Genomic DNA, 288,358 nt, shown 5'->3' with positions numbered 1-288,358 from the left:
ATTTCTTTTTAACACTCTTGTTGGTGAAGATCCGTATTTCAGACTAATGTATTATTTTAGCTTGAAAAATTTTTAAAAATTTTTTGTAGAGTAGGACTGTTGGCTCTGATTTCCATCATTTTTGCTTTTCTGAGAAAGTTGTTGTGTCTCCAGCATTTAAACCTTAAGGAGATATAATTTACACACTGTATAATTCACCCTGTTCATATATACTTCAGTGACATTTAGTGAATTTACAAAGTTGGGTAACTATCACCAAAATCCACTTTTAGGACATTGCTCTCACTCCCAAAGATCCCTCATACCATGTCAATCATCCACCCCCAACCCCAGGCAACCACTAATCTGCTTTCTTCTCCCTTCCAGTTATATTGAGATGAAAATGACATACATCGCTGTATAAGTTTAAGGTATACAGAAATCTGCTTTCTATTCTTATAGATTTGCCTTCTTTGGAATTTTCATATAAATTGAATCATACAGTACTGAGTCTTTTCCATCTGGCTTCTTTCACTTAGCATAATGTTTTTGAGGTTCATCTGTATTGTAGCAGGTGTCAGTGTTTTGTTCCTTTGTATTGCTGAATAGTATTCCCTTGTATAGAAGTAATAGATTTGTTTACTAATTGATGGACATTTGAATTGTTTCCATTTTTTGGTTTTATGAATAATGCTATTATGAACATTTGCTTATAAGTCTTTGTGTGGACATATGTTTTCATTTTACTTCTTACCTAGAGTGTCATTGCTGGTCACATGGTAAATTTATGTCTAATTGAAAAATTTCTTCAAAAGAATATTTTTCAACTTCAGTAAGTTAAACTATTTTTAGAAGAGATTGAATATACTACTTAAGAGATATTTGAATAACACTATTCTATATTTTGTTCAAGGTGATGATGTTTTTAAATGAAACTACTCCTGTATCATTAGATTATTACACCTTTTACATCAGAATTAAAGTACACTATGTTTTACATTTTAAGGAAATAACTGCCAGACTTTTCCAAAGTGACTGAACCAGTTTACATTGGCACCAGTGATGTTGATTTTTAAAGATATTTTTTTCTGGGTATAGAATTCTGACTCGCATGGTTTCTGATAGGAAATCTGGTGATTCTTATCTTTTTAAAAAAAATCCATGTAATGTTTCTTTTTTCTCTGGCTGCTTTCAAGATTTTCTCTTAGTTTGTTTGTTTGTTTGTTTGTTTCTTTCTTTCTTTTTTCCAGCAGTTTGACTATGATATGCCAAGGGGTGGCTCTGAGCTTGTATCTGTGGTTTGGTGTCCTTTAATTTGGGGAAATTCTCACCTATTATGACTTCATAAGAAATTTTTTAAAATAAATAAGTTCCCATTCCCCCTGCCTTCCTTCTGGGATTATAGTTACACTCATATTAGACTGTTTTATATTATCTTGGGTATTCTTTTCTGTTTTTATTTCAATTTTTCTCTGTGTATCTCAATGTGAGTAATTTCTCTTGACTGATCTTCAAGTTCACTCATTCTTTTCTTGGCTGAGTTGACACTGGCAGTGAGCCCACTGAACATATTACTTCTCTTCACTACTATGTTCTTCATTTCTAGCATTCCCATTGTTTTTTTTTTTTTCTTAGACTTCATTTTTCTCTGCTGCAGTTGCCTTCTGTTCATGCATGGTTATCTACCTTTCCCATTAGAGCTTTTAACATGTTAATCATAATTAAAGTTCCTTGTCTGATAGCCTCAGTGTCTATGTCATATCAGATTCTGGTTCTGATGATTGCTTTTTTTCTCAAGAGTATGATTTTTCTTGCCTTTCTGTGTGTCTTAATTTTTTTTTTTGTTTGAAGCCAAACATCTTGTGTAGGACAGTAGAGACTAATAGAGACTGAGGTAAATAGTTCTTATGCCTAGAAATGGAAACACATTTCCTTCTGCTAGATCTTTAGAACAGAGTTTTGAGTCCCGCCCCCCCTTGTTAGGAATTAGATTAGGTTTGAGGTTGTTCTCACTGTGCCTATTCTTGGTGCACCACAGATTTCAAATTCCTGTAGCTATTCCTTCTGCTTGGGGAAGTAAGTGGTGGTTTTCCAGAAGGCTGTTTTGTCAACACTAAATTTTAGGTCTCCCCTTCACACTGCTTGAGATCTCTCAGCATGCTGTTCTTCCTCCTCTGTCCTTTTCCCAGCAGTTTCAGAATTCAGTAAATATCCTGAGGGAAAGCCTAAGAAACTCTTTCAGCGATAGGATACATTTCCCGTTTGCTTGTCTTTCAGCCCATATGCTGAGTCCTGGGATTTCTGGAACTTCTGATCTCCTATGGCTGAGGAGGGAAGGACAGTGAAGACTTCAGAAACTCAGAGCTATGCTGTGTGTTTTGTTTTGCCTAGTTTTGGATTTGCGTAAGTGGTAGCCTCCTGCTGGGATGTCTAGTCAGTTCTGAAGGTGGGTTTGGCTTAATCTAGACCATCTTCTCTAAACACAGGGAAATGCCTTGGGGAGACCAAGTGCTAGTGCATCCCTCAAGGTTTTCTTTGGGTCTTTGAGATGGGTCTTCCTCTGAAAGGTCAAAATCACCTATGATTCTGATGAGGGCTGCAGGCACCCAGTGATCTAAGCTGTTACTCAGCAAGATGGGGAAGAAGAAATACTTCAGAAGCAGGAGGGACTGTTCTGGCACTTTTAGGTTGTCTAAGGGACTAATTTATGCTGACCTTTTTTTCTATGCAAAAAAAGTAGTCATAGAATCTGAAAGGGTGATTTAATCTTATTATTTGAGATCATACACAGGTGTTGTTTGACATTAGTTATTCTCATGTGAGGTTACCAAGTGCTACCTTCTTAGCAGGAGACCTATGTAAAGTTAACATAAACCTTTGTTCTTTGCCAAAAGGCCACAGCAAATGATCTCTGGAGGCCTTTTCTGGCTCTAAGACAGGTCTTCAATTCTTGGATGCCTTCTTGTAATCCTTCTGGAATGACTTGGACTCTTTTCCAGTCTACTTGGGATAGGTTTCTTGTGCAGTCTGGAGAGAGCAGTAAGTAGCCTGCATGGTCTGTCACCCTTCCTTTGGTCTAAGACTCTCTGGTGACTTGTAGGACTCTTATTTATGGTTATAGTTATATTCTAACACTGGAATTCTCCACAGACTGCTGCTCGGAGAAGTTCAATGTCTCTGAGACAGTTTCAGTGAAAGAATTCTATCAAAAAGAATTTGCTGAATTGTGATTGCAAACAAAATATCTTTGTGGGGACAGAATGTACTCCTCACAAGGGAGCCTTATGTTTATTTTCCAGCCTCTCCTCCCAGTGCTTCACTTCAGATCTCTCTGCAGAAAGAAACATTTCAACAGAGAATCCGCCCCCTGCCCCCCCGTGGAGACTGAGACAATTATCTTCCCAAAGCCCTGAACTCCCCTTCCTACTTCCGAAGGAACCCCTCTGTTGACAGCTGCTAAAGCTAGCCCGAAGTCCGGTTCCTTCCCCAGGCAGTTCTTTTTGGATGTTGGATGCACACCTTTCTAAGCATTGTGGTCTCCAAATGTAAGTTTAATAGCATAAATGTCTTTCTGTAGCCTGGAAGAACTTTATACCTTTGTGTTATTGAAGAACTTTATACCTTTGTGCCTCATATTTTGCTGGAGCCATTTAGAGATTTTACTATCCTAAGGGGATTTGGGAATCATAGCTACATCCGTTTTATCTGCGTTGTATTTGGCTCCCTCATTCTGGGGAAACAAAGTTCTTCATATATAACATACATGCGTGGTCTCACGACACCCAGGCTGAGAGACTTGGGAGTAGGAGCTCGTTCTCATTCTGTAGGTAGTAATGGTAAAACATGGAGAGGCAAACATATTTGCCAAGATGCTGATTCTGAGCTCCATTTTTGGGACATTCCAGGGTGTTTCACAGGACCTCAAAACGCCTCACAAAATCACTTTAAAATTCTCAAAGCCAAATTCATCTTAATTGACTTCAGTTTTTTTGAAATTACAGCATTTTGGGGTTGGGGTAGTTATGTTAAAAAAAAAAAACACAAGTCAAATCAACGAAATGCCAAAACTCAAGAAACATTTGGGAAGCAGTGGACTAGTCCATAAATACCAGAATAGGCATAAAATAACCCAGGTCAAGTACTAAGAGGTATAAATTCTTGACTCATCTTCCATGAATCTGTATTTAAATACATATCTTGTGTGATGGTATTTCTGAAGATACTTCTCTTCTGGGCATGCTTTCTGCAGTACTTGGGGATGATCCCAATGACCTTTTGGGGTGATCTGATTTTTTTTTCACTGCTAGAAGGGTGAAAAATATATATTGGTACACTTGAACAATGAGCAATTTAGTTTGGCTGGAGCACAGGCTTATGTTGGGAGAATTACAGAAACATGTTTGGAAAGGTAGGTTGGGGCCACATTTTTGAGGGCCTTGGATACTAACCGAGGTGTTTCAACTCTCTTTGATAGTCAGTTTGCAGGCATTGAAGGTTTTTGAACAAGGGTTGTTGGAGAAATATGGAATGGCTAGAGTTAGACTCTAAGGATATTAATAAGGCTGAAATGTGTAGGTTTGGCCCACATTGAGATAAGTGCAGACAGATCAATAAGAAACTTACAACAGTCTTGGTATGAAGGTATTAATTATTAAATTAATTGTATTTATTATTTTTTATTTTAAAATTATTAAATTAAATTATTTTATTTATTAAATTATTAAATTAGTAATTATTAAAGGTGTTAAGGAAGTTGTCCAACTTGATTGTGAGCTCTTATTGCACTGGTGTTTAAAAACACGTGAAGTGTTACCTCTTGAATTCTGCAGACTTTCTAGTCTAAGATTTCTTCTGGTTCAGCTGCCAAAAAAAGAGGATCCTTTGCCTTGCCTTTCAAAGGCACCTGTTCCAAATGGGGTTCTCAAGCTGTGTATAGTACTCTTGGCATCATGAAGTCTGTGTGGTTCCATGAAGCTCCAAGTCCACACTGACCATCTTTGGTTTATTAGTTGAAGGAGGGGACATCACATAGACAAGTCTGAGGTGCTTAACCCGTGCTTTCAACTTGTCACCTGTGAGCTTGAGCAATGGGGCCTCATTTCATTCTGATGTTAGAGGACATGGAGGAATTTCCCTGCACTCAGTGTGACAGCCGCTATTTGGCTTGTATTTGAAGGGACAAATACAAGGGTAGTGCAATTTTGACCTGGGTTTTTCTAGTCATTGGTTTGGGATGCCCAGCAAATATATAATGGAAAATTTGCTTTAATGAAAAAAGGTTATTTTTCCGTACCTTTCATTGTATGAACTTTTAGCAAACGAGACTTGTCTCTTTACATAGTTTGATGATCAACAAATTCTGTCATCTTCCCACTAAGTAAGAGAAATAGTACAGAAAACAATGGTAGAATAATTTTATAGTTATGGGAGTACCATAGCATCCACAGGAACCTTGGCACTTAGAGTCTGACGTAAGCCGTTGGTGATGAGATGGGATCTGTCCCGTCAACTCTGAAGCAAAGAAAACCTCTTACATCACAGTTAAGTTGGTATATTGATGCAACATTGATTTTGCTGCTGCCGTGTCATTACACAGACTGTTCATCTGGTCCGCACTCTTCCACTTATTGTGACGATCTGTATATTTTTATTTCAAAGATCTGAATCATTTGATTTCGGTGTTGACCTGCTTTCATCACTGCCCATGCCTATCCTGTTCCACTAGGTGGCACTCTTACCCATGAGACTACTGCAGCCCGGCCTGCTACCTGAAGCCGCCTGGCCCGTGGGCTGGGCTGTGCATTCCTGTGCGGATGAAATGCTTGTGGGTTGCCTTGTTCCTCTACTCCCATCAGCACCAAGATGCTACTCCATACCTGCCTGCCTCTCCAAGTCTTAGAAATGTTAACTGAGTACCTACTCTGTGCTAGGTGCTATGGTAGGCACAGAGACAAGATTTGAGCTACACCATCGCCTGGGCCCTCCAGGAGCTCAGAGCCTGGGGACAGGGTGCGGGGTGGGGGGTGCATAAGAGCTAGAGTAGAGGGCCATGGTAGGGGAGAGAATGCTTCTCACTGGAGGCTCTGTGTGACCAGAGGCTAGTGGTCTTTGGCCCTGATTTGTGGGACTTGTTGGCATAGGTTGAGGGGCTCCGTGGCGTGCACTGGAAGGGAGAGACCAGCACTGTTGCATTATTTCACTGGCAGAGCCCCTGTTCAACCCCAGAGGCCAAGGGAGGAAAGAAGAGGCCGCGAATGCTCCCTCCCAACACCCAGGAACAGACTGAGCTCTCCCACGGTCTCCGAGACACGTGATCAAACATGATCCCACTGTCTATGGCGTTCTCATTTGGTTTCATTTGGTAGGTAAGTTTTTTATTTTTGGAAAGTTAAATGAAAAATCACATCCACAACAGTAGCCACTGCTCATGTTCCTACCGATAAGAATTCATCGTTCTTAACATCTTGATATATTGATTTCCAACGTTTTCCTGTGTTTATACTTTTTAAAAATTATGTAGACAACATATTAATTCTCATTTGTTTTAATCTATGTTCTTCCCATTCATGCAGGACCAGTTTTGGGGTACCAGTGTGCCCTGACATCAGTGCCTCTCAGCATGATGCCAGCAAAGAGAATTGTTCTACCTTTTCTTTCTCCTTGCACCTCAAATGCAAACTTAATTTTTTTTTCTGGAGTTTAAAATCTCAATGTAGAAAGTGTGTCAAATGCACAACGACGAAAATAAACCATCTGTGGTTCTACCTCTTGGAGAGAGTCATAGCTGAAGTTCATGTTGGTACACTTCCTTCTAGCCTTTTTTCTACATAGTTCTTTACAACATTAGCTGTGTGTTGTATTTAATATTTTTTAAAGATGTTATTTATTTTTCAGGGAGAGAGGGAGGAGCACACAAACAGAGAGAGCAGCAGGCAGGGCAAGGAGCCTGTTGTGGGACTTGATCCCAGGACCCTGGGATCATGACTTGAACTGAAGGCAGATGCTTAAGCAACTGAGCCATCGAGGCATCCCGGTATTTAGTGTGTTAAAATGTGCCTTTTCACTGAATTGCTTATGTGTTTAAATATTCTTCTACCTCATGACTTTCAGTAGCTGCTCATTATTCCGTCCTATAGGGATATCATATTTGATAAGTACTATTGCTAGACATTTAGTTGGTCTCCTCTTTTTTGCAATGATAATACTGTATGGTCTTGTACATAAAGCTTTACATGGATGTGTGATCATCAGGATAAATTTTTAGAAGTGGAACTTCTGAGTTGAGTATGAACATTAGAAGGCACTCTTTCATTGTATTTTTCTATAGCAAATTGATATGTTTATCATAGACGATGTAGAAAGCAGAGATCTACAAAATGGAGAATGTAAAGTCACCCGTATTCTTATCACTCAGAGGTAATCACTATTAACCTTTTGTCACAGCTGTTCAGTCTTCTTTTCCCTGTATTCTACATACTCTTCTATAAGTTGTTTTTTTTTAACTTAATATATTCTGAACATTCTTTTAGGTTCATTATTCTTCTACATTTTCAGTGGTTATATAGCATTTTGTTGTGCGGAAATACCCGTTTATTTGACCAACTGGCTACTGTTGGGCATTTAGGAAGAGAAATGTTTTCCCCTCCTGTAAAGAAAAGGCAAGATGAGTATTCTGTGGCCAAGTCTGTGCAGAAATCTTTGATTGCTTCCTCTGAATAAACTCCTAGATATGCAGTTGTTCCTTCCTACATGTATGCACATTTGCAAGCTTTTGATGGATACTGTCATCTTACAGGCACATTATGGGGATGCCCCTTTGTCCCTTCTGTCTGAAATCTTGATTATCGCTGATGGGGTTTTTGCCAATCTGATTGCAAAGAATTAGTGCCTTATTTTAAGATCTGTATTGGCTTGATTGCTAGTGAAGCTGAACTTTTTTTCTTTTCTCTACCCTTTTGCCCATCTTGCTGTTCTGGTATAGATATTTTTCTTATTTACTGAAGAGATTTAAAAAATAAATTTAAAATATTCTTAGTCATTCATGCAGGTTTTCTCTTCTGGCTAGCTGTTGTGATGAACTATATGTCTAGAGTTTTTGATACTAAACTGCAATTCTGGAATAATCCCCTTTTGCTTGTGGTGGTGTATTCTTGTCCTGCTGGGTTTGGTTTGCTGGTATTTTATTTAGGATTTTTGCGTCTCTGTAACTGGTGTTAGTCTTCAGTTTTCTTCCTCTGCGGGTTTGTGTGTGTGTTCTCCCAAGTTTTGTGGTTAGGCTAACTTTAGTTTTATAAAATGAATGGGACTTATTTCCTTCTTTTTCTCTATACCAGGAGCTACTTTCAGAGCATGGAAATTATTGGTTCCTCGTCAGACAGAAAGAACTTGCTTGTGAAACTCTCTAGGCGTTGTAATAACCATCGGAGGAAATGGCTTTGAACAGCATTAGTTTGCCCCATGTTTTCTATTTCTTTGTGAGTCTGATTTGCTGTTTCCTAGGAGATCATCCATTTTGAGATTTTGAAATTTATTAGCATTTTTCAAGCTTTCTTGACCTATAATCCCCATGCCATACAATTCACCCATTTAAGCCATTTCTAGTATATTCAGAGTTTACAACCATCTCTACAATCGCCACAATAAATTTTAGAACATTAAAAAAAAGAAAAAACAAAGAAACCCCGTAGCCATGAGCAGTCATTCTCCATTTACCCTTCCTCCCCCTCCAGGCTTAGACAATCACTAACCTGTTCTCTGTCTCTGCAGAAGTGCATGCTCCGGACCTTTCATATAAACAGAATAAACCAATAATTTGTGGTCTTTTGTGACTGGCTTCTCTCATTTAGCATCATGTTTCCAAGGTTCATCCCATTGTAACATGTGCTAGTACTTCATTCTCTCTTTGTGTTCTGTTTTTAAATTAATAGACCTTTATTTTTTAGAACAGTTTTAGGTTTATAGAAGATTGAGCAGACAGTGTAGAGTTCCCATAAACTTCCCTGACCATAGTTTTCCCCACTAACATCTTGGACCGGTGTGATAGTGTTTGTTATAACTAATGAGCCAGTATTGATTTAATATTGTTAACTCATAATGTATCAGTGATATATTAATATATAGTAAGTTCAGAGCTGGCATTAAGGTTCACTGTGTTGTACAATTCTGTGGGTTTTGACAAAAGCATAATGCATGTCTACCATTGTAGTGTCCTAAAGAGTAGTTCCACAGATAGTTGGAGCACGGGGAACTTTTAGTGTTGTCCTTCCCTCCTCTGCCAGAACTTCTAGCGACCACTCACCTTTTCACAGTCTCCAAGGTTTTGCCTTTTCCAGAATGTCATGTAGTTGGAATCATACAGTAGGGAGTCTTTCCAGATTGGTTTCTTTCACTTGGTAGTACGTGTTTAAGGTTCCTCCATGGCTTTTCATGGCTTGATGGCTCGTTCCTTTTTAGGGCTGAATAATATTCCATTGTCTGGGTGTACCCTAGTTAATTTTATCGATTCCTGTACTGAAGGACATCATGCTTGCTTCCAGGCTTTGGCTACTATGAATAAAGCTGCTCTCATTATCTGTGTGCAGGTTTTTGTGTAGACCTAAGTTTTCAACACTTAAAGATAAAAAGCAAGGAGCATAATTGTTAGGTCATATGGCAAGTGTATGCCTTCTTTTGTAGGAAACTGCTGAACTGTCTTCCACAGTGAATGCACCACTTTTCATTCCCTCTAAGTAATGAGTGAGAATTCCTGTTGCTCAACATCCTTGCTAGCATTTGATGTCATCAGTTATTTGGATTTTAACCATCCCATTAGGTACATAGTAGTATCTCGTCATTGTTTTAATTTGCAATTCACTAATGATGTATAACATGAAGCATCTTGCCATCTGTGTCTTCTTTGTGAGGTTTTTGTTCAGATCCTTTGCCTATTTTTAAATTGGATTTTTCTTTATTGTTAAGTTTTAAGGATTCTTTGTATATTTTAGATATAAGTCCTTTATCAGATAGTTACTTTGCAAATATTTCTCCCAGCCTGTAGCTTCTTTTTTCATTCTCTTACCAATGCCTTTCACAAAACACAATTAAAAACAAACTTTTTAAAAGGTTTTATTTTTTAAATTTTTTTCTTGATTTTTTTTTAAATTTTTTATTTCTTTTCACCGTAACAGTATTCATTGTTTTTGCACCACACCCAGTGCTCCATGCAATCCATGCCCTAATACCCACCACCTGGTTTTATTTTTAAGCAATTCTATGCACACCATGGGGCTTGAACTTAACCCCGAGATCAAGAGTTGCATGCTCCACTGACTGAGTCAGCCAGGTGCCCCACAATTAAGAAAATTGTTTTTAATAAAGTCCAATTCCCTTTTATGGCTAAATAATATTCCATTGTAAGGATATACTATATTTTGTTTATCTGTTTATCAGTTGATGGACACTTGGGTTGTTTCCTTTTGGTCATTATGAATAATGCTGCTATGAACATTTGTGTACAAGTTTTTGTTTGGACATATGCTTTCATTTCTCTTGGGTGGATACCTAGGAGTGGAATTGCTGGGTCATACAACTATTCTATGTTTAACTTTTTGTGAAACTGCTAAACTGTTTTCCCTGGAAACTGCCTTTTTCGAAGCAGCTGCACCATTTTCCATTCCCACTGGCAAGGTAGGAGGGTTCCATTTTCTCCATATCCTCAGCAACACCGGTTATTGTCAGTCTTTTTGATTACAGCCATTGTAGTAGGTGTAGATGGGTGTCTCGCTGTGTTTAGTTTGCATTCCCCTAATGACTCAATGTTGAACATATTTTCATATGCTTATTGGCCATTCACATATCTTCTTTTCCTCTTCACCTTTGATATTCTCTTCCATGGGAATTTCATGGATTCCACTAATATCTTCAGACAGATGATTTCCAAATACTTACTTCCAACTCTGACCTTTCTCCTGAGATTGTCTCAGATTCCCTTCTCCTTACTAGACACTAAGGTCCTGATTGCATCTCTAAATTAGTATATCCCAACTGAAACTCATCAGCTTTCTTCCCAAGCTTGGGAATCCGATTCTTCCTGTGTGCTTGATTCTGTTAATTATACCATTATTCCTCTAATGACCCAAACTTGAAACTTGGCATCATATCTGCATATAAGAGAAATTGGATAGGGAAGAGTTGATTCATTGCTAAGTTCTGTGTTGCTTTCCTAAATATTTTTTTTAGAGGCAAGCAGAGAGAGAGAGAGAGAGAGAGAGAAGGAAGCAGAGAGAGAGAGAGAGAGAGAGAGAGAAGGAAGCAGGCTCCCTGCCTAGCAGAGAGCCCGATGTGGGACTTGATCCCAGGACCCTGAGATCATGATCTGAGCCGAAGGCAGAGGCTTAACCCACTGAGCCACCCAGGCAGCCCTTTCCTAAATATTTTGCATCTGTTTTCTCCTTACTTTTGACTTCTTGATCTCTGTTCCTTTTTGACTTTCTCAATCCCTTACTCTCCTCTTCTCTTTCTCTGATCATTTGATCTCAGGTTATTTTTGCCTGCCCCTTGAATGACCCGCCCCTTTCTTGGCAATCCTCATTTGCGATCATGTATACTTTCTGGCTTGGTTATTTTAATGTCATCCAAGATTAAAACTATCATTTACCCACTTGTAACTCCCTAATATATATATTTCTAGTCCTGGAATATCTTGAGAACTTCAGACATATTCATCCACCTATCTGCAGGACGTTGCTACTGCACAGACTTTTCAAACTCTGTTTAAACTGAGCTATTCCCATCTCAACTGCCCCCAGATTTGTTCCACCTCTCATATTTCCAGTTGACTGCAGCACCAGCCATTGAATGTTCTTAGGACAGAATCTGGCCGTCATTCTCCTCTTTCTCTCTCCCCGAAGCCAAACATTCACGAGTCTAATCTGTAGTTTTTATCCCCATGCTACTTCTTTGTTCCAGCTTTTATCATCTCTCATTTAGATTATTTTAGGGATCTTCAGTCTGGTCTTCCTGTGTCTAGTTTCTCACCATGCCCCTGCAGCCCTTTCCACCCTGACCACTGACACAAAGTGATTCTCCAAACTGAAAACTTAGCTATGCCATTGCATTGCAAATAACAAAAACAAAGACAATAGTAAACAATAACAAAATAAAAAGAAGAAAATATATATAGTCTCCTTGGTGGTGCCTCACTTTTCCAAAAGAGTATATATAGCTCAAGCTCCTTAGCCTGGCATATTGTCAGGCTTCCTACCTACTCCTTTAGTTTCATTTTTCCTTACTCTCCTACCCCCATCTTATCTTAGTTTCCAGCAATACTCTGGACATTTAACACATTCCCTCTGCTCAGACTCCTTTGCCTGCCTTGTCTGCCTTTGTTCTTTGTTCTTCAAAGCCCTGTCCGGGCTCTGGAAAGCCTTTTTCCAGCACAATGAACTACACCCAGCTCTGAGATTCTTCTGTACTTCACACAATGTCATACTATAAGTAGCTCTTTTGTTTATGTGTCTTCCCTTCTGGGCTGTGGGCTCTCCAAGGACAGATTGTGGCTATTTTTCCAGCTATATAATAAGTGCTCAGTAAATATTTGTTGAATGAATGATTAAGATGTTCTGTGGGCTGGATTGTGGTCCCTGAAGTCTAACTGTACATGGCATTGAGTGTGAAATAATATGATAACAGAGATTTCAGATCTTTTATTTTCAATCCTAGTTGACAAGCTCAAACCTTGTGCTTTCTTGGAGATAGGCATGATCACCTGGCTGGTATTAGAGGGGACGATTGATAAGAATCTGTTTCACTGAATGGGGACATGATACTTTCTAGGAGCTCTGTACATGAAAGAAGTGCCTCTCTTTGCCTAGCTCTCAGAGTCACTTCTGATAGCTCCCCCAACTCTAAGAGTTACTTCTGGAGCAATGAGAGATCAGATCCCTTAGGGGGATGGGCATTTTAATGCCACATGGTGTCATCTCTAGGTGCCTGTAGGGCTTGTGGTTCTAAGAAGCAATTTATGGACTAGGACCTCCCTCTAGAGGATGAACAACTTGACGGGAGAGAGTAGTAGCTTAGAACATGTCCAAGAACGTCTAGTCCCAGGGCTTTGGGGAGTTTATGGTCCCCTCTGGGCCTGCGGAATACAAGCCCTCAGGGGCAACAGTGCAGTTTGGTAGAGAATAGGCCAGAGCTAATCTGGGCTCAGATTCCTCAGGGTCAGCACATCAGTGTGGTTTCCATGGGCTCTGTGTGGGACTGAACTTTAAGACTGCTACTCCCGGGACTGAGATCCCCAGGAAAATCTCAGGGAACTGATTACTCACCTGAATAGATAGGCTTCAGGAAGACCTGGAAGAGTCAGGTTGTTGAGCCCAGTCTAGCCTGCTGCATTGGGTTTTACACCCTTTACCATGGAAACCTGAGCACAGGAAGACAGAGGTCAATGGTGGGAGGTGGGTGTGGATTGTGGCTCTGCTAGTTTTTCTTTTTTAGTAATGTTCAGTTGTAAAGTCTGTGTCCTTGGGAGATTAGCCCTGCCCCTGCTAAAGTGGGTTCTCACTATGCGGACCTCCTCCGGTGGACCTCCAATCCCAGTTAGGCCAGTGTACTTCCTTCTGGACTAAGTGGCTTTCTTATCTGATACCTTGATGAGCCTAATAGGGATTAATACTTAGTAGACTTTGGTTTTATGGAACGAGATTATTATTTCTGGTTCAGAGAGACTAAGGGAAAACTTAAATTGTAGAAATGTCTTTGCAATACTGTGTAACAGTTTATAGAAACACTTCACATACATTAATTGATTCATTCAGGCATCACACAGTCCTGTACTTGGCTTTTAGTAGACATTCACATGTTTGGCATATGAATGAGCATGGAGATTTATTATCCCATTGTACAGATGTGGGAACTGAGACCCAAGCCTGTGAATTGAGTTTCCTAAAATCCAACTCTAGAGTAAGTCAGCGTAAAGCCTTGAACTTGAAATCAGGTTCATTGCATGTCAACATTTAGTAAGCACCTGTTATGTGATTGCCAGTGATGAATCAGCATGTTCCTTAGTTCCTTAGTTTTGAGGAGCTTATAGGCTTGTCAAGGATCCAGACAAATGGGGAAATAATTTCAGCACTAATGTGCTGAGTGTTATGATAGAGAACTCTGTGTAATGCTGTGGGGTGACAGAGGAGGGGGGCTGCCTAGTCCAGTCTAATGAGGTTATGAGAGGCTTCTTGAAGAAATTACACCTCAGTTAAAATTTGAAAGGCCAATAGAGGTTGGTCAAAGGTAGAGAGAACATTCTAGGCTGAGAGGTCATCATCAGTGCAGGCGCAGAATTGCCATCCAGCATGGTATGTTTTGGGATTGCTGGAGTGTTCCTTCCCAAGGGGGAAGTTGTAGGAATAGTGACTAGACAGGTAGCCAACAATCAGGCCATTGAGGATGTTAACATTGCCTGGTACACCATTAGTTCCCAACCATTGCTGACTCACTCAAATCACCCAGGGCACTTAAAAAATAGAAAGATGTCCCATCCACATGCCCAGTGATTTTCTTGATCAGCTGGGTTTGGCATTCACCTCTGGAGGCAACAGGAAGCCATTGAAAGGTTGGTTGCAGGAGAGGGGCATAGATTGTCATATTGGATCGCTCTGGTGGTGATCTACATGGAGGCAGGTAGATTTGCCCAGTAGCATGTGGAATTTGTCTGAGACTTCATGGTGGATGGAATAAGTCAGTAGCAATGGGGATGGAGAAGAAGAAGCAGATGAAACCAGATTTCAAAGTGGTGGAATCCTTATGATGTTTTGGGGAGAGAGGTGTCCAGGATAATTTTCCAGGTTTCTGGCATGGCTTCCTGGGTAGAGGGTAGTACTTCTGACCAAGATCAGAAATGGTGTGCGGACAGAGAATGGGGGAATAATGGATAAATTCAACATGGTACCTGTTATATCTGAGGTTTTGTGGGACATCCAGATGGGAGGGTGGCTGTTTTGTTCTGGAGCTCAAGGTGAATGCCTGGGCTGGAGATACAGACCTGGACCTCTCCCTATGGGGCGTTTAAAGTCATGGGAGTAGCAGAAATCCCTCAGGGGGAGTGTGTGGAGAGTGCATCTTCAATGATTCTATCCCTTTTTGTCTTCAGGGGTTATTCTCATGGATAAACAGAAGCTTTTTGTGTGTTTGTATTGGATGTTGCAGTCAGGCAAGGTGGGGTAGTGAAAATGGTATCAAAGGTGAAGTTAGGGAACCTGCGTTGAAGCCCCACCTCTGCCACTTTGCCACCTGCAACCCTGAGCGGGAACCAAACCTTGTAACCTCCACGTCTTCATCTGTAAAGCAAGGGTAGTAGGAGTATCTGCCTTGCAGAGTTACTGGGAAGATCCAGTGAGAACATGTTTGTGAAAAATACCATGTACAGAACCATAAAAAACCTCAGTTTCCCTCCCCCAAGAAACTTGGGCCAATATGTGGGAGGTACAGGGCGGCATATTTTGACCTCGCCTAAAGAAAGACTCTAATGCCTCTGAGCTGTTGAATGATGGGAAGAGTTTTGGGAGAGGGGAAGGTCTGAGACTCTTGGGGTCTTTAAGCAGAAGCTAGGTTTCTGGGCTTCTGCTGAGAGTTTTGTTGCCAGGGGTAGAGTCATCCTGGATGACCTCTGAGCTCTCTTTCGTGGCTTACGTAATGTTTGAGTTCTTAGGACACTTCTTATTTTTTTTAAGATTTATTTATTTATTAGAGAGAGAGAGAATGAGCAGGAGGAGCAGAGGGAAAGGGAGAAGAAGAGAGAACCCGAAGCAGGCTCTGTGTGGAGCCCAAAGCAGGGCTCTGTTCAAACCCTGAGCTCACCACCTGAGCAGAAACTAAGAGACACTTAATACACAGTACCACTCAGGCACCCCAGGACACTTCTTTACCCTTTCTCTGAGAATTTTTACACTACTTAGATTTTTTTTTAAATTGTAAAAGCAATATAGGTGCATGGTTATTTCTTTCTCTTTAAAATCTCTTAAAGCCCTAGGCATTTTGGTTCCTAAGTGGTGTCTAGGTTTATGTAACCCTAATAACTAGGCAGTCTGCTTCAGATCTTACTGCATGGGGCATTCATAGATGTTTTTATTCTAAATGCTCTAATGCTCTTTAATGACGATTCAGTGGATGCTAGAAAGTGTCTGTGGGTGCAGTTAAGGTCTCTCTCACACAGATGGGCAGTGGAAGGGGGTAGGGTGGGGGTGGGGAAGGAAAGCTGGGCATTCTGATGTCTGGACAATTCTGAGTTAATGGTTTACTTTAAAATGATTGATTTTTATTATTTGCAAGCAGAAATGATATTATAAACAGCTAACAATATTGTCAAGTAGATGTCTTGCTAGAGTATGCTACAATGAGTAGGTAAAGATCATTTGAAATTAGCACACTAATTATTTCTATGCAAATGAGTGTTGTCAGAGAGCTTGGAAACAGGTTGTTCTCTGAACTGGGTTAAACATCCCCTAAGAGCTCATGTTTATACTCCTAATTTACTCAGAAACCTGTTGCTGGTGTTTCTTAAATAGAGGAAGGGTAAAATATGCCAGCCCATGATTGAATTATCACAAATTTAGCAGTAGTTTGAATTGAATTATATTTTTATGTATTTATTTTATTGCCAATTACTAATGTAACACATTTGCTAAAAGGAGGCCTAATTTGCTTGCTGACTTTCTGTACACAGAGATTGTGTCTCTAAATGGAAGATGTCCACCTATGCTGTTTGATGAGGAATTATCTTTATGATAACTTAGATGACTTCCTGGCTCTTATTTATTTATTTATGTATTTTTAAGTATGGTCTATGCCCAACGTGGGGCTTGAATTCACAGCCCTGAGATTGAGAGTTGCACGTTCTGCTGACGGAGCCGGGCAGGTGCCCCACTTCTTGGCTCTTTTAAAAACATCACCAGAACAGTACCTCACAAATATTCTAGCTGGGAAAAAGTTGCTTTAAACCATATAGAGGTGAACAACTTTGAAAAGCGGAGAATATAAGAATACAGACTCAGCCCTAATTGTGGGAGCAGCTTACTTTAATCTTTTCGTTCAGTAGGCCCTTCACGATCTCAGAAGGCCCCGGGTTAGCTTTTGATTATCCTTTTTCATTGCAGGTAGTGATGCCAAGGGGTGGCCGAGTGAAGCTTCTAGTAGATATCTTGAAAAAGTGAATGCTTAAATACTCCTGCCTTCTGCACCTCACTCCCTGCCCCTGGTCTTCGTCCACAGGAACTGGTAGATCATGAAAGAGGGTCTGTTACAAGTCTAGGTGGGGTCTCAGTAGGGATTCAGGATATAAGGACAGGGAATATGGTTGGGATGGCCATTGGGAAGAAGGGAGAAAGAGAACCTATGAACAAGCCTAAGCAGGAAGCTAAGAATGGTTGTCATGAGCTAGACCACAGGAAGATTTGTCAGAATCGAGGGTAATAGATACATGGAATGATGGGCACATAGTCCAAGTTTAAGCTAGTCAAACCCTGGTTGGGCCATGGTGTTCCTGCAGGATTTAAGCTTTGGTCTGACTGCAGAGGCAAGATGAGCAGCTCCATAATCAGGCCGTTCTGTGGAAGCTTCGGAGTTTATATTCACCTATAACCTCATAGATATCTCTTTGTACCAGTAAATTACTCCCTACAACTCACTGCTTGTACATTTGTTTTCTAGCAGGCTGACTTTAGGAGGTGATGTGTAGTGTGTTCGAAAGAGCCCTGCCAGGAGGGACCAAAACTCTTGGTTTTTAGCCAGTGCTCTTAGACAAGTCATCTAAACTCACAGAGCCTCAGTTTCTCTGCTCATAAAATGAGAATTGAGATGATAAAGATGTTTGGTTCATCTCTCAGTTGTGAGTTCTTTTTTTTTAAAGATTTATTCATTTATTCATTTATTTGACAGACAGAGATCACAAGTAGGCAGAGAGGCAGGCAGAGAGAGAGGAGGAAGCAGGCTCCCCGCCGAGCAGAGAGCCCGATGCGGGGCTCGATCCCAGGACCCTGGGATCATGACCCGAGCCGAAGGCAGAGCCTTCAGCCCACTGAGCCACCCAGGCCCCCCTCAGTTGTGAGTTCTAAAGCACATGGAGCACTGGGTGTGGTGAAAAAACAATGAATACTGTTATGCTGAAAATAAATTAAAAAAAAAAGAAAGAAAAAAAAAAAGAATTCTGTGGCCTTTGGGATTTGACTTGTTTGACTTGAGGGAAAGAAATACAGCCTCAGCACCACATTTGAGCTAAACCTATGAAAAGCCCCAAAGTCAAAATCAAACTACAAATAGATCCTTTGCCTTTCTTTTTTTGCCAGAGCCAGGGGTGTTGACGATAGTCTGTGCTCTGTTGGGCCATTTAAACATTTGTGGAAATGGCACAAGCCAAAGCGATGAGGATTGAACAGTTGTGCTCCTCGGCCTCTGCAGGTGCAATAGACCAGAGGCTGCTGTGTTCCAGGGACTCCGATGGGGCTGCTACCCCCTAGTGATGCACACACCACCAGCAAGCCGGAGAACTTGGGTCACTTGCCAAAATTGCACCTGGCTTATTTGCTGAGGGCCGTAGTAGGATGGGTTGCCCGTCAGTGCTGCCGGGCTGAGACCAGAGACATAGGGGCTGCCAGTGGACTTTAAAATGTTAATTTAAAAATAGTCCTTAATTATAAGAAATAACCTTAATTATAGCTTACCACAGGCAGGCCGTGCAATTCTGAGTAGTTTCACAAACGAGGAAGTAAGCGAATAGTTGGTAAATGCTGGTGAGTTCTTCATTTGCATGCTGTCCCACACCCAAATTGTAATACTGCAACACCACAATTTTCAGACAAATTACCAGTGCAACAAATTAGCACAATTTGTTAATTTCCTCTTTAATTGGACTACAAAGAGTAGTGTTTCTGTCTTTTGCCCTTTTTGACGTAGAGGCTCATCTTAAAAGCAGCAAGACTTTTAATGTAGCTAAATCTCTGTCTATAACAAATAGAGCTTGTTTTCATTTTCCTTACCCAGCCGGCTAAGATTTATACATTAATTATTCAACTGATGCATCTTAAACATCCTAGTTAAAGTACACAGTGCTGGCCAGGAATTGTTCAACCCCCAGCACACTTTTGTTTGCCTTCAAGGAATAAATACTTAGAACTGTAAATGGGTAAACTCAGTCTTTCCATGTGGTGAGGTCAACAGAACTTAGAGTGAATATACAAAGGATAGAGAACTAATTATTACTGAGATTCAGGTAAGTGATTTCTTAGGCATTTTAGCTGTCATGCTGTGGAATAATTGCAAACCCACCAGGAAGGAATTGCAAAACACAACCTACTTATCCTTTCCCCAATGGCTACATAGAATTTTTTTTTCTGTTTTGCAGTTTATGCCAACCCTCTCTTTAATCATTAAAAGCAATGTTATTTTAAGTATTGCTTCCTGAGTAACAGTGTCTGACTGAGATCCTACAGAACGGTGACTTTGCCCAGAGTGTGACTTCAGTGTGCTGGCGAGATTTGAAGCAATCGGAGCTATTAGTAATGGAATGCAGAGCTCTGTGGCAATTTTGCTTAAGTTCTGTTCACGTTAATATTCCATCTGACTCATGTAACCATTACTATCCAGTCCCATCAGTGACAACGAAAAATTGTTAAACACCATTTCATAGGCATCAAGTGTTTTGGCTTTGGTATAATTTTATAATCATGCCTTTATTGCAGCATTTTAATACTACCATTTCAATATCAGTAACAGCAGCAGCAAATATTGTAGGCATACCACAGAACCCCCCGTCAGTAGGTTTCCCAGCTTGGTGACTACATTCCTTCCTGCTTCTGGGTCTTCACATATTCTGTTTTTCGTCCACTTATGCCCTTCAAGTCTTGGTTTAAAGGCCTTTTCAGGAGACCCCCCGCTTCCACCCTCTGGTATTCTTGATCACTGTACCCATTTGCTTCCTTCATAATATTTGTCACAATTTAAAATGATACTTGTATCTTTTTCTTGTTAATTGTCTCCCCTGCTAGTCTATAAGCTATACAAGGACAGAGACCATGTCTGTTTTTATTCATCTGTGTGTTTCCTTGCCTAGCAAAGTAAGTATGGTCTCTAAATATTTTGGTGAATAAATGAGGCAGTGTGGCAGGTATGCAATGAGGCAGGAGCCTTGTGTGCCGAGGACCTCCAAATTAATCTCATGGTTGCATGTGCTCCTGCCTAGGCCTGTGGGACTTGCAACCGGTATGTCCACATGCGGGCTAGACATTTCCACCTGATGGTCCACATGTACTCCCCAGTCAACATTCCAATCTTTAATTCATCAGCCTATCTCTCAAATCTCTTTTTCCTTCTCAGTTATCACTTGAATAACGGCATTGTCACGTGTGTCATCACCCAGATGAGACATTTGGCCTTCATTTTCCCCTTTCTCTTCAACTCCAGCACCCAGTCCTGTCAGTGTGTCTTCCTGAATACTACTCGGATCTGTCCTCTCCTCTCCACCTCCATTGCCATGACTTTGGTTCAGGTCCCCATCATCTCTGATGTAGACTAGTGCCAATGCTTTCTGGTGGTCTCTCTGCTTCCTCGGCCTTATACCCTCAAGAGCACCTCCCTCTCCACCAAAAGTCAAACACTATTCTCTCTCCTTCTATCTAGAAGTCAGAAAGGACTGGCAAGGCACAGAAGTAGCTGGAACCTTACTGAGTAAGAGATATTCAAAGATTGCAGACATATGATTTCTTCAAGATTAATTTCCTTTTTGTTTTTCTGCTACAGATCCAATGGAATAAGCTATTAAAATGCTTTGAGTTTCTGAACGAAAGCACAGAACTGTGCCAGCAGAACAACATAAAGATTTCCTTTCTTTCTTTTCCTCCAGCATCTATCCATGATGGATGACATGACCATGAATCTTTGCTTAAATATGGACTCTTGAAATATCATAAAATCCCAGAGCATCAGAGCTGGACAAGGGCCATCTGGATCTTTTGTCTGAGGCTCAGAGAAGACAAGGACCTTATTTAAGGTCACACAGTGAGTTAGCTGCAGAATTAGGACTCAGATTCTGTTCTGTATTCCTCAGGTAATCATGAGTCTTCACTCAGATGCATTATTTAAACAGTTGGCAGCTCTAAGACCCGCACCTCAGACCGCTGTGGCATGACTGCCTTCCTTCATTGGACTTCTTTTTCTTATTTTGCTTTGCTTGTGCCTGAGTGCTGATCAGTGAGATTAGGAAAAATCTGACCTTTATAAGTGACATGTACTTCATCAGTGATTTCCAAAGGGGATACTTTGGAGTACTAGAGGTTTCTTGGAGCTTCCCTGGGGGCCTCTGTGTATAGCAGTCAATGGGTCCCAAGGAAACTGGTACTGCCTGCCAACCCCCATCTCATACTCCACAGGAAGTTTTGTTTTCATTTGTGTTATATGGGCCCTCACTACCACTGGATTTAAGTGATTCCATGTTGAAAAAGTTTTGAAAACTGTACTTCAGGAATGCACTTGGTAGTTTGCTCCCCTAGTTGAATATTCCAATTAAACAATATTTCTGTGGTTTTGTGTCTATTTTTGTTTTTACCCTTCTCTTTACAATGATAAAAGGCAGGAAAAAACTTCAGGCTTGCTCATGTGGATATGGTAATTTGAATATTGATTGTCCCAAACTAGTTAGTGGACCAGTGACTGAGGCTGGGGCTTCATGACCTCTCAGCTATGAGTTAGACCATACAAGCACATGGGTCAGGCTCGCCTAGTGTCCTGCTTTCCCCTTTAGGCCAGGGAGTGCATGGGATTACTTGGTAGAAGGTATATTGTCATGAAGAATCTTGTATCTCTTCTCCAGCTTTCTTGAATTCTGTGTCTCTGGTCTTTGATACTGACCAGTGCTGAGCAAGATGGAATGTATGATTCTGAGAGCCAGATGTGGTGGCAGGGGGGTAAAACACTGTGTGAATGTCCATGGAAGGAGAAAGTTGATATTGAATATTGATGTGTGTCATTGTGCAGGGTCCCAGAGGGTAGTCTTCCAGTTTTTGTCATGGGAGGTGATGATGGAAGGGATTCGGGGCTTTGAAGGAGGGACAAACAGTATTTACCACTTGACGATTTTCCTTTGGTTTCCAGAAATGGTTGACATACTCTTGATACTTCTAGACATGATGAAAGACAAGGCCACTCCTAACTTTGGTGGGCTTGGGACGGGGTGCAAAATGCAGACTGACAGCCAGCTTCCCCTTCTCTCCAACCTCTTGGCTTGGTCCTTACCTTGAGGGGCCTTCTGCACATGCCTATAGACACAAGCCTTGCTCCACAAAGTCCCAGTCTAGAGCATCAGCATTGCCTCAGAACTTGTTAGAACTACAGACTCTCAGGGCCCACTCTAGGCCTACTTAACCTGGATTACCTGGAATTTTTTTTTTTTTGGGAGAGAGAGAGAGAGGAAGAAAACATGGAGGTGGGGTGGGGGGAGGGGCTGAGGGAGAGGGAGAGAGGGAATCTTAAGCAGGCTTCATGCTCAGCACAGAGCCCAACATGGGGCTTGATCTCACGACCCTGAGATCATGACTGGAGCTGAAATGAAGAGTTGGATGCTTAACTGACTGAGACCCCCAAATGCCCTGTAACCAAGATCTGGATTTTAGTAAGATTCCAGGTGATTCACAGTCACATTCAAGTTTGGGAAGTATCATTATAGCCCACACGTTCAAATTCCAATGTTACTGGGTTGAAGGGCAACAGCTGTCTCATGGCTACCCCTCCAATGTCTTAGGCCTAGAGATGTGCCCATCCTTGGAAAGACAGAGCTAGGGAAGAGGATGGCACGGGCCATGACACAGGCTTGGGGCATATGGCCAGGGAGTTCAAGGTCTTGTATATTCTGAGATTATACTGTAGAAGAGGGAAGCATAGAGTTGGAGTAGGCAAGTCCCTTGGCCCCATGGACTCCTTGCTCTGTGGGGAGTGGTATGGTTAAAGCAGAGCCAGAGGAAGGCCCTTTAAATTGTGATGCCTAGGCCAGGGACCGGCTATCCCAGTCTCAGAGTGATACTGTTGACAGGTGTTCTAAATGTCTATGTGGATGGGGGTTGGGTGGGGGTGGATCATGGTTCTTTGAGGTCCTAGGTGGCTGTCAGTGCTTTGGTGGCTCTTTAGGGTATGGGGAAGTAGTAGCAATGGGGCCATTACTGCCTTAAGAAGGAATCAAAATGAACTATTGCAAGCAAACTCTTTAGTAGCAAGGGAGCCCCATTCATTGACTTGCCTAAGGAAGGCATGCAGCAAAGATGCTTCCTGTAGTGCCCAGTGACAGTTCGACTCGACCCACTAGCAGCCTGCAGCAGGAGGCAGTTGGGTGTGGATGTGAAGGGCTTTGAACAGCTGCCTTCAAACATAAGACAGAGGCCGTTTTCCTCGATGAATTAAGAGCAGCGGCTGGTGTGGTTGAGATGCGGGGGCTGGTGGAGGAGATGAAATGTGTCCACTGCCGCCTGGACAATGCCATGTTTGTGAGACAGAGGCAGGTCTGAAGTGAAGTCACACCTCAGCTTCTTCAGCTGCAAATGGACCAACAGTCCTTGCCCTGCCTACCTTGCTGAGATGTCAGGCAAGTCTGGTCTGAGAATGGATACAGAAGTGCCTTGTAGTTGTCAGGTGGGGTATACATGAAGAAAATGGTGCTCATCCTGCCATTTGCTGTCTTTCCTTTGGGAGAATGCCTTCAGCTGCCCACGAGCTTTGGATTTAGACTGTCCACCCTTTAGCAGTGCACAGGGCTCTGTGCAAAGCCATCTCTGCCCCTCTGCCTGGTGCCTTCCAGCCCCTTTCAAGCAGATACACTACTGTGATTCTCATTTTTTGAGTTCCACAGTGGGGGAGGGGGATTTTATATTGGCAAACATTTCTGAAGAGACAAATAATTGCCTCTGGAAAGAGAATACTTTTCTCTTCCAAAAATTCACATTTGCTGGTTTAAATTGATGTGACTTTATTTTTTGGCGAGCACTCTGCAGTGTTCCACTGAGCGGTAATTATTCCTTTGGTGTTGCAGGAGTTTGCTGAGAGAAGGGAACTAAATCTAAAAGAGTGAATCCATCTGGTGCATATGTCGAAGATTTCTCTGAGACCACTGACACTGAAATGTTAATGCTAGAATTTTTTATCTATTGGTATCATTTAGGTATTGATAAAATGTGATTTAATGCCCTAGGTCATTGACTCAAAGGCTGAATTCCATTCCTTTACATGGCACTGGATGCCCCACACGATGGAGGACCTTCTTGGCAGAGCACAATGGTAAGGTAGACCCTGCATTCCAGTCCTGCTACCTGACTGTCAGATTGTGGTTGCCCCACGCCTGATCTGTGTAGGTACCCAAACATCAGCAGCCTGAAGACTCAGTGACTCCCAGTACTTGTAGCATCAGGAACAATACTGGCAGGATAGAAGGCATGGCACCCCCCAGCCAGTAGGTGATATCTGGATTAGTTTGATACCTCAAGTATTAAGTGCCCCTGGGAAGAGCCCCTGAGTCCCACGGGAGCTCATGAATCTGCAGCCTTCTTGTTGACTTGATAGTGTGGGTGAAACTGGGATGTGCTCCAGGAACCCAACGAAGGCTGTCCTCCTTGGTAGGCTCTGACATCCAGCCTAGGCTTGGCTGGGCCTTTCCCTGGGGTTCTGGGCTCCGTCTGTCTGCCAGCTAGGGTCTAACCCAAATAAAACCGTGTGGAAACCCTGGGGCTCCCACCTGCCTGGTGATTAGTGTTGCCGCTGCTGGAGGGTCTCTCCTAACAAGACTGCGTTCTGAAATGACTAGCTTTAGTTTGTCATTTTTTTTTTTAATCATTGTAACTTGGCCAGTAAGCCCTACTGGGGACAACTCTGTGGTCCTCCACATTCTGAGTCTGTTTAATCTGTGCTCATTCTCCTTCTCCTGCTCTCTTGGCATTGCTCTTTGGAGTCGTCACTACCACTGTGAAAGTTCTGCTATAAAACATGGGAAATGGTCTCCTTTATCCCATAGTCAGGTTACACATCCATGGAAAGCTGTGGGCATCTTGAACCTCACTTGGATTTGAACCCACATGGAGTTCCTGCCTCCTCTCTCGAGGAAGCATCAACTGAAGAAGCCACAGGGGATTTGCCAGCCTCCAATGAAATAAAATGCTATGTGGTAACAAACAGCTAACTGTCAGGATTCATTAGCAAAATCTGGATGTTGTAGCCTTTTGACAATTTTCTCTTTCCTCTGCGGTCCAGTGTGAGATAGACTCTTGCGGGTGAATTGTCACTGGGAGAAATCCAGAGCGCCATGTGTCGCTGGCACATGGCCAAGGAGAAGCCAATGAATGGGTTACCACCATTTCCCCCAAAAGCTGTTAGGGAAGGTTATCGATTATTTTCTAAATACCTTCTAACCTTCAGCACAGGCTACTGTGGTTATTAAAGAGACACCATCATGTGTCTTTTTAAAATAGTTGTCTCCTTTTTGTTTTCCTAATAGTCACTACGCCCAGGTCCCTCTTTGGAACCCAAAGGTGATGTTTCTTTCTTTACCCACAGATTTTATCCTTGCCCTTCTGGCAAATGGACTTGAATTGCTCCTGCTTCTGGCAGCTGGTTTTACTTCAAGGTCCTTGGGAAGGCCAGACAAGTGCCTTGACACAAATCACTGGTGACCACTGTCAGCCCGCTGGCCCTCTCTCCACACTTATCTCTACCCCTGCCTCCCATCCCTTTCCACAGAGGCTTGCAGGTGGCATTTTTCTTCCAGGACAACAGACTTGTGGGTAAAAATTATGTCTAAAGGTACAAATCAGCAAACTCTGGTGACATATAAGTAGGGTAGCGTTTGACTTATGCAATAAATAGCACTCCGTCATTTGTATATTACCCACAGTGTATCTAATTTAAAAGTTCTTAATCACATTTGTGGTGCTTAGAGCCCCAAACCAATTCAGGGGGGTTTGGAGAAGCTGTTGTGGCATTTCTGCCCCATGGATGTAGTAAATGTTACTGTTCAGTCTTTTAGTTTACTCCTAGTCCATCCTTCAGTGTTGCTGTGGACCACCTGGACTCCTGGGCCACCCTTTTGCATTGAGGGGGGAGAGTATACTTTGTTTTTGCTTATTCTGCATCAATTTCAATTCAATGAGCATCACAGATCCACTAATTAAGATCTATGCCTATGTTCTCCTGCCACATTTTTAATTTCTGAATGCCCGGGTGAGAAACAGAATCCTATCCAGAGTTGTCTTTGCTCCACGCTGACAACATATGGAGGATCCAGAAACATACATTATACCTTGTTTTGGGGTTGGAAGACTTCTGTGGGCTCCTCATGCCTTCTGGCCACACTGAAGTAGTATTTTGAGAAGTAAAGTTTTCCCTTGTTTGTCTAGGCTCTAGAGGAGCTTTCATATTGACCTTTTTGAAGCATCCTGTGGACTAGTATGTTTCAGTTGATACATTTGTTACTTTAAGAAATTGGCAAATGGTTTGTGGTACCTGTTAAGATTTTTTTTTAGCACATATTTATTGAGTACCTTTTGTTGCCTAGGAGCTATGCTGAGTGCTGGGAAAGCATAGACGAGGCATACTCTGTCCCTGCTCTTGGGTTGTCTCACAGGCTAGTAAGAGAGGAAGGCACATCAACAAATAACTGTAACACTAAGCACTGGCTAGAAAATTCCAGATCAGGCACTGGCATGAGCAGAGGTTGAAGGCAGGAAAATACACAACTGGCTTGGGGAATCACAAGCAGTGTAGTAGAGTGAAGTGTGGTGTGTGTGTTGGCAGGAAGCTACTGGAGAAAAAGACTGGGAGGGGGATGTGGGTCAGATTTTTAAGAACTGAGATTTTTAGCTCTCTGAAGATGATTTGAGTATCCCTTGAATTCAAGAGGTTGGATCCATGGTAACAATTCTGTCGATATTCCTAGAACTTCTGTTTAGTTTCGCAGAAGGTGGAAGACAAAGCTATTAAAAAAACGAAACTGTGATCCTCAGCCCTAGGGACCTTGTAAATCAGAGGTTTGAGCATCCTGTATGGCTTGGAACTAGAGCTCTCTCTGCACTAATATGAAATGTATGTGATCTATCTTTGGCCTAGGGAAGGGAGATATTTGGTTTGGAGGAAAGGTTGGGAAGGAAGGATGGCAAAGCTGGATAGTTTTGCACCTACTGCCCTGTCAGAAATTTGCAGTTTGATTTCATTACTGTCTTTGAAGTATTGTCGCGTCCCAGAACATACAGAGGTCCGTATTTAAAACTAAGTGTGAATACTTCACACCCAATTCAGATATAAAGGAGCAAGCAGTTTCACTCATGTAGGTGGTTCTACTTCACAAGTAGCCACGATCAAATGAGCAGCCAAAGATCAAGTCATTTAAGAATGCGTTGCACATGAGAGTCTGCGGCTGCTGTTCACAGTACACCCTGACTCAGGCATAGGTAGCGTTACCCTCTGGTCCAAAGCCATAAGCACTGTTCTTATTGCTGACACCATCTTCCAAATGGGTGCCACGCTCAAACAGGGAGTATGGTTGGGCTGCTGCGGAGACACACGCTGGGGACACAGCGTTTGCTGGAGGTCCTCTCTCCTGTTTCGGTAGTGCTTTTTGGGTTGATGAAATGCCCATTATATTCCTATTGCTTCATCTTTGTATTAGTTGGCTGTGAACCCTTCCTGGGCTGCTGTCTCTCTTGCTGAAAGAAGCACAGCACAAATTCCTCCAGACATAAACAGAGAAACTCTCAGGAAGAAAAAGCTCTGCAAGGAGATGGCACGGTCTACTTGGACAGGTGTCCTGTGGTCACCGAGCTGCCTCTGAGAAGCCCCTTTCTACTCCGCCCTGGAAGAAATGAATACTTTCTGGAATTTAGCAATGATGGTTTTATAATACCCTGTCCCAGTCCTTCATGCAGAATGATTCTGAGTATTCCTGATCACTCAGTATAAAAATTCTTAAAACAAACATCAAACAAACAAACAAATAAAAAACACCACAAACAAAACCAACTCTTCATTCATCTGTTTTGTTTTTATCATCAGTGCTTTGGGAATTATGATCCTGGAGGTGAAAGTCCTACAAAATGTTTAGAGTTTATCTTTAATCTGAAGGAACCTGTCTGAAGGGTCACATGGTAGTTGAGTTTCTCTGTTAAAAACAGTGTTTTCCTCACTGCGAATCCCGAGCACTGGCAGGGAAATTCATATTACAGCGTTGCTGCTACCTGTATCTTATTCCTTATACTGGATCCCCACTAGAATGCGCATATATATATATATATATATATACACACACACATACATATATATATATATATACACATATGTATATATATGATTATTTTATATATTTTAATATATATTAAATATATGTAAAATTATTTTAAACCATCATATATATATATATATATATATATATATATATATATTTAAATCAGGCTTATAACAACAGCAAGAACAAAACAATCAGGTGAGCACTGCTCCCTCTCAAGTCTGTTCCTCTGGAACAACCACTTTTTAATGGTTTTAGCTATTGCTTTTGGTATTTACCTTTGTATTTTATATAATATGGTCATACTGCTATTACTTGATTCATCATTTTAGGTATTGTTTCTTGACTTCCTCTGATGGTAGATGGGATCTGGCTGTCTTACAGCCTATTATCAATGAGGCTTGGCTAGTTTATGCTGCAGACAGACCACTCCTAATTACCAGTGACCTTACACAACTAATGTTTATTTCTTGCTCATGCTACATGTTCAGCCCATGTGGGTAGGGAGACTCTGGCTCATGTTGGCCCTCCAGGCTGATGGAGGCTCCATCACAACACCTGATTCTGTGATCTCTGCCAAATGGGCAGATGATAGGGGGATTGCATCCTGGCTCTCAAAGCTTCTGCCCAATATGGTACAAATCAGTTTCACTCGTATTTTATTGATCAAAGCGAATCATGTGGCCACACTTAATCTGAAAGGAGGCCAGGGAGTGCAGTCCTACCAGGGGCCTGGTAGGAGATGACTTAAAGTATTTAGGAACACTGCTAATGACTGCCACATAGCCTTGGCCATGTTCCCATGTTCCCTATTGCCCTCATGTAAGTAAATCACATATTTTTTTCAAAATGGAAGTCCAGTGTTTGTATCATTATAGGTTGGTAAATATCATACACTGGCAAGCCAATGTGTTATGTGTACATGTCATTTTAAAAATAATATTTTATTTCCCCAGGGTCAATAATTGCCTGATTTTTTATTTGCCTACTATTCTTTGTATTGATTCCTTATTTTTCTCTACAACATTTGTCAGACTTGTCAAACAGTTCTCTGTGTTGTTTTCTAAATACGAAAAACTATCAGATAACCTATAAATTTGTTTTTTTCCTGCAGTCTTCTCATGTCCTGATCCAGTCTGGGATAGTTGCTCTCCAGGTTTGCTGATTAGATATCATCCTGGGACTTCTGTTGTCAGTTTCCTTATTTAGAGTCCTAGATTTCTGGGGTCCATGTCTCCCTCTTTTCTGGTTTACTCACTTATTTTGTTGGAGCACATGCTCTAGTGGATTCCTAAGTAAAGGTGTATGGGAAGTGTACCAGTCAGCTGTTTTAGTAGGTTGTAAATATTCTAAAACCTCCCTGGCTTATACAGCAAACTTTCTTTCTTGCTCATGTCCTATGTCCTTTAGGCATCAGCTACAGCTCTAGCTAGGTCTTTTTCATTCTGGGGCCCAGGCTGAATAGGAAGACCCCTTTTGGGAAGAACATTTCTCATGGCAGAGGAAAGAAGAATCCCAATGAAACTAGTGATGACTCTTAAAGCTTCTGCTTAGATGTGGCATGCATCACTTTTGTTCCCCTTTCATTGGCCAGAACAAATCTTATGGCTCAGCCTGATACTAAGGAGCAGGAAGTGTAAGGCAAAATTGTACAATTCAGTATAGGAAGTAGATAGTGTGGCCACACATACAACTATACGCCGATCCCCATCCCCACCCCTGGAATTTTGTAGGCTCTGCTCCATCATCTCCTAGTTTTCAGTGTTATTGAATAGTCTGATGCTGATCTGATTCCCATTCATCTGTAGGAGACTTTTCTTCCTTTACTTTGGAAGCTTTTAGGATTTCCCTTTAACCCCCACTATTCAGAATTTTAATGATGATTTCAGCTGGTGTGGATCTTTGTGCATTCATTTTGCTGGTCCTTCCTTGGGTCTTTTCAGTGTGGAAATGTATATCCTTAGTTTCTGGGGAATTTTCTTATTTAATCATTTCCCCTCTGTTTCTTCATTCTGAAGTTCCAGTTACTTGGATGTTAGACCTCCTTGAATGTTCCTCTACTTTTCTTAGCTTTTTTTCTCTTGGTCTTTCTGTTCTACTTTTGTGAAGACAAGTATTTTAATCTTCTTCTTCCCCCTTTTCACATTTTGATGATCGAATTTTCAGTTTTCATTAATTTCCTTGTTTTCTGTCTCTCCCTTTCTCATACTGGCCTGTTCTTGCTTATGGATATATATTTTTTCTCTTATCTCTCTGAAGAATGTGTGTGTGTTTGTGTGTATTACATATTATAAAATATATGTGAGGTTTCCTTCTGTTCTTGCATCATTTGTGTTTTCTCTGGGTTCCTTTTCCCAATTTTTTGAAGCCTTTCTCATGTTAGAGGCTGTCCCCAAATGTCTTGTGACACTTGGCAGTTGATTCATATTTAAGAGTGGAGCCCTCAAAAGCTGATTGGGAGTGTCGGATGGAAAGGCAGAGCTTGTCACCTGGTGGGCTTCACGACGGAGCGATCGGCTGCAGTTGACTTTTTGCTGGAGGACATCCAAATGCCAGTATGTAGAGGAATTTCCTCTAGTGACCGTCACGCATGGAAACCTTTAGTCTACCTGCAGGTATTTTGGGATTGGAAGTAGGCCGGCTAGGTTCCTGACATTGCACATATTCCTGCCATTCACTTGATCCCTCTCTTTTCTTTTAGGTGCTTCCACCCACCCCATACTTTACCTGATATTCCTAGTGCCCTGGTTGAGTCTGATTCATTGTCTTCAAAACTATATCTCTTGTGTCCTGGGGTTGAAAGGAACGGAAGGAGTGGTTACTTGGCTAGCTGCATGGACGAAGGAAATGTGGGAGCCCACTGACCCTAACTCCTGTGGTACCTGGTATTTCTAAGCCCTAAGCTTCTCTAGGATTCTTTGGGGGGCAGTTGGCTCACTTTTTATTGGCATTTCCTTCTGCAGGCGCTTAGATTATAGTTTTGTCTACTGTTCTAAATTGATATACCTTCCCTTAAAAAAATCTGTGGATAGTTCTCATCTACTAAGTCTCCTTTCCTATTCTTCAATCTGGGTGAAACTTTGCCTCTTCCTCTCTTCTCTCATTGTTTTTATTTGTTTCATTTTATTGTTTTATTTGTTTCGTTTTAAGTCCTTTATTGTTGTTTAAATGGGGCTTCCTGAGAGGGAGAAAGAATGAATGAGTATCACTTGTGGTCAACCTGCCATATGTAACCAGAAGTCAAGCTGTGGAAGAATTTTAAAATGTAGTTTTGTTTACCTCCTGCTGAACTAAACATGGCCTTAAAATACACCTTTGATCTCCTAAATGAAAATAGCATTATACTTGGATAGGTGACATGTTTTCACTACCAAACTTTAAAGATGAAATTTAAATATTGATGGAAATTAAAATGTCTCGCACTGAGCATGGTAAGTGAGTAAATGAATGAATCATTGAAGAAAAAGGAAAGATACTGTAATGGCTAGTCTTGGTTTAATACTTCAGATCCCCCTCTTTACCCTTCCCTACCTTGCTCTGGGGCCCTGGAAACTGGCTTCGATGGACCAAGTCACCCAGGCTCCCTCATCCTCCAGTTTCTGATGGGTTTGGCCAATGGGGGAAGGAAGGAAGAGGATCACAAAGTCAGGAAGAAAGGGCTGTCTGGGCATTTATTTCTCTATCTCCCTGTCTTTCAGGTCACAAATGGCAGGGATCGTGTCCCTCTACCTGTGTCATACCTTCTGTTGGGTTGTCCCTTTTGGATAGCCTCAACTTTTACCAGGCCCTACTCTACTTCTCATTTCAGGCCCAAGGATGGTATCAGCTTCTTGCTTTTGGCCCAGGCCTGCTGCACAGTCCCTTGTCGGTCCTCTTCACTCTGCCCAAACCTTTAGTTACATCTTTTTAATGTGCTCTCTGTTGCCTGCCAAGACCCTGGATGACATAAGCCCTCTAGTAGGGCTATCTTGTCATCATTTAGGTACTTTTGGACAAAGTACTCCACTTGATGGGCCACATTTCTTTCTGTCTGAAAAGTGCTGAGGTGGAAAATGGTGGTCTAGTCTCTGGTCTGAGAGCCCCTTCTGGTTCTGACATCCACACTTCTATATGAGGGAGCCCTGATCCATGGTAAGCTCTAGCTCCAGTTCTCTCCTTCTGACTGTGTGGGCAGTGGCCATTCTGAGTGGCAGATGGTCACCAAATAATTGCTTTCTTCTTTTGGGAGGCAGTTTGCTGGAGTGAAAGAATATAGACTTTAGAGTCAGACCAGGGTTCAGAATCAGGCTCTGCCACTTTCTTACTAAGTGACCTTGAGTACATTACTAAACCTGTCTAAGTGTCAGGTTCTTCATCTTAAGATGAGAGGATATGGTAGACACTGTTAGTTACTTATCTAACAGGCATCTCCTTCTTTGTTAAAAAATGCTGATTTCCATCGGGCACATAGCTGAACTTTTAGTTGGATGTTTGATACTTGCAGCTGCTGGTAGATTTCACTAGTGTTTACTAACATCTGCTTCTGTCCTTCTGCAAACATGAAAGACTAACTTCCAAGTCCTCTTATAGTTAGTTGGGACTGTGTGATGAAGTCTGGCTAATGAACTGTGAGGGAAAATGACCCGTGTAGCTTCATGGCTGGAGCTGAGAAGAGCAAGTATGCAGTCTCACATCTCTCCTGTCCCTGCTGGCAGCTAGCAGTAGCCTTCCCAGCAGAGCTTCAATCAGCCAGGGTCGCTCAGTGACTGTGGGGAGCACAGATGCTCCTCATCTTGCAGAGAACAGGTAGCAGAAGTGAGAAGTAAACTGGTGTTTTTGTTAAGCCAGTGGTGTTTTGAGGTGAATTTGTCACTGAATACACAGCTGAAAGCATCCCTGTAGGCAAAAGACATTATCTTCCTTGAAGGGTTGTATGGGTCGGACTTCCTGGATTTGATTCCTAATTCTGTGACATAGAACTAGTATGACCTTGGTCAAGTTACTTAACCTTTGATGAAGTCCCAAAAGTTCATTTTCACTTTTGTTTCCTTTGCCTTTGGAGACATGTCTTGAAGTTGCTGCAACTGATGTCAAAGATGTTACTGTCTATGTTCTCCTCTAGCATTTTGATAGATTCCTGCCTCACATTTTGGTCTTTTATCCAATTTGAGTTTATCTTTGTGTGTGGTGTAAGCGAATGATCAAGTTTCATTCTTCTATACATAGCTATCCAATTTTCCCAGCACCATTTATTGGAGAGACTGTCTTTTTTCCACTGGATATTTTTTCCTGCTTTGTCAAAGATTATTTGACCATAGAGTTGCAGGTCCATATTTGGGCTCTGTACTCTGTTCCACTGGTCTATGTGTCAGACAGTACCATGTTGTCTTGGTGATCACAGCTTTGTAGTAAAGCTTGAAATCAGGCAACGTGATGCCCCCAGCTTTATTTTTATTTTTCAACATTTTGTTAGCAATTCAGGGTCTTTTCTGGTTCCATACAATTTTAGGGTTGTTTGTTCCAGCTCTTTGAAAAATGCTGGTGAAATTTTGATCTGGATGGCATTGAAAGTATAGATTGCTCTGGGCAGTATAGACATTTTAACAATGTTTATTCTTCCAATCCATGAGCATGGAATGCTTTTCCATCTTTTTGTGTCTTCTTCAATTTCTTTCATGAGTGTTCTGTAGTTCCTCAAGTATAGATCCTTTACCTCTTTGGTTAGGTTTATTCCCAGGTATCTTATGGTTCTTGGTGCTATAGTAAATGGAATCGATTCTCTAATTTCCCCTTCTATATTTTCATTGTTAGTGTATAAGAAAGCAACTGATTTCTTTACATTGCTTTTGTATCCTGCCACATTACAGAATTGCTGTATGAGTTCTAGTAGTTTGGGGGTGGAGTCTTTTGGGTTTTCCATATAAAGTGCCATGTCATCTGTGAAGAGAGAGAGGTTGACTTCTTCTTTGCCGATTTGAATACTTTTTACTTCTTTTTGTTGTCTGATTGCTGTTGCTAGGTCTTCTAGTACTATGTTGAACAATAGTGGTGAAAGTGAGCATCATTGTCATGTTCCTGATCTCAAAGGGAAGGCTGTCAGTTTTTCCCCATTGAGAATGATATTCACTGTGGGTTTTTCATAGATAGATTTCATCAAGATAAAAAGCTTCTGTACAGCAAAGGAAACAGTCAACAAAACAAAGAGGTAACCCATGGAATGGGAGAAGATATTCACAAATGACAATACAAAGGGCTATAAAGATCCAAGATCTATAAAGAACTCATCAAACTTAACACCTAAAAAACAGATAATCACATCAAAAAATGGGCAGAATACATGAACAGACACTTCTCTAAAGAAGACAAACAAATGGCTACAGACACATGAAAAAGTGTTCATCATCATCAGACATCAAGGAAATTCAAATCAAAACCACATTGAGATACCACTTTACACCAGCTAGAATGGCCAAACTTAACAAGACAAGAAACAACAAGTGTTGGAGAGGATGTTGAGAAAGGGGAACCCTCTTACACTGTTGGTGGGAATGCAAGTTGGTGCAGCCACTTTGGAAAACAGTGTGGAGAATCACTAAGAAATTAAAAATAGAGCTCCCCTATGACCCTGCAATTGCACTACTGGGTATTTACCCCAAAGATACAGATGTAGTAAAAAGAAGGGCCATCTGTACCCCAATGTTCATAGCAGCAATGACCACAGTCGCCAAATTGTGGAAAGAACCAAGATGCCCTTTAACAGATGAATGGATAGAGAAGATATGGTCCATATATACAATGGAATATTATGCCTCCATCAGAAAGGATGAATACCCCACTTTTGTATCAACATGGATGGCACTGAAAGAGATTATGCTGAGTGAAATAAGTCAAGCAGAGAGAGTCAATTAACATAGGGTTTCACTTACTGTGGAGCATAAGGAATAACATGGAGGACATGGGGAGATGGAGAGGAGAAGGGAGTTGGGGGAAATTGGTGGGGGAGATGAACCATGAGAGACTTCGGATGCTGAGAAGCAAACTGAGGGTTTTGGAAGGTTAGAGGAGTGGAGGGTTAGGTGAGCCTGGTGGTGGGTATTAAGGAGGGCACATATTGCATGGAGCACTGGGTGTGGTGCATAAACAATGAATCTTGGAATACTGAAAAAATGAAATTTAAAATAAGTTATTTAACCTTTGTATGCCTTGGCTGCCTCATCTGTAGCACAAGGTTAATAGTTCCTCTTTCCTCGTGGAATCTGTATTGAAGAAATTATTATGCATGAAACACAATATGGCCTGGCTGACGGAAAGTTCCATGCAGTGCTTGCTGGTGGAGAGCACAGATTTCGGAGTGTTGTGCACTGTGCCTGGCTCTCATCAACAGCTGGCACTGGTACCTCTATTGCTGTTGTAAAGATTAGAATAACCTACATGAAGTCCTGGCACTTTGTGAGCATTTCTTACAAGGTCTCCAATATTTGGTGATTGGGCTTTTGTACTTATGCCCTGGATAGAGGCCCCTAGTCTGTTGCTTCTCTTAGAATGATAGAAGTGTTGTTCTCTAAGACTTCCTTTCCACATAATAGGTAGTTAACTGTGTGGATCTCAAAGGATGTTTCTGAATACAAAGTAAAGAAGACATTGAAGTGGCAGCAATACCTTAATTAAGCAGGAAAGGTACTCATCAGAACGGGTGCTGTTTGTAAGTTTGAAGGCAAAGCAGCCACACTCATGAGAATCTGTGCCTGGATAATGAATATTTGACTGCATGTGTCATTTAGAGTCTTTAAACACTGTATGTCTGTGCTCTTTATTTTGTAGATGATGGAACTGATCCCAGGCAGCGGAAGGGGCTGGTCTGGGATGACACAGTCAGTCAATAGCACGGGCAGGACTAGAGCCCAGGTTTCTGGACTCCCAAGAGCACTGCTAGGTAGAAAAAGTGATGTTTGGTCTTTTAACAGTTGTGCCATTTGGAAACTAACATTGGACTTGATGAGAAAATTAAAGTAAATCTGCTTCCTACTCTGCCCTCTGCCTAGCTCATCATCTGTTTTGTTGGTGTTGGTTAGCTCATGCCTTTGAATACATCAGAAGTGGCTTGAATTTCTCTTTCCTTTGCTGTCTGTTCACTGGCTGCAAGAGTGTCCTGTCCATTCTGGCTTTTGCATGGGCTGCCCAGAAGCACCACGGGCTTTGCTTCTTAGCCAACTAGAGGGAGGCAGAAATGAAAGAGGCTTGCCACTGTGTTTCCTTTGTATGCGTTTCCTTGGACACAAACATAGGAGAGGAGTTTCTACAGAGCAGCTAGTCTCCTACCCATTTTGGATTTTGCTGGGGCAGGAGTCGAACTCTTTAAGGAAGTCTGGATTTTCTCTGTCTCGGGAAATTACTGATACCATCAGAGCCAGAAGGAGGTGAGTAAAATGGAAAAGAAAATTCATAAGAGTCATGCCAAGATTCAGATTTCCAACCCCACCCAATTCTCCCCCAGCTCTCCTTTCAGCTGTGACTTGCTTCCCAGGAAGCAGAAAACAATAGTCTACTGATTGAATTTCAGTCTAAACTCTAGGCAATTAAAGGTGAGGGAAGTAAAACCTAGTTACATTTACAATCAAAGTCCATATATCTCCATTGGGAGGCAGAGTCTTTGCGTATACTTTGCAAGGTGGGTCTGATTCTGAAGCCGAACTTGGAAGTGCATTTGTTTTTGTAACTATTCTTTTGCTTAAAGTTCTAGGCGGTCTTTTTGGAGTTAATCACTTCTAGAAAAGTACAGAGGTCTTACAGTAAAGAAAAGGAAAAGCATATTAACTGTAATTGGACTGGATCCATATCATGAGAGCTGGGAAAATCTGAGATCTTGGGATAAAGGGAAAGCCAGTGGATAGCTGGATTTCATGGTAGGAAACATGGGTTAAAGACTCAGTTGTCCTGTTCTGATCCCTGCTCCCCACCCCACAGGAGAATTTAAATTTTGTCTACCTGCTTAGCTTTCCAGAGTAGACACTGCATTGTTTAGAGAAATAGACTCATTTATCGGAAGTTCTCTCTGTGTGTAACACTGTCACTTGTGAGTCATCTTTATCTTTCTCCGCTGGCCCTTTCTCCTATCCTTCTCTCTCGCATTCATTCCTTTGGTCAGTAAATATGTACTAGAGGTCAAATGTGGGCCAAACATGGCCCAGCCCCATGGGTATAATGGTAACTAAGATAGTTTTCCTCTGTATTGCTGTGCAATAAACCACCCTCAAAATTTAGTGACTTGATGCAACAGCCATCTTTCCATACTTCGTAATTCAGGAATTTGGGTAGGGCACAGCTGGGAGATACTTGTCACTGAGAGAGATCACTCAGCAGTATTCAGCTGGCCTGGTGGGCCCACCACAGCCTCACTCATATGTTTGCTGCCTTGGCAGGAATGGCTGAAGGACTAGGCTCAGCTGGCCCTGTCAACCAGAGCACCTACATGTGGCCTTACCAACAGAATGGTCTCAGGGTGATTGGATTTCTTTGGTGGCACTGCAGGGCTCCAAGAACTAGTATTCTAGTGACCCAGGTGGAAGATGCGTGGCCTTTTATGACCCAGCCTCCGATGTCCCTGAATGTCACTTGCTCTGCATTCTCTTGGTCAAGCAAGACAGCAAAGGTCAACCCAGATTCAAAGTGAGGTGGTTAGGTTCCAGTTCTTAGTGAAAGAAATCGCAACGACTTGGCAGCCATCTTTAACATCATGGACAGAACTGCTCTCCCTGAAGGGATTTATGTATCTTTGGAGCTGGAAGCAGACTTGCCAACAAATAATCCAGAGACCCAGGCCGCCTTGAGAAAATGACTAGAAAGTCTATTGAGTTGTATAGTGAATACCCTTTCGTGAGTAAACAGCAGAGGGTCTGGGGTTGTTCCCTTGTGCTCTCCTGGAGGCTTCCTATGACCACACCAATAATCTCTTGCTCAGCATTCCACATCACACCAGCAAACAACCAAGTCTGTTGGCTAACACATACTCGCAAGGAACAGTGCCCTGCCATGTGTCTGATCACAGCTGCTTCCATCATTCTGATTGGCTAAACCATAAGAGACTCTTAACTCTAGGGAACAAACTGAGGGTTGCTGGAGGGGAGGTGGGCAGGAGGATGGAGTAACTGGGTGATGGGCATCGAGGTGGGAACTTGATGTAATGAGCACTGGGTGTTATATGCAACTGATGAATCACGAAAGTCTACCCCTGAAACTGATAAGACACTGTATGTTAACTAGAATTTAAGTAAAATAAAATTAAAATAAAAAAATCCAATTGTTTGATTGAACAGAGGATTTACTAAGTAATTACTAACTAGGTATGTCCGGTCAGAATATTGGCGTTGTTGTTCCATCTACTGGGACAGTTCCCCCTCTTCTTTATTTTGCTAATTTTTACTTTTTCTTTAGAAATCATTGTGAGGACTCTCTCTTCCAGGAAAACTTTTCCTGACCACCATCATCCCAACTGGACTCAAATGCCTTGCTTCAGACTCCCTTAGCCATCCCTTCCCCTAGCCTATCTCCATCATTACTATACTTACTGTATTTTATTGTAATCCTTGATTATTAACTTTGCTACTGCCCCCCCCCAAACAGAGATGTATTGTTAATGCAGCAGACATGCTTAGAATGGGAATGTCAGCTAAATATCAGGTCTTCTCTGAGGGAGCTACAGATACTGGGGTGATTCAGACTGATATAGTCACCCCCTGCATACACGGGGCTCCCAGATAAAGGCAGATATTGAAAGCATCATCACAAATGCATTGAGTGTTCCCCAAAATGCCCAACTCTGGGTCACACAAGTAATGATAGGGACTGTTCCATTGACCCTGTTGTTGCTATGAGACCTGGCATAGAATAGAAAGTAGTACCTTAGTAAATGTTTATTAAGTGCATGAGTGAGTGTTATTAGTACATTAGTTAAATATGTAGATAAAGTTATATGAGCACAGTGTCATTTTTCTTATTGTTAGAACCCCCCCCCTAAGATTTTCCCAGGCTGGGCCACGATTCCTTTCTTTAAGAAACAGGGGGGACAGAGCCAACGTCTGGGCCTAGTCCACCCCCTTTCCTGCCAGCCAGATTATGCTTGCCTCTGCACATCCCTGGCTCAGTCTGAAGTCTGGGGCTGCAGTGTGGTACTCCTTACACCAAGGTTTGGTTTTATTCCTTGTTAACCTTGTTAACCTTTGACTTCAGCTATCATGACCCTGTTGATGGATGAACCTTAGTTTACTGCTGCCCATGTCTTATCCCTTGGAATAATTTGTGGTAGCCCTTGACAGGGGACCATATGACCTAAACCTGTTCTGAACAGACACACTTGCCCTCTACCACCTTCTGGTGGACTTAGATGAAACTGTGTTGATCTTTTCTGGGAGGCTTTCCTTCCAGAATTGGCTTTCCCTGCTAAGAATATGACATCTAGATCCAGGTTCTTAGAATAAAAAAGGCACAGTTTTTGGAATCAGACATAATCAGCTTTGAAGAGACTCTTCTACTTGCTAGTTATATCCCTCTGAGCCTAATTTTGTCATCTGTAAAAATGGGGTTGTGTTGTTTTAAGTGTAGTCTGCCATGTAATTGCTGAGAAAATGGTAGTTCCCTCCCATGTTCTATCATGGTGTATTGACTTTTGCATTCAAAACAGACATTACTGACGCCTTTCCCTTCAATATGTCTTTTATTTTAGGACATTTCCCTAGATGGTGATGCTGATTTTCTTCTAGGGCCAGTCTTGACCACACCATTACCAGAGTTTCTGGACTCTGGTCACATGGTATACACTGTTATTTGTCACCAAGATGGGATTGAGTCATCATGTAGACATAAGTGGCCATCACCTTAAAGGCCCATTGTTACAATAGATTTTTAGAAAATTTTATCAGATCTTTTGCAAGAACATATGCTTAATGTATACTAAGGAACCCAAATACCAAGTGGTCCATATTAGGGTTTTCCAGAGAAACAGAAGCAATAGGAGAAATTCCACTATCTGCCATCTGCAAGCCAGAGACCTGCTCAAGCCAGTAGTATAGTTTGAAGACCTCTGAACCAGAAAGCCAATGGTATGGATTCCAGTCTGAGTCTAAAGGGGTGAAAACCAGGAGTGTCAAAAGCAGAAGACTGATGTCCTAGCTCCGTTAGTCATACAGAGATCAAATTCAAGGTTCCTCTGCCTTTTTATTGTATTCAGGGCCTCAATGGATTGGATGATGCCCATTCACATTGGGAAAAACCATTTGCTTTACTCAGTCTACCAATTCAAATGCTAATCTCTCCCAGAAACACCCTCATAGACACACCCAGAAATAAGGTTTAATCCGATATCTGGTTATCCTATGGCCCAGTCAGTCTGACACATAAAATTAACCATCACACTGCCAAAAAACCTTGCTTGCTACCTGCCTCACCTTTTGCCCAGCCAGGTATCCCCAGTTACACCTGTAGGCATTCAAATCAAGCTTGCTTAGAATTAATTTTCAGTAACATATGTAGGGGATAAATATAGGTGCCTGCAATTTGGGCAGGATCAGGGTCAAGGTCTTAGGTCAGGACAGCCTTGCTGGTCTTCTGGCCCTTGAGTGTCTTGTGCTATTCCTGCAGCATTTTCACTATTCACAATTGCTGATTTGTCTCCTTTTTATATGTACTTTTTGGGGGGGGGGGTAAAATAAGACACACATAATAAAAATGCAAATAAAATAAGTGTATTCAGTGAAATGCAAGCCGTCCTCTCCTAGATGATCCTGTGTCCCCTGGTTGCCTCCTCCAGATGTAATTCCTACAACCTTGTGGCTCCCTCTAGAGTGTATCTGTATACTCATAAGTATAAATGTAATACTTGTGTGGTCTTAGGGCTTCCCATCTGGCTCTGCCCACCAGTCTGTGTGTCCTTTTGTGTTCTGGTCATTTCTCTGGAACAAGCCTTCTCTGCTTCCCTGTCGTGACTTCATCATTCTCTACTTTTCACCTGCTCTCTACCTGCTGCCCTGACCTGCTAAGACCTTGATCTGGAAGAGGAAGAAGTAGAATATATCATTTAGAAAGACAAAAGCATTTCTAGTTTCTATTTCCATTCTATATTGTCTAACCCTGCAAAATTAAATTACGCCTGTTCATCTGCTACTGACTCGCTGTATTCCATGAGAAAGCCATTTGCATTTTTCTTCACAACAACATCTTTCTCTTCAGGATGCTGTGGCAACTAATGTTTTAAAATTCTCAGAAAAAGTCATAATAATAAAACCTTCCCATCATAAGCATCTAAAAATTGAATTGAGACCAAAGCATAGAGAAGTATTATTAAAGAAGCTAAATAGTTTACAAACTCAGCAATGCCACATTGAAGATTGAATCCAGTAGATTGGGAATTCATTTAGGGCACATTTGCATTCTGTGTTTCCAGACATGGCCACATACACAGTTCACCAAATGCATCTCCCCAAAGTAAGATACAGTGAGGTATTTAGAAAATGGTAGCATCACACAGATAGAGGAACAACTGATTCTGGGGAGGTGATAAAAGCCTACAGAACATTGGGCTAGACTTTGAAGGATGAATGGGAGCTTTTCAGTTGGACAGGAGTGGAGAAGGGCATTCTAAGCGGAGTGAAAAATATGAGAAGAGTGCAGAATCGCAAAAGGTTCCTGGGATAGCCTGACAATGGGGACAGTCCATTTTGACTAAGGCATGGAATGTGTAGCTGGAAAGACAAGCTAAAGACAGGCTTTGGAAGACTTACATTCTATGCTAAGAAATTTTGATATTTTTTTACAAAATAATAGGAGGGCACTGGAAAGTTCAATGAAGAAGTGATGTTACCAAATGTTTATTTTAGGTTATTCTGTCAGCGGTGTGCAAATTGGATGGAGGGAGAGACACTGGAAGCTGGAATACCAGTTAACGGCTGTTTCATTAGTCCCAAATGAGAAAGGATGGGGGCTTGAACTAGGGCAAGAACAATGGGGAGAGGGAGAAAGGATACCATTTAGATGACCTGTCTGACTGATTAGTATTTGGAGTGGGTAGGGAGGGAGAGTGGAGGAAATGAGAGGATGGAGGAGGGGGAGTGAGGGTGGAAATGAGCCATAGAATTTCAGAGTTGAAGGAGCCTCAAATATCAGCTAGCCTAGGCTAAGTACGTTTGAATGCATCCCTACAAGTGGTATTCTAGCCTGTTCTTTGAGTACCTCCAGTGTCAAAGTGCTCATTTTATCTCAAGGCAGCCTACTTCATCTTCAGGTTGCTCTATTAGAAAGATAGGCTTCTTTAGGCTGTACCAAAATCTATCAACTGGTGTCTCCTACTGCTCAGTCCTAGATTAAAGTCCTCAGGGCCACACAGGCCAAGGCGAATCCTTTGTCAATGTGAAAGCTCTTTACATACTTAAAAGCGGATTTCTTATGCTGCTATGTCTTCTCCTGTCTACAGTAAACATTTAATGTTCCTTCAGCTGATCATCAAATTACATTGTTTCCTATCTGCATGTCATCTGTGAGGGCACAAAAGACTTCCTATGGAGTAAAATGTGTCACTTCCTTTTCTTGTGGCTCTTTATTGGTTTAGACAAATTGATGTATATGAAAGGAACCTCAAAATAAAAGCAACCTGCAGGGTGCCTGGGTGGCTCAAATGGTTAAGTGTCCGACTCTTCATTTCAGCTGAGATCATGATCTCAGGGTCTTGAGACTAAGCCCTGGCTCAGACTCCATGCTGGGTGTGGAGTCTGCTTGGAATTCTTTCTCTCCCTTGCCCTCTGCCCTTCCCCCACCCCACAGTGCTTGTATGCATGTGTGTGCATGTGCACATTCATGCTCTCTTTTAAAAAAAAAAAGCAACTTAGAAAGGAATCATGTGGAAGTATTTGAGAATGAGATAGTAAAGACCAGTTTGATAACAGAATTTTAGAAGCTTAAGCCCTGAATCAATGAAGACTGGTAGTGATACCATTAACATGGATGTCAGAGAACTGGAGATGATTTGCAGAATGACAGTGTTAGGAAACCATACATTCTGGGGTAGGAGAAGCTTTTAGAGATCAGCTGGTATAAGTTCATCATTCTACAGATGGGAAGACTGAGGTTCAAAGAAGCAAGGGACATGCCCAATGCCCCACAGCTAATAAGTGGCAGCGCAAAAACTAACCTAGGTCTCCTGATTCCCAGTTCAGTGCTTTTCTCCTACACTAGGTGTTTCCTTAAGTTGGGACACAAGTAAGAGCCATCTTGAAAAGGATACCCTTTGATTACCTTCTCTCTGATCACTATCGGCAAATTCTAATTCACTCTGAAATATATTTCAAATGGTATGGAGTTATATGAGAAAGTATTTAAGACTCTTGAATTGCTCTCCAAAGCACCCCTGCCATATTCACCAAAGACAGCAGTTCATGTTATTTGGCCTTTTGAATGGACATGGATATCAGTGAGGATAAGTCCCCAGTATTGCAAGGAGTCTGTCTACTGAATGTCTAAATGATATGGGAATGTTGATAAGACATTTAGAAATAGAAATGGGAATACTAGCCAATAATGCATATTATTATGTGATGAAACACTGATGCCAGGTAATCATATTATTGCAAAATCAGTATAAATAGAAATTCAGAATGGTAGAATTCCTCCTGACATGTGGGCAGTGTACATGAGTTTTCAAGTGTTGGAAATGGGAGCTATTGCTAAGATTCTGGGGTATTGGAGACATGAAACATGACCTGAAGGCATTCTGGATATTTTCTATTAAAAAAAAAAAAAGAATGCCAGTTTCTGCCGATCTCCAGATTTCATATTTATATAGCCCCCAAAAGGTTACAGTAGCAGACCTCCCTTGAATCTAGATCCATCTCTAGCTGAGGGCTTCCAGGTGGAAACCATAGCAACTGAGATGAGCCACTGGCCTTCTGTGAAGATGATCCAGGCCTGGTGCTGGCTCCAGGAAGGATGTCCAGAGCATTGTGAGGATTTACCAGTGTGGCCAGATAAAAGTCTTCCAGCTTAAAGGCAGAGTCACTTATCATCATTGTCTGCCAGCCCGAAATAAATCAATGTGGCACAGTGTGTGAGCTCTATAGTCATTTTACCAGAAACCAATACATTTTAGTCAGTCAGGGGTGCATCTGCTCCCAAATGTTCAGAGAAAGGAGGGATCATTTTGAGAACATGCTTCTGTCAGGGATATGCTATATATAGTCTGCTATCAGAAATTCTTTACTAGGAAGTATCCATGACCAATTTGCTTAGATATCAATGGAACAATCTCAGTAGGTGTGTATGAATGATTTTTTAGAAAACCCCACTTAAACTCAAATACAGATTGTATTTTCAGAAAATGTGTGCCCATAAAACATATAAAATTTGAAGAGAATATGAACATTTAAAAGGATTATAGGAAACCTGCTAAATGCCCTTAAAAATGGGCCTAGTTGTACATTCCAATCCTATAAGATAGCCTGCCATTAAAAATCTATACCATAATTTATATGATAATGCTTTTATTGTCACAACTTTGGAAATGCTCCATCATGTATATTTATAATGGTCCATAAATGTTCAAGATAACATTTGGAGACCAAGTCACTATTCACAGTAAAGGAAATAGAGGGGTTAGAACCCATTTAATGAGCTCTGTGTCTTGACTTGAGAAACCTGCCTTAGAAACATCTCTTGAAAAGCAAGCAAAAGAAGCCCTCAAATAATAGGAGTTCAAAATGCAACTTCAAAAATGAGAAGGTGTGGAGCCTAAAATGAGCACTCCATTTGAAAGCCTGCATTTTGTCCAAAGAGTCCAAGAACCCGCAAAGGCTGTGTTTGTAGATGGAATTGACACTCAAGCATCCAGCTACAATAGGCATCAAAATTCTGAGTGAGAAAATGATAGTTTTAGCATATGAACATATCCTGATGACATAACTCCCAGTCATAGACCTGGAGCGGCCTGCATCATCAAGTCAGTACCTTGGGACTCATGGCCACAGTTATAGTGGTATTAGTTGGAGAGTCAGTCTATTGTTTAGCCCAGACTAGCTAAGCGGCTTTGCCCTTGGGAGGGGATGGGAGACAAAATGACCGTTTTGCTCCCATTTTCCTTGTCCTATGTTAGAAACAAAGCACAAAGTGGGCTGGGATTAGTGTTAGCTTTGCTCACAGATGCTGAATTCTGATTTAACCAGATGCTATAACTATAGCAACAGGGAAATATTGGAATTTTGAGTTTAACATCCTAGTGAAATTTACTAAATATAGCACACTTTGTGGTGGGGTGCATATTGCAGGTATTTCCTTTATTTTTCAAATAACAAAGACAGTTGGGAAGTTCCAAGAACTTTGGAAGGAAAGTTAATTTATCATTAATGATGGCTGCTGAAGTTTCCCAACCCCATGATCTACATCTATAAATGTGTGTTTTGAAGCCAAATGAGATAAACTACCTTGATTGTCCAAGGCATGGATGGAAATTGGGCTATCATAAAGCTGTTTTCAGATTTGCATAGGTGAATATTCAAGAATATTCATCTTGGGGTTTAGTGAGAGTAAGAACACCTAAGTCCCAGACTTTGTTACCAAATCATTATGTGATCTTGGACAGGTCTCTAAAGGGACATTGGGTCTCAGGTTCTCCACTTTTCAGTGCTTGGGAGCTGAACTCTTCCAGCTCTCCCATTCTAGGATTCTGGAACATTTAGGGTTATGTTTCTCCCTGCTTTGGCTCTGGAGATACTTACTGGTATCTTGTGGAATGAGAAAGAAAGACCCACATCCCAGAAGTGAATCAGAGAGGTGGTGACATGTACAGCTGGTTTCCTTACAGGTTTCCTTCTGGTTAGGAAGGTTCTCTCTAAATAAACTCCACAAGCCCTCTAAGGGGACTGATAATTGGCTTCATGTTTCCTCAGTCCTCCTTTACGCACAGATGGGCCTAGGTGGCCTCCAGATAGGGGTCATCATCGCACTCCACTCCATTTAGCAAGGCTCTGGACCCCATCCTGTCCATAGTCAAGGGATATTTAAAGTGTCCAGGTCACTGAGGCAGGGTGGCTGTGTGTTCTTCTCAGATTCTGTGCCTTGATCCTAATAAATAAATTATTAATACTTTCCTATGACCAACCCCTTGCCTTATTCCATGTCTGTTACCATCTCTCTTTTACCAGAGAGCCTGAGTCCCTCCCTGCCTTAGCTTCATACTTATGTCATCCTTTGAAGACTGGAATTCTTTTGCTTTTTTCAGTCTTCTTCAGCCTGGCCACTGCCAGAACTGTCTGGATTTGCCCATCAGCCTATCTGCAGAGGTCTCTGTCTATGACTTGTACCTGAGAGTCCATGATGCCTTCTAGCCTACTGTCCAGCATAACCCCTTGTTGCTTACTGCTGGCCTTCACTAAAGCTCCTGCTGCCTTGCCTGGACCTATGTCTACTGTTTATTACCAGACCTTCTTAAGATATGTTCTATTTGCTTTGTGGGGACATTGCTGTGGGACTCACTTCTGATGCTCCCTGACACTGATTATTAGCCTCTACTTTTCATATCTCACTGGAGACCCCACCCTCAAAGCCTTCCTGGGCCTGCCTGGTCTCTGGGTTCTGGAGTTCCATTGGGCTGGTCTATCCCAAACCCAGCCAGTTTCCAGTCATTACTTATAAAGTCTATATGTCATTTCTTGGGCCACGTTGTCCTATCTGGGCCCATTCCTCAGTTCACAAAGCCAAGTTCCATTCCTCAGGATGGAAGCTACCATGTCCAGACTCACCCACTCTGTTCCAGTTAACAAACAGCCTCGCAAAACTTTGAGGTCAATGACTTTATAGGCTAAATCCAAGTTAAAAATTCTAAGATGAACAATGAAAAAAATTTCTGTATCTTTGCAGCCTACAGTAGGGAGAGGGGGTACTGTTTGGAATTTTTGAGCCAGCAAGAGGTCATTAGTTAAAAGGTGAAAAATGCCTTTATGATCTTTTTAGAAATAAAGTTGCATGTGAGTCTAAGGTGGCATTGTTATTGTTATAAATAGCCTGGTAGTATTCAGTTCCTTGCAAAGTTGCTTCTAGCCTAATGAAATAACCCAGAGTCCTGGCCCCAATAGCAGGGATATATGTATTGGTTAGCTATGTATCCTTGTGCTGAGGACTTACTCTTTCTGAACCTCAAGTTCATCATCTGCCAAATGAGGCTTTGTGGAAATAGTATATCTGATTATTTATAAGCTCTCAAGGTAGTATCAAGAATAGCAATTAGTGAATAGTGGATGTGAAAGTGTTTTAAGAACTGTGATGCATCATACAGATTATCTGGTCTTTTTTCCCAGATAGGTGGGGGCCACAGACATGGAACCTCTTGTCTAGTATTGGTGGACAGCAAAGATTGGGATCAGTGCCCTGAGGGAATAGCAGATCAGGAATAAGGCATATGGCCTGACATGGAGCCAGATGAAACTAGGGAGACAGTACACAAAGCCAAGTGTTTTGGGGAGCCAGCAGAGCTGATGCATGGGGAGTTTAAAGGAGAGGAATTTCCTGAGTGGAGAGGAATTTCCTGAGCTAGAGTTAAGAGCTACTGACTTCTTTTTGTTTGGTGCCTGCTGTTGCTGATCTAACAGCTGAGATTGAAGCTATTTTGGAAGAAGTTAATAGGGTAGAGGAAGAGCAGACCAAATGTGAGGGACTATTCTTACAAGTACTGGCAGGATTTAGGGGACAGCACAAAGGGTACAAGGCCAGTATCAGCTAGCTCAAGGTAAACCCAGTTTAAAGGAGAATAGTCAGTAGCCTAGGTAAGCAGCCACAGCAAGCCATATTTGGACACTGTAATGATAATTTTATGTGTCAGCCTGGCTAGGCTATGGTGTCCAGTTGTTTGGTCAAACACTGGTCTAGACATTGCTATGAAGGTATTGTTTTAGATGTGATTTACATCAGTTGACTTTGAGGAAAGCAAATTACCTTCCATAATGTGAGTGGGTCTCATCTAATCAGTTGAAAACCTTAAACTCAAAGACCAGGGTTTCCCAAAGAGGAAGGAATTTTGGCCTCAAAACTATCACATGGAAACCCTTCCTGAGTTTCCAACCTGCCGGGCCTGCCCTGAAGATGTTGGATTCAAGACCACAGTATCAGTTCTCACCTGAATTGTAGCCTGTGCTACAAATTTCAGACTTGTCAGCCCCCACAATTACATGAACCAATTCCTTAAAATAAATCTCTCTCCCTTGCCCTCTCTCTCTTTCTCTCATGCCATTATATATATAGTATACATAATGGTATGTGTACATGTATTTCTATATACATGTATATATCTATATATGTATATTCTATATGTATGTGTGTATACACATCAATGTCTGCATCTACATCTATATACATCCTTTTGGTTCTGGTCCTCTGGAGGACCCTGACTGAAACAGATACCATGAAGATGGCAGTATAGCTTAGAGCAGAGACAACTGAAGCATCATGGACGGCCTGGAGTGAGTTGTTGTTATAAGTTCTTTTCCTGAAGTTGTCGGTCAGTTACACAGTATTAACTGAGTCTCTACTGTGTCTACAAAGAGCCTCTTTTGTGCCATAGAGGTTGGCTGGTACAATGCCTATCAACTCAGATCCCTGAAAGGTCAACCCAGAACCTGAGAGAAAGGCCCTCACTTTTTTTGTCAAAGAAGCTTTATTCCTGAGGAGAGCACTGAAGGCTGATCATCCTCCACTGGGGGATCTGACTAGAGAGGGCCTCCAGCTCTGTTACATTGATAATGGGGTTACAAAGGACTTCTATGGGTCCTCTCATTCAGACTTAATAGAGTCAATGCCATATAAAATTAGTGCTTATTTGGTCTAGCTCCTCATTGCACAGATGGAGAGTGTAAGCCTAAGAGGGGAAGAGCCTTTTCCCCAGGCCACACAGCAAGTTGATGGCACAGCCAGGCCTAGCATTTAGATCTCTAGACAATAACTAAGGAAGAAAAGAAAGGAGAAGGAAAGAGAAAGGTTGTTTGATAAAGAGAAGTCTGGATTCCCATTGTGCTTTTTCTGTGGGCCATTTGGTGAGTAATTGTCCAAAATTTAGGCGGCATCCTATTTTTCACAGCTTGATAGAAGGGAAAAAAGAAGAGTCTGAAAAGTAAAGTGAAATAAAATAGAAAACATATTTATAAGGGCCCTCACTGCTAAATCACAAAATTGAAGATGACCGGTATAAATGGGTTTCATTGAAGACCAAATTAGCTTTCCCATGGGCTTCTCTAATGGCAAGAAAGCTACTGTACTCAAGGCAAGTACCTTACTGCACTGGCCCAAAGAATGTTTGCCCTTGTTAAAGGTATATTTTGATTGCTGCTGGATCAGTGCTCCCTATTTCTTCCTACATTTGCTCAGGAATTTGTTTATCTTCCACGAGCATACTAAATTGAATTGATCAATGAAAATGACATATGTATTCATTTGTTCTAACTTGACTCTGATGGCTTCATCCATTCAACTTTCAGTGAAATTATAATTCTTAAGGAGGGCACGTATTGCATGGAGCATTGGGTGTGGTGCATAAACAATGAATTTTGGAACACAGAAAATAAAATAAAATAAAATTTAAATATATATATTATATATATATAAAAATTTAAAAACATGCTGGCAATTCATAATTACTTTGGAATGCATCAAGATGAATCAGTAAAGGTGACTGTCTTTCCTTTGCATTGAGTATCACTGGTTTGTGCCTGTGTTTTCCAGTTAGGATTTATTAGTGTTAATCTTTATACATCATTCAAAGTGTTAGGATTTATATGGCAGAATATAGTCTGCACAAGGCCTTCTAGGAGAGTGGATGACCTAATAGGGTTTTCCATCTTTAATTTCTACTGTTCTTTGTAGAAATACATTTCATAATAAACTTTCATATGTGGGAAAGCAGTGTTCAAATAGCATATATTATTGCCAATATGGGATGTTTTGCTACACTTTCTATGGAGTCCCTCGGCTCTTCACTGAAATGCATCCTCATGGCAAAGCATCTTTTGTGGCCAGGAGGATATTAACCTCTGTTCTGCCCCTTCCCTGTTTGCAGTACAGCACAGCTTTGATCACCTCTTTCAGGAACCTTTTGTTACACCCTCTCCTGGATCTGCAGACAGTATTTGCAAAAAGCACATTGGAATCTTGGCCAACAGGAGCCACTGGGGTGGGGAAGGTATTCATCAGCTCTTTCATTTGGTGGCTTTTCTTCTGTTTTACTCCTTTGAGGTAGTGAAACCTGCTCCAAGTTGCTTCTATGAGCTCTGTATTCGCCCCTTTTCTCTTTATCTCCTTTTCTCCCATCTCACAGATCAACTGATGGGGGCGATTGAGTAACTGATATCAATTCATTCAAACATTTATTAAGTCCTACTATGTGCAAAACAGCATGTAATATTTTGAGTTTTCCAAGGTACTCTTCTCCAATGGTAGTGTTCCTTTTTAAATTATAAAAGCAATACATATTCATAGTAAAAATACAAACACTATAGAAGGGTGTAAAATGAAAAGAAGGGCACCTTCAAGGTCCTAGTTTCATTCCTTTGGCATAATCATCAGCAATAAATTCTTATTTGTCCTTCCAGAACTTTTCTATGGATATAATAGTGTATATTATATATATATATATATATATCCAGATATATAGATATAGATATAGATATATAAGCATTCATGTTTTTTTTTTCAGGAAACACTGATTGGAGCATGTTAGCAACAGTTTTGTAAGTCCACTTCTGTGTACATCTTGGTCTGCTTTCCATGTTAGCACATGCAGTCTTGCTGATTCCCTTTAAGGCTGCATGGTTGAAACATAACTTTAGGCAAGTACTGAGGTTTTGATGAATTTTCTACAGAGTGCACTAAAGTTGGCCAATGTTGAATGTATAAACTCAGTTTTCATTCACTGCCTTCTGGTTTCTTTTACCTTCTCTATACTTGGAGGCATTAGCCATTCTGGATACTGTCACTTGAGGATTCCAGTGGCTTGCAAATGTTTTGAGGAAATCAAAAATAGCTTGATCAGTTTTCCTCCCCACACATCATGCATCTATTCTGGCCTTGGACCACACTCAAGGCAGCTCCCAAACCAGTCTCTAGAGCTTATCCCAATACTTGATGACGGCTTCTTTTCTCCCTTTCATGAGATTTCTCCTTTGGCTGCAGCCTATATTTTCTGATCTGGCCTTACTGGCTACAGACTTCTTGCTTATTTAGCTATGTTCTGTCCTCATGAGTTTTCATGTGCCCATGTGCGATGTGACTCCTCCCTCAAAGACCTGCTAATTCTAGCTCACCCTTATTTGATCCTTTATTGTACATTAGACATGTGTGCCTCACTTCCTTTAATCACCTCAGCAAACCCATGAGGGCTGTGTGGTACAATTATCCCTCAATGGTAGATGAGGCACAGAAAGGCTAAGGACATTGTCCAAGGTCACACAACTAATAGGTGGAAGAGCTAGAATTTGAACCTGGGTTTATCTGATCCTAGAAGCCGTGCTTTTAACCAGCACATGGACTGCCTCCCTTAAGTCAGCAAGTGTTTCCTAGCTAGCCAATCATACAGAGCAGCCTTCGCCTTTCTGTCAGCCTGTGGTTCTCTCAGGGCAAGCCACAACAGCAGCTCCCTAAGTATATGCTGCATCCAGGCTCTGTGCAAGAAGGTGGTGCTGAGCTCTCTCAAGCTGGAAGAGCATTTTCTTACAAACTAAACCATGAGAGAGATCTTGGGTGGGAAGAAGTGCTTCCTGCTTATAATGTATGCTGAAGAGGGATTCCCACATTATGAAGCCTCACAGTTTTTCCTGTGTGATATTGTTATAAGACCTCAGGCTGAATTGGTAGCTGTTGGGCATTTTTGTTTAATGTCTTCTGGCTCCACTTTAGTTACAGGCATAGGCTTGCAACTCCTACTTTGACCCCAAATCCCAATATACAAAGAGGAAGAATCTTTTAGTTTTCAAATCAGTTTCCCTATCAATGCTGCCCACCTTGGGTGTTGCCTCTTTGAGTTCAGATTTGAATTCAGAAGGTACATGGCAACTAGGAGAGGAATTCTGTTCTGGACTCCTTTTGGTGGTCTCCATTCCTGATTCTCTCAAACTTTTGGGAATTTAGAATCTGGGTGTGGTCATGGCCCAGACACTGAACTGAGCATTTCTACATTCCATGAAATCCAAAAGAAAGGTGGTTCTAGATGTCAGGTAAATGCCTTCTATTTCTTCACTATCTGGTAGAAGTTAAATGGCAGGAAGAGTGTTTCCAGGTTTTTAGTTTTATTTTATTCACAGCACTGGAAAATAAACCTTAAAATCTGCAAAGAGAAAAACCAAACCAATAGCAATTGCTCTGGAATTTTGGGATTTTTCAATAATAAATATCTAGATGGTGTGTTTATTTCAGTTCCAATCCAATTCAGTTTAACAAATATTTGTGGAATGCCTGCTGTGAAAAAGATAAAGAATGAATAAGACATGGCTCTCACCCTACAGGAGTTCACAGTCTAACAGGGAATCAACATGTACACTGTTAATTGTTATGCATGGAAGACAATAATAAAGGTACATACAGAAGTTTAAATAAGGTGCTATGGGAGTATTAGAGGAAAGAAAAGTTTAGGTAGGGAATCTGGAAAGATTATGTTTGGAAAAAGAAGCTTTCAAGCTTGGTCTTAAAGGATTGGTGAGACTATTATAGGAAGACATTGAGGTGAAAGATCATTTAGGCCAAGGAACCACATACCTCACAGGTGTGAAAGCCCAGGGAATAGCGATTGGTCTGGTAGGCTGGAGAGAAGTATGAAATAAAACTGGAGAGGTGAGTCTGCCCCAGTTTATGAGAGCCCTGATACTAAGCTAAGCGTTTGGACTTGTTTTGCAGACTAAAAGAGTCTTAGGTTACCACCCCCCCCCTCAATCATAAAGGAATCTTTTCCCTATTATCACAGCCTCTGGGTATCTTTGTTATAATTACAGTCATATGTATTTGATGAAGATTCTCTACATGAGAAATAGTTGACTTTAGAAAACACACCACATGGGATTGATTTAAACAGCTCCAACATATCAATAATGCATTTAATTTATTTTTCTCCCCAGTAGTATATGTAACTACATGTACTTTGATTATATTGACTAAAATTACAATCCATGTTGATATAACCGAAGGATGGTTATCCTTGATCTGGGTGGTGTTGTGTTTGAAATTTATCCTACTCTGTCATTGGTTCCACTCACTGTGCGTATACCAAACCAGTTCTAGCTATTCCATCAGATTTTTCTTTTTACTAGCTCTATTTATTGTCTTTTTCTGGTATTCCTATTAGAATGTCAGATTAAATTATATCAGATGGTTCTCTCTCTAAGATATGTTCACTTTGCTTCATCCTCTTTTACCATTCGCTCTTCATCCTATCACAAACAGGAATTAGCTTCGTTTGGCATGATTTGTGTTTGAAGAATCCATATTGACTACTGTTTATCACTTGGGTTTCCCCTAGGTACTCATAAATGACTGCCTTAATAATTGTCCTCACAGCTTACCAGATATTGAAATTAAATTTATGAGTTTAATTCTCTGAGTTCCCTGGGGATTATTTTTTTAAAGAAAAATGGAACAAGGCAGTTTCATGACTCATAGCAACTCTAACATAATAAACCAGTGTGAGAAAGAAAAACATTTTGCAGGGAAACAAATTTCAATTTTAGCCTTCCAAATGATTATTATAAAAATTAACAAATAATAAGATTTTTCTGAAAGAGTAAAACATCCTGTGTTCTTTAAAACTATTTATTTATTGCACTCACACATATTTTTAAGGACTATAACAGATGCCTAGAAAATGTTAATCCACTAGTTTATAGTCCTCACTTTGTGCTGGCAACTGGAAATTTGGTCTTTTTATATTCAAATTGTTGCACACTTGAAAAATAGCCCAATAATGGCACGTTTTAAAAGGTTATTTTGTAAGTACTGTTGGTCGGACATATGCTAAAGTACTGTTTCAGGTTGCTAAGGCAACCTGCTTGCCACAATTGTGGTTAACTATTTACAATTTAACAATAATGTACTGACCTGAGTCTTACCTTCAATGAATGTAGTGCAGGTGCCCTGTGGGTAGGCTTTAGGTGGACTATAGCTGCCTCTTAATTTTTGCAAATGATTGGCAAGGGATGGAGGCACATTTGGTAGCAAACAGTCAGATGTCTTGAAAAGGATGGATATATAGAACATTGAACAATACCAAGAGATTTGGTGAAGTGTAATAGATTTCTATAGTTGCCCAGCCAAGAATCTGCTTGCAACTGAGCTAGGGATATGTGGAATAACTAGTTTACATCAGTCATGGAAGAGAAGTAATTGATTTTCTTTGATTGAAGCAGTTGGGATGCAGGGAATGAACAACCTGCTGATAGTACAGTCCCTTTTCTTAATGTTCCATTGGAAGGTGGTAAGACATCTTTTCCTTTCTGAGCCAGTACCATCCCCTTTCCAGTGACTTGGTCTAGAGGCAAATGATATTTAAAAGCTCTTTTGTTGTGTAATCTTTTTCATTAGGAATGGTGGATAATCTGAAAGCTGTATCAGCTTTGGGGCCTGCCATCACTATAATGCATAGGTTTTTGACTTATGTGAATGTTTTTATTTCAAAGACTGTCATCCGGGGTCATACAGCAACTGAACAATGAGAAAATACCCCCATTTTATAATCCTGATCTGAGATAATATTTAGGGTGAGAGAACACAGTTATCTACCAACCTGATTGCAAATCTGGCACACCATGGCCTCACTCTTTGCCAGTTTACTTCTGGAAGGGCAAGCCCGTGGTGAGCTCCTTAGAGTTTGTTAGTGGGAGGAAGCCTTTGGTTTCAGAAGAAAGTATTTGGGTGGCATTTTAAGAAGTCTTTTCATTTTCAAGAGAGTAGAAAGGTCTGCCTCTGAGCCTGTGGTACGATCTTTTCTCCGGATGAACACAATGACTGTCTGTCTCACATTTTTTTCTGATATTTGTTCTGCAAATCAGCTGCATGAGCCCCTGCCACTTTCCTGAATAAGCTTCCAGGCATTACCTGCATGCTGTGTTCCTGTGGAGGGATGGCAGTAATCTCTGCTAAGATAAACTGAAGCTTCTGTGGATAAAACGTAAATGCAGTGAAGTGTGTGTGGCTGTAAGATTTAATGCCTCTACAGGTAATTTTTTTGGAGGGGGGATCTGGCATTTAATCAAATCCAGAGTCATTATGTAAATTTAATCACCTTGCAACACACTAGTAATTTTATTATCTCCTTTTCATTTGACAGTGCTTAGATGCAAGTTGAGCTTGGAATTCCAGAGGTAGAACATTGTTGATTGGAGGCATATGAAAGAAAGTGTACTGTGGAAATGAGATAAAAAAAAACCACAAACCTTTATTCTTGCTATTGATTGTCATCTTTGTATGTGTACAGGTGTCCAACAAAGGGTTTCTAGAATAAAGTGCACCTGCTTAAGGTTTTCCACCTTTCTTAAATCCCTAGTGAATTGCAAAGAGCATGTTTTAAATGGACTATGTTAAATCTACTCTTGCCAAATGGAAAACTGACCTTTACACTGGATGAGATATGGTTCAAATTCTCACTAACATAGGGGTCTCCTTTACCTTGCACAGCCCATTTTGGCTTGATCTAAAATGATATCTGATGTTGGATTATTTATGTTATAAGGTCTATTTAAACTTGAAAACAGTATTTCCATTCATCAACACCAAATTTAATAGGTATTTAAAAGTCGCAATGGGAATGATGATCCTGGATATATGAATTATCCATTGCTACATCACTTTTTTTTTTCACATTAATCTTAGCTATTTTCTTCCTGCTTTTTTTAATAATTTTATTTTTTTATAAACATATATATATATATATTTTTTTTTTCCCCCAGGGGTACAGGTCTGTGAATCTCCACGTTTACAAACTTCACAGCACTCACCATAGCACATACCCTACCCAATGTCCATAACCCCCCCCACCCCCCTCTGCCCAGCAACCCTCAGTTTGTTTTGTGAGATTAAGAGTCACTTATGGTTTGTCTCCCTCCCAATCCCAACTTGTTTCATTTACTCTTCTCCTACCACATTAACCCCCCATGTTGCATCTCCTCTCCCTCATATCAGGGAGATCATATGATAGTTGTCTTTCTCCGATTGACTTATTTCGCTAAGCATGATACCCTCTAGTTCCATCCACGTCGTCGCAAATGGCAAGATTTCATTTCTTTTGATGGCTGCATAGTATTCCATTGTATATATATACCACATCTTCTTTATCCATTTGTCTGTTGATGGACATCTAGGTTCTTTCCATAGTTTGGCTATTGTAGACATTGCTGCTATAAACATTCGGGTGCACGTGCCCCTTCGGATCACTACGTTTGTATCTTTAGGGTAAATACCCAGCAGTGCAATTGCTGGGTCATAGGGTAGTTCTATTTTCAACATTTTGAGGAACCTCCATGCTGTTTTCCAGAGTGGTTGCACCAGCTTACATTCCCACCAACAGTGTAGGAGGGTTCCCCTCTCTCCGCATCCTCGCCAGCATCTGTCATTTCCGGACTTGTTAATTTTAGCCATTCTGACTGGTGTGAGGTGGTATCTCATTGTGGTTTTGATTTGTATTTCCCTGATGCCGAGTGATATGGAGCACTTTTTCATGTGTCTGTTGGCCATCTGGATGTCTTCTTTGCAGAAATGTCTGTTCATGTCTTCTGCCCATTTCTTGATGGGATTATTTGTTCTTTGGGTGTTGAGTTTGCTAAGTTCTTTATAGATTCTGGACACTAGCCCTTTATCTGATATGTCGTTTGCAAATATCTTCTCCCATTCTGTCATTTGTCTTTTGGTTTTGTGAACTGTTTCCTTTGCTGTGCAAAAGCTTTTGATCTTGATAAAATCCCAATAGTTCATTTTTTCCCTTGCTTCCCTTGCCTTTGGCGATGTTCCTAGGAAGATGTTGCTGCGGCTGAGGTCGAAGAGGTTGCTGCCTGTGTTCTCCTCAAGGATGTTGATGGATTCCTTTCTCACATTGAGGTCCTTCATCCATTTTGAGTCTATTTTCGTGTGTGGTGTAAGGAAATGATCCAATTTCATTTTTCTGCATGTGGCTGTCCAATTTTCCCAACACCATTTATTGAAGAGGCTGTCTTTTTTCCATTGGACATTCTTTCCTGCTTTGTCGAAGATTAGTTGACCATAGAGTTGAGGGTCTATTTCTGGGCTCTCTATTCTGTTCCATTGATCTATGTGTCTGTTTTTGTGCCAGTACCATGCTGTCTTGATGATGACAGCTTTGTAATAGAGCTTGAAGTCCGGAATTGTGATGCCACCAACTCTGGCTTTCTTTTTCAATATTCCTTTGGCTATTCGCGGTCTTTTCTGGTTCCATATAAATTTTAGGATTATTTGTTCCATTTCTTTGAAAAAAATGGATGGTACTTTGATAGGAATTGCATTAAATGTGTAGATTGCTTTAGGTAGCATAGACATTTTCACAATATTTATTCTTCCAATCCAGGAGCATGGAACATTTTTCCATTTCTTTGTGTCTTCCTCAATTTCTTTCATGAGTACTTTATAGTTTTCTGTGTATAGATTCTTAGTCTCTTTGGTTAGGTTTATTCCTAGGTATCTTATAGTTTTGGGTGCAATTGTAAATGGGATGGACTCCTTAATTTCTCTTTCTTCTGTCTTATTGTTGGTGTAGAGAAATGCGACTGATTTCTGTGCATTGATTTTATATCCTGACACATTACTGAATTCCTGTACAAGTTCTAGCAGTTTTGGAGTGGAGTCTTTTGGGTTTTCCACATGTAGTATCATATCATCTGCGAAGAGTGATAGTTTGACTTCTTCTTTGCCGATTTGGATGCCTTTAATTTCCTTTTGTTGTCTGATTGCTGAGGCTAGGACTTCTAGTACTATGTTGAATAGCAGTGGTGATAACGGACATCCCTGCCGTGTTCCTGACCTTAGCGGAAAAGCTTTCAGTTTTTCTCCATTGAGAATGATATTTGCGATGGGTTTTTCATAGATGGCTTTGATAATATTGAGGTATGTGCCCTCTATCCCTACACTTTGAAGAGTTTTGATCAGGAAGGGATGCTGTACTTTGTCAAATGCTTTTTCAGCATCTATGGAGAGTATCATATGGTTCCTGTTTTTTCTTTTATTAATGTGTTGTATCACATTGATTGATTTGCGGATGTTGAACCAACCTTGCAGCCCTGGAATAAATCCCACTTGGTCGTGGTGAATAATCCTTTTAATGTACTGTTGAATCCTATTGGCTAGTATTTTGGTGAGAATTTTTGCATCTGTGTTCATCAAGGATATTGGTCTGTAGTTCTCTTTTTTGATGGGATCCTTGTCTGGTTTGGGGATCAAGGTGAGGCTGGCCTCATAAAATGAGTTTGGAAGTTTTCCTTCCATTTCTATTTTTTGGAACAGTCTCAGGAGAATAGGAATTAGTTCTTCTTTAAATGTTTGGTAGAATTCCCCCGGGAAGCCGTCTGGCCCTGGGCTTTTGTTTGTTTGGAGATTTTTGATGACTGTTTCAATCTCCTTACTGGTTATGGGTCTGTTCAGGCTTTCTATTTCTTCCAGGTTCAGTTGTGGTAGTTTATATGTCTCTAGGAATGCATCCATTTCTTCCAGATTGTCAAATTTGTTGGCATAGAGTTGCTCATAATATGTTCTTATAATTGTCTGTATTTCTTTGGTGTTAGTTGTGATCTCTCCTCTTTCATTCATGATTTTATTTATTTGGGTCCTTTCTCTTCTCTTTTTGATAAGTCTGGCCAGGGGCTTATCAATCTTATTAATTCTTTCAAAGAACCAGCTCCTAGTTTCGTTGATTTGTTCTATTGTTTTTTTGGTTTCTATTTCATTGATTTCTGCTCTGATCTTTATGATTTCTCTTCTCCTGCTGGGTTTAGGGTTTCTTTCTTGTTCTTTCTCCAGCTCCTTTAGGTGTAGGGTTAGGTTGTACATCACTTTTTATACTATGAGGCTGAGGAAGAAAAAATCTGGTCAACTTGGATGTCCCAAAAGGCACTTGGGCTTTTTGACACTGTGATTCACACTAATGATCATGTCTTACTAAAAGTAATAAAGTTAAGTACTTTACCTGAAATCTAAAACATGAAACTAGAAAGGAGGCAAGGAGGAAGATAATGTGTTAAACTGACCTTCCTAAGGCAGAAGAAATGGCATTTTGGATATCTTTTCCTACTTCCATTTCTCTATTTTACTTTCCCTATTTTCTCTTACCTCCGAGTCTGAAAGAAGTTTGAGAATATCTGTTCTCTTTCAAAGACTCCATGAGCTTCCCCAATCATACATTGGAACATGGAGGCCCCTGGTCAGCCAGGAAGTCTCTTTCCTTTAATCACCTGATGTCTTGCCTGCCATATCTTGCAGGCGTGGAAGCCTCCAACTTAGGCAAATACCCCTAATTTGGTCTCAATTCAGATTACCAGGCTTCCCATACCTAGAGTGCTACTTATTCCAGCAAAAACTTTTTTCTTTATAAAAACCCTTACTAACTTCATGAATCATAACATTGTATCATAATGGGAAATCAAAATGGTATAATCTTGGATTAAGATCGAAGTGCCTTATTATCCAGTTTCCCATCTAACTTAATATTTGTTCTCTGTTTGCTATTGGTGCCTCAGTCTTCTAATCCTAAAATGGGGATAATAATTACTACCTCCCGTTAAGGGTTGGTATAAGGAATCAGTGAGACACTGGATGTGGAAGTAGCTAGAGGCCAAGAGCACATTCTCAGTGAGAGCAAGTTGAACCAGATAATGTTATGGATGGGGTATGAAGGGTTGATTTTAGAAAGTTCTGTATATATTAGATACAGGTCCTTTGTCAGGTACATGGTTTGAACATATTTTCTCACAGTCTGTAGCTTGTCTTTCTATTCTCTGTACAGTTTCTTTCACAGAACAAAACTTAAAGTTTTATGAAGTCCAATTTTATCAACTTTTTTGTATAGGTCATGCTTTTGGTATCATATCTAAGAACTCCACCTAACTCCAGGTCATAAAGATTTTCACCTGTGTTTTTTTTCCTAAAAATTTTATAGTTTTATGTTTACATTTGGATCACTTATCAATCTTGTTAATTTTTGTATGAGTTTTGAAGTTTAGGTCAAGGCTTGCCTATGGGTATAGAATTGTTTCAGCACCATTTATTGAAAATGATACCTTTTCTTCATTGGATTGCTTTTGTACCATTGTCTAAAATCAATTGGCCATATTTATGTGAATCTATTTCTGGACTCTGTTTCACTGATCTGTGGTTTCTTCCCTTTGCTGGTACCATACTGTGTTGATTAGTGCAGATTTATAGTAAGTCTTCTTTTTTGAGTTTTTATTTAAATTCTAATTAGCTAACGTATAGTATAACATTAGTTTCAGGTGTACAATATAGTGATTCGGCACTTCCATTACATCATTCAGTGCTCATCAAAATAAGTATACTCCTTAAACCCCATCATCTAGTTCACCCATCTCCCCCCACCTACCTCTCTGCTGGTAACCATCAGTTTGTTTTCTATAGTTAAGAGTCTGTTCCTTGGCTTGCCTCTCTCTCTCTCTTTTCCTCTTTGCTCATCTGTTTTGTTTCTTAAATTCCACATATAAGTGAAATCATATGGTACTTGTCTTTCTCTGACTGACTTATTTCACTTACCATAATACGCTCTAGCTCCATCCACATCATTGCAAATGTCAAGATTTTATTCTTCTCAATGGCTGAGTAATATTTCATTGTGTAGATATATACTACATGTTCTTTATCCATTCATCAGTCAATGCACATTTAGGCTCTTTCCATTGCTTCGCTATTGTTGATAACTGCTATAAACATTGGGGTGTATGTGCCCCTTTGAATCTGTATTTTTGTATCCTTTGGGTAAATAGCTAATAGTGTAATTGCTGATAATAGGGTAGTTCTATTTTTAACTTTTAAAGGAACCCCGTACTGTTTTCCAGAATGATTGCACCAGCTTGCATTCCTACCAGCAGTGTAGGAGGGTTTCCTTTTTTCCACATTGTCATCAACACCTGTTGTTTCTTCTGTTCTTAATTTTAGCAATTCTGACAGTTGTGAGGTGGTATCTCACTATGGTTTTGATTTGCATTTCCCTGATGATCAGTAATGTTGAGCATCTTTTGGTGTGTCTGATGGCCATCTGTATGTCTTCTTTGGAAAAATGTCAATTCCTGTCTTCTGCCCATTTTTAAATTGGATTATTTGTTTTTTGGCTATTGGGTTTGTTAAGTTCTTATAGACTTTGGATACTAACCCTTTACCAGATATGTCATTTGCAAATATCTTCTACCATTCCTTAGGTTGCCTTTTATATTGTTGATTGTTTCCTTTGCTGAGCAGAAGCGCTTTTTTTGTTTATTTGTTTGTTTTTAAAGCAGGCTCCATGCCCAACATGGGGCTTGAACTCACAACCCTGAAATCAAGACCTGAGATCAAAAGTTGGAAGCTCTACTGACAGATACCTAGGCACCCCTGTGCAGAAGTTTTTACTTTGATGAAGTCCCAATAGTTTATTTTAGATATATAGTAAATCCTAAAATCAGATAGTGTTATTCCTCCAACTGTATCCTTTTTTGAAAAATTGTTTTAGCTCTTTTTGTTCCTTTGCTTTTCAAATAAATTTTACAGTTCATTTACCTGAAAATTTAGGAAAAAGTTCTGTTGGGATATTGATTGGAATTGTATTATATCTATAGATCAGTTTAGGAAGAATTGACATTTATATTATGTTGTTTCTTCCAATCCATGAACACAGTATATATCTGTATATTTAGATCTTTTTATTTTTTTAATTTTAATTTTTAACTTTTTTACTTTTTCAAATTTTTAAAAAAGGTTTTTTTTATTTAGAAACAGAGAGAGAGAAAGAGAGAGAGCATGAGTGGGGGGCAGGGCAGAGGATGGGGGAGAGTGAGCATCCTAAGGAGACTCTGTGCTGAGCATGGAGCTTGATGTGGAACTCAGTGTCATGACTCTGAGACCATGACCTGAGTTGAAATCAAGAGTTGTACACTCAACTGACTGGCCACCCAAATGTACCAAAATTATATATATTTTTTACTTTCTGAGCAAAAACAGTTTATTTTATTTACTTTTTAACTGGGCTCCCTGCCAAGCACAGAACCCAACATGAGTTGAAATCAGGAGTTGGATGCTTAACTGACTAAGCCACCCAGGTGCCCCTTAGATCTTTTTAAATCTTTGTTTTCTTTCATCACTGTTTTAGGGTTTTGAGCATGCAAAATCTGTATATATTTTGTTAAATCTATACCGAAGTATTTCATTTTATTTGAGCTACTATAATGGTGTGTATGCATAGATATATACATAAATATATGTTTATATATTTATATATATAAAATATATAATATATTTTAATATACTAAAATATATAATTAAATTTAATTAATATAATTAATATATTATATATAAAATATATGCATATATTTATATACATAAGTATATGTTTAATATATGTTATATATATTTATATATAAATATATATATTTAGTTTCCCATGGTACATTAGGAGTACAAAGAAATATGACTGATTTTTCCATGTTGAATTTGTATCCTACCACCTTAGTAAACTCATGTATTGTTTGTTGGATTTTTTTTTTTTTTTTGGTAGATTCCTTGGGATTTTCTGTATAGGAAGTTATGGTGCCTGCAATAGAATTTTATTTCTTTCTTTCCAATATTTATGCCTTTTGTTTATTTTTCTTGCCTTATTGCATTGACTAACACTTCCAATATGATGTTGAATTGGTAGTGAGAGAGGAAGTTTTGCATTGGCCACAGTCTTAGGGAGAGAATATTTAGTCTTTTGCTATTAAGTTTGTTGTTATCTGTAGGTTTTTTGGAGACACTCTTTATCAGGTTGAGGAAGTTTCCTTCTAGTCCTACTTGCTGAGAATTTTTATCATTACTTTATGTTGATTTTTATCAAATGCTTTTTCTGCATCAATTTTTATTTTATTATTATTTATTTATTATTTAAAGTTTTTATTCTTTAGGCTGTTAATATTGTAGATTACATTGACTAATTTTTCTATTAATGAACAAACTTTATAATCCATGATAAACCTCACTTGATTGTACCATATTTTTTCTTTATATATTGCTGGATTTTATATGATATTTGTTGAGGATTTCTATGCCCATATTCATGAGGGATATTGGTCTATAGTTTACTTTTTTAGAATTGTTTTGTCTGATTTTGGTATCAGTGTTGGGTTTGCTACTTTCTATAAGTTGGGAAACCTCCTTTTCTATTTTTTGGAAGAGATTTTGTAGAACTGGTATTATTTCTGCTTTAAATTTTATATAAAATTTGCTGGTGATATCATCTGGGCCTGAAGATTTATTTTTCAGGTTTCAACTAAAATTGAATTTATGTAATGATTATAGGACTGTTCAGTGCATCTGTTTCATCTTGGATGAGTTTTGGTAGTTTGCGATATATAAGGACTCATTGCCTTTTTGTTCTTTACAATAATTCTGTGAAGTAGGCAAGACAGGTAGTCTTAACTCACTGCTCAAATCAGTTCATAGTTCATAACAGAAGGTAAGTTAATATTGGTAGGATGAATTGTTAAATGAATTCTACTTTGCAAATGGTGAAACAACTTGCTGAAAATTATTTAGCTCTTAAGAGGCAATGCTTGGGCTAAAACCTAAAAACTAAACTAGCTTTTGAAGAAGAAGGGAATGAGAGAAAGCAGCTAATTTGGTATCTGTTTTATGACAGACACTGCTGGATGCTTTCATATAATTTGTCTCATTTAAATTCTGACAATTGGGGCGCCTGAGTGGCTCAGTGGGTTAAGCCTCTGCCTTTGGCTCGGGTCATGATCTCAGGGTCCTGGGATCAAGCCCCGCATCGGGCTTTCTGCTAGGCAGGGAGCCTGCTTCCGCCTCTCTCTCTCTCTCTCTCTGCCTGCCTCTCTGCCTACTTCTGATCTCCCTCTCTGTCAAATACATAAAAAATAAATCTTAAAATAAATAAATAAATAAATAAATAAATTGTGACAGTTATCTTGTGATATAGACATTCCTATCTCCATTTTAATATTGTAGGGGGGGATAAGGCTCTGTATTAGTCAGGGTCCTAACAGGAAACATATGATGTGCTCAAAGTAGGAAAGTTTAAGGAGGGTTTAGTAAAGGGACAATTTACAAGGTATAGTCATGGTTGTAGGGCAACCACAGGGGCTAATGAAACACTGGAACTAGTACATTGGGTCTGTTACCACCCGCCGCCCACCTAGGCCCAAAAGGATTATGGAAAGGAGTATCTCGAAAGAGAACATATATAAGGAGAGACCTCTAGAGCAGGTAGCACTGAAATGAGCAATGGTCTTCTGTCAAATAGCCAATTCCCCACAGGGAGGAAGCTAGAAGGAAGCTACACTCTTCTCCTAATCTTTGATCACTGTCCAGTGTTCTTTTTGGCCAAGCTGAATCAATCAGAAGCCAGCAGCCAGTGAAGCCTATTGATATAATCCATACCAGACAGTTTCCTGGTGAGAAAAGCAGGATAGTGAATCTAGGGGACAAAGAAGTACAGTAACTTGTGCAAGGTCACATGGCAACCTGGTAAGAGGCAGGTTTAGGATTCAAATTCCAGAGCTCCAGTTCTTCACACTGAACTTGTCCATCTTTCCCCAGGAGACTTACTTTTAGGGCCAAAGTGTCAGAAAGGGCCTGTGATAAATCCCCCAACATGTGTATGTTCTTGTTTTACTTTTTTTTTTGTCCTGCAGTGTAAATGTAATTACTGTGGTATAATAAAGGGACATTAGGATGTTGGAGAAAGGTTAGAAAGAGAACACTAGGAGGTGAAAGGAGTTCGGCCTGAGTAAGAAGCTAAGAAAGGTGATGGAAGTTGTGGGAGAGAATGTAAGAACTGAGCCACAAGGAGGCCTGAGACAAGCAGGCTCCAAATATTGAGTGAGTATTTGCTGTGTGCCAAGTACAGAAGTTGGCAGAGGGTAGAAAGTTCTAAAAGGAACCAAGTTTGAAAAAAATGGAAAGTAGCTCCTTGAGGAGCTTGTGTCATGCTGGGGAGCTAGAAGTGAGCATTTGTGCATTCTGACTCTAGAATTCAGCTGATAAGCACTAGATCCAAGCCCAGATGGCTGTCTGGAGTAGCCTCCATTGTCTTTGCTATGATCCTGGCCAGCTGGTGGGTAAAATCAGTAAAAATAGAAGGAGCTGAGAGGTGGCCTTCATGACTTAACCAGCACCTGCAATTTGCTTAGATCTATATAACTTGTTTATTAAAAGTCTTCACATTGGGCAAGGAAGGCCAACTTGCAACCAGCAGGTACTGAGGTAGGGCTTTGTGCTCTAGCAGAGAGAGGGAAATGAGAGACTCTTCAAAACTGAGGGCTTGAACTCCCTGCTTCCTTATTGTGATTTTTACGATGACAGCCTCAGGCAGTGACGCCCAGTCTGGTCTCCTCCTTTTAGCTTCTGTTGGATTGGTGTCTCCATCCCTGGTTTTCTGTGGGGTCTCTGGTAGTCTGGGACCTGGTTTAAGCAAGACTACCTTGACCATCAGTTCTTGCAATATGTAGCTCAGTTGTTCTCGCTGCCTGAACATTAGGATCACCAGGGGCAAACACAGCTTCATAGGCAGTGACCAATGCAGTATACAGGGTCCTACACTCAGAAGGGGGCTCTATGCTGGGGTTTAATGCTCTTATTGACATTTGAAATTCTTAATAATTTTATCTTTGAATGTTATATATTTTGTATGTGAAGGCCAGTGGGACAACAGAGCATGCACTGGGGTCTTGGAACCTTGATTCACATACAGTTCAACCCCCCACTACCTTCCCATATCTTCAAGATGCATTCTTGATTGCCACTCCTTTGATTCCTGGTACCCTGGGCCCCCTTATCTTTGCCCATCCATGTCCATCCATTCCCAGCAGGAGCCTAGAGGTGGGGAGAGTCAAAGTCAAGTGTGTGTATTCTGCAGTCCTGCAGGGTGGGGCATGACAATAACCATCCTTGCATGTACCAGGTACATTCCGTGGACAACTCGGTGGTGGTGAGCCTCTTACCTGTCTCTGAGTCAGGTACCTAGTGCATCCTTGCAGAGAGGTTGTAATACCCTTAAGAGTTGCCTATATGCTCTTGGCTGGGATAGCAGACTCACAGGAAGGGAGATGCCTGTCAAAATTTCCCTGCCCTTTCATAAAGCACAGCATGTCAATCTAGCAGGTGGTGGAAGGGGGGACCCAACAGTTGTCAAACCCTGCCCCACACATACATGGCACAAGTCATGGGGTAGGTTTCCCAGTTGCCTGTAAGTGTCTATGCTTGCCCCATGAGAATCTGTATGTCTCGGAGAGGCCTATTCCTTTGGGCCTATTCCATATCTGGGTGACCATCCCTTCTTCCTTCCAACTTACCAGATCTGACCTGTGTCTCTTTTCTGGCCAACTCAAGGCACCTTCTAGGGATAATGTATAAAATACAAATTGTGTGATTTTAGTGATCTGTACATGAGTTAAATGGTCTGATATTTTTACTTAAAACTGGCATCGCATAATAAAAAGATGGACAGTAAAATATATGTTAATAATTTAAAATTATACTTTTTCTTGGCTTAGGGTGACATTCAATTACAAATAGAAAATACCATGACAAACCGAATGAGAGACTGCAGAAAAAAATAAAAATCTTTATATTTTAGTACCTTTAATAACACATTTTTCTTGCTTTTTGAACAAGGAGTTCCATATTTTCATTTTGTACTGGGCCCTACAAGTTATGTATCTGGTCTTGCCTGGGTGTATATTTAAAACATGGATGCAGCCAACTTAACTGATATTGGATAGAGCTCTTAAGCATTTGTATTTTTTTTAAGATTTTATTTACTTATTTGACAGACAGAGATCACAAGTAGGCAGAGAGGCAGGCAGAGAGAGAGAGATGGGGAAGCAGACTCCCCGCTAAGCAGAGAGCCCAATGTGGGGCTTGATCCCAGGACCCTGGGATCATGACCTGAGCCTAAGGCAGAAGCTTTAACCTACTGAGCCACCCAGGCGCCCCATAAGCATTTGTATTTTTAAAGACACCTCAAAGAGTCTGCCATAGAAACAAATTTACAAATAAGCAAGGAGGGAAAGCTAGTATAAACCCTGTGATACTAGATTAAAGTCAGAGATAGCCATATAAAAAAATCTTATATAAACATATCTATACATACACATATATAAATATATATACATGTAAAGATAGATACAAAAACAACCATCAATATGTATGCATACATGAATTATTTTACTTGCATATGTTTCCTAGCTCTGTCCACTGACAGGGCCTAGAAGCAGCAACATTCAAGTAGAATTGAGCTCACCTAGGATCACATTTTGTTTTCTAAATGCCATTCCCAGATAAAAAGAACTAAGCCTGATAATAATTTTGGAGGGTGAGATATTAGTATAGTTTCAAAGTATTACCCCCCAAATATTTATTAATTATTATGGTGGTTTTAACATGTGTTAAGAAATTTTTTGATGCTCTTCCCTTCTGGAAGTGGAGATTAATTCCCCTCCATTAAGTGTGGGCTGGCCCTAGTAATTCAGTTCTAACAAAGTATGGAAAGGGAAGTATAATAGTCTTACCATTTACTATTTATATTTTCTAGTTAATATATAAATAAGTTGAAAGTAAAAATAGAAAAAATATGCCATGCAAATATTCAAAAATAAAGTGGGAATGGCTATATTATCAGATAAAGTAGACTTCAGAAAAAAGAAAATGATCCCCCCACTTTTTGTCCTTCCTTCTCTGGTTTTAATTGAGATTTTATGTAATTCCATTTTATCTTCTCTATTAGATTGTCAGTTATACTTTTTAAAAAATTTTTGGTGGTTGCCCTAGAGTTTTCAATATACATTTTTAACTAAGAGTCCATCTTCAAATAACACTATACCACTTTACCTGTAGTGTAGGTGCATTATAACAGAGAGCTATCGAATTTTCTCTCCCATCCCTTGTGACCTTGCTGTAATTTATTTCACTTATCTATATGCTATAGTCAATCAATGTATTGTTATTATTATTACTTAGTTATATTTTAGATCAATTAAGAATTAGAAAAATAAAACGTTTTAATTTACCTTCCTTTATCCCTTCTCTGACACTTTTCCTTTTTTTATATAAGTCTGAGTTTCTGACCTGTATCATTTTCCTTCCCCCTGTTGAACTACTTTTTGCATTTTGTGCAGGGCAAGTCTGTTTTCATTTCCCTCAATTTTTGTTTTTCTGAAAAAGACTTTGTTTCTCTTTCACTTCTGAAGGGTAATTTTGCTGGCTATAGGATCTGGGTTGAGGAGTTTTTCTTTGAACACTTCAAATATTTCACTCCACTCTCTTCTGGTTTTCATGATTTCTGACAAGAAGTCTGATGCACTTCTTAGGCTTGTTCCTTTATAAGGCATTCCTCCCCACTCTGTCTTCTTTAAAGCTGTTTTGTCTTTATCTTTCTGCAGTTGGTTAGAGAAGGCTGGAGCGAGAGCACTGCCCTCCCCCAGATGGAATAAGGTGCTGGCAGTTTATTTCCCTGTAGAGTTATGGAGACACTTTAAACATATAGCACAATGATTCCTCTTCCCCTCCCCCTACCAGATCCACTAGAGGATCTTATCCAGATCTTTACTATGGGAACTTATGGATTTCCTGAAATTTTGGGGTGCTCCTGTGCCTACAATCCTCAAAAGTTTCTCATTCTCATAGTAGTCCACACTCAGCCTCCAGTGATTTTTCAAAACATCATTTTTGGTATTCCTACCAGTTTATAATTCCAAAATCTTCTTTTGTAGGTAAGTAAATTGCAGCTGGATGTTCTTGACTCTCCAGATTTTGGGGTGATGGTTTTCCCTGAAACCTTATTTCTTTGATGGGTCCAAGAAAAGTCACTGAATTTTCAGTTTGTCCAGTACTTCTAGTAAGAATGGAAGTGTTGACTTCCAAGCTCTTATTAGAGATGAAATCAGAAGATTGTTTCAAAATTTATATGAAAATATCCAAGTCCCAGAGTAGCTAAACAGTTTTGAAAAATAAGAATAAAGCAGGAGGAGTAAGTCTAGACTGGTTATTAAAGACTTATTATATGGCTATATTAATCAAGACACTGTGGTTTGACAGAGGGATAGACACATAGATCAACGGAATAGTACAAAGAACCCAGAAGTAGATTCACACTATATGCCCAACTGATTTTTAACAAAGGTGCAAAAGCAATTCAATGAAGGATAGTCTTTTCAAGAAATGATGTGGGAATAATTGAACATGCATAGGCAGAACAAAAAAAAAAAAAACCAAAAAACCAAAAAAAGCCTTGATCTAAACTTCACACCCTATGCTGGCATAATCCCGAAATGGATCATGTAAGTTTGCAAAATGTAAAACTATAAATCATTCAGAAAACAAACATAGGAGAAAATCTTTTGGATCTAAGACTAGGCAAAGATTTATTTAGGCTTTTATATAGTGAAAAAAATAATAAATTAGAATTCATCAAAGTTAAAAACTTTTGCTCTGTAAAAGTCCTTGTAAAAGAGGATGAAAATACAAGTGATAAACTGGGAAAACTACTTGCAAATCACATATCTGACAATAAAGAGCTCTCAAAACTCAGTAGAATAAAAAACAATCCCATTAGAAAATAAGTAAAAAATAGCAACAGACATTTCACTGAAGAGGATATGTAGGGGCGCCTGGGTGGTTCAGTGGGTTAAGCCTCTGCCTTTACTTAAGCCATGGTCTCAGGGTCCTGGGATCAAGTCCCGCATCAGGCTCTCTGCTCAGTGGGGAGCCTGCTTCCCTCTCTCTCTCTGTGCCTGCTTCTCTGCCTACTTGTGATCTCTCCCTGTCAAATAAATGAGTAAAATCTTTTAAAAAAAGATGATATGTAAATGGCAGATATGTACATGAAAAGAATTTCAATATCACTAGCCATTACAGAAATGCAAGTTAGTACCATGATGCGATATCACTATACATCTATTCAAATAGCTAAAATAAAAATAGTGATTAATACCAAATGCTGGCAAGAATGGAGAGAAACTGGATTTCTCATACATTGCTGGTGGAAAAGTGAAATGGCACAGCTACTGTGGAAGATGGTTTAGTGGTTTCTTATAAAACTAAGCATAAACCTACCATACAACTCAGCAATCACACACCTGGGCATGTATTCCAGAGAAATGAAAATTTCTATCCATACAAAAACCTGTACACGGATGTTCATAACAGAGCTAATTGCAATAATCAAAAACTGGAGAGAACCCAAATGTTCTTTTGGTGATAATAGGTGAATGATTAAACAAACTGGTATATCCATACCCTGGAATACTCCTCAGCAATGAAAAGCATGAACTACAGATACACACAACTTTGATGGATATTATTGGCATCATGCTGAGTGAAGAAAGCCAATCTCAAAAGGTCACATACTGATCGATTCTATTTATATAATTTCAAAAATGATGAGGTTAAAAAGCTGGAGAACAGATTAATGATGTCCAGGGGTTAGGGATATTGAGAGATGGGTTATGAGGAAGATCACTATGGTGGTGGAATTGTTCTGTTTCTGGATTGTGATGGTGGTTACAAGAATATACACATGTACCATTGGGGGAAACTGGGTGAGGGATGCACAAGACCTCGCTGTACTACATTTTCACCTTCATATGCATCTGAAATTGTATCAGCAAAATAGTTTTTTTTAAAAATAGTTTTTTAAAAAAATAATAGTTGTTTAAAAAAATAGTGGAAAGACCTAAAAGATTTCTCTTTAAGCAAGTGATCAAGGCTGACATCACCAGGAAGTCATGTTGATATCATGTACCTCCTGATAACATATGATGAGAAAGGCACTATGCTATCCTTCTCCAAAATATATAATCCCAATTTAATCATGAGAAACTATCAGATAAACCCAAATTGGGGGACATTTTGCAAAGTAATCTTTAAAATGATCAAAGTCATGAAAAATAAGGAAACATTGAGAAATTTACATAGATTGAAGGCAACTAGGAAGTTATGATGACTAAGTGCAACATAGTATTCTGGATTCAATCCTGGAACAAACAAAAAGGACATTAGTGGAAAAACTTGTGAAGCACATTATAGAAAATAACTGATCAGTGCTCGTCAATGTGTCAAGGTTGTGAATACATGGAAGGACTGATGAACTGTCCTAGATCGGAGAAGAGACATGATGACTAAATGCAATGTAGTATCCTGAATCAGATTCTGGAACAAAAAATGGACATTAGTGGAAAACTGATGAAATCCACATAAAATCTGCAGCTATATTAATAGTATTGTACCAAGTTTAATTTCTTAGTTTTGGTAACTATTCCATAGTTATATAAGATTTTGACACAGGGAATGCTGGATGTGTGACAGCTGTCTGTTCAGTTTTTACAACTTTTATATAATTTTTAAATTATTTAAAAATAAACTTAAAAAATAACACCTCCCCAGGAGATTCTAATGTGTAGCCAGGGCTGAGTACTGTTGCTAATGCATCCTTTAGGTCCTGCCTCATGAGTTTCCACTGTGTTCTCCTCCTCTCTCCTTCCCTTCCTCCATCAAAATTCCCCTGTTCTGGAGATATTTATTCTCAACTGGCTGCTGGCCTAAATAGGATGAGGCAAGTAAAATGTTACCACTACCCTAGAAGTTCATTCCAAAGTTACTAGCATGGGCACTATCCTATCTGTTGTAGCCTGGTTGCTGTTACATAGTAGGAATTTCCACCTTAGAGGTTCATTCTTTTGCATAAAGTATCATTAGATCATCATTTTTCAAGCAGCACTGTGGATGTTGAAACATGATTCCAATAAGAGTTATGAGTCAAATGAATTGGTGTATGAGAGCTTTTTCTGTAACACCGCAAAACACTGGGCATCCGTGGATGAGAAAGCTAAATTTGTCTAGGGTCCCCCACAATTCATTTTAACTGTGTAAACAGAGAAGGCCAGGCCTTGGTTGGAGGCAGGAGGCTGGCATTGTGGGTGGTTAGAGCCAGGTGCTTCATGACAGTGAAAAGCAAGGACAGCTGCAGAGGGTGATGGTCCAGTCTTAGAGAACTGCCTTAGGTAGAGATAGTCAACATCTTGGATTGCAAACTCCTGTTGCTATGACAGCTTCCAAGAGCACACTCAGTTCATCAGAGCCTGGGGCTTATTCAGTTGGCTCCACCCTCTTCCTGGAGTGCTGTGTTTATTAAGAGGGCCCTGCCCTTTATTTTGCTAGGATTAGTCATTATGGGTTGGTGAACTGCCCTTTTTCCCCCTCCACCCCAGCTTTTCATCTGCACCCTAGAAGGGAGGGCTGTGTCTTTGGGCCTGCTGAGAGTCCTTCAAGAGAGCTGATCTGAGAGAAAATTAAGAACAGCTGGGGGTAGACACAATGACATCATATGCCTCTAGCATAAAAGGCAGCTCAGAAACTCAGATTCAAAAAGGAGAGAAAAATAATGGGAATTGGAGAAAGGGGCTGAGACTTGGGAACTATGCAAAGGCTGATTACTGGGGAAGATAAGAGAAAAGATTAAGCTGGGAGCACAAGAACTAGCTGAGACACTGGAACTTTTAGTAGGGACCTATTAATCTAGATTTAGTGTTTGGAGTCTATAGATTTAACAGCTAAAAGCTAAACAAGGACAGATTGGTAAAAAGCTGTGAAAATGCCCTGAGGCAGCTTATACTTAGGACTAAAGTTAACAAAGGAAATGGTTAGACTGAGCTTTATTACAGAGTAAGTTACAAATTGGACCCTTTGCATAAAGACATCTTTCTCTATTGTTTTGTATGAGATTGCATAGTTTATATGTAAAAGTATACTTATTTACTTTTTTGTTCTAAAGATTCCTGTACATAAAATACTGTGTCGATTTAGAGTGATATATCCTGATGAAAGTAAATGATAAACTTGTACGCTTGAAGGGACATTAGAGATGATGTTTCAAACATGCTTTTATACATGAAGAAAATGAAGCCTAGAGTGTTAGGTCATGTGTCCAAGATCATACAGCTATTGTGTGACAGAATTGTGGTTGGAACTTAGGCCTACCAATTCCCAGGCAAGTGCTGTTTTCACCGCACATTTATTTTTCTTAGTTTAGCCATGCCCAAAGAGAGTCCCAACTTCTGTACTAGTGACTACCAGTGGCTATCACAGGTAAGAAGCAGACCACCTGGGATGAACCAAACTGCCTCTGCAGAATTTTTGCAGAATCCTTAACATATTAAGCATGATGTAAAAAAGTCACAATGAAAAAATACCAAGATAGCAGTTATTTTATTGCATCCTTTTCTCTATGTGCCATCCTTAAACATAATGATGTTGCTCTGTTTAGCAGTTTTTAAAACATTTTATTATCATGTTTAAACAGCAATATCTAGCAATACATAGTTATGTTGTCTGATTAAAGCAACCACACACAGAACTGATACTTATACTTTAAGCTGTACAATCATGGGCAGTCACTACCACTTGGTGATACCTTATTTTAATTGCAAGTATTTTTCTTTGATATGTGAATAAACCTTTGGAAGGGTGACTTCCTTCTATCTTCTACCCTGAATAAGAGTAAAGTTTCTGTTATGAGTCTGAGACAGTTAACCCAGGTAGTCTGCTCAATCAGAAAACTGCTGTTGTAACCTTAAAAATTACTGAGCACTGGTCCTCTTAAATAATATGTCTTATGGAATAGACATAATAGTATGTCTATTCCAAAAGGAAGACAACTTAACAGACCCTACCAGACAGAGCAGAATTAATGAACTGTCAAAATAATAATTGAAATAAAACTAGAATATCATTGAGGAGCCAAGGGAACATATTGATAACATGAAGCAGGAATAAATAGTTACCAAGAAGCATTCAGAAATACAAGCTGTGAAAAATATTATTAGTTGAATTAAAGATCTTGGTTGAGGGGTGAGGTTAATAACAACATGGATGCAGATGAAAAATGAATTAATGAGCTGAATGACCAGACTGAAATATTTCCTAGAAGACATCAGAAAGGGAGAAATAGTTGAAAAATACTTTTTAAAAGTTTTAGACATACAGAGAATGGAAGGAGAAGTGTCAAGTCAGTATAATAAGAGCCCAAGGTGAGAAAAAAAAAACAAGTGGAAGAGAGGTAAGTGAGGAAATAAAGTCTTAATAAAATATGGATGACTGCAGTTTAAAAGGATTCAGATTTTTCCAAACAGGATATATAAGATAAACATTATATCTAAACACATTATATTAAAATTTAAAAACATCAAAGATGAATAGAAGACGTCTCAGAAAGAAAAAGCGGATCATTTACAAAGGCGCAAAATCCTAAAGTACTCAAAATACAGGAAGAAAGTGAAGTGCTAATCTCAAACTATTGAGAGGGAAAAAAACTTGTAACCTAGAATTTTATACCCAGCTAGACATCTTTTAAATATAAGTTTGAAATATTCTCAGGCATTCAAGGCCTCAAAAATTTATCACACAAAGACTTTCTTTAATAAGTCCAGTAAAATAATACATCCAATAAGTATAAATGGATGAGCTTTCTCAGATGCCTTTTACAAATGTTCCTTTAATTTATCAGATGTATCAACACTTGCTTACTTTGGTGGGATATCCAGTATTGAGTTCTTTGAAGGGAACCAGTGTCTGGAGTCTATGCTATTTTGTAGGAACCTTGAGGGGCTTGTTTCTGCTTTTGCTAGTCTTTTCTTTTCTGTTAATCTTACAAAGTACCTAAGGACACAATCTACTCCCAGGAGTACTTATTACAGTGCCCTTTACATGGTAGGTATTCATTAGATGTCTGTGCCAGGGAGGAAGAGAAAAAGAGAGGGAGGGAGGGAGTTCTAAGGCTGGAACATGAAGCTACAATTCCTTCCATTCAAGAAAATAGCTGTTCTCTCCTGTTTTTGTGACCTCTTAATGTGTGTCAGTATTTTGTGCTGCAGTGGAACACATTTATCATGTTAAGTTCAACTTCCAGTGACTCAAAGATAATTGAGCATTATTAATTTCACTACCAAATTATTAAAGGCAACCCGCTTATTTTGAGTCCTTCTATGACCCTCAAAACCCCTTCTGAGTCATTAATGATGGAAAGTGATATGCTTGCATGCCAGTGGACATTCCCAAGTCAGGAATAAGAAGCGAAAGTAATCCACAAGGGTTGTATTTTGTCTGGAATTTGTCAATACATCTCCACAGAGCTGGTGAAAATCTCTCTTCAGTGAAGTGGTTCTTTTTGCTCTTCTGTGACTGTATAGCAAGTACCCACTGAGACAGTATGGGTAATTCACACCTCTTGGCATCCAAACCCTAAAACTTTAGTCTTGAATCAGACACCTTTGCTTCTCAGGGAAGAGTTGGTGTGTGGGTAGTGTTACACACTTCTCTTTCTTTTGAAATTATTTGTTGGTCTTTGGAGGCAGACAGAGTAAGAGGCACCAGGGATGACAGGGGCACCAGAGTTATTCCTTTATACCCTTCTTTCAGGAAGATGTCATCTTTTCCACTCATCTAAAAAGCATTTGTGTATGTTTAAGATACTTGCCTGTGAACAATTTTCAAACTTTTCATAGTAATTATTTTGTTACAAATCCCAAAGAAAAATTGTTGGACAGAACAGGAAAATGACAAGAGCAGACTCTGAAAACACATATATGACCAGGCACATCTTGGAGGCCACATTATCATTGGCAGCAACTGCCAGCAGACTTCCACCCCACTATCCTCTGCTCTTTGCTCTCTCACTCATGATTCAGTTCTTGGTCATGTGTTTTTAAGATTGAGTTGAGGTTGTTAGCAGAAAATCTGGCATCTGAAATTAATTGAGTTGTTGCTCAGGTACTTGGAGTTCTTACTAAAAATTCTATGAAATCATGTAACATTTGGGCACTATGTGGATTTAATTTAGTAAATAGTCACAAAGCACCTTCTCAGTGCAGGCTCAGCTCTAGACAGTGCCCAGATATACTTATCAGTATAAAGGAGGTGCCAGAGGAGGAGTACAAATGAACTAGAGTTTTGAAGCAGGGATAGAATATATCCTGGTGGAACAAAAGGAAAGACTTCTTGAGAAGGTGGCCTTGGGGACTGGCATTAAATGACAGAATTTCTACAGTTGGAGGCATTCCAAGAAACAACAACAGCTTCAGTGAAAGTAACAAGGTGAGAAATCATAGGATCCATTTAGGGCTAGTCATAGTCCCCATGTATTGAGTCATTATTCTGTGCCATGCAAAATGTTAAGTGCTTTGCATGCATTCTCTTGTTTTATTGCCACCCATGGCAATCTCATTAGTTATAGGCAGTATCATCCCTACTATACTAATCAGGAGACTAAGGCTTACAGCAATTAAGTAACTTGGTCACCTGCTTAGAGATGGCAGAACAGTAATTCAAAGCAGCTCTGTTGGGAGTCCAAAGCCTGCCTGCCTTCTTTCCTTGCTTCCTTCCTTCCTTCCTTCCTTCCTCCAGTTTTATTGAGATATATATATTTTATTGAAATATGTGACACTGTATTAGCTTAAGGTGTACAACCTGGTGATTTGATATAAGCATATACTGTAAAATAATTACCACAGTGAGTTGGTTAACCTCCATCAATTTACCATTAAGCTCTATGTATCAGAAATAAACATAACTGGAAAGAAGGATTAGGACCATGCTGTGGAGAATCTTAGACATTAAGTGAAGGATCCTAAAGTTAAGGTGGCAGACTGTAAAGTTAAAAAGAAAGGGATTTTCCTGTAACAAGAAATGAGTGATTAGTAAGGGATCAGCAGATTAGAGACCAATGAACAGTTCCAAAACTTCTTTCGTCATCTGTTCTGTCCCTTCTGGTTGGAGAATGATCCGAGTAGGAAAGAGACCTCTCTGTTCCTTTTAGGCTCTTGTGTAGAATTTCTACTTTTGGGGTGTCCTTTTTATTCCATCCAGTTTTTTGCCACTGCACACGGTCTTACCCTAGGAAGGGAAGGTCAGAATCTAAACTTTGTCTAACTGGAAAATTGGATTGCTTAAATTTCAGTTCCCATTGTGTGATCTTGGATAGCTGAAGCCCCTCTTATCTTTTTGACTAATTCTTTAGGTTAGTTCAGGTCTTTTATTTTTTATGTACTTATTTTTAAAGATTTTATTTATTTATTTGAGAGAGAGCAAGAGAGAGCATGATTGGGCGTGAGTGGCAGAAGGAGAAGCTGACTCCCCGCTTAGAGCCCAATGCGGGGGCCCGATCCCAGGACAGGATCATGACTTGAGCTGAAGGCAGACACCTAACTGACTGAGCCACCCAGGTTCCCCTGTTTGGGTCTTTTATGTAGCTTCTCTTTGGTCATAAAAGAGGATTCAATAATTGCTTATCATTGGCAGGAACTGCCAGCAGACATCTGGCATCTGGAATTAATTGAGTTTTTGTAATTTTCCTTTGAAGTCTCATCCAGAAACTGGAAGGCCGTCTTGCCCTCACTTGGTAGTTAGCTACCTCTTTTACCAACCTTGGTTTGGGATCCAGAAGAAGCAGCACCTTAAGGTCTTTAGAACCTCTAAACTGCAATCCAGTTTTTGACCTTCCACATAAAAAATAACCTAAGGAGCCCTTAATGAATTTGGTGTTAGTTCAGGCAGAAACTTCTAAAAAGATTTTATTTTGAAGCAATTTTAGACTTGCAAAAAAGTTGCAAAAATAGTACATAGAATTCACTTCATGCAGCCTCACCAAATGTTAACACCTTACATAATCATAGTAAAACTTCTAAACAAGGAAATTAACACTGATAAAATTTGATGAATTACCTTACACACGTTATCCAAATTTTGCCAGTTGTCCTAATGTCCTTTTTCTTTTGGGGGATCTAATCTACCATCCCACTCCATCTGGAAAATTTCCTCAGTCTTTCTTTGTCTTTCATGCCCTTGACACTTTTTAAAAGTACTCATCAGCTATTTTGTAGATTGTCCTTCAATTTGTATTTATCTGATATTTTCATATTATTATGTTGAGTTTATGCTTTTCTGACAAGAACACCACAGAAGTATATCTGCTCTTAGTGCATCATACCAGGAGGTTCATTGTATCTATGTGTCTCATTATTGGTAACATTAACATTGATTATTTGGTTAAGCGGGTGTCTGCCAGGTTTTTCCACCTTGAAGTTGCTATTTTCTTCTCTATAATTAATAAGAATCTTGTGGGGGGGGGGGCACCTGTTGGCCTCAATCAGTAGAGCATGCAGTTCTTGATCTCAGAGTTGGGAGTTCAAGCCCCACACTGAGTGTATATAATTTACTTTAAAAAAAGAATCTTTTGGATAGATACTTTGAGACTATGCAAACATTCTATTTATCATAATTTTGCCCACTAATTTTTGCGTCTCTCCATTTGTCTTAAACACTGTGAGTTCATACTGATACCTCAAATTCCAACCTAACAGTAGAGGCCTCACTCTGACCTTTCTCCTTTCCTTATTTTTAACTCCTCTCTCCAACAATGAGAAAGCAGACATTCATTATCTACAATATATTCACATATTTGATCAACCCTAACTATAGTACTCTTGCTTTTCTTTTCACTCTCTTCATGCCCACCCCCATAGGTAAACAAACTCATTCATTTCTGCTTTATCATTTCTGTATTTCTTTTTGCACAAATGAGCAGATGCATGTACATTTTTTATATACCATTATTTTCTACATGAAGGATATAATACTATAGAAACTCTTTTACAGTTTACTTTTTCTCACTTAACAGTATATCCTAGAAATCACTCCATGTCAGTTCACAGAGGTCTTCCTTATTCTTTTATGCCTTAGAACTCCATTATGTAGATATACCATAGCTTATGAAAACATCCTTCTATGTACGGGCATTGAGTTTTTTTCAATATCTTGAAATAACAAACAATGCTGCAATAAAAAAAACCTGGTACATATATATTTTTGTATTGTCAGAGATGTATTTTCATGGTTAATTCTTAGAAGTACAATTCTGGGTCAAAAGGTAAATACATGTTAGTTTTGTTAGCCAATGGCAAATTCATCCATGAGAACTGTACCAATAATGTGCATTCCCACCAGCAGTGTTGGAGAGTGCCTATTTCTCTGCAGTCTCACAAATAAAATGTGTTATCATTCTTTTACAGTATCATCAGTCAGATAAGAAATAGTACCTTGACATTGTTTTCATTTATATTTCTCTAATTTTGAGTGAGGTGGAGCATCTTTTCACATGTTAAGGGAGGGATTTCTAGATAGATAGATAATTTGTGAATTAGGTGGTTTTTGCCTCTACTCCCCTTTTCCAACCAGTTTTTGGTCCTTTGTTCAATGTTCGAGTGTTCTTCATATTTTAGGAAACTAGCATTTTATGATATGTGCTATAAATATTTTCTCCCAGTTTATCAATTGTCCTTTTACTTTTTTTTCATGTTTTTGTTGTGTAGAGATTATTTGCTTTTTTTGAGAGTAGAAAACCAATGGGGAAATGAATCATTCTTTCTTTGTTTTACTTTATTTAATTTTTTGAATTTAAATTCAGTTAATTAATGTGTAGTATATTATTAGTTTGAGAGGTAGAGTTCAGTGATTCATCAGTCCTACATAACACCCAGTGCTCATTACATCCCATGCCCTCCTTAACGTCCATCACCCAGTTACCCCATTCTCCCAACACCCTCCCCTCCAGCAAACCCTTAGTTTGTTTCCTATGATTAAGAGTCTCTTATTATTATGTCCCTCTCTGATTTTGTCTTGTTTTATTTTTCTCTCCCTTCCCCTATGCTCCTCTATTTTGTTTCTTAAGTTCTACATATGAGTGAAATCATATAATTGTCTTTCTCTGATTGACTTACTTCATTTAGCATAATACACCCTAGTTCCAACAACATCATTGCAAATAGCAAGGTTTCATTTTTTGATGGCTGAGTAATATTCCATTGTGTGTGTGTGTGTGTGTGTCTGTGTGTGTGTGTGTGTGTGTGTGACATCTGCTGCTGATGGACATCTGAGCTCTTTCCATAGTTTGGCTATTGTGGACATTGCTGCTATAAACATTCAGGTGCAGGTGGCCCTTTGGATCACTACATTTGTATCTTTAGGGTAAATACCCAGTAGTGCAATTGCTGGGTCATAGGGTAGTTCTATTTTCAACTTTTTGAGGAGCCTCCATGCTGTTTTCCAAAGTGGCTGTACCAGCTTGCATTACCACCAATAGTGGAAGAGAATTGCCCTTTCTCCACATCCTTGCCAACATTTGTCATTTCCTGACTTATTAATTTTAGCCGTTCTGACCAGTGTGAGGTAATATCTCATTGTGGTTTTGTTTGTATTTCCCTGATGTCAAGTGATGTTGAGCATTTTCTCATGTGTCTGTTGGCCATTTGAATGTCTTCTTTGCAGAAATGTCTGTTCATGTCTTCTGCCCATTTTTTGATTGGATTATGTGTCCTGTTTTTTAAAAAAAAGATTTTATTTATTTATTTGACAGACAGAGATCACAAATAGGCAGAGAGAGAGGAAGGGAAGCAGGCTCCCTGCTGAGCAGAGAGCCGGATGTGGGACTCAATCCTAGAACCCTGGGATCATGACCTGAGCCGAAGGCAGAGGCTTTAACCCACTGAGCCACCCAGGCGCCCCTGGATTATGTGTCCTTTAGGTATTGAGTTTGTAAATTCTTTATAGATTTTGGATACTAGCCCTTTTTCTGATAAGACATTTGCAAATATCTTCTCCCATTCTGTCAGTTGTGTTTTTTTTGGCTTTGTCAACTGTTTCCTTTTCTATGCAAAAGCTTTTTATATTGATGAAGTCCCAATAGTTCACTTTTGCTTTTGTTTCCCTTCAGAGATGTGTCTAGCAAGAAGTTACTGTGGCTGAGGTCGAAGAGGTTGCTGCTTGTGTTCTCCTCAAGGATTTTGTCGGATTCCTATCTCACATTTAGGTCTTTCATCTGTTTTGAGTTTATTTTTGTGAATGGTGTAAGGAAATGGTCCAGTTTCATTCTTCTGCATGTGGCTGTCCAATTTTTCCAAACACCATTTGTTGAAGAGACTATCTTTTTTCCATTGGATATTCTTTCCTGCTTTGTCAAAGATTAGTTGACCATAGAGTTGAGGGTCCATTTCTGGGCTCTCTATTCTGTTCCATTGATCTATGTGTTTGTTTTTTTGCCAGTACTATACTGTCTTGATGATGACAGCTTTGTAATAGAGCTTGAAGTCCGGAATTGTGATGCCACCAGATTTGGTTTTCTTTTTCAACATTCCTCTGGCTATTTGAGGTCTTTTCCATACAAATTTTAGGATTATTTGTTCCAGCTCTGTGAAAAAAGTTGATATTTTGATTGCATTGAATGTATAGATTGCTTTAGGTAGCATAGACATTTGAACAATATTTGTTCCTCCAATCCATGAGCATGGAATGTTTATCCATTTCTTTGTGTCTTCCCCAATTTCTTGAGTATTCTATAGTTTTCAAAGTATAGTTCCGTTGCCTCTTTGATTAGGTCTATTCCTAGGTATTTTATGGTTTTGGGTGCAATTGTAAATGGGGTTGACTCCTTAATTTCTCTTTCTTCTTTCTCATTGTTAGTGTATAGAAATACAACTGATTTCTATGCGTTGATTTTATATCCTGTTACTTTGCTGAATTCCTGTATGAGTTCTAGTAGTTTTGGGGTGGAGTCTTCTGCGTTTTCCACATAAAGTACCATGTCATCTGTGAAGAGTGAGAGTTTGACTTCTTTGCTGATTCAGGTGCCTTTCTTTCTGTTGTCTGATTGCTGAGTCTAGGACTTCTAGTACTAGGTTGAACAGTTGTGGTGAGAGTGGACATCCCTGTTGTATTCTTGACCTTAGGGGAAAAGCTCTCAGTTTTTCCCCATTGAGAATGATACTTGCTGTAGGCGTTTCTTGTATGGCTTTTATGATCTTGAGGTATGTTCCCTCTATCCCCACGCTGTAAAGAGTTTTAATCAAGAAAAGATGCTGTACTTTGTCAAATGCTTTTTCTGCATCTATTGAGAGGATCATATGATTCTTTTCCTTTCTTTTATTAATGTAGTATATCACATTGATTGATTTGTGAATGTTGAGCTACACTTGCAGCCCAGGAATAAATCCCACCTGGTCATGGTGAATAGTTCTTTTAATATACTGTTCTACTATTGGCTATAGTATCTTGGTGAGAATTTTTGCATCCATGTCCATCAAGGATATTGGTCTGCAATTCTCCTTTTTTTGGTAGGGTCTTTGTCTGGTTTTCGGATAAAGGTAATGTTGGCCTCATAATGAGGTTTGGAAGTTTTCCTTCCATTTCTGTTTTTTGAAACAGCTTCAGAAGAATAGGTATTAATTCTTTAAATATTTGATAAAAATCCCCTGGGAAGCCACCCAGCCCTGGACTCTTGTTTTTTGGGAAATTTTGGTTACTGCTTCAATTTTCTTGCTGTTTATGGGTCTGTTCAGGTTTTTGCTTCCTTTCTGTCTCAGTTTTTGGTGGTTTATATGTTTCTAGGAATGCATCCATTTCTTGCAGATTGCCTAATTTGTTGGCATATAGTTGCTCATAATATGTTCTCAGTATCATTTAAATAAGATGATGTTTATACCCAGTATCTTTCATTGCCTAGCATTGCATGGCAAGTTCCATACAACTAGGAATTTCCACAAGATGCAGAATGTTCAAGAACTGGAACAGTCAGGAGATGAGGCTATGTATGGTAGGCCAGAAGAAGATGGTACTTTGGAGACTTTTGGGAGATTAAGAAAAGCTCACTTTTGGTATGCTTGACCCTTACATTCCTGTAGTTTGCCCAAGTACTATTGTTTGTTAGCTTTCTTTTCCTTTAAAAGCACTGTTTTTGGGTATATTGGGACCAGGAGATTCTGCAAATGGACTGCCTAGAAAGGAAATAACCCACCATTATGGGAGGAGATTCAGTTTTGTACTTACTACCTTTGGGAAAACTCATGATGCAGTAACTGCAAAGACATACTAATCACTCCAATACCCAAACTTCCACAATGCCATGGGTTTATTGATGTTTTTTGTTTTCTGTATTTATGATGCTTTGATGTTTTGGGCACTTATGGACCCAGTGAGGGACTATCCCTCCCCAAATTAGCTAATTTTAGAGATAAACAACTTGTCAACAAACAACAGCACATTATTGATATGCAGAGAAACTAATTCTGAGTTCATACCCTACCCTTCTCCTTTTATCAGGCTTTTACAGCCCAGGACACTATTCCTCTGCCCTAAATCACCCCAGGGCTAGGTACTAGCTGACTAGGGAACACCCCTGTAGCCCAGAGTCTTTCAACATTATTCCAACTATTCAGTCCTAAACCTATTCCTAAACCCCTTGTGCTGCTTGTTTTCCCTGTTTCCTCTCTCAGAAAACCATAATAAGGGCTTTTGCCCACGCTTTCCTCTCCTTTTGCCTCCTGACTGACTCTTGTGCTTCCCTGTGCAGCCCTGCATGATGTGGTATGTCCCCTTCTTGGAAACTGTGAGTAACAAAATATATTTTCAATGGCAGTTGTGTCCTGATCTCACTATACCTGAATAATAATAAAACGTACATCTTGAAACACCATAAGAATGCAATTGACCAAACCCAGAGTGTAGGAAATTTTATAGGACAAATTGCTTAAAGTTTTACTAATTTAATTGGTTAAAATATAAATTTCATTATTGTTGTGATTTTGTACTCTTTGATTACTGTGAGACTGATTTTTCCATTCTGGTTTAGTAGTTGATTATTTTCCTGTGAAGAAGTAAATTGTGTATTTTTGTCCTTTGACCATTTTATTCAGAATGTGTTATAAAGTGAACTTGATCTTTCATTTCCATTCTGCTATTGAACCTATGCAGTGAAATTTTTAAATTTCATATTATTTTTCAATTCTGAAATTTTTATTTGGTTCTATTTTTTCATGCTTCCTGTTTCTCTGCTGTGATTTTATTATCTTTTCATTCATTATAAGCATATCTTCTTTTATTTTCTTGAACAGAGTTATTAATAATCACTTTAAAATTCTCATCGGCTGCCTTCTTAGCACAGTAGGCAGCGCGTCAGCCTCATAAAATTCTCATCTGCTAATGGTAAAATGTAAGATATAAAACTTTAAAAGGAAAGCATAGGAAAGAAATGTCCAGATCAGGGGCTCAGTGAAAAATTCTTAAACTTGATACCAAAAGCATGATCTACAAAAGAAAACATTTATAAATTATAACTTATCAAACTTAAACTTTTTTAAAAAATTAAAATATAAAACTTCTGCTCTGCAAAAAAAACAATGCTAAGAGAATAACAGTCTACAGACTGGGAGAAAATATTTGCAAACTACATATACAACAAAGGACTAGTATCTGTATAAAGAACCCTCAAAACTCAACAGAAAAAAAAACAAATAACACAACTGGAAAATGGGCAAAATATATGAAGAGACATTTCACTGAAGCAGATCCACAGATGGCAAATAAACACATGAAAATATATTCAACATCATTAGGTATCAGGAAATGCAAATTAAAACCACAATGAGATATCACTACACATCTTTCAGAATGGCTAAGATAAAAAAAAATACTGATAACATCAAATGCTAGTTAGGACATGGAGAAACTAGAACTCCCATACATTGTTCACAAGAATGTAAAATGGTATAGTCACTCTGGAAAGAAGTATGATAATTTCTTATAAAATGAAAATGCAGTTACTATATAACCTAGCTATGGTACTCTTGGGCATTTATCCTAGATAAATGAAAACTGATGTCACATAAAAATGGGCACAAATGTTCATAGTAGCTTTATTCGTAATAACCCCAACTGGAAACAACCCAAGTGTCTTTGAGTGCCTGATAGATAAACAAACTCTGGCACATCCATATCATGGAATACTACTCAATATAAAAAGAATGAATTTCTGATATGCACAAAATCCTGGATGGATATTAAGGACTTGATACTTAGTGGAAAAAAAAAGCCTAGCTCAAAAGGTCAACAATGTATGATTCTAATTACATAGGTTTCCTGAAATGACAAAACATGCAGATGGAAGATAGATTAGTGGTTGCCAGGAGACAGGGGCAGGGGTGACAGGTGGGTGTGACTATAAAGAAGTAGCATCTGGGAGTGCCGTTATAGAGATGCAACAGTCTTTTATCTTCATTATGATTGCATGAGTCTATACACATGATAAAATTGCATAGAATTATACCCCTCTCACACACATGTGAGTACATATAAAATCTGGTCTCAATTGAATAAGCGAGAGTCTAGGTAGCTGTATTTTACTATAATCAGTAAGATGTCACTGTGGGGGGGACAGCTGGGGTAAGCAGTCAGTGGACTTTATGAATTATTTTGCAAACTCCTATAAGTCTATAATTATTTCAAAAGAAAAAAATGTAAAAAGCAATGCTAGAGTTTTAATTGGAATAACACTGAATTACACATTAGTTTGGGGGTCATCGATACCTTTACAGTGTTGTCTTCACATGTTCATGTATTTATTGCCCTTGAAAAATATTTGTCATTTATTGCTTTTCTCAACCAAGATAAGACAATGGACTATAATGTTTGCCTACATCAAGTCTAGGGCAAACAAATTTACTTTTGAGCATTTTACATTGACATGAGTTATTGGCTTCTTAGATGTTCCTCTTTACAGTAGTTTTTAGTATGTGCACTCCAGATTACTACATATATCTTTAATTTTTCACATTCTAAGTAAAGATAATTTTATAACACTTTATATGAAATGTAGAAACCTTGCAAAATTAGAGGCCAGTTTAACCCCTATCTCTCCATTTTTCAGAACTTGTCATATGTATTACATCTACATATAAAGCCTACAAGATGACATCATTTTTGCTTTAAAAAGTACCACATATTTTAAGAAATTAAGAGGAAAAAAACTAGTTTTTTATATTTACCAAGATAGTTATTACTTTTGCTTTTTAAATGTTTTTTCTTTTTTTAAGATTTTATTTTTAAGTAATCTCTATACCTAACATGTGTCTCTAACTTACAACCCTGAGATCAAGAGTCATATGCTCTACTGACTGAGCAAGTCTTAATTTTTTAAATGAGTATCCTACCTCTTCTTTTTTTAAAGTAGGCTTCACACCCATTGTAGAGCCCAACATGGAACTTGAACTCATGACTGTGAGATCAAGACCTGAGTTGAGATCAAGAGTTGGATGCTCAACCAACTAAGCCACCCAGGTGCTCCTCAAGCCTTTATTTTTCAAATGAACATCTCATTTTCATTGGGTTCATTTCCCTTCAGCCTAATGAAGAACTTTCTTTTGTCAAAAGGTCAAGTAGTATCTAGGCAGTAGTGCTATAGCTAATGAAGCCGGCAGGATCACTACTACAACTGCTATGTTGGTTTGTCACACTTAATAGATTCAGATGGTAAGGAGACAATAAGCCCAAATGGATTCAGTTGATTAGACAGCAACAGTTTAAGATCAGCATGGCATTAACAATTCCATATCTCTAGTCCCACAGGATTACACTGAAATAGAGGGTCCAGATGATAGGTGGCACAGTGGGTTGCCCTGCCACTGAGGAGTCAATTCTAAACCACAACAGGCATTTTTATGGCATGCAGCTGTACCCTAAGGAAGGAGGGGCAAGGTGATCAACTGACATTCAGGAGATGGAGAAAACAGTCTTGTGATAGTTCCTTATCAGGCGGCTTATTTCCCTTGCTCCAGGAAGAGTTGGTGTTCTCTGAAGGCACAGGTCAGACTGTGGTCAAGCCCTGATTAAGTGGTCCATGTGTGACAAAAATGTCTTTGGGGCATTATGTGGTGGAGCTAGTATTTCACACCTTTAATGCTTCTTGCAGTTTGGGTCTGCTGGCAAATAATTTTTTTACTCATGTTTCATCTGAACATGTCTTTGTCTTGCCTTCATTCTTGAATATATTTGCTGAGATAGAATTCTGGGTTGGCTTTTTCTTCATCACTTTAAAGATGTTGGTCTTTTCTCTTTGGTTTCCCTTGTTTCTGATGTCAGCCGTATTTGAAACTCTTTTCCCCTTTGTATATAAAGTGTTTTCTCTGGCTGCTTTTTTGATTTTCTAATTATATTTGTTTTTCAGCAGTTTGTGATATTTTCAGAGTTTTGTTTTCTATCCTTTAGGGGTTTGCTCTGCTACTTAAATCTTTAAATTTGTGTCTTTCTCCAAATTTGGGGAAGTTTAAGCCATCACACATTCAGTCTTTTTTCTACCCCATCCTCTGCAACCTCTCTCTCTAGAACTCTAATTTCATGTATGTTAGACCTTTGAATATAGTCCCATCTGTCCCTGAGGCTCTGTTCATGTTTTTGTTTCCTAATATGTTTTTCTCTCTTTTCTTCACATTGGATATTTATATTGTTCTATCTTGAGTTTACTGAAACTTTACCTCTTTCATTTCCATTCTGCTATTGAACCTATGCAGTGAAATTTTTAAATTTCATATTATTTTTCAATTCTGAAATTTTTATTTGGTTCTATTTTTTCATGCTTCCTGTTTCTCTGCTGTGATTTTATTATCTTTTCATTCATTATAAGCATATCTTCTTTTATTTTCTTGAACAGAGTTATTAATAATCACTTTAAAATTCTCATCGGCTGCCTTCTTAGCACAGTAGGCAGCGCGTCAGCCTCATAAAATTCTCATCTGCTAATTCCAGGCTCTGGGTCATCTCAGGTTTGTTCTCTGTTGATTTGCTCTTGTAAATGGGTCAAAATTTCCAGGTTCATCACAAGCTGAATAACTTTGGATTATATCCTGGATATTTTAAATGAAGACTTTGGATTCTGATTTATTCCTCTGAAAGATATTGATTTCATTGTTTTGGTAGATAGTTAATGTGTTTAGATTCAAACTGTGAACTTTGCCTCTAGGTAGTAGTTGAAATCTTAGTTCGGGGCTTTCATTTTCAATTGAAATCTGTCCCTTGTATGTGTGGTTCGGGAGTCAGCTGAGATTGAGATAGAATCTATAGACAGAAATTGGGGCTCCCTGGCTCTAGGTCTCTCCTTTCCAGGATTCCTCCTTAGTTTCCAATGGCCTTGGTTATCCTGAGCTGTGCCTATAGTTCTTCATACCAGATAGATTGTGAGTTTGCTATTGTCTTACTCTTGGTGTCTTAGCTACTCGGCAGCTTTAGTTTGCCCTTACTCTAAAAGCTGTAAAAATGGGTAATCACCTTGTGCCAACTCCCCTTCAAAATATGCCTGCTTCTGTTCACTCTGTAGTCTCTTCATATTGTTGTTTTTAATATTTTCCCCAGAGTTTATAGTTGCTATCCACAAGAGGATCAGGATCAATAGGAGTTTGCTCAGCCATATGAGAAGCAGAAGAAACTGTCCTGCTTAATTTTGATTTTGCTATTGCCAATTTGTCCTTAACATGGGATTCTGTCTCAGAAAGGAGCCTTGGCAGTGAGTGTTGAGAGTTCATAGAGGCTAGATTCCACCAGCACCTTCAGTCCTTCTTGCTACAACCTCCTTCTACTCACTTGCTATTGGAGAGTGTATAGCCCCTCCTAGTTTCAGCTGCTAATTCTCAGTTGTCCTACCATGTTTTCCAGTGCGTATCCATTAAGCTGTTTTTCCTTGTGAGCTCCTATTATGCTAGTGTTATTGGCTACCTTCAGTTGTAATGTTTAACTATGGGGAGAAAATAAACCTTAAGCCTTGGCTGGTGTCCCACAATGAGTTTGATGGGGGGAAAATATACCTCTAGAGAGAAAACCTCTAGCATTACAAGTGGTAACTCAGCCTTGGCATTGCTTTCTTTTAAGAGAAACCACTTCCAATTGTAGTACTCTAGCTTTCAGGGTACTGGTGTGTGGATGCAGGCAGGAAAAAAACTTTTAGGGGCAAGCCAATCTGCAAGTATCTGTTACCTAGCACCCATCATCCCAGGCAGCCCTGAGTTCCACCCTAAAGTTACCCTGTCACCCCTGGTGGGTTACATTCTACCACTTATATGTCTCCCAATGGCAGAACAGAAAGTGGTCATCTCAGGATAATGATAACAAGAGAAAAAGGAGCACATTTGAAAAAAAATTCCCACCTTAATTCCAGTCCATTATTCTTTTCTTTCTTTTTGGGGCTGTCTTTCCCCCAGTCCTGTTGTACTCGGTGTTCTGACCCATCCACCTTTTGTTTTCTTAGAGCTTTCCTCACTATTTTTATGCTATTTTGATAGAACCACCCATCTCTGGATTCTGTGACATGTCCAGGGTTGGGTTCTGGAGAGAGGGCCAGTTTGTAATTTTTTAATTTTAATAAGAACTGAAATAACTATTTCTTTTCATTAAAAAGTAAAAATACCTTAAAAATTTTAAGTATATATTTCAGGACATTGGAACTTTACAAGAGATTCCTTCTGAACCCCAGAAGACCTTTGAGAATTTCAAACAATGAAGAATAACTGATCATCAGCTTTGGGTGCTTCCTCAGTTAATGACATAGATGTGAGATCACCATCTGGGGTATAGATATAAAATGCACCTTTGCCTACATACATCCTAACAGTACAAAAGACAACTTTTATTTTCATGAAATGTCTCATCAATAGGCTAGAAAGTAATGGAGACTTTTTCTGTGGCATTATTGACCACATAGGGCTGTGGTTGCAATATGTTATTTTTTATCTAATAAAACTAACAGTATCTGGTTATTTTTTCCTTTGCTTATGAGGTTTGCATATAGTCTTATGAGGATAAGTTGTAATTTATAGCTTCTAAGGAGATTAGGCTGATAGAAAGTTTGAATGAAAAAAAAGCCATATCAAATTCCTCTAGTTCTTAATTTTGTCTGAGCTATTAAAACCCAATTAGACACAGACCAAATTCTTGTTTATTAGAAGCTTCAGAAGTCTTATAAATGAGTGCTAACATAGTTGTGGGAGTCCATTGCTTACTACATGCAGTCTTTTGCAAAAAAGCATCACATCATTTTAATAACAAGAGTGCGTTCCATGAATATACTCATTCACATTGAGAGAACAGGCCCAACCATTTACAATCTAGTGATTCCAACTGTTTAAGCAAATGAGTGCATAAGCCATTAGCTAGCTTCTTTCCTTCTTACTACTTCTCTCTCATTAGTACTCCATCCCCACCCCCAAGCCTGTTGAAGCACTATTCATGTCCTCTAGGACCAGCTCAAATAGTATTGAGCCCAATACCTCCTCCACAAAACAGAATTGATTGCTTCCTCCTTTATTCTTCTCTCTGTGTCTAACACCAAGCTCCGAACCTAGCCTGTAGTAAATGTTAGGTGAATGCTGTAAGAGTAAAACCAATTGTGAAATGTTACCATTTTTGGATACTGGCCACAAAGATGGTGCTTTCAAAAGGACCTTTTTCCATTACTCCCAAGACCCAAGCAAGCATGCTAACTAAGACCACTTGTCTACGACTTGCTGTGGTTATTTATATTTATACCAAGAAGCATGGCATTTATTAAGGATGCTGGCATTAGCTTGCCTGTGCTTGGGGGAGTAGGGTAAGGTACTCCTGATTTGTGTGCTTGGCCAGGGCACACCATGGGCACAGAGACAGGCCTCTTCCATCAATCACATGCTTCTATAACTGCCACTGCCCAACAGCACAGGGGTGGATAACAAATGTGTTTTGGTGATATTTTCAAGGGGACAAAAAGAGTGCTATTAGAATCCAAGGTGTTGATTTTCTTCTATAGAAAACATCCCCTTCCTGTTTCATCAGAAACCCTTCGAATTTTGAAACCTTTTAAATTAGAAGTATTGGAGATCCCTTTTTACTTACACTGACAAATGAGTTACTCACCTTTATCCCCTCCCCATTATGTTCTTCATTTGAGGTAAACACGATGTTCATTTAACTTTTGCATCCTCAGATTAACTGCAAGTGGAACAATCTAATACATCTCCTCAGTGTTGGAGCTTAAATTCTGAGGACATCATTTTTCATTTTCAAATGAAGCTGACATCAAGAAAGAACAGCAGATCAAGCAGCAATTGCTGTCCTTCTCTGTTTTGCAAAGTATCTCTTACAAGAAAAGAGCTTGTGAAACTTGGTTCCATTTCTCACAGCCGTGGGATAAGGGTCACATGTAAACAATGATATCCTGTGCTACTTGGGCCTCACTTAACTGTCTTTGTTGCTTTAGAAGGAACTGCCAAGTGGGGTGTTTCTCAAAGCTCATGCTTGACATTCCAGAAATACTGTAGAGTCCACTTCAAAGATGGTACTTTGCATATGAAATTTGTGACTATTGATGCATTCTTGATGGTTATGGGGCATCACATTGACACATTCTTTCAAATTACATAGGAAATACACCCTCCACGATGAATGAATCTGGTACTCTGACGGTGGGCCTGTCATTGCAGGAGACCTTTGCACTTACCACTTGGGTATTTTTCTGGAAAGCTATGGTAGTTTGGGGCTTAGGGTGACCATGTTTGCTGAACTAGTGACATTGAGATGATTGCTACAAGATAAGTTTTTGGGTTCTTGATAGAGCACTAACTGGGAGTCAGGAGACCTGGGTTCTACTGCCCAGTGGACTAACTCTTTGGCCTTGTGAAATGTCCTTGGTCTCTCTGGCCTCAGTTTTCAATTTTTGAAATGATGGGATTATACTAGATAATCTTCTAACTCCTTTCTGGCTCTAAATTTGATCATGTGACATAAAACAGTAAAAACTAAACAGGAAGTCAGGAAACAGAAGTTTCCAGTCCAGGCTCTGCTACTTACTGTGACTTGGCACAAGTCACTTAGCCTCCCAGCCTCAGGTCTCCATCTCTGGGGAGACTAGTATCTTCTCTACCTGCCTCACCTGGTGGTTGTACCAATCAGGTAAAGAAACATCTTTTTCACAGAGCATTTACTGAGCAACTACTCTGGGGCACCAGCTTGATAGATGGCAAAGATAGAGAGGTTATTAGATTATCTGTTACTACTACTAATGTTAGCTACAATTTAGTGAGCCCTTCCTATCACCAGGCACTTAGGTACAATATTCCATTTAGCCTACATTTTATGGATGAGGGAACTGAAGTTCAAGGAGGTTGGATCACTTCCTCAAGATCATGTAGCTAGGCAGAGCTGAAACTGAAATTTGTACCAGGGTTCTGTTCTTTATTTTAAAAGTTAAAAACATCTCACCTCCTGCCAAGGAGCTCGTGTTACTATTATTATTTCTTTCCTGGGCCACAGTGCCTGAATCTCATGACCTGGAAGCTGTGCACATGTAGGGGGAGGCATGGGAGGAGACTGGCTTGGCTGGGGCTGAAGGAAATGTTCTCTTTGCAGACACTGCCTAAGGCAGCACAGTCAGTGAAAAGACCTGAGGGGCAGCCCAAGTGCACAAGCCAGAGGAAGTCCAAATGCATTGCCTGGGCTGAGGGACCAAATGCAGCAGGCATTCAGGTGGTAGCTGGGGGTGGGGGGTTTAGTTGTAAAAGGGAGCAGTGAAATGCCTGGGGCCTGGTTGTGGAGACCAGGTATTCTTTGAGGCTAGTTTTGATGTGCTGCTCGTGGCCTGTGATGTGAATAGGCCAATTCCATTGAAAGAGCCAGGCAGAAGACGGAACCAGCCTTCAGTTTGCTTACCTGTAAAAGAAGGACATTGGGCTAAATGAGCTCAATGGGTGCCCTTGTGTCAGACATCCCCTGGGGTCAGCAGTCTGCAGAACCAGCTCCTCCGGGGCTCTGAGCAGTAGACAGTGCTTTTGCTAGAGTGTTGTTCTGTCTTAGAATATACCCCCAAGTCTCTCAGATGCTCGGATTTTGTTTTGATTATATCAGGAGCTGCATTGGTAGAACCCCTGTCCCCCAAGAAGCACACAGCTCAACTGCCTTCCTGCTCTCTTTGCAAAGTCTTCTCAGGGTGGCTTTACCATCATGACCCAACTCTTTGTGCCTCTGATTTACCCCTCCAAGTCTGCTGATTTACTCCTCCAAGTCTGCTGATTCCTTTAACCACACTGGTTCTTTCTCTGAACTCTGCTTACTCTATGGACTGCCCAGCCCAAGAGAGAATAGCCTGATTACGCTAACTTAAGTTGTTAGGCACGAGCACATCTGGAATTATGGGATAAATGACAGAAGCAGGCCAGGTGTGTGTGTTTCATGGGTGGGGGAACTAAGCCCTGGCACTAGATATGGCCATTGACCAGTACTCATGCTTGAGTTAAAGGTCTTGTTACAGGCAGAGACAGGCTAGTGGGTTGGAGGTTGGTGCCACAGTGATATTCAGGGAAATAGCCAATGCTAAGGAGTCCAGGGTAACTAGTTCAATAACAATGGCAAGAGCAGACACTTACATGGACAGTGTGCTAAGCACTTAAAATAGATTTACTCTTTTAATCTTCGCAGCAATCTTGTGAGGTAACATTGCTATTTCCCACTTTATGTATGAGGAAACCGAGAGACTGAGGGGTTAAGCATCCTGCTCAAAATCACATAGCTAAGGTGTGGGTACATAGATATTGCTTAGAGTTAGCGAATTGGCAGTCATCATCTAGAAAACCCGTCCATAGTATCCAAACCCTAGTCACTGGGCCAAGGTACCAGTTCCAGAGAGAAGGGTAGATAAGAACAAGGCAGGGCAGAGGAGCTCATCCACCCAACATTCAGGCACTGAGGACAACCTTCTGTGCCAGGTGTTGGGGGAAGACACAAGTAAGATAGCATCTCCTTCAGGCCAGAGCTCATTCTGAAAGGGAGCTGAGGCTGTAGGCAGGATAACATATAGAACTTACAGGTGAGAATCAAGGCAGGAGTTCTTCTGTTAAGACTGGGCCAGTCTCAGAGGTGGACTTGGGAAGAGTTCTGATCTGGGAGCATCACAACCTCTTAGGAAGCTCTTTTGGGGGTACCACGTCTTGGAGGGCAACGTATTCTTAATCTCACAGCCATGGGACTGAGGCTGAGCATTAACCCTATGCCCATGGATGGGTTGGTCTGGGAACTGCATTGAGCCTGAACCTCTAGGTGAAAGGATCAGTGGTCCAGCTATGGGGATCTGAGTAGGGTAGAGGAATTGAACTGGGGGCTAATAGAACAAAGCCCAGGAATGATACCCCAGCTCCTGTGGAGACTGTTTTCCTTCTACCATTCCTTTGGAAGTATTGGGCCCAGCCGTGGTTGAAAGGGAAATGAATTTGGAGCCAGGGGATCTGGGGTCCATATGTTGGTAGAAGCTATGATGTCTGAACATTCTTGTTGGGATAGCTGAAATTCTTAGTAGAAATTCCAGGAAAACCAGAGGACATCTGGGAAATATATGTGGATTGGAATGGAGAGAAATACTTAGTCTTCTGGGGGAAATCTCCAATATCAAAAACCAGACTTTTAAAACTTGGTTTTCCAAAGTGACATATTAATCAAGTAGTATATAAGAGGCTTTGTAAACTATAGGGCAGGACCCCTGTGCAAGGCCTTGTTAACATGTTCATTGTTACAGATCAGGGGACAAGCAACCTCAGCAGTTCACAGGAGGAGATAGAAATATCGCCCCTCCTCACACCAGCTCTTTCTTTCTACAACCCAAAAGAGTCAATTGGAACAGATTTTCAGTTCTCTGCTGTGTTTACTAGTCTCCTGTACAGCCATCAGCCAAGGCCACTACTACCTGAAGGCAGGGCCCAGATAGGTGTGAGAAGAAGAACGTAGACCCCCTCATCCCTAGCAAGCTCAGTCCATTTCAGTTAAGACCCTGAGACCCAGTGAAGTATATAATGCATTAGAGCCATGCCTGGCGGGTCAGGATGCCTCAATCAAGATCCTGGTTCTGTAATTGCAAATAAGTTACTTAATGTCTCTGGGGAGCATCTACAAAGTGGGGGATTCATATTAGAATTTATATTAGTCTATCTGCCTCATAGGATGGTTGTGAAGATTACCTGACTGCCTGGAATGCACTCAGCCCAGCCCCTGGCCCACAGACAACGTTTGGTGTTAGTTGCTACTATTCTCCTTTTCCCTTCTATCTTCCACCTTCCTCCTTCTCCCCGGTCTGCTTTCTTCTCCTGTTTTTCCTCCACCTTCATCTTTAGAAGGCTTTCCAGAAGAACCTGAAGCTAGTGGCTTGGTTGGCCTAGCTGGCTGTCACTGCTCTGAGCTGACAGAGTTTGAGTAATTAGATCTGAGTCCCTGAAGCCCTGTATTCAGAGCATGAGCCCTCTAGGGTTGGGACTTTGCCTGGTCCTTGCTACTTGGCCTCCCAGCCCCGGTGACTGAGGCCCTGCCACCTTACTTCAGGGTTCCTTCATGCCAATCACTAGCTATCACACCACACTTGTTGGATATGTTTTCTCTTTTGGGTATTAGTGGCCCACACAGCAGTCATCCTTACCTGCTACCTTACACAGTGATTCCACACAGTGACTTCCAATGAGCCTAGTACTTACCTCAGTGAAACTTTCTAAAAGCCCTGTGAAAATTGCATAGCTCCTTATTCATTTGGCAAATGCTCATTGAGCACCTACTCTGTGCTTCTAGGTGTTCAACGAGGGTGGCACAATAGAAAAATAATGGGGAATTGTGGAGGAGGCATTAGATAAAACCTGAACTCTTGAGTCTCACAAATTGGCCCTTAAACTGGCTCTGCCACTCACAGCTGTATGGCCTTGGGCCAGTCAACCCACCTCTCTGTACTCCATTTCCTCGTATGTAAAATGGGCATATGAATAGTCCCCATCTCACAGGGCTTCCTTACTAGCTTCATTTCCTGCTCTGCACTTTCATATAATTTGTACTTTTATTTTTAGTTCATATCTCAATATATTGTGATTCCGTCTGCCTTCCAAGCTATATTCTGAGCTCTGGTGGGCAGGAACCACTTGTTTATGTTTGTAACTCTAGTGCCTCCCATAGTGCCTGGCCCAAAATATATAAGCTGTTGCTGAAATGTTAACACTATGTGATAATTATTTTTCCAGGTCTGTCTTCCTTAGTAAGCTGTGAGTTTCTGGAGGGCAGATATTTTGTCTCAGTATATGCAAAACATAGTGGGTCTGGCAGGATATAGTGGGTGTGGCTTAAAGTAGGGACTCAGGGAATGCTGGTTAAATGAGTGGGGAAGTGAGGGGAGGAATGAAAGGAATAGAGGAAGACTGATGACTAAGACTAAGACGATTTCTTACAGGCCTACTACTATTATTGAGGCCATGCTCAGCTTGGAATTAATTTGGAAATGTAGTAGGAATGTGAGATAAGGGCTAGCTTCATTTTCTGAGGCCTGATTTTCCTCAGTCTTGTTCCAGAATTTAACACTGTTGACCACCTTTTCTTTTTGAAATGCTTTTCTTCTTTAGCCTCTTTAAGAACAAAGTATTTTGGTTTTCATCATGCCTTTCTGACCACCCCCCTTGTTCCTTGTTTTGTTTTGTGGTTGTTGAGCCTTATTCCTTTTGCTTCCTCACCAAAACCTCTTCCACCTCTACCAACACTCGACTGTGATGTAAATGTTCTTTAGGCTTTGGACCCGGCCCTATCCTCTCCTTTCCTAGTAAAATTAATCTAATCCCAAGGTTTTGCTCTTGAAAGTCATCTGTATGAACAATTTCCAAATCTCTCTCCAGCTTTGACATTTCTTTTGAGCTCCAAGTCTGAATCTGCAAGCTCCTGATGCATCTATACCTGGTTCTTTGTCTTCAAACTCCTGATGCATCTATACCTGGTTCTTTGTCTTCAAGCTCCTGATCATCTATGCCTGGTTCTTTGTCTTCCTGAACATTGTGTGTAAAACTTCTTATCCTTTTTCCCCAAAACTGACCTCTCTCCCCACCTTCTCTTTTCTCATTAGCCTGTCAGTATTTTTTGGTGCATAAGGAATAGGTATGAGTATATATTTTTTAACTACTATGCTATTATCACATTTAACAAAATTAACAGTAATTATTATCATTTTATACCCAATCCATATTCAGATTTCCCTTTCTCAAAGATGTCATTTTATAATTAGCTTTTTAAAATTAGAATCCTAATAGGGCCCAAACACTACATTTGGTTCTGTCTCATAAGTCTTTTATTGCTTTTGAGTCATTGTAGAAACCAGGTCATTTGCCCTGAAGAATGTCTCACAATCTCAATTTATTTGTTTTCTCATGTTGTCATTGAACTTGTTTCTCTATCCCCTGTATTTCCTATAAACTGGTAGTTATGTCTAGAGGCTTTGATTAGATTCAGGTTGAAGTTTTTGAGTAAGAATACTTCATAGCGAGTGCTGTGTACTTTCTATTATATCACCTCATGACGCAAATCATATCTGGTTGCCCCACTTTTCGTGTTACTAGATTGATCAGTGGGTTTAAATGGTATCACCTGGAGCCCTCCATTAACAAGGTTTCCATCAACCCTTCACCTAATGGTTTTAACAACTATTGATGATTACTCTTTGGGTCCATTATTTCATTAAGAGTTGCAAAATGGAATTTTTCTAATTCTGTTATGACTTCTGCCATACTTGGGATTTTTGTATAAAGAATTTTATTCTTCAACCATTTAGTTACCTAGAGTTAGTGTATGTAAAATAAAAAAAGGCAGGATAAATATTTGATACCTTCCCTTATAAAAACATCAATTTTCAGAATGAGTTGGTATCCTAGCAACCTTCAATGGAGACCAATCAAGTATTGTTATGAACTCATAGATTTTTATATATTTAGTGTGTTTCAATCTATTGTAGTCATTATTTAATTTGTTGCTAAAATTATTTCATCTTAGGCCAGTGGGGGTCCTTTCAAGTTGGCTTGTTTCCTTTTGTCATGATAGATTTCTTGATTTTTGGTTTGTTTTCAGGTTCATCTTGTACAATTCCAAACCCAGACCTGGAGTCAACCATTTTGCCAAGGGGCTCTTGTTCCTTTTGATGGGAAATGGTATTAAGAGAGCCCAGTGTAAGGGCTGGGTTTCCTCACTGCAGCTAGGTTGTCAAGTCTTTTCTTTTTAGTGAAAGAGCTAGAAAATGCCTATTTCTTTTCAAAAGGAAGCATGATGAATTCCTACTGATATTTCAAAGCCGAATTTAAGAGTATAGGGCTTTTTCTTAACATTTTTGATTTTGTAACTGTATCTAATTTCTCTCACTCTAAAAGTCTTGCTTCCTAATGACATTATGTAATTACTCGCATTACCCTATATTATATCTGTAATGATTTCAAAGGAGCAATTCCAATGTTACTACTAAGATTAGTGAATGCAGTTAAAGATTTCTTTGCTTTTCCTTTTGCCCTTAGAATAAATCCTACTAGGGAGGTAGTCAAAGTATTGTGTTTCAAAGTCACTGGAAAAGTTATTTCTCTGTGTGGTTATGTTACCAACTTGATATACGGTTTGATTCATTTGCTTCATTTTTTTCTCAGTTTTACGGATTGTTTTCTTCCTTTTTTTGAAATTTAATTTTACATTTAACTCATATAAAACGTTTACGGAATTCCAGAGTCAAAACCGTATAACAGGAGATACTCTAAATGTCTTGCTTCCATCCTGCCCCCATTCTTTTTTCTCCCTCCCTCCATAGTAACGATGTTTAATTAGGTGTTGGCTTATCCATCCATCATGTATTTGAATATTAAACAAAAGAGAATAAGTAATTGTATTTCACCCCCATATGTTACACAAATGTAGCAAGTACTATAAAAACTCTTCTGCTCCCTTTCTTTCCTTAACATTCTAGAGAATCATTCTGTGTCAATGTATGGAGATCTTCCTCTTTCTTGTTTTGTGACTGTATAGTATACTATCCTAAAGAGGAACTATACTTTGTTCAGCTGGTCAGTCCCTGTTGACAGATACTTGTATTGATTCTAGTCTTTTTCAGTTGCAAAGAATGTTACCATAAGTAGTGGAAGTATTTGTCTCATGTCTCCTTGCTCCAAGCCTCGGTGGCATTCTTAACTCCCCTTTCTGCCTCCTTTTGTACACCTATTCAGTTCTGAACCCTGGTGATTCTTCCTTTGCCTTCTTCTCTGTTTCTGCCTTTCTATCCCTTATGCTGTCACCTAGTTTTAGACACTAGTTGTCTTTGCCTGGGTCATAGCAATAGCAGTGGAATCCCTACTTATTTTTCTCCTCAGTCCAGTCTGTGCTACACACAATGGCCAGATTTATTTCCTGAAATACTGCTTTCATCATAAGCTCTTCTCACTCTACTCATAAATCTTCAAAAGTAGCATAAAATCCAAATTCTCTAGTTTGGCATTCAAGGGCCTCCATGGACTGAGCCAAATCCCCTTTCCTGATATTCATTCTCTCTGCTTTGGTCTATGGATACATTGCTCTATATATTTGATTTCTCAAATATCACATTGTTTATTATCTTTATACCTTACCTATGCTTCAGAGTTACACTTAAATCCCAGCTCTCTAGAAACCCTACTGGAAACCTCTGCCCAGGCTCACTTGCTCTCTCTCTCTCCCATGAGCTCCTACTCTTTGCGATATCCATTTGAAATTGAGCAGACTTAGTGCCTTGCCAAATGGAAAGATCTGTTAAGTCCATCTGCTTACTACCATAAGATGTAAGAAATTCATTAATATGTTCATCAAGCACTAACTGAACATCAGAAAAGCATCAAAACTTGAGGGACCTTTGGAATAGTTACGGTTCTTTCTGATAGTAACCAAGAAGAGTGTGGGATTCTATCTGTCTGGAGGCACAGCTAAGAATATGTTCCAGGGTGGCAATACATGACTGAGAGATATAATCATAGATTATGGTAGATTGTGTGTCCCTTCCAAAGGCAGATTTAATTCCACTTGAAGGAGAAGAAATCATGCTTGATTCTGGGGGAAAGGACGTGTTTAATAAGTATTGAGTCAAAAGGTCTCAAATTCTAGAAGGGCACTGCTTTTTCCAACTTCCCCCATTAGGATAAAACATGGCATTTTGTTTTTTGAGGACCTAGAGCTCATATAAGCCTGACATTATCTTGGCCACCAGCTATGTGACAGGCTGGTTGGCCAATCTCACATTACAGAATACCGCTTCCATTCTGTACTTTTGTTGTTTGGGTTGCATTAACCTTAATTTCTTAAAGTTCCTTTTAAAACTTCACCATCTGGAGCTAGAACTATTTTTGGTTTATTTATTTACAATTTATCCTCTTTGCTTTCAAAAGGATTTGAAGAAGCTTGCAAGTTTAAACATAATGCAAAGTAAGGCATAGAACAAAATTGTCTATTTTAAGGAGTAGGTATTACCAGATACCTTGGATAAGTGGAATGCTTTGGCTGTTGAGCACTGACTATGACTTTGAATTTTTTGGCAGTCAAGTGTAAGGGTTACATTGGTATATATTTACCTGAGAATTAGAAAGCTGATATATTCTTCTTTAAAGATCAACTTCTCCCTGACATGAAACTCAAGTTGGGATCTGACACAGGAACCTTGTATAAGCACATTAGGTAACACAGTGAATCATGTTTTTAACTTTAATTTTTACAAGTTAAACACAGAATAAAACACAGAAATACCCACCAAATCATCACTGTTTATGTTAATTGAATTAAGGTTTTATGTTTGTTGTTATTTGTTTGAAAAATTAATTCAACTTTCACACACTGCTAGCCGACTCTCACTTGGGGAAGCTATTTGGCAGTATCTACTAAAGCTAAACAAATGGCTACCCAGTGACCCAGCAATTCCACTGCATGTGTTTACTGAAATATATATACAGGAATGTCCATTACAGCATTATTTAGTAGCATCAAATAATGAAAACAACTCAAATATTCATCAGTAGTGAATATATGAATAAATTGTGTTGCATTTGTACAATGGAATACTGTATAGTAGTGAAAATTAACAAATTAGAGCTACATGCAAGAACATGGAAGACACTTTTTAAAATAAGATTTTATTTATTTACTTATTTATTTGAGAGAGAGCAGGAAGAGAGAGAGAGAGCACAAGTGGTGGGGGGAGGGCCAGAGGGAGAGGCAGATTCCCTGCTGAGTAGAAAGCCAGATGTAGGGCTCTATCTCAGGACCCCAGAATCGTGACCTGAGCTGAAGGCAGATGCTTAGCCCACTGAGCCACCCAGGTGCCCCTGGAGGACTCTTATGAACATCACATTTATCAAAATAAATCAGAACCTAAATAATACATGCTATCTGATTTAATTTCTATAAAGTTCAAAACCAGGCAAAACTAAACTGTGATATTAAAAATCAGGATAAAAGTTAACTTTCGTGAGGGAAGAAATGAAAATGATGGGTACATGATGGAGCTTCTAGAGATGGTGATGTTCTATTTTGATTCCTGAGTAGTGCTTACTGAAGTGTACTCATGTTATACTAATTTATTGAGCTGCACAAGTATGAGCTATGCACTTTTCTACATGTGTGTTATACTTCAGCAGAAGTTTAAGTGTGAATACATGTATGTAATAAGATTTCAAACTATATAGAAAAATATATAATGAAAATAAAGTCACTGTTCTATTCCAAATTCCCATTCCCTCTCATCAAAGTCTATAACTATTGCCAGTTTCTTGTAACACCTCATTATTCTTCTAGAAATGTCCTGTAATAAAAACAGTGGTGTGTGTGTATCTATGGGTATATGTCTGTTCCTTTTTGTTATTTACAGAAATGGAAACACACTGTATACATTATTCTGACACGTTTTTTTTTTTTCATGTAACACTGTGTCTTAGACATCTTTTTCTATCAGTGGATAGAAAATATCTACCTTCTTCTTTGTAATGACTTCATAAAGTAGTCCATTATGAGGATACACCATGTTTAACCAATCTTCTATTAGTGGACATTTAAGATTTTCCAGTTTTTTAAATATTACAATGATATATTAAACATCTTTTTACACATGTCCTTGCACATGTGTATGGGGTATAGTGGACTTTTGCATCCTTTTGTTAAATTGTCTAACTGTGGGTGAAAATACCAGAGTCAAAACCATCCTTAAAATTCCCTTAGAAAGGCTGGCATACCATATCTTCATCATTCCTGTTTGCCTGTTTTTCCTGCAGTATTGAAGTAGATCTTTGAGTCTGGTTTAGCACCTAATGAAGAGAAGACCTTGTAGGTATGAGCTATATTGAGTGACATATATGCATCTTTAAACACCAGAATCACAGTGACATGATCACTATCTACAAGTGCCTCTCTGAGAGGCACATGGGGACCAAGATTTACAAGGGAGTAATAGAACCACAGTTTTCGCCTTACAGTCTCTCTAAGGCATAGCAGGGTCTTCGGGCAGAATGGCGGATATAACCTGCTACACCATTTTAATTGTCGTCTTTGTCTCTCTAAACTCTGTCTTCTATCTTTCTCTTTATGTCTTTGTCTCTCTGTCTCTCTTTCTGTCTCCCCTTTCCCCCTCTCCCTCTCTGTATGCTGAATGCCTATGATTGAATTGGTATAACTCATGTGTGTATATGCTGTGCTTCCCCTGTGTATCATAGGATCAATTCCAAGAAGTGGGTTTTGGGCACATATATATGTATGCATGTATTTTCAAATCATATGTGTGTGTTATATAGATACATTTTTTATTATGAAAATTTCAAACATACAAAAGTATGTTTGAATAGAATTCTCTAACAAGGGGCAACTGGGTGGCTACATTTGTTAAATGTCTGACTCTTGATTTCAGCTCAGGTCATGATCTCAGGGTTGTGAGATTGAGCCCCATGTCAGGCTCCCTGCACAGTGGGGAGTCTGCTTGAGACTCTCTTTCCCCCTCTCCATTTGTCCCTCCCCCTACATATTCATGCTCTCTCCCCCACTCTGTCTCTTTCTCTCTCTCTCAAGTAAATAAGTCATCTTTATAAAAAAAAGAATTTTTTTAAAAGATTTTATTTATTTATTTGACAGAGAGAGAGAGATCACAAGTAGGGGGCGGGTAGGGGGGTATGCAGGCTCCCTGCTGAGCAGAGAGCCCAATGTGGGGCTTGATCCCAGGACCCTGAGATCATGACTTGAGCCAAAGGCAGAGGCTTAACCCACTGAGCCACCCAGGCGCCTCTTTAAAAAAAAAAAAAAAAAGAATTCTATAACAAGACTCCTGTACCTATCACCCAGCCTCAAAAATGATCAACCCATGGCCGCTGTCATCTATACCATACACACTTTTCCTCTTTTTGTAATATTTTGAAGCAAGTCACAGATCTAACATTTTATCTGAGTGATTCAGTATGTATTTCTAAAGGATTGGGACTTAAAAAAAATCCACAATGCAATTGTCACACCTCAAAATGAACAAAACTTCATTAAAATCAGCAAATATCCAGTCAGTGTTCTAGTTTCCAATTATCTTGCAGTTGGGGTAAATGGATTCTTATTTGTTTGCCTAAAACTCTAAGTAAGGGCTAGATACTGTAATTGATTGATAATAGTCTTTTAGTCTCTTTCAATCTATAGGTTCCCCTTCAATCTTTTTTCTTTTTGCAATTGATTTTTGGAAGAAAATGGATTTTTTTCCCCTGTAGCATTTCCCATACTCAGGATTTTGCTGATTGCATGCCCATTGTTAAGTTTAATACTTACATAGTCTAAGTATCCTCAGACTTCTGTGTTTTCTCTAAATTAGTAGTTGATTTTAGAGGCTTAATTAGATCCAGGTTTAAGGGTTTTTTTTTTTAGCATCTTGGTTAGTTTTTTTTTTTTCTAAGACTACTTCATACATGATTCTGTGCTCTCCATTAAGTGACACATACTACATGATTTTCTCTACCTTTTTTTTAAAAAATATTTTATTTCTTTACTTATTTAAGAGAGAGATAGAGAGAACATGAGTAGGGAGAGGACCAGAGGGAGTGGGACAAGCAGATTCTGTGCTGAGCACAGAGCCTGACATGGGGCTCAATCCCATGACCCTGAGATCATGACCTGAGTCCAAATCAAGAGTTGGACACTTAACTGACTGAGCCAACCAAGTGCCCTGTTTTTTCTCCTACTTTTATGTTAGCAGTCATTGATGATCAAGTCTAGATTCATTTATTCATTAAGGATTGAAAGATGGTGATGTTTTTCTCTTATTATTCCTTTTTTATTTATTAGCTAAAATATGTCTGTATATCTATTACTTGGTTATCCAGAGTATAGTTTGTATAAGAAGGCAAGATAAATGCCTGATTCAAAATAATCAGCTGATTTGCCAACATCCACTAATAAAGGCAATGAGTGATTATTTTTTAAAGTGTAATCATGAATTAATGGACTTAAACATATTTGATGTGTTCAAATCCATTTTTCTTATTAATATTGAGGTTTGCATTCACCATTGGGAAACTCTAAGTTGGTTCCTTGAGTCTTTTTTTACATGACTCTAGTAGTCTTTGAAAATTTTCTTGCTAGGTATAAGATCATCCAGGATCATCATGTAAATTTCCTGCTCCAGATATGAAGAACCATGTTTATAGATGTCAACATAGTACAGTGAAAAGGGCACACAGAGTGACTGGGGTGGAATCCTGGCCCTACCTCATACTGCCTGTATGGCCATGGACAAGCTACTTAATATTTACCAGCTTAAGTGTTTTCGTGTTTAAAATAAACTAATGGTACCTATCTTTCATGGTATTTAGGAGAGTTAAAATTATACACACATAAACACACACAAACACGTAGTAGGTACTCAGAAATTCATGTTCCTTCTCTACTTCCCATTCTCTTCTTACTCAAGGGACAATATCACATCCTCTAGGATTACTTAAGCTTCTGTGTTTACAGCATGGAGTGTTCTCTTTCACATATAGGAGACACTAAACGCATACTTGCAAATTGACTTTGAGGATAGATGTCATCAAATAATTGTTGCCAACACATGTTAATCTCTGTGAAAGCAGGCATTGCTTCAGTGACATTGTTTTTAAAAAGGGTTTTTCCTTTATTTTTCAGAGTGCTCATTCACAAATATTAATAAATAGATCTCTTCTCACCATCCTGCCCTATTCCCCAAAATTGAGGTGTGATGATGATACCAGCTTTCAGTTGTGTTAAAGAAAGTAGAGAAGCATGGATAATTCAAAAGAATAATCCAAGTTCATGAGTCACTTTGAAGAGACTCATTTCAGTTTGAAAGATATTATCTGATATATAGAACAGATTTCCCTTCTTAAATTAGTTTTACTTACACTACTATTAAAATGGCATTTCATTCCTCAAGGTCACGGCAGCTAGAGAGGGTAATAAGTCCAAAATGTACTGAACAAGCCATAGAAGGCAACTTGGGATGGGGTGTTTATTTGCCCTATTCTGCCCTGATACTCACCTGTTGCTATGGTGCTGTCCTCAACTTAGGATCAAAATTAGGAAATTGTCAGGGTGCCTGGGTGGCTCAGTCAGTTAAGTGGCTGCCTTCAGCTCAGGTCATGATCTCAGGGTACTGGGATCAAGTCCTGCATCGGGCTCCCTGCTCAGCGGGGAGTCTACTTCTCCCTCTGTGCTCTCTCTGCTCTGTCTCTCAGATACATACATACATACATACATACATACAATCTTAAAAAAAAAAAAGAATTAGGAAATTGTCAAGCAGTCTCAATGTTCCAGCCCTGGCAGCCAGGGGAGCAGCAGCAGCTGCAAAGAGCACAACCTTTTGACAATTAACTAAAAGATAGTGAATAAAGGTGGAAAGAGTGGTGAGGAAGAGCCTCCTCAATTAAGTAGTATCCTGTGATGGTCTTCAACTCAGAATCTAGTATAGGTTGATTTGGATTTTGAGAGAGCTTGCTGGAGAATTGTTTTGCCTGGTGGCTGCTTCCCCCAAAGTACCCAGTGACCAAGTCATTACATGGTGCTATTCACTCAGAAGGTATTAGCCTTTGAGTAGGGAAAGCTGTTTGACCACCTACTCATAGGTCCCATTCTCCAAGCTCTTTGTCTCATGGTGGGGCAGAAGCAGCTGGCTGAGGTGGCTGGAAAGCCCACTTGTGTTTCCTAAGAGATAAGCTCTGGGACTATGTCTTGTCTTGGGTTAGCTACCCAGGAACCCTTTTCCCATAAGCCCTAGGGGTGAACGCCTAATAAACACAAAGGCTTTCTTTGTGCCAGTACTTTTAGAGGCTCTTTCCATGCATTCTGACATTGAATCCTCATAACCAGTTATGGCTGTGTGGGTATTAGATACAAATTTGATAGATGAAAAATTGAACATTTAGAGAGATTTGCCTGGCTACTCTTATCCCAGGTTCCACTTCCAGGCTAACACCTTCTTTCATTTCAGGGACTTCTGCCAATCAGCTGTTGGAACGGGAAGTAGGTGGGGGAGAGCAAGGATACCAAATAGGAAAAGGTAACCAAGGTTTTGGAAGCTTCACACAGTTTTTGTCTCATTTAATCCCTGTTCCATCTCTTCTTGTGGATCTGAAGTCACTAACCCTGAAGTTAAAATTCTAAACCCATGATCTGACTACAACAAATGTATTTAGGGCTGGATTAATGATGCCTACTATTGGAAGTGGGTCTGTCCCAGGAAATCTGGTTTTCTTGGTTAACATAGTTTTGAGTACTCACTGACTCTTTTCCTGCCCTCCTGTCATTTACACCAGTGGCCTCCCAAAAACAGTGAGCGACCCCTAGGACTCATGGGTATGGTATGGTTGGGTGGCTAGCTGAACTCTAGACAGACTGAACCTGCATTCTACATTGTTCTAACCAACTGAGCCACAGTACTTCAGTGATTGATGATGGAACAAAAAGGTGTCTCTCCATGTAAGGTGGAGGTAGTCTAATAGAGAAGGAAACAAAATGTGGATATGAAATCTTTAACTTGCGAAGCAACAAACTAATCAGACCCATGGAAGCATTATGTCAATGTCAAGTAATTGTCAGGAGTAGAAATTATTTAAGTACACACTCCATATATTTGGTATTTTTCTCATTTGTTTTACTTTTTGGGTAAGGACTGCAGATAAACAAGGGGAAAAATGAGAAGGAAAGATACCACTGAGGTTTTACCTCATCTCAAAAGATTATTTTCATCACAGGACTTCTGTAAAATAGGCAATAACCATTTTTAAATAGAAAAAAACATTTTTGGGAAAAAAGTCAACTTAGGAAACATTTTCTTTGGAAATAACATTAAACACTGTATTTTAAAAATACTCTTTATCCTATTTTCAGACTGCTCACTCATGCTTGCTTTCTGTCAATACTAAACAGAGTTATAATAAATCTTGTTCTCTTAACAGAATTACTCTTTTTACTGTCATTTTTTTCTAACCACTTTAGATCACAATACTTTGCTTGTGTGTCTGTATGTGTGTGCATATGTGTGTTTCAGCTTAAAGAGGAACTATTTTGAAATTAGATTTAATTCATTATCTTTGAAACCTGAAAGCTCCATAGCTCTGGGTGTTTCTGTAGAAAGTCCCCCACCTTGCCAGAAGGGCATAATGAAATGTCAGAGGGGGTGGCTGTTCATCTTTCTATTTATGGGCTTATTGTCTTTGACATGCTTTATACTACTTGATTATTCTCTGCTTGGGCCAACTAATACAACGGAGAAAGAGACCTTATTGCCATTCTTTCATCATTTTACAAAATCTCACCTTCATGATCTCCTCTTCGATACTGTTGCCCAGCTGGGGACATGTACATAGCTTCCACTCACTGTACTACATGAGATGCATCTTAGTTGCACGTCCCTGAGCTAACAAAGATCTTTCAGGAAAGATCTAGAGCAGGGGTTGGTAAACTATGGCCCGCAGGTTAAATCCAGCCCCCCTCCTGCTTTTGTAAAGTTTTCTTGGCACACAGACACACACATTTGTTTACATATTGCCCATGACTGCTTTAATGATACAACAGCAGAGCTGAGTAGTTGCCAAAGACCATTATCTCCCCCAAACTGAAATATTTACTGTGTGGCCCTTCAGAAAATATTTGCCAACCCCTTTTCTATAGAACAGATGTCCACCATAGCATATACCCAAGACATCTGGTGGTGTGTTTGCAGGCACTTAGAGGTGAAAGCAAAAGAGTATGATGAAAATATACCAAGATCTCTCACCTGGGAACAGCAAAATGGGTTCCAATGTTCCAGTCCCTGTTCTGTCACTGTCTGAATCAGTTTAGGCAGATCCCATTTCTTTCCTGTCCCAACTTTGCCCCAAAGGTAAAATGAAAGAATTGAACTAGGTGATACATAGGGGCCCTCCCAACTATGAGATTCTGTGGTTCCAATGTTTAGTTTAATAAGATCTTTTGTAATACACAGATACATCTATACTTTGAGACTATGGGATGCCCCATTTTTTAAAGCCTTTTTATTTTGAGATCATTTTATTTGATTTTTTAGAAGAGTTTGTTTATCAGAGAGAGAGAGAGAGAGAGAGGAGAGAGCACAAGCAGGGGGAGCAGCAGCTAGAGGGACTTCCTGCTGAGCAAGGAGCCTGATGTTATAAATAACATTAAACATTGAGCTGAAGGCAGATGCTTAACTGACTGAGTCACCCAGACTTCCCTTGAGATATGCAGGTCTCCTTGAGTTATTGACTGAATTCTGACCTGCACATGCATAAGAAAAAAACTATTCTTGGACACCAGAAAGCAGTAGACTGAACAACTAAAGTTCACATGAGGCTAGGAATATTTCATGTTCCCACCAATCAGTGTGAAAAGACCTGTAGTACTTAAGATATCAGGTAGAGTCCTCAAAGAGATGTTGTCTTAATAGTAGGCCTAAATTATCCCTAGACTAAAGGCTGCCATAGACATGGTCTAACAAAGTTTATAAGCAAGGCTTGAAAGAATTGAACTGATTTTAAGTAACTTGAAGTTTTCTTCAAGTTTTGTTGCTTTCCACAATAAAACCCAACAATATTTAAGGGAATATAACAAAATCTGGCACCCAACAGTGTAAACACACAATGTAGCATACAATGTTCAGTATCCAATCAAACAGTTTAAACCATACAAAGAATATATAGTTTAAACCATAGAAACCATACAAAGAAGCAGGAAAATGTGATTCACAGCCAGGATAAATACCAATCTAAAGCTATAGACTCCTAGAAATGACAGAGATAATGGAATTAGCAGACAAAAACATTTAAAAAGCTATTTTAAATATACTTTATATGATTATGGAGGTGCAGGGAACATGGACATGACAAAGAGAAATGGGAGATATAAAAAGGCTCAAATCAAACTGACAGAGATGAAATATATATGAAATAAAAATGTACTGGATGGGATTAATAGAATAGAAACTGCAGTAAATTAGATAACTTGAAGTCATAGCAAAAGAAACTATTCAAAACAAAGTACAGAGAAAAGAGACTTGCAGAGACGGAAGGAATGTTAGTAGCATCAGTGATAACATAACATAACATAAATAACATAAAGTGATCAAACATAATGCATAATTGGAGTGTCAGGAGAGTAGGAGGGCAGAAAATATTTGAAGAAATAAGGCTGGGTAATTGTTTTAAAATATTTTATTTATTTATTTGACAGAGATAGATCACAAGTAGGCAGAGAGGCAGGCAGAGAGAGAGGGGGAAACAGACTCCCCACTGAGCAGAGAGCCTGATGCAGGGCTCAATCCCAAGACCTTGGGATCATGACCTGAGCCAAAGGCAGAGGCTTTAACCCACTGAGCCACCCAGGCACCCTGGGTGCATGTATATTTATAATTGTTATATGCTTTTGATGAATTGACCCCTTAATCATTATGTAATGACCTACTTTGTCTCTTGTGATAGTTTTTGACTTAAAATCTATTTTTTTGGTGGTTGGGTTATGGACATTGGGAAAGGTATGTGCTATGGTGAGTGCTGTGAAGTGTGTAATCCTGGCAATTCACAGACCTGTACCCCTGGAGCTAATAATATATTATATGTTAATAAAAAAATTAAAAAATTAAATAAAAACCTATTTTTTCTGGGATAACTATAGCCACCTCTTGTGTCTTTGGGCTACCATTTGCATGGAATATCTTTTTCCATCTCTTCACTTTCAGCCTGTGTGTCTCTTAAAGGTAAAGTGAGTCTCTGGGAGGCAGCATATAATTGTATCTTGTTTTTTAATCCATTCAGTCATACTAGGTCTTTTGATTAGAGAATTTAATTCATTTACATTTAAAGTAATTATTAGTAAGGACTTACTATTGCCATTTGTTGTTTTCTAATTATTTTGTGGTTCTTTTGTTTCTTCCTCTCTTGTTGTCTTCTTTTGTGATTTTATGATAAGAACTTTTCAGACAAAAGCTGAGAGAAGTGACAGCCAACAGACATGCACCACAAGAGATGTTAAAGGGGGGGCACCTGGGTGGCTCAGTCAGTTAAGTGTCCAACTCTTTCTTTTGGCTCAGGTAATGATCTTAGGGTTGTGGGATCAGACCTCGCATTGGGCTCTGTGCTCTGCAGGGAGTCACCTTCTCTCCCCCTCCTTCTGCCCCTCCCCTGCTCTCTCTCTTTCTCTCTCTCAAATAAATAAATAAATAAATAAATCTTAACAAAAAAGAAATGTTAAAGGAAGTTTTTTTAAAAAAATTAATACCAAATGAAAATTTAGATCAAAGGTATGAAGAACACTAGAATTTGTAAACATGTGAGTATACATGCAAAACACTTTTTAAAAATTATTTTTATATTCTTCCTAAATGAAAATTAACTATTTATGTTAAAACTAATAACAGTGTTTTGTGGTATTTATAATAAGAAACTAAGTATTTGACAACAATAGCACAAAGAACAAGGGGAAAAGGGATGTATATGTGAAGTGGTATAATATTGGTTGAAGGTAGACTGTACTAAGTTAAAGATTTTATTGTAAGTGCTAGAATAATCAAAAAATGAAAAAGAGAGCGCCAATAAAACCCAATACTGGAGATAAAAGGGAATCATAAAAATAAGTAATCAAAAATAAGACAGGAATAAAAGAAAACAAGGAACGAGACCAGATAGGACAAATAAAAATTAGATAGCAAGGTTATAGATTTAAACCCAACAAAATCAATAACTTAATTAAATATGAATGTTCTAAACACTCTAATTAAAATACAGAGATTTTTAGTTTGGGTAAAGAAGTAAGACCTAACTATATACTGTCTATGAGAATCCCACTTTAAATATAAGGACACATATGGCTTAAGAGAAAAATACATAACAAACAAACCCTAATGAAAAGAAAGTTGAAGTAGCTATATTAACATTAGGCAGAATGGATTTTGGTACAAGGAATGTTACCAGGAATAAGGAGGAATAGTTCATAATAATAAAGTTGTCAATGCATCAAGAGGCATAACCATCCAAGATGTGTATGCCTCTAATAGGAGAGCTTCAAATATGTGAAGTAAAAGCTGGAAGAAATGTAAGGAGAAATATTCAAGTCCATAATTATAGTTGGAGATTTCAATATTCCTCTCTCACTGATAGATCAAATAGAAAGAATATTAGTAAGAATACAGAAAACTTGAATTATAGTATCAGCTAAATTGACCTACTTGATTTTTATGTAACATTCTATCCAATGAGAGCAAAATATACATCATTTTCAAGTACACAGAATGTTCACAAAGAAAGACCATATTCTGGGCCATAAAAAAGTCTTCATAAATTTAAGAGAAGATAAATCATGCAAAGGGTGTTCCCTGAGTACTAAGCAATCAAACAAGAAATCATATGGAAAATTTCCAATATATGGGTTTTAATAGCTTTTTAAGGATATAATTCACATAATGTGTAATTAAAAGTACACAATTTTATAGTTGTTAGTATATTCACAGCTATATGGAACCATCACTGCAGTGAATTTTAGAACATTTTCATCACCTCAAGAAGAAACTCTGCTTTAGCTATCAACCCTTCTATCTTCCCACCCCACCTAGACCTAAGTAGCCACTGATCTATTTTCTGTCTCTATAGATTTCACTATTCTGGACTTTAATATGAATGGAATCATAGTATGTAGTCCTTCGTGACTGACTTCTTTCACTTAGAATAATGTTTTCAAAGTTCCTCTGTATTACACCATGTATCAGTACTTTATTCATTTTTATGGCCAAATAATATTCATTATATAGATATGCCACATTTTATTTATCCATTCATCCATTGATAGTTATGTGAATTGTTTCTACCTTTTGACTATAATGAGTAATGCTGCTATAATCATCCATGTACAAGTTTTCCTTAGTATTAACATCTTGTATCGATGTGGTGTATTTGTTACAATTGATGAACCAGTGTTGATACATTATCATTAACTCAAATCCATAGTTTACATTAAGGTTCACCCTTTGTGTCGTACAGTTCTGTGGTTTTTGATAAATGCATAAGGTCATGTATCCACCATCACAGTATCATATAGAATAGTTTCACTGCCCTAAATATTTCCCATGCTGCCCCACCCCTTCATCACTCCCTTTCTTCCCTCAACCATTGACCTTTTTTTTTCATCTCCATAGTTTTTTCTTTTCCAGAATGTCATGTATATTGAACCATACAATATGTAGCCTTTTCAGACTTCTTTTACTTAGCAATACGCATTTAAGGTTTGTCCATGTCTTTTCACAACTTAATAACTCATTTCTTTTTATTGCTGAATAGTATTCCATTGTCTGGGTATACCACTTAGGCCTATTAATCTATTGTTCCTTGATGGACCATTTAACTATGACAGACAATCCCCAGTTCTAAATCACAAAGCTCTCTATGACCAATCGTAGTCAAGGACCTAGTTGAACCAACAGTCCATTTAGACTCATTTTGTGGTTAATGCAAACAACTTGATCATTTGGGTAAGAAAAGAAATTAGCTAAATTAATGGTCAGTGACTTTACCAGATGATTTTATCAAGATAGCCAAACTGGTTGGGTGTTGGGTATATGGGTCTAGCCTGAGAGACAGGCTGTATGGTCCAGTGGAAGGAGCCTGGGCCCAGGAGTCTAGAGCTCTGGGTTGTACCCACAGTTCTACTACCAACCTTGCCTCTGTGGACCTGTCTTTAAAGGCCTTACCTGCTCTGCTGAGCACAAATTCCAGAAGAGCTGTAAGTTTTCGTTCACTGATCAGACCTCTCATCTGTAGCATTAGATGCCATTTATATGCCAGAGCATATATACTATGGCAAAGGACCAAGGACTCATACACACATCCTTTATCTTATGGGGATCTTGCAGGGACTTAATGTCTTTCCAGGGTATGGGGTCCATGATGCATGCCCCTCAGGGCATTGTAGAACTTCCACAGAAAGGAGCTTCTGGGAGATACTCATTCTGGGGGCTTTTTGGAGATAAGTAAAGGGCCTTTTCTGAAGGCAGAATTTTCCTTGACCCTGAGAAGGCCTTTTCTTCCTGTATTATTACGCCAAAATAGATGCCAAGCCATTGTTGATTAATGTTGCTAGATGGAGCTGGTTCACTTTAGATGAACTTTCCTCCCTTTCTGCATGACTATGTAAATCACAATGAGCTATTGCATTTCCTAAGTTTAAACTCCTCCTTGGTATTAGGAACTGACTTCCATGAGTGCTTCTGAGGTTTGGGATTTAAATATTGGCTTCTTTTCACAATGAAGTCTTCCCATTTTTCAACCCCTGTGTCTTTTGTGGGGCAGAGCATTTTTCTGTGGTATTAAAACAGAAGCTGAGCATTTGTTCCTTCTTCTGGATATGAATTTGGTCTACAAACTTTTTTCTGAGAGACTCTTCACTCTCTGCTGGGCCCTTGACCTGAGCTTAGCTGTAGGCCTTTTGGAGAGAATGGAAGTTCCTCTGACATTGGGAAGCACGCAGGCAGGGCTAGACAGTTTTAGGTCTTGGCCAAGAGGCCCACCATGCCTTTAGCTGCCCAGTTAGAAACTCCTCACTCTCCCCCAGCTGCTACTTACCATGTAACTTCTGGGGTTCGGACTACTTATGTCTCACAGGGATGTTGGCAAAAGCCCCCTCATTTGTCTTTATTGCTCCAGACTATCCCCTACAGTGCCTCCAGTGTAAAGGACATCTTCACCATTGCAAATTCATGCCACCCAATCCCAAACCTGAATCTCCACTGGCTTCAGGATGTAGTCTTAGCCAAGAGCCGGTATTCAGGGCCCTCCCTTCTCTGACATTCTACTTCCCACTCAACTCACCAAGATCTTGGCCACCCTCTTTTCATAATCCTCATGCTTCAGCCATTCCAGACTTAGTTCTGTTCCCTGAGCATCCCATATACCTGCGTATTGCTTTATCTTATTTGTGCAGCCCCTATTGTCTGGAATTCTCTTCCTCTTCCCCCCAGTTCTTTCCTATGAGTTTGTCAAGCTGCAGCTCTGACATCACCAACTTTGTGAAGTGTTCTCCAACCCCCAGAGAGTTTGTTTCTTCTCAGGTCAGGAAAGAGTGAGACCAGACTCTGATCCTCAAGGTCTTCACTCCACTCCATGCTGTTTGGTAAGGAGAACTGACACCGAATATTTTCCAGAATGACCTGGGGTCTTCAGGAACGGGGCTACCTAGGCTCTGCTGGCTGTGTATTCAGAAGGGAAATGCTAGCACCCTCTTCCATGAGGAAAGATGCCTTCTTTGCCTGGCAGAAGATCTAGGGAGGGGTCCACAGGCAAGCCCCCCAGACCTATCCTGAGAGGAATAAAGCTGTCAGGCTTCCAGGCCAATGTCCTTTTTGCTCACCCCAGGCAAGGTCACTTTCAGCAACTCTTGACTGACCACTCACTGGGCACCAGGCACTGGACTGTTGTTGGGCTTCTGCCCTCAAAGAGCTCAGAATCAAGCAAGAAAGATAGATCTCTCTAGATGGGTATATTTCTTTGCTAGGGTTGCTGTAATAAAAGACCATAGACTGGGTGGCTTCAAAAATAGAAATGTATTGCCTCCCAGTTCTGAAGGATAGAAGTCCAAAATCAAGGTGTTGGTAAAGTTGGTTCCTTCTGAAGGCTGGGAGGGAAGGATCTGTTCAAGCTCTCTCTGTGGCTCCGCACATTGTCACATGGCCTTTTGTCTGTGCATGTCTATTTCTTAATATTTTCTTCTTAAAAAGACCATGAGTCATTTTGGATTAGAGCCTATCCTGATGACTTCACTTTAACTTAGTTACCTTTTTAGAGATCCTGTCTCCAAATACAGTCACATTCTGAGGCAATGAACTGCAACATTTTTGGGGGTACACAATTCAGCCCATAACAATGGGTAATGGCAGTTTAGTGTAAGGGCCCTAAGGGGATGGAAATTTTACACAGAATACTATTGGAGCACAGAACAAGGGTACCCATTAGGCCCATGCTCTCTTGACCACACTGCACATTGCCAGTCAGAACTACCATGGCCAAAGCCTGCCTTTAATTGAGCAGGCCACTAGTAAGAGGCAGACATAGATTTAAACACACAACCATGTAGTCCCATGTGATTCTTTGTCAGTTCAGCCATGGCATCTTCTACTTGAGAATCCCATACACCTTGTTTCCTCTGATCTGGCCCAGATCCCCTTTGGGAGAGGGAGAGATCCCCATTAACCTTTTCCTGTCTCTCTCCTTCCCTATCCAGTCTGATGAGTCAAAGGAACATAGGCTTAGAGCACAGAGAGACCTGATTTCAAATCCCAGTTGAGCTGCTTACTGGTTTTGTGATTATGGACAGACAAGGCTCACTTCCATGAGCCTCTGTTCCTTATTTCATAATATGGGATGGTAACTCCTGCAGGTGTGATTATGGAGCTAAAATGAAAATATTCAGGGGAAGGGTGTGGAGTCAGCTAAGTCTGGAGTGTGTTGATCTCTGTCTTGAAAGGGCCTGGCATGGGGACTGATCTGGAACTTACTCCCTCAGTTAGGGATTGATACACAAGTGACTGAATCAATGGCAAGGAAAGCAGTGTTCTTCCATGGCAAGTCCTTCTCTCAGCTGTGCCTGTGAGTTCAGACGGAGGGTCTGGGAATTCCTTCCACATCCCAGGCTAAGGGGAAAAGGATTTCCTTCCCTTATGAAAGAGAAAGAAAAGAAAAGCAAAAGGTTGGGTGTGGAAGGTGAGTAGAGGCTCAGGAAACATCATCGACCTGCTTCTCATCAGGGTCCATGTGGAGTGGCCCAAGCAGGGTCAGGCTGTAGAGCTGAGCACAGGGCCAGGGCTGGCAGGTGTGGGAACAGAGGAATGAGTCCAGGAGCCTGAAGGCCAGAGTGCTGTGTGGGGAAAAGGCAAGCAGCAGAGAGGGATATGTAGGGAGAAAGAGACAAGAGCTGTGTCTCCTATCCACATCACCTCACCTTGAGTGAAGTGGCCAGAGTGCTGATGCCAGGAAGCTGAAGGTAATGCTGGCAGTCATGCTTCCCTCCGACTTACCTTCTGAAGGGCAAGAAGGGTCTTTGGGCCTTCTGTTAAGTATATACTGTCATCCTATACTGTTTCATTTAATGGTCACAGACACCATATCAGGTAAGTAAGTATTCTTGGAAGTAGTGGAACTGGGATTTGAATGCAAGTCTCTCTCTCTCTCTCTCTCTCTGATTCTAGACCCAGCCTTCTGTTTTCTACACTATACTGTCTAATGAAAAGAGAATGGGATAAGGGATGCTGAAGACCTTGGTTTGAGTCCTGGCTCTACCACATGCTGCCTGTGTGACCATGGGGAGTTACTTAAACTCTCTGAGCCTTGGTTTCATTATCAGTTAAATGGGGGTAATATGCAGCCCCTACCCCAGCACACATGCACATACACATCCATTCAGCATCACTGGGAAAGTTAAACAAGGGGATATGCCAGGAAGTGCTTTGTCAAGTATACATTCCCTAAGTTAACCCACAGCCCTGGTGTCCTACATGGTACCTGGGCCAACTTTTAGATGTCCCCTAACTTCCTTCATGAGAGTCCCACCCTCATTTTAAGTTATTTCACACTGCAGATCCTTTGAATCCCTGCCTTTCCAGAACTTCCATCAGGTTCTCCCTTCAAAATTTCCTTTGGGTTAGCAGCTGCCTCCACCTCATTCATATTCTACCTCCCTCCTTCTCTGTCTCTGTCTCTGTCTGTCTGTCTGTCTCTCTCTCTTACACACACACACACACACACACACACACACACACACACCAGGAGAGTAGACCCAGTCTGTCAGCTACCTACTCAAAAACCACATTTCAAGGGCCACCTATTCACTCCATCTGCTAGAAGGCTGCTGCCTGGAGTGAAATGTGGACCCATCGGATCCACAGTAAGGACTGGTTGAGCTGGACCCCAGGAGTGAAGTGTAGAGTTGGTGAACTTTGAGCATAGCATATCTGAGAGGGAAGGGCCAGTCCAATGGGAAAGGGTTTCCCCTGAGGTGGTCCTTCTTTTATTTTTGTGGCAAAAGGTCCTAAATCCTCTCCTTGTTCCTCTCTGCTGGGGCCATTATCATCGGTGCCATCAGTTTTTTCTTCCTAAGGTCTGGTAAGGGGTTCCCCTCAGGGCAAGCCACAAGAGATAAGGGAGGTAGCTCATCCACCCCAGGCTCTGTGGCCACATGGTAGGAGGCAGCCTGAGGCAGGGAGAAGCCCTATAGCCCCAGGTCTGACAGCCCAAGCCCTGGCCCCAGCTTTGCCTTCCCTGACTCTTGACTTGACAAAAGTCCTTGTCCATCTCTGGGTCTTGGCTCCTCTAGCTTCAGACTGAAGGAGGTGACCCATCCCATCTCTAAGCTTCCTTTTTGTTCCAACCTCCCTGCATCCAAGCCTATAATTTGAGCTCTGTGACCAGGTAGCTGGAAAGTCTCCTGGTCAGAGTAAAAATTATTCTCCTGTCAGCCCAGCTGAGGGTTTCATGCGGGTTTTGTCCATGCCAGCCTCGTGGCTACTGCCAACCACTGTATGAACCCAGAGCAGACACCGATTCATTGTCCTTAGAGACAAATGCCAGATGGAAAAACTGTCATGCTTTTAGGCAGCCAAGCAGTGGTAAGGCTCAAACCTGTTTCTTCACAAAGAGTTTCTACCTCTTGGCTCATCTACTTCTGAGTAACCTGAGGCACAGCAAAGGTAGTGTATGTCCTGGCCTTGGATTTTGGACTAAGCCTGCCTTAAAAATCTACATCATGCCTAGATTCCTCCCCAGTGATAGGTTGGTCCTGAATGACCCTAACTCCTTCCCACAGATACTTCAACAGTTAATTCCCTCTCTCTGATCCTTCTCTATTCATGCTAAACCCCAGTTTAGGAAGGAAAAGCTATCTATCACATTCTTGCATAGCCATTCTACACCAGATTGAGTGGGTGACAGACAGGAAAACTGGAAAGGAAATGCCTATAATATTTAGTTGATGTGGTCATCATATTTGATTTGGCTGCATTGCCCCAAATGCAAATACAAATGTCCCACTTATTTGCATGTGAGTCTTCTTTCACGGGGGTAGGGAGTGGGAGTGGGGGGGGTGGAAGAGCCAATTCAAGTCCCAGAGTGATCTTGGAGCAGAGTGTTGCATTAGTTGGGACGTAGAGCAGTTGTATGGGGGCCCAGGTACCTGGGGGTGTGATCTCCAGGAAGCTTCTGGGGGGATGAAGTCACATGAAAATACATCATCTCAACTGAGCGCAACTTGGAAAATACTGCAATTCAGAGTTTTGCAGAAAACCATTTCTTTGGTATCTTTAACAGAGAAGGCTGTGGGGAGTAGAAAGAACACTGGGCTTGGAATAGAATTACTCAGTTCAAGTTTGAGTTCTACCACTTGACCTTGGGTGAGTTTCTTAGCTCCTTGGAGCCTCAGTTTTCTCCTTGGCAAAAAAAGGGCTTAAAACTCCCTGCTCTGCTGACCCCGTAGGGATGTTGTGAAAAGTCCAGGGAAACCTGCGTATGTGCGCTGTTGGCAGCTGTTTTTAGGAACATGGTGTATTGCTGTTTCTATTATTGTTGTTGTTATTGTATGAGGACGCTAGAAAATGTCTATACACCAAAACCAGTCACGAGTTCTCTTTTTAGGTGTTTTGAACTAAAAACAAAACAAAACCGAAGAAAGGCACAACAACAACAAAAACTCATCCAAAGGAAGTCATTTAGAACATGTAGAATTGTTCTTAAGAACTTATGAGTCCTAGGCTTTAGGTCAGAGAGCAGCTTCACACACTCTGTGACCCAGGGAGATCCAGCTGCCCTCCCTGGATCCTCTCATTTTCCCTTCTGTACTGAGTGAGGTTGGCTGAGCCCCTGTCTCCAGCACTCTCTCGTCTATGATGCACATTGACCACACTTTCTAGAGATTTCACATTTTACTAGGCCTTTGCAGGCCGGAACTTCTAGGTTTAGATAGGCCAATCTTTTGACCAGAAGGTTTATTTGTAGTTCTGATTATTCAGGCCTGGCATTTGCCACAGAGCAAGCTAAAATTGTGGGCAAATACCATGAGATCAGCCATCCTGACCCCAAGAGGTGCAAACAAGAGGGTATCACATGGGCCCTCTGCCTGGGACAATGCTAGAGGCTATCTCCTTGGCCCAACTCACCCTGAGATAAAATAGACACAAGGCCACAGACTCGGGATAGTTTCCCAAAAAGCTTCCCAATCAGAAGGACCAAGGTGTTTAGCTGAAAATTGACATATTTCTGACAGGCTTGGTTTAAGTACACAGGAAACTTACTGTTGATCATTGGGAATCGTATCTGAAGGGGTTATGTTTTCCTCCATTTGGCAGCTCCTGGACCATGCTAAAAACAGTCTTGCAGAAACATCACCCTGGGACTCCTCTTAGCCTTTCTTTGGGATTTGGCTTTCTAGAAGGCTTCTGCTCCTCACCCCTAGGTCCTGATAGAGACCATTTTGCAGCCATTTTGACAGTGCCTTCCTGCTCTCAGGTTTTGTACCTGTGCCCTCCTGCCTCCCAAGAGCAGAGCCTCCTTCACCAGACATTCAAGGCCTTCCCTACTTCATCCATTCAGTTTAGAATAGTGGGAAAAATGATTGGTTTTAGACCCAAGCAGATCTGAGTTTGGATGCCAACTGTATCTCATATGTGACCTTGGACAATTACTCTACTTTTCTTTCTGAGCCTCTGTTTTTTCATCTGTCAAAGGGAGATAATAATGTCTCATGGAGCTATTGTGAGGATTGAAGAGAAGATAATAAATGCAGAACATCTGGCCCAGTGCTTGACCCATCATGGCTTCTCAGCTGTCAGTGGCTATGAGCACTGCAATTCTATCTGCACAGTCTGGCCCCAACTTCCCTCCAGCTTTTCATCTCCTCCCCTGCACACCCTGTGCTCTAGCCAGAATGAGTCTTCCTATATTACCCTATGACTCTCTGAGCCTTTGCTCATGTTCAGCCCTATCCCTAGAACATCTTTCTTCATTATGTTCACCTGTCTAAAATCAGACCTATACTTCAAGACCAGGCATCTGAAACCCCAGCCTGATGTGATCATTTTTCCTCTGAGTCTCTGTAGCACTTTGGTCCTCCCTTGTGCTCATCACAAATCCTTCCCAAACCACTACTCTGTCTCAAGCCTTGTACTCAGTGCTACAGTGTATCCTGAAGTGAATCAGACCCAGTACGTACCTTCAAGAAATTTAGTCTGTTGAGCCACCAGAAAAATTTGGCATGTGTTTGGATCTTAAGTAGCCACCTCATGCTTGCTTACCCACAGACAGGCCCACAGTTTGCTCTGTTTGGGGGAGCCAGTAGCTATCAGGGGTGCCCTCTCTGCATTATTCCAACATCTTGAATCACCAAGGACTTCATCTTTCTGTGTTGCTTGGAAGCTTCTGATTTAGATAGCTTGAGCTAGCCCAAGGACATGGAGATAATCTGTGTAGCAATGACAGCTAAGACTTTGGGGTCAGAATCTTGATTTTTTTTTCCCCTTCCCCCTTTCTAGCTGGGTGCCCTTGGGGAAGTTACTTCACCCTTCTGTAAAGTGTTTCTGAGGAGTAAACAGGAAGGGCCAGGCACAAGGGGGCACATGGCGGTACTCAACCAAGTGTCATTACTGGGCTAGTGGTTCTTGTCCTACCAACACAGAGGGTGCTCTAGCATACATGGGCTCTTCTCGGGCCCCACTCAAGGGAATTTATATGCTTCACAATGAAGCCTTGCCCATGAAGCTACTCCCAAGACATGGGTCCTGAGAAGAGTAGTTCACAGAGGCCCAGTTGCTGGAAAACAGTAAGCATTACTGAAGATGTGTTGATGTGAGGTCAGTCTGCAGTGATCTCGTTTAGTACTCTGGTGGAAGCTGTCCACTTAGATCTCACTGGTGTATGAGAAAGAGTGTATCTTCCAGAAAGAGCACTTTTTAACCAATGTGATTTGAATGGCAGTGGGAAGCAATGAGAAGGATGTGGTGACAGGTGTCCTATTAAGTCTGACATAGGAATGAACTTGGTGGTGCTTTGTCCTCTGTGGGTTTTGGGCGCCAGTTTCCAGTCCCTTGGCAGGATCCTAGATGGGCTCAGTTGTGGGTTGGGCTGGATCTTTAGCAAGTTGGACTGGTGAAGACAAAGAGGCAGCCAAGACTATAGGGAAAAACTATAGGTAAAAAAAAAAAAAAAAAACTATAGGGAAACTGCTGAGAAGGCCCCAGGAATTGTCAAAAGTGGTAAGGAAATGTGGGTGTGGTTTGTGCAGGTATTAGTATCTGTGGTGGGGCTCATCTTGTGGGTCACCATGGCAATGGGAGCTTAGGGACACTGGAAGTTTGGGGCTTGGCGGTACATTGCCAAATGCTGAATGGTTTGCAGCAAAAGCCTGCCAAGCAGCTACTAGGGAGAGGTGGACTATCTGTCACCTCTGGTGGAGGGACAGGCTAAAGCTGGGAAGGGAGATGGGACCCAATGCAGACACACTGAAGCTTAGGGCAGGGCTTCAGGTCCAGCAAGAAGCTGGAGTATTCAGCAGAGAAACTGAAACAGAGCCCGCCCATGTGGTCTTGGCCAATGTGACTGGGGTGAGGGAAAGGCAGTAACTCTACAGTGTAGGCACAGGGGAAAGGGGTTTCCCCAGCCCCACTGGCTGCCTGCTGTGGGGCAGCAAGATCCAAGCTGCCGAGTGGACCCTGCTGGGGCTACAGTAAGTTCAGGCCTGGGACCTGCGGGTAAGGCCTTGAGCTGGCTGTGAGGGGCAGGTGATGACAGGGCCTGACAGACTGGCTGACCCAATTCTCTCTAAGTTCTTTGTTAATTTTCACTTGCGCCCCATACTAAAGTTTCCTTGGCTACCTCTTTCCTCATTCACTCTACCAGTATTTATTTACTCAGTATCTGCTCTGGTCAGATCCTCTGCTCTATTCTGAGGAGACTAGTGACACTGAGACTGTGACTGTGTCCCCAAAGACCTCCCTCTGTCACCCAGGGTGGGCAAATGAGTGGGCAGGTAGAGCACAGCACAGGAAGGACGATGATGGAGTCTGCACAGGATAACACTGGAGCCTGGCTGAGGGCACCCCACCCAGCAGAAGCAAGTTCCTAGCAGGAGGGGAAGTCCCCTAGGACTTCTGGCCATGATGTGGTAGAGGAGTTGATGCCTACCTCTTCTCTTTACCTCCTTCAATAAGCATAGTCTTCTCTCTCTCTCTCTTTTTATTATTCATTTATTTGCCAGAGAGAGAGCAAGCATTAGAGAGAGCACAAGCTGGGGGAGCAGCAGGCAGAGGGAGAGGGAGAAGCAGACTCCCCACTGAGCTAGGAGCCTGATGCAGGACCCAGTCCCAGGACGCCAGGATCATGACCCCAGCCAAAGGCAGACACTTAACTGACTGAGCCACCCAGGTGTCCCAAGCATAGTCTTTTCACACATAGAACTTTCTTTGCGGAGTGGAGGGCATGTTGAGGCAAAGCATAGGAAATTCTAGGCTCCTCACCAGGACTGGTTGATTTCATTCTCACAGCTGGGACTGAGGACTAAGTCCAAGCATAGGATGGGAAAGAGTCTTGGGACGGGGCGGGGGGCGGTGGGCAGGCAACAGAAATAGACAACTTTACTTGGGGCCCAGAGATTTCTCCCAGTTGGCAACAAAGCCTCCTGGGAAAATGAAACTCTGAAGTTAGGCCTAGACACCTTTTCCCTCTGGGATAAGAGGAAGTTTTCCTACTGAGAAGGATATGTGAAGGCCCTAGGTCCTCCCGGGAGAAAAGATTTCCCTTTAATGATCCAGGAACTAGGATTTTCTTCTGAAATGGAATGGACTGTGGCAAGCATGCTAAGGATTGAGAACTGCAGGCCCCAGGAGATTTAGGAAAGGACAGTAATGCCCTGCTGCTCAGGCCCCAGTGGAGCAATAGCATCCCTAGGGCAGCTCAGCACCTGAGGAAAGGCACTGCCATCTCCTCCCAGAGACGATGGTTACAGCACAGGAAAATTCACCAAAGGCAATAATAGAAGCCACTAGTGGGAATGGTTGTTTTTGCTTTTAAAAATGGTTCGACAAGTATTAGGAGAGAAATTACGCTGTGCCAGAACTCAGGGCTTGGAAAAGAGGAGGCAGCTCTCTGTGGGTTTTCTGGCCTCTTTCCATCCTAAAATGTCCTATTTTTCTGCATAGAATGAGAAAATGCACTTGTGCTTCTCCCCCTTGCTTCCCTCCCTCTCTCACTTTGTTCCAGTTTCATAAAGCATCGTGAGGAGCAGCTTTGGTTCCTCCTTGGGAGTCGCGGGCATGTCTCTGTGGCTGTCTGCTCTCTGGCATCTGCTGCTGGTGCTCCATCCAAGCTGCCAGTACTCTGAGCACCACCTCCTTCCTGGGCCAGTGCAGTTATTGGGTAGGATGGCTCCTGTTAGCCCCACGGGAGAACACTTCCAATTGCTAATCTTTAGAAAGATCAGGATTCACAAAATCCCTCTGAGGCCAACCCACTCCCCTCTGTTATCACTATGCCTGTTTTATAGATGGACAGGGAGAAACCTAGGATCACAAAAACTAGGAAACCTTAAAGGCCAGTGGTGCCAGACTGTGCTGGAATCTCTTAGTATTTGCACACAGGGTTGTTGGTTGCAAAGCAAAGCACCAGGCTCACCCTGGAGGACATAACAAACTGATCCCAATTTTCCCCAAGTTCAGACTGGGAACGAGGACAAAGTAGACAATCAGAAAATGATTTTAAACATGTAAGAGATGCCTCTAAATGAATGGGACTCGATTGTGTTCGTGCTGGGGTCGCAAAAAGAATGATGAATTTGGAGTCAAGAAGTCTGAGTTCAACCCTGCCCTTTGCCATAGACTAGTCATGTGACCTTGGACAAGCTGGTCACGGGGACTGAGGTAAGGGATGTGACAGCGCTGGAAAGTGGCAGCAGGCTCCCTGTCATTGAACCACCTCCCAGTTGGGGTTTTAAGTGGGTGTTCAGTATCTATAGTATTCGTGGGCCTTGCCAGCCATTCCTGGAATGACTCTTTCTCATTTGAGGGTGACTGTCAGTCACCCAAAGGGCATTCCCCGGGAATGTGGAGACGGTGGATGGTTAAACCAGGAAAGGCTGGATCTGGCTATGAAGGCTGGTGTGATTCATAAACTGTCTCTGAGGGCCACCTCCCCAGCCCCCCAGGGTTTGAGCAACAGTGTGCAAAAACATGTAAAGCCTCCCAAGGGGATGACTGAAGGGAGACATCTCCTTGATGGTGTAACTTCTGGTTCCTTGGCCTGAAAGCAGTCTCATTCTCATGACATCTATATCAAAGGCATCCATGCAAATGCCTAATACACCCCAGCAGCCTCCATTTTTCTGTTGACTGAGGCTGCTGGGGAGTCAATAGCTTCTAGGGTTGCTTCCAACTCTGCTGCCTTCCAGTTACAATTCTCTTTCTGGATGATATGAGGTTGCCTCAGTAGCAATCACAGCAGGGCACTGGGAACAATGGGAAACACTTATAGAGCCTTCCTCCTCCTATGAGGTAGGCATTGCTGTCATCCCTATTTTACAGATGAGGAAACTGAGGCTCAGAGATATGAAGCTATTTGCCTAGGATCACATGGCAGCTAGGAAGCAACAAAGCAGGATGCAAACCCAGGGAGCCTGGCTCCAGAGTTCATGGTTTATTGGAAGGGGTCTTGTGAGCTAAGTCTTCCAGAATGCTCATGTCCAACAGAACTGATGAGAGCACTGAGTGCCCAGGCCAGAATCTCTCTTTGCCTGAATGCTGCCAACTGACTAAGAAAAACAGTGCCTCTGAAGGAGGTATAGTGCACTGAATGGTGCCCACCCCCCAAAGATATGTTCACCCAGAACCTATGAATGTGATCTTATTTGGGAAAAGGGTCTTTGCAGATGTAGTCAAGTTAAGGATCTCGAGGTGAGATCATCCTGGATTTAGAATGGGCCCTATATCCAATGACAAGTGTCATGCAAGACAGAAGAGAAGACACACACAGGAGGAGGCCATATGAAAACGGAGGCAAAAATTGGAGCAATGTGCCTACAAGCCGAGGAACACCAAGGATTGTTGACAGTCCCACCAGAAGCTAGGAGGGAGCCATGGCACAGATTCTACCCCAAAGCCTTTAGAAGGAGTGTGGCCCTGCTGACACCTTAATTTTGAACTTTTGGCCTCCACAATGTGAGAGAATACATTTCTGTGGCTGTAAGCCACCAAGTTCATGACAAATTGTCTGGAAGCCCTAGGAAATGAATACAGGGAATTATCCCCCAGGAGTCTTCATGTACCATAGGTCCTCAGAGGCATTTGAGGGTCAAGGTCAGTATGGGGGTGGGTATCAATATCACCAACCCTTTGGAAGTGACCACGAGAGTGGTAGAGGGTAGAATCAGCTTCTTCTGGGTCCACAGCCCTCTCTACTTAGGGAATTCTAGCCCTGTGCTCAGAGGCCATCCTGAGTGGAAGAACTATTGCTCTGCTAAGCTGCTCAAGAAGGGCCTTGGTTCCCAATGGTATCCAGGAAATCCCGAGAGTAGCCAGTTATCATGGCCCTCTAGAGGGCTCCTGCATTCCAGTTAATTTACCTCTCAGTTCACTTGAGCTGGATTTTATCCCTTCCGGTGTACTTTGTTTTATGTCTCCCAGATAAAGGGGATGCGGTGGTAGTGGGAGAGAGGGATATTTGTTGGATGGGCATTCTGACATTATCGGCATTGGTGTTGCATGCATGCACTCTTGCATGGGGACATATTGGGAACAAGGGTCTTTGATTGATGTTCTCAAGACTCAAGGGCAACAGAAAGTAGTTTGGCTACCTACTAAGTTCATCCTTCTTGCCCAGTCTCCATAGTTCACACTCAAAAGTTGAGTTATTGGGGGCTGCTGTGTGGCTGGAAATAAAATGATGGCTGAGAGACTGGGGATTTGAAACGCAGACATTTGGGACTCAACACAGGCTCCTCACCCTGGAAGTGCCTGTCGGGTTTGTGAGGTCCAAAGCTCTTAGCTCACACTTGAGAAAACAGGCCTAGAGGGAAGCAGGGACTTGCCCCAGGCTGCACAGTTTGCTTGCTGCCAGACTGTGTCTGGCAAGCAGGACTCTTTCCGGCCCATGTTGCCAGGCAGGCTTCGATTCTTTTCCTGGTCACTGTGAGAAGCCAGGCCTTGGACAGGCCTCCTAAATTCTTTTTCTAGCTGCAAGTCCTCTGTCCTTCCTTAGAACCTCCAGCCGAGCACCCTGTGGTTCATGGGGCACTGTGACCACATTCCACTTGATTATTTTGGTCCCTGCCTTGTCTCCTCCACTAGACCAAGAGGCTTCAGGTCAGGTCCTAAGCATGATGCAGGTCGGTATTCTCCCTGCTCCTTTCAGGGCCCAGCCAGGGCCTGGTGTGGAATAGGAGCTCAGCACGTTTACTGAATGAATTATGAATAGGTAAATGAATGAAAGAAAGGAAATGCTAATGATAATAGTAAAATGTCTTTTGTATTAAAGCACACACTAAGAGGGGGTTAGAATGATCTCGTTTTTATACTCAATGATGTTAGCATTTCAGGTGTTAGCGGAGAAGAAATTACAAATTCTTGCCTTCTCATTTCTCAGCGATGGCTAACCCCCAAAGATGTAAAGGAGAAACAGTAACCTAGCGTTGTTGTTCTGTTTCACTCTCCTCTTTTGTTGCTGTGATACTGTGCGTGCTTTGAAAGGCATTTTTTGGTCATTTCAGGCCTCTTACATGAATCCATAAAATTAACTCCCAACCTTCTTTTTCTTCCTTGCTCTGGTATTATGTGGTTAACATATCCTTTTACCATACTTAAAAAGCAAAATTTATTAAATGGTACAAGCCCCACATGTGGCTACCTAGCCAGCCTCATGGATGCATGTGCTTGGCCAGCTCTGCCTAGTGCAGGGTGAGCAGGACCTGGAGTGGATCTGGGCTCTGGCGCCTGGCAGCCCTGGGACTCTTACCTGGGCTTCCCACATTACCAAGTCTGGTAAAGCCTTTTCCACAGCCAAGTTAGCTATTCAAGAGGTGGTAGTGAGGAATAGTACAGCAGAAGCAGTTAGGAGGGTGGGCCCTGGACTCCCACATTTCCCAGGCAAGTTATTCAATGTCTCTGAGCCTCAGTTCCCTCTTCTGTGAATTGGACGCAATAGCACCCTGTCATTGGGCATCCTGGGTGACCTCCCAGGGCTGTCTTGAGGGCTCAGCAAAGTAGCAAAGGCCACAAAAAAGCCAGATCTGCAATACTTTCTTACTTGTTCCTGCCTCTTTGGGGCCATTTCGAAGAGCAGCACTGAAGACAGGCCTTGTCTCCAGCCAGCTGTTCAGTTGATCTGGAATCTCACTGGGGCTTGAGGCAAGGTTTTTCCTAAGAAGGGATGCTCCTCAAGCTGTCAATGAACTATGTGCACCGTCAGCCAGCAAGGTGTCATAGCTGGGACTGTAAATTTTGTTTGCTTGAAGAAGGGAAAAATTATACCTAATAGACCTTCAGTGTCAGACTGACTTAAACCCACCAAGCAGCTGGCTTACCACATTCTTCCCCACACTTGCTTTCCTGGGGAATGGAGTTTGGAAGCAATTTCCAGGCCAGAAGAAACCAGGAAGGTTGGGGAGGGGGTCTTAAAAAGGGAGGGGAGGCATGTAGCCCTTGGGTAAGGGGAATCAAGTTCCCATGAGTTCTAAATCTCAGTTAGGTTATGCACGCATCTTTCGGAACTGAGCCAGGGTTTGTCTGGTATTTAAGGTGGGGTTCTTCTGAGGATATAAATCAGGGCAGGCTGAAAGTTGGGGAGGAAGGCCTAGCAGGAGAGATGCCATGCTGTGAGCCCAGTGAAGAACTTAGCCTTCTATGCAAACAGAGGGGAAGGGATGGCTCCTACCAGGCCCCTTTTACTCTCATGTGGCATGATTTTGTGGGCTGTTAGCAAGCTGGAATAAGTCACACTCTGAGCAACCTCATGTCCTCCTGCTGACTCTGGTATGCTCTCTAACCTCCCGGCCTCAGTTTCCCCATCTGCAAAGTAGTCTAAGTCAGGTGTCTGTGGCTTTTATTTAATAGGCTTTGCTGGCAACTCCACAGAAGTAGAGGAACATAGGGACGGTCCCGGCCTCAGGATGACCCCACTAAGCTGTGAAGTTAATTTGTGGGGCAGGAGGTAGCACTGGTAGGTCATCCAAACAGGTTGAAATGAGGGGGAAGCTGGGTCAGGGCAGGTGTCTGACTTGTCCCCCCATAGTGCCAACCTTGAAGTTCCCTTGTCCTGCATCCTAGCCACAGTAGAGCTCCTCTTCTGTTGGCACTTGCCTGTACTCCCAGAATGCAGTGCTGCAGAGACTAACCCAAGCATCATGGTGCCACAGCCCAGCCAGGCAAATCTGTTCACCTTTACTTTTAATTCCCAGGAGTGCTGAGGAGTTGATGGAGGGGTTATATCTATGGACTCACCTCAAGGTTTATGGCTTCTGGGTGTTCTCTGATGGTGCCTGCATCAGGAAGCTGAGAGGAATTGGTTCCCAGACTAGGAATCGGTCCTAGTTTCTTTCTTTATTTCATGTACAGATTGACTCAATTCTCACAAAGCTCAGAAAGTGTGTGATACAACCTAGAATCTGGAAGGGGCCTATCAGTTCCAAATATCTCTGTCAGGTGTAGGAACCCCCTCTCCACAATTGAGTCTCCAAGGGAATACCTCTAAGGACATGCTTCCTCCTGCTTCCTAAGGCAGCCTGTTCCAAGTTCAGACAGAGCCAACTTTTGTCATGTTTTCCTTACTCTAAGCTGGAGTTTATCTCTGTGAAATGTCTGCTCACCAGTCCTGGTCCTGTCTTCCATGCACTCTTCCTATGAGAGCTCTGGATGTAGGAGGAGGCAGCAAACCATGGACCTCCCTACAAACAATCTTCTTTTTTTCAGGTATCGTTCATTCTTTTTCTGTCATGATTTTAAGACTCTTCACCATCCTGTTCTCCCTTCTAGTCTCTCCCCCAAATATATCATTCTGTAACCCATCTGGAATAAATTGGATTATTCAAGGAGAGGCAAAGATGTAGGTGGATTTCCTTTCGTGTTCATATTCAGGTTTCCCCAGAGCACTTCCTAAGTAAGTTTGAATTTCCCCGAGGTTTTCTGTCACCCAGTTTGGTGCTATTTCTAAAATACATTTTTACACATGGCTTTCCTTTTCCTTTTTTTTTTTTTTTTTTTTTTTTTACCTCAGACTCTGTATGAGATTCCTACTGCTGCTGTAACAGAGTACCACAAGCTTAGTGGCTTAAAATAACACCCATGTATTCTCTCACAGTTTCAGAGGCCGGAAGTCCAAAAGGGGTCCCACTAGTTTAAAATTAAGGTGTGGCAAGGCTGCGTTCCTTTGGAAGGCTCTAGGGGAAAGTCTGCTTCCTTGCCTTTTCCAGCTTCTAGAAGCCACCCCCATTCCTTAGCTTATGGCCCCTTCCTCCATCTCCAAGGCCAGTGATGCAGACTATTGAATTTCAACTCCCCTCACCCCTCTCTCTCTGACTTTGCTTCCATTGTGGACTCACCCACTCTTTTGCCTCCCTCTTTCACTCACTAGGACTCTTGTGATTCTATTGAATTCACCCAGAGCATCCAGAATAATCTCCCCATCCCCAAATATTTAATTTAATCACATCTACAAAGTACCTTTTCCCATATAAGGTAACCTAGTCTCAGGCTCTGGGGATTTCAATGTAGACATCTTCGGTGGCTATTATCTGCCTCCCACAGACTCCTTCTGCCTCTAAGACCATGGTGTTAACAGGATGAGCTTTGTTAACCGGGAATATATCCACCCCCTTGTGCCTACTCAGGCCCCAGCCTCCCATTCCAGAGGGGTGCTACATCACTAGTGGAAGGGGTTCAAGTGCAGGCAGCACAGAATCAGCTCCACATGTGTTATTTGATGGATCTGGTTCCCCAAAACTCTTGTTTTGGGTTTATTATAGACCCTAGCACAAGTAAGAATTTAATGAATGGATGACTGGCTCCGTGGTGAGCAGAGCGAAGATTCAAATGTAGGAGCTTCAGAGTCCATAGCTTTAACCATTGTATTAGACCACCTCTTAAAATATCCCATGCTGCTCTGTCCTATGTCCTCTGTGCCTTGCTGCTCTGGCCTTTGGGGAGCCAGTTTCTCTTTCTTGTCTGGTATTTATGGTATAGTCCACTATGCCTTGACTATCTCTTGCCCTTGCCACACCCCTTCCCCCACCCCAACTGTTCTTTCCCCTAGTCTCCACAGTCAGTGCACCTGTGGGTCATTCTGCACTGCAGTGTTGGTTGTTGCCTCATCCGGGTCTCTGAGGCCCAGCCCAGAAACCCCATGAATGGTTGGGTTCTTATGTCTCAGAGCCCCATACCCTGTCGCCCCCATAAAAGGAGTAGCTAATTCTTTACTAGGTTCTACACACTTCGCTATTGGGAGGAAACCCTCTAGATCAGAGATTCTTAACCTTTGGTGGGTGATGGAACCTCTTTGAAAGCCATGGAGCTTCTATCCAGAATGACATTTGTGTGCACACAATGTAGACAATCTAGGGGGCTTCCTGGCACTCTGAAGCCTGCCTGGGAACCCTGGTTAAGAAGCCCTCCCCATGGAAGGAAAATTGGCATTTATAGAGTCCCTCTGGGTACTAGTCATATTGCCAGAGCCTTTTAAGTACATTGTTTCATGTTTCATTGAGTTCTCTCTGCCCATGGGAAGCAGACATTTTGTAGCCTGCCTTAGGTCACACAGTGGGTAAGGAGGTAAGGAGTTGGTAGGCACTGGCATCCTGGCCCTCTAGTCTCCAAAATTCTTGCTTTCCCCAGTGCTCATCTCACAAGCTGAAAAGCTATAGACATAGACCCTACAGAGGAGGAATTGGCTACAATAGGATGGCAGTGACCCCACTATCTCCTCAGAACCCTGAGGAGGAATCTGGGAAGTAACTCTGGTTGCTGGTGAGGGCACTGGGGACCCTGAACCAGCATTGACCCAAGGGTACAGCATCTGGGGGATGGGCTGGTGGAAAGCCTGTCAGAGCAGAGAGGCCCGGATGGTGTGAGGAAGCAGATAGTGGCCAGAATAGGATTTCCTGAGGTGCCTGCAAGGTCGGGGGGGAGGGCATGAAGCCACGGCAGAACCTGAGGCCTCACTGGGAAACAGCTCTGCTTTCTTCCAGCCTCACACCCAGCACACAACTTCCAGGGGAGGATACCAGTGCTGTCTTATTGGACTCTTGTTGGCTCTGCTGTTGCTGGAGTCAGCTTGCCAGATCGAAGGATGTCAGAGAACTGGACAGGGTGCAGTGTCACCCAAGGTCAAGAGGCATGAGATCTGAGTCAGGCTCTGTCCCCAGCTTGTTGGGTGACTTTTGACTATCTCTTTCTATGACTGAGCTTCAAGTTTCTATCTGGTCAAAAACTAGACCATCTCCAAGGGCTTCTCCCTAGCTGTGACATATTTTCTTCTAGGAATCTCTCTCCCTGCCTCAGTCAGGGACCTGGGACAATCCTAACTCTCTTGAGCCACCATGGAAGTTAATTGTCCTGAGGGCAGTTCCCCATGAGAAGCTCATTGCCAGCCTTGCCTCCAAAAACCATTGGCCTATGCCGACCTTGAAGCTGGTGCCAGGGTGGTATGGACTGTCCCTCCATGTGCCAATCCCTAGTCCAGACTGTTGTCTGGTCCCTCAGGAGAAGATTTCACTGGCTGGGAGAGCAACAAGCAGAGGTAGGAATCAGGAAGTCAGAGGAAGAAGGTAAAGGGGTTATAGGGGTTAAATTTTGCCCACCCGGTCTCCTGAGCTGAGAGAGTGATGAAAGTCCATTAGACTTTTCATCTGTGCTATGCATTAGTCATTCTCAAAAGCTCTGATCAGTTTGAGAGTCCTTGTGGCTTCAGCTTGTGTGGAGTGGGAATAGGGTTTGTAACAAAGAAAAGAGTCATCTGATATACTGCTTCACACCCAGCATTCTGGGCACCAGTTCCCAGGCCATTGTCCCAGGTAGGTGGCCTTCTTGGCTTCAGAATAGCTTTCCTTGGACTGGCTGGCTGGCATTAGGCAAACACTCCAGAGTAGAGATCCTATTAATGAATCAATGCTATGTGGGCTTATAACTTACTGTTGTATATAATCAAATAACTAATCAAACTGCTGGATATGTGCATGGTCCCAAGGAAAGCTTCGACAAGCTTCTTTTTCATGCTTCCTGCTGGTGGCCCTGGAAAGGGCAGGAGAACACTGTGTATCTAGTTTACCTAAAGGTGGGTCAATGAGTGAATGGTAGCATTGGGACCCTTTTGGTCACCAGCCGTGAGACCAAGTTCATGCTGTTTGGCCTTCCCTAGGATGTATTCATGTATGCTGTATAGTATAGAAGGAGCACTGGCTCATACTCCCCAGAAAGAAACCACGATAGGCATGCAAATTCAAGTCCTAGCTCCTACACTGGCAGGCTCTGTGACCTTGAGCAACTACCTTCACCTTCCCCAAGCTTTCATTTCCTCATTTGTTGAGTGAGAATGATAAGACCTCATCTCAGGGATATTTTTGAGGATTGATTCCTACATAGTAGATGTACCTAACCCAGCACAGTCCTGGACGAGGCCAGAGATGAAGTGTTGGGTCAGTCTGATTATGGCAACACATCCCACACTCAGAGATGGATATTTTTGAGGATTGATTCCTACATAGTAGATGTACCTAACCCAGCACAGTCCTGGACTAGGCCAGAGACGAAGTGTTGGGTCAGTCTGATTATGGCAACATGACCTACACACAGAGATGGCACCAATGTGGCTGTGCTGACTGTTGTTATTATCATTAATGAGTGTCATAGGCACAGTGGGCCCTTCCTGGTGTGGACTCTCCCAACCCTAGCCAGAACAGAATTGCACAGTTTGAGGAGCTCATCCCCTAACTGGTAGGGTAATAGAGGTGCTTTCATATGGTCAAGAGCTTTGTGTATATCGAGCCACTTGTATATCAAGCCATTCTAGAGTCACCCATCAATAAAATCATCTGGGGAATTGCAGCTTATTTTTCCCTCATTAGCTACAACTTTTCATTCTTTGTCCATCACAGTAGGGCATCATTATCTGAGGGTGTGAGGAGCTGGTGACCATTTTTGTTGATGATATAATTTCCATAGGTAAAGCTGAGCGAGTTACTTTAGGTTTGATCATTACAATGGCTTCTCTAAGTAGTTGGCATTCCATCTGAGCAGCCACTGGGAGATAAGGCAGAGAGATCTGCTCTGAAGATGATGATGCTGGGGAGAATGGCAGAGTCCTGGGTTGGAGTTCCAATCCTGCCACTTGCTGTTCTTGACTGAGCATAGCTTAAGTGTAGATCACACTCTCCAGGCCAAATAGAGCTTTCAACATGGTGTTTACTCTCACAGCACTTTGGGGAGACAGGAAGGACACTCATAGTTTTCCAGATGAGGAGCAGAACTGTGAGGAGTTTAACTGACTTATCCAAGGGCCTGAACTTGGTTGGTGGTGAGGGGAGGGAGTGGTTTTGAAGAACTACTCTTGAGCCCTCAGCAGCATTTGAATTGGGCTGAGAACCTCACACTGGACTTAAAGCAGAGGGCTGTCTGATAGCAGCCCCCATAGAGCCACAGGAATCATTCTAGAAGTCTGCCAGGACATCACAACATCCACCATAGCATCTTTCATGTGTTTATTGGACATTCGAATATCCTCTATTGTAATATACCTATTAAACTATTTTGCTACTTTTTATAGTGAGTCATTTGCCTTTTTTCTCATTGAGCTATAGGAGCCTTCATAAATTCTGGGATACTACTCCTTCATTTTTTTAATATGTTCTCCCAAACTGTGGATTTTTTAAAAAAATGTGCCATGAAAATTTACAAACATACAGAAAAGCTGAAAGAATTTTACAATCAGCAGTCATATATACCTCCTAGATTCTACAAACATTTTACTCTATTAGTCTGTCAGTCCATCTTATTGTTAATGCATTTCAAAGTTATATTCAGTATGAATAGCATTAATATGTATTTAGAATTCTTTTTTCTATTCTGAGATGAAATTTGCATATAACGAAATGCATAAATCAGAAGTGTTTCATTTGATAAGTTTGGAAAAATACATACAACTGTGTAACCAAACCTCTATCAAGAATTAGAACATCACCATCATTCCGGCAAATTCCCTCATGCTCTTTCCCAGTTGATCCCTGCTCTCACATTCCATAGACAATGAATGTTCTGATTCTTTCCCATCAAAGACTAGATTGGCCTGTCCTAGAATTTCATATTTATTTGCTTCTTTTTATTGCAGATGGTTTTTTCCATTGTATGAATTTGCCACAGTTGGTTTATCCATTCTCCTATTGGTGGCTGTTAACAGGTTTTAGCTTTTGTGAACAAAGCTGCTGTGAATAGTGTCTCATAAAACTTCTTGTGGAAATTTGTTTTCATTTCTCTTTGGTAAATACCTTGGAATGTAATTGCTTGATCATAGAGTACATATATGTTTAGGTTTATAAGAAACTGTGATCTAGACCATTTTCTAAAGCAGTTGTACTATTTAACATTCACATCAACAATGTGTTTAAGTTTTACTTGCTTCATATCCTTGCCAACATTTGGTGTTTTTATTCTTTTTAATTTTAGCCATTCAAGTGGGTATAATATCTTATTGTGGTTTTGATTTGCATTTCCCTAGTGATTAATGATGTTGAGCATCTTTTCACATGCTTATTGGTTACTTCTTTAATGAAGTATCTATATAAATATTGTGTCCATTTTTATTGAGTTTTTTGTCTTTTCGTTATTGACATTTTTATTAACATATAATGTATTATTAGCCCCAGGGGTACAGGTCTTTGGATCATCAGGCTTATACATCTCACAGCACTCACCTTCTACATGCCCTGCCCAATGTCCATAACCCAACCACTCTTTCCCTACCCCCTCCCCCAGCAACCCTTAGTTTGTTTTATGAGATTAAAAGTCTCTTATGGTTTGTCTCCCTCCCAATCCCATCTTGTTTCATTTTTTCCTTCCCTACCCCCCAAATCCCCTGCCTTGCCTCTCTAATTCCTCATATCAGAGAGATCATATGATGATTATCTTTCTCTGATTGACTTGTTTCACTCAGTGTAATACCCTCTATTTCCATCTATTTTGTTGCAAATGGCAAGATTTCATTTCTTTTGATGGCTGCATAGTATTCCACTATATATAGTGGAATACTATTATATATATATATAGAGAGAGAGAGAGAGAAAGGAATACTATGCATACTATACATCGGGCTCTTTGCTTGGCAGGGAGCCTGCTTCTCCCTCTGCCTCTGCCTGCCACTCTGTCTGCCCGTGCTCACTCTCGCTCCTCTCTTTCTGACAAATAAATAAATAAAATCTTAAAAAAAAAAAAACTTAAAAAAAAAGGAAATGTCTGTTCATGTCCTCTGCCCATTTCTTGATTGGATTATTTGTTCTTGGGTGTTGAGTTTGATAAGTTCTTTATAGATTTTGGATACCAGCCCTTTATCTGATATGTCATTTGCAAATATCTTCTCCCATTCTATCAGTTGTCTTTTGGTTTTGTTGAGTGTTTCCTTTGCTGTGCAAAAGCTTTTGATCTTGATGAAGTCCCAATAGTTCATTTTTGCTCTTGCTTCCTGAGGAGAACACAGACAGCAACCTCTTCAGCCTCAGCTGCAGCAACTTCTTCCTACTATTGACTTTTAAGAGTTGTTCTTTTAAGTATCTTGAATACCGTCCTTTGTCAGTTATATATTTTTCAAGTACTTTCTCCTAATCAGTGATGCATCTCTACATTTTATTAACAATGTGTTTTTTAAAAAAGGCTTTATTATTTAGAACAGTTTTAGATTTATTTTTAAAAATGAGAAGATAGTACAGAGAATTCTTATATACCTCTTACTCAATTTTCTCTATTGTTAATATTACATTAGTATGATACATTTGTGACAATAGACCTAGATTGATACATTATTAACTAAAATCTATACTTCTTTCATATTTCCTTTTGTCCTTTTCCTAATGTCCCTTTTCTGTTATGAATCATATTACATTTAATTATCTTGTCTCTTTAGACTCCTCTTGGATATGACAGTGTCTCACTTTTCTTATTCTTGATAGTTTTAAGAAGTACTGGTCAGGTATTTTGTAGGATGCCCCCTATTGGGATTTGTTTCATGTTTTTCTCATGATTAGACTGGGTTTATGGGTTTATGTAAGACCACAGAGGAAGAGTGCCATTTTCATCACATCATATTAACATGACTTATCACTATTGATGTTGACCTTGATCCCTGGCTGAGGTAGTGTTTGCCAGGTTTCTTCACTATAGATTTATTCTTTCTTTCCCCATTTCCATACTGTCCTCTTTGGAAGGAAGTCACTATGATTAGCCCACACTTAAGGAGTAGGGAGTAATTTTTTCCCTCCTTTGGCTTAGAGTATCTATACATTATTTGGAATTCATCTGTAAAGATGAGCAGAAGTATTTAACCTTTTTAAAAGAATTTATTTATTTATTTGACAGACAGAGATCACAAGTAAGCAGAGAAGGAGGCAGAGAGAGAGAGAGGAGGAAGCAGGCTCAATGCTGAGCAGAGAGACCGATGCGGGGCTCGATCCCAGAACCCTGGGATCATGACCTGAGCCAAAGGCAGAGGCTTTAACTCACTGAGCCACCCAGGTGCCCCAGAAGTATTTAATTTTGATGAAAAAATAGACAGTATGGCTATTACTTCCTGTGCATTAAGAAATTTTTGCTTACCTATAAGTCATGAAGATATTCTCAACCCATACCTGTATCATACACAAAAATTTAGTTTGAGATGTTTCACAGAACTAGGCATATAAGCTAAAACACAAAGCTTTTAGAAGAAAACATAGGTATTAGGGTTATGCTGGCCTCATCAAACAAGTCAAGACAAGTCTTCCCCCTCTCTTTTCTGAAAATATTTGTGTTAGATTGTTATTTCTTCCTTTGTTGTCTGCTAGAATATACCAGTGAAACCACTTGACCCTGGAGTTTTCTTTGTGGGAATGTGTTTGATGACAAATTCAATTTTTTAATAGCTACGAAATGCATATTTTCTGTTCAATCTTGTGTCCATTTCAGTACGTTATTTTCAAAGTATTTGTTCATTTTATCCAAGTTGTCAAAATTTGTTGGCAAAAAGATATCCATAATACTTAATTATTGTCCTTTTAATGCTGTAGGGTCTGCAGTGATATTCCCCTCTTTTATTCTTGATACTGCTAATTTGTGCTCTGTCTTTATTTTCATGATTAATCTAGCTAGGGAGTTTTCGATTTTTCTTGATCTTTTTGCTTTATTTTCTCCATTTTTAAAATTCTATTTCATTGACTCTGATCTTCTCTGTATTTTTAAACTTATACTTTTTTGGATTTACTTTGCCAACCTTTCTACCCTCTTGATGTGGAAACTTGACCATTAATTTTAAACCATTTTTCTTTTCTTTTTTAAAAGATTTTGTTTATTTATTTTTAGAGAGAGAGAACACGTGCACACATGAGTGAGAGGGGAGAGGGGGAAAGGGGAGAGAGACTCTAAGGCAGACTCTGTGCTGAACATGGAACCTGAGGCAGGGCTGGATCTCAGGACCTCCAGATCATGACCTAAGCTGAAACCAAGAGTTGGAGGCTTGCTTAACTGACTGAACCACCCAGATGCCCCAAACATTTTTCTTCTCTAATCTAAACATTTGCAGTTGTAACCTTTTCTTTAAATACTGCTTCACCTGCTTCCCACAAATTTTAGTATATTGTGTTTTTGTTGTCATGCACTTCAGAATATCTTTTAACTTCCTTTATGATTTCTTCTTTGACCCTTGTGTTATTTTTCTATGTATTGCTTAATTTCCAAATATTGTGGGGTTGTTTGGCTATCTTATGGTTATTAACTTTTTATTTAATTCCATTGTGGTCTGAGAAAATCCACTGTATGATTTTGTTTCTGTGAGATTTATTTAGACATGGCTTATGGCCCAGCATATAATCTATCTTCCTGAATATACCATGAATACTTGAAAAAAACGTGTATTCGTCTTTTGGGGGCTAAAGTGACTTAAAAATATTATTTATGTCAATGTGGTTGATGACATTATTTGGATCATCTATGTCTTTACTAATTTCTGTTTAGTTATTTTATCTTTTGCTGAGAATAGTTTGTTAAAATCTCCAACTCTGGTTTGTCTCTTTAATTCTTCCAGTTTTCACCTTGCTTATTTTGAAATTCTGTTATTAGGCACATATACATTTATGAATGTCATGTCTTCCTGATAAATTAACCCTCTCTTTTTAATGAAATGTCTCTCTTCATCTCTGATAACACTCTTGGACTTGAAGGCTATTTTATCTGATGTGAATACATCCATTGCATCCTTCACTGTTTTCTTAGTATATGTCCTTTCCCATCCATTTACTTCCAGTCTCTCTCTATCTTTACAGTTAAAGTGCATCTTCCCAGCAAGGATCTAATAGTGTCTCGCTCTTTTAATCCATTCTGACAATGTGCCTTTTAATTCAAGTGTTTAGACCATTAACATTTGTTATTAGTGTCCCTGGGCTGCCATAACAAAATACCACAGACTGGGTGGCTTCAACAACAGAAATTTCTTTCTTCACCATTCTGAAGGCTGGAAGTCCAAGGTCAAGGTGTTGACGGTTTTGGTTTCTCCTGAGGACACTCTCCTTGGCTTATAAATGGTTACCCTATTGTTGTGTGCTCACATGGTCTTTTCTCTTTGTGTATGCATCCCTGATATCTCTGAGTGTCCAAATTTCCTCTCCTCACAAGGATAATAGGTTGGATTAGGGCTCAACCTCCCAGCCTCATTTTAACTTATAGTAGTCTTCAAAGGCCCTACCTCCAAATACAGTCAGATTTTTGAGGTACAAGGGTTAGGACTTCATCATATGAGTTTGAAGGTGGCTGAAAAAAAATTTCAGCTCATAACAACATTAAACAGAATAATTAAGTTTAGATTAAGGTCTTCTTTTTTTTAACTATTTGTTTTCTATTTCCCCCTTCTCTTTGCTGCTGTCTTCTTCCTTTTCTGCCTTCTCTTGGATTATTTGGATATATTATAGATTTTCATTTTATTTATTCATTTTAGCTATACCTCTTTACTTTTATAACTTTTCAGTGTACTTAGATAATATTGTACCACTTGATGTCAAACATGGAGAATTTGCAACTGTATATGTCTACCCTCTCCCAATTTTTATGCTATAATTGTCATATGTGTTACATCTTACTGACATTATACACTTCATAACACAATGTTACAATTTTTGCTTTAAAGATTTTATTTATTCATTTGTCAGAGAGAGAGAGTGAGAGAAAGAGAGAGAGAGCTAGAGAGAGAGCACAGCAGGGGGAGCAGTAGGCAGAGGAAGAAGCAGGTTCTCTGCTTAGCAAGGAGCCCAATGCAGGACTCAGTCTTGGGACCCCAGGATCATGACCTGAGCCGAAGGCAGATGCTTAACCCACTAAGTCACCCAAGCATCCCACAGTGTTAGAATTTTTACTTTAAACAATCATATGTATTTTAAAGAAATTAAGAGAAAAATCACTTTTTATATTTACCATTTCCAACGCTCTTCTTCTTTTGATCCAGTTTTCATTTGGTATAATTTCCCTTCAGCCTGAAGAATTTCTTGCAGCATTTCTTGTAGTGCAAATATGCTGGTGATTAGTTCTGTTTGTTATCTTTTATCTTAAAAAAAAAAGCCTTAACCTTTATTTTATCTTCATTCTTGATTTTTGCTGCATATAGAATTCTTGGTTTTGTTCTTTCATTGCTATGAAGGTGTTCCCTGTATTTGAGCCTTTATTATATTTTATGTGTATTGAGTTTTGGTACCTCTATATGTCATTTCACTCTAGCTGCTTTCAGAATTTATCTTGACCTTTGATTTTTAGCAGATTGGCTGTGATGTGTGATTTTCTTTGTGTTCATCTTGCCTGGGATTCACTTGGCTTCTTGATTTTTATGTCCTTCAAAAATTTGGGAAATTGACTTCCATTCTTTTTTTCAAATAAATGTTTTTTTCTGGTTCATCCCCTCTCCTTTCCTTCCACAACTCTAGCTACATATATTTTAGATGTTTTCACAATGTCCCATAGACTCTGGGGTTTTATTTTTAATTTTTTTCTCTGTTCTTCAGAATGCATAATTTCTAATCATCTATCTTCATTTTTTATGACTCTTCTGTCATTTCTATTCTGTTGTTATACCTATTCAGTAAATTTTTATCTCAGATATTGTAGGCTTCAATTCTAAAATTAAAATTTCCATTTTGTTCTTTAGTATAGTTTTTATTTCGTTTCTGCATTTTCTTTTTATTTATTACAAGCATATTTCTCTTATTTCTCTTTATCTCCTTCAGCATAGCTATAATAGCTGCTTTTAAAAAACCTTTGTCTGCTAATCTCAACATCGGGGTCAGCTGAGTTGATTGCCTTTTTTTTCTCTTGAATTTTTCTCACATTTTTCTGGTTTTTATATGTAGATTTTTTTATTGAGGTAAAATTGGTATATAACATTATGTAAGTTTCAGGTGTACAGCATTATAATTCAACATCTGTATACACTACAAAATGATTACCATGACAGGTCTACCATCCATCACCATACAGTTGACCCCCTTCACCCATTTAATCACTTCCCAATCCCCTTCCTCTCTGTTCTCCATATCTGTGCATTTGTTTTTGTATTGTTTGGTTTGTTCATTTGTTTTATTTTAGATTCCACATATAAGTGAAATCATATGGTATTTGTCTTTCTCCATCTGATTTATTTCACTTTGCATGATACCCTCAAGGTCTATCTATTTTGGTACAAATGACAAGATTTCATTCTTCTTTGACTGAACAGTATTCCATTTTATATATATATATATATATATATATAGTATTCCATTATATACATATATATGTATATATGAATATATATAAAACATCATCATATATATTCCATTATATATGTCATATATAATATTATATATAGAGTGCATATTATATATATATTAACTATATACATAATGGAATACTATTCAGTCATAAAGAAGAATACACACACACACACACACACACACACCACATCCTCTTTATCCATTCATCCACTGATTGACACTTAATTGACATTGTTTATCTTAGCCACTGTAAATGTTTCACTGAACATAAAGGTGCATATATCACTTTAAATTAGAGTTTTCATATTCTTTGGATAAGTATCCAGAAGTAGAATAGCTGGATTATATGGTAGATCTATTCTTAGTTTTTTTTTTTTTTAAGATTTTTATTTATTTATTTATTTATTTGACAGACAGATCACAAGTAGGCAGAGAGGCAGGCAGAGAGAGAGGAGGAAGCAGGCTCCCCACTGAGCAGAGAGCCCGATGCGGGCTCGATCCCAGGACCCTGGGATCATAACCTGAGCCGAAAGCAGAGGCTTTAACCCACTGAGCCACCCCAGTGCCCCTATTCTTAGTTTTTTGAGGACTCTCCATACTGTTTTTCCATAGTGGCTGCACCAGTTTACATTCCCATCAACAGTATACAGGGATTTCCACACTCTCTGCAACACTAATTATTTCTTTTTTTGACGTTTTTATTTTAATTCCAGTTAGTTAACATAGTATTATATTAGTTTCAGGTGTACAATATAGTGATTCAACAGTTCCATATATCACCTGGTGCTTATCATGACAAGTGTTCTCATTAACCCCTCCTTAATCCCTCTCACCTATTTAACCCATCCTGCCACCCTCTCCCCTCTGGTAACCATGAGTTTGTTCTCTAGAATTAAGAGTCTATTTCTTGGTTTCTTTCTCCCTCTCCCTCTCTCTCTCTCCTTTTCTCTCTTTCCCTCACTCATTTGTTTTGTTTCTTAAATATCACATATGAGTGAAATCCTATGGTATTTGTCTTTCTCTGACTTATTCTGCTTAGCATTATACTCTCTAGCTCCATCCGTGTAATTGTAAATGGCAAGATTTCGTTCTTTTTCATGGCTGAATAATATTCCATCACATCTTCTGCATCCATTCATTGGTCAATGGACACTTGGACTGCTTCCAAATCTTGACTATTATAAATAATGCTAATATAAACATAAGGGTGCATGTGTCCCTTTGAATAAGCGTTTTATATTCTTTGGGTAAATACCCAGTAGTGTAGTTGCTGGATCATTATGATAGTACTATTTTTAACTTTATGAGGAACCTCCATACTGCTTTCCACTATGGCTGTACCAGTTTGCATTGTTACCAACAGTGCACCAGGGTTCCTTTTTCTGCACATCCTTGCCAACACCTGTTGTTTCTTGTATTGTTGATTTTAGCCATTTTAACTGGTGTGAGGTGATATCTCATTTTTAGTTTTGATTTGCATTTCCCTAATGGTAAATGGCGTTGAACATCTTTTCATGTGTGTGTTGGCCATCTGTATGTCTTCTTTGGGAACATATCTATTCAGATCCTCTACCCATTTTTTTAAAAGATTTTTTTTATTTATTTGACAGACCGAGATCACAAGTAGGCAGAGAGTCAGGCAGAGAGAGAGAGAGGAGGAAGCAGGCTCCCACAGAGCAGAGAGCCTGATGTGGGGCTCAATCCCAGGACCCTGCGATCATGACCTGAGCCGAAGGCAGAGGCTTTAACCCACTGAGCCACCCAGGCGCCCCCTCTACCCATTTTTTAATTGGGTTCTTTGTTTTGTTTTTTTATTGTGGAGTTGTACGAGTTCTTTATATATATTTTGGATAGTAGCCCCTTATCAGATATGTGATTTGCAAATATCTGCTTCCATTCTGTAGAATGCCTTTTCTTTTTGATAGTGGTTTCCTTTGCTGTATAGGAGCTTCTTAGGTTGATATAGTCTCATTTGTTTATTTTCTTTTGTTTCCTTTGGCTTTGGAGTCAGATTCACAAAGACATTGCTAGGACCAATGTCAAGGAGCTTACTGCCTATGTTTTCTTCTAGAAATTTTGTAGTTTCAGGTATTACATTCAAGTCTTTAATCCATTTTGAATTAATTTTTATGTATGGTGTAAGACAGCATTATAGTTTAATTTTTTTGCATGTAGCTATCCAGTTTTCCCAGCAGCATTTATTGACGAGACAGTCCTTTTACTGTTATATGTTCTTGGCTCCTCTGTCCTATGTCATGTTTATTGATTTGCAGATGTTGAGCCATCCTTGTATCCCTGGAATAAATCCAACTTAATCATGGTGTATGAATTCAGTCTTCTAATATTTTGTTGAAGATTTTTCCATCTATGTTCATCAAGGATATTTGCCTATAATTTTCTCCTTTTTTTTGTGGTGTCCTTGTCTGGTTTTGGTATCAGGGTAATGCTGGCCTCATAAAGTGAGTTTGGAAGCATTCCCTCCTCTTCAATTTTTGGAAGAATTTGTAAAGGTTAGGTATTAAATCTTCTTTAAATGTTTAGTAGAATTCATCAGTGAAACCGTCTGTTCCTGGGCTTTTTTTTTTTTTTGGAAGGTTTTTGACTACTGATTTAACCTCCTTACTAAAAAACAGTCTATTCAAATTTTCTTTCCTTTTTAAAAAAAAGATTTATTTATTTATTTGAGAGGGAGAGAGAGTACAGTGGGGAGGGGCAGAGGGAGAGGGAGAGAAAGAATCTCAAGCAGACTCCCTGTTGTGCATGGTACCCTGACAATCCTACAACACTCAGATCATGACCTGAGCTGAAATCAAGAGTTGGACGCTTAACCAACTGAGCACCCAGATACCCCCATTCAGATTTTCTATTTCTTCATGATTTAGTCATGGAAGATTGTGTGTTTCTAGAAATTTATGCCTTTTTTCTAATTTGTCCAATTTGTTGGCAAATATTTGTAGTTATTTCTTATGATCCCTTGTATTTCTATGATATCAGTTATAAGTTCTCTTTCATTTCTGATTTTATTTATTTGAGCCCTCTCTCTTTTTTTTTTTTTTTCTTGATGAGTCTAGCTAAAGTAAGTGGTAATTGAGGGGAACCTCAGAGGAAGGGTAAAGTTTAGCTGGTTAGCTATTTAGAGGCCAGAATTGAATTCCTGGTCCATCAATTGTACTCCTTCTACAGGTTCTCTCTGGGCCATTTCTTCCATTCTTGTGCTTTAATTTCCATCTATATGCAGTTATCTTCTTGATTTTGGTCTCTAGCTGGAACCTCTCTCCATAAAAACAAAAGCTTGTTGGATATATACACTGGACATCCCACAGCCATTGGAATGGAAGTCTTCAACACCCTCTAACCGCATCCAGCTATCTATTTCTTCAGCACATGACACTAACATCTACCTGGTCACCTAGGTCACATTTCTTAGCATCACCCTTAACTTTCCCTCTCCCCCACCTCATCAGCCACCAAGTTCTGACAGCTTATCTCCCAATTATTTCTAGAACCTATCTCCTCCTCAAAAACACACCCATCACTGCTCTAACTTAGGTCTTTCGCCTATATTACTCTAATTGTCCCTTCATTGGCTTACTTAGATCCTCCTTTACACCTCAGCCAGAGTTATTTACCTAAAATGCTAATTCAACCATGTCACCATCATGCATAAAACCCTCTAATGGCTCCCCAACCTGAAAAGCTGAGGGTTTTAGAGATGTCCTTTTTGAAGGTGCTAAAAGCTGAATTAGTGTGGCTCTGCCACAGATTCCCTGGGTGAGCTCAGGAATGTCCCTTTCCTTCTTTGGGCCTCAGTGTCTTCATCTAAAAAATAAAGGGGTTGGAATAGTTCTGTGTTTCCCAACAGGTGTCTGGACTGCTAGTCTCATGAAGTGCTTTTTCCACATGGGTCTGAGTTCACTGTGTTTGGGGAATGTGACATTCACTAGCCTGTATTGGAGAATCATGATACACATTGGCACTGGAAAATTCTGGCAACCAAGAAAACCTACTAACTTTCCTTCACTAAGCTTTCCTCCAAACTTTTGTTGCCACCCAGCAGTTTTAGAGCTGAGCATTATTAGAATCTTGTGGTACCAACATTTGTGGAATATGCTTCAGGTAGTGCTTAAGTGGATGATTACCCAAGGACTGCATTGCAAATGCTGAAGTGACTTTTGAGGGAAGAGGAAGACATTTGTCTCAGGTCTGCATCTGCCATAGTAGGTACCCAGACAAAAGGCATTAAAGAGAGGGTTCAAAAAGAAATGAGTAAATTGGATAGAAAGTATAGCTAGTTTGGATGCAGGTAATAATTACTATCCATGAGAGGAGACCAGATTGTTCCCAGAAAGAAATGAGTACAAGGCTTTGATGTGGAAAGTATGTTAACCACAGTAATGATAGATAGTTTGTGACCTATATGCCTGTGCTCCTGGTCATGATAGTTCAAGGCCACTCTCAATTGATTTTCCTTTGGGAAAGTTTACCTCGGGGACTCTAGCATGGCAGGAGGAGAACCTGCCCCACTCATGTTCCTTTCATTGCCCAAAAGGCATCACTGGCACTTGTAATTGTTGACTCTAAGTAGTTCTGCTATTAAATCAGCTCTTTTATATCTCTGGACCATGTCCTGGATGAGGCAGAAGGCTTCGTGGCACTGGGCATGGGGCCTGGCCTGCTGTATTCCTCAGCTGGGCCTTGCATTAGTACTGATTGCTGGCAAGGCTGTGAGTCCAGGGCTGTGTTTTTCTAATCAAGAAGGTCAATTTAGCACTTGGGAAAGACTAGTCAGCTGGGCCACATTACTTTCCCCTCCTGGTAGAAATAACATAGGCAGACATAGGCAATAACATAGGCAAACAGTGGAAGCTTCTGTGAATGGTTTTTTAGGCAGCCCAACTCACTGAGGCCCTCTCCTCCCCAGGTCCTCAAGGCTGCTCACTGGAGTTCACCAACACACCCCTATCCTGGATCTGGTGGGAGAGACTGGATCCCCTTGCCTATTGGCATCTCCCAGCACCTCTCACTATTAGGGGAAGGGGGAATAAAAAAGCAATTCCTGATCCCCCAAGCAGGAAGTCTGGGATTTTTATGTATTTTGTCAGAGTCCCTCTTGGGAAATACTTCACTTTCTACCTTGTTTTAGTGATACAGTGCCATTACTAGTACTTGAGATGTATTGAACACTTACCCTATTACACAGCAGACACCACGCTGTGTGCTTTTCATGCACTGGCTCATCAACTCCTCATAATGATCCAGCAGGGGTCAGTATTAATATTATCCCTATTTTGTAGATGGTGAAACCAAGGCAAAAAAGATAGAAATTAATTTGCTTAAGGCCATGCAGCGAAGAGATGGCAAAGCTGGGGTCTCAACCCATGTCAGCCTGGTTTGCAATGCACCTTCTCTTGACCATGACACCACATGGCATCTCTGTTGGTTTACCCATTTGGCTCTACCAAATCTACTGGGCTCTTGAAAGGCAAGGACTTTGGTTCATGGCAGGAATTGGCATATAATGAGTGGTGAGGGGAGCCTGGTAGTCAGTGCAAGGCTGCCTGTGTCAGAGCATTATGTTCACTTGTCAAGGGTATGGGGGAAAGCTCTCTGCCATGTAGCCTCAGAGAAATAAGCACATCTGCTTCCTACTTTCCAAGACTGGCATTCCCCAAAGATAATTACTGTGGACTCTCAGCTGTTGGAGCTCAGAGAGTATTCCACATCAGCTCAGTCTGTTTCCCAAAACAAGTTTGCATTGTTTTGAAACCATGGTGCAGGACACCCAGAGAGCAAATAGAAGTTGATCCCCACATAACAGGCAGTAACTAAGGCACCAAGAGTGTGTGGGACAGCTTTGGGGGGCTAAAGGACAAGGCTTGCTACTGCTGAGGGCATGCACATTTCAGAAAGGGGCCCACCCCTGCAGAAGGCAGTCCAGTCAGTTGAAGAAGGAGCCCTTTAACCCAATAATTTCCTCTCCTGAGATTTTATTCCTCAGGAAGCATTTCAAAAGAATTGAGAAGATACATGCATGGAGATGTTCATTATGAGATTGGCTGTAGTAATATAACACTGGAAACAAATGAATTGCCCAGCAATAAGGGTTGGTTAATTAAATTATAGCATATCCATTCCATTGCATATTATGAGGCCATTTAATATGTTCTTTCTGAAACCTGCAGCAGCCTGAGGAATACATGGAACAGAAGGTTTTGTAAAGGAAGAGGTGTCACTGTGTTTACATTGTGCTCTTGCAACTTACAGTTAGTGCACTTAAATGCCCAAATATAAAGTGCTGTGTTAGAGTGATAGGATTTGAATGATTTCTTTTTTAAAAATATCTTGATCATTGTTATATTGTTTTCATATTTCCAAATGGAATAGTGTGTGTGTGTGTGTGTGTGTGTGTGTGTGTGTGTTAGAGGAATCAGCACATAATTTCTCCCCAAAACTAATTCTATTTGCAGTAGATTCCTATATCTACTTGAGGGTAAAAGTGTATATATGAGGAATAGGGACAAGGAGAAGACAGGTGCTGGTGCCACTTGATGCATGATGATCAGGACCATGACATGTTATTAAAAAGAAGCCTGGATCCTTCCATGATATAGCTGGCTATTTAGGAACCTTTGAAATGGATAAGGCTGTAGCATCTGGTCCATTGTTGCCATTCCTATATTGCCAGCCAGCCCTTATCTTAAGTCTTTAATTTGCAAGTGGTTCCTGCTTATCAGTGAACAAGGATGAATCCAGAACCTTTCTCTCAGATGAACAAAAGGAATTGAGTACTCTTCCCCAAAAGGAGAAAAAAACTTGTTCCAAGTTCCAAGCTTGAATGTCCATTGGTATTGTTAGGGTCCCTGTAGTCAGAGAGCTCCCCAACACCTACAATCAGACAGGGTCCCCTTTAGCCCAGAGGTAGCAGAATATGTGACAGAACAATTTTAGGGAGGCAGCAGTGGTGACCCCAATTTCATGCAGCACCTTTGTATTGATGTTCTGCTTGGCCTGGCAAATATCAGCCTTGTACCACTTTCCTCACACCTCCAAGCCTGACACATGGTAATTACACCTTGGGACTGCATGCAGTGAAGTTAGCAAGAGGTTCAAAGCATTTGGCTTTCATATTCCCCCACTCCCCCATTCCTACCACCCCCTTCATAACTGGCACCTTTTCAGATATTCAGCTTGGAATAGCTGACAGCAGCCCCTCACATCATCATGCTAATTCATACCCGGGGGGCAGTTAAACCCAGGGATGACCAGATTAGTAGAGAGGGACCAACTGGCTGCTTAAGTTGAGGCCTTTGGTGTTCCCGCTTCAAAATATTAGTGCACTGGCCCTACTTAAAAGCTGGTTTGGGATGCAAAAAGATACAGATATGTCCATTCTGTCTCTCATGGCTCCTCACAGCCAAGGCCAGTACAAGGAAACTAATGCTGAGAGGCGAAATGACCTGTCCAAGGTCATGTAGCTCGAAGTGACATTGCTGGTGCCTTAACCCAGGACTCTTGCTTTCAAGTCTGATGCTTTTTAGTAGATGGCCCCTGGAGAATATGGTTGGATATGGTCATGCTACAATGGAACACCCTAATATCACTAGTGTATCCACAAGTCTTGAGTAGGTATACTGTATACCCATCCCTGTGCTAGGTATATGATGGGGCAGCACATAAGGAGATGCATTATGCAGCTTGGCATGCACCTGCCCCCACCAAGTTCAAGGGTTGCCCTAAAAATCCTTCACAGGTCCAGTCTCACAGCCCTTGCTGTTTGCTCTGTGCAGCTCTCACCTCTTCTGGCCTCATTCTCTCGTACCAGTCTCTGCTTGCCTTTCAGTTACTATTCTTGCTCTTCTTTCTATTTGAATGTCTTTAGTTGTAAATATAACAAACAAAAAGGTACATAACCAAAACATTACAGATGAACACATTACCATAAAGCAAACACTCATGTAACCCCCATCCAGATCAGATAGTGTTGCTGGCAACCCAGACACTTTGCACATGTTCCTTCCCAAGCACCATAGGAGACCACTAGCATGGCTTTTCCAGCAATCACTTCCTTGTTTAACTTCTTAGTTTTACCATTTACATGTGGATTCTAAGCATAGTGCTTTAGCTTTGCTTATTTTTTTTAACCAAATATAAATGAAATCATGCAGTATGTATTCTTTTATATATGGCTTCCTTCTATTGTTTGCAGGATCCATGTTATTGATATAGAACATTTCTATTACCTCAAAAAGCTCCCTCATGCTCTTTTGCACTCAAACTGCTCTACCCCAGCCACAGGCAAGTACTGATCTCCTTTCTGTCACTATAAATAAGCCATGTCTTTTGTAAAATTTCATATAAGTGGAATAATACACTATGTACTCTTTTGTCACAGACTTTTTTTTTTTTTTGCTTGCTACAACTTTTTGAGCCCATCCAATTTGTTGCATGAATCAACATTTTTTTCCAGTGCTGTGTAGTATTCCATATCATGGAACATCTGTTTATCCATTCACCTATTGATGACATTGGGCTATTTTGATTATTAGAAATGAAGCTGCTATGAACATTTGTGTACAAATATCAGTGTGAACATATATTTTCATTTCTCTTGGCTAATATTTAGTAATGGAACTGCTGGGGTGCATGGTTAGTATATTTTAAACTTTATAAGAAACTGCCAGAATATTCCATGTGATCATGACATTTTGAATGCCCACAATGCAAAGTTTAAAAGATCCTGTTACTCCACATCCTTGCTAACATTTTTTATTGTCTAGCTTTTCAATTTTTACCATTCAAGTAGGTATGAAGTGGTATTTCTTTGTACTTTAATTTGCATTTCCCTGATGACAAACGATGGTGAGTATATTTTCATGGGCTTCTTTGGCATTCATATGTCTTCTTTGGTGAAGTGTCTATTTAAATTGTTTGCCCACTTTTAAATTGGGTTGCTTGTCTTGTTATTAAATTGTAAGTGCAATTCACATATTCTGGATATAAATCTTTTTTTAAATATATGGTTTGCAAATTTATCATTTAATGTTTTTGTTGGTTCTCTCACAGAGCAAAATTTAATGAAATCCAATGTATCATTTTTTTCTTATGTGGTTCATCCTTTTTATGTCCTATACAGAAAATGTTTGCCTATTCCAAACTTGGAAATATTTTTCCCTTAAAATTTTTATAGTTTTAGCTTTTATATTTTATATTTATGGTCCACTTCAAGTAAAATTTTGTAGATGTTGTATGATAAAGATTGAGGTTCATTTTTCCCTGTATGAATATCCAGTTGTAATCACACCATTTTTTTATAAGTCTGTGCCATCACCTATTGAATTACCTTGGCTCCCTTGTTAAAAAATCAATTGGCCAATGTGTGTGAGGCTATTTCTGGACTTTCTATTATTTTCCATTGATCTGTTTGTCTATTCTTGCAACAATACCACTTTCCTGATTATTTGATCTTTATAGTGAGTCTTTAAGTCTGTTGGCATAAGTCCTTCAATTTCGCTCTTCATTTTTAAACATTTTATTTGTAAATTGACATTTTTATATAAATTTCTGGGAATTTTAACACAAATATAGATTAGTGTTACTACCCCCACAATCAAAATACAGAATAATCCAATCTAGGGGTAGCCCAGCAAGACAGAAAACTTTTAGACAATGACTGTTCTACTCTAGCCAAATATCACAGGAAAAAGCTGTGGTCCCACCCACACCCACACAATCATAGACTGAATGGGAAACCTAGATTTCTACACTTTCCAAGCTCTAATGAGGCTCAGAGAAGACTGAGTGGGGAGCTAGGACTTACATTCACCTCAGCCAGTAGCAAGATACTTCCTCCCACTGTAGTGTCAGTGGAGACCTCCTGGAGAGCCTAAACTTCCAGCCCCATGAGAAAGTAATGAGGCCCCCCCCAAAGGCTTCCTTCTGTGGCCTAGAAGGTCTAGTGGAGACTAAGGACATTTATTACCACCCAGTGGTGACATTGTCAGTGGAAACCAACCATATAGGCATTGATAGAGACCTGGTTGGGAGCTAGAACTCCCACTCCTGCCCAGCAATACCTGGAGCCCCCCACCTTGGACACCAATAGAGATTGAATAGGGAAACTGCACTTTTAACTGCCTTCTGGCAGTAAAGAGGTAACACTTCATTCCCTCTTCCCTTGCTGCATTGGTGTCAGAATAAGCCAGATAAAACAGGAGGTTTTAATTAGATCTAAAGTCTCATAATATATTACCTAAAATATCTAGGTTTTAATTCAAAACCACTCATCATACCAAGAACCAGAAAGATTTCCAGCTAAATGAAAAAAACAATCAATTTATGCCAACACTAAAAGATATTAAAAGGAACCAAATGGATATTTTAAAGATTTATTTATTTGAGAGAGAGCAAATGAGTTGGGGGGAGAGGAAGCTCTAGAGAGAGAATCTTGGGCAGACTCCACAGTGAGCCCAGAGCCCCATGCAGGGCTCGATCTCATGACCCTGAGATCATGACCGAAGCCAAAACCAAAAGTCAGACATTTAACCAACTGAGACAACTAGGAACTCTGAGCCAAATGGGTATTTTAGAATTAAAAAATACAATAACCAAAATAAAGAACTCGATGGATCCAACAGGATGGAGGAGACAAAGGAAAGAATCAGTGAAATTGAAGATACAATAGATATTATTCAATCTGAGCAACAGAGAAAAAATAGGCTTAAAAAAATTAACAGAGCCTCAGAGACCTGTGGGACTATAACAAAACTAGTTTCCAAAAAAACTAGTTTCCTAAAAAACTAACCTTTGTGTCTTAGGAATGCTAGAAGGGGTAAGGTGATGGGATGAAAAAGTACTCAATGAAATAAAGGCTGAAAACTTACCAAAGTTGCAAGATACTTGCAACTTATCCAAAAGGCATTTTGGATAACTTATCCAACTTATCCAAAAGGCATAAACCTACCAAGAAGTTACACAAACCCCAAATAGTATACACCCAAAGAAGTGCATGCCAAGACATATCATAATTAAACTTCTTTGTAGAAAAAGAAAACATCTTGAAAGCAGCAAGAGAGAAATGATACTTTAACTATAGGGGGAAGAAAACAGTTAATGACAGCAGATTTCTCACAAGAAGCCATAGAGGCCAGAAAGAAGTTGCTCAACAGCCAACCCCAAATCTGATATCCAGCAAAATTATCTTTCAGGAATGAAGGGGGAAAATCAAGGCATTCTCAGATAAAGGAAAACTGAGAGATTTTTGTCACCAACAGACCTATCCTAAATGAGTGGCTAAAGGAAGTTTTCCAAACAGGAAAGAAATGATGAAAGAAAGAATCCTGGACATCACCAAAGAAGGAAGAACAATGGAAAGAGCAGAAGTATGGATAAATATATTTTCCTTCTCTTGAGTTTTCTAAATTATGTTTAATAGTTAAAGCAATCATTATAATGGTCTGACATAGTTCTAAATGTGTGTGGAGGAAATATTTAAGACATTATAAATAGGGGAGAGTGAAGAATTGTAGAAGGATGTAAGATTTCCACACTTCACTCAAACTAGTAAATATTATTGACACTTACAGACTCTGATAAATTTTATACATATATATGTAGATATAACTTACATATTTAAATTATATAGCTAGATAGATAGATAGAGTAATACCTAAAGCAAGCACTAAAAAACCTATACAAAAAGATATACTCAGACATTACAGGTGAATCAAATGATGTTCATTTGGTGAATCAAAACGGATGTTCAGTATCATTAGCCATCAAGGAAACACAAATTAAAACCACAATGAAATGTTGCTACAAACCTGTCCAAATAGCTAAAATAAAAAATGAGGACTGTATCACTCATATATTGTTCATGAGAGCATAAAATGGTACAGGGAGGCATTCTGGAAAATAGTTTGGCAGTTTCCTTAAAAACTAAACATGCAACAACCATACAACCTAGCAATTGCACTCTTGGCATTTATCCCAGAGAAATAAAAACTGTGTCCATATAAAACCTGTATATGAATGTTATAGCAACTTTATTCATAATAGCCCCAAATTGGGAATGATCCAGATGTCCTTCAATAAGTAAATGGTTAAACAAACTGTGATACATCCATATCATGAAATACTATTTAGCAATAAAAGGAAAGAATTATCAGGGTACCTGAGTGGCTCAGTTGGTTGAGTGTCCGACTCTTGATTTTGGCTCAGGTCATGATCTCAGGGTCATGAGATCAAGCCCCATGTCGGACTCTACATGTAGTGGGGAGTCTGCTCCAGATTCTTTCTCTCCCTCTCCCTCTGCCCCTCCTTCCACTCTCTTTCTCTAAAATAATCTTAAAAAAAAAAAGAATTATCAATATATGCAACAACCTGAATAAATTATTCTAAGTGGAACTGTGAATCTCATTTATGATTGGTCTTTTAAAATATGTATGATTCAATGTATATAACATTCTTGAAATGACAAAATTATAGAAATGGAAAACAGATTGGTCATTACCAGGGTTAAGGAGGAGTGGGGGAAAGAGGGAAGTGGATGTAGCTATAAAAGGACAATGTGAGGGATCCATGTGTTAGGGTTCCATGTGGTAATTTGGGATGGAGGTGGCAGGGATGACTATGGATATCCAATTCCTCTAACGCTATTTGTATCATGATTCCCTTGTATGTAATGTATATTTTTTCTTTCTGACTTCTTTTGAGATTTTCTCTTATCTTTGGTTTTCAATGGTTTCACTATGATGTGGTTGGGCATGGTTTTCTTTGTATTTATTCTGCTTGAGGTTCACTTGGCCCCTTTGGTTCTGTAAGTCATAATTTTCATCAAAGTTTAGGAAAATTGTGGCCATTATTTCTTAACATATTATTTCTTCCTCATTCTTACTCTCTTCTCTGTCTGAGACTATAGTTGCATGCACATTATACTGTTTGATGTCCCACAGGTCCCTGAGGTTCTGTTCATTTTTTTTTCTCTCTGTTCTTCATGTTGGATAAATTCTGTTAATTTGTCTTCAAAGTTACTGAATCTGTCTTCTGCCTTTTTCGAACTACAGTTAAGTCCATCCAGTGAATTATTCATTTCAGTTTTTGTCCTTTTTAGTCCTAGAGTTTCACGTGATTCTTTAGGTAGTTTTCACTTTTCTGCTTAGATTTCCTGTCCATTTACTCATCAATGCCACATTTGCCTTTTATTCTTAGGCTATATTTTTTTCATAGTTGCTTTAAAGTCTTTGATAAACTCAATATCTTGACCATCTCAGGGTTGACTTCAGTTGACTGCTTATTTCACAATTTCATGGTTCCTTGTATGTTTAGTAACTTTTTATTATATACTTGACATTATAGGTAGCAGCTTGCCCTGCCTATTTATTTTTTTAATGATTTTATTTATTTATTTGACAGACAGAGATCACAAGTAGGCAGAGAGGCAGGCAGAGAGAGCGAGGGGGAAGCAGCCTCCCTGCTGAGCAGAGAGCCCAATGCGGGGCTCGATCCCAGGACCCTGGGATCATGACCTGAGCTGAATTCAGAGGCTTTAATCCACTGAGCCACCCAGGTGCCCCTGCCCTGCCTATTTATAGCCCATACTTAGCTAAAGACTTTCAGGATACCCTACATGGACTCTTATCTGTTGAATTGTTTCCTCCAGATTTGTATTGAAGTCCTAACCTCCAGTATGTCAGAGTGTGACCTTATTTGGAGATAGGGTCTTTACAGAAGTAATCAAATTAAAGTGAGATCATTAAGGTGGGCCCTAATCCAATATGACTGGAAATTTGGACACAGAGATACCTATAGAGAGAAGGCAACTTGAAGAGATATAAGAAGAGAGCCATCCACAAACCAAGGAGAGAGGACTGGAACAGATCCTTCCCTTGAAGCCCTCAGAAGAAACATGCCATCACCTCAAATTTTGACCTTAAGCCTCTGAAACTAGAAAACAATATTTTTTTTAAGCCACCCAGTTTATGGTAATTTATTATGGCAGCTCTACCAAATTAATAGATGGACTTTTTGTGCTTCCTCCAACTTGTAGCTCTCTCCTCACTAATACCCTATCCCAAAGTTCACAACCATTTTATCCTTTCCCACTCTGATCTCTGCCTCCTAACCTCAGTAGGACCACCATTCTGTGTTTGGATTCCAGCTTGCTTGCTTGCAGTTGGGAAAATTTTCCCACATAGAGAACCAGAGCAATTGTGAATCTCTTCTCTTGCTCTGAGGGACCTGAAGTCTTGTGTTATCTGTTGCCTAAAGTCTAATGTCTAATTTCCAATGTCTGAAAGCAGTTGCCTCATATCTTTTGTCCAGTTTTATGGTTATTTACTATGGGAAGGCTACTCTGGTACCAGTTATTCCATTACTTCTGGAAGTGGAAATTACCCATATTTTTTCATCTAACCCCACCAACTTCTTCCAGTACTATTGCATCATTCCAAAGTAAGCCTCAAACATCATATAACTTAATTCTGGTTGTGGTGGTATTTTCTCTTTGTCTTTTATTTCAACAGTCTTACTGTGATGTGCCTCAGTGTGGTTTTCTCTGAATTCATCCTTGTTGAGTTTTGTAGGCCTCTTGAATCTCCAGTTTGATGCCTTTTATCAGTTTTGGAATGTCCTTAGCCAGTACCTCTTCAAATATTTCTTCTGCTCCCATTTTTTTCTTTCCTTTCATATTTCCTCCTTGGATGCAAATTATACATACATTACATCTTCTCATTCTGTCCTGTGTATCCCTTTCTGTTCAGTGGTTTCTCTGTGCATATTTTGTTTTCTCCTAACTTATTTTCCAGTTACCTAATTCTTTCTTTAGAAAATAATCTAGATGTAGTATCTGTTGGTTACAACTAAGGACAGTGAATAATAAAGGATCAATAAGTCCTTGTTGAGAACCTAGAATATATCCTTCTTTATTATCTCTACAGCCCAACCATCCTTTGGGGTCCAATGCAAATCTCCTCTCTCCTAAGAACCACAGCCTAAATACTCCACTCATTCTAACAGTATTTGCTGTGTATTTGTTGTGAGCCAGACACTGTGGTAAGTGCTGAGGATATAAAGATAAATTGGACCCTGATCATTTACTCAAAAAGTTCCCATTACAATGATAAATGGACAATGAAAAAGAAATTGATAAGATCTATACTAGAGGCTAGGTAAATCCCTGGCTCATGGCTACCTGTCTGTGATGGGGAAATCAGAGTTGAAAGGTTGAGGCTTCCCTTTTTGATAATGGAGGATTAGCCTTCCCAGTAAAAAGAAATAAAATTAGCAAGACAGGAAACAACATGTGTTGGAGGGGATGTGGAGAAAGGGGAACCCTCTTACACTGTTGGTGGAATACAAGTTGGTGCAGCCACCTTGGAGAACAGTGTGGAGATTCCTCAAGAAATTAAAAATAGAGCTTCCCTATGACCCTGCAATTGCACTACTGGGTATTTACCCCAAAGATACAGATGTAGTGAAAAGAAGGGCCATCTGTACCCCAATGTTTATAGCAGCAATGGCCACGGTCGCCAAACTGTGGAAAGAGCCAAGATGCCCTTCAACGGACGAATGGATAAGGAAGATGTGGTCCATATACACTATGGAGTATTATGCCTCCATCGGAAAGGATGAATACCCACCTTTTGTATCAACATGGACGGGACTGAAAGAGATTATGCTGAGGGAAATAAGTCAAGCAGAGAGAGCCAATTATCATATGGTTTCACTTATTTGTGGAGCATAACAAATAGCATGGAGGACAAGGGGAGTTAGAGAGGAGAAGGGAGTTAGGGGAAATTGGAAGGGGTGGTGAACCATGAGAGACTATGGACTCTGAAAAACAATCTGAGGGGCTTGAAGGGGCGGGGGGGTGGGAGGTTGGGGGAACTTGGTGGTGGGTATTAGAGAGGGCACGGATTGCATGGAGCACTGGGTGTGGTGCAAAAACAATGAATACTGTAATGCTGAAAATTAAAAAAAAAGGATTTTGAGAAATATAAAAAATAATAAAAAAATAAAACTTCTAGTTAAAACATTATAAAACATTAAAGAGTAGTTCCTCTTAAATATTAAAGGTCTAATAAGATAGTAAGAATTATGGGGGAAAGATCTGAAAGGACACAGAATCAGAACGATGAATGCAACATTTGGGGCCTTTAGATAAAGGAATGTATAGGAAGGACATTGGGTAGTTCACAGAATTGCTGGGAGGATTAGAGAATCGGGCTTCTTGACCAGATGGTCAAATCCACAGACAAAATCATGTTACAGAACCAGCCTGGCACCTCTATTAGCACTGCTGAGTGGTAAACCTTGTAGTTTGTCCACTAACATCATCATTGATGGCCTCTGGCACCACTGGTATACTTGCTCCAGGAAATGGGATGCTGTGGCAGATTCTCTGCTGGCCCCACTTGTCTTCACTAACACTGGCCAAAATCTAGTTGATATACTATACCCTAGCTTCAAAAGGAAGCTAGCAAAGTAACTAGTACTTTCAGCTTCCTCAAACTCCCCAGGAAGAGGAGTTAAGATGCTGGGCAGCCAGAAGGAGATAGACATTCCACCACAGGCCCAAATCAGGATTGCCTGGCGTTGATCAATTGGCCCATCTGTGCCAATCTGTCCATTCACACTCACACTCTCCCAGGTCATACACTAAGGATCCTTTCTCTTGTGTGTGTGGATCATGTCAAGAGGTTGGCCTTGCTAGGTCCCTTTTCTCTATCGCATTTCCTACCACATCCAAAGATATGCACTCCCCTTCGGATTAGGAAGTCAACTTGCTTCAAGACTTAATACAAAGTTCCTTGTCCAGAACATGAATCCCAGCCCATTTTCTTGCTGTTGTGCCTTTGGTCCACACACTCTTTTCCTAGAGCTTTTCTGTAGCATCAAGGGTTAAAGCAAAGAGCTTCTCTTACTTATAGAGCATCAAGTTCTAATCCAACAAGCAGAACAGTTGTCTTTTTTGAAACTTTGGAGGGGTACAGAGCAGGGGCCAGTCGAAGTCCTCTGCCCCAACCATAGCAAATGACTGCAGCCAACTCTAGGGCTTTGGTTTTTACTGTGATGTTTATGTCATTATTCGATTTTGTGGTGTTCAGAATCCTCATTAATATACATTTGTGCCTCCCTGTGGAAATAAAGGAGCGTGTTCTCTGTGTATGTACTCACATTTCTTTATTTAGCCTGGCACCTGCCTTCTTCCCCAGCATGTTAGTTTAGCATCTGTGCTGTTCCCTTGCAAATCTCCAGAGCTTACAATTCTTAGAGAAAATGGTTTCTTTTCTTCTAGGAAGATTTTTCCCTTCCTCCTGGACCGTTCTTTAAGGCTAAGCTCTTACATCACAGGTGGGTAAGCTGCACCACCAAATTCAACAGGTAGGGCTACTAAGCCACTCAGCCATCAGTCACTGCCACCAACCCTAGTTACCAGCTCTATTAGCCCCTCTCAGCAAAGAGAGGTGTCCCAGGCTAGAATTACTGCTGGTTCTATGGACCCTTCCGTGTCAATCCCAGAAAAGTTCCAAGGATGACTCACTTGTGAGGGTTCCTGTCACCTGCACAGGGCAATGGTTTATGCCAGGTGGGCCCCAGGCCAGCTGTGGGCAAGAGGGAAGGTGTCACTGGAGCATTCCCAGGTATTTGCCATTCACCAGGCCCCAAGAGAGCTGGCCCTCAGGTTTCAAAAGTTACAAGGAAGGACTGTGACTATCCCTAAATAGTCCTCAGAAGCTGGGCCCTGAGCCAGGGGACTTCCTACATGGATTACTGACCTACCAGCTGGGTAGTGGGCATTTGGGGCCAGTCATTACAAGTATCTACTGTGGGGCTGGGAACAAGTTGTCAGCCTGGCCACTTGTTCAAGTCTTCATCCCTGGAAGTGACCCAGAGGAAATAGCACTGGGTGATGGTGTCCGGCCAAGCTACAGAGTAAGCAGACCTCCGGTTGCATCCTGGCTTCACCATGTACTCACCTTCTGACTATGGGCAGGTTGTCTCTCTTATCTCGGTCTTATCTCCTCATCTGGAAGGCGGAAAGGTTCAATGAGAATGTCCACCAAGCATGTAGGGCAGTGCCTGGATCATAGTAGGTGCTCAATAATCAAAACTCATTGTTATGAAAATAACACTGAACTTGAAGACTGGAATTTGAGCCTGGACCGCTTCAGTAATGATGGGCAACCATTCTCCCCTTTCTTTGCCACAAGGGTAAATAAACACAGCATTTGCCCTGCCTGCCTCCTCAGAGCTCAGTGAGTAGAAAGTGAGAAAAAGAACATGAAAGGGCTTAGATTCCTGTCAAGTGCTGCCCCAGTAGGAGAGAAGATTGTCCCAGGATAAAGTTAGGAAGACAGTTGGAACTAGTGGAAAGTAAGATGCCATCATAATGTGCCAAGGTGGCAAAGATAATCAGAACTGAAGTAGGCAGAATGCCATCCAGCTGCCTGGGAAGACACTAAGGGAGAAGCGCTAAGAAGTCAAGTTGATTTTTCTTAAAGCGGTGAGGCCTGCCCTTTCCCGGCCCTACCCCCACACCAGAGCACAGGAATACTCACAGGCAGAGCTGGCAGAGAGGAGACTGTAATCTGCCCCTTGCTTCCTAGTCCTGTAGCCTCCCACCTCGGTGGGCTGTCCTTTCTTCCTCTGCAAGCTCAAGACAGCAGTACCCACCACCCTGTGGTGATGGGGGCTTAAGTAATATCGTGAATGTGAAGGCGCCTTTGAGTCTATAGAGCATTTATAGAAAGGTAGACATTAGTTTTAATTATGCAGCTGCCTCAATGTAAAATAAGAATGGGAAGTTGATTTTTTTAAAAACGGAAGTTGATTTAAACCCAGCTAATATCTTGTACAAGCTCAACACCTGATGTATCCTGCTTCTTCAGGGCATGTGTGTCCTCTGTGTTGCAGGGCTAGAAAAGGGAATTGGTACCTACAGGGAGGGTGGGTGTGTATGTGTGTGTGTGTGTGCACATGCATGTGTGCCTTAGTTTCCTAGGCCTGCCATAACAAAGTACCATGACTGGGGGGCTTCAACCACAGAGATGTACTGTCTCCCTGTCCAGAGGCTGGAGTCTGAGGCCCAGGGTTCAGCAGGGCTGGTTTCCTCTGAAGACTATGGAGGAGATTGTGTGTCATGCATCTCTCCTAGCTTCTGGTGGTTTACTTACAGGCTTTGGTGCTCCTTGACCTCACCCCCATCTCTCCCTGCATTTTCACATAGCTTTCTCACTGTGTGTAACTCTCTAGTCTTCGTATAAGGACACGTCATAATGGATTGGGGTCCAACCTACTCCAGGATGACCGCCTCTTAACTTAGCTAATTATATCTGCAACAACCCTATTTCCAAATACTGTCACTCTCGGAGGTACTGGAGTTTGGAACGTCACCACCTGAGTTTGGGGAGGGATATGGTTCAACCCAGAACAGCATGTACATGTTTCAATAAAGCAGTGCTTTTAAAGGGCACTCACGTCTCTGGTCTCCAAGCCTTTGGGGCCACTCCACTCTCCCAGCTGTTCAGTGTCTTCTCATCCCCAGTGCTGGGAAGGGGCATGTGGTGGGCAGAGAGCTGCTGAACTTCTTGGCCCTGCACACCTGCCCGATTAGACCAGGACAGAGCTCCTGCCACTGCTGGAACTAACTCCATTCTGTTCCCCACTGAGCCAACACCCCCCTTCCCTGTGCTGCTCTGGCCTGACCATCTCCTGAAGGAGCAAATTCCAGCTCCTTGACCTCTGCAGCCCTGCTGGGCCTGTCCTGTCACATGCTACCTCAAAAAGTATTTCCGCTGGGGACAGCCAGTATGACCCAGCTGCCTCTGACATCTCCCGTACAGTTGACCCCAGGGCAGGCCTGGGTCTGCATCACCATGGCATCTTGCCGGTGGAGACTTTGGGCAGGTATAGGCTTCCCTTTCCTCTGCCTGTGCAGCCCAGCTGTGGGTGAGGTTTGGGATGACATAGCACTGTCTTGCCACCCCCTGCCATCGCCGGTCTCTTCTTGATCCAGAAACTTTCCTACCAACACTGCTGGTCAGAATCTGGCCCTTTCATTCCTGTGCTCTGGCTGCCAGGAAGCTCAGAGCCAAGCTGATTTGGGTGCCAGTGGTCTCCCCCAGGGGCTCAGTGAAATGACCTCTGCCTTCTCTGAATGTTTCTGACCTGCCACTCAAAGCTTAGGCTCCACCACTCTTTTTAATCTGTGTTTGCATTGGAAGCCACTTCAGATCTTTAGAGAAGTATGAATATTAATGGTGTTTTTCTTACTGCAGCTGGAATGAAAAAAAGAGAGGTGTTTCCTTGACTTTATTTATAAATGAGGTAGTAACAAGTAGGCGGGGTCTTCACAGGATGTGGCCAGTCTGACATTTGAAAGGGCTCTGGGCACAGTGTAAAGATCTGGAGTTGATTCCCGGCTCTACCACTGACCAGCTATAGAAAATCAAGCAAACCAGTGTATCTCCCCAAGCCTCAACTTTCTGGAAAGAGAGGGTCTCCACCTATCCCTGGGCCTCCAAGAAATCCCATGAGGGATTCTCTCTCAAATGGGCTCATGATCTTTTTCTTCTCACTTCAAGAGGCTCTCATGGCTACTGATAAGATCAGAAGAATAAGGGCCAACACTTTTTTACTCTAGATTGTGTGCCGATACTGTTCTAAACACATTATGTGTATTATTTCATTGCTCACAACCACCTGAAGAGATAGGTCCCATTATTGTCCCCATTTTGCAGAAGAGGGAACTGAGACTCAGAGAGATTAAGAGCTTGCCCCAGCTCACACAGTAAGTTTCTAACTCGTGGGGTCTGACTCCTGATTACCTTCTCTAACCCACTGCATATCCTGCCTCTCACAGTACAAATGGAAGTTCAAGAAATGGTGTGAAGGTTTTATAAATGATAAGGTACAATCCAAATTCAAAGGACGTGCCCATATTTTCATTTATTCTGGCAGTTGGTTCCCCCATCCTAAAAGTGTAGAGGTTGGCTTAAGGTCCCTTAGGTCTCCTCCTTCTCTGACAAGCTCTCAGTCTGTGTGTTTCTTGTGGAATATGCAAAAAGCAGGTACACAAACGTGTTCTTCATTGTACTTATTAAATGATCATGTTTGTTACCAGGGTAAACTGATACTCATGTTAGAGAAGTTGGCATCCTGCTTATATTTTTGGCTGCATGATTTGATCATGAGACAAAAATCACAAACTAGCTTGGCCCCAGCCAGAACATTCTAGATGTGTGTGAGTCCCATTCCCCAGTGACCTATCAGAAGGCTTGGCTCTCCCAGCTCATAAAAGCATGCCTTGCTACCAGAGAATAAGAGCTCATGCCATGTGGGCATCATGCCAGGCCTATTGAGGATCTGGGCTCCTGCAGGCTTGCCTGTAGACCATCCCTCCAGATAGGGTGTGCAGAGGAAGACTGTTCCCCAGGAGCACATGTCTTTAGCCATCCAATGGGAATGCCTGGGAAGTGTGCTAATTTCTAAAAAGTTGCCCTTTTTAGGGAAAGGATGAGGTTAAAGTCCCTTCAGTTTCCTCTTCAGTATCTTCTAGAGCCTCAAGGACTGCCAAGCTTCCTGGCCCCCAGCCCTTTGTGCCACATAAACTGAGTCCTTTTCAGCCCCTCCCACAGGCAGCTCCCTGCACACCCGCCCAAGTTCGGTGCAGGAGCCAGATGCCCGTGGGCCCCTTTGGCTTGGGGTGCTTGCAAAGACTTTGCTAGGCCCCGAATTTCACAAGAGAAAGCCTGTAATAGAAGCTGGAGCCACAGTGCACACTTCTTCTTGGTGTGCGGGAGGCACAGGCCACAGGGGACCAGCAGCTCACTGGTGCCACTCTTCTGACAATGGGCGGCTCGCTGTGCCAACGTACTCCTCGGCTGGCCAAAGTGCCACAAAGGCAGGCTCCACTTAGCTCCTCTTCCTTGGGAGTTTTGCAGGGCTGTGGATTCCCAGGGCTTCTCCCCGAATGGCCTAGCAGAAGGAGCCATTCAGGCCTCTTGCTGATTTCCCACTGCCCATACTGCCCCAGCACAGCTCTGACCATGTTTCTCCCTGCTCAAAGCCTTCCATGGCCCCCCATGGCCTGGAGGCTCAGTGCCAAGCCCGATGCGCCCTCCGAAGGCCTCTGTGATCTGTGTGCAGCCTGTGGGCCCTGCCTCTTCTCTCATGACCTAATCTCCTCCCTCTGGCCTACCTGAGACTCACCTTGTAACAGCCTCTACTTCTCTCTGCCCTGCCCTCACCTGGATTGCCCTGCCCTTCCCAGGTCTGAGACAGCCTACCCTTCTTTCACGGTCATGTGCAACTCTACTTCCTAGTAAGGCCAAGGAGAGCAGGGTGTGGAGGGGGGCCCTTTGTCTGTTCCCCGTGTCAGTCCGACAACATAGGCACACTCCACTAACACACAGCCAAGCTGGGGTTCATGCTTAGATCTGGCTGACTTCTGATTCCCTCTTCCTCCCAATCTTTTCCCCTTCCACTCCTTAAGGTCCACCTCCAGCGCTTCCTCTGGAACCACCTTCCTCCTTCATGCCTGCCCTCCCGCCCACACTGCTGGGTCAGAGTCCTTGGACGCCTACATTCCTGGTCTCTCTCCCTCACACGTTCCCCCAGCAGCCAGCCCAGGCTTTGCCCCATCCAGGCCAGAGCTGGGTTCCCTGGCCAGAGCGAGGGGTCTACCTGGGCTGACCTAGGGTCTGGGAAGCCATGGGGTGGAAACAGGCAGGCCCTGCCTTGCTCAGGCTCCCGTCCGTTCCTGAGGGACAGTGGAAGTATCTGCTTTGACGCCCGCAGTCCGGGCTGCAGTCAGTCCTGCCAGAGAAGGCGATTTCAGAGAGATTTCAGACTTCTCTGTGACCCCCTGGTCGGATAACTCCACTCAGCTTGGCCCAAGGCAATGGGAGTTCTCAACCTCCTCCTTCTTAGGACCCAGAGCTGGGTTACAAGAGGCCTAAAACCTTTCCCCCTCTTCTCCCCACTCCCCTCAACTCTGTACACACTTCCCCTTTCCTAGGTCGTGAGCAAGGCTCCCCCAGCCACCCTGGGAGAAGTCCCCAGATTGTAGCTAAGGGTCACGGCAGACTGATTCTGAGAGTGAGGCTGCCCACCCCGGCCCTGGGGCCGGACCCCGAGCAACTACCACGGCCCGCCGTCAGTTGTGCTCCACACTCGGTGGCTTCCCAGGGCCCAGAAAGATGCCTGATCAGGCTGGGCCACACAGCTTTGGCTCCATCTAGGAAAAGGGAGCTCTGTTTTGGGTTTGACCAAATTCCTGGTGAGAGAAAGCCACCTAGCAGCATTTGCAGAAAGGAAGCACCCATTGCGGCAGCTGGGGCAGACTGGGGTAGGGGAAGGGTGGGAAGATTTCAAGGGGTTTGCCCTGGGTTTTCATCGGCTTCAGACCCACACTCTCCTGCTACAGCAGCCACTGGCTGCATGTGGCTATTTTGCCTTAAATCAAAACTAAATATAATTAAACATTCAGTCCCTCCCTTGCAAAAGCCCTATTTCAAGTGCTCCTTAGCCACACCAGGCTAGTACCCATCATATTAGACCGCACAGATTGCGAACATTTCTATTGCCACAGAAAGTTCCACTGGACAGCGCTGTCCTAGACTGTTCAGGCCAGGAGGAACGAATATGGCTGAGCTCCTTCTCTAAATATCTCTCTGCCTCCTCTCCCCCTTCCCACCCTGCCCAGCATGTCCCACAGGGGATGGGCCTTCACCTCCCACATCTGCACAGGTTTCTCTCTTCTCTTAGGTGCTGTGTGTGTGAAGGACAGCATCCACAGCTTCCCCCACCAGGGGCCTGCTTGTCTTGCTTCTCTTCTTTTATCCTGGAGTGTACTTCCAGCTTTCACTGCAACTGGGTATGAAAAAGCTTTACCTGACGAGCATTCAACAAAATGAGGTGCGCTATGTGGAGCCTCTTTTAGGAGCTGGCTTATGACAGTGATTATACAGAAGTTGGGTGAAGTTAACTTCCCAGAGTTCTGAGAACCAGAAATACACATAGAGGCTGTCAGAGGGACCCTTCCTGTTCACCTCAAGGGAAAAAGGACCATCCTGTTTTTTTGTTGTTGAAGATGATGGGTTTTTGTGGGGTTTTTTGTTTCGTTTTGGTTTTTGTTTTTGGTGTTTTTTGCCAAAAGTGTTTCTTAAATGCTGTCATTTGTCAAGATGAGCTCAAATTACTCACTGGCACATAGGAATTTGAGAGGAAATAAAGACCAGGCTTGCCCACTTGCACCTGACTGGTAAGAGCTGGTCTTTTCGATCAATAGCAGGCAGTGGCAATCACTGGTGTCCACAGGGAGTGGGGTCCAGGACTGAAGTGATGTTTCTGCATAAAACTGCTGATTCTCGGTCAAGTGGGCCTCTCTGGTTCCAAAGGTGAGGAACAGCCACCTGCAGCACGGATGCAGACCTGTCCAGGAGCTTCCATCTGGAGTGCCCCCCTTTCTTCACATGGAGGCAAGTGGGGACAGGAGCAGGGAGATGCGTGGGAGATAGGAGAAGGCCTGGGAGGAACCAACTGGGAGAGTGGGCAAAACAGGCTACTCAGAACTCACTTTCTCAATAGTCTTGGGGGCTGCAAACCAGAAGGAAGATCCTTTTTGCAGTTTCAGCTTAAATTAAACCATATCAGATCTGGCTTCGAACGAGCAATAGCCTTTTCCCTCCTGCCCTAACTTCTCATGCACATACTCCCCTCCCCCAACTCAGACTCACTCGCAAAAATGAGATCTGTCTTACTAGGGGCAAAGAGTACACATAAGTCTGTGTTATTTCTTACAACTGCATGTAACTCTACTTCAAATAAAATCCTTAATTTAAAAAAGAGAGATGAAAGGAAGTAGTTTCCTGGCTGGGGGCACCTCAGGCCAATCCCTTCCTTCTTTGGGCCTCAGTTGCCTTCTTTGTAAAATGGGACTTTTGGAGTAGTTGATCTCTGAGGGCCCTTCCAGGCCTGCCATGCCAGAATACTGGCCACTGAGGACCAAGCTGGGCCCTGGGCAGCAGCTCCTTAGGGGGCGGTCACGAGGTGGTCTGACGAGGTGCTGCGTCTCCTCTAGACCAGCAGGAGGAGGCCAGAAGAGGCAGAATGGCTGCCTTGGGTCGCCCAGCCCATGGGTGAGGGGCTGAGTCTGGAAGTCAGGTCTGTGACTCTGAGTCGGGGCTCCCCATGCCCCACGTGAAGTCCCACCCAAACAGCAGTGATACATATGAGTCGTGGATGGGGAGGGTCATGCTGCAAGTCTTTTCTCCTCGAGCTTGTCCCCTGCTTCATCACTGGTGACACAAGGCAGCCAGAAAGGTGGGGGGTGAGCAGGATGGACACACAGAAAGGGGGGATGGTGTTACCTAGCACCAGAGTCGTCCCTTGGCCATACTGGGAGCCAGGGCTTCATGTCAGGGACAGGCTCCCTCCTCCCACTGTGTGTGCATGCTGCCAACAGCCCTGGGGCAGCGAGCTCACTTCCTGTCTTTGCTACAAACACTATTCTGTTCAGTCTGGTGCCTCCCTTTCATCTTGGGGGATGGCCGCCAGGGATTGATTTATCTGGGAAAATCTATTCAACCCGGCCAGGTCTATTGGAAGTGACAGCGCAGGTGCATTTGAAGCCCTTTGTTGAGGGAGGAAAACAGAGCAGCCTCACGTCCCCTAGCATGGCCAAGTTTCTTTTAAAGCAGGGACCCCACCGTGTGACTATCTGTTCTTCAGCGGAGCTGGAACCGGCTTCCCCTGCTTCACCTTTGCGTTAGAGGCATTATGGGAAGGTCCCTGAGCACCTGTCTGCTCACAGGGCCCCCGAGGACAGCGCCTCCCTTTCTGCTCCGAGAGTATATGGCTGGGGAGCCCCACGGGTGTCAGCATGGCCCTGGCATGGCTCCTAGGAAGCAGAGGCCACCCTGCTGCTCTCAGAGGCCCCAGGACGGGAGCAGATGGCAGGTAATGGGGTATTCGCTCTTTGCTAGTACAGCCTGAGCCTCTGGGACCTGGGAAGCTGGGGAGATATAGGCTCGCCATTCACCACAGACTCCTCCCTCTGCATAGTCAAAATAGCTAAAAACAATGGGACTTCTGCCCATACTTCAGCAGACTCCATAGAGACTGGCATGATATCACCCATGCCTAGGGGGCGTCCACACACGTGCGCTATTTTTGTAATCAGCAGTAAGAAGCCCCTGCATGAGTCATGCCATCCACAGAAATCGGCCTCGTTTCACTCCTGGACCCTCACCTATTAATGCAGCCAAGGCAAGGTGGGCTTGAGGAGAGCTCCTGAATTGGACTTCTGCGGTGGCCAGGGCTCAGCACTTCCTTAGTCACTGGCTTAGGAGCTGGCGGGGGCAGAGGGGGAGTGCCAAGGCTTGGGCTCTGTCCTCGAGGAGGCCCCCCATCTATGGTCTGCCATGCGGTGTGCCAGGGTGGGATGGGGGGCCCCAAGGAGGGGCGGGCTCACTCAGCTTGTGGAAAGTGACTTAGGAGAGTGGCTGGAAGGAGCGACATTTTGCCGGATGAAGAGCCCTGTGTGTCTCTGTTTGGGAAAGATGGGGTGGGGGGTCAGCAAGGGCCAAACATGACTGGGAGGGTGGGCAACAGCATGGTTAGTGTGCCTGGAGCTAAGGCTTGGTGGGGTGACAGGGCCTTCCTCCTGGAACTCCCCTCAGTCTGCAGCACTGAGAGCATGTGTGGGGAGGACTGCCTTACACCTGTGCTTTCTGTGCCATCAAGTCTCAAGCTGCCTGAGAGGCTGCTGCATGCAGACCATGCCCGGTAAGCCTGCCCCAGAAGAAGGCACCCCATGAGCACCCATCTCTCTTCACGTGGGCTGTGTCTGACACTAATTGATTTCAGTACGACACAAACCTGGCAAGGATCTTGAGCGGTATTGTGTCCTTTCCTTCTCACGCAGTCAGTGTTTCCGATGGGATCCCCCATGAAGAAAGGGTGTCTTCGGGGCTTTCTCTGGAATGTTTTTGAAGGTAGTGTGTTATCTAACGGCTCTGGCAGGCACTAGTGGCAACCGGTACTCAATGTTCACTGAGGAGCCACAGGTGCCAACAACTCACCTCCGGTTCTGACAATATCCTTAAGGGTAGTGATTAATTTTTTTTTTTAAATTTAAAATTAACTCAGAGAAATAAGGATATTCCAATTGGACATCGTTGTAGAGAAGGTGCCGTGATGTTAACAACATAACTTTGGTGCAGGTGACCAATGCCAGTGCAAGACTATTAACTAAGCTGTGGACCTCAGGCTTGTGCTTTTATTTTGCCATTTTCAAATGAGGAAACTGAGGCTCAGAGAAGTGAAGTAGCTTTATTGAAGGCACTGGGATCAAACTCGGGGTTGGTGGCGACTGTGTCATTAGAGATCAAACTCGGGGTTGCCTGCCAACTGTGTCCATAGAGCACCTTGCTTCAAACGGTGACCGCTGGTGGTTGTGTGCCTGATTGGTGTTTAGAGACTGTTAGCCAGTGGGTCAGCCCCCCTACTGCTACTGTAACATATCACCATGCATTTAGTGGCTTAAAATAGCAAACTTTTTATTATCTTACAGTTTTAGGGATCAGAGGTCCAAAATGAGTCACACTGGGCTAAAGTCAAGGGGCAGGTGGGATCGTACTCCTGCTGGAGGCTTTGGTGGGCATTGCTTCCTTAACCTTTCCAGCTTCTAGAAGCCACTGCACCCACTGGTTTGTGGCCCCTTCCTCCATCTGCAAAGCCTGCGGGGCATCACAGCGAGTTCAGCTCCCGTTATCACATGTCCATCTCTGACAGTTCTGCCTCTCCCTCCAACTCTTAGGGACCCCTGTGATTACACCCAGGCCACCCAGGTCATCCAGGATCATCTCCATCTTTTAAGATATTTAACTTAGTCACATGTGCAAATTTACTTTACCATATAAGGTAACCTATTATATTTCTGGGGATTAGGATGGGGAACCTCTTGAGGGGGGGGATTCCCCAGCCGACCCAAGCTGTACATGAACTCAAGGCCAAGAAGGAGCACGTCAGAGAAACGGGGCATCTCATATCTGGTTCATGCTGGCTACTGATGCCCAGCCGGAACCCTTGGGAATGCAGGCTGGCAAGAGAAGAAGCAATGTGTCTTGTGGCTGCCAATGACAGAAGTTCGTTGTGAAGAGAGTACTGAAGTCAAAATGTGTCAACTGAAAAGAAGGTGAGAAACAAGCAAGAAAGTGGGTTCCCACTATGAAGTCAATAGCCCCTGGTGGGGAGAGCGATGGGAGCCCCAGCTAGAGAGACAGGACAGAGAAGAGTGGAACACCAAGGGCACCCATTCCATAGTTCAGCAAATCCCTGCAGACCCGTCTGACATCTGCAAGGCCATCCAGAACATTCTGCTGTGGCCGGGAACCCCAAGGCTGCCCAGGCTTGTGGAGTCGTTTGGAACCTGCTCTGGTTCTTCTTACATGCCCCAAGGTAGGCCCAGACCACCCTGCCTCAGGGTCCGGGCTAGAGCCTGCCACCCCTGTCCCCACACTGAATCAGAGAGCCCTGGGAGGCCTCAGGATGGCCCTGGGGCAAGATGACTTGTAGAGATCCATGGAAACCCAGCCTCAGAATGGGAACTGTACAGCCCCAAACTGGAAACTGGCCACAGGGATGACCCTGGCCCTGGGAGCTGAGTGATCCCAGCCTCCCAGGGAAAGTGTCCCTGACACACAGCGGTCCAGTCTTTGCTTGAACCCTCCCCCGTGATGAGAAATTCTCCTCTCTGCGTGTGTGCTTAGAAACAGGCCTTTTTGACTCCGGTGTCCCATCAACCAGCAAGGGGACCTAAAATCACCCAGGGGAAACCTACTCCAAAGCCAATTTCTGTGCCTACCCTCTGCCCCATCCGCACCCCACCAAACGTGCACATTTTCTGAGCTGAACAGTGGGGCAAACGGGGAGGGGGCCCATCCAGAGGAGGCCTCAGGGGCTTGGGACAGGCGGTGGCTGGGCAGCTGAGTGGGGACTTCTTCAGTCATACCTCAGAGGTCAGTTTACAGGCACTGACCTGCCTCACATCTCGGGGAGCGACGAGTTCCTTTCTCTTGCTTCATCCCCCCTCCCTGCCCCCACCATATCCGCTTACTTTTCCAGATGTACATATGTGATTAGAATCCACTGACTGTAGTCGAACTGGCAATTAAGGAAGGAGAAGTTGCCAGCGCTAGTTCAAGAGCCATCTTTTCCAACACTTTGAGGCAAGTGGATCACCAGACCCCACAACATGACGCCAGGTGCATTTAGAGCAAGGGCAAATTATGTCAGCCCTACTTTCCTATCCCTGCCAGGCTGATGGGCCTGAGGGTACAATCTGGCTTCTGCCTGCTGGGCACAGTCTGCCTGATTTGCCAAACAACCTGATTGTTTCCTGGGACCTTTGGGTGCAGCACTCCCACTCTTTGCCAAGCGCCTGCTTTCTCAGGTGTGAGGCGGGGCCCTGGATGGTCTCTGAAGTGAGCACAGGATCTGGCTAGCTGACCAATCCCCACCTCCCCAGCTTCATGGCTGCAGTTACCAGGAAGGGCAGACCACACAGAGCAACTTGGCCCTGGAAATGAGTCCCACACGCTTGGAGTGCTCATCTCAGGTGTGTGTGTGCAGTTAGAGCGAAGCAGAAGACTCCCAAGTAGAGATGCCTGGGTGGCTCAGTCGGTGAAGTGTCTGTCTTCGGTACAGGTCATGATCCCAGTCTCCTAGGATCGAGTCCAGTGTCTGGCTCCCTGCTCTCAGTAGAGAGCCTGCTTCTCCCTCTGCCTCTGTTGCTTCCCCTGCTTCTGCTCTCTCTCTCCCTCTCTCTTTCAATCTGATAAATAAATAAAATCTTTTATTTTAAAAAGCAGAAGAAAAGAAAAAGAAAACTCCCAGTAGGGGCTGTGGCTTGACTAACCAGAAAGGCACCAAGGGCCGAGTGTGGTGAAGCCTTCATGTTTCTGTTGGCGAAGGAGCGTTCAGTTCAGGCTGTCAGTCTCTGGACATAGAACATGTGTGTCAAACCAATCTGATTCGGCCTGAGTAGGCCTATGGGTAGAAGAGCGGCAGTGGGATGGTGAGGTTTGATGGTTTCTACACCTCCGATGGTCTATCACTACAGCCCTGTTTCCAAAGGCCATGCCCTCACCTGGGAGGACCTGACAGGTCAGCTAAGTAACAGTCCAGTGTCCAGACTGGAAGCCCCGAGGCCCAGGTCTCAGAGTCACTGTTGACAAAGGAGCCAGGCCTTCTGTCTCCTTGCAACTTCTTTTCGTGACCATGTAGCTAACACTATATAGAATGATTTCCTCCATTTAGAAGGAGAGTGAAAGGCTCAAACTGTACAGAGTATGAAGTTCTGTTGAGAGTGGGTTTTGTGAATTAGATCCTGGCTTGGAGATGGCCCTCTTCAGCTCTTAAGGAAAGGAGCCCTGTTCAGCATGGGAAATGCATGGCTATCGTAGTGTACAGGGACACGTGGCAAATGACTTCTGTTAAAGCCTCAGTTTCCCCAGCCGTAACATAAGGGAGGACAAGTGATGTCTAAGGCCCTAAACCAAGCCAATCTGGGAGTCCATATTTAGGGTTAGTCATCTGTTCCTATGCCCAGCCCCCATGGAAGTGGCCAAACGAGGCCACATAAAACTCCATGTCCAGAAATACTTTGTCAGGCCCCAAGCCTTCTTGAAGGGAGAGTCCCAGCCTATGGTCCTAGTGGGTAAGAGCGAAACAGAAGCCTGAGCCAGAGACCTGCCTTTTGACCACTGCTCACTTCAGCCCAGGGTTGAAAACAGGGTCTTCAAAACAGAGGTCCCTGTAGCCTGGCCCACCTCCCCTTCTCCAGTAAGGAGGGCCTGATCACCCTTTGGAATCCTGTTGTCTGTCCTGAGCAGAAATCATCGAAGGTGAGGGCAGTTTGGGGAAGAGCATTTTCACTAAACGTGGCAGAAGTGATGCTATATGCCAGCTGCTTGCCGACTGAACGTACAGGAAAACAGAAGATTCAGCTAGACGTCTATTGCTTATGACTCACTTTCTCAAATACAGAATTTCTTTATTCCCTTTCTAAGTAAAAGCTTCACTCCTTAATGACTTTGTGACCACCAGCCAAGCTCTGGGAGAAAGAAGTCCCTCGGTAGCCATGACCTAGGTCCCAGCAGGCAGTGTGCAGTCAGCAGGCATGAAGTAGCCCTTTAAACTCCCCAGGATTGAGGGTGATAAGGGGCCACAAGTAGAAACCTCCCTGCGGGGTGGGATGGGGAGCGTGCTTGCCCATTAGCCAAGCTGACATCCACCAGGGACACCTGGGGCTTTTCCATTTCCAGAAATGGAGTTGTATGTGACGTCATTTGGCCCCTTTTCCTGGAGGGCATTTGGCCCTTTCTGTACTCCAGCTGACAAGTCTATCACCTCTTGAAATAATCTCCAAGATGCTGCCACGGCATGTTCCAACCATTCTTGTCTCCTGTGAGCTGGGACCAATACCTCTGCTCTTACAACATGCCACACGCCTTCCCCCCGCCTCGCTTCATTTCATCCCCAGAGCACAGTGAAGGATAGAAGATAATCATCCCTGCTCTACAGAAGAGAGACCAAGGCAGCCATTCAGCGGCAGTGCCAGGCTCTGAGCCCTAGTTTGGGGGCATCCCCCCACCCCGTGGAAGTCTTCTCTCACCACCTCTTGGCTAGCCAGGGAGGCTGTCCCAGAAGCCTGATCTTCTCAAGCTTGCCAAGGTCTTGGTCTTCACAGAGAGCATCCCTCTGGGCTCTGCACACTGGGCAGCCTCTGAATAGTGAGACCTTCAGCTCTAGGGAGCCTCTGGTGCTGGAGGCAGGGTCTGGGAGCCCAGCCAGCCTCTGGCAGCAGGGGCTCGGGCTCGGGAAGTTGGGCGTGGCAGGGGCTTGGTGGTGAAGGGCTGGGAAGAACCGAGTCAGGGTCACACAGTGTCAGGGAGAGGACCACCCTGAGATGTGGCAATGGAGGGGGAGAAGATGAAGCCCAGATGAGGTACTTTAAGGAAGGAGAATTGGCAGAGCTCAGAAATTATTGGTGGGTTGCCTGTGAGGCAATTGGGTATCCAGGACTCAAGCTCAGGGTAGAGGGTAGAGCTAGGTTGGGGGTGTCGGTTTAGTGGTCACTGGCTTCTAGACTTGTTTTGTCTAATGTGGTGGCCACTAGCCACATGTGGCCATTTAAATGTAAACTAATTTTAATTTTAAAAAGCTGAGGACAGAGTTTCTGTTTGGGATGATGAGAAAGTTTTGGACACAGACTGGTTGATGGATGCACAACACTGTGAATGCAATCAGAATGTCCTTGAATTGTGTGCCACAAATGGCTCAAATGGCACATTTTATACCAACTACATTTTACCACAACTTGGAAATAGAAAAGAAACAAGATTAATTACAATGAAAAGTTCAGGTCCTCACTGACACTCACCATATCCCTAGTAGCTCAACAGCTGCATGTGACTCGTGGCTACTGTATTGGACAGTGAAGACATGGAGCATTTCCACCACCGCAGAAATTTCTATTGGACAGCACCACTGTAGGGAGTAACTGGAGTCCTGGGAGTTGCTGGGATAGCCGGGGCTTATGGAGGGAGAGGAGAAGAAGGGAAGAGCACTGGGGTACCTGGGAGGAGCTCCACATCTGAGAAGGACATAGCCATGGGCATCAGGAAACAAATGTGCAAAGGGCTGGGGAGCCCAGGAGCAAAAGCCAAGCGCATTCCAGAAAATACACATGGGTGGCTGTTGCCTCAAAGTAATCCATGCTTTCCCACCCCTCGGTCTCTCTCCATGCGGTTCCTTCTGCTGGGAACACTCCTATTGCCACACCAACTCCAGTCCAAATGCTGCTCAGGGACTCTGAACCCACACAGCCGCTCCCATGTGGCTCTGAATCCAGAATCTCCCAACCAGAGAAAAACAGAATCAGGCCCTGGTGGTGTTTCAGATTAGGAAGACTTTTTACAGTTTAAGACCTGCAGAAGGGTTTGCCCGAAGCTATCAGCTCTGTACCCTAGCGTGTATGTGGTACTCTGTCCAAATCTGGGCATGCCAGTCTTCTGGAACCCAGCAGAGAGGAACTGCATTGTGGCCTTGGGGACAAGCATGAAACTCCAAGAGCAGGGACAAGGATAAAATGGGGTGTTGGGGGACTGGGAGAGTCCCACAGGCAATGGTAGAGAAGAATGGAGCACAGCCAACCCAATGACTGGGGGGACTGGGTCCAACCCTGCTCGAGGCTGTGCATATGGGCAGTGACCTTCCAGCAGCCTGTGGCTGGGGATAGAAGGGCCTGGGACTGGAGGACGGCCCAGTCGTGTTGCATTGAGGTACGTCCTGCACTTGCACTTGGAGCTCCAGTGAGATGCTGCCGGCGGCCCCACATGAAGGCTTGTTTGGCTACACCGATCCAGGCTGTGTTTCTTAGCAGCACCCTGCCCATGCACCTGTGCTCTGTTAAGATGCAGCCTGTGCCCCCTGGAAGAGGCCTCCGTGAACCCGCATCCAGCTTTTTGCTGATCGGGGCTCAGTTCCAGCCTCCTGCTGGAACCCTGGTTCAGGTAGAATCAGCCCTAGCAGCACCTGCTTCTGCTCTGCCAACCCAGGCTGTACTTCCCTGAAGAGCTCCGGCTGGAGTGGATGCTGGGCCGGGTGGTTTCCGCTTGCAGTGGCTAGTTCTGAGCTTATCCCGAGGCTGGCTGTGAAGGCAGGCCATGCTGGCATGTAGAGCCCGGGTTTGTCAACGAGCAGCTGGAGCGCACTCGCGAAGTATAGCTCCACGATTATCTGGCTTAGCGCCACACTCCGTGTAGACACAGGCTGCATACCCACCAGCAGCCCTGGCTCATCCATATATTGGCTGTAATTCGCTGCAGAGGGGTTTTGTGTGCTGACCTGGGTGGTGGTGCCCCAGGGAGCCGAGCACATCGTGGATAGAGGCGGTGTCTCCACAGGGCAGAGGCTTGGCCGGTGCTGGTACAGGTTGCAGTTTCTTGAGAAGCCTCGTCTTTTTGTGGAGGCTCTGTCATTCTGCGTAGACACTTTCTGGTTCTCTGCAGATTAAACCCCGTTAAATTTGGGAAGAAAGTTGTTTTTGTTGTTGTTGTTGTTGTTTTTTACTATTAAGTTTCATGTTAGCTCTACACTTCTTATAGTTGCCCTTCTTCAGGTTGAGGAAGTTCCATCTATTTAATTTGTTGAGGATTATTACCAATAGGTGTTGGATATTACCAAATGCTTTTTTGACCTTCATTGCAACAATATGATTTTTCTCTATTAATTTGTTAATATGGCAAATTAAATTGATTGGTTTTCAAACATTAAACCAACCTTGAATTCCTGGGATAGATTCTACTTGGTCACAATGTATTATCCATTTTATGTAATGTTGAATTTGATCTGCTAAAATTTTGTTCAGAATTTTTGCATTTACACCCATGATGAATATGGGTTTATAGTTTCCTTTTCTCATAATGTTACTGTCCAGCTTTGGTATCAAGATAATGCTGGCTTCATAAAATGAGTTGGAAAGTGTTCCCTTCTCATCCATTCTCTGGGAGAGGTTTTTATTTATCTTTTATTTCATCCTCAAATGTTTCATAGAATTCACCAATGAAGCTATCTGTTTCTGGAGTTTTCTGTATGGGAAAGTTTCTAACTACAAATTCAATTTCTTTAATAGATACAGAGATATTCTATTTCTTCAGGAGTCAGCTTTGGTAGTTTGTGTCTTTCAAGGAATGGGTCTATTTCGTCTAAGTCACTAGATGTATTGTCATAAAGTTTATGATATTATCTTATCCTTTTATTTAATATCTGTGGAATCCATAGTGACTTCCCTTCTCAGTTCCCAGTATTCATAATTTGTGTCTTATCTGTTTTTCCCCTGGTCATCATGGCTAGGGGTTTATCAAATTTATTGATCTTTCGAAAGGGCCCTTGTTGGATAGAATGATTTTACTCTATTGTTCTTGTTTTCTATTTCATTGATTTCTGCTCTGATATTTATTTTTTCCTGTATCCCACTTCCTTTGGGTTTAATTTGTTTCTTTTTCTCATTTCTTGAAGTAGAAGCTGAGATGAATGAGTTGAGGTTTTTTTTCTTTTCTAGTATAGGCATTTAGTGCTATAAAATTTCTGTTAAGTATTAGTTTAACAGATTTCACCAAATTTTTAGATGGTGTGTTTTCATTTTCATTCAATTCAAAGCATTTCCTAATTTTTTTTTTATTTCCACCTTTATGTATGGGTTATTTAGAACTGTCTTATTTATTTCCAAATAATTAGGAGTTTTTCAGAGGTATTTCTGTTATGGATTTCTAACTTAATTTCATTATGATCAGAGAACAGACTTTGTATGACTTGAATTCTTTCAATTTTATTGAAACTTGTTTTATGACCCAAAGCATTGTCTATCTTGGTAAATGTTCCATGTATATTTAAAAAGAATATATACTTTAATGTGGTTGGGTAGACTATTCTATAAATGTCAAATAGATCAAGTTTGTTTATAATGTTGTTTTGATCTTCTATATCTTTAATGAATTTCTGTATACTTGTTCTTTCAATTATTGAGAGAAGGGTATGAAGTCTTCAGCTCTAATTATTTCTATTAATCCTTGCGTTCTGTCAGTTTTTGCTTCATGTTAGGTTCATAAGCTCATATATTCTTGGTGAATTAACCCTCTTATCATTATGGAATGACCTTCTTCATCCCTGTTAACATTCTTTATTCTATTTTTTTTTAAATAAGCTCCATGCTCAGCATGGAGCCCAGTGCAGATCTTGAACTCATGACTCTGAGATCAAGACCTGAGCTGAGATCAAGAGTTGGATGCTTAACCAACTGAGCTGCCCTGGTGCCCCAACATTCTTTATTCTAAACCACTTATTCTGAAATTTAATATGTCTGATACTAATATAAACCCTCCAGATTTCTTTTGATTAATGTTGACGTTGTATTTTTCATCCTTTTACTTTGAATCTGTTTGTGTCTTTGTATTTAAAATGCATTTCTTATAGGGAGTATACAATCAGGTTTTGGTTTTAAATCCAATCTGACAATCTCTGCCTTTTTATAGTGGTGTTTAGATGATTTATATTTAATATGGTTATTGATATTATTAGATGTAAGTCTATTATCTTTTCATTTGCTTTTTATTTATGCCATATATTCTGTGTTCTCCCTTTCCTCTCTTTCTTAAAAAAAAAAAAAAAACTTCTTTGGGATTAGATTAGGGGAGTATTTCCTACATTCCATTTTATATTCTTTGTTCATTTTTAAAAAAGATTTTATTTACTTATTTGTCAGAGAGAGAGTACAAGCAGGGGGAGCGGCAGGCAGAGGGAGAGGGAGAAGCAGACTCCCACTGAGCAAGGAGCCCAATGCAGGACTCGATCCTAGGACCATGGGATCATGACCTGAGCTGAAGGGAGAAGCTTAACTGACTGAGCCACACAGGCACCCCCACCTTTGTTCATTTTTAAGGTATCATTTTTTTTGTTTCATTATTTTAGTGGTTGATTCAAGATTTACAGTGTACATTATTATCATGATCTGCCTTTAAATAATATTAATTAATAATCTTAAGTAATACTATACCGCTTCACATGTTATGAGACTGTCATAGCAGTATACCTCCATTTCTCTTCTCTTTTGTGCTGTTATCATATGAGTTACTTTTACTTATGTTATAAACTCCACACTTAATTGTCATATTTTTATTAAATAGTTAATTATCTTTTAAAGAAATTTAAATAATAAGAAGAAAAATCTTATATATTTATCCTTGTAGTTACCATTTCCAGTGCTCTTCAATCCTTTGTGTAGATCCATATTTCCATCTGGTACCATTTTCTTCTGTCTGAAGGACTTCCATTAATATTTCTTGTATTGTGGGTACCTGGGTGGCTCAGTCATGACGTGTCTGCCTTCGGTTCAGGTCATGATCCCAGGGTCCTGGGACTGAGCCACGCATTGGGCTCCCTGCTCAGCAGGAAGCCTGCTTCTCCCTCTCCTACTCCCCCTGCTTGTGTTCCCTCTCTTGCTGTGTCTGTCAAATAAATAAATAAAATCTTACATATCTCTTGTACTGCAGACCTGCTGCTGATGAATTCTTCTAGCTTTTGTATGTCTGACAAAGTCTTTACTTCACTTTCATTTTTGAAATATAATTTCACTGGGTACAGAAGGTGAGGTCAACAAGTATTTTATTTGTTTTCATCCAGTACTTCAAAGATATTGATCTACCACCTTCTTGTTTGTGTTGTTTCTCACAAGAAATCTGTTATAATCTTTATTTTTGTTCCTCTATGCATAACATAACTTTTTCCTCTTGTTGCTTTTAAGATATTTTTGGTCTTTATCACAGGTTTGGAGCAATTTGATTATAACATTGCCTTAGTATAGTTTCTTTTTGTCTCTTGTGCTTGAAGTTCACTGAAATTTTTGAATCTCTGGGTTTATAATATCCATTATATCTAGGAAATTTTTTAGCCTTTATTTCTTCAAATATGTTTTCTGCTCCTTACCATTTTACAGGGACTGTAATTACACATATAATAAGCCTTTGAAATTGACCTACAGCTCAGTAATGCTCTGTTCTTCATTTATATCCTCTTTTCTCTTTGTGTTTCATTTGGACAGTTTCTATTACTATGTCTTCAAGTTTGCTAATCTTTTTTTCCTACAATATCTAATCTTCCATTATTTTCATCTAGCTTATTTTTCATCTCAGACATTGAAGTTTTTATCTCTAGAAGTTCAATATGAATCTTTTTTATATCTCACATGTCTTTATTTAACTTTTTGAACATATGGAATACAGTTATAATAATTGATTTATTTTTCTATTGTACTCATTCTAACATCCACTTCAGTTCTGGATTGGTATTAAATGATCGATTTATCCCCCTAATATGAGCCATATTTTCCTGCTTTTTTGCATGCTTGAGAATTTTCTATTGGTTGCCAAACATTATGAATTTTACCTTATTAGGTGCTGGATATTTTTGTCTTATAAATATTCTTGAACTCTGCTATGGGATGTAGTTAAGGTACTTGAGAATAGTTCAAACTTTTCTGACTTGCTTTTATGATTTGTTAGGCAGGACTGGAGCAGTTATCAGCCTAGAGCAAAGTATTTCCCAATACTGATAAAGAACCACATGCATGCTCTACCCAATGCCCTGTGAATGAAATTTTCTAGATTGGCAGATAGAAGCAAGCATAATCCCCAGAGTTGTGTAAGTGCCAGGCACTGTTTCTTCTGTTTTTGGATGGTTCTTTCCTAAGCCTCAGGTAGCCCCTCACATGCATTCATTGATCAATATTCTACTGAATACCCAAGGGAGACCTTTGGCAGATCCTTGGAGCACCCTGACTGTTCAGCTCTCCAATATCCTGCCCTGTGACATTTAACCCTGCTGACCTTCCTGGATTCCCAGCTATTTCCCCACCTTCGAGAAAACACCGAGCTCTTTACTGGATTTTTTCCTCCCTGCCCCATAGTCTGGCACCCCATTCTAGGCAACAAGCTGGGACAGCGGTAGCACTCACTTCATTTGTTTCCCATCTTTATCTTTCATTAACTGATGCCCAGCATCTTGAAAAATATTGGTTTTTCAAAAATATAGTATCTGTTGATTATTTAGGAAGGAGAGTAAATTCAGTCCCTGTTACTTCATCTTGGCCAGAAGCAGGTTACAACCCTTTTTAAAAATCTTAGTCCATTTTAAAATTTTAAACTTTAAAGGTTTTAATATTTTTAAAAAATATTTTAATTAATTTATTTATTTGACAGAGAGATCACAAGTAGGCAGAGAGGCAGACAGAGAGAGAGGAGGAAGCAGGCTCCCTGCTGAGCAGAGAGCCTGATGCGGGGCTCGATCCCAGGACCCTGGGATCATGACCTGAGCCGAAGGCAGAGGCTTTTAACCCACTGAGCCACCCAGGTGCCCCAAACCTTTAAAGTTCTTAATTTTAAAGTTTAAAATTTAAACCTTTGCCTATTTTTAGAATATCCTTTCTATCCTTGATAAAATATTTTTTAAATACTCCCAAAGGGGTCCCAGTGGAGATAAACAGGGTCTTGGGAACAATTAGGAAAGGAAGAAGAAGGGTCCTAAGTCTAGGTTAGGATTTTTCATGAGGCCAAAGTATCATGTTTGTATATGTTTATGGTAGCCCCAAACTGAGAATAACAGTAGAGACTTGCTTTGGTGAGGAGATCAGTTCTCTTCCTGGCATATGGCCTACTGACTCCCTTGCTTCAAAATGAATATACAGTCGGCCTACCTGCTGCTCCTGCAATGCCAACTCCATATACACATATGGTTGCTGAATAAAATACAGGATGCCCACCTAAATTTGAATTTTAGATAAACAAAAAAAATTTTGGTATAACTGTGTGCCAAATATCTCAATGTATATACTTAGACTAAAAAATGTTTATTATTTGTCCAGAATTCAGACTTAACTGGAGTATTTCTTTTTATTTGTTAAATTTAACAATGTTATGCACACAGCAATATGACCTCCAGCTCAGCCTCAGGCCTTTGGGAATGATCAGAAAAGGCTTTCATCTCATTTCTGCTACTGAACAGCTGAATGTTCCTGGATAAGTCACTTGTCTTCTGGGTCTCGCTGGAGATGATTCACATAGAGTACCTAACTTGGCACGTGTCTCCCAGTAGCTGTTCCATGAATGGGATCGAGTAGCCAAGTCAGATGCAGATACTACTTCATAGATTAAAAATGACCCACTTAACCCTATCACCTCTCAGCCATCTAACAGCCTCTATAATACAGTGATGAAAGTGTTATATTTACTTTACAAATGGGGAAGGTGAAGCTCAGAAAGGTAACCAAGAAGGGCAGAATGTGTAAGTGCCCTGTGAGTGGCCCAGGGAAGGAAAGGGTCTGGTTTCTCACCCCAGCTCTGCTCCTGACCCCCTGGGTGCTCTTTTCTTCAGGATCATTCTTCACACACGGCCAGTGGGCTGGGCCCAGGAAGTATGCTATCCAGCAATCTTGAGCTTGAGTGACAAGACCAGGATGAAGACATTGATTGCCCTTCCCCTTCAGCATCCTGGCTAGTCTTTTGCTTAGAGTGAGGTCTTGAGTTCCCTGGGTCTCCAAGGAAGTTCAAGCTGACAACTTAAGGGGTGGTGGACATACCTGTCACCATCTTCTGAATCTTTCATTCCAAATTTATGGGGCCCACATAGTATGGAAAGAGCTCAAAGAAGCAAGAGACCAGGGCTCTGGCCCCACTTCAGCTGTTGACTCACTCAGGGATCCTCTTCTTTCTTTAACTCAGTTTCTTCATCTCTAAAATGGGGATTTGAGTAAAAAATAGTCAGGAAATGACTTTGAAAACATCAAAAATGCTATTGCAAATGGCTGTTGGATTCTGAACAGCAACGTGGCCCCAATATCGGAACCCTCATGTTGGTCTTTCTGTAGCAGTAACTGCTTATCCTTCTCTTTCCTTAGACCATGACTGAGGTGGTAAAGGGACAGGAGGAAGATGGGAATAGGAGGAAGGAAAGGGAATAAGACCTCTATTCTGCTTCTGAAGGTCTTTAAGAAGTTCTTCAAAGGGTAGAGAACACAGAGTTGTGCCCACCTCTTCTCAGTACTTGTGAGATGCTGAACTTGGAGGTTTCCTGACCCCGGGACCCCTGGAGGGGTGAGCTGCCAATATGGACTTGCTAGCCTACAACCTGAGGGTCTTACTGTTTGGGGAAAAGAGGCCAGAGGAAAAGTGAGAGAAAGCTGGTCACATCTGCCTACTGTCCTAAAGCCTGCAGCTGTATTACTGACTCATTCTGCATCCTGTGGAGCTGAGGACTAGTGCTTATTAGCAATATCTCAGCAGGAACAAAGACTGTTTGTCTCTTGTGCTACTGTGTCTGAAAAGAGGGAGAAAGATAGGAAACTATAAGCATTTTCTGAAGCTGAGTAAATAGACGAACAGAAGACTAACATCCAGATTATTGTAACTAAGATGATGGAATAGGAAACCCTCTGCCATCCTCTCCCTCACAAACACACCAACTCAGCAACAATTTATGAACAAATTCTTTTCTCTTAGAAATCCAGAAACTAATTGAAAGGCTCCTGGGGCACCTGGGTGGCTCAGTGGGTTAAGCCTCTGCCTTTGGCTCAGGTCATGATCTCAGTGTCCTGGGATTGAGCCCCACATTGGGCTCTCTGCTCAGCAGGGAGCCTGCTTTCCTCTCTCTCTCTCTCTCTCTCTCTCTCTCTCTGCCTGCCTCTCTGCCTACTTGTGATCTCTGTCTGTCAAATGAATAAATAAAATCTTTCAAAAAAAAAAAAAAGGCTTCTGTAACCCCGGGTGAACATAAAACCACATTCACTAAGGCCAGTAGGAAGACTTGGGACACCCTCTTGCCAGATTCCCCGCATCTAACACAATGCTATATGATTAGGAAGAGACCCCCTAGAACCCAGATTCTACCAGGGGAAGGAGGAGATAGGTTTCTGCCTCCAGTACCTCAGCTTTTCTTAAGAAGGTCTCTAGAAGTCTTGCTTCTATATTGCCAAATGTGGAGCTCTGATGGGTGCAGTTTAGCCATCTAGGGAAAATGGAGATAGTAGTTTAAACTGCTAGATGCCGTAGCTCCAAAGTCCCTGGCTCAGCAAAGAGTGAATGCTTTAAAGAAGTACAGTTGTTTTCTTCTCCCTGGGGAAGGAAAAAGTTGCTAGAAGCCTCCAGAACTCTGGCTGGGCTGATTGGTGGGAATCTTCTCCTGTATGAGGTCAGTCTGTGAAGACTAGCAGAGGCATTTGCTTTGTCTAATGTGCAGACATCAACACAGAGTGAAAGAAAATGAAGGATGAAGCAAAGATGTTGTAAACAAAGGAACATGATAAAGCTGACCCTAATGAAGTGGAGTTTTATAATTTACCTGGAAGAATTCAAAATAATTGTCATAAAGATGTGTATTGAGGTCAAGAAAACAATGCACAAACAAAGTGAGAATTTCAACAAATATAAAAAGTACTAAACAGAAATCATGGAGCCCAAAACCAAAATAACTACCCTGAAAATTTTGCTAATAGGGCTCAACAGCAGACTAGATCAAGCAGAAGAAAGAAACAGAAAGCTCAAACAAAAGTCTTTGAAAATAATTTAGTCAGTGGAATGATAAGATGAAAGAATGAAAAATAATGATGAAAGCTTAAGGAATTTATGAGAAACCATTAAGTAGACCAATATATACATTATGGGAGTTCCAGAAAAAGAAGAGAAAGAAAGAAGACCAGAAAGTCCATTTTTAAAAGTAGCTGAAAATATCCCAATTCTGCAGAAGGAAATCGACATCCAGATTCAAAAAAGCCCAAAAGACAATAAATCAGATGAACCCAAAGAAATCCATACTGAGGCGCAGTAAAATCAAGTTGTCAAAAATCAAAGACAGAGAGGATTTTGAAAGCAGCTGAGGAAAAGTGACTTGTCACACACAAGGAAACTCCTTAGGCTATGAACATACTTTTCAGCAGAAACCTTACAGGCCAAAAAAGAGTGAAATGATATATTCAAAATGCTTAAGGAAAAAACTGCCAACAAAGAATACTATCCCACACAAAACTGTCCTTCAAAAATGAAAAAGAGATAAAGATTTTCTCAAATAAACAATTCATCACCACAAGAACTGCCTTACAAGAAATGCTAAAGAGAGGGATGCCTGGGTGGCTCAGTGGGTTAAGCTGCTGCCTTCAGCTCAGGTCATGATCCTGGGGTCCTGGGATCATGATCCTGGGGTCCTGGGATTGAGTCCCACATCAGGCTCCTTGCTCAGCAGGGAGCCTGCTTCTCTCTCTGTCTCTGCCTACTTGTGTGCTCTTTCTCTCTTTCTGACAAATAAATAAAATCTTAAAAAGAAAAAGAAATGCTAAAGAGAGTTCTTCAAATTGAAATGAAAGTTTGCTAAACAGCAGCATAATAACACAAGAATGTATTCAACTCATTGGTAAAGCTAAATATATAGACAGATACAGAATACTGTATTATTGTAACAGTGGTAGATAAATCACTTTTAATTATACTATAAAAATTAAGAGACAAAGCCATTAAAAATAGCTATGACTAAAAATATGTTTAAAGATAAATAGTATGAATATGTATAAATTGTGACAATAACATAAAGCATTACTGGGAGAAATTAAAGTGTAGAGTGTATATGATTGAACTGAATTTGTTATCACTTAAAATAGACTGTTATAACTATAAGATGTTTTATGTAAGCTCCAAGATAACCACATACACACAAACACCTATAGATGTTATACAAAAGAAAAAAGAAAGGAATCAAAGCATATCATTGCAAAAAAATAAATAAAGCAAGAGAATAGCAAGAGAGGAAAAGACAGACAGATGAACTGTAAGACTAACAGTAAGTAACAGAATGGCAGTAATGAATCTTCCTTATCAATAATTACATTAAATATAAAAGGATTAAACTGCAGTCAAAAGACATAAAGTGGCAAATGGAAAATAAAAATTAGACCCAACTATATGCAGTCAACAAGAAACTCACATTAAATTTAAAGACACAGATAGGCTGAAAGTGAAGGTTTGGGAAAAGATCCATGCAAATGGTAACCAAAAGAGAGCAGGAGTGTCTATATTTATATCAAATAAAATAGATTTTAATGTTAAAATTGTTAAGAGACAAAAAAGGTTATTATATAATGATAAAAAAAGGTTTAACTGCCAAAAGGATATAATTATAAATGCATATGTACCCACAGCAGAGCCCCTAAATGTGGAAAGCAAACATTGATATAACTGAAAGGATAAATAAACAACAATACAGTAAAAGACTTCAGTACCCACCTTCAATAATAGTTAGACTATTCAGACAGAAGATAAATAAGGAAAGACCTTGAGCAACTCTATAGACCAAAAGGACCTAATAGATATACACAGAACATTTCACCCAACAATAGCAGAATAAACATTTTTCTCAAGCACATACAGATCTTTCTCTAAGATAGATCACATGTTAGATCACAAAGCAAGTCTCAACAAATTTACGAAGAGTGAATTTATACCAGATATCTCTTCTGACCACAATGGAAGGAAACTAGAAATCAGCAGCAGAAAGAAAACAGGAAAATTCACAAATATGTGGAAGTTAAATGGTACACTCTTGAAAAAGTACTGGGTGAAAGAAAAAAATCAAAAATAAATTAGAAAATATCTCAAAACAAATGAAAACAAAAACACAATATACCAAAACTTAAGGGATGCAACAAAGGCAGTACTAAGAGAGAAGTCCACGGCAATAAATGCCTACATTAAAAAAAAAAAAGCAAGATCTCAAGTAAATAACTTTATACCTCAAGGAGCTAGAAAAAGAAGAACAAACAGCCTACAGTTAGCAGAAGGAATGAAATCATACAGATTAGAGCAGAAATAAATGAAATAGAAAATTGAAAAAAGAAAAAATCAATAAAACTAAGAGTTGGATTTTTTTGAAAAGTTGAATGAAACTCATAAACCCTTAGCTAGACTAAGAAAAAAGGAGAGAAGTAAATAAATACAATTAGAAATGTAAGAAGAGATGTTACAACTGATGTCACAGAAATTATAAAGGATCATAAGGAACTACTATAAACAGTTAAATGCCAAAAAAACTGTATAACCTGGAAGAAATGAATAAATTCCTAGAAACATACAACCTATCAAGACTCAATCATGAAGAAACAGAAAGTCTGAACAGATCTGTGACTAGGATGAAGATTGAATTAGTAATTTAAAACCTCCCAACAGAGGCAAGTTCAGGAGCAGTTTGCTTTACTGGTGAATTCTACCAAATATTTAAAGAATTAATGCTAATCCGTCCTAAACTCTTCCAAGACATGGAAGAGGCAGGAACACTTTTAAACCCATTTTATGAGGGCAGAATTATCCTGATACCAAAGCCAAACAAAGACATCATAAGAAAAGAACAGGCCAATAAACCTAATGAATATAGGTGCAAAAATCTTCAGCAAAATACTAGCAAATCAAATTCAACAGCATATTAAAAGGATTATACACCATGACCAAGTGGGATTTATATCTAGGATGCAAAGATGTTTCAACATATGCAAATCAAATAATGTAATACAACACAGTAACAGAATAAAGGATAAAAATCACATGATCATCTCAATAGAGGCAGAGAAAAAATTTTGACAAAATTCAACACCCTTTTATGAGAAAGGTTCTCAATAAACTGGAATAGAAGAAAAGTATCTCAACATAATAAAGACTATATATGAAAAGCCCACAACTAAAACATCATACTCAATGGTGAAAAATGGAAAGCTTTTCCTCTAAGACCAGGAAGAAGACAAGGGTGCCCATTCTTGACACTTCCCTTCAGTGTAGTACTGGAAGTCCTAGCCAGAATAATTAGGAGCAAAAAGAAATAAAAAGCATCCAAATAGGAAAGGAAGAAGTAAAAGTGTCCTTGTTCTCAGATGACATGATCTTATATATAGAAAACCCTGAAGACTCCATAAAAAATTGTTATAACTAATGAGCAAATTCAATAAAGTTGCAAGACACAAAATCAACATACAAAAATTAGTTGAACTTATATATACTAACACTTAATTATCTGAAAAGAAAATTAGAAAAACAATTCCATTTCCAATAACACCACAAATAATTAAATACTTAGGAATAAATTTGACTAAGGAGATAAAAGACCTGTATACTGAAAACTACAAAACATTGAAAAAAAATTAGGGGTACTTGGCTGGCTCAGTTGGTAGAACATGTGACTCTTGATCTGGGGGTCATGAAATTGAGCTCCATGTTTGACATAGAGATTACTTTTTAAAAAAAGAAATAAAGAAGACATAAAAAGATAGCTGTATTTATGGATCAGAAGGATTAATATTGTTAACATGTTCATATTACTCAAAGCAGTCTACAAATTCAATGCAATCCCTATCAAAATCTCAATGACATTTTTAATAGAAATGGAAAAAAAAAATTCTACAGTTCGAATGGAACCACAAAGAACCACAAGTAACCAGATCAATCCTGAGAAAGAACAAAGCTGGAGGCATCACATTGCCTGATTTCAAAATATATATTACAAAGCTACAGTAATCAAATGGTATTGTACTGGCATCAAGACATACACACAGACAAATGGAATAGAATAGAGAGCTCAGAAATGAATTTATGGGTATACAGTCAACTGATCTTTGATGTGGGTACCAAAAATACACAATGGGGAAAGGATGGTTACTTCAACAAATTGGGTTGGGAACACTGGATATCCACATTTTTAAAAAATGAAACTGACCCCCATCTTACACATACACAAAAATCAACTCAAAATGGATTAAAGACTTAACCTGAAACTGTAAAACTTCTAGAAGATAACATAGGGGTAAACTTCATTGATCTTGACAGTGATTTCATGGATACGACACCAAAAGCACAGGTAACAATGCCAAAAATAAACAAATGGGACTACATCAAACAAAAAATCTTCTGTGTATTAAATGAAACAGTCAACAGAGTGAAAAGATAACCAACAGAATGGAAGAAAGCATTTGCAGACTCTACTTCTGATATGGAGTTAATCTCCAAAATATGTGAAGAACCTCCACAACCCAAGAGCAAAACAAAATAAAACAAAACAAACAACAACCACACACACACACACACACACACACAAAACCCTAATAACTATTTAAAAATGACTAAGGACTAAAAAAATTTTTTTTAAATGACTAAGGACTTGAAAGGACCTTTTTCCAAAGAAGGCATACAAATGGCCAACAGGTATACAAAAAATGCTCAGCATTACTAATCATCATGAAAATACAATCAAAACCACATTGATGTATTTATTACCTTGCACCTGTTAGGATGGCTTTTATCAAGAAAGCTAAAGACAGTGAATGTTGGCAAGGATGTAGAGAAGTTGGAAGTCTTGCACACTGTTGGTGGGAATGCAAAATGGTACAGCTGCTATAGAAAACAGTATAAGTTTCTCAAGAAATTTAAAATAGAACTGTCATATATGATTTAGCAATCCCACTTCTGGGCATTTATCCAAAAAATTGAAACCAAGATCTCAAAGAGATATTAGCACTGCTGTGTTCATTGCAGCAATATTCACAATAGCCAAGAGGTAGGCATAACCTAAATGTCCACTGACAAATGAATGGATAATGAAAATGTATACACATACAACAGAATACTATTCAGCCTTTAAAAAGAAGGGAATTCTGGATGAACGTGGAAGGTATTATGCTAAGTGAAATAAAGCAGTAACAGAAAAAACAAATACTGCATAATTCCATTTATATGAAGTATCTGAAAATAGTTAAATTCATAGAACCAAAGGATAGACTAGTAGTTGCCAGGACTGAAGGGAGGAGTAAATAGGGAGTTACTGATCGAGGGGCATGAAGTTTCAGTTAAGCAAGATGAGGAAGCTTTGGGGATCTACTGCACAACATTGTACCTAAAGGCAACAATAATATATTGTACACTTAAATTTGTGTTGAGAAGATAGATCTCATTAAAAGTGTTCTTATCACAATAAAATAAGTTTTTATGTGAAAGACTAACATCCAGGATGCCTTGGCGGCTCAGTCAGTTAAGCCTCTGCCTTCAGCTCAGGTCATGATCCCAGGGTCCTAGGGTGGAGTCCCGCATCAAGGTCCTTGCTCAGCAGGGAGTCTGCTTCTCCCTCTGCCCCTCCCCCTGCTTGTGTGCTCTTTCTCTCTCTCTCTCTCTGACAAATACACAAATAAATAAAATCTTTTGAAAAAAAGACCAATATCCAATAATATGAATGCTAGGCTATCACTGAGTGTCTACAATATGCTAAATGCTTTTATCACTTTGTCTTATGTATGCCCAAAAAGCATCCATGTAACATACACATTATTATTCTCATTTTATAGACACTTAAATCAAGAACAGAGAGATTAAGTTATTCTTCCAAGTAGTAAAGCTAATAAGTAGTCAGAGTGGGGATTAGAACCTAGGTCTGGCTGGTTCAAAGGCCCTTCTTTCTACCATGCCATACTGCCTGTGGCATCCCCTGAAACTTTCCTGCTGTGATGCCTGGGGTCCAGTACCCGTAGCCTTGCTCTGCCCTAGGCATCTGAGAGGAAACCACTGAGTAAGGCAGGAAGAAGGAAGATGGAACAGCAGGAAGCGCCCAAGCTGTGGGCTGACCGCAGCCTTACCACTCTGCCTTTCGAGTCCTCCAATGACACAGATGGGAGCCTGGGTCCAAACTTAAAACCTGTGAATCCTGCAGATTGCAAAGAGTAGGGTCTACATTGTGCAGCGACATTTTAGTTATTCTAAGGTCACCTAAGAGAATCATAAAGTTGTCAGCCTCAGCAAGGCCTCTGAATTGCTGAGATAATCATACATCTCCTGCCCTTTCTCTGCCAGAGAGCCCTGCAGGCTTTGCACACAGTCTGTCTCTCTTACACTCACATGTCTAACGAGCTCTGCTGCCAAGTCTCTCTGCCTGTAGCACATGGAAGCAGCACATTAAGAAGAGAGGATCAGAGCTACTAGAAATGAGGCTGAGAGATATCAGAAATGGCCACTGACAGTGAGGGTAGAAACAGCAATGCAGTATAAAGCAGGTTCAGATGCAAGTTTAGCCACTTGGAATTGTTTATTGAAGGAACAGAACGTACAGTGATGCTAGGTAAATGAGGTATTCCTGGAGTTCCTTTGTCAACTGTGAATTCCCAGGGTACCTCTAGAAAGAACTGAGCCTGTCCCCTGGACCTGAGCACTTTGCTCAAGACTTGGGAGTATTACGGTCAAGGGGAAGAAATCATTTGCCATCTTTCATACATGGGATTTACTACTGATCCACTGTTAGAAGGACAATGAACTCCAATGTTCTGACTGAAGCAAGGTTTAGTAATGGCTTCTCATTCCGTAATTCAATCCAGTATTTGAATATAGCACTGAACAGGGAAGCCAAATGGTCTCAGCTATAGCTGGGAATAGGGAGGTAAACTCAGTACTTCCTTGCCTCAATCAGGAGCAGGACTGGCCAGTAGGCCAATAACCTGATATACTGAATTGAATAGCATCCTTTCAAAATTCATGCCTGTCCTAAACGTGTGCATGTGGTCTTATTTGGAAGCAGGGTCTTTGCAAATGTAATTAGTTAAGATGAGATGATACTAGATTAGGGTGGGCCCTACTCTAATAACTGATGCCCTTCTAAAAACAAAACAAAACAAAACAAAAAAACAGAGACCCATATATAGGATTGCCAGCAACCACCAAAAGTTAGGAAGACACAAGGAAAGATCCTCCTCTATAGTGTTCCTAGAGAACATGGTCATGCTGATGCCTTGATTTTAGGTTTCTAGTTTTCAGAAATGTAAGAGAATAAATTTCTGTTGTTTTCAGCTGCCCAGCTTGTGGCACTGTGTTATGGCAACCCTAGGAAAATACTACAGTCTTCTGTAAATTGGTGCAGGGTTCAGACCATATTAGTAAAGGACTCCTGCAAACTAAACCAATTTGGACCACTAGTTAAGATGGCTTTTAAGTTTACACTTTGAGACACTCCACCAAAACGAAGCAAGTATAAACCATAAAGAGACAATTTAAAAGGCACAGCTGCACTAAAAAAAAATAAAATAAATATCTCAGTGGACCAAAAATGGAACAGAAACATACCTGCTAAGCAGGAATGAAGCCATAGCCAGCTGAGGTCTGTATCTGAATGCAGACAGAGACGGTCAGATATTCTGCTCTTATGGAGTAATAGGAAGGGACTGGATTTTACTGCTTGAAATCAGATCCTAGTGTGGTGCTTCCCCATTCATAGAAGGGTTTATAAATGTTACAACCACCCCCTGACTGGTGCTGTGGTTCACATCAAGCTGCAAACCTAAGGATGTAGGATGAAAAAAAAAAAACCACAGGATTTGGTTCAAGCTGCCTGCAAACCTGGTGGCATTCCCAGAATCACAGAAGCATGGAGGCCTTGATCCACAAACTCAAGACCTAATTCTCAAATGGGGCCCTAGGGTGCTAGGGGAGGCATTAGCAAGACAGCGAAGCAGGAAAGGATGTGGGCAGAGAAAAGAAAAAAATGCACAACTATGTGAGATAAGCCAAAATTCAAAACACATGAGGAAAACTATACTATGAGTGCCAACTAAAAAACAAAACAACAACAACAAAAAGGAAAACCAACATTCAAGAGATGATTTTTCTCCTGACAAAATGAGAATAATAGCACAGCCTGAAAATGACTCAATAAAAGATATGTTTAGAATGCTCAAAGAGACGAAGAAATAACATCCATTAAAAAAAAACCATATACCAATCCAGGCATAAATGAAATAAGAATAACTAGATATAAAAAAGAACCAATTAGAAATTATGAAAATTTCTGCTTTTATTTTCTCCTCCCTGCATTAACAAATCTCTATGATGCTAGACCTAGCTCACCTAATCCATCAGTCCTATGCATCACCTTACTAGCATTTATCTTTATCTTTTCCTTGCTTAGACCCTCTTCTGTTCTGCAGACTCCTTAATTTGTGGCTAGAGCTGGATTAAGGAACGGGTAATGAAGCAGCTAATCTATAAGAGTTGGCTAAACACCACTGGATGCATTGGATATAGTAGGCCAATTTACTCACACACAGTCACCAGTATCTTTACAGTGTCCTTTAGCTTGCCCTTCCTCTCTTTGCATCTCCCCCCAACCTCCCTGTCCCATGTGCACTCCTCAAGACTACATTCTCTAACATGTGAATCATCTCCCACCTCCAGCATCGATGTGCATTCCTTGCCCACTAATAGGAATTCTACAGTTCCCAGGGTATGGTGACTAATTTCACAAGTTCCCTTTCGTTTAGTCATTTACACACTTTCCAAAGACCAATGGTTCTCAAAATGTGGTACCTAGACCAACAGAATGACCATCACCTGGAAACTTGTTAGAAATGCAGATTCTTGTCTCCGACCCTAGACTTACTGAATCAGAATCTCCAGGGGTTGCACCCAGCAGTTTGTGTTTTAACAAGCCCTTGGATGATTCTGACACATGCTTACATTTGAGAACTGCTGCTATAGACATTTGTGTAACCAGTGCTCACAATGTGGCAGGCACTGTGCTAAGTGCTGGGCATGCTCTCTCTCTTGGTGTTACAGATTTTTCTGAAGCCCTCCACAGAGTCACATAGGAGATTCAGGGACTTCCAGAGTGGTGAATGAATGATCAGCATTGCATGGAGCAAGTAAAGAGAAGGAAAGAACAACATTTCTGAGGCCGACAGATCTGAAGTGAGAGGGGAAAGTGAAGGACTATTAAAGGCACTTGTCCAGAGCTGGGTAACAGATGTCATGATCGTAGTCTGACTAAGATCAATAAACAGAGTCATGCAGGTGCTGGGCATCCTGTCAGATAAACCCACGAGCCCCAAAAGCCTGGTGCTGGAGAGGCAATGGAAAAGACAGTAAATGTGATATATTTGTTGATTCCAAGTGAATTTGAAATGTCAGGGATCCACACATGCTAAGTAATGCTTCTTGACAAACACTGATTCGGCAATTGGCCAATACAGAGGGCATTGGCTGAGCTTCTGTTCTGGGGATGCAGAAAGGAATCAGCCGTGGTCCTTTCTTACCAGTAGCTCATGGTTACATGGGGGCAGACACAGAACCAGTATCTGTGGTTCAGTCAGGAAACACACTCTAGTAGAGGGTTGTGGGTACTCCCAGCTTCTCCTAGAAAAGGTTGTGAAAAGATTTTGCAGGGGAGATGTTTGAAGGATGGCTGGGAATGGCCAGGCAGAAAGGATGGCCATTTGCCAAGCAGAGGGGACAGCTTGTATGATGATATGGAAGGGTGAAAGGGAAGAGCAAGGAGTTTGGGATGGCCATGGTAGTAAAGTAGATGGCAGCGAATGGCAGAGAACAGGCAGAAGTAGGTGGGGTTGGAATAGGTTATGGCTCTGGATTTCATCCTATAGGTGATGGGGAATCACTCATATTTCAAAGCAGAGGGGTGACATGGCAGACTTGGCATAATAGGTCACATTGGGGACTGTGTGGACAATGGTGCCGAAAAGGAGGCCGTGAAGCTAGGAGGCCCATAAGGAGGCTGTGCAAACAGGCCTGGGAAAAGCTGGTATGGGTCATTGGCCCCAGCATAGAATGAGGAGAATGGATTGGAAAGATTCTCTCAGGACCAGGTTCTGTGCTCGGCTCTGGGGGATATAAGATGAACCAAACACTGCCCCTTCCCTCAAGACCTGAGCATGTGGAAGGAAGCCTAAGACACATACATGAGGCAAGGGAAAGTGACCCCTTTCACTTTATATGATATACTAGTTTCCTATAGCTGCTGAAACAAGTGACTGCAAACAGTGGCTTAAAACAACACAAATTTATTATCTTACAGTTCTGGAGGTCAGAAGGCAGAAATGGTGTGGCAGGATTGTGTTCCTGAAATGGTGGCTTTAGGGGAGATTCTATTTCTTTGCCTTTTCTAGCTCCTAGAGGCTCCCACATTCCTTGGCTAAATGCCCCACATCACTCCACTTCTGCTTCTTTCATCACATCTCCTCTGATGCTGACCCTCCTGCCTCCCTCTCATAAGGACTGCATGATTACATTTAAGTCCAATCCAGAAAATCAGGATGATTTCTCTATCTCAAGATCCTCAAGTCAATCACATTTGCAAAGTCCCTTTTGCCATGGCAGGTAATAATATCTTTCTAGGTTCTGAGGATTAGAACATGGACAGCATTGGGGAGCCATTGTTCAACCAGACACAACGAGAAGGGTTCTTAACATTTTCATGAATAAATAATGATGATAAGGCCATTTTCTCTTGAGTGCTTACTATCAGCCATGTATTTTCACATTTAACTCTTGCAGGGACTCTAAGAGGGTATGTTCCATACCTCTCCTTTCAGTTGCCAAGAACAACCCAGCTAGGAAGTGGGGGACAGACAGGAAGCTTCTATTCTCAGTGTTATACCTTCTCCCTTTATGTCTATTCCTAAACAGCTGACCACTTTGGTTAAAAAGTTCTATGTTACGTTTCATCTTCAGCATTTTTTTTTGAAAATAGCTTTAGTGTTTTTTGCAGAAAAAAAAATGACACGTACCCATTTTAAAACTGCAAACAATACTGAAAATACAAAGAAAAATTAAAATCATACCCAAAGCTCGTTTTCCAAGGATAACTATTGTTAACATTCTCCAGACTGCTGTCTATGCATCATAAATATGCCATTCTATAAAGCACTTTATCTCCACTCTACAGCATGAATATCTTTCTATGTCAGTACTTGTCAACTCCTCAAAGCAGGCTTGCTGAGTCAAAGGCTGTACATATTGTACATGTTAATACACATTGCCAAACAGCTCTCAAAACATATTAATTTTTACCAAAAGTGCAAGACCTTCACCAGTTTAGTCGGTCTTTTAAATCTTTGGCAATTTGATTGGTGAAAAAGAACATCTTTTCTTGGCATTGCTTTCATTATTATTGATAGCATCTTTCCACATCTTTATTGGCCATCTATATTTATTCTCTTGGGGAATGGTTTATTCAGGGCCTTTGCCTATTTTTCTGTTGGGATGTTTGCTCTTTTCATTATGGATTTGTAAGAGCTTATTGTAGAGAGGGCTGTAAATCCTGTGTCATATCTGCTGCAAATATTTTTCTCACACTGAGTTACTATATATGATATATATTGTATATATTATATATGTTATATATGTGATACTATATATATATATATATATATATATATGATCTTGTTTATTGCATTCTTCCACCTCGAAGGTTTTCATTTATATATGGTCAAATTCATAACCTTTTTTCTCTATGACTTCAAGGTTTTCTGTCATGTTTAGAAAAACTTACCATAACCCAAGATGATAATTTCTATAACGAGAAAAGCTCCATGTGTTCTTCTTGTACTTTTATGGCTTCATATTTAACATTTAAGTCTTTGACACACCTGAAGTTTATTTCAGTGTAAGGAGTGAGGTAGAGATGTGACTCTATACTTTTCTAAATAGCTATCACCATCCTTTCAACACTGATTTGAAATAGCACCTTTATCATATACTAAACTTGCACATATATGTGGGTATATTTTTGGACTCTCTGCTCTAATCAATTGATCTATTTTCCCCTGTGGAGGAACCTTGTAATGTGCTTCCCCAGCTGCTAGGAAGAGTTTGTCCTCATGGTTCCTCTTTCTGAATATTCTTGCCACATGTTTATTTTTCTAGATGACCTTTTGAATAGTTTTACCCAGTTCTGGAAATCCTTTTAGAATTTTTATTGAGTTTTTTGAATTTATAGATCAATTTATGGATAATTGGAGTATTTTTAATATTGAATCTTTATATCTAGGAACAAGGCGTATTTCTCCATCTACCCAGGTCTTCCTTAATGCCCCTTTGTAGAGCTTTATGGTTGTATTTCCTATCGTTGCTGTAACAAATGATCACAACCTGGGTAGTTTAAAACGCCCAAAATTTATTCTACTGCAGTTCTAGAGACCAGAAGTCCAAAATTCATATCACCAGGCCAAAAAAGGTGTCAGCAGGGCTGCAGTCCTTCCATAGGCTCCAAGGGAGCATCTGTTCTTTGTCTCTTGCAGCTTCTAACCTAAAGCTTCCAGCAGTCTTCAGCTTATGGCTACATCATGCAGATCTCCGCCTCATGGTCACAGTGCCTTCTCTGTGCGACTGTCAATCTCTTTCTGCCTCTTTCTTAAAGGAATACGTGTGATAACATTTGGTCCCACCCAGATAATCTAGGATAATCTCCCCATATCAAGATCCTGAATTTAATTACATTTGCAAAGATGCTCTTTCCTTACAAGGTCACATTTATAGGTTCCAGGATGGGGTCCATTATTCAGCCTATAACACTACATTTTGTTACCACTTAGGTTGTGAAACAGCATATTCCCATGACTGTAACTCTTCTTTATACACCTACCAATCTCTCTTTCATTAAGGAACTAACAAATAAAATTAATTAATTGATTGATCTCCGCTTGGGCTAGAGATGTGAGCAAGGAGAGGGTCCTGGAGGGGTACTATGGAGTAGAGGACAGTTAACATTATGTAAGAACTCGTCATAAAGATCTGACTCTTTGACTCCTGAATTCATAAACCCAGAGGTCTCATCCTCTCTTCTAGTTTTGAGGGCTGATTTCTCAATTGCCTCTGAAAATGATGTATCAACTGGAATGCATTGAACACAAATTCGTGTTTGCATATGTTGAGTAAACAGGGAATTGTGGAGAAAGATTCCCCAACTTGTGCCCTTACCCTAAGATGACCTCTTAAAACAGTATTTATTGCCATCTTCAGAGGCAGCAGGCAGCATGGCAAGGTGACTGAGCTTGGAGTTAAGAAAGCTGATTTTTTTTTTTTTTGGTCAGAGAGAGTGAGCACAGGCAGACAGAGTGGCAGGCAGAGGCAGAGGGAGAAGCAGGCTTCCTGCTGAGCAAGGAGCCCAATGTGGACTCGATCCCAGGACGCTGGGATCATGACCTGAGCCGAAGGCAGCCGCTTAACCAACTGAGCCACTCAGGCATCCCAAGAAAGCTGATTTTTAACCTAGCTCTATTCCTGCTAGCTGGATATGACCAATCACTTATCCTTTCTAGGCCTTACTTTCTTTGCCTTTGAATGGGGATGTTGATATCTGAGTTGACCTCCTCACAGGGCAGAAGCTAAGTATGCGTGCTCTTTACGCACTTGCAAGAGTATGGCTTGTGCAGGATGAACAATGATGGCCATCCAAGCATGTATTGCCAAGTGGCAGGTGGTTGACTGGCTTGAAATCTGGGTAGGCCCTGTAGGAGGAATCAGGTCCCTGGGAGACATTTAGGCAAGCATTTGGTGAAGTACATGTGTTCACATACCACCCTGCATCTTAGCCGCCGGGGGCCTGGAAGCTGAGAAATTTGCCATATTGTGCCTTGTAAATGAATAAAATAGGTAATTTCATATTGATATGACAACTACAAGAAAGACTTTACTCATGTTTGCTTTGTTGCCTAGGGTTTTCTTTGTAGCCAACTTTAAGGCTGCAGACAATTTCTATATTCTTTCCCAACTCTTTCTACCTCCCCAGAGAGGTGGGAGTGGTAGATGGAAATTACAAAATGTCTACATTCCTTGGGAAGATTAGTCAGTTTTTTTTTTAATAAATCTGAGTCCTGAATGAACATATTGTTAATGTGGTACCGAGAGGAGAATAGAAAGAAAAATGACAGTACTGTACACTATCTTGGATTCCAGAAAGAGAGAGCCAGTCTGAGAGCGCTGAGGCCTCCTGTCAGCTGACCCTCTGCTCTAAGGCATCCCTGTGGTCTCTCTTCTGCCCCATTGGGATAGGCCACCTGGGACCTCAGTCCTATATTTCTCTTAACGTTGTGCCCTGATGCTCCAATGACCACATAAAAGGTGTGCCTCCCCCATCCCAAGCCCAGTACCCCTCATGTTCTTCTTCCTACACTGACTCCCAACTGCATTTTTCTCCTGTCCTGTGCTGGATAAGCCAGCACAGTGCCCTTAATGGCATGGGGCTTCAGCATCTGTGGAGAACAGCAGTAAGGACGATCTGAGTACTGGGGTGCTAAAAACCACAGACAGTCAACCCATAGCCCATAGAGCATGCAATATGCCTGTGATGCAATCCGTATTGCCCCCGAGCTGTTTCCAGAAGTCCCTAAGATTCCCAAATAGGCTGCCCCAAGCCCTGACTGAGGTGTATTCTTGGTTGCCTACCTCACCCTCACCTGTTGCCATCTTCCATCAACACATATACCAACCTGCCTTCAGCCCACTGCCCCCCATGTGTGCCCTGTATGTGCAGAGCAGGAAGTTACTCCCTTCCCATTTGAGTGAACCTTGGTGCCAGCCAACTCCCTCTGTGTTATGTGGTGACTTATGTCACCAACTCAGGGTAAAATTATCCCTTGCCTGTTTCATTCAGGTCTCTGGCCCAGAACAAGCCTCTCTAGAGCAAAGTGAATCAGGTAGAATCTCCTCAAAGAGATTATTGTTCCCTGACTAGTGCAGACTAAAATCCAAGAATCCGTAATTAGTCCAGCCTTCTTTCTCATTCTTAAGTGGGGAAACTGAGGCATGGGGGGGTCACATCTCCAGTCCTCAGCAGGGTTGAATCCAAGTCTTTTGATTTCCATTCCTGTCCTCTCTCCCCTCCACCACCCTACTTGCCTTTTGTGCATGTGGTTGAGAGGCACAGCCTTCCTCAGCTTGCACTCTCAACATAACTTGGACAAGAATTCAGATTTCACAGCCATGTCAGTGGGGTGTTAAATGCAGGCATGAAGGGTGGATGAACAGTGGCAACTCTAACTTCATGGGGGTCAGCCTATAACTGCAGGACTCAGAGCCAACAGCTGCAAGTCTGACAGGCCTGGATCTACATGCCCATGGCAGTGGAGACAGATTTACCTCAGGGGGCCTGGTAACACTAGAATGGACTACAGTAACAGAGCTTGTTTCTTTCCTTTGATAAATGAATGGATTGGTAGAGTGGCCATGGGGAAATACCAGGTAGGTAGAAGAGCACATCTCAAGTTTGAGCCTCTAGGGCCTTTCCGGGATATTTTGGAAACTTCCACCAGCCAGTTGTCAAAGTGGCCTTTAATCCAGCTGAGTGCAGAACTGGGGGACTGGAGCGTTCTTTGGGGCTAGATTTGAGATGTGCCTCTAGCAGAAATACTTAACGTAAGCTTATTTGCTCTTCCAAAGCCCAAGCAGCCTGGACACAGAGAGTGGCTAAGCAAAGATTAAGGCCCCTTAAAGCACTGGGAAGATTATGCTGCCATGATCTTGTCATGGATTATGGGCCCACCATGCAAACAGTCCAGATGAAGGGCCAAGCTACAGTGGTGGCTCTTGAGCTACACTCAGAGTGTGAGAGCCAACAAGTATGGTGTTGGCAGTCTTGTCCATGGCCTTGTTACCATTGTGACCCTCCAAAGGACTGCCTGCTATTGAGTGCCTCCTGGGCACTGAGCATGTGGTAAGCATTCACTCCTACCCTGATTCTCACAACGACCCTGTGAAGTGGATATGGCAGTTAGCTCCTTTTTATAGATAAAGAAATCAAGGCTCAGAGAGGTAGATTTTCTCACTGGTCTCTCAGCTGCTAAGCAAGTAAGTGACTATGAGGTGAACAGGACCTGGCTCTTGTTCTCAAGCTATATGGAAAAGTATAGCAAATGGATATCCAAGTAAATGGATGAGAACTCCCATTTATTGGACATCCTCAGGAAAATGCAACTCCAGTAAGTTAAGCAGCTTGAGCAAGGTATCACAGCTAATAAAAGCAGAGCTGGGATTTGAAACACTGAGCTAGTGGTTCTCAAATTATTTGGTTCCTTTTAGCACTTGTTTTTTAAAGTAGGCTCCACACCTACCGTGGAGCCCAATGCAGGGCTCTATCTCACGACCCTGAGCTCAAGACCTGAGCTAAAACCAAGGGTCGGATGCTTAACTTACAGAGCCACCCAGGTGCCCCTTTTTTTGTACTCTTCAAACTTACTGAGGGCAAATTCACAGAGACAGAAAACAGATCAGTGGTTGCCAGAGGCTGGGGGGAGAATAGAAAGGGGAGTGACTACTCAATGGGTATGGAATTTCCTTTTAGGGTGAAAAAATGTTCTGGAACTAGATAAGGGTGATGGTTGCACAATACTGTGAATGTACTAAATGCCAGTGAATTTTAAAATTTAAAATGTTAAAAAATAAAATGGTTAATTTTATATCATGTGAATTTTACTTCAATTAAAAAAAGCAGAATACAATGAAGTAAATCAACAATGACAACAAATTTTATAGAGGACCCCAAAGAGCTTTTGTTTATATGGGTTATAACACTTCTTGTTAACCATATTAGAAATAAAATTGTTAAAATATTTAATTATGCATTTATGTGTTTATGTATTTATCTATTTTGAAATTAAAATAATAAACTCATTTCTTGTGAATATAAATAATATTTTAATGAAAATAACTATTTTCCAAAACAAAAACTTATATTGAGAAGAATTGCATTATTTTACATTCTTTTCAAACTTCTCTAATATCTGGCTTGATAGAAGACAGCTAGATTCTCATACCTACTCAATTCAGTTATGATATATTCTTTTTTTAAAATATTTTATTTATTTATTTATTTGACAGAGAGAGAGAGATCACAAGTAGGCAGAGAGGCAGGCAGAGAGATGTGGGGAAGCAGGCTCCCTACTGAGCAGAGAGCCCAATTGCAGGCCTCTATCCCAGGACCCTGAGATCATGACCTGAGCCAAACGCAGAGGTTTAACCCACTGAGCCACCTGGTCACCCAGTTATGATATATTCTTAAGGGTGAAGTATATGAAGGAAATCCAGCCTCACACAGATATGCAATTGGATAAGGGAAGAATATTTTAATTGGTTTTCATATAATTGTTGACATTCTTCTTTGATATGACACCAAAACTTGACCAGTAGTTGTTTCTTATAGGTTAAGTACATGTGGAATGTGAAATGATATTAATGAACTTTCCACACTTGACTCCATTGAGCCCCCACAGGACTGTCTTACACTTTGAATGGATCTTTTACCCAGCTATGGGTTGGTAACATCTTACTTTGGTCACTTGGAAAATATTGGTGCTCTGGACTTAGTAGAACTTCCATATGTTGGCACATTTCTCTCCAACATCAAAATAATCACATTTGTTACTGTAACCATCCATCTCATTGGAAAAAGTCTTTAACTATTGGGAAGCTGTCAAGCTCACAGTGGTGGATACAAGCTTTTCAAATTTTTAATTTTGGCATTAAAGCTGAAGTTTTATCGTTGGCAAAAAATACTGTCAGTTGTTTTCCTTGAAGTGAGGGGCTCACTTCGTTCATTTATGAGAAAATGTCTGCCGAATACCCAAATCTGAATAACATTAGTTAGTCATTCTTTCAAGTAAATACGGTATTCTATGAAAAACCAGCCAATTCAACTCACAATTCAAAATAATCACACGAGTGCTTTGCCTTGACTCAACTGTTGTGCTTTGGTTTCCAACACAAGTGCTTTAAACATATTTCCAGTTCTGTCACACAGAATTTTTAAAATATGTGTATTCAAGGGTCAATATTTAATGAAGTTAACTATTACCACTTCATTTACAACATTCTTAAGTGAATCCAGCTTTTTTTTTTTTTTTAACTTCAAGTGCTTGGCATTGAAGAATCCAATGACAGCTAGTACAATTTGGTGTCGCTGCCCTGATTCACGCTCAGGCATCTGCTGTTTTACACACCACTGCTTTTTTTTTAAGTATAGTTAACATACAGTGTTATGTTATTACAATATTATTAACTATATTCCCTATTCTGTACCTTTCATCTCTGTGACATATCTATTTTATAACTGAGAGCTTGTACCTCTTGATCCCCTCCATCTATTTTACCCAATCCCACCCACCTGCCCTCTGGCAATGACCAGTTTGTTCTGTGTATTTAAGAGTCTGTTTTTTGGTTTGTTTGTTTGTTTACATGTTTGTCCATTTGTTTTGTTTTTCAGATTCCACATGTAAGTAAAGTTATATGGTATTTGTCTTTCCCTATCTGACATACTTCATTTAGCATAATACCCTCTAGGTCCATCCGTTTTGTCACAAGTGGCAAGATCTTGGTAATCCCACTCCTGAGTATTTACCTAAAGAAAACAAAAACACTAATTCGAAAAGATATATGGGTATTAAGGAGGGCACGTATTACATGGAGCACTGGGTGTGGTGCATAAACAATGAATCTTGGAACACCGAAAAAATAAAATAAAATTTAATAAATAAATAAATATTGTTACATTGATTAAATAGGCAAAAAAATCCAAAAAGATATATGCACCCCTATGTTTATTGCAGCATTATTTACCATAACCAAGATATATAAGCAAGCCAGTATCCATTGGTAGATGAGTGCATAGAGAATAATATATTATTAAGATATATATATTTATATATCTTATGTATTATATATATATCTTATATATTATAAAGCTATATTAATATATGTAATATATATACCCCACATCTTATATATATAACATTATTAAGACATATTAGTATTATTAAGATATATATACCTTATATTATATATACACTTAAATATTAAGCTATATTAATATATATTACTTATGTATATATATATACCCCACATCATATATATATATACACACACACCCCACATCTGTATGTATGTGTATATATATACATAAATGTACATATATGTGTGTGTACACACACACACACACACACGCACACAATGCAGTATAATTAACCAGTGCTTTTGCGCTACCAGTGCCAATGTCCATCCAGTAGAAAAGTCAAAGAATGTTTGAGTCTTATTGTGAAAATAGTTTTGACCTTGCAGATCCCCTAAAAGATTCTTCGGGATCTCTGGTGTTCCACGATCTCACTCTGAGAACAGCTGCATGAGGCTATATATACATCATCTGCTCATGCTACTTCCCTTAATCTGGATATTTGACGGCTTCCTATTACCTGCAGAATCAGGCCTGATCTCAGCCCACACTGTCAGCCCAGAACACAGGGTTCTAGCCAGATAAGACCCTCGTCATTCTTCAAGTATGTCCTTCTATGCCTTTGCCCATGCTTTCCCCTCCCCCAAAACACCTTCATCACCATCTCTGGCTATTGAAATACTACTTACCTTCCCAGGTCCAGGTCAACCTATTGTCTCTTCCAGGAGGCTTTCCCAGGTTTTTAAATGAAAACAATCATATTTTCCTCTGAACTTCCTGATCCCACTCTCAAGCTGGATGTTATATTAAAAGGAGGAATATCCTTATCGCTGAGCTCCCCAAAGGTGGGCACTGAGACTTTCCTCTGCATTTCCCCACAGGACAGCCTTGTTCATCACTGGGGTGGGGGATATTTGTTCACTTGGACTCCAGTTCCAAGAATATAAAACTCGAAAATGCCATGTGACTATATCTGTGAGTGCTCAAAGCTCATGAAGCATATTCTGACTTGAGTTCCCAAGGAATGTCACCATCAGTACTGACACTCATCCACGCTTCTTAAAGATGATCTTATTGGAGGGGAGCCTGGGTGGCTCAGTTGGTTAAGTGTCTGACTCTTGATTTCGGCTCAGGGCATGATCTCAGGGTCCTGGGATTGAGCCCTATGTCAGGCTCTGTACTCAGCAGGGAGTTTGCTTGAGGAGTGTCTCTCTCCCTTTGCCTCTGCCCCTTCCCCCACTCTCTTTCAAATAAATAAATAAATATTTTTAAAAAATGATCTTATTGTAGGAATATGACCTACTTCTGGGCTACTCCAACCTCAGGATTCTTGGCTCCTAAAGCGGGAAGAACCCTCAAGAGGGAGAAAGCCCTCCGGACCCAGGCTCAACTGAACGTGCTATGTGTCTTACCTCCTATTCTCACAGGACACAGTTCACGCCCCTGTGCTATGCCACAGGTCAGACTGGAGGCCCAGATGCTCCCCTCCCAGCTTTCCCCAATGGCTTGCAATTTAAATAAGATCATGCTAATGGCTCCCAAGATCACTCAACATTCTGCCCCCGTGTGCCCAGCCCAACCGTGGCTGGAAGAATTTATCTCATTTAGAGCTCATCTTAGAACCTTGCAGAATCACAGTTGATGCCTGAAGAGATGCACTTTTTTGTTTCAAAGGCCAATTTAATTTTGATGCCTTTGGCCTCAATAGTTGTTTCCTGATTTCCAGGAATTGCTCTCAATTTACCAGTTGCCAGCTCATAGCTCTGTGCGCCAGCCTTTTGCCTGTCTGTTGTGCTCTAACTTCTCTCTCCTTGTTGATCACATTGGCTGGCAGGGGCATGGAGGGGAGAAGGAGAGACCTGTGCAGGCTGGCGCATGGCTCAGTTGGAGGATGCAACCTGTGCAGTGGAGACTGAGACTCTGAACCGGGGCCCAGAGAACACAGAGGGCAACACATGGAGATGGGCGAGAAGAGTCAACTGGTCAGTATGAATTGGTGCCCTTATGGCAGGCTCAGATAAGCAGTCAGGGCCTTGGGCTGCATCAACAGAGGCCACGCATTCAGAACAAGGGAGATGAGTGTGCTGCTCTCTTTTGCAGTTTAGTGCATAAGGCATGGACTCTGGAACCGAATCGTCTGATTTGACTTTTGACTACTAATTATCTCTGTGCCTTTGGGCAAGTTACTTAACACCTCTGAGACTCAGATGGTTTGCTTCATCTTTCTAGTGAGTACAATAATAGAAACTACCTGAAAGTGCTGTCAGGAGGATTCATTGAGGTACTAGATGCCAAGTGTTCGGCAGTGTCTGGTCTGTACAGCTCTCCCCCTCCTCTACTCTGGCTGGACACCATCCAGATATTCTGGCTAGTTCTGGGCCTCGCACTTGGAAGAACCCCGTCAAACTAGAGCATATCTGAAGGAGGAAAGGCTGGAGGGTGGATAGAAGAACTACCATTTGCCCAGTGAGAGAGAGCACATCTACTGATGTGGCTAGCAGTTTCCTTAAGGACTGGGATGGATGGCAGAATTGGCTAATATGCAGATTCCGGTGCAATAGAAGGAAGAAGACCCCTCAAGAAATCAGAGTCATGTTAGAATTGGCTGCTTTAGGAGGGAGGAATGTTGAGACTGACGTTCCTTTCCATGGAAGCCTACCAAGGGGGACTAGATAGCCACAGAACAGGAATGGTTCAGGAGCAGGGAGAACATCAAATGGCAGCCATGCCCAGGCCTCCAGGGTGTCTGGAGCGCAACTGTGTTCTGTCCCTACCCCAGGCTGCAAACTGCAAAGGCATTCTGTTCTGGCTTGGCCTACTGTGAGAGGTGTAGGCCATTCCTAGGGACCTGCACCTGCATGCCAGCCAAGGACACCCCTGTTGGAATTGCAGAGGAACTCTGCCAGTGTGGTTGCTCTTGGTACTATAGCAGCTGGAGTCTGGTCCAACCCAGCACTGCCCTTCTCCTGGCCATCACCAGCCACGGTGGCTTCCTGGGCAGCTGTGGGTACCTGAGCCAGGAGAACCCCCTGAGTTCCTTACTCTGGTCTTCTCCTTTTCCAGCTGATGTACCTGAGGCCTGCGGGGAGCAAGGCCTCCCAATGCCACGATGACATGTAGGATGAAGTCACTACCCTCAAAGCTTTGTCCTGCTTTGTGCATGGGGACCCTGAAGGCTTCCCTTTGCAGATATAAATGAGCTGGGCTGGGCCCGGACCCAGCCCTGAGTGCAGCAGGCTTATCCAGGCAATGAAAGACCAGGGGCTGGGCAACAAGTCCCTGCTCTGTCCCTCACTTGCCAGGGGACCTTGAGGCAGGGAAGCCCCCTCCTGTGAGGCTACTCCAGTTCTGAAAGGAGAAGGTGGCAGTTGGTCTTGTCAGTGGCCTCTGTGCTCTGCTAGCCAGACTTCTAAGAAGTCAATGACTTTTGATCTATTGGTGGGAATGGATGTAGTGAGGTAAATGGTGGCCCAAAAAGAACATGTCCAAACCCTAATCTCCAGATCCTATGAATGTACCTTGGTTTGGAAAAAGGGTCTTTGGAGGTTATCAAGTTAAGGATCTCAAGATGAAATCATCATGGATGGTCCCAATAGAGCCCAAATCCACTGACAAGTGTCCTTTTAAGAGACAGAAGAAGAGGAGGACATAGAGCCAAACAGAAGGCCATGTGAAGTAGGAGGCCGAGATTGGGGTGATGCACCCACCACCAGATACTGAAAGACACATGACCCTCCTCTAGAGTCTTTGGAGAGAGTGCAGCTGTGCTGACACCTGGATTTTGGACTTCTGGCCTGCAGAACTATGACATAATACATTTCTGTTCTTCTAAGTCACACAGTTTATCGAAATGTTGCACCAGCCCCGAGAAACTCATACAATGGACCATGCTGCTCCTGAGACTCCGAGCCTGTGGACCATCCAAGGGTCCAGCCCCTACCAGGTGGTACACCAAGGCACTCCTCCAGTACCTTCTTTGGGTGGAGCCCCTTTGCCTTTCACTCAAGGCTGAGGCAGCATGACTGGCTCCATCCCCTGTGAGTCCCACTCACTGCCCATGAGTTCCCAGCTTCATATTTAACCACTTTGGAAGGTGAGGTCGGCATAGGAAGCCTGTCAATCAACAGTGATTAGATTAAAAAAACAAGCCTGCCCAGCACCAGGACAGGCACAGAAAGGCACATCAGGTGTGGACATCTCAGAGGATCCTTCTGCCTGAGTTGCTCCATCCCCTTCTGCTTGACAGAGGCCTTGGGTAATTCATGTCTGAGGGCACGAAATTTGCCAGGGTTATGAGCAGCAACTTAACCTTTGTGTCCACTCTCTCTGGCTGATATGGGCTGAATATTTGTGTCCTTCCACATTTATGTTGAAGCTCTACTTCCCAGTGTGATGGTATTTGGAGGTCATGAAGGTAGGTTCCCAGGATGGAAGACACCATAGCTTCTTCTCTCTCTCTCTCCCCATGAGCATGCACCAAGGAAAGGCCATGTGAGCACCCAGCAAGAAGGTAGCTATTACAAGCCAGGCAGTGGGCCCTCACTGGGAACCAGATCTCTTGGCCCCTTGATCTTGCACTTTCAGTCCCCAAAAATAAATGTCTGTTGTTTAAGCCACTGTGGCAGCCTGAGCAGACAAAGATGCTGGCCTGGTGGTTGCTGCAAGGCGGCTCACCAGGTCTGCAAAGGAGGCATCACAATCACGACGTAGCCATACAGTGTCCCCGGGAGTGGAAAGCAACCTGGCTTGGAACCAGTCCCAGCTGGGGATGCTTGGCTTCAAATTCTCTGCCAGGCCTGGGCTGGTGAGGTGGGGTGGCTGACGAGCTTTTGACAGACAAGGTTTTCTGTGGTCTTGAAGTGGCCCTTCTCTCTGGGCTCAGCTTCCTCCTCCTCAAAGGGGATGATACCCTTTCTCCAGGACGGTTGTGAGGGTCAGAGTTCAATCATGCATACTGGGTAAGCACTCAACAGGCCAGAACACTTTGGGCAGAGTAGTACCCTTGACCTGGAGTGGGAGGTGCTGAGAAGGAAGAGGTAGAAGGAGGATGAGCCCCTCCTGGGCCTTTGGGAGCAAAGTGACTCTAAAGAAATTCCAACAGACCAGGGAAGTTTGATTTGGGTGCAGGGTCCCTGATCCCAGGCCACATCCCAAGAAGGTAGCTGCGGCAGTGGCAGTTCCCAGTAAGACAAAGGATAGGTCAAGTGTCAAAATGGCTCACTGATGATAGCTGGCAGTGGCCAGTGCTCCCACCTCTTACCAACTCCGGACTTCTACTTCACTTTACCCTTGTTCTGGCCCAAGTTGTTGCAGTGGGAGAGAGATGTTGTCCAGGGACACTTGCCTGCCCCTATTGGTGTCCACTTTGCCTGAGACCAGCTGCCCAGTGTGTAGCAGAAAGTATCCAGAAGGTGGGACCAGGCCCTGCCTATGAGAGTCACATATATAGCCATAGTGTCCATAGGCTACTGATGTCCTGAGTGTCTCCTGCAGAGGAGAAACAAGCCACAGATAGCAGGTGGCAAGCCAGAGCCACCAAAAAGCCAGGGCTCCTGGGCTGCCTTTTTATCCCCTTGGGTTTGAAAACAACACCTCTGATGCCCGTTGGTTCCATCTTGGAGCCTACCCGTAAAAACCACTGGCATCTGGTGGTGTAGCCCGCTGGTCAGGGAGAGCAAAGCCACAGATTTCCTGGACCTTCGGAGTGGGCTCTTAAGCACCTAATCTCCTACTCTTTTGAAATTTTGATTACATGATTCACAGCTCTTCAACTGGCCTTCATTCTGCAGCCTTCGGAGGCTCCTGCAGGGGCAGAGAGGGCAGTGGGGCACATGGAGGGAGGCTATTCTTGTGCTAGAGGAATAATACCCAGCACAGTATCACTTTGAGTGAGTCCCAGGTAAGAATTGTGTTTTAACTAAGTTTACCTGTTCCTGTTTTGTTGTCCAGACACATCCTGGGAAGTGCCTTCATCTACTCGGAGGTGGAGGGGGAAGGAGGCCCACCATCCATCTGAACTCTCAGGTCAGCTGGCCTTGCCTTTTGGGATACTCCAAACTTACATGTGCCAGTCCCCAGGAGAGCCAACAGGCTACCTAGCAAAGGAACAGTGTCAATCTTCCAAGCCACACCAGTCCTGAGGGCAGGAAGGCCTCTCAGGGAGCTGCTGGGTGGACCTTCAGTTGGGCCTATCAGTGGAGTGGGGCTGCCTTCACCCAGGGCTACCTTTCTCAGACAACTCAGCGCAGAGTGTGGCCTGAGTGTGAGAACTCAGAGCGGGGCTCCAGCTGCCACTTCTTCTAGAAGACAAGGCCACATTTTTCTGCCTAGTATGTGATTGCTCTTGTCTCTTGTCCTCTAAAAATCATCTGTCACACGGTGAGACCCTGGGGTTCAGAGGGAACTCTGAAAGGAGCTGTTGTCTGTAGCTTTTAGACTTTTCTGAGTCACGAACCCTAATGAGATTCCCTCCACCAGCCCAGAGGCACACTGAGCTCGGCAGGACACCAAGGAAATGGATTCCACCCGAAAGCGTGGGAAGTACAGTCTACACACGTTGGAGCAGCCCAGAGCATGAAGACTCTGGGGGTCCAGGTCCAAGGTTCAGGCAGGACTGAGGGGCGGGGGAAGCTCTCTGCTGCTCCCTCCCCTCCAGGGAAGCCGGAGAGGCCCTACTTGGACAGCTTGTGAAGTTGATCTACTATATAAGATTCCCTTTGGCACAGACTGGTCTGCTACTGTAAAACATTTACAAACAATTCCTGCTGTTTGGCACTGCTGCTGCGAATAGGGGCACTTTGGCCCGGATGGTGGGGCAGGGAGGATCTTACCCAAGGTCACCCAGCTGCTTGGTGAGCTGGAGCCGAAGCCAGCCCTCCCTCTCACTGGCCAGTGGCATCTGTACCAGCCATGTGGGAAACAGGCTGGAGTTCATGTGGGGTGGGGAGGGCCCTGGTGCAGACTGGGTTCCCCGAGAGTGTTCACATTCCCCACACGTGCTGATGCCTGGCACACGCCAGCCCAGCCAACACACTTCACTCATGTGTCCGCTGTGTGAGTCAGGGGAGAGAGAAAGACGCAGAGACAGAGAGACCGAGAGACAGAGGGAGATTTATTTTAAGGACTTGGCTTGCGTGATGACAGGGGATGGCAAGTCTGGAATCAGCAGGGCAGGCCCGCACTCTTGAGTTGAAGGCTGGCATCTCAAGCAGGGTTTCTATGCTGCAGTCTGGGCCCAGAATCTTTTCTTTGGGGAACCCCGGTCTTTGCTCTCAGGACCACCAACGATTGGATGAGGTCCACTCACATAGACAAGGTCATCTGCTTTACTCAAAGTCTACTGATGTAAATGTTACCTCTGAGAAATGCCTTCATGGCAACATCTAGACTGGTCTTTGACCCAACAGCTGGGCACCACGGCCTAGCCAGGCTGACACAAAACATTAACCATCATATCCACAGCCCCTCTGCACCAGCCCAGGGAAGCAGATGTTGGCTTTGGGCCCAGCAGATTTTAAGCCAGACCTGGGAGAGGAGGTGAGGGCACCACAGCAGGGAAGGGTAGGGAGCAAAAGGTCAGCAGGTGGAGGGCACAGCCGGGGGAGCTATAAGGCTCAGCAAGAAGGTAGCCCCTACAGGAACAGGAGGAAGAGCAGGTGCCCCTGTGTCCAGGAGACAGAGCCTATTGGAAGTGACTCCTACAGAAGTTCTTAGTGGCATGCCATGGGGGAAGAGCCCCAAGGCTGGATTTGGGAGCTCGAACCGAGATTCTTCCCAGGGTCAAGGCAACAGTGGAGGATCCTGACAGGAGATGATTTGGTTCACACGTAGTTAGGAAGCATTCACAGAGTGGGGGCACTGTTCAGGGGGCCTGCAGGCAAGGGCTTGGTACTGCTGAGCATGAGTCATAAATCAGAGACCAAGAAGGGCAGAATGTGCTGCTGAGTGGTGGTCTGCCTATGAGGGGAGGGGAGGTAGCCTTGACCCAAGTCCCACAGCTGTTCCCCCATATCTCCACCTGCCGCAGCTGCCCTTGGGCTAACATTCTGACCTCAATGAGGTGAGCTAGATGGGGGCAATGTGTCTGTTGGAGGCCAGACCTGGAAGTCCAGGGTTTGGCCCAATTCTGCCTCCCTCCCTGGGGATACCTGTCTTTGCATTCCCCTGCTCCCCCCAGCCCAGATTGGCCACACCCTTGGGTTTGAACCCATACTTTGACCTTCCATCAAAAGGAGGGAACAGTGTCTAGCAGCTTCAAGGCTCCTGAGAGCAGGCCAAGGCCAGGCAGGGGCAAGTTACTCCTCAGAGGGAATCCAGATTTGTGCAAATGACCCCCAACCCACTATCAGCCTGTCACTCCCCCAGGGGCCCCTTTGTCTGTCCCTCCCCTGTCTTCTGTCCCAAATGATGAAGCTCTTTTTGGTGTCCTCTGGTCTTCTAGCTACCCCTCTGGCATCAGCTGACAATGGCTCTGTGAAAGCTGCTTCTCTTCCTCTCACTGTTCTGGCAGCCCTGCCTTGTGTGTTCTCTTCAGCTCTTCCTCGAGGTTCATCTTGGTGGAGTTCTTTGCCCCGAGGGCATGGCTGAAGCTCAACACTTCAGCTTTTGCCATTGAGTTAGTAGGTCTAGTGGGGTTTCTCCTCTGCCATGAAGAACAGGAGAGTGCCCAGGCTTTCTGTACAGCCTCATGTTTAAGGTCATTGAAATCCTAAGGCAGGTACTAATTGGACTCTCATTTCATGGAGGAGCACTTGAGACTTAGAGAGGGTGGATGGCTTGCCCAAGGAAGTGCAAGGAGTAGAGACAGTCTGGGAATCCAGAACCCTGCCATTCTTAAATGCCTTGGGGTTGTGCTAGTTCCTCCTCTGGTCACACAGTCTAGCAAAAGCCTCTTCCCTGCTCTAAACAGAAAGCCCACAGGTCAGGAACAGGATTGCTGGAAACCCCAGCTCAGACCTGAAGTCATTAAGACCATCCCATATGGAGAGGGGATGTCCTTTGGGGGCATACTCGTCAATGAGGGGCAACCTAAGGGGGAGAAACTCAAGGTCAGGGCAGGGAGAGCTTCTATCCCTTTCTATCCTCCCCGGGGCTATAGTCTCGAGCTCCCTAAGCTGTTGTTTTAAAACAGATGCTTATTTTTTAGTTTTAATTTTTATTATTGAAGTATAGCTAACCTATGCATTATTTCAGTTTCAGGTGTACAACATTGTGATTTCACAAGTCTATACTTCACTCAGTGCTCACCACGATAAATGTAGTCATCCTCTGTCACCATACAGGGTTATCACAGTATCATTGACTACATTCCCCGTACTGTGCTTTTCATCTCCCTGACTTATTTATCTTATAACTAGAAATTTGTACCTCTTCATCTTCTTCGCCTATTTTGCCCATCCCCCTCCCCCGCCCCTCTGGTGACCACCAGTTTGTTCTCTTTATTTATGAGTCTGCTTCTGGGTTTTGTTGTTGTTGTTGTTGTTTATTTGCTGATTTGCTTTGTCCACTGTAAGTGAAATCACAAGAAATTAATCTTTCTCTGCCTGCCATATTTCACTTAGCATTACACTCTCAAGATCCATACATGTTGTTGCCAATAGCAAGATCTCATTCTTCTTTATGGCTGAGTAATGTTCCATTACATGTAAAAGCCTCATCTTCCTTATCTACTCATCTATGGATGGACACTTAGGTTGCTGCCCATTGTCTTGGCCATTGTAAATAAGTATATATCATTTCAAATTGGTGTTTTTGGTTTCTTTGTGTAAATGCCCAGTAGTGGAATTACTGGATCATATGGTATTTTTATTTTTAATTTTTTGAGGAACATCCATAGTGTTTTCCAGAGTGGCTACAGCAATTTACATTCCTGCCAACAATATGTGAGGGTTCCTTTTTCTCTACATCCTTGCCAACCTTTGTTATTTCTTGCCTTTTTGGTACTAGTCCTTCTTGACTAATGTGAAGTGATATCATGTGATTTTAATTGGCATTTCCCTGATGATGAGTGATGTTGAGCATCTTTTCATGTGTCCATTGGCCATTATGTCTTCTTTGGAAAAGTGTCTATTTGGTGCTCATTTTTAATCAGATTATTTGGGGTATTTTTGGTGTTGAGTTGTATAAATTCTTTTATATATTTTGAATATTAGCCTCTTATTGGATATGTTACTTGTGAATATTTTCTGCCTTTTCATTTCGTTGATAATTTCCTTCACTGTGAAAAAGCTTTTTATTTTGATATAGTCCCAATAGTTTATTTTTGCTTTTGTTTCCTTTGCCTTAGGAGACATATCCAGAAAAATGTTGTTAAGGCCAATGTCTAAGAAATTACCACTTGTGTTTTCTTTTAGGATTTTTATGGTTTCAGGTCTCACATTTAGGTCTTTAATCCATTTTGAGTTTATTTTTGTGTATGGTGTTAGAAAATGGGCCAATTTCATTCTTTTGCAGGTAGCTCTCCAGTTTCCCCAGCACCATTTATTGAAGAGACTTTTACCAGTAGCCCATGATCCTGGGCCTGTTGTGGTCCCCAGGGGCAATAGGATCTGTATCAGGCTTCAGATCTGCCCTACCACTATTCCCCCACCCAACCCCTGTCACCCGGCTTGCCTGATACTCCAGGTCCTCCAGGATATGGCCATTACCACTTCTCTCACTTCATAATTTGGAAACTTCCTTTTCCCCCCATGGTGCTTCTCCTGCACCTCCTGCCCTTGTCTTCCTTGACACACGACCGTAAGCCACCACAGCCTCCCCAGTATACTTCCAGTGTATTGTTCAAAGCCCAGCAGTGCCTGCCCCTGCCTCTGGCTTCCCCAAGGTGCCCATTGGGAAGGGTTTTGCCATTCCCCCTTGCCTCCTCAACACCCTCAGTCGGCACCTTAGTCACAGAGTGTGTGTGGTTTAGAGGGGAAGCGCTGCAGGTGGCAGAATCAGTCCACCTAGAAGACTAGAATCAACTGTAGGTCAGCAATCAACTAGCCTAGGTCTTGGCCCAGAGTTGGTGTTCAGGAAATAAAAAGGGAGCTGGCCTTCCTTCACGGAAGTTCTTGGAACTCACCCAGCAAAGACTGTGACAGAAAGACATTCTAGAATCCTAGAACCAAAGTCTGGGGCAGTGGAGAGGGCCCTCAAGCAGCTCGTGCAGAGTGTCCAAGCCAGGCTGAGCATCAGGGACACCGGGGCTGCTGTTTAAAATGCAGAAGTTCTGCTGACCACAGACACATGCCTCAAGGGCATGAGTCAGAACAGACCACAGCTGATGAAGGGCAGCTCCAAAGATGTCAGTGGGAGAGGTTTGGGGATGCCTGGTCTGTGCTGCCGCCCTAGGACTGGGAGCTCAGGGCAGGAACAGCCCCAGATGGAACTGGCAGGAAAACTGTACATCCTTCAGTCCTTCGGTCCAGCCTTCTGTCTACTGCTTTGGACCCAAACGTAGTGTTTGTCCAGCACTCAGCTAGATGCTGGAGCCATAGCAGTGAACATGCCATCAAAAAACACCAAGGAGCAGGGGGCCTGCCACTCAGATGAGGTGTGGGAGGGGCAGTGCAGACAGGGGTCAGCCTAGTCTCGTGGGCAGGACAGACAGACGGAGAACAAGGAGGTAACCCACAGGGATGGGGAACCGAGGGAAGAGAGCAGTGGCCAGCAGAGAGGACTGTGTGTGTACAGGCTCTGAGGCATGCGAGGAAGAGGGAGGCCTATGTGGCTGGATCCCAGAGTGCAAATGGACGAGCAGAGGGGCAGGCACTGGGGCATGGGAGGCTGCCAGAGGGGCGGAGGCAGGGCCAACAAACACATGAAAAGGTGCTCAACACCACTAGCCATTGAAGAAATGCAAATCAAAAAGTGCAATAAGATACCACCTCGTGCCACTAAGATTTAAAAAAAAAAAAAAACAGAAAAGAACAAGTGTTGGGGAGGCTGTGGAGAAACTGGAGCCCCTGTGCACTGCTGGTGGGACTGGAAAATGGGGCAGCTTCTGCAGAAAACACTTCGGTGGTTCTTCAAAAAGTTAGACATATAGTTTCCATGTGTCCCAGCATTTCCGCTCCTGTGGTACCTACCCAGGAGAACTGGCGCGCAGACAATGAAGGCTCATGGCGGCATTATTCATAATCCCCAAATGTGGAAACCATCCAAATGTTCACCGACTGGCGGGCAGATAAGCTGCAGTCCATCCATAACGGTATTCTACTCAACCCTGAAAGATAATGAAGTGTGGATCCACGCCACAGTGTGGATGAACTGTGAAAAGCTCGTGCTAGGGTGCAGAGGCCAGTCCCGAAAGGCTACGGTCGTGCGCCATGTCCGGAAGAGGCCGATCCCTACAGACGGAAAACAGGTTAGTCGTTGCCAGTGGCTGGCGGGGAGGGGAAGAATGGAGTGACTGGCTGATGGTACGTGGGTTTTGGACGGGGGTGATGAAAATGTTCTGAAATTAGTGGGTTAATTAATTAGAGTCAGGCCTCCGCTCAGCGGGCAGTCTGTTGTTTCTTCCTCTGCTTCTCCCACTGCTTCTCCCCCTGCGCGTGAGCTCTCCCTCTCTCTCTCTCAGATAAATAAAAGCAATAATTTTTCAACTGTTACTGACAGATTTCATCACACACACCCTTATTAAGTACAATTTTTTTAAAGTGGGGGCGGGACAACAGGAGGGCCGGTCGTGGGGCCAGTGCAGGGAAGGGAAGGGCCAACTGGAGACCTGGCAGCTTCCTGCCGGTTCGGGCACGTGGCGAAGACTCTCCTCGGAGCCTGCTTCCTCCTTTGCGCGCCCCGCCCGAGCAAGGCTTCCCCTCGCGGCCAGGTTTCCATAGGAGTACGTGGGGAGCTCTGGCACACAGGAGCTGTGCAGCCGTGCTGGGCAAGGAAAAGGCAGCTCCAGGGGACACTGTAACCCGTTCATGGCCATTCAGTAAATGACCAAGTCAGAACTGTCTGGAGTCACACTGCCCGGCTCCTTATCTGGACTCGGCCCCTGGGAGCGCCTTGTCCTTGTACAAAGCGTGCAGCTGATAACAGCAGTCTTTCCTTGCTTCCAGGCCCTCCGAACCTCTGAGCCTACCAGACAGAGCGACCAGCTCTGGGGCCTCTTCACCCCGAAGCCAGGAAGCAGTTTTCTCTCAGGGAACCAAGCGCTGCTCTGGCTCACTCCCTTTGTAGAGACTTCCCAGACTCCCAGATGGATCATCCTCATTCAGTTCAAGAGCAGGAAACATATAACATGTGTTCTTACTTAATGGCCTTTGTTGTTGGCCTGGGAAGTCGCGGAGAGGAAAATCAGAGGCAAGTGCAGGCTCTTTTCCTGAAAGCATTCATGAAAATGTTAACTTTTGAATTGGGTTCTCTGCTATGGTTCCAAGTTCATGAAGCTGTCATGGAAGGTGGTTCCAGAAGGGCAAATCATAAGAAGACGGGGAAGCCCTGAGGGTGTCTTCCCCAGTCCCTTTCCCCCACTTGTCCCTTCTGCTTTATGCCCTTTGCTCCTTCTGGCCCCCTAACCCCCACCAGCCTGGCACCCCAAACTTCTGGTCTCAAAGATGGGGTTCATGTGAAGATGAAAGTATGACACTGAGCCCCATGTGCAGCTTATAATACTTCTTGATAGGGTCCGTGACAATTATGACTTCAAATCATAAAAAAAAAGTACTACTGATTTTTCTCAGGGACCTTGCTTTTTCCAACAGAATTGGTCATCTAAATTGTGAGATTGTATCTTTCCCCACAGGACTCAATAGACTTCTTAATGACAAAGACAAAAAGCAGCTGTCCACCTTGTTCTCTGAGCCGACTCCGCTCTTCCGGGGAAGAAGGTTGCTCCTCCATGGCCTGGACGTTCTCCAAGTGCCTCCTAGGTCTGGCAGGGGTCTCGGGCAGACATCTCCATTAGGCACACGACATACTAGGGCCATGATACTTTTAGCAGCTCCTGAAAATATTTCACTTTCTTTTTAAATCAGAAGGGAGACAATGAACTTTTAGACAGAAGAAAATGTTTTAATAGGTACTATTATGTGGATTCAGAGACATTCATATGAATTGACATCCTCATCTTTATAGCAAGAGTCATAAACTAGAGTTGTTATGTATTTTTTTACTGAAGAAGGGGCCCACAAAAGGGGAAGTGTTGGGGCCACAGAAGTCAGTGCAACCCTGGGCACCCCAGCGGGGAGGCACTTTCCCTCTGGTCATCTCATTTCCGATTCTGATCACTACCAGCAACCTGCAGAGAGGCTGCACTTTGGAAAAAAGAGGTGAGCTCGTTGGTGTCACCCAGTCCTGAATACCCCTTGTTGCCATTTCAGGGTCCTTTTCTGCCATGGAGACATCAGGTGGATGAGCCCCTACTCCGGAGAGGAGAAGCCCTCAGTCCTCAGTCTACCCCCAAGCCTCATCTGCCACCTTCTCCAGCTACCACTGGGCTGCCGGGAAGAGAGCTGCCTGGTCAGACAGCACAGGTAAATGTTAACCACTAATTCTGGTCAGAACCATCATTGTTTAAACCCCCATTTGCTGTGAGGCTCTAGTTGGTCCAGGTCCTGGGGGTGCCCACAGAGTGCCAACCTGGATCAGTCAGGTTCTCCACAGAAGCAGAGCCAAGAGATGAGATAGACAGATGGACCTAGATAGATGGATGTGGGGGGGTGGATGGATGGATAGATGAATGGATGAATAGAGAGGTGGATAGATTTTAGGGAGCTGGTCCCCAAAATTATGGGGCCTGGCAAGTCCCAAATCTGTAGGGCAGGCCAGCAGGCTGGAAACTCAGTCAGGGGTTGCTGATGTCATTTGGAAGCAGGATTTCTTCTTTGGGAAACCTCGGAAGCCCTTTCACTGATTGTATGAAGCCTATCCACGTTATCAAGAATCAGCAGTTTTCTTGAATCAACTGATTGTAGATGTTGCCTACTACTACAAAACACCTTCGCAGCAACACTAAGATTAGTGTTTGATGGAATAACTGGGACCATGGTCTGGCCAGGGTCACACGTAAAGTGACGCTCATGTTGCCCAGGCTGCATTGATATTGGTCAGAACTTGCTGGCTTATTTAACTGCTTGAATCCTCTGTAACTGTCTGCCTGCCTCCCTGGTCAGGAAGACCCAAGTCAGGTTCTCAGCCAGAAGGACCTTGAACCACCCAGCCCAGTGTCTAGCCCTTTGTCTAGGTCAGAGTGATGCTCTGTCCCCAGGGCCCCTTGGTGCAGCTCATGCCCCTTGCTGCCATTCCCTGCCTTGTCCCAGCAGTTGTAAACAATGGCCAAAAGTGAGCACTGTCAGTGCCCTCTCTGGGTAGTCCTGCTCTCCTGGGCTCTGTAGTCCTAGATGCAATGGCAGAAAGGACCAGCCACAGGGTCCTATCTTCAGGGTCTTAGGCTTTTTCCTCTTGTGGGAGTGGAGGGCAGGGACTGAATGTCTTTGCCTTTCCAGCAGAGGAGAAAACGCAGCCCCCTCCAGGGGTCCACACTCAGAGGAAGCCACTTTAGAGGTAGGCTACCAACATAGGACTCCAAACCCCTCCCCCCTCCATGTCCTAGAGCTGGGGGCTAACTGAACACACTGAACACACTAGAAGCATCTAGAGTTTGTTGTTCAAACTACAACTCATGACCCACATGCAGTTGTCCTAAAATCACATTTGCAAGCCTCAATCAGCATATTTGGAAAAATGAAACAGAATAAAAAGAACATAATGGAAAATATTCAAGTGTATCATCTTAGTCCTTGTGGGCTATGATAATAACAACAAAAAACTATACACTGGGTGGCTTAAACAACATTTATGTCTCACAATTCTGTAAGCTGGGAAATCTAAGATCAAGGCAGCAACAGAGTTGCTGTCTGCTAAGGGTCATAGACGGCCATCTTCTCACTGTGTCCTCACATGGCAGAAAGACTGAGGTAGCTCTCTGGGTCTCTTATGATGGCACCAATCTCATTCATGAGGGCTCCACTCTGATGACCTCATCACCTCCCAAACACTCGGTTAGGATTTCAACATATGAATTCTGGCATATTCAGTCTCAGTAAGCATCCTGCCCCTGGCTCCTCAAATTCATGTCCTTCTCACATGCAAAATACATTCATCCCACCCAACAGCCCAAGAAGTTTTAACTGGTTCTGGCAAGAGCTCTAAATCCTAAGGCCAAAGGCTCATCTCTACCTCATCTAGATCACCAATGAGCAAGACCCAAGGTCTGGTTCATCCTGAGGCCAATTCCTCTCCAGCTATGAACCCACGAAAGCAAACAAGTTATAGTGGTGGGACAGGCATAGGATAGATAGTCCCCTTCCAAAAGGGAGATATAGGAAATAAGAAAGAGGTAAATGGATCCCAAGTAAGTCTCAAACCAACAGGGCAGACATTAAACGTTAGGGATCCAGAATAATCCTCTTTGGCTTGATGCTCTTTCAGGCCCACTGGGCTGGCAACAGTACCCTCCAGCTCCTTGGAATGGCCCATGGTGGCTCTCTGGTTAGGCCCTGCCCCCGAGCTGGCTCTCTGCTGGTATCCCAAGGTTATCATTGGCTGGACTCCCAAGCCCATGGCTCCACGTGGCCGCCCTGTCCTTTGAAACCTAGGTGGGGACAGCCATGGCCTGATGCAGGCACCCTGAGCCTTAGGGAAAAAGTCATGTTTGCAGTTGAATAGCATTGCCCTCCAGTCCTATAGGGTCTAAGAAGTCCAACATTCTTTCTTCATTTTGACCTCACTTTCTTTGTCTCCTTTAGTCCCAGGTGGCAGTGTTTCTGCTGGTGTCATCCCACCTCTGTGCCTAACCTTTGTTGATGACGGTCTGTAGTTTACATCCATGCTATTCTCCATATCAAAGGGTTGCTTGGCTATACTTTTAGGGTTCTCATTCTTCCCAATATGGGTGGGCTAAGAATTCTCCCAGTCTGAGTTATTTCCTTTTTGCTGAACAGTCCCATCTTTAAGTCACTTCTTGCTTCTCACATTCCACTATGAGCTGTCAGGAGGAACCAAGCCTCACCTTCAACACTTTGCTAGAAATCTCTTCAGCTAATATTCTATTTCATTCATTGCAAGTTCAGCCTTCCATAAAACACGAGAACATGAACACAGTTCAGCCAAGTTCATTGCCACTGTATAACAAGGATTACCTCCCCTCCAATTGCCAATAACATGTCCTCATTTCCATGTGAGATCTCATCAGTGACCTTTTCCATCCAGAAGACTGAGGCTTTGTCTCTAGCACCACTCTTTCCTTCCTGAGCTCTCGCTAAAGGCCCATGCACAGCAATGAAGGCTCCAGTCTCTACTGTTCCAGAGTTGCTTCCACATGTTTAGAGATTTGTTACAGCAATGTCCCCTTCTCAGTACCAATTTCTTGGTCTGTTTGGGCTGCTGTAACAGAATACCATAGACTGAGAGGCTTAAACAGCAAACATTTCCTCCTTGCAGTTCTGAAGGCTAGGAAGTCCAAGATCAAGGCACCAACAGACTTGATGTCTGGTGAGAGTGTACTTCCTGATTCACAGACAGCCAACTTTTCGCCGTGTCTTCTCATGAAGGAAGAGGCAGGGGAGCTCTCTGGGGTCTCTTTTATAAGGACGCCAGTCCCATTCATGAGGGCTCCACCCTCACAAACTCATCACCTCCCAAAGGCCTTATCTCTTGATACCATCACCTTGGAAGTTAGGTTTCAACATATGAGTTTTAGGGACACAAACCTTGGGAGTATAGTAGTATCTTAAGTAGCAGTCTAAGTATTGATTCATGAAACTTTTGTTACACTTTATACTGATTCATATGCGTACTTGTGCTGGGTGTTGCTGCAAAACGGATTTCTTAGTATAAAAATGTTTGACGGGTGCCTGGCTGGCTCAGTTGGTAGAGCATGTGACTCTTGATCTCAGGGTCATGAGTTCGAGCCTCACGTTGGGTGTAGAGTTTACTTAGAAAAAATTTTTTTTAAGATAAAAAGTGAAAAAATAAGGTAAAAATGTTTGAAGTCATCAATGTATCCAAACAAGCCATTGTGCAGATGGGGAAACTGAGACCTAAAATTAGGGATGGGACATGTTTAAGGTCTTATAATGAGGAAGAACAGAGAAGGGTTAGAATCAACAAGTGGTCACCTGATCTAAGCCCACATCCTCCAAGCTGTCCGCTGAGCTGTGGCAGTAGCCCCCTAGGACTCTAAGACTTGACATCACCAAGGAAGCTCAAGGTTCCCTAAACAATCCCAAGCACATCTTAGAGGAACAAAAGCTGTTTTTACTGTGGGTTGGATTTTTTAAAGTGTGTTCAAGTATGCAATACAGTATTGATAATCATTTTACAAAACATTGGGTCGTGCACCTTAAATATAAACAATTATTTGTTGTCAATAAGCTAAAGAAAAAAGTCTCCAGGCGTGCCTGGCTGGCTCAGTTCAGTGGAACATGCAACTCTTGATCTCAGGGTTGTGAGTTCAAGCCCCGTGTTGGGTATTGAGATTACTGTAAAAAAATAAAATAAAATTTTTAAAAAAACCTCACCCCCAAAAAACTGCATTCACCTTTGGATTGCAGTCACAAATGCAAAGTAACTTTACTACTTAGAGGATGCTGTGTTTTTGTATATTTCTGCCCACCTACCATCCACTCTCCTGGCTTCTAAACTCTCTTTCTTTCAGGGTTGTGGTGTGTATCCACACCATCCAGGGTTGACTTGAAGAATAACAGCCAAGGTATAGAATAACAGGGTTATCGTAGGATGGGACCCACTGCCTGGGGTGGGTGTTGGGGGCTGGTGGAGGGCTCTAAGCATCAGGCATTGAGCTTGCTGTCACCCAGGCTAACAGGAGGGAAAATGAGACATGGGCAAGAACTAGGGCAAACTGCTACCCCCATCTGTCTCTGGCCACCTCCAACCTGGGTACCATGAGTGACCTGCAAGGGAAGCTGGTGCCTCTCCCCAGGAGCTTCACACACACTTGACCCCACTAAAGGAAGAAAGCTGGCAGGAGCTAAGGCAGCTACAGGACTGGGACCCACCCCGTGTCAACAAGAGAAGCCACCAGATCGGGGCCACTGTGTGCAAACTACCACAGCACTGGCTTCTACTTAACTTACGTTTTCCAAAAGTCATTCAATTCTCCTGTGGTCTCCACTGACCAAAAGCTGTACCAGGAAGGGGTTTCGGGCACTGAAGCACTGGTTTCACTAGACTGACATGAAGCAAAGCCACTATCTTTAACCATTTAGTGCAAGAAACAGTAGGGGCTAGAAATCTGGAAAACTCTAACATCCCGAGACTGGCTGTGTGTTTGTTCCAGGGCCTGATGTGGTGGGGAGCAGGCAAAGGCAGCTTTGCACTCCTAACACTGCCTCCTCACAGACTTCATACCACCTTGTAATCTGTGGGTTCAGGGCCTCATTTGCTTATAGATACAGGGTCCTTAAGAATATTAATAAGCCAAAGGCCCAGTTCTTGCCCCTACTTGCACTTAGGCTCCTGAATGTTTATGTCCCTAAATCATGTTTAACCCTTACCTCCCAGTGGGATGATACTTAGAGGTGGGTCATTTGGGAGGTAATTAGGTTTAGATGAGGTTATGTGGGTGGAGCCCTATGATGAAATTAGTGCCCTTATAGGAAGAGGGAGGAAACAGAACACTCTCCCTCTCTCTCCACCATGTAAGGACACAGCAAGATAGTGGCTATCTGCAAACTAGGAACAAGACCCTCAATGGGAACCAAATCTGCCAATACCTTGATCTTGGATTTCCCAGCTCTAGAACTGTGAGAAATGTTTATTATTTAAGCCGCGCAGTCTGTGAAATCTTGTTACAGTAGCCCAAATTGACTAACATACCCCTTAAGTATTTCTGGGAATTCCCGAAGGAGCTCTTGTTAGTGTTCACAAACCATCTTCTTCCTCTTCAAAATTCATTCCCATTTATTGATATCTGCTGCCCAGGGAGCCCCTTATAGAAACCACCCTGCTACCTGGCCAAAAGCCATGCCAAGGGTCTCTTCCTGGTACTGCCCAAACCGCCCACACCTCTTCATGACACAGCAGACTGGGGTTCTAGCAGGAAAAGAGAGAATACCCTTAACTCTCTATCTTGGGCACATTTTATTCTCTTGGCTCTGAGAAGCAAGGTCCATTGGGCCCAGAGGCCATAGGTCCCTCAACAGAGCTGTAATTCCTGCTGCTCTGGATGAAGGGCTTCTCCTGGGATTCACAGTCCCAGCCACCTAACATTTCCACCCTTCTTCTACCTCCTGGTGACCCCACCAGTCCTCAGGCCTGTGAAATGCCTTCATGTTCTTCCCCTGCATGTCTGAGAGCTCTGTGGACTGTTTCTGAATCCTTAAACTAAGCCCCTTGGTAACTGACTTGGACTTTGTGAGTTAGCCTATCTGCTTATTCCCCTTTCCTGATCTCAGCCCCCAACAGGAAAAATGTCTCCCCATCACTCCCTCAAAAGGAAAGTGGTCCTGATTTCCTCCCAGCATCCTTCCCTCAGCTGGGATGGAGGTTCAGCCCAGGCTCCCAGGAGGGATGCGCCCCTTCCAACACTGTTCGTCCTTTTCCAGATGGGAACATAAAAGTTCCAGGTTTTTATGCCCCAACCATGGGCCTGGCTGTTCTTACAACCTTCTGACAACTTTCATTTAGAAAGGGAAAATCCTGCCAGAATAATGCACACTACTTGAGTGGCATCCACGAGTTGGCCATATGAGCATTCCATGTATCATGCTATGGAAGATAGAGGTTGTCATGACAAGAAGAGTGTCTTGCAGGTTGGCATGGGACTCTGGTAGCAGGACCTCACAGGAGATCATCAACAGGGGAGTGGGACAGTTCACAAAATGGTAGCCGTTCTTAGAACAGTGTCCCCTTGGAATTTAGAGAAATGATGGTACCTTTCTTTTCATAACGAACAATGGTTTGTTATGGAACAATGCTTATTTGTCCATCTCTTGTGCCCTCTGCATCCCATTCCACATTACTGTCAACTGTCATGCTCATCTCTTTTAAAATTTGACCTCAGTTCAGAAGAAAGCAAGGTCTGTTCCAGAACAGAACATCTGTAAGTGCACAGTTAAGGGTGTTCCTGGGGCCTGGCTCTGTCCAAAGGAATTCCTATAACTCTATCAAGGGTCACCCTCCCAGGCGTTTCAGGTGAAGGGAAACCTTAGGAAGGCCTTTTGGGGCTGGCCTCCCAACTCACTGCTTTCCCCTCATTGCTGTGGTCAGTTGTCATTAATGGGCCCCCTAGTGAAACCTTTGTTGGATGGCTCTAGTCATTCAGTGTTAGCACCATCTAGCATTTTCCTTGTGTTTCCAGCAGACAGTTGTCCAGTCTAAGGTGGGCATCTTGAAGTATAAATATAGACCCCCAGAATGACTTAGTGGTCAAGGGGTGCCCTGGTGTCAAAATGATGGTTCCACCAAGGACCTCCAGCCTCCCTGGTCTAGACAAGAAGTTCTCCTCAAAGTTGCTTCCCTCATGATGATGTTGCCCGTCCTTTGTCAAAACAAGTTAAAAATAAAAAGGTACAGGGGTGCCTGGCTGGCTCAGTTAGTAGAGCATGCAACTCTTGATCTTGGGGTCATGAATTCAAGCCCCACATAGAGCTTAAAATAAACAAAGAAAGTAAGAGAGGGAAAAAATTAAAAGGTAGAAAAAATTTTCCAATAGTAACATAAGCTAGAAAACAGCACCCTAAAAGGAAAGTAGATTGAGTGGCAAAAAGTAAACAGTGCTGACAACAAAGATGAAGCCCAGCAAAAAGAAAGCCCACAAGGGGCTCAAAGAGGTCAGTGACCACAGTTGTGAGCAGCAATGGCACTGTGGCCAGCCAGTGCCAAGCTACCTTCCCAGCGAGGTCTCCAGAGGTAGTGTCCAAGTCTTGGGAGCTACATACATCCCACCCTGAGCTTTGAATGGCAGCCTCTTAAAGCACAGGTGTGCTTTGGGTGACACAGTGGTCTGCAGTCAACAGATATCTCCTCCCAAGCAGATCAAGGGTAGCACTCCTTGAGAGCATCCTCCTAATTTCATCAACCACAACTCTCTGGAGTGTCTCTGCCCTGAGATGTGCCCTATGTTGGCCCCCCAGGTTTCCACCTAGCTCCACTGCCCATGGAACTCCCAGTCTAATGGGAATATTTTTTCCTCCCCATTTTACTGAGGTATAATTGACAGATAAAATTGTAATGTATTTCAAGTGTTCAAGGTGATGATTTGATACATGTAGACATTGTAAAAGTATTCCCACAACTGAGTTAGTTAACACATCCATCACCTCACATATTTACCTTTTTTTATGAGAACACTGCATTTCTCCTCCCCTGGCAAAGTTCAGTTATGCAATCCAGTGCAACCAACTATGGTCACCATGTTTGACATGAGATCTCCAGACCTTTCTCATCCTATAACTGAAAGTTTGTACCCTTTGACCAACCTCTCTTCATTTTCCCCCACCCCTCAGCCCCTGGCAACCACTTTTGTGCACTCTGTTTCTGTCGCCATGAGTTTGACTTTTCTCCCCTCATTTTAATGTAGTCCAGCTTGTCCCCCTTTCCCTTATGCTTCGTGTTTCTCATGCCATGTTTAAGACATCTTTCCCTACCCTTAGGTCATGAAGATATTCTCCTTTAAGATCTGAAAGCTTTATAGTTTAACCTGTTACATTTAAGTCCTCAGGCCACCGGGTCTTGATTTTTGTGTGTGATGTGAAGTAGGGGACCTATTTTATTTTTTATCCTTGTGGATACCCAATTGTCCCTGCATACTCGACTAAAAAGACGATTCTCTCCCCACTCCTGTGCACTGTCTCCTCTGTCATAAATCAGACTTTATCTGTGCATGGGGCTGTCTCCAGGCTCACTCTTCTATTCCACCAGTCTGTCTGTCCAGCTTTATACCAAAACAACAGAATACAGATGTCTCTAAATAGCTACTGACCCAGGCTGTGTTCACTAGGGATTAGAAGGCTAAAGGTTGGGTATAGCCACATTAGTAAGGATCTAGAAAATCAGTTGGAAAAGCCTGAAGTTGGTGTTGGGTGGGGCACAATGTTTCCTAGCATGTCAGGGAGCAAAAGAGAGAGATTCTTAGGAGGATGAATGGAGAGTCAAGTTGGGTCTCAGAATGGGAGCATGAGGCTAACAAAAGAACACAGGGGTTATTGGGGTGTTCAAGCTGAGATCACAGGGGCCTGGATGAAGGAGGTGGCAGGAGAAACAGGGAGGGATGCATCCAAGAGACACTGAGAAGAGAAAGTTAAGATGATGGCACTTTGTTACGAGTCAGTAGAAGAGTAAGGGGGCTGGAGACTGAAAGATAATGCTAAGCTTTCTGGCCCAGAAACTGAGAGATGATTCTAGTTTGATGAAACAGACCCACAAAGTAGTCAGGGGAGTGTGTTTTCTGCTGTTCAGTCCTAAAAGTTCAGTTGGTGCTCCCGAGAGCCCGAGTGCTCCTGACTGCACACAGAGCCCACATGCCAGGCTGTTGAGCATGACACATCACCCGTGGCTTTGGGCTTTGGGAGTTGAAGGGGGACTTTGAGTCATATTCAGGCCCCCTTGGGTAGTGTTGAGTGCATTCTCTTTGCAGTCCAAACCCGGCTGGATCATAAGGACATCCCCGAACACACCATTTGAAAAGTAAGCCAACTGTCTTCCCAATGGCAAAGGTCACCCAGATTAAAACAACAGCAACAACAAAAAATAGTGACCAAAACTAAAGGAAAAACTAACTTGAAAAACAACAACAACCCAATTAACCCTAGGCTAATTCACAGAACACTATGAAACATATCTAATATTGAGGGGTGCCTAGCTGGCTCAGTCCATAGAGCATGTGACTCTTGATCTTGGGGTTCTGAGTTCCAGCCCCACGTTCAGGATAGAGATTATCTACAGAGAGGGAGGTAAACTCTAAGAGACTCTTAACTCTAGGGAACGAGCTGAGGGTTGCTGGAGAGGGGCGGGATGGGGTAACTGGGGAATGGGTATTAAGGAGGTCACTTGATGGAATGAGCACTGGGTGTTACATGCAACTGATGAATCACTAAATTCTACTCCTGAAGCTAATAATACACTATATGTTAACTAAATTGAATTTAAGTAAAAAAATAAAAAATAAAAAATAATAAAAAATAAAATCTTTAAAGCAAAATAAATAAAAGGTATTGCAAATAGTTTATAAATGCTTAAAATGTTCTTTTTTTCTGTCGGCCTAGTCTGTTGAAATGCATGGCAACCTTCCTCTCCATCTCCTGCCCCTGCTGATCTGTGCCAAAGCATTTAGGTCTCATAGTATTATGGAAAGGCAAAAGCATATTTACAGAGACTGGATGTGTATAAAGAGCAGATAAACCAAGTCTCTTGAGAAAATAAAATCCCAGAGCAGATTATATATGTTGTAAGAAAACTAAAACAGTGTTCACAACTCAATTACACCACCAATCGGATTTTTAGAAAGAGACCATTCACATTTTAGGTCATAAAATCATTCCCTTAATCTCTTAGACAGCAAATAAAATTGAGATTTAAGATAAGATTTGCTTGGTTAATAATGATATGAAAATCTTTGGCAAATAATTAGAAGGGATTTGGCTATATAAGAACGAGCTAATTCCAACACATATTTAACAAAGAATGGGTTAAGGGAGGAGTTGGTGTTTACTTTTTCTTCTTCTATATGAAAATGTAAAGGCCTCTCATTCTGAATACTACTGGTGCTTGCCATGAAATCAAAGGTGCTATGGGAGCACATCCTGGGCATAAGGAAGGGGTTGGATCAGGAAGGCTAGGTGCCCAGAAACATCTTCCCCTGAAAGACAGCCAGAGTCCCCAGTCCACTGAAGCCAAACTGTGGCACGGGCCACAAAGTTGTTATCTTGAGTTTCTGTAGTCACTTCTCCTTTGTTCCCTGGCATGAGAGCCACAGCTGACTTCTCCTGGGCCTCAGAAATCCTACGCTCAAGCCACCCAGCTTTCAGGTGTAAGGGAGTTTGGGCAAAGCTAAAAACCACAAGCGTCCTGAGCCTGGAGACCCCTCCCTGTCGTTCACATTCATCCACTCACTTATCCAGGCACTCACTCCTCTATTAATTCCACCTCCAAAATTCTACATCATTAACTTCTTCCCTTTGTTGCCTCTCTTAGCCACTAGAACGTGAGCTCCATGAGAGCAGAGACTTGTTCAGTGCCGTACCTCTTGGGGCTAGAACAGCGCCTGCCACACGGTGAGCGCCCATTAAAATATCCGTTGAATAAGTGAGTAAATTGTGGGGGAAGGAGGGAGCAAGGTGATGGAGTTCTCTTTAGAAATGCTTCATAGAAAAGGGAATCCCAGAGATGGACCTTGAAAAAGGAAAAGGGTTTCGGTGGCTAGCCAGGATTGACTAGCACCTGGGTCTGGGACAAGCAAGAGAAATGGCCCAGGGGTGGGAAATTGCCTGGCATGTTCAGAGAATAGAGGTGCCCTGCACAGGAATGTAGGTGTCAAATAAGATTGGGACTGAACCAGCAGGAGCGGTCAAAACCAGGTAGAGGCGCTGCGTGGTCTCCTGCGCGTGTTGGGGTCTAGAGAAAGAAATTTGAAGTCCACTTACTCCAAAGGCCAAATGCCTAGTGGATCCAAGACTTGCAGCCTGGGAGATGGCAGGAGAACTCAGATTCCCTTTACCGAGGACCTACTGAGCACCTAGTGTGTCTGCAAGAAAAGTCGAACTCAGAGGGAAAAACTAGCAGCAGAAGGTGTAACAGGAAAGGCCCTGGCAGGGGAGGAGGAAGGGGTGGGACCCCAGCTGGGCCTCCCAGTCTGGCTGTCAGTCCTGTGATGGGGACAGGCCAGCTGATCCCAAGGGCCCCTGCAGGCTTGACATTCTGGGACTCTAATTAAAGAAGCAAAAACTTCATTCCAGAGAGCTGGGAAAATCCTTGGGTTCAATTTTACCTCCCAGGGCTGGCAGTTCAGCACGCTCAGAGGCAGTTAAAAGAAATGGAATGGAAATCCAGAGAGCCTGCATCAGCCTAATTGTCCCTCGGCAGACTTGTTTGCTTCGAGATGTCAGCAACTCTTGGAGGAATGCAGGGGAACAGCCTTTTCACAAGCAACTGTCTGTAGTTCGGTTTCTGATCTTTTCTTTCTACATTGTGAAGAGGATGGGTCCCTTAGGCCAAGAGGAACTCCAAGACCAGGATCCTTCCAAACTTAGCTTCCACGAAACCAGATAAGAAACGTAGAGCTGGGGTCCAGCGGACCACAGGGCCACTCTTGTCCTAAACGGGTCTCCGTTTTCATGGAAGTCAATCCCACGAGCCGCAGAGAGGGAAGTCCCTATTCCAAAAGGCTCAGCTGGGCTGTCCTCTCTGGGTCCAGCTTAGGGAAAAGGGCTCTGAACAGTGAAACAACGGGATGCTGGAAAATCCCCAGAACTCGTCATGAAAAACAAAATAAGTACACACCTCACATGAGCTCTAATTGCAAATTTCTGTGGTTCGACTGAATTTCACTATCTATAAAGGGTGAGTGTCCCACAGTCCAAGCAGGACGCCGACCCCGGGGAGGCCCCACAAAGCCATTCAATGTATGTAAGGTTGAGAGTAAAAGGCTTCCTATCAGTATGGGGGATATGATGTGAGTGAGTGGGGAGGGGAGGGAGGAGGCCAAGTCCCAAGAGGAGTTCAGCCTTCTCACCTGCTCCCAGTGGCACCATTGCTAGGTGGGAATCAGGGGTGTGGTCCGAGGGGAAAGGTGAAAGATCCATACCTGGATCCTAGATGGAGGAGCCTGTGGGTTATTCTAGGGCCGGGGCCTGGGGAGGAATTAGGAAGACAGGGCTGGGCTCCAGAGACTGAGGAACTCCTTTCAGGCATTTCCTTGGTGGGGGGGGGCAGGGTGCTGAAGTTCAGGTTTGGTCCTAGTCCCTTGGAGGGGGAAGACTGTTGGACATACCACTCTGGCACTAGGGTGAGAGGGAAGGCGTGTGAGCTCGCGCAGGGAGCCCCTCACCCACCCTCCACCTCCTCCTTGGTCACCTTGGTCCCCAGGTCCTCCATGGGTTTCTGGTTCAACAAGACCCCTCTGGAGCCCCGGAGCCCTGTGTCTAGGGCTTCGGGCCCCCGCGCTGTCCCAGGGGTGGGGTCCTGTGGGGCCCAGCTGCCTGCCCCGAGTGGGGCTTGGGGCCCCTCACCAGGCGGGCCTTTTCCTGCCCCTGTGTGTCCGTCCCAGGCTCGTCCCGTAGTGGTCTCAGTCTCTAGGGCCTCTCCTCTGCCCCATGGGACCTGCCCCCGCTGGCCCTCTGAGGAGGACGGGGAGAGGGCTCGGTGAGGAGGGAGGCCCCGGATGGCAGCCCTTGGCTGTCTCCTCTGTGCATTCCCACCACACTGGGGTCACGGGCCATCTCCGTGTTGGCGGGCAGGCTTCTGCCACCAGGGCCCTATGTGTGCATCCCCTGGGCCGGGACCTTCCTGTGGGCCAGCGACCCATGTGGCCTGCTGTCCTTTGCTGAGAGGCCCCACACCAAGGGGGGCTGGGGAAGCCACAGGCCCACAGGTGGCAGTGGCCTTCCGCTTGTGGAGAGCAGCCCGTGATTCAAGGGCCGTGGGAGACAGACAGACGTTCACGTGGGAGGCAAAGGGGACCCGGAGCTGAGGCCCTGTCCCTGCATTCCTCTGACAGCCTGGGAAGGAAGGGGGTGGAGAGGGGGGGAAGGAAGGGTGCAGGGAAAGAGGGAAGGAGGGAAAGCCACGGGTGCCCATTGGCAGAGCCCCATCAGCCGGCACCAGGGCCCACTCGGGACCGGGGTGGCTGCTTCTGAGACGTGTCCACTGTTCCCAGGGTCCGTGTGCTCGACAGATGTCCCCTTCGGCAGGTGACCGGGGTCAGCAGACCAGGCCAACCGAGTCCCTAATGAGAAAATCTCCCAGTAGCTCTGGCCTCGGGTCATTTGCTCCTGGTGGGCTTGGATGGGGCTTCTGGGTCCTCTGGAGTCCACAGGCTCCCAGACTCCGCAGAGAGCCCTGGCCAAGGACACAAGGTCCCCGGGCTGGCCCTGACTTGCTTGTCTCCCCGGCTGCAGCCCCTGCCCCCTGGGGGCCTGGTCTCCCCGCCTGTTCTGCGACGTGGTCCAGAGACCTGGCAGACCCGAAGGGCCCTGCCTGTCCCTCCCACAGGCTCTCTGGGCCTGGCCGGCTCAGGGATCCGGGCTCCAGGACCGTCAGGCTCCCCTGAGCCACCCTGGGTCCGCTCTGGCCACCTGATTGATGCACGGGGATGGGAGCCCGGGCAGCCTTGGGTCCTCGGTCTCCATCCCTCCGTCCTGTCACCACTCCAGGGACAGGGTGCTCCCTCCCACTGTAGGGCTGATTAAGAGTATCATCTGCAGCTCGTCCTCCCCCCACGCAGGGCAATGCCAGCCCAAGGCCCCTCTTGTCTACCCAGTGTGGGCTCCTGGGGCGCAGGCTTGGTCCCTGGGCAGTGTCCTTTGCTTGTTTGCTGCCTCTTGTTCATTTTATTTTTAGCCCACTTCACCAGGCTCTCTCTGGCCTCAGCAAAATGGGAGCGTGCCCAGAGAATACGCACGCAGAGGGTCCGCTGAGGGGCTGGGAGGCCAGCTGAGAAGCTGTTTGCTTCGCTTCTCCTATTTACTGGTACACTTGGAAACTGCTATTTATATTTTAACCCTCCAGGGACAGCCATGAATCTGTGGATAAAAAGAGTTGGTGTATTTCCAGCCTTGAAAGTAAGAAATAATCAGTAGTTACGGACCTCACCGAGACTGCCAGGGTGGAAGGCTGTGGGCAGGGCGGCCCTGAGTGGGAGGCCCTGGGAGTGGCTGCCGGGGGCGGGGGGCGGGATTCACCATGTCCCCACCCCCTCAGCTTATAGGGGCCAGTGCGTTGTGACAATCAGTATGAGTCAAGGGCAGAATAGGCCCGTGAAAAATGTCAGGGAAATCATGTAAAGGTTTCACACCTGGGAAAACAGAGACTCCAAACCTGCCCCTGCCACAGAAGGTGCCGGAGGTCCCTCGGACGTCAAGTGGCTAAGCTGGGCCAGAACCAGGGCGAGGGTTCCTCCCCTTGGTGCAAGAAGGGGTCATTCACAGGCCCAGAAGCCCCATCTCCCCTTGCCCCACCCTGCAAGTGTCCGTGGCCAGCCCCGCACCCCGCCTCTGAGCAGGTACAGAGGGCCCCGTGGGGTGGGTGTGAAAAGTGGAGCTAGATGAGGGAGGGCCGGTCCAGCTGCATCCACTCTGGTCCTACCACTGCCTCCCCAGAGGGGCTGACAGTGAGGCCACCGAGAGGTCAGGCTGGGTATGAGAAGCAGGGGTTGCCCCAGTGGATAGTGGAATCCTGTCTCTAGCGCCGCCGCAGCCCAGGCTTTGGGCCCTGATCACATGTCTGACCCCAGCTTTTTGAAGCCGACTGGGAAGACTCCCAATATTAAGACTTCTCCACCAAGAGCTGTTTGGGTCTCAGATGCCCCAGTGTTTGGTCTGCTATAATGGCGATGTTTGGGGATGCTTATCCGTAAGCATTTTAGCAATCTGCCGAGTGGCCTGCTTGTTGTTCTTCGGAGCACTGGCTGCCGTCTGTGCAGCTTACTAACGGGAGACAGTTTAAGGACGTGTGTAGACACAACTGAGTTCTTCCTAGAGCAAGACTGGCTTGCGGGCTTCTCAGAACTTAACAGGAGGAAAGCCACTGAAATCCCCGCCCCCTCCCCCTCCCACGAGGTCTCTTTGCCTCGCTAATGGCACCCAGCAGTGTGCACTCCCGGTGGGGAAGGGGGGTTTCTGTGGAGTCTGACAGCTCTAATGGTCCCTTTTGCCTCGCATTGTGCATTCTCGGCACCAGGCATCTGCTGGCTCGCTCTAGGCCTCCGATGGCGTTGCGGGGGGAGGAAGCCACCACCACCACCGCCGCCCCTGCCTGGGTTACCTGCCCCCTCACCCTGGCCCAGCCTCCGCACCTGAGGAGAGCACAGGTTTAGCTCATAGTTTACAGCTAAATCGACATACATCATAATCTAAAAGCAAACATTCGCCTTTGATCGCTCTAATTTATGCATAGAATCAGTTTACTGTTTGCGTCTTAATTATTATTTTTTTGAATAGCTTGGTGGCAGAAACTCCAAACCTGCTGAGTTTCATATTTTACTCTGCAACTTACTTTCTTGTGTGTTTTTTTCAATGTAAAACATCTCATTAATACAGGTAATCTGGATACTTTGTTTCAACCTTTCATGCTCATAAAACAAACTGAATGAAGATATAGCTAAATTGTAGAGAAGCCTTTTCTCCATTTTGCAGGGGGGGGGTCTGGAGCAAGAAAATGAAGAAAATTCCAATCACAGGTATGTTCAGGGAGTTTCGCCATCCCCAGGGATGTGAGGTTCCATGAGATTTCCGTTAACAAAGCACCCAGGAGGGGCACCTTTCTTTTCTCAGCCTTCATTTCCCGAAGTGTTTGTCAGAGAGAGGCCGCTTGGGCCCCCGCACAGTTTGGTGAGGGCCAGGGGCCATTCAGGCGGGTCTCAGGCCACAGGCCACAAGCCACAGGTGCAGCAAAACCAGCGTCCGCCACCCCCCCACCCTGCCCCGTCCGCCTTCTCCCAGCAGCTCGTCAAGAAGCCCGGAGGTGATCCGAGAGCTACACGACTTCATAGCCTTGGCTTTTGGCCTCGGGGGCCGGAGGAAACTCCTCTCGGACCTCAGCCTGGAGCTTGAGGCTCTTGGAGGCGCCTTGGAGGTAAGAGAGGGTGCTGGAGGCGGAGGAAGGCTCTCCCTCCTGGCGCGTCTCTGGGCTTCGCAGAAGCATCTCCCCTCCCTCCCGAGCCCTGGCCCTGTCGGTCCCCGTGCCCGCCTGCTTTGGCTGGGGACCCAAATCGCGGGAAACAAAGAGGCTATTTAGGTGCAAATATCCCTAATGAATAAAGAAAGGAGATTCATTTGCCAGATTATTTAAAGCAAGTTGTCTAAACCGTTTCTCTTCAGCCAGCACGCTGGCCCCGGGGGCCCTGAGGCACCGAACAATCCTCCAAAGCCGGGAAACCCTGCTGGAACCGGGATGTGCACGGAGCCCCGGGCAAGCAGAGTGCAAAGGTGCCTCCCCCGCGGTCGGGGACGCTCCCGGGAGCAGCTCTTTGTGACTAGGCTCTTCGCAGCCTGCAGATCCTAAATCGGCCTCGTCACCAGGGGACTGAGGTTGAGGAAGTGGCCAGATGGGACTGGAGACTCCTTGGCTATTTCCTAGCTGGCTGGTCTCCTCTCGCCCCTGCTGGCGGGGCTGCCCGGGCCTCCGCTGCCCGCCCGGTGCTCTGCGCTTGGCTGAGAGTGGCTGGCCGGGAGCCAGGCTGGTGAGAAGCTGGGCTGGCCTTGGAGGCCGCGGCCTGGGACTCTTCCAGTCTGGCTTAGGCAAAGGCCGTGGCAGAAAGGAAGAATCCCAGGGCCGGGCCTCATTGCCTTGTCTACCGTTCCTCTCTCTACTCCAGCGTTAAAACGTTCTGCAGGCTCCACGTAACAGCTAGCGATACTTTTACTATCTGTGGATCGAGGAACACAAAAGGGCAAACAGCCATGTATGTACGGCAGATGGTGCCTGGTGTACACAGGGCCCTGGGGTCTCTCGGCTTTTGTGGCCCCCATGACTTCACTCGGCCCACGTTCACCAAGTGCCCACTATGGGCCAGGCCTGGGTTCCCTGCTGGGCCCAAAATGACAAGAAAGACATGGCCCCTGCCTTCTGTAACTGCACAGTCTCCTAGGGAAGGCAGATGGGAACCCTGCATGGTCTTGGAGAAAGCACCACACGGCTGAAATCCAGGTGTCACCCGGTTGGTTCGTGCTCTCTCTGAAGGCTCTAGGAGAGGATCGTTCCTCACAACCTCCAGCTTCTGGTGGCGCCTTGGCTCGTGGCCGCATCCCTCCGGTCTCTGGCCTCATCTTCAATGGCCTCCTTGTTCTCCCCTGCGTCACTCCTCTTCTTAGGACACTTGTCATCGGATTTAGCCTACCCCCCTCCAGTTCATCTTGAAATCCTTAACTTGATTTCATCAGCAAAGACCCTTTTCCCAAATCGGATCACAACCACAAAACCACCCTGGCCAAGTAAGTAAAAGAATAAAGGCAAAAGAAGAGAAGAGAAGAAAACAGAAGAGGAAAAGAAAGAAAAGAAATGAAAAGAGAAGAGAAGAGAAGGAAAGGAAAAGGAAAGGAAAGGAAAGGAAGGAAATGCCAACTTGGGTTCTGCCCTTACTCACAAGGTTTTGACAGCTCCCTAGTGCCTGAGAGATACTATCTGAGCCACTCAGTTCGGCTCTCAGCATCCCGTGGCCCAGCCTACCTCTCTAGCCACGCTCTCCCCCACTCCCCCACCCATCCTCACGTGCATCCATACCCCGTATTCGTCCCCTTTCTCCCCAGCATACCCTGGTCTCCTTTGTCCCTGGGCCTCAGCTCACTTCTTCCTCACCTAGGATATTTTCCACACCTGCTCACCTTCCTTCCACCTTTCCAGGCTCAGCTCACCACTTCCTAGAAGCCTTCCTAGTCCTGCAGAGCTGAGAATGACGCTCTGCCCTAGTCCCTTCTCGAGGGTCCACGGGTCCATATCAGCCTGGCCAATTCTCCTAACAGGAGTCTCTCTCCTCGGGGGATGGAGTTGAACTCACCTTCCAGTCCCCGACACCTCGCACATGGTAAGATACACAACGGATTTCTGCAGAAAGGAATCAAAGGCGATGTGTGTATCTCTCTGCTTCTCCCATTGCTCAGTTGGCAAAGAAGTTAACCAGTTTGCAGGGGGCTGGGTGGGTGGAGCCAGCGGAGAGGGAAGGGGTCCAGAGTCAGCCAGCATAGCACATGGCCTCCAAAGTTCCCGACTCCTGCCCTGGCCGCCTCTGCTGCTCTTTTTCTGCACAGTGCCCTCAGTCCAGAACCTGTCAGGGACCCCCTTGTCTTGGCAAAGTTGTCTTGGCACAGGGACTTGGGGTTCACTCTGTTGACACCTGAGATGAGCGCAGATCTTGCCCAGACTGCCCAAGGTTGTGCAGATGTCTCCCAAGCCCCCTTCCTGCTTCCTCCTTGTTTCAACCAAAGCCAGACATCTCCCTCTCAGCTCTTCTGGCTGCTGGAACCTAAGCCCCCCGCGCCCCCACCCCCAAGACCATGGGTAGACATCATACCCAAACCCAACTCAACAGCGCCCCTGGAGTCTGTGCCCAGAACCTCCCTAACAGGCCCTCCTCAGGACGCACAGCCCTGGGTGGGGGGAGCCATCCTCAGTCGCCCCTTGTGTTCCGCCCACTCAAGGACTGGCTGGTTTTGTCCCCAGCTTCTTCTCGGCCCCCAGCCTCTGCCCACCTGCTCCCACGGGAGCATCAGCCCAAGGACTCCACCCTGCCGTCACTACGGTTGGGCGAGGGGGCAGAGCCGGAACTGTGACATCAGCCTAGGATCACATCCGGGCTCTGCCTTCTACTTGCTTGTGACCTGCTCTGAGCCTCGGTTCCCAGTAAACGCGTTCATTCACTCACGAAACAAATCTTGAGAGCATACTATGTGCTAGGGGTCCAGGGTGCAGCGGTGAGAAGGACAGAAATTCTGCCCTCCTCTGGAGCTCACAGCTTGGTCTCGTGAAGCACGAGACATGCAAATAATCATGATAGGAGACCAGGGCCATAATGTTGGGACCCGAGCTGGGCTCTGACATGACTACACACAGAACCCGCTACCAATTTCCCCTCTCTCAAGCATGATATTATAAAAACACAGCGACAAGCTGGGGGCTAGAGAATCCTGCAGCTGCAATAAAAAGTCATTTCTCCTGCAAGGATTTCAGGAAGAAAGATTTATTTATTTATTTATTTATTTTGAAGAAAAGCTGTGGGTGTGTTTGGCTATCGCAAGCTTAGATAATCAGCTGCTCCTAATGGACAGGATGGACACGAACTCCTCAGAGCCCATCCTGAACAGCACAGAAAGCCAAAGTCAGGTTTCCATGTCACCGAAATACTGCTTGTCCTCGATTTTCGGACAGTGTCCTGGCTAGGATGCAAATAATTTGATAATCCTTTTTCAGGAAGAAATAACGCAGCGGCAGAACTGCGTTGAGAGTGTCCGTGGAGCGGGGCAAGCGTCGCAGCATTAAGTTGGGAGAGGGCATGGGCTCTGAAAATTATCTTGGCACGCACCTCCCGAGTCCCTACTCTGGCTTCCTAGCCCCTTGTTTCTGTCCGACGGGAGTCACAACAGGAGGAACACCTGTGTGCAAAGGGGTGACAAAAAAAAAAAGAGATCCACCAGTGCCCCGAGTGTGTCCCAGGGCTCCTGCTCTCCTGTGGGGCCAGCTCTGCTGTGTTTGGGGAGGAGCCGGGGACGCTAGGAGGTGCTGGGTCCAGCTGGCCGCATGGTATCTCCTGCAGGTCAGAAATTTGTCTTCTCTTGCCTGAACCCATCAGCAGCCCAGCAAGTGGCCCCTGAGCTGTGCTGGTCTAAGCTAAGGCTTAGCCAAGCTAAGGTCTAAGCTAAGCTAAGGCAGGCATGCTGTCCTGCTGCCTGGGCTCCTGGCCAGACTCCCCTGTCCGGACTCCCTGGGGCCAAAGGAAGGCCCCTTGGCCAGGAAAGGGCCTGCTGGGCCCTCGGCAGATGCTCACAAGTGTTAGCTTTGGGACTGGTGGTGGTTTCTTCTCCATTCCTCCTTCTCCCTCCTCCTCCTTCCTTCCCCTCTCTGTGGTATGTACACTGGCTTCCCGTGGCTGTCAAAACAAATGTTAAAAAACTTGATGGCTTAAAACAACAGAAATGTATGATTTATGCAGAAAATTATGGATGGATGGATGGATGGATGGATTCTCTTCCAGCTCTGGAGGCCAGAGTAGAAATCAAGGTGTTCACAGGGCCCTGCTCTGTCCGAAGGCTCTGAGGGAGAACCTCTCGTCATCTCCAGCTTTCTGTCACCTTCTTCCCTGTGGTTTCCAATCTCCTCCCTCTCCAATATCTCATCTGGGGATCCTTAACTTCACTGCGCCTACAAAGACCCTTTTTCAAATAAGGTCATGTTCACAGGGTTCAGGCAGGCATATCTTCCGGGGGCCACCGTTCAACACGCGATGGTGTGAACGTTAGGATCTCGTGTCAACCCCAAGATCACAGGCCATGCCACCCATAGGACACTGAGAGCCAAGTGCCCACAGCCACAACAGGAGGCAAGACCACAGCTTGTACAGACTCTCCAGAACTCGCGGGGAAACACCTGGAGGTTAGATGCCCCAACCCCAGTGGCTAGCCTGGCAGGGGAAAGGGAGACTCTTCCTGAGGCCTCCCTCCTGCTCGTTTTCAGCTGGTGTCCAGAGTGCTTGCTGCTGGGACAGTGAAGTAGAAGCCCCTCCTCGAAGCCACTGGAGTCTTGGGCTCCAGCTCCTGCCCTGTGGGGCTGCTCAGACTCCTCTTGGAGACTCTCCCATTGTCTGATGGGGACGGGGGCCCAAGATACACCAGTAGGAGGCAGCAGGCCCTGGAGCACAGAAGGTCCTGGTCCTGGCCCTGAAATGAAAGCCCCTGATGACCATGTCTGTCACTTCAGGCCCCTTCACTGAGGGCAAGTGGCTGCCGCGCACCAGTGGGGGTGTGGAGCGCATGCACAGAGGGAAGTGGAGGCGTTTTGCAACCTGCAGGGTCCCGGCAGGAGGCATTCATTGAAATGCCTGGCCGCTCCTCCCACCTGTATGGCCTTGGGGCTAGGACTGATCTGTCTCTCGCGTGGGATGGGACTAACTGTCGTCCCTACCGCTGGGAGAAGCAGGGACTGGGGAGAAAGGGAGGGCTGGGGCTGGAAGGCCCTGGGAGGGGGAGCCCTTGCGGAGCTTGGGCTCCCCCTCCCACATTTCTGAGAACGGAGTGATGGAACAGAACAGGAGAAAGACCATGTCTGTCACCGGGGGGGGGGGGGGGGGGGGGGACAACCCAGTGACCAATTTCGGTGATTAGCTACAAGAAGAGGGCCCTTTATTCCAGGCGTGTGCATGCCTTTTAATTTCCTCTTGTGGGCTCCTGAGGGGGCCCGGTAACCATGCAATTGGTATTCCTCGCAGGCCTCAGAGGACGCGGGCACTCTCTCCGAGATGGCTCCAGGTGGTACGGAGTGCCACCTGCACTCCCCGCTTCCCGATTAAGTGCTCGGCACAAACCTGCACTGGGCAGGGGAGGGGAGGCGGTGGCCGGGGACCGGGCCTGCCCCAGGGGTGCGAGAGGGTCTTCTCCGGGTCCGGAGGTAGCAGCGGCGAGGTCCGAGTTGAAGTTGGCAGCTTCCTAGCTTTGCGCGAAACAAAATAAAAACGTACTATAGCGATAAAGGGACCCGGTCCCCTTAAGCAATTGAAGGCCCCTAAGTTACAAAGCGGGCCAATTAGGGGTGGTGATTTGCATTACAAGGACACCCTTTGCTTCATAAAAGCAGTTCTCCTGAGGCGGCAGTAGACGGAGCCCCGGGAGGGTCGAAGATTCCATTTACTGAACAGGGTTTCCGCCCACAGCTCCGCCGCCGCACGCTCCGCGGCCTGAAGCCAGCGGGCATCGGCACCGACTTCCGACCAACCCCCAGGCCCCGCGCTGTGCCCCGCCGCGGGAGCCCGCGGTCCCCGCGCGAGCTGGCACGCGCACACCCCTTCTTCGCGGCGCCCTGGCAGTTTCTCAAAAACAGACCCTGTGGTTCCTCCCCGTGCCATTTCCATTCCAGTCACTGCAGAGCGAAGAAAATGACTTGGAAGCGCCCACTAGAAATAGAGTTTGGGAATAAAAATGAATTTTTCGGGACACCTGGGTAGCTTAGCCGGTTAAGCTTCCAACTCTTGATTTTTGGCTTTGGTCATGATCTCAGGGTTCTGGGATTGAGCCCTGTGTCGGGAGATCTGCACTGGGCATGGGCATGGAGGCTGCTTGGGATTCTTTCTCTCCCTATCTCTCTGCCCCTCTCCCCCCCGCCCCCTGCTTACAAGCTTGCTTGCTTTCTTTAAATTAATTAATTAATTAATTAAATTTTCAGACTTGCCCAAGTTCTGGGACGCACAAAGTAAAGATGCTGGGGTTACTGGGCGGGGGTGGGGGGTAGCAATCTCTTCTTCATCCCCGCCCCATCCCCGCCATTGCTCAAATTGAGCAGTCTGTAGACACCTTAAGGATTCAAAGTAGTTCTTAAAAGTTCTGAAATCCAACCGTCAACCAGAGAGTTGTCAGAGCGAGGAATATGAGGGCTATACAACAAACCAGGGAAAAAGGCAACGGAGGAAGGAGAAGAACAGAGAGAAGCTCAGAGGAGGGGAGATGGGAGAGGAGAGGAGAGAAGGAATGCCGACAGTTCCCGGTGGTTTTAATTTTCACATCGCCAAGTGCCACCCAGCTGTCAGCCATGACACTTTCCCTCACCACCTACTGTGGCCGCTGGGAGGGACCTCGGGGAGGGAAGAACGTGGGGCTCCCTCCTTCCCAGAGCAGCCCGGTCTGCCTACTGCTGTTAGGCCACAAGGGAAGGAAAAGCCTCAGAAGTTTGCCAAAGTTCTCCTCTCTCTGAGGGGAAAGGGCTGGTTTGCACAGCCACCAGAGCGTGAAAGCTGTCCCCAGCTGCCCTCGTGGACTGTGCTCACATCAGTGCCACAGGAGCCTGAGTCAAACAGAAGCTGCCTTGGGTTGGCAGGGACACAGGAATTCAGCCAGAATCTAGAAGCCGCTGGTCCAGTCTCGGTCAGCAATGGACCGACTCCCAACCACTTGGGCCAAGGACCGGCCACAGCCTCCATGCTTCTAGTCCCTTCCTTGAAGCGATCGGGTAAATCATTATGACGCGCCTCAAGCAAGGGACTTCTAGCTGGTGGCTTCCAGCAACTTCCGGCTCCTGAACCACCATTGTCTCCCCGTGAAGCCCTCCCAGCCTTCACCATGCACACTTGGTCCAGGTGTCAGCTGGGCGGCTTGCCTCTGGAGGCTGTGAGGAGAGAAGGTGTTTCCTTGCCCTTTCCAGCTTGTGCCAAAGACCTGCATTCCTCACTTCAGGGCCCTGCCTCCAAGGGAGGGGGGCCCTGCTTCCGGGCTCTCTTCTGTCCCTGTCAAACCACCTCCGCCTCTCCCTTATCGAGACGCTTGTGACGGCATTTAGGGCCCACCCAGAGAGTCCAGGATGGTCCCCGCTTCTAGAGAGATCCGTAGTCACATCTGCAGCCTCCCCTTGACTACATGCCATTCAGTTTCCGGAGACTAGGACACAGAACTTTCTGGATGCCAGTACTTAGCCTACCACACCAGGTGTGGGTCTCTGGGCAACTAAGTCACCTCACTCTCTGAGCCTCACTTGTGTGCTGACCTCTTGGTTCCATGAAGACAGTGGACATCCTGGCACTTTATAAACCATTCAGGGAAGACCAGCCTGAGTGCCGAGGCTGGTTCTTCTCCCTTCCTGAGAAGCCGCGGGCCCCTCAGTTCAGTCACCACAGCCCCCTAAGCCAACGGGCTCCTCCTACCCTGTCCCAAAGAGCGACCACGGAGAGAGGAAGGTCCCTGGGTGGGTGGCAGCCATTCTGGCTTTGATCCCAGGCCCTGGCAACAGATCGTCTCTGTTGCCCAAACTTCCCCTTCCCCTTCTGCCATGTGCTGGTTGCCGTGAGATCCGTGTGAATGTAAATAGGACCATGAGTGCCAAGTCCCGTTTGTTCTCTAAGTAGCGGCTAAAGCCGTCTGTGCTTGTCACCCCTTTGCCGCCTCTGGAACCGACCACAACAGCAAGGCACAAGTGCCCCTTGGCATGGGTGCCACCCTGGTCCTCTGCCAGTCGCTGTCCACATCACTTCGGTGGATCGGGCCCTGCTGTCAGCCTCGGCTGGCCAGCCTGCCCGGGGCAGGTCACGGTTTGCCCCACAGCTGGTAGGAGGTAGGTGACGGACAGCAAGGGCTCTGAATGGAGAGAGTGGTAAAAACCCCTGGGTGCGTGGCCGCGGCTGCCTCCCAGAGCCCAGCAGAGACCATGGAGATCGCCAGCAAGCTTTTCAAGGGAAACCATTGTCTCTCGACCCAAGCCCAGGGAAGTCACATCTGCTACCACATTGGTGGAGGTGGGTGGGGGGGACTTCAGGTAAGCCTGTGAGAAAATGAGAATGAAAGACCCTTTCTGAACTTGGCCTTCCCACCACCTCAATGTGCCAGCAAGGACTCAGGATGCTTGGGGAGTGTGCAGGGAGGAGGAAGGGTGGTGGGGGAAATTTCATCATCATTCCCCAAGACGGTGAGGCCAGTGGCTTCCACTGTGGGTGCTGCCCTGGCCCGTTCGGGTACGGCCTCTTCCTGAGGGGCTCTGACCTCTTCCGGCCAAGCCACGGGTTCTCAGGGTCTTCTGCAGCCATCCTCGTGGCTGGGGTACCTTAAAGCCCTGAGAAGGGGCAGGGTGGTGACACTCTTTCCATTTTATAGATTGGTGGGCAGCCAGGGGTAACTAACTTGCCCAAGTCTCTCTCTCTCTCTCTCTGTGACACACACACACACACACACACACACACACACACGTGGAACTGGCAGCAGAATCCCCCCTGACCAAACTCGGGCCCTGGGGTTGTCGCCCAGTACCCAAAGTCCTCCGCTGTCTCCCGGAGCAGTGTTGGCTGAAGCATTACCGGCTTCTCGCGTCTGTCTGAACACAGTTGCAAGGCGTCTAGTCTTCCCCACCACAGAGCAGCCCCGCTGTTTAGAAAGCCCACTCCGCACACTGTGCCAGATTACCTTGATGTGTGAAGGAGTCATTCAGTCTCTCTAACAGGAAACGGGAATATACCTTTCTCCGTAGCCGTTTGCTTGTTTCTATTGGCTTTTGCTTTGTTTCTCTTTGTGAACAACATAAAGCCCTTCGGCACCAGTTACAGACCCCGAGTTGGTAGGCGGACGCGGTCATGTCCGTGACCTGACCCCAATGCAGGTAAGGATTCGGGAAATAAAATGACTCACTTCCCTCAGGATTTGGGGGTGAGAAAGCAGCCCCCTCCCGAAGCGAGCTTAAGCACCAATGTGCACACACCTGGAGGGGGTCCAGGACACCTGGTCCAGGACTTAGTCTGAGGGCGGGGGAGACATCTGCCTTTTCCACTTGTCTTCTCTCACAACTGCGGTGAATTTTTATTAGAGATGCACCGGTGACTTATGGCAGCCTGGATGCACGAGCAGATACAAGCATGCAGTGGTCTTTTATTCTTTTTAAAAAGATTTTATTTGAGAGAAAAAGAGAGTGAGCGAAAGAGGGAGATCAAGAGGGAGAGAGGGAAAGGGGGAAGCAGACTCCCCACCGATCCAGGAGCCTGGGATCATGACGTGAGCCGAAGGCAGACGTTTCACCCCGCTGAGCCACCCAGGCGTCCCGCAGCTGTCTTCTATTAAGCAAGACACTAAAGAAAGCCACAAAAATGTGAAACGATGTCCTTCTCTTCAGTGGTCACTTTTGTTTTGGAGAATATAGTTATTTATGTTAACACGCAATGGGTACATTATTGTTAATTTATAAATGAATTAATAAATATTTTAAAGTTTTCTCAATCCAAATTCCTAAAGCTGTAAATATCAATAGAGAGACAGAGCCTTCATAGCCAAGAGTCCTGCGAAGACCAAAAAGCCTGAGAACTGCTCTCCTCAAAATCGGGGGGCACTCCCACTGGACATTTGGGGACACTGTGTGGAACAGTAAGATCACCCAGTAACTTACTGGCAGAAGCACGACTTCAATCCAGGTCTTCTGAGCGCCCAAGCCTCGATTTCCAGGACATTTTTATCAAAAGTTTCAGGGACTTGGCTCCAGGACAAAGGCCTAAAAGAACCAACAGGCCGGGCCTTCCCGTGGCTATCAGAGCCTCGCATCTCCAGTGAGTCCAGACTCTCTAGCCACAAAGTAGAGGGTTTTACCCACCAACAACCTTAAAGAATTACCATAAAGGAGAGACACTCACCTAGACCTTGCAAGGAGCCAAGGGCCTTACAGAACCAGGATCTGGGCTTCCAAATCCCCTGTCAATTGCTCTTGTCCTGGGGTCTCTGGCCAGCAGAAAAGACCCTCCCCAGGCCAAGCAAACGTATTACAATTGGCCGTGGCTCATCATTAAACTTGGCAGATTCTTTTTTTTTTAAGATTTTATTTATTTACTTGACAGAGAGAGACACGGGGAGAGAGGGAACACAAGCAGGGGGAGTGGGAGAGGGAACGCAAGCACGGGGAGTGGGAGAGGGGGAAGCAGGCTTCCCGCAGATCTGGGAGCCTGATGAAGGTCTCGATCCCAGGACCCCGGGACCATGACCTGAGCTGGAGGCAGACACTGAAGGATTGAGCCACCCAGGCGCCCCAAACTTGGCAGACTCTTAAAAAGCTGGAGCACCTGTGCATCAGCCCTCTCCCTGGCCCTGTCCCCAAGAGATTTCAGCCCCAGCTTACCTCCCTGCTTTAAGCTGCTCCTGCATCTACACAGAGTACCTCACTGCGCTCAGAGCCTGAAACCCAGGGAGTTCCCCTAACCTCCTCCCTTCTTTCACCAGTTCCCAAGCCGCCACGCAACCTGTGTGTACAAACTGTTAAAAAGTATAAAAAGTGCTGTCTCTGTGCTCCATGGGCCCTTCAGTCAAACCCCATTTGATTTTAATAGCACCGGAGCCCTTGTGTTATTCCAGACATCAGCCTGTCTGAGCTGTGGGATCCATGCATTCTCCATGAATTGTTACTGGAAGGTGAGAGGGGAGGGACCGTGACTTGCTGCTGCCTGCGGCTGGTGTTAGTAACAAAACCCCAGCTCCGCACTCGTGAAACGCTGTGGCTTTGAAGCAAGCCTGACATTCGAGCATTCTTGCTGGTGCTCTTCCAGCCCATTTGCAAACTGAGAAGGGAGCTGTTGAATCTTGCTTTACGATAGACTTCTGTGGCATCCTGGTCCTGAGTCTCCAATTTCCCAGTTCTGGCAGTGGGTCAGGTAGAGAGCTCAGCACTGCTGGGAGGACTGGCTGAGGAAGAAAGGAGAGCGCACTCTGGAGGAGGAGGGCCCCACAGTTCGACTCCCTCTGACACGTATCATTAACTATTAACCAAGAAACATTATTTTTGTGGATTTGTCACAATTGCTTTCTACAACTGGCTTCCTCGGTGCCATGCTAATTACCCATATGTGCTCCCAGGCACATTTGTGAATGCCAATCATTTATTTCCAATTTACATAATCATGGAGGGCTGTTGATAACATGGAAATGCTTCTGAATCAATGCATTAGCATTTGCCTCCAGATCATTTTATGCTCTGTCTTGACAAGTTCATTCCTATCATAAATTAATTTAACCTTTTGCATCCTGGAGCAGCCAGGGAAACCGCCTACATCTCTGCAAGGGTCATTTGTCTCACATAATGTCTCAAGTTAGGTGCTCTCCTGTGCTCAGGGATTTCTTTTTCTTATAGTAAAAAAAAAAAAAAAAAAAAAAAGCTACAACTTCCAAAGCTGACAGAAGAAGAAACAGAAAATTTGAGTAGTCCAATATCTATCAGTGAATTTGAAAATTAGTTTAAAACCATCCCACAAAGAACTCCAATGCCCAGATGGATCCACTGGTGTATCCTTCTAAGCACTTAAGGAAGAAATAACACTAACCTTCCATAAGCTTTTGCAGAGAACAGAAAAGGGGGAACACACCCTTTTTTGATGAGATCACTATAACCTTCTCCAAAACCTGACAAGGATATTACAAGAAAGGAATATTATAGACCAGTTTCTCTCATGAACATAGTCTCACTATAACCTTGACCTTAATGAAATATTAGACTATCAGGGACATCTGGCTGGTTCCATCACCAGAGCATGCAGCTCTTAATCTTAGGGTCATGATTTCAAGCCCCATGTTGGACGTGGAGCCTACTTAAAAAAAAAAAAGAAAAGAAAAAAATATCAGCTAATCAAATCCTATATATATATATATATATATATATATATATATATATTTACTATATATATATATCAATGTATTTATTTATATACACACATAAATATATACATATAGATCTATCCCCATTTAAATTATACTCATATATATGTCCATGCATATTTATTAATATATATTTATTGCCCCATTCGTGTGTGTGTGTGTGTGTGTGTGTGTAGACAGAGAAAGAAAAAGGAAAAGAGGAAACCCTTCACATTCATATTCCTTCTGGTGTTTTCAGGAATCACCTCCTCCGATGCCAATACTTGACCCAGTGTCTGCTTCTAGGGAAAATAATCTAATTCAACAACCAATTAAATTTTATTCCAGTTATGCAAGGGTAGCTTAATATTAGAAAATCAATCATATTAACAGAAAAAAAAAGAAGAAAATCATAGAATTATTTAAACAGTTGCAGAAAAGCATTTGACAACATCTATAGGCATCCACGATCAAGCAGATGAACAAATAAAAATCTCTTAGCAAATTAGGAGATTTTCTAGTCAGATAAAGGCAAGCTACAAAAACTATAGCAACCATCATTATCAACACTGAAATACTAAAATCTTTCCCATAGGTTGGGAATGAGAAAAAGTTGCCCACTATCCCCACTTCCATTCTATGTCATATCAGAGGTCTAATCTAGTTCAACAGAAAATATTTAAATCTGCTATTCACAAACTACATGATTCTATGCATAATAAATCCAATAGAATCTACAAACTATTAGAATTAATAAAATAGGATAAAAGTCAAAGTATAGGACTTTCCTTGATAGGAATCAGTTACATTTTTATACATCAGCAACAAATAAATTGCCGTTAAAATGAGCAAAGATGCCACTTACAATATCAAAAAACATCAAATGCCTAAAAATAAATTCTAGAAATAAATGAAAGGTGTCCAAAACTTCTACACGGAAAATAAGAAAACATTGAGAGAAATTAAGAAAATCTGAATAAAAGGAGGCCTATGCTATTAGTAAGAGGCCAGAATACCAAATACCATAAATATATAAACTTTTCTCACGTTAAACCCATAGAGTTGGCTCAATTCTAGTAAAGATCCAAGCCGGTTTAATGATTATTTTTTACATTGCAAGATATAAAAAATGCTATAATAATAAGACAATGTGACATTGGTGCAAAGGCAGTTAAAAGTCAATTTAAAATGGAACAGAATGAAGTCCAGACTTCATATATATATATATATATATATATATATATATATATGTGTGTGTGTGTGTGTGTGTGTGTGTGTATGTGTTTGTGTATATATATATATATATATATATATATATATATATATATCTCACATATATCATTAGCTGATTATGAAGAAGATCGTCCCTTCAATAAATTATTATGGGCCAATTGAATGTCATATGGAAAAGTACAGTGTGACGACTCCTCCCTCACATTACATACCCAAACCAATTCTAGGTGAAGGATAAAAGGTAAAAACAAAAAACAAAAAACACAAATATTTTAGGGGAACAAAGGAGAACTTCTTCATGACTTTAGAGTAGGCAAAGATAGCTCACCTGGGACACTAAACGCACTAACCATATTAAAAATATAATACATTAGACTACATTAAAATTATTAACTTTTATTCATCAAAAAAGCATTAGCAGTGGAAAAGTGGGGAGAAGATATTTGCAATATATATATTCAGGTCTGCCAGCCTATTCTTCTATTGAAGCGTCTGTCTTTTGCATACTGATTTGTAAGAATTCTTTATATATTCTGCATTTTGGAGAGTTCTCAGAGATATATGTCCAGAATATATATCTAAAGGACTATCTAGAATAGATAAAGAAATCCTGGAAGCTAATAAGAAAACAAAGATATCCCAATAGAAAATGTGGCAAAGGACCTGAATCAACATTTCACAAGGGAGATGATCCAAATGGCCAAAGGATGTGTAAACTCACGAGAAACCAGAAAATGCAAATTACAGCTTCCAGGCAATACCGGTGGCATAGTGTGTTCTGTAGCGCTTCCCAGATTCCCCTTCAGGACTGAAGCACCCAAGCCAGACGGTGTTGACATCAGACAGCTCTCAGATGAGTTCCCCCTCCCAGTGATTGCCCTCACCTGAAAAGAGTCACCTAGCCGGAAGCCACCTCCTCTCCCCAGGAAAAGGGTGCATTCCCTGACTGGCTGCTCTCAGGTGCAAGACTCAGTCCCCAGCCCCAGGCTGGGACAATTCTGAAGGGTCATACAGCAATGTCCGTACTGCCCAAACTGGAAACGACCCAAATATTCATCAGATGCAGAATGGGTAAATAAACCAGGACATATGCACGTATAAATCTCACAAACGTAATGTTGAGTGAAATAAACCAGACACAAAAAAGCAAGCTCTTTATGATTCCATTTAAGTAAAGTATGAAAATAAGCAAACACTGGTAGAATTCAGCATGCTGGTTATCACTGGGTGGTCGTGGGGGCGGGCTCCCATTAGTGATCACGTGGGACACTATGGGGACTTGGGGGAGCACTAGTGTTCTGTTTCTTGATCTGGTTCTGGTTCCACAAGTTGTTCACGTGAAATTTATCTGGTACACACCTGATCTGAGCACTTTTCTATGTATATACTTCAAGTAAACGATCTTGGAAAACATAAAGAGCACATGTACATACACACACATGTAGAAACTTACAAGGCATCGTCTCTGAAGTGGTCTTTCAATTTGTTAACATTCAGTCTTCATTCATTCATGGAGCCCCATGAGCCGTGGCCAGGCCAACGTTCGAAGCGGACCATGTTTCAAGGCAGGTCAGCCTCAACATCTGAGAATGCTCGGGCTCCCTCCTCTGTGCGCACCGACTCCTGAGGCCAGGGCTGAACTTTCGCAGTGGAGACACCTCACTGGCTGGGGGTTGGAAGAGCTGCTTGAACCAAATCAGAGGTTTTATATTCACCTGCCTTGGCCTTTTGATGGGCAGTGCTGGGGAGGGCGGGCCTGGTTTTGTCAGTACTGAGTGGGTGGTAGCTTGGGAGGGGAGACAATTCTCCCTGATGAGTCAGTCGAGATACAAGCTGGGCACTTGGTGTTGATGAAAATAAAAAGCCTTCTTCCCTGCCTGTTGGAAAGGTTCAGCAGGTACGCTCTTTGATAAATGGTCACAGTAATGAAATTCACACTCTTTAATCACAAAGGGCTATAACTTAATTAAAAACACACCGAGGATTGATTTGGGTTGGAGAGCTCTCCCCGTTCCTGGGCTTTATTAAATTTGGTGTTTCTTTGCTCAGCCTCATATGACAGGTTTAAATGCGGAAGTCGATGGCAGAGGAGCTGTCGCTGTCCGGATGGGATGAACCCAGGTTTGGGTCCTGGGCAGTCCAGGATGAAGGGAGATGGGAGCAGGGTACCCAGAAAAGGGGCCCCAGACTTGCAACCACTCCCTGCCTTTGCTTGCAGCGTGTTCTAGGCAGACTAGGAGAAACCGGAGTGTTCACTAATCAGAATCCAAGGCGAGGCTCTTCTTGAGCCCACTGACTTGGGTCCCTCAGGAGACAGCTGGTGCTGGGGAAGCCGACTGCTCAGAGCCATCTTGTGTAGTAAGAGCTGTCAATGTTCCCATTGTCCACCTGGGGAAACCTAGGGAGAAGGAGGAGTCATGACTTGTCCAGAGGGCTGTAGGTGCAAGGGCCGAGGCAGACAGTGTCCAGACCCCATCCCCGGACAGACACCCCACCCACAACACACATACACGCAGATGGACTCCTCTCGCCTCTACACATGGATACAGACCCATCTACACACCCATCTGGACTCCCAACACACACACATACATGCACACACACACACACACACCCCTGTGCAGGTAAACCCAGATGTGGACACACATTTACACACTCGACTGCACTCCCAACACATACATGCTGAAATGCAGACACCTTCACGCACACAAACGTATGTCCACATACCTGTGCACACACACTGGGTTATAGGCACATGTCCAAACTCCCCTACATATTCCCCACACACGTGCACCCTCCCCACATCCACGCTCGTACAGATACACTCAGTTACAGATATCCGTCTGCACACCCATGCACATTCACTGCTCCCCACACACGCATACACGGACACCAACGCCCGTGTAGAGATGCAGATGTGCGAACACAACACACGATGCACACCCCGCACCCACACCCATGAAGATGTATTTGATACAGATGTGCATTCAACTACCCATACACACCCACGTTGCACACACATCCACACTCAGACATACATCTTCTCTACGCCTGCACTTACCCCAATAACGCCCAGACACAAGTACAAACACACATGTGCACATCCCTATCTGCCCACATACCTCCAGTATGCTCATTTACACACACACAGACACACACGCACTCATTCACACATAGGCAGATACATCTAAAGACAGACATGCACCCACATGACCGTGAACATGCGTATCCCTCACACACATACACTCACCTACTACACACACCTAAACACATAGACACACATACACACACACCTGGGCAGATTGGCTCAGACACACACATGGACATCCACGCTATACACACACCGACACAGAGCCAAACACACATACATACATATACCCAGACACACACATTTATACACACATATACATACCCAGGCAGACACACCATGTGTAAATGTCCATCCACGCCCAGATCTGAACACGCATGTGAACACATATACACACACATAAACACACACATATAGCACACATTCACACACACATATGGATACACTCAAAGATACACACACACATATATACACCCACGCACCCACACATACACATGTGTGTGCGTGTGGAAGGTGTGTGTGCACACAGGCACAGTCACTCACATATCTAGACATGGTTATAGTGAACACATACCTACTCACGAATGTGTACACACACTCCTTCACTTCCTGGGGCCACCTGTTCATGCCACGCACTCACTGTGCTCACACTTTCTAGAAATCTGTGGCTGCAGGACAGGCCTGAGAAGTCCGGTCCAGCTGGCATAATGCAGGCTCCCTGCCCACCTCAGCCCTAGAAGCCTTGCTCATGCCTTGGCACGACCAAGTGGCTGAGTGGGGCCCTCTCCCTGCTCTCCCGAGGAAACAGTGGGACCGGTGGCTCCCTCAGGCTCCCAGCCCGCGTGTCACACCCACAGTGCCTCCTCCGGCAGGACCTGGGCCACCATTCCAGGGAGCCCCCTGGGAGCTTTCCTGGATCAATGACAAGAGACAGGAGGCCAGAAGACAACCTTGGAGGGGATGACAGGGCTGCAGTCACAGGGCCTTGTGGCCTTTGTGTTCTGAGCCGCCAGATGCCACTCAAATGTGGGAAGTAGGGGAGAGCTGCAGTGGGATTGGCGCTTATGGGGGACCCCGCTGGGGCCCGGTGGAGAGCGGTGGGCTGCGTGCCACCCGGAAGTGAAGAGGCCAGGCCTGAAGCTGCCTCAGCCAGCCGGGTGGGAGAGGAGAGCTTAGGCCAGAGTGGAGGTAGAGCAACCGGTGGTGAACTGGCCTGGTCACCAGTGGGATGGGGCCTGAGGGACGCGGGGTGGTGGCAGTGTGAGGAGTGACACTCAGATTCCTGGGGTGGGGGACCGGCCCCTCTGGCCCTGGGTATGGCAGGGGCCAGGCTTTATCTGGGGACCACAAGGAGCCACGGAACGGCTGGAAGCTAAGGACGGCCTTGTGTTGCGTTTGTGGGCATCAGAAGGTTACCGGGAGGGGCTGGGTGACCCAAAAAGGCGGGCAGGGCCCTCAGGAACAGTTTCTGCCACTTTGAGCGAGGGATAGGGCTGTGGGCCCAGAGCAGGTCCTCGCCTGGCACCTCAAGGCGGCTCTCCTAGTTCTGGAAGCCAGAAGCCCACAGTCAAGCTGTGACCAGACCGGGTTCCTTCTGAGGGCTGGGGAGGGACTCTGAGCCTGCAGGAGGAGTGCTGAGGGAGCGGCCCCAGGAGGCACTCTGTCTCAGCTGCCCTGGGCCTTCTCCAGAGGGCGTGGGGAGCATGCTAGGAATGGGGAATTCGGGGCCAGTGGACTGAGGGCTCAGACAGAGGGAAGCTCAGGTCACCAGGGACCAGAAGTGTGCGTGGGAGTGTGCTTGGGTTCACGGGCCCGTGTGCACCTCACAACAGACAGAACGCACAGCTTGGGCCGGCGAGCGAGACTGTGCAGGGAGGGGTACAGGTGGTCAGGGAAGGTTTGCGGCAGCTCAGCTTGGCCTTAAACCCCTCAGACAAGTATCAGGTGGCCTCCCGTGTTGCCCCTCAGTCGTCTTAATCCCTCTCCACCTGTCCCAGGCCCCCGGCACTTGGTCTCCCCCCAGTGCATCTCTCTGCAAGCTGCTGCGGCTGACCGAAGTCCTGCTGGGCCCCCGATGGCCGGGCGTGTGGTTGCTAAGCCTTCGAAGGACACGTTGCAGGCGAGCACGTGCTAGCAGCTTGTTTGTCATTTGTTTTCTCACTCATAATCTGGAAAGAGTCTGGCTGCGAAACTGCACATGATCACTGGGGACAGAGGTGACCCAAGGTCTGGGAGAAGATGCAGCCTGTGGCAGCCGAAGCTCACTTTCTTGGGGAAGGGAGAGGGTCAGGCTGCACCCCTGTCACCCCGGTCTGGATGCAGACAGACAGCAAGAGTTCAGACACACACACATACACACACACACACACACACACAAGAAGAGCAATGAGTTGGCACCAGTGACTTTTTGGATTCAGTCCAAAGCCTGCCTTAGGGAAAATTCCTACAAGTTCCTTCTACCCTTCCTCCTTTTGGGAAGCACTGAGGAAAGGCACAGGCACTAAAGCTTCCTGGATCCCCTGTCCCAGCCTCACACTGAGGCTGTGGGAGTCTCTTGGGATAGAACTGTGGAAAAGCGCAAGGCCTAGAGTTAGGATTCCCTGTCCCCTGATCATTTCTGTCCTGGCCCTACCCCCAGCACTCCTGCAGTACCCCAGATAAAATGCGGGCTCTTGAGGCCCCAGGAAAGCGTATCTTCCTCTCTTTGGCTTCTTAGTAAAGGAAATTTCAATGCTCGGGAGGTAAGCATGAAGCCCAAAGAAGCAAGTATTTATACACTTACAGCAAGGCTCACATGTGCCCAGGAGCAAGGCCTTTCTGCTTCTCCCATCTTCCTTGTAAATGGCCACCCAGGTGCCATCTGCTTCTCTTACCGTGTCACCTGAGGCCTCCTGAGGAGGAGCTCCACTTCAAATTCCCATTTCCCAAGTCTTTACAACCTCAGCACACTTTCCTTTTCTCAACACTTTGAAGCCCCTTCCATTGCCCAGACGGCCAGAGAGAGGTGCCATTCTGCAGTTTACTGTTTCGATGACCTTGTATTAGGTCCAGTCATTCACAAGACTGACAGCAAACTTGTGGCCCCGTTGCACGATCACGAACGACTGCATCGCTATCTCCATCTGGTCTCAGACATCTGATCAACCTTCAAACCGTGTATATGTTCTATGTGGTTCTGGGTTCTGCCCGTGTATATTTATATGTATACAGAGAGAGCAAATCCATTGGCAAGGAGAGCTCTCTTGGGCTGGGGTACCTTGGGAGTATCTTTTAGGGGTCCATGCTTTTTGCCCCATGCTTCTCATGTCTGCCATCAGAAATGATGGAACAGAGCCACATGCTCATAGGGAATCAGGCTCTGCCTCTAGAGGCAAGACTGATGGCGAGGAAAGCAAAAGCCATGGCTGGAGAGTGGTCTCCATCATTTGCGATAATAATTACCCTAGAGCAGAGATTCTCAAATATTCTAATCTCTGGATCCCCTTTAATGATATCTATTGATATTTAATGTATCAGAAGTTAAAACCAAGATAACTTAAAAATCAATTCATTGCAAGATTACAAAATAATAAATCCATTTGTGATGATTGATTTTATGTGTCAACTTGACTAGGCCACTGAGTACCCAGATATCCGGTCCAACATGATTCTGGGTGTTTCTGAGATGATGATTTCGGGTGAGGTGAACATTTAAATCAGCAGACTGAATCAAGCAGATTGCCCACTCTAATGTAGGTGGGCCTCATATAATCAGTTGAAGGCCTGACCAGAAGAAAAGTCTGACCTTGCCGCAAGTAAAAGAATTCCTCTTGCCTGATTGCCTTCCAACCGCAAGGTAGGCTTTTCCCTTCCTTCAAACTTGAACTGAAGCATCAGTAATAATATGGAGATATAACCACCAGCTGACAAGGATGGAGGAGAGAATGGAGCAATAAAAAACATCCAAGAGATGGAAGGAAAAGAAAAAGGACATGCAAAACTTCTCTATATAGTTTAGACAGAAACCCCTTATCAGATAAATGATTTATGAGTATTTTCTCCCAGATTGTAACTTGTCTTTACTTCTCTTAGCAGTCTTTTGAAAAGTAGAACTTTTCATTTTGAGCCTGTTAGCTTTCCGACTGGAATGGCCATTATTTCTCCTGGTTCTCAAGCCTCCAGACTTGAACTGGAGCTACCCTGGGCCCCCAGCTGGCTGACCCGTCCGGCACATCTTGGGATTGGTCAACTTTCATGATCATGTGAGCCAACTCCTCGCAATAACTCGGTCTCCCTCCCTCCATACGTGTGTGTGTGTGTGTGTGTGTGTGTGTGTGTGTGTGTGTTGTGCTGTTGGTTCTTGGTTCGGATTCTGATTCTCTGGAGAACCCTAATGTATATTACGTGTCAACACAAATAACATCCGTCTTACGAAAAATGACTATAGTCTTCTAAATAAAAAATGTAACAAGAAGAGTGTTATTGTTTTACACTTTTGCAAAACTCTTTAATGTCCGGCATAAGAGAGGACAGCTGGATTCTCACACTGGCTACTGCGTTCCATCTGTTGTGACATCATATGTCACAGTCTCCGGAAACCTCTAGTAGGTGTGAGAGGAGAGTGGCAAAGGCAACTCTCATCTTAGTGTTATTATGAAAATAGTTTGCCTCTTTCAGACCCACTGAAAGGTTCTTGGAGACCCCAGGGGGGGGCCTAGAGATTTTAACATTCAACTTTGACTTAGCAAAGTCTAATGTTAATTTCTACCTTTCTCTCTCTTCAGGGGATGCAAAGTCCTTATGCTTTATTATTTTTTAAAATTTTTTAAAAAGATTGTCTATTTATTTATTTATTTGACAGAAAGGGAAAGAGAGTACATACCCAAGCAGCAGGCAGAGGGAGAAGCACGCTCTCCACTAAGCAGGGAGCCTGACATGGGACTCAATCCCTGGACCCTGGGATCATGACTCAAACCCCAAGGCAGATGCTTAACCGACTGAGCCACGCCAGTGCCCAGTCCTTATGTTTTAACTCTACTTACCTCTTCTAATACATATGCCATTGTGCCAGTGTATTTGAATTCTACATATACCCTGAGCCCCCATAAGATAGCCCCCATCTTATTGTTTTCTGCAGCCTGTGTTCACTCAGATTTGCCCATAAATTTACCCTTTTATACACCTTTTCTAGTTTTCCTTGAGAAGAATGATCCAGATTACCTAGTTCATGATCAGAAACAGAAATCAATAGCTCTTGGAAGCTGTTTACTCCCTTTACTATTTATCAAAGTCGTAGCCTTCAAAGTTCTTTTGTTGGTTCCATATCCAGAAGAGACGTGCTGAGTGCCCACTGCGTACCAGGCCTTATTCTAGAGCCGTGCTGTCCAGTGGAAACTTCTGTGACGTCCAGTAGAGTGGCCATCATGCAACTCTTGAGCATGTGAAATGTGGCTGGTATAACAGGAACTAAATTCTAAATTGTGTTTAATTTCAATTAATTTATGCTTAAATGGCCACTTGGGACTAGCAGCTTCCCCACCGAGCAGCATGGTTTTAGACACTAACGTGAAAATGACGCAAACTGGCAAAACTCCCTGTTGTCATGGCGCTTATGTTCTAGCAGAGACAGATGACAGGGAACAAGTTCTAGTCCAAGGTTGCTGCCCTGGGCCCTGGCCTGGGCAGCACAGGGGCTCAGTAAGTGTGGCTTGAGCTGAAGGGAGGAGGTCCGATGGGAGGGTCTGAGTTGTCCACCAGGTTAAACAGTCTAGGTTAGAACCCAGCCTCTGGCCACCCACTAGCTCTCTGACTTGGGGCGAGCTTCAGAAATCTCACTGAGAAAGCAGCTGAGGGGCCATGAGAACTGAAGGCCGAGCTGGCACTCTGAAGCGGTTCAGACTTTCCTTTGGCTTCCCGTCCCCCAAGGCCATTCTGTGACTTGGGGCTGTGCTCTGGCCTTGTCCCTGACTATGCCCCAGCTGTAAACCTGCAGGCCATTAACCAGCCAGGGAAATTCACACTAGCTGCTTCAAAGGCGTAGGACCAAGTCTCGGAGGAGATGGGGCCCAGTGGGGACAAAGGGGTGCAAATGACAATGAGAGGAATGTGGCTTTTTTCTGGGCTGAACCCTCGCCTGGGAGTGTGGAGGGCCCAGGCACTTCCCCCAGCCTTGACCCAGTCTCCTCACTCAGCTCAGAGCTGCAGAGCAAGCCAGGCGGGAGGCAAGGAACGGCCCAGCTCCTCTATGCTGGCATCTGTGGAGGGGGGTTTGGGCAGGAGGGACCTTCGAGTGGACACTCCTCTATTTTTCTCTGAGCAGATGTGTTTCTAAGGAAAGAAAAGTTCCAGCCTTTCCTGTGGTTACAGACAGCCTGGGGCCCCAGAAATTGTCTTTCCATCTGGGGGTGCAGCCCCAGGCTAGCCCCACAGGCTGTGGGGTGGAGGGGGCTGCCACTGCTCTTGCATTTTAAGAGGGTTTATGGCGAGGACCTCTTCCCACCTCTGCGATTGCCCTCCCACCCTCCACCCCCCCAGAAAGCCCTGATCCCCCAAGGACCCAGCCCCCTGCCATCTCCCTACCCCCACCCCTACCACTGCCTTGCCGACACTCCGTTGTAACTAGACAGCCTTCTGCCCCCACCTGCCCCCAAATCCCGGCATAATGAGGCAGCCCCAGCCCGGGAACCCCTGGCCTGGAGGAGCCATGAAGGAAGCATCTAGGTCCGCTTTACTTCCCACTGGATCCCCAGCACAAAGGAGGACTTGGTCAACCCCTGGCAAAAGTAAGCATAATCCCAAACTGGAGTGGGCCTCCAAGATCGGGATTCAAGACTCCAACAAAGTCATGGTTCCAGGAGGCCATTTGCAGCCTGACCTCGCTCTGCAGCCGTCTCCCCACCCTCTGCAGCTCTGGCTTCCACACACCTTGTTCCATTCAAAAGAAGGGCCTTGCCCTGCGAGCCGCACAGGGCTGCTGGGCACAGGAGGATTGAAGGTGCGGCTCCTTGTGAGGGACCTGAGGCTCATAGAGCTTAAATCCCTCATCTGTGGTCACAGAGCAGGGCAGTGAGGGGCTGAGATTTGAGCTCATGTTTGGCTAAGTCCAAAGCAGTACCTCAGTCCGAGGGCAAACAAATGACCCGAAGCAAACACACAGCCACACAGACTCCAAACCAGACTCAAAGGTGTGCTGAGCCCTGCAAACGCGCAAAGGGTGGGCAGTGCTTCAGGACGGAAGTGCAGCGGGACGGGCCATCTGAATGAGTCTTCCAGGCACTTCTTGACACAAGAAACCAAGTGACACCATGCCTCCCCTCTCTCACAGAAGGCTAGGGGACCCCGTTGGATGGGGATTGAGGCCAGAGGACCCCCATGGAAGTCCAGAGCGAGAGTCTGTTGGGAGGCATGCGTCACGTGGGGTCACACATTGGGCTGGGCAGAGAAGGCTATATCTGGGAGGCAGAAAGTTGGAGTCTAAATCAGGTTCCTCTTCCCAGTGGGGTGGCCTTGGGCTTTCTCCAGCTCTGCTCCACTGAGAATGTTGAGTTCATTCTGGGTAAGTTCTTGGGTGTTTTAAGGAGAAAAGAAGCTTGATCCTGCTTGCGAGTATATCAGAGAGAGGGCACAGCTGCTCTGGGTGCCCCCCATCAGCCCGCACGCTTGCCAGAGACTGCGCCCACCCACCGTGCGCGAACCCATGGGCACCCACCGGGTCCATGGCAAAGGCCACACTGGCGTTGGGTCTCTGAGGCAGGGTCCAAGGGCAGGGGCAGATTCTGCTGCAGTGTCCAGTGGTGATGGCCTCGTCCCAGACGAGGATGCTGCCAACAGCAGCCTTTCCTGTGGGTGAAGATTTTTCCCCTCTCCAGCGAGGCCCGGGCCCCAAATCCTAGTGTGGAGTAGGGTGTGGAAGAGGGGCAGAACTCACCACCAAAAATCTGCCTATAGGGCATAGGGATTATCTTGAGCTCTTATTTTTAGGAAACAGCACACGTCCAAGGAGCTGGGAAAATGGAGTACAAGTCACCCTTTTGTAGGAGACATTTACATGTCTAAGGGAAATCTCCATGTGTAAGGGTATCCCTCAGCTTACCAGGAAGAGGGGGGAGACTAATCTCTAGAAACACTTATCAATGGAGAAGGCCTCCAATTTATCTGCATAACAACCTTACTCTTGTTTACCCTGCCTTTCCTGATAACCTCCCCTGACCCGCTCCCCCATCCCCAGCTTCTTCTGTCTTCTTGGGCCGGACGTGCTAATTTAGGTCGTGGCTTGGGCCATTTCGAGGAGTTGTGCAGTTTTCTTTGGTCTCTCCCTTGGATTCGGAGGGATCTGGGTTATTAAGCTGCAGTTTGGTTTCCTCCTGTTGATCTGACTTTTTTTTATTCCCGGAGGGTCTCAGCCCCAAACCAGGAAGGGTAGAAGGAAAATGCTGTTCCCACTCCTCTCCCGGGCCAGCCTCCACTATGCTCCCTGCGCGACGTGTCTAAAACGTTTCTTTTACACGACCCGATGTGGCATTGGGGGAGTGTAGACGATGCAAGTGGACATTTGCTTTGTAGGCGGGGAGCAGGACCCATCAGAGACAGGAGGGGTCCAGGCTTCTAGGGACTGACTGCTGGCCTGATGGCCAGAGCTGGCTGTCTCAGCCCTGGCGGCCTGTAATCCAAGGTCACTAAGCAAGGGGCTGTTAATTGAAAAGCGTCTGACACGTTGCACTTCCACACTGTGTTTACGCAGGGATTCAGCCAGCCCCGGGTGGCTCCCCCGCCTCTGGACCAATGGGGAGTTTCCAAGCAGGGCAAAGCACTTCTCTGCCACCCTGGACTTTAATCAGTCCCAGGGTGGGAAAGGATGGTAAAGTGATAAATGGTAATTTACAGATGTGGTGTTGATATCGGAGATCAGCTCTCCCACTTCCTTAGCTGGGGTGGCTGGGCTTCCCTCTGACAAGTCAGCTGGGGCGCTTTGTGGTCCAGTGGTACCTGGTAACAATTCAAAGTGTGCTTCTCCCATCTCTGATTTGTGCATATCGCCTCCTATGTCCCCGCGGCATGGACACTGAGCTGACCAGGCCAGGAGCCTCATGGACCCATAAGATACCAAATACTTTTCCATTTTTGAATGCCAACCACTTTTGATGGAAATCACTTATAATACTGCAATTGTTGCCTCTTCTGCTTGGCCTCAAGCTGCTTCATACATCAATTTAGTTCTCTGGATTTGCCGTGGACAAGTGGTGACCATGAGTATCTTGGGGACACCCTTTCATCCCAGGCTCGGTGGGGAGGTGAGGTAGGGTGATGGATCCAGGGCTTTCCTGACTTTTAACCCAAATTGGACCTCAGCCAAGCATTTCCTGAGGGAGAGGGGGCCCACCAGAGTCCAGGAAGGTTAGAAGCCTTAGGGATGCTCTCTGTTGTGGGGTTCCCAGCCAGTAGAGGCGGGGACACCAGGGGAGAACTCAAACCAGCCCAACCTGGGGGTGGCAGTAGAAGTTCGGGGCCCACCACATGCATGCCCAGACACCAGGGCCAACCGGGAGAGCCAAAAATGGGCTTTCAACACAAAGGGGAAAAAGCCAAGAGGAGCAATGCGGCGTCCTTGGGTGCCGGGCACTGGGGGCATCAGAAGGGGGAGAGAAGTGGCCGCTGCCACTGGAATGTTCTTTTGCTTTGTCCTTCTAGCTTTGACCTCCAACGGGATTTATAAAACACGTGAGAAACTAGCAACTGTAGTCAAGAGCTTTATTCTGTCTGGGGAATCCATGTCCTCTTTTGGTTGGTTGTCCCCAAGGTCCCCCTAGTTGAGGTTGTGGAACTGGTTTATTTACATGAGACCCTCAAGGCTGGGGGAGCCAGAGCCCTCCCACCTCTGAAGCAACTCAGAGTTCTGGGCCGTGCCAAATGGTGTGTTCTGTTGAGGAATGGGTTTGGAGGTTGAGGGGCAACACGTGTTTGAGCAGAGCTAGAATTTGCCAAAGGAAATAAGAAGACCTTGCCAAGCATTAGTGCGCTTAATTCTACAATCCATTTTCCCCACTTACAATATGGACTTTGACAAGAAAGATTTGTTTATGCTCTCATGACTCAATCTCAGTAAATTAGACTTGTCAAAATGACTTTTTCAGCACAATAGAGTTTGCTGGATTTTTGACACCTGTTTTGTGGGGGTACTGTTGTATGTAAATAGTTGGAAAAGCCAGTTACAAAGCAATATGATCACTGCTGTCTTTGAGGTGGCATTTGCCTTTGTAGGCAGAGGGATTCATGTGGGGGTTGGAGCCTGGATTTTCCCTACATCCCCTGGGACTAGCCCCACCACTCCAGTCTCCTCTTTGGTCTCTCTGGGTCCAGACCGGCTCTCAGAGAGCAAGGTTCCTTGACCCCACATCTGCCCGTGCTCCTTCCCTGCTTCCATTCCCTTCCATTGCTTCCGTCTGTTTGTGGAGTAAAGGCTGAGCTCTCCCCCGCCTCGCAGAGGGTCCTCCCTGACCTGGTGCCAACCGGCAGGTCTGGCCATACCACCTCCTGGGTCCTCTAGGTGCTTTGGTCACAACAACTCATAAGGTTGTTTAACAGAACCCCACCTGTGACCGTGCACTGGGACCGTGGCCGTTCTCCATCCTGCCCTGGTCTGGAAGGGGACCCTACCAGATCACAGCAAGCTGGGAGCAAAGCTGGATGGCCTCTCTCAGCTCTTTCGGTCCCTTTATGTGCCACTGGCATTTTGCTAAGAAATGTGTGATGGTCCTAGAGCGGCAGGTATTGAAAAAAGAGCCGTGGAATAGAAATCAGAAGTCCTGGGTTCTTGTCCCCTCTCTGTAAGTACCTCCCAGGGAGTTGGACTTGGGGGTTACTGGGATACTGGTCAAGTTAATGCCTATATCCTCATCGGAGAAATCAGAATATAATAAGAGCACTTACCTACAGGGGTGTTGCCCTCTCCTCTTCCTGGACCGGTTGGGTGAGTCACCACTGAGGTTCGGGGATTTTTCCCCTCACCTTGTACTATATTTTGGGGAAAGGGGGAACCAGGGAAGCCTTAATTGGTGGAATATATAATAACGCATAGACACAAATGTGCACAAACATGCACACACACAGGCTTACTCACACACAAACGCATGCTCATGTGTGCACACACTCGCACACCCATGCACTTGCACATGTATATGCATACACATTTGTACATAGACCCACACATGCTCTCACACACAGCCACTCTCATCTCTGTGTTTCTGGTCTCCACGGGCTGGCGACTCCCTCTCTCCCCACCTTCTGGTCCCCCATGCCCCATGGCAGGCTCTGCCTCTTTGCAGGCCCCAATCCAAAAAGCCTTGAGTTTGCTTCTTCTGTGCTTATCCTTTGTTTATATTGTCTTACTTCTGCCATCAGGTGGGGCCCAATTGGGCAGAATCAGGGGACCGCTGGGATGGTCCAATGTCATCACACAGCTAATTAGCGCCACGTTGGAGCCTGGGCCCCTGGGGCTGCTGCTGGGAAGGCTCAGGGCTGCACATCCAGCCGTTTTGCTTACTGCCCAGGTGATGGGCTGGAAATGGTGCCTGCTTCCCCCTCACTGGTGCCCACCAAGGGAAGCCAAGAAGAGGAACAGTCCCACCATTCGTAAACCATTGTGTTACTCTTGCAAGTGTAGTCAATATGCCCACTTGAACTTTGACTCTTGGTCTTTTCCTTTGTAGCTTGGAAAATCATTTTGGGTTCTAAGCCAAATACTTTTCCCACAGCCGTCTTCGTGAAGCATACATGGGGTGGGGGTTTTTTGTGTTGTTGTTGTTGTTGTTGTTGTTTTTCTGGTTTTGTTTGCGTCGTTTGTTCTTTTTTTCCAACCTCACAGTAACCTCCTCTACTTTTGTGGGGCTCTGGGAGAAGTGTCCCTGGCAGCCTGAGCATCAGGAAGAGCACCGGGTTTGAATTCTGATTCTGCCATAAATCTTATGATCTGAGGCAAGCCAGTGGACAGATGCTCAAGGCTCCTGGGGGACTGGGTGACAGAATTCAGGTGCAAGAAGGGGCCTGGGACCAGGAGAAGGATGACGGGTGTCAGAGGAAACATGGAAACGATAGAAAATAAAAATTGGGGGATCCACTGTTTTTTGTCATGCTAAGTTTCCCAGGGTTGACACCATAAAGAGAGTTTAAAGGCAATCCCCTCAGATCAAAAGACTTTGCACGCATTTGAAGGAAGCTCTGAACAGCTTGTCAGCTGTCCTGTGCTCTCTGGCCGAGGTGGGTGGACTGGGCTGAGACGCTCAGCACCACGTCTGCGGGGAAAGCGCACTATTAAGCACACCAGCCAGTCTGCCCGCTGTTCCAGGAGAGAAGTGGCTGTCCACAGCCTGCTAATATCCAGAGAAACAAGGACACATAAGCTCTCTGAGACGGACCCAAGCCACAGCTAGCCTCACTTCCTCAGAGAAAATGGCTTCTTTCCGGGACTTGAGTACTTTCTGAGTTAGGTTTTGAAAATGGTTCTTCCAAACCGTTCCACAGTGGTTGAGATGACAATGTTTTGTTTTTCTCCTTCCCGAGTAGCAGAGCTGAGATGGCCTTGCTGGCAAGAATCCGATCTGGGCTCAGAAGACAGGTGGCTTGGCGCTCACGTTGCTGTCGCTCCTGGAGGTACTGTTCCTCCCTCTGGGAGAGACTCAGGAGGAAGCTCTCCTCATCCTCTCAGGGATGGGGCTGTTGCAAACACCCGCCTGCAAGTCTTTGCCCTACCAGGACCCACCTGCATGCCTAAGGCAGTTCACTAAACTCAGCCATGGGAAGGAACCCCCAACTCCAGGTCGACCCCCGCCCTGCTGGAGCCAAAGCCCTGTTGTTTGGGGCTTTGCTATGATTGAACACATGTATTTGGAATGAGATTTAATTAAAATTTAAACCTCATTTGTAATGTCTCAGGGAGTCAGATTTTTCCAAACTGGGAGATAAATAAGGTAGGCGTACCCCATGTGACAAATGGAATCACTGCTCTGAGTTTTGCAGACGTGGTCGGGTGGACCGTTTGTTGAAGGTGGATGTCTCTGGATGGTTGCTTTGTTTTCTGTAATCTCTTTTCTGTAGCAGACTGGGGAGAGGTCACTTTTGACTAAAAGTGTTTTTTAAGAGCAATTTGCTCTTGCCATCGGTCTACACCCTGCTTCTACCTGGTTGCTATGACAGCATCTGGGATTCTGGAAGGGACATTCAAGTACAGGGGGATCAAGAGATCCAAGGGATCCCAGAAGATCCTCCCAGCTCTGGTGTTTCCAAACCCATGAACCAAAGGTCAGTTTGTGGAAGAAAATATTTGCAAATCATATATTTGATAGTGACATGTATCCAGAATATGTAAAGAATCGGACAATAAAAGGACAAATAATCCAATTAAAAATGAGCAAAAGATCGGAATAGATATTTCTCCAAAGAAGATATATCCATGACCCATGAGCACACAAAGAGATGCTCAACGTCACTGGTCATTAGGGAAATGCAAATCAAAACCACAGTAAAAGAACACTTCACACGCACAAGCCTGGCTCTAAGTTTTTTAAAAGGAAAAGAAGTGGTGTGTGGATGAGGATGCGGAAAAACTGGAACCCTCCTATGCTGTCAGTAGGAAGATAAAATTGTGTGGTCACATTGGAACAAAGTCCGGTGGTTCCTCAAAATTCACACCGAGTGACCACGTCACCTAGCAATTCCACTCCGAAGTGTAACCCTGAAAGAACTGAAAACCGATGTCCACACAAAAAAGTTGTACAGAAATGTTCACAGCAGCAGGATTCATACCAGTAAAGAATGAAAGCAGCTGAATTTTCCATCAACTGATGAGCGTATAAACAAAACGTGGTTTATCTGTACTAGAGACTATGAGTCAGCCATGAGAAGAATGAAGTGTCGCAGAGGCTGAATGAGCCCCTTTATGCAAAATGTCAGCCTTGGGGAAATGCACGGTGACACACAGTGGACCAGTGGTTTCAGGGGGTGGTGCTGTGGGGAGGAGTTGTGGGGAGTACCTGATAATGGGTACAGAGTTTCTTTTTGGGGTGATGGAAATATTCTGAAATGAGATAGTGGAGATGGCCCCACAACCCTGTGCATTGACTAAAAATTGTACCCTTCAAAGGGTGGATTTTATGGTATGTGAATTACATCTTGATTTTCAAAAATACAATGAATAAAGGGAATAAAAAGACCTGCTAGGGACTCCTCACTGCCTCTTGAAAAAAAAAATGCATGCTTGATATTATTCTTGGTGACATCTGGGGCTCTGCACCCTATGGCCTCTGTTCTTCTCCAACTTCTACGATTTGCTAAGGCCTCTTTGACCTTGATCTCTGCCATAACCTGGGAGTGGGGAAGGAATAACATACAGTGCTGTGACTCCAGATGACTGGAGTGGGACCACAGGGGTCAGTAAACCAGAGGCTTGATTCTGTTTCCCAGAGCTGGGTTCCACATGGCTCAAAATGGTCCCTCCTGGGACAGCATCTGCCCTCTAGTCTGGTACTCTGTTCCAGCAGAGCCCGGCCTGGTCCAAATGCCTGAGGAAGGGCACTCCAGCCAAGCAAGCCTGCAGCCCTGTGATGGAGACAGGGCTCCGTCCCTCTCCTTCCTCCCCCCATCCTCCCCCCACTCTGTGGTGTTGGACTGCTTTCCCACCTGGTCAGAGAGGAGCCTGCTCCTCCCCTGGCCCGCCTACCTCCCTCTGGGGCTTGAGGAGGTCGGGCTGGGGTCCAGCTGAGCCTGGGGTGCCTGTGGCTTGTTCATTTGGATTCCCAGTGCTGGATGAGCCCACCGGTGCCACTTGCCTGTGCACACCCCACCCGCCAGGTTTGGCTGAGTGCCCCAAGTGCCAGGCCCACTGAAAGGTGCTTGCAGAAAAGTGCGGTGGGGGCTCACCCAAATAGGAGTTGATTTGCCAAGTCCTTCTTTCTTGACTGCAAGCAGATCCAAGTTAGACACTTTCTTGAGAACGTTGTCTTGTGGCAAAATATACCTAACATACCATGTATCATTTTAACCGCTTTAAATGTCTACTTCACGGATAATAAGAACATTCCAAGGCCATATGACCATCCTACCATCTGGGTGTTTCCAAAGTGGGGTCCTCTTATAGAAAGAATACAACGGTGGGAGGAGAGAACACAAGGGAAAGCGCAGGAAATGGGGTGTCAGCATATCCCAGGGCTCGCCCCCTTCCCCTGTCTCCTTGCAAAGCTGGGTCCTGGCTGAGGAGAAGGGAAACCGGGGAGAGCCCTTGGGAGAGAAGGAGCTGATCTGGGACGTGAAGGGCCCTCTCACGTGTCTCTCCCCAGCCAGGCAGCAGTAACAGAGGGGAAACCCCCTCAGGGAGTCTTGCGGAAAGAGGCCTGCTGTGATCCCCTCTATTCCGGAAGCAATGCCACCAAAACCCACCCTTCAACCCTCTATCCCGGAAGCTTCCAGGTGACTGGCCTGCCTGCCAATCAGAGAGTCACTTGGGAGGACAGGAGAAATTCCATGTGCCTCTGACTTCACAAAGATCTGTAGTATTAGCACACTGCTGGGCTGATGCTGGGGTTCAAAGGATGAGAACAATGCTTCCCAGGTCAGTGTGTGTTAATACATCACAGTCATTACACAATTTGCGATGAACTTTGAAAGCAGCCTATTGGCCAAATTGGGAATATCCCATTACACCCACCTTTGTTGAAGGGCAGCCCCCTCTAAAACTACTGGCCCACGATGTGGAACGTAGACATGTTTGTGGTATCATAAAGCCCCCCTTCTTCTCTCTTAGCCCCCCTCCAGCCTGGCACACTGACCCCCACCTCCACAGCATTGGCTGACAATTCCTGGACCCAAGGAGTCTGCCTGCTGTGGGTTGGTCCTAGGTCCTAGGGGCCGCCTTGCCCATATTCGAGACAGATGGGGGAAGTAGTGACTAGAAGGTCCCAGCGTCGCAGCTCCTGTGCTCCAAATGCGCAGTCATTCCAGTCTGGGCTATTTCAGTTCATCTGGGAAGACTTTCTATCATGGGCTGTGAGTGGCATGAGCATTCCGCCTGATGGGCCCAAATCCAGACACGAGCTGCTAATTTTCTGATGAAGCCATCAGAGTTGAGAGCTCTCTTAGCTCTCTTAGTTTCTCAAGTTAATCATGCTTGAAAAAAGAGGGTTCAGGACACAAATTGGACAAATCTACGCGTGGCTGGGCCTCTGGGTAAAAAAAGCAAAATCCTTCTCTTCTTTGGAGGAAATGTTTGACTGAGGTGCCTGTCAGCAGCTCCCATGGCTAGTGGGTCCAATGGCTCAGTCTCCTTCCCGGAAGGACCAGAAGGAGGAAGACACACTGGAGGCCAGAGAGCAGAGAGTCAAGTCTCAGGATGTACTCCAGAGGACGCAGACGACTTAACTCAGTAACATTGCCTCAGACCCTAGCGTGGTCCCCGCATCACAGTGGGATTATGCGACACGAGACCACCATGATGGATTGGATGAAGACTGGGAAGCAGACTGGGGGATGAACGAATGAGGCAGGCACCCCTCTGCTCTACCCAGCTAGGGGCCTCAGAGAACCTTGGAAAGCCCAGGGCTCAAGACAAGAGCCCTGGGGCTCACTGTTGGAAGTCTCCTCCAGAGACAGGGGATCCTAACTCCTACTCCATGCCTCACCTTCTGTCTCCCTACCTCCAGCCCAGGACTTTATTTAGAGGAGCCAGAAAGGAGATAGCATTAGAGAATAAGTCTACAAACCAGGAGCTTTCTCTGGGCCCCTCTCTGAGGATGCTGATGGGGTGAGGAAAGAGGAAATACAACTTCAATGGGCCCTCAGAGTCTTAAAAAAAACAAAACCAAACCATTGAGAAGTGCTGGGGAGAGGGCTAGTGGTTAAGGGAGAAGCAGATAAGGGGACCCCTAAAAGGAGTAAAAACCAGCCTGCTAGGCTAAAATGTAAATACAAGAATTTGCATTAATAAAACACTCAATGAAATAAATAATTCAGTCCAGCCACGCCTTTTGTTTTGATCCTAAGTGGGAAGATGGGTGGCAGCTCTTACCAAATGGCCCCCAGCGACTTCCTCTGTGGCCAGGACAGACCCCAAGTGGTGGACTCAGCCCCTGCCCAAGCCTACTGCATTCCCAATTAACACTTTTCAAAATGAAATTTAGGGGGCTTTTTTTCCTTCTTCCTAATGAGGTTTCTTCCTTCCCTGCTGTCTTGCTACAAAGCTTGATGCTGTCTGAGTGTGTTCATATGGTGCTCGAGTGCGTTATCTGACCTTGATTGGTGTTTGGGGAGCCAGTTAAATAGATTACATGGGGGTTACCTTGGCAACTGTCTTCGCTGATTTAGCAATGCAGTTCATTCTTGGACACGGGACTTGCAGGCAACTCTGCGATCCCACTGCTGTGCGTTAATCATTAACACCGAGCTGGACAGCAGCTCTGCCAGCCGGCAGCCAGGACGGGGCTGGGGAAGGGAGGGCCTGTCTTTTCAGCTACTACTGAGGTGGTCCCCAAGGAGGCCCAAAGTGTGGGGCCCCAGAAGAAGGAAGCAGCCAGGAGCTTATCCTTCGATCTGTCTGTTCTTTTGCCCACAGTCCTCAAGGGTGTTGAGGAAGATCACACAGCTCAGTCCACTGGGCTGGAGATAGGTCTGTAACCCAGGCCCACTTCCTCCCTAAGCTGGCATGGAGGCCCTAGCACCGCTCTGCTCTGGCTTTGGGCAAGTCACCTCACTTCCTGGACTCTTGGTTTCCTTTTCCGTAGACAACGTGGGGCAAAAGTGGTGCCTCCCTCCTAGCCCTGGCAAGGACCCAGAAAGCACCTGGCACCCCACCAATGCTAGTGATGATTATTACCTGGCTCTGAGGCTCACAGAGCAGATATCTAGCCATTGTATGCTGACATAACTGTAATTATTTAATCTGAAGCCAAAACTCACCCAGTGCCAAATTAATTATTACGTCTGCTTTATGTATGAGGCTGAGGCTCGGAGTGGCTCCCAAATCCGGGTTGTACAGCAACAGGGCTGGTTGTACAGCAACAGGGCTGGTTGTACCCCAACAGGGCTGGGATTAGAACTCAAGTTGGTCCGATCCCTATCTTGGGCTCCGGAAGGGTGTCTGCCCAGGAATAGTCATGTTGCAGGGTGCCCACTGCTCCCCCAGAGTGTGCGTTAGGAAAGCGGCCCCTCCTTGAGCTATGGTTTGAGGCCCAATGTGCAAAGCAACTAGAGAATTGGCCCGCCAGGCCTACGACCTGTTTAAGCTGACAAACTTAGATGACAAGGGACGACATCACCACACAGCCAGAGACCTGCACCACCCCAGACTCTGGCTTTGGGGCTGAGGGGACTGACTATTCCTTGTCTTCTCGGCACCAAGAGGGAAACAAGAAGTTTATGCTCAATAAACCCACATACCTGTAACGCACTGTGCGGTTTGCTAGAATGTCTATGTCCACTTTTCCCTTGACCAATCCAACAGCCTAGGGAGGAAAGAGAGCGGGGACTCATCCTCCCATTTCATTAAGAAGGGGCTGAGGGCAAGAGAAGTTACCTTGTAAGTAGTAGATGCCTCAGTATTAGCAAGGTTGAAAACGGGCCTCCAAGAGGACAGACAAATCAGCGATCAAATGGCTTCCCAAGTGTTGGAATTTGTGCTTGTCCAAGCTGCGAGCATCCACGGAGAGCCCCCATCTGAGCCCTGGATCTTCTTCCTCGCTTCCCATGTGTCAGGGCCGGTAGGGAATGAGCTCGACTGAGGACGGTGTAGGAAAGACCTGGCGTCTCTTGGCAAATTTCACATGCCCACTGCCCCTCCAACCCATGTGGTACAGGGAAAGTGCATGGGCTTTAGAGAAAAGCAGAGCTGAATTCAAACCCTGACTTTGCTCTATACTCACTGTACTGTTTCCTCCCAGTGAATCAGTTTCCTGAATAATAGCTACTTTCCTAGGTTGTTATGAAGAATGGAGGTAATGTATGCAAATTACTTTATATTGTAGGTAATGGAATACTCTTGAACATTATTTCAGCAAAAGTAGCATGAGACCTGTGTTTTAAGAGCACGTGAATTGCTACAAAGAGGATAGAATGGTTGGGGGGAGGGAGATTTGGAATAATCCCAATCAAAATGATGATGGCTTGGACCACGGCAGTAGTGGTGGGCCTAGAGAAAAGTGGATAGGTGTATTCTGTATTTTTAAGATGTAGAATGGAAAGGACCAAGTGAGGGAGGGAGAGGAATCAACAGTGACAGCCTTCTGACCTGACCCACAACAAGGGCTGTGGTGTGATAGGGCCTCATGCCAAGATAGGAAGACCTGGGGAAGAGGTGGGTTTGAGGAAGGGGAGGGGGAGGTGATGAGTTCCATCTGGGACAAGTTGGTTTGAAGGATCTGTACAGTGTCCAGGGGAGATGTCTAGGGGACACTTTGTTACATAGACTCTGTGGCTTATGTAGATAAATTGTTCAGGGAGAGTGGCAGCAGCAGGGAGCCCCAGAAGTGTTCCAGGTCGGGACGTAATATGATTGTATGTGCAATAAATGTAACGTCATGAGTCGTGGAAGACAGATTAGAGGGAGAGACCACAGGCAGGGGACCAGTCAGAAGTTTCCTGTAGGCCCATGAAGGGTCTGGTGGTGGGCCCAGGGAGGATAGGGCGGATCCCAGACATGGAGGAGTAGGATGGACCAGACTTAGTAACTGGTAGGCTGTGGGAAATCAGAAAGAAGATATCCATTTTGGGTGACAGGGAAGAGGAAGGGGCATTTACTGAGATGATGAGCACCAGAGGAGGAGCAGTTCTCAGGGGCTACTGCCAATGTGAGGGGACCTCCTGAAGATGTCCATAGCCAAAACCCAATGCCCAGGAGAGGGGACCAATGGTAGGCAAGAGGTCAGCCTGCACCATCAGCATCTGCCCTCCCCTGGGGACTTGAAGATGAAGCACCACAAAGACAGAGGCCCGCCCATGGCAGGTGTTGGCAGCACTGAGCCCATGGGCAGCGTGCCCTCCAGTGACCCGGAATGCTCTGCCATCTTGAAACCCCAGTTCTGAGGAGGAAGTGACAGCTTGTTGGGACACCACGTCAGATTCTAGGCAAACACCAAGGGACTTAGTGGGTCAGTTACCACAAGTGAGGGTGTGAAGTGCACAGCGCCCTGCTTTAGGTGATGTGGGGGGAGGCCAAAGAAGTCAAACCCCTGAGTCCTGCACCCCCTGCCCAGGAGTGTCTGCTATGATCAGAAAAAAACTCTTCCAAACTTCCAGTGAGTTGTGAGGCCTCGATGGCCAAGCAGCTTGTGGTTGCTTCCCAGAATACCCATGTTTTAAATATTGGGGCACCCAGCAAATGCCACAAAGGAGTTTGACTGGCAAAAGAGTGAGGCAAATTGTCACTGGCAAAGGTTTAAGAAGGGACATGGGGGAGGTGTTGAGGGCACTTAACATGGAGATGGAGGGAAGACAAGAAACCTATCTCACATGCAGACTACCCATGTTTTCCATGGCTCTTGACATCCCAATACCTTCGAAGCAAGCCCAGGGCAAGGACTAGTCTCAACATTTGACAGCTGGGGAAACTGAGGCTCAGGGTAGAAAATGTGTGTTCACAAGGATGAGCCAATGAATCCAGTCCCATGAACTGGTCCTGGACCCAGAACTCCTGCCTCTCAGCCTGGTGCAGCTTCCATTTCATCATTTGGCCACAGGGAGCAGTGAGTCAGAGCTGGTCAGCAGTAGTTCTGAACAATGATCAATCTTCAGAAATGATAGAGCCAGCTGACAGATGACATCACGTTGGGAGTTTGAAATCAGCTACGATGTGAATATTTAGACCATGGGAATCAGCAAATGCTACCAGCTCATCACGGCTCCAGGTCACTACGGACCCATCTTCCAGCCCCTATGGCTGTGCCTGCCACCAGGGGCTGTGAGCTATGGTTTGGTAGCTGTGTGTGAAGAATGTCCACCTTAGAATTAAATGATTAAGGGATTTGGGGTCAGCACTCAGTCCTGGGCCTTACAAAGTGCTTCTAGAACCCACTCCAGGGATACCCACCTGGTCATGCTGATTTACTGCTGAGATTGATAACCAAATGAGAATTTTCACTCCCTCCTCTTGCCACACCAAGTCCTATTATGAGTCAGAGCAAAGGTGGACCCTTCAGCATGGGGTCTCATTTCACTTCCACTGTATTATTTTGAATATTGAACACATCTGTCTTGGCCTCTTACCTGGCTTAGATCCTTACAGAAAAGGAGAAACATGTCAACACCAAATCCCAAGGAGGAAGATTCAGGGATGTAAGAATCCCAGGCGATGACAGACACCATTTAAGAACGAAATCGGAGCTCCACAAAAATAGGTATATTATTCGCTGTACATCATCTTATTTCATATGGGAAAGCAAAATGAATTGGAGGGTTTGCAGGCTCTTGGAGTAAAAGGAGTTACAGAGAAGACAGTTTCTGCTGTTCACCCTTAAATAAATAGCTGCTGTTCTTGCTTGTTAAAATGTAAAATTTCCAGATCTAAATGTCAGAGAATTCTAGGAAAAATTGCAAAACCATTACTTCATAAACATGTAATTGTGCTATTACTTCTAAATGCGATGACATTCTATAAATATCACAGTTCAGGCCTCATAGTCTATAAATAGACCCAGTTAATCACCGGAAATAGATTTTATTTCTTGAATTATAATGGAGTAAATTACAGAGTCTCCATTTTCCAGTGGCAGAGTCCACTCCCAGTTTTGGTGGTATCTTTCCCTCTGCTTGGGCTCCTCCATGAGCTATAAATACTCTTCAGTGAATATCAGGACAAGGACAGTGGGAGGAGGGGATCGGTTCTATTTGCCAGAGCCCCAGTCTAGAACCCCAGGAAGTGTTTAGACTACCCTGCTGAAGCCTGTCCGCCCAATACTGGGATAGCTGCATGTAGGCAGGACTGAGTGCCCAGCTCAGGGTACCATTGTTAGGGGTGCTTGAGGCTGATTAGATAAGCATGAGATGCCGTGAACTCAAAAGGGGATGGATGGGTGATCTGGAACGCCTTCTATTCAGCACCAAGTTAGGCTGGAGGGTCCCAGATGGTTGAAACTAAAGACCCTGCATCTGTTGTTGATGCTTTCCCAGAATTCCCTACTATAAACACCTCACTAGGCCATAGATTTAGCTCTTGTGTAGCTTAAACCATGCCCCAGCTTATACAGTGAAGACTAGGGCATGGTTCACTACAAAAAGGAAGGTATTCTCTATTTCCCCCTTGTAATACACACATCAGTGCCATAATGGGGTTAGAACAGAAAGTTGGATATGCTTTGTGGTTTCTAAGATTCTGTGGCCAAGGGGAGTTATTGTCAACTACTTGCTTTTGGGGGGGCCTCAGTTTCCCTATTTGTCAAACCAGGGGGCAGGAGGGATGCAGTGAGATAGAACTGAAAAGGAGTGAGGAAAAATTTCTTCCAATTCTGACTTCACCTTGGGCCATGACCTTGGGTTAGTCTTCTCCCTTCTCTTGGGTTCAGTTTCCAACTATATTATGGAAAGGAAGAGGGAGAATATTGGCCATTTGGTCAATGCTGCAGGTCTGCACATTGACTCAGTTAATCAGCCATCTCTTCTAAGGGAGTCTCCTGGAACCCTGTCTTTTAAGCACACAGCTGGGTTATGATTATTATTGTAGAAAGGCTTTTCTCAAACTATGATTTGCATACCCCTACTCTGACTCTATAAAGGATTGGGGGTACAGTGGGCATTGTCCAAGTTTATAAAGTAGGAACACTGAGAAAATCAGTGTTCAGGGGAAGAGGGAAGAAGTAAACCTGATATTTCTAAGTGTTCACATAATTTGGGGACTAAACATAACATTTAGCCAGGAGCTTACTGGCAGCCAGAGCAAAAAAAGAAAGAAACAAACCAAGACATGTAGAACTCCAGAGTTTTCATCATCAGAAAAAAGAAAGCATATTTTTCTCCTCAGGGGGACATATTTTCCCCCAATAGCCCCAAATCCAGAAAGAAAGGAAATGTTCTAAACCCGAGGTTTTAGAGTTAAGATACTCAGTGGAACACTAGTCAAGAGTTTCAAAGTAAATTCAGAAGACAGTCATAAGGCTGTTTCTAAGATTAATTTTTAACCAAGTCTCAGGCTCAGGAATCAAGTAGAGCTACATGGGAGCAGTTCTACCAGGGGTGGGCCTTTTGGACTTGGGATCAGATGTGTTGAGGTGTGACTGTCTTTGTATGGTGCCCCCAAATGGGTAATTTTTTCCCCTTGACAAATGTATCCCCTTCACTTTGGGGTGGTAGCTAGTAGCAATTTGGTTCAATGGCTGGAGTCAATCTGCGTTTGAAAGGGTCAGCCCCTGGCCAGGTCTAATGTGCCAAGAGGGGGAAGGAGACACGGGATCGGGATCGGGCCTCAGGGGGTTTGTCCTCAAGGCAAGAGAGAAGATGTCTCCCAGGGAGCTGTCCCATGGTGCCCCAGAGGTTCCAGCCTTCTTGAAGGAAGTACCTACCTCTCTCTGCCCATGCTGACCAAAGCCAGAGGGGGAAAAGAAAGGCTGGCGGAAGTGTCCATGGTACTCAGCATTCCACCTAGCATGGAGGTGAGCAGAGACTTGGCGGAATCTCCCACCCCATGATGAACAGCAACCGGATGTTTGTAGGTTTCACTCATGCTGCCTTCGGGGTTGGCGCCATCTTGCCATGCAGGATAGTAGTCCTCTCACACAGGATGCTCACAGGGCTCAGGGAGTCCTGCTTCCAGGGTCTGAATTTCATGCGTCTCAATGAGGTCCTAGGCCCGCTGGGTTGGAGAGGTGATATGAACAGCAGGCCTTTGATGACATGGCCCTGTACTGGGCTTATTTCCTGTGTCACTCAATCTGTGTCCACGTGGAAACATGGTCCCTGAGATTCATTCCACAAAGTTGTTCTAAGTGCCTAGTCCATCTGTGTGCCAGGCAAAGGAGGGTCCAAGCATAAATGAGGCCAGTCAGCGTCATCGGATTTCACAGTCTAATGGGGAAGACAACCAAAGGAACACTGTGGCAGGAAACATGAGAAGAACCCTAAAGAAAGAGGAGCAGCCAGGTGACTAGGGGGTATTGGTGGGCTGGTAGTGGCAGACCTTGTGGGCCAAGTTGTTGCAGGGGCAGATCCTATAGGGCCTTGCAGGCCATGAGAAGGGACTTGAAATTCATCCTGATGACAATGGGAATACGTGGGAGCCTTTGGAGTAAAGAAGGGACATGATCAGGACTATATGCAGGGTACACTTCAGCTGTGCAGGACAAACCAGAGGAAAGAGCTTTCCTGAGGAAGAATACAGAAGTGAACCCTAAGAGATTCTGCAGGTAATATGGCTCTTCTGTTGGTTGAATGGGTAGGAAATGAGAAGGCAGCCTTGGCCTTATATGGACTTGAACCATACTTTTGCTGGATGCTCTTAGGCAGCCATTGATGGTCGTGAGATTCCTGTACCCTAAGCGTACAGCCCTTATGGCTCCGCAAATGTGTCATGAATTCCTGTCCCTCTGCTCCTTACCAAAGTGCTGGGGATTTGGCTAGGCAGAGTTCAAAGCAGAGGTCAAAGGCCCTACCAAAATCACACAGCTAATCAGGACAAGGGAAGGGATGCTGGAGCCAGGGCTATAATTCCTGGTTTTCCAATACCCCAGTCAGGTCTCTGGGCCATTTTGCCCTGCCACTAGGTGTCAGCCCCCTCCTCACTGGGTGTGCCTACATATGTGAACCTAGAAAAGCTATAAAGAAATTATTTAGAAAATGTTTAGAGGATAGTTCTTAAGGTCAAGGAGTGAGGTGCACCCATTGCTAACAATGTCCTTCCTCCTTGTCCCCCCTCTTGCCTGCCCCCCAGCCTGCTTTCCCCCTCATGTACCACTCATGGAGGAAGGTGCTCTGGGCGTGGGTCTGTTCACTTTCATCCAGCCTGATGCACTTTTCAGCTAGAAAATATGAATGTCCCTGGAGGCCCAGCTGGCTCTTTGTTCTCTTTGTTTAGAAATTAGCTTAGAGATATCAGCTAGCAGATTAAAAAGCCCATATCAGATCTGCTAAAATCTCTTCCCTTTCAGATTTCATTTCTGCTCCTTCAGGAAATTTCTGCTGTTCTTTTAGAATGATGGATTTTCTTTCTGTTCAATTCCAGGAGAAGATGACTCTTATTCCAGAGAAGCTCTGGTGAGGCTCTGTGCTAGAGGTGGGGAAAGGCTGCAGCAGGACTCACCTTGCTCTCCCGGTATGGGGCCTCAGTGGGCGTGATCTCTGAAGAGTATAGCCCCTGTACCCTCCGCCTCCCTTCTCAGTTGGCTCTGCTTCCCAGCAAGGCTGTCCCTGGTAACAGTCCCTTCCTTCCATGCTCCTACCCCCTGCCAACCCCTATCAAGCCCTCCAGGGGTGGTACAGAGTCTCTGTGCCTTTGCCCCGGAGGATCTGAGAGGCAATCTGGATCTCTGCTGGGAACGCCATCCATGGGGCCGGAAGTGAGAAATGGCTGGGCATGATGCGTGCTGCTGTCTAAGCCTTTGAGCGAACTCACTTCCTAATGCCCCAAGCACTGGAGTTTCTTGCTAACTGGGCAAATGTCCTTCCTCTCAGCTGATTTTTGGAGATGGTGGTGGAACAAGGCTTCACTGGCCACAGCTGTTTCTTCCATCAACTGTTCCCTCTCTCTAGTGGCTCTAGCCAGGTGTGAGGTTCATAGAAGGAGGAACCTAGATGCTTTGCAGTTTGTGGTTCTCTCTGAGAACCTTAGATGGACAGGATGTATTGATTGAACAAGGACCCAGAGCAAGTAAGATGCCAAGCTATGATTCACACCCAGGTCTGTCTGGTACCCAAACCAGGCCTTGTTCCATTATGCCACAGCTGGACACTGATGACCATGGGAGGGGTTCCAGGGTCTGTTTGCAGACTGGACGGGCCTTCTGAAAACTCAGCAGTGAGGAACATTTAACACCAAGGAACAATAAGAAGCTGCAGATGAGGTCCCCTTATGGACTAGATGCATGAATCCCCCAAGAGATCAGGGGGCCAATGGGGAGGCTGAGGTACAGTTGATGGAAACTGGTTACTTCTTCCAAGGAGTTTTGGAAGTAGGGGATAGCAGAGGCTGGGGTCCTTGTGGGCAGGCGAGGCAAGGTGCCCAATGGAGAGCCAGTCAGAGGTGGGTAGGAGGTTCTGTTGGGTTAGGGTTAGGTTCAACTGCTTCCAGGGCATCCCTTTGCTACTGAGAATCTTGGGCTTGTTCATCTGTAGAGTGGGACTAAAAGCTCTACCTGGTCGGCTATGGGGAGGTTCAGATTATGGAGAAATACGCCAAACTTGGGAAAGCATGCTGCCAGTTTGCAAGGCAACTAGCCAATCAGTCACTCAAGGAATCTATTTTTTAGCCCCTGCTACACACACTAGTCTGGGCTTTGGGGATACTTCCAGCTCTCAGTCCTCCATTCTTTCTGTAGGAGAAGATACACCCCTTGGCCAGAGAGGTTGAACAATGCAGGCAGAGGTGAGGGAGCAACTCATTCACTCTTTCTGAATTAAAGAGAGGCCTTTGGCTGGGACAGGGATTTGGGGTTCTTTGGAGGCTCCTTCTCCCCATCCCTTGGAGTGGCATCATGTAAGGCCCACTTCTGGGTGGGCTTGGAGTTGAGTAACCTGGACGAACGTCTAGCCCCCTAGCCAGCTTTGCAGTCCCTTTCCCCTTTTCTTTTTAGGAATTGTGCTTTTCCTGGTGTTTGGGCCTATTCTTTCCGTAATCTGAAATTATCAGATCTACTCTAATGTTTAATATTATGTATTTAGGAACTAAATTCTTCAGCTTATATAAAATTGAATTTCTCAGAAGCCACAGGCAAGAAGACAGGGATGCAGCTATCCACAGGACCATCTTGACCTTGTATCTGACTGGGATACATTGTCTTGCTTCCCATTGTCCAGGTACACTCTGCCTAAGCACCTATGCCCAGCACTTAAGACCCTCTGTGACTTGACCTTGCTTCAACTTCTCCAACTCCATTTCCCCATGTTCCAGCTGCTCCAGCATGGTCTCCATTCCCTGAGTTCTTTCTGTGCTTTCCAGTCTCTCTGACTTGGCTCATACTGTTCCATCTACCTATAATTTCTTTCATTTCTTTCTCTGTCTGTAGGAATCTCACTTACATCTTTTAAGGGCCAGTGCAGTGCCAAATCTTTTAGACAGCTTCCCTTATGGCATGACATGCAAACTGATTAATACAGTGCTTGAGATCACGTAGATGCTTAAGAAATGTTTTTGCCCATCACCTTTGCTGACTGCTGCTTCTTCCCTAGGCATTATTCATCTCACCTTCCTCTCTGTTCCTGCTGCATATTTGCTTGTTCTTTGATCTAAGAAATCTTCTATCATCGAGGTTAATGAGAGGATTCAGGAATCAGATAACTCTGGGTCACCAACTAGCTATGTGACCTTAAGCAAGTCATTTTCAACCCTGAGACTCAGTTTTCTCTTCTGTCAACTGATCCACAGCACTGCACATGGATGGAATGGGATAATATACAGAAAGCTTTCAGAAGACAGAGTACCTGGTCTATAGTACGCATTTAATATGGGTTTGTCATTCTTATTACTTTGATAAAATATAGGGACTTCCGGGTCCAGCAAAGATGGAATAGTCCCATTCCTCCTAGGTCCTCTCTGTGACAACTAGTGAACCCTGGACATAATGCAAAAAGCAGCATAGGAAGACCCCAAGAAGCAGAAAAAAGATAGAGGACTGTCTAGGGACCTTGGGACTTGGAGGAATGACATGGTGGTGAGTTCCCTGGGATTCCTTACTGCCTTCCATGTATCCCTGACAGCACACTACAGACACTTCCAACCTGCAACTGGCAACAGGCATACATGAAATGACCAAAGAGAAAATGTCCTTCTAGCCAAAGAACTGGGAAAATGTGACCTAGTGGAACAGAAATATTTTGATGCTACCTGTCTTACTTCAGCCAAACAAGAAAGAAAAAACTACTTTCTCCCTGTGGTATCAGTAAGGTCAAGTGGGAAACGGAATTTCTGGCCCCACCCCAATAACAAAGAGGTAGAATGAGGCAGTGAAAGGAGGTGCTAGTTGGCACTGAACTGTTTTAGATATGGTAGTGTTAATGGGGCCCAGCAGGAAGATGAACTTCTACTTCTACCTTATGGGAACAAGACAATGCCAAGTGGTATAATTTGGCACTGCACTTTTGTCAGGATGGTATTGTTAGGGCCCATTTGTGAGTAGAGCATCCACCACCAGCTAGACCCACATATTACACCTCAACAGGGTGACTATATGCAAAAATCAAGATTAAATAGATCCAAAGTCTCACAACATGATTCCCAAAATGTCTGGAATATATTTGAAAAATCACTTGCCATACCTAGAACCAGGAAAATCACAACTTGAGTGAGAAGAGACCATCAACCAATGTCAACACTTAGATGACAGAGATGTTGGAATGATCTGTCAAGGATTTTAGAGCAACCACAGTAAAAATGCTTCAATGGGCAGTTATGAATATTCTTGGAGCAAGTGAAAAATAGAAAGTCTTAATAAAGAAATAGAAGACCAAAGAAGAACAAAATTAAAAATTTTAGACTGCAAAATACAACAATTGAAACAAACAAACAAACAAACAAACAACTCAGTGGATGGGCTTAACAGAAGAATGGAGGGGACAGATGAAAGAACCAGTGAATTTGAAGATAGAACCATAGAAATTACCTAATCTGAACAACAGAAAGAAATAGATTTTAAAAAAACCCTCACAAATGAATAAAGCCTTAGGGATATGTGAGAACATACAAAAATGTAATATTTTTATCATCAAAATCTTAGAAGATGAGGGGAGAGAGAGAGAGTGGGACTGAAAATATTGGAATAAATAATGGATGAGAAATACCCAGATTTGATAAAAGATATAACCCTCTTGATTCAAAGAGCGATGCAAAACCCAGGCAAGATGAACACAAAGATATCCACACCAACACAACATAGCCAAACTTCAGAAAACTAAAAGTAGATGAAAAAAGAACCTTAAAAATAATTAGACAAGTGGTTCATGACCTATAAAGGTATGACCTAGTCTGCTTGGGTTGCTATAATAGAATACCATAGGCTGGACTGCTTAAATAACAGAAATGCATTTCTCACAGTTCTGGAGGCTGAGAAATCTGAGATCAGGGTGCCAGTGTGGTCAAGTGAGGCCCTCGTTCTGGTTTGCAGATGGCTGTCTTCTTGTTGTTTTCTCACACAGGGAAGAGAGAGATCATCACTCTCATTTCTCCTCCTATAAGGGCACTAATCCCATTTTGGAGGGCTCCAACCTCATGACATGATTACCTCCTAAGACCCCACCTCCTAATACCATCACCTTGGGAATTAGGATTTCAACATATGAATAGGGGTGCACACAATCAGTCCAAAGCAAAATACACTGATTTGAATGGTGGTGTATTTCTTTTCAGAAATTCTGGAGGTGAGAAGAAGGTGGCACAGCATTTTCCCAGTGCTAAAAGAGAAGAACTATCAACCTAGAATTCCATACTCAGAGAAAATAACCTCAAGGAATGAAGGCAAAAGGAACAAATTCTCAGATGAAAGAAAACTAAGAATATATCACCAACACATTTACCCTAAGAAATGGCTAAAGGAAGTTCTCTAAACAGGAAGTAAATGTTGAAAATAAGAAAGCCTGGAACTCAGGAATGAAGAACAACAGAGAGAATAAGAGAGTTTAAGTTTTCTAAATCATGTTAGATGATTAAAGCAGAATTTATGACATTTACTAACAGGTGTCTAAACAAACATATATAGAGCAGCACCTGGCTCAGTCATTAAATGTCTGCCTCTGGCTCAGGTCATGATCCCGGGGTCTTAGGATCAAGCCCCACGTCAGGCTCCCTGCTTGGCTGGAAGCCTGCTTCTCCGTCTCCCACACCCCCTGCTTGTATTCCCTCTCTCGCTGTCTCTCTCTCTCTCTCTCTCTCTGTCAAATAAATAAATAAATAAAAATCTTTTAAAAAATAAACATATATAGAGAAAATATTTAAGACATTGATACTATAAAGTGAAGGAAGGCAAAGGGACATAAGTGGAGATAGGGTTTCTACACTTTACTCAAACTGGCAAAGTGTTGACATTAGTAGACTGCAAAATAGCTACTAAGAAAACTATATGAATAGATACCCTCAATAACACTGTAGAAAAACCAAAATGGAATTCTAAAAAGACAGATCCTGACAGAGTGGATTGAAAAACATGACCCAACTGTATGAGGTCTATAAGAAAATCATTTCAATACAATAATATAGGTACATTGAAAACAAAAGGACAGAAAAACAGTATCATGCAAACATTTATCAAAAGAAAGCAAGAACAACTATGTTAATATTAGATAAAGTAGACTTCAGAGCAAAGAAAATTACCAGAGACAGAAAAGAACATTATATAATAATAAAAGGGTTAATGCACCAAAAAGACATCTCAATTCTAAATGTGTACACATCAAACAACAGCACTTCAAAATACGTGAAGCAAAAACTAATAGAACTGAGAAGAGAAATAGACAAATCCACAATTATAGTTGGAGACCTCAACAGCCCTCTCTCAATAATTGATAGAATGATTAAACATAAAATCAGCAAAGGTCTAAGAGAACTCAACAATACCATTGTGTAGCAGGATCTAATCGACAGTTATAGAACCCTCCACCCAACAGAAGCAGAATAGGCATTCTTTTCAAGTGCCTAGAGAATATTCACCAACATAGACCATATTCTGAGCTATAAAACAAACCTAAACAAATTTAAAAGAATCAAAAATATACAGAAGGAGTCCTGTGACCACAATGGTATCCAAGTAGAAATCAAAATAAAACACCTTGAGATTTGTGAGATACAGCTAATGCTGTGCCCAGAAGGAAATTTATAGCACTAAATGCATACCTTAGACAAAAGGAAGAGTCTCAAATAAATAGTCTAAATTCCTATTTCAAAAGTCTAGAAAAGAAGAACAAAATAAACCCAAAGCAAGCAGAAAGGAGAAATAATAAATAACAGAAATCGATTAAATTGAAAACAGCAAACAAGACAAAAATCAATGAAGTAAGAAGCTAGTTTTCTGAAAATATCACTAGGGTTGACAAACATCTAGCAGTACTGATGAAGAAAAAGAGAAGAAATAAGGAATATCACTGCAAATCCCACAGGCATCAAGAAAATAAAAAGGGAATATTGTGAACACCTCTGCACACATAACTTTGACAACTTAAGTATAGTGGACCAAGTCTTTGAAAAGCACAAACTACCGAAGTCACCCAATATGAAAAAGAGAGCATGAATAGACATATGACCATTAAAGAGATTGAATTCATAGTTTTAAAAAAAACTCCTGAGAAAGAGATCTCCAGACCCAGACGGTTTAATTGGCACATTCTATCAAGGGTTTGAAGAAGAATTAACACGAATTTTATAGTGTCTCCTAGAAAATAAAAGAGGAAAGAAGCTCCAAACATATTTTATGAGATCAGTCTTACTTGATACCAAAGCCAGATAAAGATGGTACAAAAAATGAAAACCACACACTGATACCTCTCATGAATGTAGAGACGAACATTCTTGAAACATATATTAGCAATAGAATTCAGCAGATATATGATAATAATTGTGTACCTTGACCAAGCGGGTTTTAGTACACGTATGTAAATTTGGCTCAATATTTGCAATCCATGTAATTCATTATATCAACATGCTGAAGAAGAAAAGTCGCATCGAGCATGCAAAAACGTGGCAAAATCCAACAGTCACTCATGGTAAAAAAAAAAACTCACAACAATTTAGGAATAGAAGATATTATGGACTGAATTATGTCCCCCTACAATTTCTGTGTTGAAGTCCTAACCACCAGTGTGACTGTATTTGGAGATGGGGCCTTTAAAGAGACAATTGAAGTTAAATGAGGTCATAGGAGTGGAACCTTAATTCAGTAGGATTGGTGTCCTCATAAAAAGAGAGACACCAGAGCTTTATCTCTGTCTCTGTCTCTCTGTCTCCCTACCGTGCATGTGCATGGAAGAAAGTCCATGTAAGGACACATTAAGAAGGTGGCATCTGCAACCCAACGAGAGAGCTACCACCTAGACCTTGGACTTCACAGTTCTGTGAGAAAATAAATTTCTGTTGGTTAAGCCATCCAGCCTATGATATTCTGTTATGGCTGCCCAAGCACACTAATACAAAGGGTAACTTTCTCAACTTGATAATATCTATGAAAAACCTATTGTACTTAAAGGTGAAGGAATGAATGTTTTCTCTCTAAGATCAGGAACAATTAAACTTTTACTCAACAGAGTATTGGAAGTCATAGCCAGCTCAATAAGGCAAGAAAAGGAGGGACCAGGAATATAGGTTGGAAAGGTAGAAGTAGAACTGTCCCTATTTGCAGATGGCGTGATTGTCTACACACAAAAAATCCTAAGACATTTACAAAATGAGCGATCAATAAGTTCAGCAATGTTGCAGGATATAAGAACAAGACACAAAAATTAATCCTAGTTTTATATATTAGCACCAAGCATGTGGAAACTATAATTAAAGATAAAACATCATTTCCAGACAGTCCTGAAAAAGAAAGAAATACTTAGCCATAAACCCAACAGTGCAGTACTTTTACGCTGAAAACGAAGAAGATCTAAATAAATGGAGAGACATACCATGTTCAGAGACTAAAAGACTCAACATAATAATGATGTCAATTCTTTCCAAAGTGATATGTGAGTTAAATGCATCATCAAATAAATCATCAAAATGTCAGCAGGACTTTTTGGGTAAATACAGACAATATTATCCTTAAATTTATATGGAAAAACAAAGGAACTAAGATAGTTAAAACAATTCTGAAAAAGAAGAATAAAGAGGAGGAATTGCGCTGTTTGTTATTAAGGCTTGTTGTAACCGGGACAGTGTGGTTTGGGCAGAGGAATAGACACATAGATCTGTGGAACAGAAATAGACCCACACAAATATGTGCGACATATTTTGACAAAGTTGCAAAAGCCATTCAACAGAGAAAGGATAGTCTTAAAAGAAAATGCTCCTGGAGCAATTGGACATCCATGGGCAAAAACAAACAGACAAACAAAGGAAGAAAAGAAATCTAGATACAGTCTGCATAAGTTGTACAAAAATGAACTCAAAATGGATCAGACTTAAATGTAAAATATATAACTACGTAAAACATTCTGAAAAGAAGAAAATCTTCAGGACCTAAGCCATGGTATATATGGACCTTCCTATGTATGGACCAGGCCATGCATAGCAGAACCACAATCCATAAAAAAAAAAAAAAACAGATCAATTGAATGGCATCAAAATGAAATACCGTGTTAAGAGGATGAAAAGACACATTACAGAGTGGGGGGGGGAATTTTCCAAACTACATATTTAACAAAACACTTTTATCTAGAATATATAAAGAGCTTGAAAATATCAACCAACCACTCCCATTAGAAAAGAGTCAAAATATATGAAGAGAGATTTCATGGAAGAGAATCCACAGATGGCTAATAAGGACATAAACAAATGCTCAATATCACCAGGTATCAGGAAGTCCTAATTAAAACCACAATAAGATATCTTTGTATGCCTATCAGAATAGCTAAAACTAGAAACAGCGATAACACGAAGTGCTGGAGATGACACTGAGAAACTGGATTGCTCATACATTCTTGGTGAGAATGCAGAATGGAACTGCCATTCTGGAAATAGTTTGGCAGTTCCTTATAAAACTAAAGAAGAAACGACTGCATGACTCATTTGGCCATAGATCCCAGAGAAATGAAAACTTATTCCACACACAAAAAATCTACAGAGCAGCTTTATTTGTTTCTTTTTAAGAGTTTATTTTTAAGTAATCTCTATACCCGAAATGGGACTCCAACTTAAAACACCGAGATCAAAAGTTGCATGTTCTACCGACTGTAATAGCCCCAAACTGGAAACAAGCCAGCTATCCTTCCGTGAGTGAATGGTTAAAGAAACCGTGGGGATACTGCTCAGCAAGAAAAGCAAAAGTGAACTAATGATACACACAGCAACTTGGAGGGTTCCCAAGGGCATTATTCTGAGTGAAAAAACTCAATCTATTTACACAAAATTCTCAAAATGAAAAAAATTCTGGAGATGAAGAATAGATTAGTGGTTGGGAATGGTGGGATGGAGGACAGAGAGAGCACGCACATGCACACATGTGAGTGAAGGAGTAGCGCAAGGAATATCTTTGTAGGGGGAAACAGCTCTGTGTTACCTGTGTGACACAATGACACCACACTGTATACAAGCCGTAGCAATACCAACTTCCTGACTCTGTTACTGTGCTGTAGGAATGTCGTAATGGTGGGAACTGGGTAAAGGGTCTACAGGACCCCTCTGTAGGTCATATCTCTGCACCTTCCTCTGAATCCATGGTTATTGCAAATGCAAAGTGAGAAAGAAAAAAAAAGTAGGCTCCAGGTGTGCCACTGTGGGAAGAACATGGGTTTTGAAGTTAGCCAAGCCTGGGTTGAAGCCTGTCTGGATTTATAACAAGCCAGCTGTGAACTTGAGAAAAGGTGCTTCATTTCTCTAAGCCTTGCTTTCTTACTCTGCGAAATGGATCTAATAATAGGGTCCACCCCACTGGATTTTTGAGAGGGTCCCAGGGGCTGTGGAAGTGCTTGGCTGGGGGCCTGACCCTAAGGATAGGCTGATTTATTGTGACTTGCACTTGTTTTGTTTGTCTTGGGATGAAAGAGATTGGGCGTCCGGCCAGCTGGCACCGTCTGGTGTCCTGTGCTGCCACCCAGGCTGTAGCCCAGTCCCTGTGCGGGGGCACATGCAGCGGCACCTGCACTCCTGCGCAGCAATGAGTGCAGAGCTCTGGAGCGGGAGGCTTGGCCCGTTCGCAGACACGGGCACGACCTGGTGTGCAATGTCTGCATGCACTGGTTCCCTGGGGATTGGCACCCCAGGACCCTCTTGGGCCCATGAATCGTGGCAGGGTTTCAAATTGCTTGTCTGGAGATATACAGTGGGAAGAGACCTTATCAACTTGTTTTCATGCAGAATGGTGGGGAGTGGAAAATAATCCCACTGTTTGCTTACTGTGGGGCTGTTGTTCTGCCCTACACCCACTTTTGCTCAAAACTGTCATCCCCCCCGGCCAAGACCTCTTAGTCCTGCCTTGGCCTTGAGTGTCTTCTCCACAGAGGCGCCAGCCTACCTGACTCTGTCTATCACTATGCCCCTCACAGGCTTCCTCTCCACTCTAGATGAGAGCCAGTGCTCCTGCCCTCACAATGTGGTCCTCCAGGCCTTTGCCAGAGCTGTTCCCTCGCCCTGGATTGCTTTTCCCACTCCTACCATGTTCTGCTCCTGTCCTGTCACTCATTCTGGCCTCACCCAGCTCTTCTCCCTTCCTGCGACATCTGCTGGGGTCTGTGCCCCATCCCCCAGCTTCCCCAGACAACCAGGCTGTGCTTCTGGATGCTCACGCCTCCCTGTGTTCCCCCGCCCCGCCCCCCTAGCCAGGAAGCTCCTGGGCCCCCAGTGTCTTGTCAGTAAATGTTTGCAGAGCCTGCGCCCGATGCCCATGGCCTGCGTACAAGGAAGATTGGCCTGAGCCCTGCCAGCCCGCGACTCAGCTTTGCACTGTCCCCACTGACGCTGTGGAAGATGGAGACTTTCCAGTCAACGGGAAGGGGGAGCAAAGGCCAGAGAGTGCGGACTCTGTCATTGGCTTGGCAGTTACCCAGCATGCCCCTGGGCTCACAGACGGCCATTGAGCGAGCTTCATAAAGGGGGCTTGTGTCCACAGGCCTGACACAGCTGGGCCGGGTACTTGCAAAGCCAGTTGATATGCTGGATGGCACAGGCCATTTCCTGTGAGTCGTCATGGCCCAAGACCTAGTCCTACCCCCACCCCTGCGTGGGTCAGGCAGCCTCGCAGCTACTGTGGGGCTGCGGCAGGCTGAGAGGCAGGAGCTGGAGAAAGCGCACTAGATGGAGAGCCCGGAGGCAGCTGGGACTTTTTAGAAGCCGTGTGTAGTTCAGACCCGTGAGCGCCATACAGCTGAGCTGTTGCACCCGGGGGCATTCCCGAGGCCTTCCTGCTGGTCCTCTGTGGCTGCTTTGTACAGCCACAGACTGGAGTTACCCCTCAGGGGGGACAGTTAAACAGGCTGTGGTACATCCATCCATATCGTGGAATGCTACTCAGCAGTAAAGAGAGGCGAACCACTGATAGGCACAACTCAGAAGCCTCCCTGCGGAATGACGCAGGGGGAGAAGCTCCCCAGGCTGGGCTGGGGGTCCTATGCTCTGGTTGTTTGTTCCCTCAGGATGGAAGGCTTAAGCCTGAGCCACCAGGAGCCCCAGCTCTGTGGTCCATCCTCTGGGATGACCCGCTCAGCCTCAGACACTCTAAATACAAGTGGAGAAGTCCAAGGTTGTCTGTGGGGTTTGCCACCAGGGTTCCCTGTTCTTTAGCTGGGTGAAAGAATACCAAATAACACCAGAAGGTATTATTTATCCTGAAAAGTATTCTCTTCCCTCCCACAGGGACTGTACGTGTAGGTGTGGGGCTGTAGTCAGGGAAATTAAAATATGCAAATGAAAAATGCAAATGAAAAAAAGCTAGGCATGGCTCGCCCTGGTGTTCCCAGGATTTTCTTGAATAGCAACAAATTAAAGAAATGCTATGTAATCAAAGTTTATATCAGGCCTTAAGAAAGAAAAATTCCATTATCTCTAAATACAGCGACATGTTTCAATGTGTGCCTTTGCGTCCTGAAATTGTGTATGCCTCGCCTCACTGAGCTAGTGCATACACAGCACTGGGTTTTGAGGAGTGTTGGGGATAGGGAGCCTCCCCCTTTTCTACTCTTTTTTGAATGTAATTAACAGATTACAATTAGCAGAGAAATGTAATTTGCACTACAAACCCTTTTTGGCCCAGATTTGGTCCCAGTTTTTCTCCTGTGCAACTGGGTTTGCCAATTCCCACTTGCAATTCCAGTCTAAGGGAGGGGCCACAGCAGGAGCTGGGAGAGGTGGTTCTCCATGAGCTTGCCCCCCTCTACTTGGTCCTTGGTTGTCAGGACTGGGCCTCAGTGCCACCTCCCTGGAGCCACCCACCTGGGCTGTGCTTGGACTGCCCCAGGGACTTGCACATTGTCACGTTGGTTTGGACTTTGTAGGTGTTACACTGAACACGCCTTGCATTTCACGTTCCATGACGGAGCCAAGTTAACCAAGATTTCCACCTCCAGTATCTTAATAAGAGACAGAGCCCTTATCAAGGAACTTGGGCCCTACAGGCCGAGGTGCAGCACAGCTCAGCAATGAGTTCACCCTGCTTCCCTCGAGGTGAGCATTTACTTTGGGCATTTGGTGACGCCTGTTATAAATAAGGCTGATGTTTTGACTAGGGCTTGAAATGTCAGCAACAAAGAAGAGGACTTTCAATGCTGCACCGTCAGGAGTAGCTTTGGGCACAGGAGATGGAGAAGGACCCAAAACTTCAGAGGCAGCAAAAGAGCCGGTGGCAGTGTCCCTGTTTCAGAAGCGAGGGAAGGCTAGACAACAGCAACCATGTCCAAGTATCTTTCTACTTGCCCTAAAGAGACAACATAGCCCCTCTGGAAGGGTATATACAGCTTTCTGATTATCAGGCCAAATTTGGGGGATCTGTCTGTTGATCAGAAAGCAAGTGGGTTCGGGATCTCTCTGCCAACAGCAATCTCAAAATAAAAAGTTTACTTTAAAAACTCATCTCATGTGTTGTCTCTTCCATAAGTCTTATCTGCAAATGCTTGGCCCACATTCACCCTTTTCTTAACCTTTACTTAGCCCCTCTGTGCCTCAGTGGCCAGATCTGCAAAATGAGGATATTAGTAGGATCCACTGCAGAGGGAACGGCTGTGAAACCTTGCAGGATAGGGCTTCTTCCTCAAGTGATAAGAACCAGTGATAGGGCTGTGCTCATACAGGGGTGAGTTGAAGCAAAGATCTGTTCTGCTGCCCTTGTAGTCTTTGCTAGAGTAGACTCATGATGCAACCATGCCCAAACCCCTTCCTCTGTCTGGGCCACAGATTCTTTCTCTGTAACAGGAACAGAAAGGCACTGGGGGAGTCAGTGACATGGAGAGGAAGCCACTTTGCACAGAGTGGTGCTGTTCAGCGCTCATGCAAGTTGTCCTGTCGCTCTACCATCTTGCCTGAAGACTGCCCCCGGCATTGAACTATTGGCTAAGTCTAGGCACTTGAGTTGTTCATCTGGCTCAAGAGAC

The 288,358-nt window shown here is 43.4% G+C and overlaps 1 long non-coding RNA gene, 1 other non-coding gene and 1 pseudogene across 3 annotated transcripts; all 3 read left to right on the top strand.

The window, feature by feature from the left end:
- Positions 1-3,364: 3,364 nt before the first annotated feature.
- Positions 3,365-25,591, top strand: LOC116859750. Of its 2 annotated transcripts, XR_004381204.1 has the most exons (4): positions 3,365-3,524; positions 20,849-21,052; positions 24,179-24,264; positions 25,534-25,591. It is a non-coding gene; the product is annotated as an uncharacterized LOC116859750 (long non-coding RNA). The 2 variants fall into 2 exon arrangements; XR_004381203.1 differs by lacking the exon at positions 3,365-3,524 and having other exon boundaries at positions 20,078-21,052.
- Positions 25,592-83,068: 57,477 nt separating this feature from the next.
- On the top strand, positions 83,069-239,575 carry LOC116859744 (annotated as a pseudogene).
- Positions 220,586-220,658, top strand: TRNAK-CUU. The gene has a single exon. It is a non-coding gene; the product is annotated as a tRNA-Lys (tRNA).
- Positions 239,576-288,358: the final 48,783 nt, after the last annotated feature.

Source organism: Lontra canadensis, unplaced genomic scaffold, assembly GCF_010015895.1.
Source record: "Lontra canadensis isolate GAN:19392208 unplaced genomic scaffold, GSC_riverotter_1.0 scaffold161, whole genome shotgun sequence".
Lineage (NCBI taxonomy): Eukaryota > Metazoa > Chordata > Mammalia > Carnivora > Mustelidae > Lontra > Lontra canadensis.
The sequence above is the reverse complement of the archived record's forward strand: the minus strand, read 5'-3'. Positions and strand labels throughout refer to the sequence as shown.